At 40.6% G+C, this 236,967-nt stretch overlaps 1 protein-coding gene across 8 annotated transcripts; it reads right to left on the bottom strand.

The window, feature by feature from the left end:
* Window positions 1–8,759: 8,759 nt before the first annotated feature.
* SH3KBP1 (SH3 domain containing kinase binding protein 1) lies at window positions 8,760–234,348 on the bottom strand. 8 transcript variants are annotated; one of them, XM_030020196.2, is made up of 19 exons: window positions 233,742–234,348; window positions 208,078–208,235; window positions 155,166–155,289; window positions 123,654–123,760; window positions 113,157–113,280; window positions 108,491–108,565; window positions 97,658–97,854; window positions 74,127–74,202; window positions 63,035–63,129; window positions 44,207–44,308; window positions 40,207–40,258; window positions 36,217–36,297; window positions 33,632–33,794; window positions 28,418–28,503; window positions 17,521–17,630; window positions 16,070–16,195; window positions 13,396–13,667; window positions 11,925–11,988; window positions 8,760–9,834 (listed from the first exon to the last, which is right to left on the bottom strand). In XM_030020196.2, exons 1-19 carry the CDS (start codon window positions 233,743–233,745, stop codon window positions 9,793–9,795), a joined length of 2,058 nt encoding a protein of 685 aa, XP_029876056.1. In that variant the 5' UTR covers window positions 233,746–234,348; the 3' UTR covers window positions 8,760–9,792. The 8 variants fall into 8 exon arrangements, with proteins under 8 accessions (XP_029876056.1, XP_029876058.1, XP_040980775.1 ...); XM_030020198.2 differs by having other exon boundaries at window positions 208,104–208,235; window positions 233,742–234,347; XM_041124841.1 differs by lacking the exon at window positions 233,742–234,348 and adding an exon at window positions 230,002–230,026.
* Window positions 234,349–236,967: the final 2,619 nt, after the last annotated feature.

Genomic DNA, 236,967 nt, shown 5'->3' with positions numbered 1-236,967 from the left:
TGGAAGCTTTACTAGAGTTTAAATAAAATGCTGTGAATTCTCCATAAGAAGTCTAATAAACTGCCTGGGTTTGTTCAAAAGTCAGATTCAAAATATTAGCTTTGTACAATGGAAGCTAAGCAACACGGATAATTCCTGAAGAAAAGCTTCATGAAGAGGCCTAAAAATGCTACAAGCTTTAAAAGTTGACTTGTAGCAAAGCACACCTGTTTTTCAAGGGGAAACTTGGGTGCCTCAGGGTGATGTGAAGTCAAAACACCTGGGCCACCTAATCAGTGTTGGAACAGGGCTCAGAGGTCTCGGGGATTCCTCTTGCTTTTCTTTCACTGGAGAGCGCGAGGCCTCACAAACTCGTTTGACCTACTGACAAAGAGTGAAGGCAAAGAAAATGACTGCTGGGTCGAAGAATATAACCCCTAGCACAGCTTTCTATTCAGATCCGCTGTTTTGCACAGGGGAGCGTGTTGCACGCAGCATCTGCCCATCGCCCTTGCAAATGAAGGATGGAGTGACACCTTGTCTGAAGTACAAGGTCAGTCAGAGGGCGACCCTCCTCCTCCTCCTTCCCTCTCCGCCTGCCTTGGAGAATGGTAGTTTTATACATACACACTCTGTGCTCACAAGTACCCAGAGCAAAATGTAATCAATTTCAAAATTGGCTTTGATTCCAAACTCCTCATCCCCTTCAGTGTTCAGTGCAGCCAGCACACTAACCAGATGTTCTTGCCTTTGGATTTAGGGCAAGACTTTGGGAGCATGAATGATTAAGGAGTGCAGGCTAGCAGTGAAGAAATTATGCAGGTCTTCTCAACACCTTCCACAAAGCCAGAATTTCACTTACAGATGACTGTGTGTATTTGAAATAAAAATAAAAGGAACAAACCCAAACCGAACCAACAACCCACCAGTAAATACAGTAGCAAAGAGAAGGACTAAAAAACCCCTCAACCTTCCCTGAATCTCTATCCATGCAGAGAGCTCAGACTTTCTATATGGCTGATAGTTGGCATTATTTACATTGTTTCTCTCTATCAGACAGCTAGATCAGACCAATTACGCAAGACTCAGGCATGTGCATTCATAAAGTCTGGTTAAAAACTTTGTTCTGATTTAAGTACCTGTGGGTCTCTGGCCTTCCTCACTCAGGTCAGGAATTGAGGAGCCAACAGCCAGCTTAGAGACAGAAGTTAACTCAAGTTCTCCAAAATATAATCTTTAATCAATTAGTCAAACAGAAAATCACTTATCTCCAGCTTTCAACACATTTCTAATAACTTCTAGTTTATCCTTCAGATGGGAAAAAATTAAACCAGGCCCCCATCCAGAAAGACCTCCCTCAGACCCTGAAATTCCTGAACCCCCACTAAGATGACTAATGCTGGAGAAAACCTCAAGAAAACCTGGGGAAAGAGAAAACTTCCAACTTAGGAGGATGGAGTCCTCAACTAACTGTCTAAATCATGCTGATTTTTAGTATTCAAGTACTAGATATGAATACTTTAATAATATCAGCCCTAGATTTCTTCACTTGTTCAGCATCTTGACATGATGAATATTTTCTCTTTAGCAGTCCTAAACCTAACAGATTGCTCCTCGTGTTAGGTCTCTCTCCAGTTCAGCAGGTCCTAGGGGTGAGAAATACACACTTCCTTGAGGAATAAGAAGCAACTTCAAGAGGTCTGGTTTAAAATGTTCGCACAGGCAGAAGATTAAATACGCTTACTGGGCCCTATTAGTTTTCCTGTTTTCAGCTTGATTAAAGTATCTTTGACTTCTGTACATGTCATGGCTTGGTGCTTTCATTGCAGTTGTTCTTACATACTGTTTAAGACAAGACTAGATTCTCACTTCTAGCCTTTCTCAAGTTATTTCTCGCTGAAGGAATATTCATTATAAAGGCCATCTGAGTATTCACTTTTATTCCAGTTAAACAGGCTTGTTCTGTCTACTGATTAACAAAAGCCCAGCAAAATTGTGACTGTGGCAGGGAACACAACATGGTCATGCACATGTGTTGTACAAACAATGGAGAGGACTAGAATATGTGGTTCATTTTTATTCACATTTAGGCAATTTTTATATTGCTGTAGATGCCAGATACATGAGGATACATGGGGCTTAGAAGCTTAGCAAAAGCAAAGCCATCAATGCTGCTTAAAAGCATTTTAAATATCTGTGATCACAATGGTTTTGGTATTACCAGTTGGGACTGTGAAAAGTAAAGGAATCCTGAAGAGGCAAGAATTGCTTTGAAGTGACAAATAAAAAACTATATTCTGTTATGGCGATACTTGCTTTTATGATAGATACTAGTGAAAACTCCATATATTTAAGCAAATACCGAGATTTAGTACAACCTCAGTAAGAATCCTTAAATTGCACCCACATTTTCTTCTTGTTAAGGCTGTCAAGAAATTGCAACACATATTAAATATGAGCTTGATACATGAAGAAAGAAATCTACCAATGTCCAAAATAGTTGTTTTTTTTTTTTTTAAATCAATAAGTAATTCACATTCATGAACTAGCAGTATGAAAAGTCATGGGAGAAGCAGGCAATAATTGGTAAGAGCACAGCTAAGGCACCTAGTAAGACAGAGAGCCACATTAGCTGTTCTGAAAACCTCTGGCAACTATTTTCTCTGCTTGCATGTTGTAAATATGAGCTTATTAGCATTAGGTCTGATTTTAATATCTGGGTTTGGCTAGGTGCAGTTCTCAGTACTTTTAATGATGGGACCTGAATGCACATAATACTTACCACGCACACCAGTCCACAACTGGTCCTGGTTACACAGTGAGACAAGGTGCGATGCCAGCCGCTTCGTCTTCCTCCTTTGTCGACTCGTATTACATTTATTCTTTGCTAGAGCAGTGCCACATGCTCGAGGCTATTAAACCCACTGCCAGATAACACGTCATTCCTGTACAGTGAGAAAATTTTATGGCCAGGTACATTGTCACTCAAATGCAGCCCATTTTCAGACATCTACCTGCCAGTATGATAGGAATCATTCCTGAAAAGTTTTATAATGCTGTGAGACCTTCAGCCCATCATTGTGTCAAATCACATCTCTGTCAAAGCACTGAAGAGTTTCTTCCTGCACTTCGCAGTGAAAAACAAGTTAAATAATAACTCACTTCCTGTTCGAATCCCAGACACCTAGAAAACACGGAGCATTCCTGACCTTTTCATAGGAACCTCACATATGCTTTGCTAATAGCAATATCTACCTCTTCTTTGATTTGGGAAATTCCAAACAACAGCTGTTTGAAGAAAAGTGTTGAGCTGATGATAGCAGTAAGATTTCCAGAAGCAGTAGTAAAAGGTAATCCTTTTTGTTACCTGACAGCCTTGTTTTCTCTAGAAATTTAAATCCAGTTGGTTAACTGTGAATGAATTCAGTATTGCTTTGGAGTGTTCTTAGCTGTTCACACAGCAACAGAGAAGTAAAACATAAGGTTATTACTCTGGCGCACACACACGCATGCAGGACAAACATCAGGTACTCTTTCTTACATCCCCAAATGAGAAGATCAGTGAGCTGCACATTTCCATACGGCACGCACACACCACTGCAGCACAAAACCAGCTTGTGGAGCATCCCATTTGCTTTCTGTTTAACGGAGGCACAGCAACATGTCAGTCCAGCCTGCAAAAAGACCCCAGCCAGAGCCTGCAGAAGGCAACTACCTTACCTGAGCTGCAGCATCGGCACCTTCACATGGGCAGAGGTGGTGGGCAACCCCCTCCTGTGTGTCACAGGTGTGCTAGGACATACATTTCCAGAGCAGGAAGGTGTCAGATTCAAGACAAGAGGAGGTTTAGAGTCTGAGTTTGCTGCCATTTATAATGATGCAGGAGAAGGCTGAGGAAGCGTGAGGCCCGAGTCAGGGGATTTGGAAGGTGAGTGAAAATGTGAGTGGGAGAACTTGGGCTTACCCCAGACTTGCACCCAGCTGGACAGAGCGGTGCTGCTCCAGCAAGTGCATTGGTGACAGGTACCTGCTGCGCTGGTGACACTTGGGAGCTCTGAATCAGCACTTGGACTGAATCAGCCTCGTTGACTTTAACATACCTCAGGTAGTCCAAGTCCAATATGGAAGCTCGTAGCCATTGCAGTAACATGGCATCCTTCTTGCGTTAAGAGCTCCCCGAGCACAGGTTACTGAAATGCATTTCTGAGGTGAACAGGTGCTTCAGGTCAGAGCATCAGAAATATTCCATTCCCCTGAGATCAGTGCCAGGCACGACTGCGTAATCACAGCACAAACAGCCTGAACCTCCGGTGAGAGACTTGCCATCCATTAGCAAACTAGCTTTCTCCAGCCAACATGCCTTTTGCTGGGGTGTCAAAATTTATGTCATGTTTCCCCCTGCCTTGTGCTTTTATTTGCTAAATGGCTGCACCTGTGCTTCCAGCGGGGCTCAGTAAATTTGGCTCTTTGAATCCAGAGAAGCCAAATTATCTAGCAGCAGCAATTTCCATGCAGGTGCACCTACTTTTCTACTTATCCTTCCTTAGCTGCTGTTCTGGTTTTTGGTGGCTTTGTGCTAGGAGAAAGAGCATGGTGCACAGATTGTGTGAACTGTGCTATCACCTGCGCTTGTTGTACCCTTTGCAATGAAAACCATCCCCAGAAGGGGGTAAGCCCAGGTGATGGGTCATCCTGTAGCAGGGACAGCTGCCCAGCTTAATTTTCACTACCTCTAAGAAGGGCCCCAAAAGTGCTCTCACAAAATGCCAAACTCTCCATTGCTGTTATCCAAGGAGGTGAAGAGGAGCCTGATGGGTCCCTTTGCGGAAGGACGTTTTCTGTTCGCTAGCTGGGACGAAGCATGCAGGGAAGAGCTTGTCGTCCTGAGGAAAATGATCTCCCACAGCAAAGTGAAATGCCAGGTCTGGGTGCAGTGAAGTGAAGGGGTTTTACCAGGGAAAGTTTTGAAAACAGATATTTCTTTAATGTTCTGATATTCAAAATTGCTTGTGAAGCCTGGTCATTCTTACCTTATTTGCTTTGCCATTGTAATTTTCAAGTTTTCTCCTCCAAGAGAAACAGCCTATTACAACTTTTAAGATTGTACTGATAAAAGGCAGTTATGTTTTCCTGTGACTACCACCATCTACGTTCTCCAGTTGCTTTTCCTACATAAAAAAAGGAAGATAAGAGAGTTCAAAACCTACTTATCTGAGGGGCTGGAAGAGATTGGTAGGCCCTGGCTCTCTATCGTAACCTTTACAATGTGTCAGAACAATTACTCTCATGGTTCTAGAGATTTGCCTAGAATTACAGTTAATCAACTTGCTAAAATACACTAAGATAGCAATCCAGTTTGTAGGGTAACAATTTCAATACAATTAGTTTACATCTTAAATTTTTCATCCTACAGTACTAACGTTTTAAAAAAATATGGTTAAATTTCTAATACTTAAAAAAAAAAAAAAAGGCAGAAGAGCGTTAAGCCATGTTGTTAGTTTAGCTGTTTGCAGTCCAGACCCCCCACACTGTCTAACAGTGGAACTGTGAGCGCTGAAAGGGGAAACTCAGACGCGTGTGGCAGCACAAAGTCTCTCAAACTTCTCTCCCTGAGCCTGCCAGTGGTTTACACCAGCCACCTGTAAAAGTTTGTGCCTGCACGGGACTGGAAACCACCTTGACCAAAAGAACCAGCACCAAACAGCAGCGTGTCGAGTGGGTCCGATACCCCTCCCGACCCGGGTGGAAAGCGGAGGGGAGGGCGGCCCAGAGCTCTGGCCCGTCCAGCACCAGGCTGGTGGGCGCCGCAGCTCCCTACGGACGTTTAACAAAGCGCCTTTCCCTTCCTCAGCCGCTCCGTTCCAGGCTGGGGAGGGCTGGCGCCCCAAGGAAGCTGGTTATTTTCCGAAGGCGGGGAACGTGGCGGCGGGGCAGGAGGAGGGAAGCGGCTGCGGGAAGCGGGGAGTGAATGGGCCGGGGCACGTGCAACCAGCTGCTAACTCCTAGGCCAGCTCAAGAGTCGGCTGAGGCCGAAGGTGCCAGGCGAAATCTGATTTCTGGCTGAAGGGTATTAATAACCATGGATACGTACAAGTACCCGATGTTTAGAGGGTGGGGAGTCCAGCTCCGTGTCCCCCCCCCCGGCTCTTTGTAACCTAAGGATTGCCCTAAACCGAAGTCAGTGCTTGGGGGACCCTCTCCTCACCGAAGCCCGCGGGAACCGCCGTTGCCCCCCCAGCTGAAAAGCCCCCCCAGTGGGGAAGCTGCAGAGCGGTTGGTTGTTCCCACTTCCAAGCAGTATTCCTGCCCGCCCCTCAAACCGCAGCCCGCCTGCGCGGAAGCCGTCTCCTCTCCGACCAGCCTCCGCGCTTCCCTCGTCAACGCGCCTCTGTCCCGTTCCCGGCCCCAGGGCCCTTCCTTCAGAGGAGCAGCGGCGGGCTGGCCGCTCGGGTGTCTGTGGGACCCACGGACCGCACCGCCTCTGACCGCAGCCTCCCCCCCCCAGCTCCCCAGGCGGGCCCACAGGAGCGTAAAAGCCCCGAACCGAGGGTAAAAGCGCGACAGCCGTCAGCGCGGTTACGAACCAAGGAGTTCGCAGGAACACCCGACATCTTCAGGCCGCGCCAGCGGCAAAGGTGTTTTTGCGCCGGCAGGGGCTCCGGGCACGAGGAGAGCGGGGCCCGCTCGCACGCGCGGAGGCTCCACAAGAAGAGGAGCGCAGGGATCCCGAACCTTCAGCGGAACGTGGATTTCCGAGGGTGTTTTACGGCGCTCTCCCACCTTGCTCGCACAAGCGCCAGTCTCAGCCCCGGCTGTCACGGAGTCCGGCACTCCTGCGGACGCTTCGTACGCTAAGTAGCTCACGAAGTTCACTGGGCAGCTGGCTACCGTACACCTGGACACAAAAATTTACTGCATATACTTGCGTTCAGTCCTTTCACCTCTTAGCATAAGAACGGATTCATCTAACCCTCCTGCTTATTTACAAAGGGATTGTTAATTAAGTAACAGAACTTAATAAACACTTTGAATATTTACCATCTTATTTCCAAGTGCCAAGTGCTACGATCTCACATTAAGAAATACTTGCTCCTTTTAGACTGTTTTCTTAATAACCTAAACATTTTCCAAATCAAGAATTTGAATATTAGCATCCAAAGGCATGAGCCTGGTGTTTCACACCTGGCTTCTACACGTAAACAGAAGTCTGCCACAAGACCGGTGTGTGCATATTAATGAAAAGTCATTTTACGCAACTCTTCAAACAGCAATATTTAATCATTTCACATCAAAATAACTTCATAGCTCACCAGCGTTTCCTGTTTTTCTTTAAATACAAACCCAAACATTTTTAAAAACAGCCGTTTATATCCACAGGTTTAATGCATAATCGATCCTCTTTGAAAGGGGAAAATCCATGCGTTATGTGAAATACTTTCTATTACTAGAGTGAAATGCAGCAAGAAGAGCTTGTATTTCTACAAAATCTCCTCTCAGAATAATCAACGTTCAAAACAAAGCATTTTCACAAAATCTTATTTAACTTCCTTTTACAAAGCATGATATGCTGGACTTCTAACTTGGATTTATAAAATGACAAGTTATCATCTCAACAGGATTAAAAAAAAAAAAGTAATCTCATATAAGGAAACTCTGTGCCAAATTCAGACTTTTATTTGCAAAAAAATGGAACGTTTCTGAGATGTCTCATATTTCTGAGGTACAGCTCAGGAATCAATACTTTATTTACCACAGATACAATAGTTTATCTCTTTCCAGGGATGCAATTAGGAAGCCAGAGCTGTTCATTTCTGGATATGTGTTGCAAATGTATGACTACAAACAGAATTTTTACTCCTTATCCCTCATTTCCTCCTGTTCTCCTAACTTCACAAAAAACATGGAAGTAATCTAGAAATCTTTATTGCTGGAAAGCTATGTTGGGACTATCATTCTTTGTACAAAAATATTTTAATGCGGTTATTTAGAAATGTTAAATTAAGGGCATTTCAGTGATAAAATATTTTATTAGTGCTTCTGTTTGAGTACACTGAGCAATGTATTGGGACTTTTGAAAAAATTCTCAAGTTTCACTATCTGATCTGTCAATCTCAGACACCACTGTTACAACAGAAGCAGATGCTATGGCAGAGGGAATCATCCCCACGGTGAGGTTCTGTATTGCCAGTTGAGACCCATAAAGCAAGACTGGGGTACGGTGGAGCGTGTATTTTATGTATCTATGCATATCAAAAAGATTATGGGAGCTCTGCCAACCACGTGTGAAGGTGACCAGCCAGCTGGACACTACGTCTCATCCAGCTCCTGGCAGGCAGGGGGGTTAGCCGTGATACAGGATATGCTGGCTGGAGCCAGCTCTAGCATTTCATGAGATGACAAATAGATCCTTTGTGTGGGTTTTTTTGTCACTCTGAAGCATCACCAACATCACTCACCCACTCACTCCATGCTATGCAAAAATATCCATTATTTAAACGCTTTGTATAAGCTCAACAGAGATTGCTGACGAGGTATGAAATACTCCGCGGCTAGTAAAGAACACACGAAACCTCGAACAAAAAAACCGGGAGACCTTATTTTGAAAGGACGAAAGCAAACAGAGAAACTGGAAGAAATGAAGAGAGTCTCAGGTTCAATAAAATGATGAAAAGAAAGTCCTGCTGCAAAACCAGACTGTAAAGTGTATCCGTCTAAGTGTACAACATGATGTAGCAAACAATACCACGTAAACAACAAATGAAACAATATCACACGATAGAGAACTTTGTGCATGAAATAATACAACTTTTTATTCACGTTTTATAGATTACTTTTATTTATTTTTGCTTTAATAATGCATATTCTGTTCACTCTGTGCAAAATTGGGGACAGAGGCGGGCGTTTAAATCATCTAACGAAAATCAAGCGGACATGAACATTCAAGTTGAGGGAGAGGCCTATCAAAACCAGGAAAGCTAAAAAGCCACAGCTGCTCAAGACAAAGCTGCTCTCAGCTGCGCCCTTTTGTCCTGCCACCTCGCACAAACCTGGCTCTACTGACCGAGCAGCTGTACGCTGAGAAGGTGACCTCCGCCGGACACCGGGGACACGGGTCGTCGCGGTAGCTACATCGGGGAGACCTGGCTTGCAACCGGCTCCAGTCAGTGTGTGGCAAAGAAAGGCACAAATCATTGCAAAGACCGGATTTCTGTTGGTTTGTTTCCTTCTTGTAAATACATTTCTGTACACAACGTAAGTTTAAACTGTAGGGGACCTGGGGACATGAAATTGCATATTTAACAGAACTTAAAACCAGAACAAAAAGTAGGCTGTTCTATCTCAAAGCAAAAATAATCCCTCCAGCCCCAACATTAACATTCATTCCTGGCTATATGCAGTACAAACATTTTAAAATCTGTGACAAAAGACAATTAAAAACCAAAAGTCAAAATCATAAAGCTTGTAAACAGATAATCTGAAATACACTTTATTCATGGAAAAATATCATCAAAATAGTACCACTATGGACTAAACTGCCTGAGTTTTCATTTCACCTAGATCTTGAAGTAGAGAGCCTTTAGCACAAGAAGATCAATTTCAGTCACAACTAGTGCCGCACAGCACTGCTTCGGGTGGGAATTTTGTCCTCGTTGTTGGTATTTTTGTTGTGCTATCAAAAACTGTTGTGCTAATCCTTCAAATAAAGGGATGTTGAGGCAATTCTTAAATCATTTGGCACAAAGTTATTTTGGCTGGGGCATAAATTTGAGTCTCAGTCATGAAGAATAATGCAATATTCCACCTATCAAGTATTCACTTTGATTGAAGAGCTTTCTTTATGTCATTAACTTCCATCTGAAAAAAAACCAAACAACAAAACTGTGATGAAATCAGATGCTTTAACAAACTGAGGCACAGTTGGTGCCGCTTGCAAAGCACATGTTCTGTCTTGTCCACAGGTGTCGAGTATGGGTTTTATACTACTCTTATTTCCACAGATTTCACAAATTGAGGTCACCTTCTCAGCTGCATAAGGTGACGACTCGCGGCTTCCTCCCCTCCGAGCCTGACAAGTACAGCCATCGAATGTACCACGAGACCTTTCAAACTCTTTAAATTACAACTTTGACAAGCCACGCAGCTCGCTGCCAGGAATTACTTGCAGAATGAGCACTGTGTCCATGCACCAGCTGCTGCCCTTACACCTGGCACAAGTAAACTGAACTGCTGACAGTGAGCACTGGTAGCTGAGGTGCAAAACCTATTGTCTCTCTCCTGTAGGGACGGTTCTCGCTGTAGGGATGGCGGTTGCCTTCTACACCCATCAAGCCTGCGCCCAGGCACCTTAAGGGCTCTGATGGATGTACAGCCATGTGGTAAAAGGATGTGGCTGAAACCATCACTGGCCCTAGTTGTACACTTGGCCCCTCTGACAGAGACTGGAAACCCCGAGGTATTGGATTTATTCAAACACACACACAGTGCTCAGCTGCGCCGTGGCGTCAAGGCAGTCTAATGCATGGACTGAGAGCTGTGCTACCTCAGGACTATCGGAGCACTCTTAAACTAATGCAACTTTTCTTTGCTGAACTCTCATCTTCATGTAAAGCTAGTAATGCCACCTCGGCTAGCACCTGAACATTTACCAGTATAAGCAACATTTGAACTGGAGTAAAAGCATTCAGCTACGAGATCATTATTTTAAAACCATCAATACAGCTCTCTGTATAAAGATGTAAAGCCATCCTTGGAGGTAGAATCCAGACCTCTGAATAGTCTGGTCTGTTAGACTAGATCAATAACTGCTATTAAAAATGTTCATTGATTTTATCCAAATAAATTTCAATTTTAGCTGAACATGAATTGTGTGTTACTAGAAGCCATACTCCTATGTGGTTGCACACATAAAGTCCTTTAGGCAGCCCTGGAGCACAGACATTGATGGTCCCCAGTTCTGCCACCCTTTTCCATGTTCCCAAGCACTTCACTGAGCAGGAACAGCCCAGGGAAATCACAATTCGATTTTCTATCCGTAGTACAAAGAAAAAGTAGTTGACCTATACCATAAAAATATAAAATATAATGAATACTAAACCACTTATCCAGTACATCAGAATAGAATAGAATGGAATGGAATAGACTATTTCAGTTGGAAAGAACCCACAACAGTCATGTAGTCCAACTGCCTGACTAATTCAGGGCCGACCAAGTTAAAGCATGTTGTTAAGGGAGTTGTTCAAATCACTCTCCCAAACCCAGAAAAGCAGTTGCAGCATCATTCCGTATCAAAGCAGCACAGTCAATGATGCTAGCAAAGGCCCAGCTCCATGATTCTTGCACAAGTAGGGCAGCGTGCTACCTGGCAAATGACTAAGCCAGCATGACAACATCTAGAGCTCAGGTACTATAGAAACTACGGCAGCAGTAACTGGGCTCTTCATCAGAGCACCTTCTTTCATATTGTTTAGGATGCTTTAGTAAAGACAACCTGCGTACAGTCTGTAAAGCAGTCATAAAAATCTTGCTATATGAAATAATATTCCAAGCATATCAACGCTAAGACAAGCCTACTACAAAATATAAAGCCTTGAGAAAGAGCAAATAATTTATGAAGACATGATTTCATTTGTGACAAAATCAAACCATTAGAACTGAGACTAAAAAATATCATAGTTTGAATCCTATATTGTGTTTAATTTTTTTTTTTGTCTACTTGTGCCGATAAATTTTTAGGTAATTATCAGGCTTTTCAGTAAGAACCCAGTATTGCAATGTATATGACACAGACTGGCAACACTGTGAAGGGAACAGGTATATCCCTTTCAGAAATGTTAGTAGTTTTCGATTCACTCGAATCTAAGTACCTTAGCAGAGTTTTATGTCCCATACCTGAGGCTAAATCAAACCTGGCAATACTTCCATAACATTGTAAATAATTTAAGTACCTGCAATCGTAGACGGATCTTCTTTTCTTCATCCAACTCAGACAGCAACTGTTTAATCTCTTTTCTGTTAAAAGAAAGCAAAAAAAGCTTGGAATGGAAACGATTAAACTAGTAAAATACAAAAGATCACCTCTTGGAGACATATTTTCCCTGCTTCACTAGTTACCTTTTTTCCTGTGAACAACTAATCAAAGTCAGTCTACTCTTGTATACTGTATGCTATACTACAGACAAGACTCTCTATAATAAGGACAGTACCCTCCACGCCCCATGTGGCTAATGCATAATATATTTCCTCCCAACAGCCCTGCATCCACAGGCTTTGCTCTGGACTAGCAGTATCAACACGGTATCAGCACCCAGTTGCCTTTTTTTCCATACAAAATGGAGATGGATTGGCTGTTGGTGGGTTGTAGGAATGGGTAACACAAATCCTGCCCCATACTTAACCCCCTGAAAAGCTGTTTACGCCAGCAATACAATGTATCCTTCAACTTCATTTAAAGACTTAACGATCCCCAATACGGATTTGCTTTGTCGGGAAGAGGAACGTAGCTGTAAGGAGCAGACACCTTCTCAAGTCCCCACTGAGTGATCTCACCTTAAGACAGAAACCAGTAGGTGGAAGCAGCCCTTGCGAGAAGGGCCGGGGAGACCGGAGGAGCAGGGGTCGGCCTAAGAGGCGAAGCCGTGGGGCTTGCTGGCTAGATCCAGCTTCAGCCATGCCCTCCCGCATCTTCTCCCAAACTCCCGGCACACCTCTGTTCCGCCACAGTCTCTGCACGCTGCTTTCCCTTTTCTTTTTCCTGCCCGGGCTACACACAACTGACGATGTAAGTGAAGGTTTAGCTTCCAAAACATTAAATGTTCTCAGGAATAGCAAAAGCTACATGCCAGCCCCAGTTTCTCCTAAGAAATGAGCAGCTTAAAGAAAATAAAGATGCCCAACACTAAAATATTAAGATTCAGGGTCATAAACACAAAGGTCTTCAAATGTCCTAACGACAATTCAGTTACTTCTTTAGTAATATGAGCTTCGTGGGAAAACGTGCTAACAGTCAAACAACAAATTGATTTAATAATTTCACAAACTTGTAGTAATTCGTACTACAGCTAGAACAAATGCACCCCTTATTACGATCAATGCGCATGAGTTCCCAGATAGTTATTGGCAAATAAAACAACATAAGAACCTTATTCACCGCTTATAGCTTGTAACTTAAAATTTTCAACACCCCACAAACATCTGCTTATGTCATAACACAGGAAAAAAAAGCAGTTACAGATGGATAGTGCCAGTCTTTCTGCCTGAGCTTCTCACCCCGAACGTGTTCTGTCAGACAAAAATCACTCACAAACACAAAGGCACACTGTGCAGAGTAACAGACATGAAGGCAAGCTCAAGAAGGAACTGCCACCACCATGCACGGACGGATGCATCCCACCTGCAGTTGTGATTTGCAGTACTTACTTCTGCTGGTCTTTCATGGTTTCAATGATGGTTCTTAGCTCCTTAATTTGTGTTCTCAGCTCCTCCAGGGCAGTCTGACCTTGGCTCAAGTGCTCAGTCTTTGGCTTTCCTTCAGTACCAAACAGGGATGGGGAATTTGACCTGTGGCCTGTTGTTCCCATAGCAATGGAGTGAAATCCAGGTGACGGTGAAGGGGATAGTGATGGTTGCACATTACTGCCACTAGCCAAACCTCCTGGTTTTGGAGGCAAGGAAGTTTTATTATCAGACACCTGCAACAAAAAGAGTAACATTTAATGTCTGGAGAAAGCTTTATGAAAATCAGACCTCTAACAAATATTAAGTGTTTTGCTGCTCTTTCATTATGTTGAAAGTCCATGTCAAACATGGACAGTTTTGGTCAAAGCTTAATAAATATAACAATTAGTCATTCTCTTTGTACGTGTACATCAGAGGGGGTCTAGTTGGGATGCAGAAGTTCAGACAGCTTCGGTCAGGCTTTCCACAGTTGCTACAACCAGTCAGCGATAAGTGTTTCCAAGATCTCAGACCTAGCAGTGAAATGAACCAGGGACAGACGCTCAGTGTTTCTGTCAGAAGTTTGTGAGAACATACCTACACCCATGGACGTCTCCTGCCGAGCACAAAACTGCATGACCAAGAATCCGAGTTGTATTTTTTTTGCAGATTAAATTTATGATCGTCAACTAATCATTGAAGGAATCTTCAACATCTAATTTTTTTTTAAATTAAAAAATGTGTTACACGTTGCCCTTAGCATTACAAAAATAGCAAAATACTCCTTCAGTTTGCTTGTTGGTATGATATAAAAAGAAAAACAAAATCCCATGGCTTCAAAATGATAATGTAAGAAATAAATGTACTGTACCGTCCTTTGTTAACTGAAGCTTCTGTGAATCCCCATTAACTACCAATGGCTCTTTTATTCCTCCAGGAACTTAACAGAAAAACGCAGCATTAACCAAGTTACCCTGGAAGCATGTGGCTATAGCTCAGAAGGATCCCATGCTTCTTGAATTGCAGTTCAGTGCTCCACTTATTAGATAAGGCGTAGAAAATCTGAAGTCCACCTACCATACACCACCACCTACTTCACTGCATACACTGAAGTGTACAAGTACAGTTACCACAATGCCAAGTAAGGTGAGTCTTAATTATTTATCATATTGTTATTTGGCAATGTTAATGTGTGCATTATACAACAGCTACCAGGAGTATCTGAAAATCTGATTTGGCCAAGAGTAAGAAAAAGTACTAGGCAACCCTCCAAGTCTATCTCCGGAAAAGAGATACTGAAGTTGAATGACAAATAGGGTAAGATATTGAGAAAAAATGGTATGGGAATGCAAAGAGACATTGTAAGTGAGGACCCGGGGACTGGGGTAGTGGCATTAGCTGGACAAGGTAATTGAGAGGAAAGTTAGTGGTCAGATGAAAATTAGGAGAAAGTGTGATGGGGAGGGCAGAGCAGGATCCACCGAGTTCTGCAAAAAACAGTCTTCCCCACTACAGGAGCGTGATTGAGTACAGAACCTGTCCTGGGCAAACACTGCATAAAAAAAGTATTCTGCAGAAAAAACAGCACGACCACAGAAATAAAAATGGCGTTATAATCACAAGAAAGCTGAATCACTCCAGTGGCCTGAGTGGTTGACTTCATCACCTTAATAATGTTCTTTTCACATTTTTTATATATGTGTGTGCATGTGTGAGTAATGTGTACCTATAAATGGATCTTTCATACATAATAATCCTTATACCAGAAGATGCAAGTTTCCTTTGGATTGAAAAGAGACGTCAGGCTGAGTTCAAACCTGGAGCAAGTGAGCAAGGCACAACGGGAGTCATCCACGCTGAGCCCCTTATTCCAGCGCTTAACTGGCTATCAACATTAAAGCCTCTAGCAGCTACTTTCTGGCAGCAGTCATCTTGTTTTACAGGAACATCTACATCCTTGGCATACCAGCATCTAATTGACAAATGTTGGCCCAAGAGTATTCCTTAAATGCAAGGGCTCCCAGAAGAGGGAGCTATGTAACAAAACATCATCCTGACAACTTGATCACAGAAGTGCGTGACTTCATCTTTCAAATACGTTTGTTACACTATTAGAATGTAATAGTTGTAATATTAAAGGTATCCTTATGTACTAAAAACTAGCTCCAACCTCTGAAGCCTGATCTACACACTCCTTCTGTAATATTCGATCATCCTGTGGTTTTCTACCAATACACAGTAAAAATGGCAAAAGCCTATAAAATGAACACAATTATACCAGTATAAAAAGTGATTATACTTGCAAATTTAAATCCACATACTATTAGAGTGGGTCAAAGAGTTGTATCTTCTCTGCTTACAGAGTCTTCTAATGTAAACTCAATTTACAGCTGCAAAAAAAGGGCCTTTGTTTCTAAAATTTATTTCCCTAGCTTCTCTGATTCTGTGAAATGTATTTATACTAGGATTTTTTTCACAGTATGGTTATGGAGACATTTTAACTGTGCAATTCACTTTAGACTTGCATTTCAAACACAGAACAATCTTTAGTAACCCTGACTGTTGAATTAAATTAAAAAAAAAACCAAACGAATACTGTTTTAAAAAAAGAAGATGCATGTGATAAGGTTAAGCAGAGGCATTCCAATTTACTTACTTGTGATATTGTAACCGTTCTTGATTTCCTTGACGCTTCAATAGCTTTGTGAGTAATGGAAACATGTTCCTCCTTCTCATCTTCAGGACTTGGTGAGTCAAAGAAATCAGGGCTTGAAAGGGATGACTATGTAGACAAACACGCACGCCACAAGAGAGAGGAAAAAGAAAGCAGGTATTTTCATTGTACAAGAACTTAACGGAGGAAGAAGAAAAGCATTTATGCGGTGAATTTTTTTTTTTTTTTTTTAGTTATCATTTTCAAAGTAACAATACTTAAAATCAGGACTCTCCCTCCCCCTCACCCCCCTTTTTTACATCTTATTTTCAAGGCCAGAATGCTTTCAAAGCGTTCATGAAATAAGCTATACTTGAGAGTTGAATTCAACATTAATTTCCATCCTTGCACTGCGTTACAGGATGAAAGCACCCTCCTGTCCACAAGAAGAGCTGCAGCTCCGTTGGCGCGGACGCGGAGCCCGGTGCTGCGGGGCTGCCAGCTCCGTCCCGGGGCAGCTCCGCCGTGGCTTTGCTCAGGGCAGGGCTCACTTTGCTGCTGCCCTTGCGCGCTGGTGGCACGGCAGGGCTGCCTTGTGCACGGCTTCCTTGTAAAGGTGCAAACGGGGAAGGTTCTTTCCACCCCTGGTTCCTTTCCCCATAGGTTTGGCAGGGGAAAAAAGCCTTTTTACTTGTCTTTTATGGGTCTGTATTTATGTACGTAGTCAATTTTGAAAGCTTTCTTTTTTGCGTTCTATTAGTTTCACCATAATCCTTTTTGTTTCCCTCCACTGTTTTTCTTCAGCAACATAAACAGAGGTAACCATCCGTAGTTGTTCTCATTCTGATGTTCCAGAATGCAAAAAAGCACGGAAATGAACGAACTCCAAATCCCAAAGAAAAAGACACTGAAAAACTAAGCAGTGGCTTCCAAAGTATGGTTTATGAGACCAACTTGTCTAAAGATACATATTAGAGAGTGAAATTTAAATCACCGTTATATTTACAATTGTGAGTGTAATGAGAAGAAACACATGATGGCTCAAGGAGAGCTGTTGTAGGCTGAAATGGTCTGTTTGTCCTCAAAACCTGGTAAATATTCTAGAGAAACCAAGGGAAACACCTTCAAAATCCTTAATACTTAGCACAGCCTAGTTTATTCCAAAGATTTTTACAAAGGCTTTTTCTGGTCTCAGTCATGGCTGGCAAGGAATACTTGGCAGCACCCAAATAAGGGGGTACAAATCTTATGAGGGAGGGAATGTTTTAAACATCAGTATTCAAAACACTGTCAGCCTTTTGACACTAGTTTTCCCGAGCTGCATCTCTCTGCCTCACTGTACATGTGAAGGAATGGCTGTGCAAACGTAGTAAAACCACCAGGGAACACAAATAGGAGGGGGGAAAAAAAAATCACAAAAAAATATTTTTAAAAGAAAAGGAAAATTAACTTACAGATGTGAGAGACTGGGAGGGTGGTCGCCTGCCAGTAGCTTTTGGTCTGCTTGTGGTTGGATGATTAAGCTTCTCAGCAATTGGTATTACAGAGTCAAAACCTTCCAAGTCTTAAAAATAAAACAGAATTGATTTGGTTTGCTGGCAATTGTCCTCAAAGGGAAAGAATCACAATTTTTTTCTAATTTCAGAGAAATCAAATCCCATTTTCCCCATTGTGTCACAGTGTTCTGCACACACTAAGCCACCACGATGGCACTAAAAAAACCTGGAAGTCAAAGGCAGCTGTTATCCAGTCACCCTTGCCAAGCATAATTACCCTTCCACCTCAAACACAATAAAGCAGAGGGGGAACGTATAGGGGAGCCTTTGGCTTTGTTTTCGGCACAGTGAAAGCTAAATGACAACATGGGTCCTGTGGCATTGAATAAACAGTTTCAAAATTTCCATCTTGCTATTAGAGGGGTTAGTAATTTTTTTTTTCCTGAATAACTGGAGACATAAGACAGCGCACGCGTTGTCTCAAGAACTGTACTGTCAGCGCTGCACCTGCAGCAACTGCTATGGGGAGCACAGAATGCGGATGGTGGAGCTGAAGTGATCTGCAGGATCCCGGACACCTGCAGCTGGAGGCAGCACAGTTTCCAGCAGCTGTGGGTGAGAGCAGTCTCTCCCTCCAGTAGTCCAGAGGCTATGGTAAGTAAAAACTCTGACAGGCTCCTGAAGCTGTACAGAGCCCAGGAAAAACAGGTCTGCTCAAATGTGGTATTGGCCATCTTCACGGCTAGCGAAATGCACTGGGGAAGTGTTTACTGAATACAGCCACGTGCTAGCGTGTTTACATGAAAGAACGATGTGAAGGCTGAAGGAATACTCCAGCTCGTGATTACGTGCCTGAATCAAATGGCTTAACACCATTCATCTATTTTTATGGGTTATATCAGTTTCACTCACCGCCACTTCAAAATGCCCTACTGCATATGTTAAGCAGAAATGAGTCAGAAAACATACAAGAGGTATTTTTGACAAGATAAATCAAAATTCTGTAAAATTACTTTCAGACATGAATCAAATACTGGAATGATATTCATTATTCAGAGACTATTTTTCATTGCACACATGTAGGAAGAAATAGCTTTTAAGTTAATAGTTATATATACTGGGCACTTAATTTTCAGAACTGTTACAGAACAATGAATCTCTGGAGATTGAGCTTTGTTGCTGTATTACGACCATCATACAAAATTGCACAATGGAAAAACAAATGAATTAATGGGCCTATGCAATAAACTACATGTACTGAAGGACACTTAAACTGATTCCAAGTACTCATGATTTGGCAGCTAGGAAGTAAATGGGATCAGACATTCCTTATTCAGCAATACTCTTCTATCTCTGGGAGATAAAAAAAGAAGGAGGAAAAAAAGAGACCTCTTTCAATAGCCCTGAAATAGTCTAAGGTTATTCACCTCCACATACTACTCTATTTTTGGAGCAACTCTTCCTATTTATACCCAGTGACCCCACTGTCCTCTACCAGGTATTTTTCTCATTGCTTTTTTATTGACTGTTGCAACCTATGTCCAAAGGTAGGTCACAAAGTCTGTCAATGGGAATTTGGCAATCCAAAGCCTTAACCGTACCTGACATGTCAGGTGGGGCTACGGTGCTTTTCAAGTAAAAATGAGCTAGCATTAGCAGACTGAACAAAACCTATCCAGAGTCCTAAAGAACTTCAGAATTTCAGGAGAGGAGAAACGGAAGTAAAAATTTATTTTTTGGGGAAAAAAATATGCAAATATAAGAGCTGGTCTCCAGTAATATCCAGTTTGAAGCTGACACATGAGATAGCTAAATGACTTGCTTAAGATCACACAGCAAATCAGTGATGTATTTTCATACACTGCCTTAATTTTCAGCACTGTGTTACTTTAAGTTGCACAGCAAGAATATATTGCTATCAAAAATATACTCTCGTCTATAAACATGTGAAGCTCACATACATGAGTACAAATGGAGGCGGAAGCAATCCTTCCATTTGTCCCAGCCGCTCTTTCCCACCTAACTGGTTTTACTATTGTTTTTTCCTGAGCTAGTTTTAATCCGGCTCATTTTCCAAGAGCATGTGCCCAGCCACACAACTCCCCATGGCGAAGGAAGGATCGGGGTCGGTACCAGAGCACTGATACAAGCTGCTAAAACTGAGAGGAAGAGCAGGCTCCAGCTTTGCGGGGCAGCAAACCGGCTGAAGTCAGGCTGCAGCCTAGGAAGGCTCCAGTGCGTGACTCCCCTCTCTCTGCCTTGCTGCCTCCACGGTACGCACCGCTGTGCCTTCCTCTGTTCTTACAAAAGGTAAGTATCTACACTAATATGGAAAACAAGCAAGGAAAAAAATAGTGAAGGCATTAATTCAGTGTGGGGGTTTGGGCTTAAATAAACTAATAATTACCTAGAGTTCTACGTTTAATCAGAATAGTCAAATATTCATGTTTAAATTGTAAAATGTATCAATATACAGAGAGTGTATGAATTTGTGTCCTTGAGACCCATGAGCGCTTGCAGATAAAATCTGCTCCACACATTTTAAGAATACCATGAAAGATGAACATTTCTGTGCAAAGCTTCTATTATCAAGAAATATTGGGAATGCTCCATTTTTTCCACTTCTGAATGCATTTCTGATAACTAGAAAAACAAACTAAAGCAGCCTATACCTGCACTGAGTTTTAAAAAAAGAACAGAGCAGAGGTTGGAAAGGCTCCACAGGTAGAATCTGCTGCCAAACTAGTGAAATCACAGCCATTCAGCTGATACTATAAATGAAATTCTATTTAAGTGTAAGGGACAAGGTACAATGCTAAAATAGTAAATCCATTTCCAGTACTTCCATATGCCCTTTATCCCCCCCGTTCGTTCTCCTTATTTAGATGTGGTTCTTGTTCCCAAATCTGCTCCGCATCTAAGGTTATCACCACCTTCCACGGTCATCACCTATGAGGTATTCATTCAGGAAAATTCCCATCTAGTAAACTGGTAACTAGTCAAATGAAGCACAGAACCACTCAAGAGACCTCTGCCTTACTGTCATCTATACTGTAGGTTCAGTAATGAATTCACTCATACTGGTTATCTGATTAATTTTTGCTGATGGAAAGCAAGGTTATATGGGTGTGACTATATTACTCACTAAGGTCATTAAATGCAGAGATTTTATTTTAGTTTGTATTTCTGTAGCTATCAGAAGTTGGGAGCTTAAACTTACATACTAAACAAAATGTAAAACCTTCCTGAGCCGGACCAAATGGATCGCCATTAAAAACAAAGTCCTGTCTACTGTATTCACAGCCATGTCAACTGCCAGGAAGGCAGACCTGAACTCTGCACTGCTCCAGCTTTCTCTATGTCTAGTAATAATAAACAGTAAGGAAGGTTCCCTTGAACACATAGAACATAGAGGGCACCCATCAATTAACAGTGCCACTCCCTAATTAAAAAATAGTTGATACTTGTTCTACAGATAAACAGATGCATTCATCATTATTACTGTCTCACTGATCAAGCTGGTAATTCATGAAGTAATTCATGAGATGGGAAGAAAGACATCAGAGTAATTCTAATATACTAGTGTAGTACACATAATACAATGTCTGGCTTACTGAGCAAACACATTTAATGAATACGAAAAATGTTAGCTGTGCAAGAATTATTCCCTGGTATCCTTCCAAGCCAGTTAAGAAGAGGATATTTTTCCCCATTGCTAAGTTGATTTGGAGACATGGTTATTTAAAGCACGGTGATGGTGTTTTTAAAAAAAATGCCCAGATCCAGGAAAACAGTTATGCAAGGAAAACGTTCTCAGCTCATTAGACTTGCACCTTCTTGGAAAATAACCTTCAATCCACCCCCCACCCCCCCAAAAAAAACCCAGAAGGAAAAAGTTAAATGTTTATGCTTCCTTCCTTACCCCTTTTAACCCCTGCATTTACTGTTCTGGCAAAAAATGTGGCTAGGCCTTACCTTTATTTTACGTTCAGGTTTTTTAGTCTTTGGGCAAAGTAATTTATATATAATGAAGACAGAAAGCTTTTTGAATTAGCAGAGAGATTTCACCTTGAGAAAACTGAAATGGAAAGTGACGGATAATAGCAGAATCAAGACATTCAGAATGCTAATGATGAGGCGTCATAGACCAGAAATACAGCAGGGCTGGAAGAAATGAGGCAAAGGTGGTGTTCAATTCATTTGAAGAAGATAATGTCACAAAAGCCACAGAGACAGATTTCATTTCATAATCATCTTCAATACATTTAAAAGATTGGCAATAGGCTTGTGAAATGGTATGTATACTGTCTTTAAATGCAATATTCCTGAAAGCTATCAAATGAGACAGAGATACTGCAGACAGAATCTTCTGCACTAATGTCCATTCAATACATAGCCTTAATTAAAAAGCAGCTCAAACAATAATCTGAATATTACTGGGAATTTTCAGAAGACCACAATTATTTTGGCTACTTCAAGTGCCCAGATTCTGCTACCCTCCCCATGCTGAACAGCATCATACTCTTCAAGGAATACAGCCATGCTCCTAGACAGGGTCAGGGCAGCAGAATCTCGCCCATAATGAATTGCAGACTCTTCTCTGAGATTTGGGTAATGCACTTTTAGCAGGAGGGCTCCCTGGCTGCAGGGTTACTGTGTTCAGGAGCGTAACAGTGATGTGCTGGGGAGACCTGCCCGCACGGTTCTTTGCTTTGGAGGGAAACAGCTTAGCTCACCTGGCTTCCCAGCACAGCAACTGGACAGCCACCTTTCCCGAAGTGTACGGTTATCTTTTCCCATTTCGACCCTGACTTTTATCGCTTTACTAGCTGAATGTAGAAGGCTGCCATAATGAGCTTTCCTAAGCACTTGCCAGTGCCCTCATAAGGATTTTATTTTTAACGATTCAGAAGATGCCAAGAAAGAACTGAAAGGTCAAGAAAACTGAGCTAGAAGAAATGGATATGCTGTTTTCAAGCACCTCAGCTTGACACACTTGGAGAACGATTTAAATTTCTGGTTCACTGCCTTTTTCTGGACCCTCCAGGGCAAAAGATCTAATTAATTTACGTAATGGACCATTAATGTATCCCTGATTACAATATTTACAATTCACAACTATGTTTATTGGTGATTTTGATTCACTGACATAAATATTACAACTTAACCCAGTTGGGTAATTCTGCTCCTTTGCTTCGCTCTACTAAAATGAACATGAACAGCAGCATAGAAAGAAATAACTGCTTTAGGCAGATTTCGGTCTTCATTATACGAGTCACATTTTGTCCTCCAACCCTTATATTTACCAGTATTTTCTTTTTTCCAACTTTTACTCTGTGTCTTCAGGCAAAATAATTATGTCTCTCAGTATAACAGCCTGTGATTTAAGGACAAACCTGCTCCATTCTATAACTTTTTACTGGAAATATTCTCCATCTTTTTCCCTCATGTGGGCCAAATCTTATTAGATCACTTGTTCTTCCAGTCAGAGGCACAAGAGCAATCACCTCCTCTAACAAATATGAGCACGTTACACCTCTAGAACAACTGCAAATACAGATCAAGGAAACATGATATGCTGAAGATTTTTTTTATGTGTTTGTTTATTAGATATTTTCAAGTCAGGGTTTTTTAACAACCCTTCCAGGGAAGTTAGCACTAGACTTGGAGGGAGGGACAGAAAAAGATTATGGCTAATGACGTGGGTTTGGCCAGTTCTCCATGATCCACCAGCAAATGCGCTGAAGATTAAAGCCCGAAGAAATGCTGAAAAATGGACTCATGTTAACCAGCTTTCAGGGAATCTCTTAAGAAAATTCATACCAACACTATATGTTTCAGCAGGAATTGATGAAGGCATATGTGCCTTACGTTAGCACTGATAAAGATTATTAACTGCTTTCATAAATACTATGCAAAATGTGTGAAGAGCCAGGAAAAATATTGGAAAGATGTTTCTGCTTGGCTCTGTGTGGGAAGCGCCTGTGCAGCTCAGTCTTTTTGCAAAGCACAGAAACTGCTTCTTGTGTGAATTAACTGAGCATTTCCACAGTAGATGTATTATTTTTATTTCTTTGTGGCTTATTCTTTATATCACTTAGCTTAAATCCATATGATTTTAAGTGTTAGATGATTTCAAAGCAAACCTATTTTGGATAGACAAGAGTTGTTTCAGGATTGCAGGATTCCAAAGTGTGTGTATATATATATAGTTAAAAGACTTAGGATTAATCCTGACTTGCAGAAATAACTCAATACCAGTAATTGATTAGAATAATTCAGTAATTTTCTGGAAGCCTTAGTTTTTGATCCAGCAAGCTATTATATATGCTAGATGTTTCTGTCATTGCACTGGCCCTCAGATGTAACAATGCTTTGTGAAATTAAAAAGAAACACGTAAGCTAAAAAAAAGTCAAGTTATGCAATAGGGCATGAATTTAAGCTGTTGAAATCAATGTAATTCTACATAAAGACTACTCTTCGGTTGGTAGAACAGGGCTTACTTTCAGTGTAGCTTATGTTGCTTTAGAAGCATTTTAAACCAAGCTCAAAAAGCCACTGTCAATCTAGAACAGTTGTTGGTACATAAGACTTTACAACAGATATAACTACCATGATTTAATAACAGCAATACTGGAGACAAAGCCTGGGGTGACATGACCGTGTGCTTTCCACTTAGAGCCAGTGAGCGCTCTTCAAATTTCTATGTTTTGTGGACTTTTTTTTCCTCTTTCAGACTAGAGAACCGTCCTAGCATGTTGCTAAATATTTTTGTAAGGACATCACGACGAAATATATGCATTAAACTTTGCGATGACACCATCTGTCTGAAAGAACAGGTTAATGAAACCACAGCATCGACAAACAGCGCCTGCAAACTCTACATGTCACTTAACATCACTAAAATTTCCTATGGTACAATAAAATAAACTACAATGATTTCTTGTTTCAATGCTATGGTGCAAGATCTTCTATCACAATAAGCTCAGTTTCAAGTTTTAGCTAAAAAAAAAAAAACCCCTGTAATAGCCATGTACACATTAGGTGTTCTACAAAATATTTCTATTTGTATTTGTTTGTTATGCATTGTCAACTAAAGCAAAGACAGGACAGAAAAGAAATGGAAAAAAAAGCCTTACCCTCATGAAATGAAGAAGAGTTACCCATGGCAAAGAGATGTATATAGGAAAAGCTGGATGAAAGATGTGTGGAAAAGAAAGTAAAGGCATCACTGAAAACAGGGAAAAAGAAAACAAAAGAAGTGAGGAGGAATGGGGAATGGTTCCTCTTAAATAATATATTCTGAAGGCTAGTTTTCCAATACTTTTTTGTAAGGATTGTGGAAAGAAGCAAAGGCATGAACAACAGTGGCAATAGCTGCCATTGTACCTACAATCAGCAGTGATATTGCTGAACAGGACTTGCTCTTGTCAGTACAGATTGCAAAACTGTAATCAGTGCTGTATTATCATCAAGAAATTTAAATGTCAAGTCACAACTCTGCAGAACATGCTAGTGAAATCAAGCCATGCGCTAACATCTACATAAAAATCGCTTTTTATATATGCAGCTGACATAACGTTATGCACAGTATTACACATCACCTCAGCCTTGCTCAAGCATTTGTGACTATCCTGATCGGTGAAGTTGGGTAAGAATGTTTTCAAAGGTATTTTTAAAAGTGTGGGGTTTTCTGGTTAGACAACACTGATCCACTGGTGGAACGTTACTGAGAAAATAAATAGAAAAATGCCGTTTCTGAAACAAGCAATGTTTAACACACTGATCTAGAATAAGGGACCTAGACAGCATACAAGTTTTGACCCTGGATTCCCCAATTCCCCTCTGCATACTGCTTCTCAGTTGTTGATGGAATTACTGGTTTTGTTGTTGCTGATCACTTGTTTGGTTTTTGGGAGATGGCATATGGAAGGACCCTGTACCGTCTCCTCCCTCGTCGTAAAGGTTTTGGCCTCATCATGATAAAGGAAAGGAACCAACTTAGAAATCCTTAAAACGCCTTCACAGAATGGAAAACTGCTCTCCATCCAGCTTTAATATGGTTTGCTTTTATAATCAAAACTGTCTCTCCAGTGCTTTTGTACATCTCCCTGCTTTGAATGAAAAGCAAGAGGTTTAGACTGGCTATAGGACCGAGAAAGCGACAGCCGTTAGACAGCCAGCTTGACATCGCTAGCGTAGAAAAGCCAGGAGAGTGCTGTAGTATTCGTTTTCCGTTCATGATTCACCATCAGGACTTAGCGTAAGTGTGAAAGAGGGTGAGGCAACTTGTGACTGACTGCTGCTTTTTCCTCTGTCCTCCCCGAGAGCTCTGGGTGCCCAGGAATGGTGTTGGGGCTAATTGCGGAATGAAGAGGAGCCCAGTAACCAGAATGGTCATACACCCGAGCTGCTGCAAAGGCCATCTATCTTCCATTTTCTTCAAAGGCTACTGCTAAGCCCCACCTCGTCTGTCACATAGGTCCACTCTAGTTCGTGGTGTCAATTTGGATTACTGAAAAGACATCAAACGACTAGACTTAATCAGATCCATTTTGTCTGGAAGGATGAACCTCAGAGAAGCTGAGGCTGTCCTCCCCGCCACGTACATCAGACTGGGGCAACACCAGTAACACATGCCACAGTTAAATATTACTATTACCTGGACTCACGCTGCCTGATCCATCGAGTGTTTTGAAATACACTGGGACAACTCCACTCGCTCATCCATCATTTTTACTAATAGCTCATTTAGCCACAAGATTTCTCCAACCCATTGTTCTCTTTGTAAAGAAATAAAAAATCTAACACATTTATCATAAATCTTTCCCATTACATTGCCCCATAAACTGTCCTGAACTCCAAATCTCTCCTCATAGTAAAAGACATTAATCCATTGGGAATTGTTTTGGCTTATTAAGTTTTAATTTATTGCTCTACCCCCTCTTAAAAGACTGTTTATTGCTTTAACAATATTTTACACGAGCCATCAAAAGCCTCCTGAAAATTCCTATCAGTTATGATCTTTGGGGCCACTTTCATTCCAAAATCATCACTTATTTCTTTTTTTTCTTTTAACGAGTTGTCTAAGAGGCCAGAATGACATGATTTGCCCTTGGAAATGCCATTCTGGTTTGACCCTATCAAGTTATACTTATCTAAGTATTCACACTATTTTATCCTTGGGCTCAATAGGTTCCCCTTGTTAGTGGTAACAGGAGGTCAACAGCTAACCCCTTTGCAACATGTTGTGTACGTGGTTTGGTTTATGGACTCTTGTTGGCTCCTATTCTCCATTAAAAAAAAACAACGGTCCCCCTCCCCCCAAGTTCTGGAAATGAACAAAAATTATTATAAATTAAATTTCCTACCTCGCCTTTTATAGCATGTTAAAAAACCCCAGAAAAATACAAAACACTGTAAGCTTTTATCCTGATAGTGATTCCAAGGCAACTAGCACAAGGATTAAAAAGGTTTAATTCCATCAGACCACCACATGCTATCTGCAGTCATAGCTTTCTCTTTCCAGTAAGCAGAAGCTTACATGCTTTGAAGCAAATTTGTAAACATGAGTAACAAACACTAAATGGTAGAATTTGACTGCATTTCCATACCATTCCTTTATATTAATCTTTACAATACAAATGTTCATGCAATTTATCACAAGCTTCCAACTTTCCATGTTTATCCCGAATGAAAATCTGGAAAAGAACATACTACTTGCTTCTCCAGAAGAACGTTACTGTCATGAACCATAGCAACAGCAGAAGGTTAAACAAAAGCAGATATATGGATGCTGAAAAGCTCGTAAACCCCTGTGAAATCATTTATATGATTTCATATCATATTTTATTGATACTTTGCAATTAAAATCCATCTATAAGTTAAAGCTCCGCTTCCAGGTCCGAAGAAAAGGCAGGTTTGGCTGTTGAAAGCAGACTATTTTTCAGAGATGTTTTACTAGTGAAGCAGTCCGGGTAGAAACCACCGCACCGACGCAGCGTTCAAAGGCAGCAACGCTGCCGAACGCCGGGTACCCCGGCTCGGCCTTTTCGGAGACAGGGCCCTCGCGGCACAGCTGCGGCCGCGGCGGAGAGCGACGGCGGCAGCTGACGCCGGCCTGCTCCTGCGCCGAGGTGGAAGATGGCTGTCGCGGCTTTTCCTTACGGCCCTGGGACGGGAGCCGGAGCACCTTGCTTCCCGAGTGCCACGCGCTGCAGCACCCGCCCCGCAAACACCTCTCCTGCTCTGCCAACTCGAGAAGGAAGGAGGGTGAGAGAAGAAAGAGAAATAACCTCTCCGTGCTCCTTTCCAGGTGATCTCCCGAGTAAACCGTTCGTGTTGCAGGAAGCCAAATTATTATTTTCAAGAGAAATTTAGACGGCTTTTCATTGGTGTTTGCAGCAAAATTTATTCAAATTGGCCTGAATTGGGTCTCTATTCCTTTGTATTGCAACGTGTAAAGCTTACTAACTGCACCAAAACCACAATCTTTTGCAGCATTAAAATACAGCAGCACTAATACTACATCTGTTAAACAAGCGTGACTTACTATCGTTGGCCTTCTCACTTGTTTCAGATTTTTAAACAGAAATGACAAAAGCCCTCCTATTCAAAATAGCTCACCATTCCATATTTCCTTTTAGAATTTTTTTTTAAACAGAAAACCCCAACAAAACTTTTTTAAGTAAAGCAGAAATGATCCTTTAATCCTGCGGTTAAAATTTGACATAAATGCACTCACATTCATTGCCAAATCCTCAATCTGCCTTTTGGATCATAACAAAGTCACTAAAAAGCAGGAATTCACACCATAAATTTCTTAGGCAAACTACAAAAAGCACTATAACTTACCGATGTCATTGCTTCTTTCAGAGGAGTCTTTCTCTAGAGTGCCGGATACTGTACTGCCCACTAATTCCACTTTTGGACTATCACTCCTGCATTTGGAGCAAGAAGAGGAGATATTTTATTGGAGTTTTTGTGTGGGTTACAGTAAATTGATAGCTAACTTGCAATTAATAATGAGAGAGCAAAATATTCTTCCTTTGCAGCACCAGAGTAATAGCAATGTGTCAGAGAGAGCAATCTCCAGTAAGTAGACATGCTGTATGGATTAACCTTATCTCATTTCTCCTTAACACCTGTCAAAAAAGCCTATTTTAGACACCGTAGTGTCCTGAATAATTCTTCAGATGTTCACAGCATCTCAACATGAAGGAAACTTAAGGGCAAAGGGACATTCTTCAACATCTTATTTGTAATTTTTTCTAATTAATTGGCTTGAATAAACTGTAGTGATGGACTATCTGGAATACGACAGAAAGGGAGAGAACCTCAAGCTAGCATTGTGCATTTCAGTGGTTCCTAGTATTTACTCACAAATGCAGCTCCTCCACCACGTTTCTGCACGTTGCTTATGACATCAGAGTACAAATACTGTTTCCGCAGGTCCAAAGAACCAAGATCACCTACTCTGTCTGAAATGTCTTTGGAATAGGCAAGTGTCAAGAGTTGTGACACTTTATACAGAGGAACTATTTTTCAATCAAACAGGAGATCAAACATAAGCATCATGATTATTCTTTCTTCGTAAAACTTTCTATCCCACAACTACTTAAATTTACCAAAAATAATCTGACTACTGAAAGAATTAATTAAAAAAGACCCAGGGGTAAGTGAGTAGCTCGGCATTGCACAGGTCACACAGACAAATCCCTGTGACATTTACTGTGATAACAACTGTTCAATTAATGCAATAAATTGTACTTACCATCATTATCAGGTCACCTGACAAGTATCATAGTTTTTCCACAATGACTATTCCCAGCGTAGGGCTGTAGCAATTATGATGTACGGAAGGTACCCAAATTACGGGTAAAAATACAGACCTGCCCCTGAAACAACCCAGGCAGATGTGCATTTCTATGAACACTAATAATTAGCCATTGACAGTAAAATACATAGCGAGCTCCTGAATGTCATTGATTTTTTCATTTGACTCTGCTTTTGATGCCATAAGCTGATGACAGATGGCCTGAACCTCAACTCATAGTGGCAGTTTATGAGCAAAACACAAAGGGGCTGGAAACCCTACTTCAGACTTCAGGAAGGCTGCGATAAAGAGCCTGAAAATTTGTGTTAAAAAAATGGAGGAAGTCATAGATTAAGTGAACATACGTCCAGTTAAACACTGTAGTAGGGTGACAAGTATTCTATGAACTAAAAAAGATAGACAAACAGTTTATGACCTGAAAAACAAACTAGTCCTACACAGCTATCAATATGGCAGGCAGTCTGCACCAGGAAGGAAACAGAAGAAATTTAACACGTTCCTAGAAAAATTTATTAATTGGTGAGATGATAAATAAGGGTATTTTCCAAGTGATCTACCTGATCAATTAGTTTTCTTATCATTTGGTCTTTAACTTTTTATAAAAAATTGCTTATATATTTGTAAATCTATAAGAAGCAACATAGTTTCTTGGCTGACAGGGCAATGAGCATCTGACTGAGTACTCTGTTTCACACACATGTATTTCCCAGCAAACTGAGAGCACCATGTGAGTTGGAAGTGCTCTAGGAAATGTGTGAGTACAGTCTTGGAGGAGATTCTTAGGATGGTGTGATTTAGGGCTGAAAGTCACAACATTTACCATTTGACTACAAAAGATACCATGATACATGACAACAATCCCACAAAAAACCCCAACTCTGCTGTCAAAAGAATCAACAGGCTTATTATGCCAATCTATACCCACGCTGTGAAAGAAGCGGAGCCATCCCTTCTTGGTCTCAGTGTCTCCCTCCCTCTGCACATGCCCATGCAGATAGGCTGTCAGCTTGATCAGACAGATGATCAGCCTGAAAGAAACCCCACACTAATAGAAATCCCACTGCAAACTGATTATTTGCCATCTGGAGCAACTCCCTGACCCATATGGCTGAACGGCTGCACAAATGCTGGTGCTAACATAAGGGAGGCTGCGGGAATGGGCTGCCAGGAGAGGGAAACTGCCCCTGTTAGCAGCAGCACGGACGCAGATTGGTTTAGACTGACTGCAAAAATGCACTTTCTGTAGGTCTTTATGGCTTGTCTGCTCCAGAGAACTGACTCATCTGTAAATCGTATAATCACAGGTACGTCTAAATAAGCTGCGAAGCCTTTGGAGCAAATTGACAGCTAGTCTCTGTCCCACGTGTTTTTTGTCTCTCCTATTGCCCTTGAAGCCCTAGCCTGCCTCCAAGGAAGAAGGATTATATTTAAACGGAAAATCAACCATCACCACAAAAAGTCAGTGAGATGCATAAGATGCAAGCCACTTAGAACAGAAAAAAACCCTCTTCTGCTCAGCAGCTGCCACGGAAATCTCACGGGACTCACTTTAAAACTACAGCAATCTTTCCCCTAGGATCATGTACCGGTTTTGGCTGGGGTAGGGTTAATTTTCTTTATAGTAGCCCTTATAGTGCTATGTTTTGGATTTGTGCTGGAAACAGTGTTGAGAACACAGGGGTGTTTTCGTTATTGCTGAGCAGCGCCTGCACAGTGTCAAGGCATTCTCTGTTTCTCACGCTGCCCCACCAGCGAGGAGGCTGGGGCTGCACAAGCACGACCCAAGGGACATCCCAGACCATCTGACAGCGTGCTCAGCAACACAAGCTGGGGGAAGAAGGAGGAAGGGGGCACGTTCAGCATTACGGCATTCGTCTTCCCAAGTCACCGTTACACATGATGCAGCCCTGCTTTCCTGGAGATGGCTGAACACCTGCCTGCTGATGGGAAGTGGTGAATGAATTCCTTGTTTTGCTCTGCTTGCACGCGCGGCTTTTGCTTTATCTGTTTAACTGTCTTTATCTCAGCCCACAAGTTTTCCCACTTTTGCCCTTCCAATCCTCACCCCCATCCCACTGTGGGGGAGTGAGCGAGCAGCTGGGGGGGCTGAGCTGCCCACTGGGGTTAAACCATGACAGGTCAGCAAAAATTCTGCTGGTTCAATTTTTGTTCTCACTGCCTTAGGTATTCCAGATTCTGGAAATGGATACCAGCAGGTCTTAAGAATATTTACTATCTTATTAAACTGAACTGATTTAAAAACAAAACACCTTTACCGAAGTGACTGCTTCCATTTGAAGTTTCGCATTTCTTAATTATTCAAGTAATTCAAAGTCTATTCCATGGATTATTTCATTATGTGCGCTTTCTGCCCTCTTCCTGTAAGACACCATTACAAGTTCAAGCTTACCAGGCAGAACAGCTATATGAGATAAATCCATTAATTTGAATTAGCTGATAAAGAAATTCATAGGGAAACTGCTAGCACTGTGATCATCAACATGCATCATCATCACCTTAAAAATCACCTTTCCTTCTAAGTTTTAATCTAACTACTGTTACAAGTAAAATACTTTCAAATATAATGGTATTAGATGAAAAGAACAAAGCATTTTTTTCTGTGCTAGACATAGCAGAGTTTGGACAATTAAGAATGTAACAGGGTTACTGTTTAGATCTGCTTTTTCACTTTGTTAACATGAAAACTGAAATATCTTCAAAAATGCATGGTTTCTTTATACAATTTTGTACTTAGAAAAAAGGAAAACAGAAGAGCAATAAAACACCCCTCCACAACTCTGAATGTTTAAAATATTTATCATATGTTTAAAATATTCCAGGCAAAGGATAAAACAAAAGAAGAGCTACCCCATTGCATGCCTAGCCAGGGAACTGAACACTAGGGTATGTATTGGTCTTGCCAAGAAGACATCACTTAGCTAAAGGTCGTAGCAAATACTTGCTTTTCCAAGCACGCCCAAGTGACCAGCAGGTGTGGACTACATTTTGGAACCACTGGGCAAGCCTGTTCAAAGCCAAGAAGTCCAAAAGAATCTGTGGCAGTAGCACCTGGATAGAAGGGTGAGTTCTCAGAGATGCACAGCCAAAGCACTTCAGTAAGATGAAACTGGCAGCACAAGGCAGGCACCGTTTTTCTTACTTTATGTGTCTCAGATTTCACACTGGGAGCATTTGTTTAATGAACCATATGTGGAGGAATGAGGGGAATCAATGTCTAGGATTTCTATTTTATTCCACTATACCCTACACTCCATTCTGGTATTTAATTCACCATTAGTATACTAGAACTCCAGTAGTTCAATGGCAGCTAATTTTTCCAACAGTAAAATAGAACAATTATTTCTATGCCTATATTCTAGTATTTCTGCAAGATGTGCAGCTTGCCCATTTTAGGCAACTGTTTTTTTCTGGTTTTCACCTATTTCTATCCACTATGCATACAGGAAATCTGCAGTGCACAACCCAGATGCTGATGACTAATGTAGCCATCTCGACTTGATTAGGACTACAGGCGAGGCCTTTTAATGTCTGCAACCTCTGCTTTTCCAAGCTCTAGCAGAGATTAAATGGAGTTGTGTTGGCAAGTCCAATTTCTCAGTGCTCCTCAAAGGCTGTAACCACTTTGATAAAGAGCATCATGTAATTACAGAATAACAACCAACATTAGAGCACAAATACTTGACAGCAGTATTCTGCAGTGGCAGCAGCTTAAAGAACATTCTATGAAGACACATGTATTTTGCTAAAAATTGATCGAAAATGATCAAAGAAAACAGACTGAAACCAAGCTGACAGTATTTGAAATAGTCTAACGCTGTTCCTCAGTACAATCCAAGCTTTTGCACTGACTTAGTGCCCTGGCTAAGCTGGAATAATTTGAGGTAAACTAAGAAAATCAACATCAGCACAACATACTGATGCAGACATTTCCCACATATTCTGCAGTGGAAACTATGATGTTGCAGTAACAGTGTGTTAATCAGTAGAAATGAACTAGTAATGAGCAGCCTAGGACACTTATTCTTGAGAAGATAGTTATGATCCAGCCAGATGACTAGAAGGCTTTTCTTTTTTTTTTTTTTTTTTTTTTTTTGTTCTTTAAATATAGTTTACCATGAAATAAATTGTGACATTAACTGTAAAATCTAAATTCTTTAAATGTGTGTTTTTTCCACTAATCCCAAAAGCACTGGACTGAGAAAAACCAATACCTTGTATGAGTCACAGGCACAACTGGTCTTTCTGGTCGTCTCGGGGGCAAGGTACCAGGTCTATTCACAGAGTTTGCTTTGGGTGGCCGAGGTTTCTTCGGAGGTATAGCAGGAACTGAAGGCTTCTGCAAGTCTAACTGTTTTTGCTCTCTCTCTGATCTTTCTTTAAATCAATTATTTCCAGAAAAAAAGAACACAGATATTATTAAGTTGAATTCATTTGCACTCACAAGTCTACAATTAAACAAGAAATCTTCAACTGTAGATACACTGTATACAAAGAAAAAGCTTATCCCCTTTCCACTTCTGTCCTAAATCATTCTTTATTTGAAATAACATGTTTACCACAAATCAGTTGCTTGCCCTGCCTGAATGTTCTGCCTGTAATTCCTCATGGCTGAAATGTGTGTGCAGTGTCTGAATGGGAATGCTATTTTTTTATTTTAGTAACTTACCGATTTCTGAGTGTAAAAAATAAGACTGGCAAAAAAATACATACCATATGGAACAATTTCCCATGAGCACAACTTATATTAAATTCTAATATGAAACAATATTAAGTTAGAAGGTCACAAAAATAATTATGCTGGATATTCTTAACACCTCTTGAACAAACAGAGAAATACCATTTCTGGGGAAAAAAAAGTGTGTTTCAAGTGAACTACAGTTAAATGAAAATACAAGCATTAAAATTTAGCTATGTTTGGCAGGATGTAAACCGCTCAGAAAAATCAGACCTTTTATTTAGGTTTTTAAGCACACACTTATATGCTGAATTTTTCAGCTTCGCCAATGAAAAACTGGATCATTTGCAGAACTGATTATGCATGGTTAGGAAGTGCCACAATACTTATATCCAATCCCAAACATGCAATGCCTCTGAGTATGTAAAGTACAATACACATGAATAACTCTTGTAAATAATGTGCTCTAAATTCATAATACAAAACAAACACGTAAATGTGTTTGCCACACCATAGGAAACCCGACTCTTCGTAAAGAAAGGACAAAACTCTGAAAGGGACCAAAGTTTCGCTCTCTGTACCCTACTATGTCAGCACCCCACTTCCCTTGACAACACGGTCTGTGACAGGTCACGAGTATTACACCTCTGTACACACCTAAGAGGTGCTGGGAATGTTACAGGGTATTGCTTAATGGCTTCTAGGTTTCAGCTGAAGAGGGTCATGGAATAAATCAGCAGAACCACAACCCACATTAGGTTTGGAATAGTCCAGTAAGTGACTGTTGTTCACAGGCATACACCCTTTTTCAGCACACTTTCAGTTGGTGCAATCGTTGGGTCCTCTGTAACATTGCAGCTTTTCCAGCGTGTTGTGTAATTTTCACACACTTACTCCTATGAGTATACTGCGTCAGTGTCCAAGAATCTAAACTATGTGTGAGGGATGGGCTCGGCATCGTACCAACACACAGCCTGAAGAACGCTCCTGTGCCGCCCCTGCTGCCGCACCACAGCGAACAATTCCTGCCACTCCCCGGCACTCCGAAACGTAGGCATGACTCCTACGGCCTCTCTTCACCATTTAGAAAAGTTCCAGATATTTATACCCTGGGACAGTAAACTTCCTCCTCCGGTTTGACAATTGGCTTTGTAAATCCAAAAATGGAAAGCAAAGGGTTTTATTGCTAAGGTAACCACAAGACGTAGTGCACATAACCAAAAGTAAACATATGTAGACAAAAGTGCTAAAACACCTGTCAGATTGCCAGGACGTATATCCAGAAGCAGATCTTGGTGCAAAGTCTGAACGTTCTGGCACTAAATTATAACTGCATATTACACACGTCGTCGTGTGCACACAAGTTCGAATACTTAGAAGTTAAGAAAACCCATAAACAAACTTGTCTGTACAATCTAATAGTCCACTTAAACGTATGAGACTTGACCCCATCTTCAGCTAGAGAATCAATGCAACCATTTTCACCAAGCTATTCAGAATGCACAATGAACACAATGAAACCATTAAAGGTTTAATTTGCTTGTCACTGCTCTGCGTGGTACTGTGTCCCATTTCTTGCAGTGTTCAAACCTAGTGCTGAAGACAGAATTTTTTCATTTCTCCACAGGCTTGCCTGTGACTTTTGTGACTATGATAATGGGGTGATTCAGAAGCGTTAATGACTGTATCTTCACAAAACCCCTCTGTGATACAGGAAAACCACCAACCTTGCTTTTAACTAGAGAACCAAGGCATATAGTTGTTAGGAAAAAGGAACACGCTAATCTGGGGTATCTTACCCGATCAAGGACCTGGGTTTTTACTGAGCACAGAGATTTAGACAGCCTTTTATGTATTGAGAGCATATCTCCCCTTGACATCAGCTGAGGCTGCTGTGAGTACTTAACAGCTCTGGATTGGTACAATTGAATACCCTGAATTTAGTCCAAAAGCAACAATGAGATCCTTTCCAAAATGCATATCATCACAGATCTATCAGAGTGGGAAATAAATATCCAAACAATACACTTAATGAAAACAGAGATTGGGAAATGAGGATGTGCATCGATTCCATTTCCCCTGTCTCTCTGCAGAGAGGAGGCAGGAAAGGACATTTCATACCTTTTTCTTCTGTTCGATTAGGAAGACATTCCGGCCTTTCAGGAGGTACCTTTTTGATTTCATGCTTTCGATCTGTGGTACCTGTCAAAGAAAGGAAAATTTGGAATTCTGAACAAGCAAACAAACCAGCATATACGGGCACATAAGATTTAATTCTGCAATTTCTTAGGCTTTTTACGTTCTCCAATTTGAAAAAGTCTTGCTAAAACTGAACATAAATCTAGTTTCAAGTATTTGCTTACACCATAATGACAAAAAAAGCAATTGGATGTTTATGTTTCCACAGTCAAGTTGACAGTTTCCAAAATGTGCACCTCAAAAGCATAGGCACCTTCAGATCATTCTGTGAAAAAAAATAATATTCAGTAACTACAGATTTTTAAACGTGGACAGATCCTTTACCATTGTAGACATACTTAACTGAAGAGCAATTCAACAGTGCGGAGAATCATTAGGAATAAATCAATTAATTGCGCATTTCTGCCAAGATAATATTTAATATAGACGAATGCACAGGGCTTATTTTACATAGTTACACCCCCCCCTCCCTTTTTTTTTTACCTCTAGTACTAGCTGTTCACTACCACATATTAGAAGGACGAGAATAGTAGTATTGACAGTGTTCTGCATGACTATTTTAACTGACAGCCTTTGGCCTGGAGGTGTAAGTCTCTGCCGCCTTCTGCCTCCATAGTAGAGACCCTGACATACTGACTTCTGTTGCTACAAGAAATATGGGAACTTGTGGCACCAACAACGGGAAGATTTTGCAAAAATTTCCTGGCACATGCAAGATGCAGTCTTCTAGTCCCGGTATTGTAAGAAATGCTTTACTGGATATTGGCGTCGGTGCATTGGCTAACTACGAGGTGCTAATGCCATTTCAACTTAGCAGTGTTGAAAACCGCTTTAGGTAACACCGTTAGTATTTCAATAAAAATTACAGTAGATGACATCCAAGAAAAGCAGAGGAGGCAGGGCAGAGAACACAAGGCAATTTTTTGCTTCAATCCATTCTATTATATGCAGTTCTCAAGTACATTTACATTTTCTGAATGTGCTGTCACAACTCTCTTCTGCAGCTGGTTCCTAGAAATCAGTACTCATCAGGGCAAATTGCTCATCGGTGGTGATCACTGGCCATTGTTTCTTTATGTAACTGTGCTGTTGGACAGGCAACACTTGTATCACTTCTCATGTCAATAAATAATACTGAATTGCCATTTTATGGTTGGATTCGATGATCTTAAGGGTCTTTTCCAACCTAAATGATTCTACGATTCTGTGAAAAATACTTCATTCCTGAGAGGAGAAACTGTTGCTAGAAACCAATTAAAGCCATTCTAAACACAAGTTATGCAAAGCACAAGTCAACATATTGATAATCTTGCACATACTAGTGTGTTCAAGAAAAAAAGAGACACAGGTCTATATACTTAGTTACAGTTAGATTAACAGTCATCATTAACACACAGAGGGACATTCTCAGGTCATGTCTAAAACAATGAGCCTGCAAACATGGAGGAGCTCCCCGGCTCAGGTGTACTCCCTACTTGGGTTGCGACCCCCAAATTAATCATTCCCCAGGCACGCACCATGATCCTGCCTCAGCTGCCAGGAGAAGGTCACCTGCGAGGAAGCTCTGGTGAACTCCGTACCAGCTCCCAGAGGGACTCAAAAGAGTATTCCCACCCTCCAGTCTAGACGCAGGTGTACCGCTCATCCCAGCTACCCAGCGAAATGCCTACCGCTTTGGAATGACTGCGTAGGGGACTCATGCTCCTAACTTTAGTTCTCCACTTTTCACCTTACTTTGTGAAGTAGCCCAGCACAGACGGCCCTTTCAGTCTACTGCCGTGCAGAATTTGGAAATACAGCCAAACTTCCAGCTATAGTATAATACAAACTAGACACCTCCTTTACATATTCGCTGCTTGTACTACAAAGACCAATTCCAATTCTCTGCTATGATTTTATGCTCTGCATCGGAAGATACTGATATTTAATTATTTAGGCTGCAACTGACAGTTCTCAATTTATTCATCAGACTATGACTGTTTAAATATGCAGAAACATTACTGGAAATTGTTGCCTACTATCAACAGTAAGGCCTGACATGGGGATGTGGTAAAATACAGTGTTATCTCAGTAAAGTGATAATTTGACAAAGTAGAGGATGTCAGGATGGTAATAAACATAGGATGATTTTCACCTCTAAATATCTATCAGAAGAAACTCTTGTGCATCATCAGCCAGCACTTGTCAGGGAATGAGTATGAAAACAAAGAACAGCAATAGCCTTGGCTTTGCCATAGACTTACGTGGCCTTAATCAAATTGTCTACATCTCTTACGCATCCGTTTTGCCTTCTGAAAATGGGCACATTATCCTGCTGTGGTGACACAGCTGACGCGTTCGATGCAAACAGGTACAAACATATTAAAAGTATTATTCTCTAATTACAGGAGTATAAACGGAAAGAAACATAACGTTTTATAGAGCTTTTCCAAAACGTGTCAGGCTGTAAGGTCGGCTGTCACTAAGCCATATTTAGTATGCAAGCACCACTAGATGGCAAAGTTACACTGTTCGCTCTGGACACTGTTACTGATCTTAAAAACAATCTATGTTTTTAGGAGTCACAAGACAGAGTGAAGAATAAACCATGGCTGTCAATAAGCAAACCAAATATTTATAGTCATGATTCTGTAGTCAAAAACTGCTTGACAAATTCAAACTAGTTAAATTATAGCCTATTGACTCACAGTAAATTGTACACTGGTGTAACTTGTTCTTCTATTAACACATCAAGACTGCAGGAGAGAGAAATTTACTTTTTAAAGCACTGAAAGCTGGAACAGACCACAGTGACAAGAAAATTAATCTGGCTAGATTGGACGTGTTTGTTTTGTTTTCTTAACATGTACCAGCAGTGGGGGAAGTGGTAGTGCTGCTGCAGAATTTTAACAAACTAACTGGAGTTAAGGGATTAAAGAATTCCAGCCATAGTTTTGTTTCCACCACAACTGCAATACAAACGAAAACTCTGAGAGCATCCCATGCCTCGTGATTTGTGATTTTACATGAATGGAACAGGAATCTGGTTTCTGAGGTCAGAACTGTCAAGTGCGTAGATACTTTAACTGTTTCTAAGTTTCACGGAAAAAATAAACCATGCAGGCACTTTTGAAACTCTGTATTGAGAGGTCGTTTCAAAACTACAAATAAAAGTGGTTTCAGCTCTCAGTATTTAGATGCAACTCAGTCTAACATATTCCTAACCCAAATTTACTAGCACTTATCTGTTTGGAAAACATAATCAGCCCCTTCATACATTGCAACACCATTATCTACATAACCAGATTCAGGATAACTCCTGTAAGTTTTATGCTTATGTCTATGAAGTATTGAAAACCAAGAATCTCACTATGGCATAGAACCTAGAGACAGACAGACAGCTCCAAGCATTCATGCAGATCTGTTAGATTTAGATTGCAACTCAGATAGGGCCACTGTATTACAGCCAAATTCTCTGACACTATTTTATGGCTATGCAAAAAAGATCTTTATCTCTAGAATAAATCAGATCTGGAGCTGTAAAGTGAATGCAGTTTCCTCCTGCAGGTATTATTAGACTCCAACATATTGGGTCTATACTGGAAAGACATGCACACAATCAACTTCAGTCAAGGAATGGAACTGGAGAACTTTTAAAAACTGAAGTATGATGCTCACTCCAAATGAACATGTTCAAGGGGCAAAATACATTATTTTAAAATGGTGCAGACGGTTGCCTGCAATACATTTAAAAAGCACACCACAGTCTTTCAGGGTTATCATCTTGCAATTTGATTCTGATTTATTAGTTGTTGTCTAGATGCCTCCTGCTTATCAATTTTGATACAGATTTATTCTGTATAAATTTGAATACACTTAATTTAGACTGAGATGTGCTCACTGATGTGCTGTACAAAATCAGCTGCACCTCACCTGATCCTTGTTTGATGACAGGAGCTGATGGAGGTGGTGGTTTCTTCGGTCTCTAAAATTTAATAACAGAAGAAAACAGTTTGCTTCAAAATGCCTGTAAATCTCATTCATACAAAGGTTAGAGTTAATCATACATTGCTTAACATTAATAATTATGAAACCTGAGACTACAGATCTGTCACATATTTCCCCTGAAATAACTTCATTAAAATGAATTTGAAGAGAGAAAATAGCATTGACCAAATAAAATTACATTTTTCTACTTTTGCAATTGAAATGTCCTGCTGAGGGGAAAAGTCCAGTTTATGTGGCTTAAGATTAGAGAAATACATGACCTTTGGTTTACTGAAGAAACTGATTTATTTAAAGTTTAATCTTGTAAATATTCCAACTCATTTTGGAAAAAAACAAAGACAAAAAAACAGCTCGATGCAGCAAAACCTGGAGTGTGTTTTTTCAGACTCATGAATGGGGCAAAAATGCAGAACACAGGAAATGCTGCAAAAGTTATATTTTATTCGCTCACTGTGACACATTTACAGCTGCAATTGTGAAAGACAGTTATCAGAGTTTTAGATGTTTGGTGAAATGAAATAAATTATTCCAATCAATCTGTGCTTTTTACTTTTATCACCTCTGTTATGACCATTTTCCTAATAGAACCGTAATAGCTGAGAAACATGACCACCAAATCAGTGCCAGAACCATTTCCCTTCACCTGCAGGCTAGGGCAGGAGTGCCTTTTCCTCTGTGTTGATGCGTGTCCCACACACACCATACTGGCATTCACCATACATATCTTGGAATGAATACAAAAACAAATAGAGCAGCATGCCGGATCAAATGACATACCTTAACTCTCATTTTTAAAAAAAAAAATAAAAATATTGAGAATAAAGCCTAAGTAAAAATTAATAATTGTTTTCTTCATATGTCCATCCTTTTTTCTGAGCCTTATTTTCTTTGCTACAGATTGATCACAATCCCTGTCACTACATTGCTGGCTATGCAACACTCTGTATCGCCTTGTGGAACTGCCTATAAGATGATGTTTCCAGATATGCATAGCTTTGTCAAACTTCAACCAAACATTTAAGTTGATATTTTCTATCAAACTCATGTTTAATTTTTTTTCCCTATTATTTTCTATATATCTGCCAAATGGCTTACCTCCTTTCAAGAAAGATCAATTGTTTTGCTCACTTGCAGTAATTAGTTCAGCCTCTGCCCTAGAGCTCACAAGTCTTGGTCTGAACGTTGACAGGGAGCAGGTTTGCTGTGAAGGCTGAACCCTTGCCACTCACCCTTCCCAGGGATCTCTCTCAAATCTAGCAAATGTATTCATCTCTGCAGAAAAAAAATACCAGTTTTGCCCAGACTGAGTAAGCCTAACAGCCTAAAGCTCTGAAGTCGCCATCCTGCAAGCCTCGGGTTTCTCCTACCACGTTACCCTAACCAGATCACCTCCTGTCACAACCCGAGAACGCTGTGGCCAAGAACTCAGAATGATCTTCTCGAGCCTGACTGCCGTGGGCCATCGTCCATGAACAGCGAGTCCCTTACGCTCTCGGAGACGCTTCTGAATTTAGGCAACATGGTTCAAGGTGTAAATGCAGAAAAGTGCAGAAAAATGTGGAAAGGGAAGAAGACAGGGACAATAAATTTCTTGTGATAGCAATTGAGGGTTTAACTGATAATAGCTGCAGAGTGAAATAGTTGGTGCTGAGGTTCCAACAGCACAATATACACATTTGGGGCTTTATTCTGGAGTGGTGTGAACCTGATCCCATTGACTGTCCACATTCAGCAGCTGGAATATATGAGGTGCACTCCTTTAGCACATCTTTCGGCTTAGTTCTCATCTGAAAGGAGTCCAGTTTGTGTCCCCCGAGACCTGTCTTCGAGGCAAACCAAAGCACAGTACGTGCAGATGGACAAACAAGAGATTCGCTACAAATCCCACCCCTGATTAAAACTAACACACTAATGTAGATAAACACAAAGGAGAAATGATCCTACGGTTCATTAGACAGAGTGGCTTTAATTGGAAGCTGATGAGGGAAATGCTTTGTTCCAGAAAGGCAGACAAAGATCAGAAAGGAGGTAGCGTGCAGGTGCCTTATGACTGGGGAAGGAAACATGGAGAAGGAAGGAGGAATTACAAGGGTCTGTGGCTGGATGAGATAACTGAGAAGGTGATGGAGACAGACTAGAAGTGAAGCCAATGGAAAGGAAACCAGGACTGGTTGGACAAGAAGAGAACAAAACTACAGAGCAGGGACAAAGAGCGAGGAGAGAGAGGAAAACAAGCTGGATAAAGAAATTGGGTGTAGGGATAGAAAGTAAATCCAGATGGTGATTTAGACTCAGGTAGTGAGCTCAGGGGAAAATCCTGTAATTGAGACCACCTGAGAGGTGGAGACTGGGACTAGGCAATGAATAGAAAAGGCCTGGGACAAATAGCCATGTGTGGAAAAGAATCAGGATTGGAAAATTGGGGACTGAACAAGGAGATGGGAAAAGATCCCAAGGTTTTGTTCAACAAGCAGAAGAACTACTGCAACAAATACTTTCAGACCATGGGATGGAATCCAAGGTTTCTGGATCACATCAGAAAATACCTGAAAAAGGCCCTGGAAAAGTATCAATTTCCTTCCCTTTTAGCACTGATTCAAGCAAAGACAGACAGTCTGTAGTCCCACCAGTTACTCACTCATGTGGCCATATCCGTGCCATTTTAAAAATTAATAAAATTTTATCCTCCACATTTACAGCAAACCTAGCTGCAATTTGTATGTGTCTGAATATTTAATTTATTCTACAAGTTATTTTCATTGTACTCTAAAGAAAAAAACACACTTAAAGATATACAAGTTCAAAGAGACTGAATAAATTTCACCACAAAAAAAAAAGGATAAGAGTAAAGGTGTTTTTCTTCTATAATAGGCTCACTATGTCCTAAGGTTTATGATTTCTGCCTCTTCTGGAAATCACCGTTTATTACTAGGCCTAAAGCCAGGATGTCCACTCTGCTATGGAATTGCATTTTCATCTCTCACAGTTTTTGCTGCTCTTCTACCTTCATTTTCAATAATTATCATGTTAGCTTCTGTGAGTTGTTTAATAGTTGCTTTATTAAGCTTTCCAAGTTATTTAATTTTTGCCTCTGGCATCCATTTTTATTGCCAAAGATTGAAGCTGAGTGTCAGTAAGTCTCGGTTTTATCACAGAAGGCTTACACTGTCACTGTGAAATACTCATCAAAAGCCTGATTGCAAGCTCATAATACCCCACTGATGACAGAAAAGGTTCCTAAAAATGGAATGTACTTTTGGGGGAAATATTCCATCACTTTATTCCAGGAAGCTGCAGGATTTCTAAACATTGTTTGGTAAATAACAATGCCATCTCTTTCAAATAAATAGAAGCTGAAAAAGCTTTTGCATAGATATTATACCTTCTTTTTTAATAATTCTGACAGAGGTAAAGAAACATGCCTCTGAGATACCAAAAGCTCACTGTTGCCTTTCAAATCTCACAGTTAAAATTTCACCCTTTTCATTCTGGAACACTGCTTGACTGCTGTCAGTCAGCATGCAGGTGGTACACTAGCTTTCCATATTCCACCACAAAAACAATGGAGAAGAGGAGTTAACAATTCTGGTCATCATTGCATCACCTGACTCAGCAAACTTCCCTGGGACCTCGCGTTCCTCTCTCTAATTTAGGGTGCAGGACAGAGGGCTTTCACAGCAACGTAGTGGAGGCAGACTGACTAGATGGGCCAATCAAACCCATAAAAGAAACTCCATAATATGACTTTGAGTGCCACACGTTCTCTTTGTGGATGCTCGTTACCCAGAAATTTGTTTCCTTTAACTTTTTTTGTTATTAAGTTAGAAGTAAAACTTTGCCAAAATCACATATCCAAAAGAGAATTTCTTTCAACTCCACTTTCATTCTGTATTCTAAAGCAAAAATGAAAGAATACATTGCTTACCTCTTTTTCAAAATCAGAAGGCAGAAGCTTGACAAAGTTATCTGGAAACACACCTCGTCTGCCATTGAGTTCTCCTTCCCACCAACCCACATCAATGCAATCCTACAAAATAGTAAAATAAAATGAAAACCACAATGTGCTTGTGTGCTGAGCAGATTCGTGCGCTCAAGTGCTCTTTTGCATAATGTCCTGCCTTTTTACTAGAACATGACAATTTACTGGAGTGCTAGGTTAACAGGGTAATGTACCAGATGAAAACTTCAGTAATCACCCCGCATTACATTATCACATGGAACAGCTAGGAAAGAACAATAAACATACTGTAAGAGCTCAAGAGCTTGACTGTGTCTAAAGCAAAACACTCTTTCACCATTTGATCTATTAAACCAGTAAGCATTTTGAGCACGTATGATACTACTTCTCTCTGACCTCATTTTATAGAAAGACAATAACTTAATTAAACATCACACATCCCAGGAGGTAAAAAAGCTCCTTTATTTCCCATGCTTTCTAGAAAAGCTTGACACATCAGAATTATTAAATTTCATCACAGTCCAATTAAGAAGGTATTATACACCTGATCAATATCAAGCATCACCTTTTTCTGCAGCATTTTTGAGCAGCACAATGCAGAGTGCGTAGCAAAACAACGCACAGCTAAATGCTCACAATAAGTGAACTACTATATCAGTGAGTCTAAATGATGAAAAAAATAGCACAGCTATTTTGGTAATGAATAATAACACTAACAGAAGCCACAAGCAGTTTAGAGAAGGTTAAAATTGTTCCTTAAGTCCTGGATGGTAAGCTCCACGTTCACTTATGTTTGTGTTTGCTGAAGAGAACAATTCCAGTTGAGATTTTCCACATTCTTCCCTGAAAGCTGTAGCTGAACCAATTCAGCTGTTTTCCAAAACACAATTATGGGAAAGTCACCCATTGTCCGCTCAGTCTTAAAACCATTTCAGCCCATTTTAGCGGTTGGCTCAGCACCAGGCTGGCCAACCTTTCTATGCTCTTGAGCAGTAGCCCTAAATCTTCACGTGGCTCAGAGCCATGCAATAAATATTATACACCTGAGACATGAGGGAAAGGGAAATCCCACCAACAGCGCACGGGTTGGACATGACAAAAACTCCCGAGGGATCCCCCCATTCTATGAGAGCCAGGGCCAAACAGGGTTGGGTCCGCAGCTTGGATCCCACGTCATCTGGCAGCATCAGCCTCAAGCAATCACCGCGGCATCACTGCTCCCACAGCTACAGGTCTGGACTGAGCAAACCGTCCGCACCTGCAGGTCGACCCAGCTGTCCTGGCAGCAGAGCCACCCTGGAGCTGCTCAAGAGCTCAACGTGTTGGATGTTCCTATTCCAACACTTCTAGTCTAACCCTGTGGAAAATCTCCCAGATTTAATGAAGTACTTTTGCTTTTCAAAAAATCACATTTCACCACTGTTCAGAAGAGATAGGTTGAAATTTAGCAGCTGTGTTCTCTGAATACTCGGTGGTGCTGATGTAGGTCTAACAGTCCTAACTTGGGGTACGGTCACTGTTCCAGGTCACCCTGCGGTGAGGATTCTCCATCACTCCCTGCTGCAGAAACGGAGTGGTTCCTGCCCTGCAAAGACTTTATCTGGGCTGTGGAAAAAAGCATGATCACGTACAAAGCTGGCTCATTACAATCACCTGTCTCTTCCTGCTTTTCAGTAAAGTGAGAGCGAGTGAAAAAGCTGTGCATTGGAACACCAGAATACAGGGACAAGAGGGAACGAAGGGGTATGGATATAATAAAAGCAGGCAAGAGCGGGCAGGTAGTTTAGGAAAAAGGGGGAGGCCGCAACATGCCCTAATAGATTTGCACGGAGAACAAAGCTAGAAGAATTGGACAGAAGCAAATGAAATAGGCCAAATACTACAAGCCTCATGTATGTTATGAGGCAGCATCTCTCCAGAAACAGCATTAGATCAAGGGGTCCAGAATCTTAACACTCTTGTGATGTGAGAAAATAGCTTTAAAAACACCAAGTGGAACTGCATGTCTTAACACTGTTTATCTACACAATTTGGTTGTGAAGGCGTACCTGTTGTGCAGTACATGTAAAAGCTCTGGGGTTAAAAATGTCACACGCTCAAATCAGTCACTGCTGTAGCCATGCATATTAGGGGAACAGAATGCTAAATATTCATTAAAAGACAGATCTGGGCGTTTTTTTTTCCCAAGATGAGTATCCAAAATGAGCAAAGACTTTCAAATATAGCCACTCTGATCTTAATTTTATCATCTGACTAGGAACAATCACAGCATGCCCTCACAATTTAGAAAAGTTTTGAAGATAAATGCTTACAAAGCATCTGCGCACTACAAAAGTACAGAGGGGAAGAAGTAAGAGGAAACGAGTATTTCTTTGTCTAGAAGACATAAACAGTAGTTTGAATAGGGGAGAGGATCCACTGAAAAAAATCTGAATGTGAATGGGCGATAAAAGATTGCATGACAATACATGCATGCAAAATAGCCTTATTGTTACATTTCCATGAAATAATTTGTTTCAGCTGCTACAGGGATGACGGAATAATGCAAGTTAACTTAATGAGGTATGTTTAATACCAAGAGAAGTCTTAAAAATATTGTTCACAATGACTGTGCTTGCTAGTATTTTTCTGTAACTTACAATGCATGAACACTGGATGATATTTGAGAGAAAACAGACTAGCGTTAAAGAAGATAATTGCTTTTATGTTTTGGGGCTTTTTTTAGTTATTTTTCTGTTCTAGGCTTTTTATTTAGCTTATTTAGTCCACCTCACCTCCTGAGATAGAGTATGCGTAACTAAATATGCAAGCTAAATAGCCTGGTTTCTTGCATCATGTCTGTTTTGGGTGTTTATTTTTTTTCCCCTCATATCTCAATATTTTACTCTGATGTAGTCTGCTCCTGATCTACAGATGCAGGTACTGAACAATCCTTTCATTCTTTTTCTGGTTGCTTTCTCTCATACTCAATCTATGCTTTCCTCCCACATTCTCCCTTCTCTTCAGCAGGGTGGCCTTCACCAAGGACACTTACCTTTTCTAGACCTTCCCAGGAGTTTTTTAGGAGGTATTTACCAGTTCTGTTAAGACTGTCAGGCCTTTGTTAGTGAACAGGGCTGATTCTTGACTAGCTGATGTTTTCAAAATATCTGCTGAGTGAATACAGGGCTCCATGGAGGACCGAGATAATCAGCTAGTCATGCATAGCACAGGCAGGCACTGTGCAGGACATTCCTCTTAGCGCAGAGCCAGCGCCCCTCGTTCCCGGTGTGAAGGCGCTCTCCCGCTTGGCTCTATCTACTCGCGCAGCCTAGTAATCAGTGCACTCAACTATTCTATCACGTGGTGGGTTTTATAATGCCCTCCACCCCCCAGGCCACTAATCTGAAATTGCCAAAACATTTATGACCCAATTTAGATTTCGAAAAATATTAAGAATAATTCAAGCGTCCAGAGATGAAAAGCTTGTGCTTCAACTGATAGCACAGCTTAGTGCTAGCTAATAATCCTGACTGAACAACACACAACGTCACATATATCCTTTTTAGGTTGGATTTTTTAATGCTTTTAGGAAACACAAATCTTACTCCTACTTCCTCATTTTATTAACACCCATGAATTTTGTATTCAGTGCTTTTTTTAAATCTCCTTTGTTTTCACGAAGATGCTGTTGTGTTAACACGTTCATTAATCCCGAACAGCTGCAGGTTTGCTTTTTTCTCCTCTCCAGCCTGTCACTCAGGCTTATGCAGCCAATCACCATGCCGTATTTTCATACAGTAAGTAAATCTTTAGGCAGTTCCTCTTTAATTTTCTCATTTACTTTATTTGCCAGAGGAGGCTTCTGTGTCACTGAGCAAAAGGATAGAAAGAGATCTCAGGCATTAAAAGCTACAGATGAGATCTGGTGAAGAATCTCAGTGGTGGTGCCCTCCCGCTACCCACGACTGCGGGCTCGCTATGTCTCTGCAACCTCTGGAAGCCCACGTACGACGCTGGCAGCGGGTACGTCACCACGAGACAGACCACCATCCAAGGATACCCCAGTTACAGCTGCACAAGCTGCCTCAAGTACTAACGAATGCCAGAGCTGTGAAGCACAAACAAGATGACATGATTAAAACAATGTGGCCGCCTGTGAACGTTGAGCAAAAGCTACTCCAATACTTCTAGATCCCCATCAGCCACGCAATCCTAATCATATTGCCTTTTTTAATATATCTTCATGTGTTCAAGGTCAGCAAAATGGCTGTCATTTCAAAATGCAGAATTTCTACAAAAGCTGTCAAGCTATTACAATCCAGTATCAATATTCCAAAATTTATTAACAAACCAAGTGGATCTCTGCCTTATCTCCGTGTTATCCTGCCAGACTCATAACAACGTAAACAGACAAAAATCAGATGCTGAAATATCCCAAAAGTTCTACCAAAAATACGTATTCCAATTACTAAAAATGCATCTTAGTTTAAGGAAAAAAAGGAAAACAAAAGATTTACAAAACTGAAAAGTCAGTCACGGCAACAAAGTAGAAATTGTGTTTGACAGATACTAGAGTTCATGCAAGTTAGGTGGTAGCTGGGCCAACATTTCGCTACAGTAAAAATCAGCTCCTACCAAAGCTTGACTCAGAGACTATACTTCTGTACTCACTGCAGTGACAGTGCAATCAAATGCCTTAGAGAAATCCACTGCCAGTTCACATTGCCATGCCTGTTTTCACTGTTCAGGCAGAGGCTGTTTCATGAAACAGAGAAAACAAAAATCTAGAGGGGAATTTTAGCATTTTCTTATTGAAACACAAATCTTGTTTTTATCCTCATTTCCAGTGAAGTAGTTTTGCTCCAAAATCTGTCTCTGATGAATTTAGTTCAAATGACTTTTTAGACAACAAAGTAAAGGGAAGGAGGAGAGACAAAATGAAAGAAGGGTTGAAAGTCTCTTCTATGGCAGAATCAACGTCCATTCTAATTCCAAGCTCAGCAGATCCCAAATAAGTGATAATAAACTCAACACATTGGATTTATTAGCAACATGCATTTTGTGATACGTATCAGGGTAAAGAATTGGACAAAACATAGTGATGAGAAAGACACAGGTGTGGAGGAATTTTTGACGAGGAATTTTTAAACTTTATAAGAAATAATATTACACAAAATATAAGGTACTAAAATGTCAACCTGAGCTGGAATTCTTACGTAAGTTAGAAAAATATTGTAAGAGAAAAGAGTAAACATGGGAGAAATGGCAACTACCAGAAAACTAGAATAAAACTAGCTTTTGTCAACATGTTGCCAACAAGTTTAAGGGTGTGCACAGGCAAACTAAAAAACACCAGTCCTCTTCTTGACATGAAGAATAAGAGGGAGAGAACTATCCTTCATGTAATTAGAAGTGAGACACGCAAGCTGTGAAGAAAATTGTAAGAGGGAATCATCTGGAGAAAACAGGCTTTTTTTTTTTTTTCTGAAGGGAATATTAAAACAACGGAAAAGAAGAAAACAAAATACAAACCCCAAACCAACGATAAGACAAGAAAGATAAGAACACAGTTCCACTCTGAAACTTCTGTCTGTGGTGACTAAAGGGAGATGGGTGGAAGAGAGAGAGATGGGTGGCTAGAGAGACCAGACAAAAGCCGTGCAAAGTTTCCATTTGGAGCACCAGATTTTTCATACTGTTACTGAATGTAAGTGAAATATAGTGAAATACTTAAGTAGGGTTGACAGGATAAGGTCGTGGCTTAGTCTCCTTTTAGCAACGGCAGCGACCCTGTAGCCACTCTCAGACTGGCAAAGAAAAGCCATGAAACACTGCAGTCGTGCTTCCTCCTCTTCTGGGTGAAAGAATCACGACATTGCTTGGTCTCTTATGCACACAGTATCCTATATTAACAGTTTTGCTTAGCAGCAAATCTACTGCTGTTGTGTTAGAACAAACGGCGTGCTGTTCCTTCCCTCGGTGCTCTCAGTCCAACCGTAAAAAAAGCAGAAGCCGGTGGAGATGAAACCAAAAGCCCCAGCATAAGGCGCCGGGCACCGCGCAGCCTTACAGCTACTCCACTCGCTGCAGAGAAGCAGCTGTACCGAGGCAGACGCTCCGGACGAGACGCTGCCCTAGCCATCTCCCCGCCGAGGAGTACGGCCGGGGCGAGACGAGGACACAAACCTCCCTCAGGCAAGCACCATTGCTGGTTTTCTTTGGTGGTAAAAGAGGCGACAGCCGAGGTTGATAAGGAAGAGCTGTCAGCCCCCTGCTAACTTGATCTCCGCTCTACTAGCTGATACCACATTCAAGACCACGAAATTAAAAGCCATGAGTTCATACCCGGCAGGTGACATGTCTCCCTCGCGGTGAGCCCTGCCCCAGCTACGAGCCCGATGGTGACGGATTGCCCCGTCACACAAACACGACTGAGCCCTCCCTCCGGGAAACGACGGAGTTTCATATACCCCAAAGACAGAGGGGGTTTTGTGTCACGTAAAGCTCTCTCTCTCAAACACCAGGCTTCGTTATTACAGGCGGGTTTATTTCTAGCCCACGCTGACACTTGCACCCTAGGCCCGAGCTGGACAAAAGGATCACAAAGGCAACCAACGCCTTCTCTGAAACTGGAAAGCAGCACTTCTGGTTGTGAACATATTTATAATAAAAACTCATGACCTGGATTTTTTTTTTTCATTATTTTGCTAAGAGTCAATAAAGCATACAAGATTACTATAATTTAAATGTCAGACATGGGCCATGTTTTCTTCCAACTGCTACTTTTTTTTTCCTTCAAGCCACTTACAGGAGAGTTACTATGTGCTATGAGACTGTAGTTAGCCACTGAAAATAAAAACCAGTAGCTACTCGGCTCTCTGTTCAGTTATCATCACGATTTTTCTCTCGCCTGTGTTCAGAAGCCCACTGGACTTGTACCTAGATCATCGCTGAGGCCGGCTGCAAGCGCGGGCGAGATTGCTCTCTCTGGCAGCAGCAGCCACCTGATGGCACTCGCTGGGAGCCAACAGCAGAGCAGCTTCTGCAGCTTTACCAACAGAGACGGGAACCTGAGAGCACCTCAGCGAGGCTGGTACGGGCTGCCCCAAGAACCTGCAGAACAGCACCGTCACCGCTGCCAGCGCACGCCGGGGCACAAGAACGGGTTGCAAGAGATGCAGAAAGAGTTCTACGGCCAGGCAGGTATCCGCTGCTTCAGCCGCGCCTTCCATTTATTTTAGGGGCAAAGATGTTTCCTGGCTTTTCCCCCAAAGCAACCAGGCCTTCCAGGCAGCACCCGCTCCCTCGTCTCCTGCTGCCTTGGGAAGGACTGACCATTTCGGGGAGTGCCACGGCCCAAGTTCATCTCTCCCCTCCCTAACCTACCTTCCAAGCTGCCCCTAGCGAAGGGGAAGGCTTTTGTTGGTAAATGAGAAGTTTTTCCCATTCCCCAAGGTCCCAAAACAAGTAACAAGCTATATATTTATTTTCTCTCCTATTCATGACTGTACTGCAGCTGTGTAAACTCTCGAAGAAACACATCTGAAAAAGGCCGATCTTCTCATCTGTGAAAAGGACTTCTGTTTTTCTGAGGGAGCTGATCCCTGAGCAGGCTGGTCCTCTGAACATGCTGCTACTTTGTAATATTGCTAAAACATGAACCCATGGTTTAGACATCAACCCATAACTGCTCAATTTTCAGCTTTTCTGATTAAAAGTTTTTGATACAGAAATATTTCATCCTACAGATGTCATCATTACAGCTAGGATAGAAACAACGCCAAACCCAAGAACAAGCAGGTCCTCAGAAAAGGCAGCTGCAAAGCATGTACTGTGGCGTGCGTACTCTTGGAGTGCTCACGTAAGAAGTTTTCTGCTCATGTCAGTAGAACCATGCATGCATAGTCATCATTTCCGGAGATCTTCTAAATAACTGGCCTATAAGAATTATCTTTTTAATTTAAGATTTATAGATTACTAAGCTTCAAATATACCATTGGCAAGCTAAATTTACAAAGGAAAAATTCAGACTATTCAGAGTACCGACATACACCATAACAGTGCGGGGTTGGAAAAAGTGAAATTTTCATGGTAGGATACCACAGTTTCACCGAAATCTCCACTAGACTACATAGTTCCTTGCACAATTCAAAAAAAAAAAAAAAAAAAAAAAATCCCAGAAGTTGTATTCATCAAATGTCTGCTTTCCTTCTGCCCTTGTAAAGTGGGTTCTCACCAAGAAGAATGTTGAGCTGGTAAAATTGCATTCAGAAAGCCATGAATACTTCTTACACTTGCACTGGGAACTTTCACGTGCCAGCTCTGCTATGTGCAGGCAGCAGCACATTAAATGACTACCACCCTCTCTGTAAGCATCTCTCTAGCAGTCTTTCCACAACTGAGAGCCAGCCTCGTAATTTGAAGAAAAACAAACCACCTTTAATGGGAACACACATGTCTATACCGCTTTTCAAGACACCATCCATACACACAGAGATACACGTAACACACAAAGGCTTCTGAACTTGAGCGAGGATTAAAGGTCTCGCAGAAAGACAAATCTGAAGGACAAGCACTGCGCCGTCCAGCCCACCCACGCAGAGCACCCGTGGGGCAGCGCCAGGGCCAAGAGCTCCCAGCTCTCGCGCAGAAGGCCACGGGACAGGCTCTGTGATTTTAAAAGTTGGTGTATGACATCACTGGGCAAACCCAATAATGTGCGGAGAAATTTCTATTTTTTTTTTTTTACCCTCTTATTGAATGAACTGCCTTGATTTAAACATACGGTCAGGTGTCAAAGATCAGCATTATTTTAGTAACTTTGAAATGAACTAAACAAAACCTGACCTCACACCGCATCAGATCTTCATTAATACAACCTTGTCATTGGGGGGAAACAACAAAATCATGTTAAAGCTGGGTGAAAAAAGCAGTTTAATAATATTCAAGAATGTTTCTTTAACATTTCTTACTACATTCAGTTATCATGATGCTGAAACTAAGCCATATTATTCTCAAAATCCAATTTTATTTTACAAGTCAGAAAATAATTGATTGTAGAGTCTTCATAAATTCTTGTAAAAATTGGTAAAATACCTATGAATGAAGGAAAGCATCTCTCCAGAGGCTTACATTACACCCACCTTGTGCTACCTAAGACTGTATTGAAAATGATCAAGCTTTGTTACTTATTAAGCTCAGTTACAGAGATTGAGACCTTAAAGAATAGTGCAAAAATTGCTGAATACTTTTGAAGAAAATGGCTATGATTTAAAGTACCTGGTTAGTAATCAAGTACTCCTCAGCAGAAACATAATTTTAAAATCTGGCAATAAGGCAGAATGAATCTCTCAACAACTACCAAATCCAAGATAATTTAGATAAAAGAGACAGTGCAACAGACAATAAATTAGTCTTCTGAGGCAGTCCTGGAGAACACCCATTTTCCCTTCACATACGCTTTCTTGGAAATATTCATAGATTATGAAATACTGAAAGAAAAGTATGAGAGGAAACCTCCCAGTCTGGCTCTGTTTGGCCCTTAACCCAGGGATTTATCCTGCTCAGGTCCTCAGCCTATGTCCCAGAAGACCCAAATCCTGCATGGATCCTTCCCAGCTCCTGTCAGCTCTCATGCGCAAGCCATAAGGAACCTTACATCTGAGGACGCCAGTTGCACCTTGTAAAGCTTAAGAAGTCAAACAGGTACACTTTTCTTTATCCATAAGCTCCAAGGCTCCACAAAGAATTTACCATGTCAACACTGTACAGAAGGAAATGGGAGAGACTGTCAGAAATTAGACATTATTTCAGCTGTGGTTACACTACTCTTTCCAGATGGTGTTTTTTACTGGAAGGCACAACAAGAAGATACCTCTCCAGAAGACACAGTCGGTTCAAGAATTGGCCCAAGTTATTGGGCTCTGCAAAAAAGAAATTGGCTGCGAACAATGAAGGACCTGCAATACCCAGGACATTAGGGTAGAGGATCTAGCAGACCAGATAAATTTTGTCTGTTAAATCTGTTGCAGGCAAGGTCTAACCTTTTGACTTTATACTCAGTGACTAAATAGTTTAATCAGTAATGGAGCTGAAATGCTTTGATGAAATATTTGTACAAACAGGAAAAATTATGTCGCTCATTGAACAAAACAATCTCTTCTGGGGATTCACTTCACTTGCAATGTTCAGTCAGCAGAATATCATGGAGACATAAGTATGTTCCACATCATAAAACTCTAGCACTCCAATACTCAAAACTAAATTAGCCAACACAAACATGAAAGGTGGTGCTAGTAACAGACATAATTTATGCCTCTGATGAGCCAAGAAATAATATTTATGTAATTACATTTTTTTTATTTAGAAAGATTATAAAAACATAGAACAAAACATTTGAAGGATTATTTAATGCTATTACTACTTAGATTGCAGACATGTTAGGACCAGGGTCCTAATTACTAATTACTTGGCACTATATGTGCATTTTTACTTTCCCTTTAAATAGCTCTCCCTAGCCTGAAAAGGTTGGATTTCAGATAATACCATCAAACCAGCAGGTGAAACCAACATTCAGGATAAAAGAAAGGATGAAGCTAAGCAGTGAGTCTAAAGCCCACATCGTGAGCAATAATCACAGTCTTCCAGATGCCTCAGCATTTCAATGATATCTTTTGTAAGCACAGGGTAGGAAAAAAAAATTTCTTTCCTTTTTTATCTTAAAATATGTCATCTTTTTAGATTAGCTTGGCTGTATTAAACATACTTACAAATAAACCTAACTCTGCAAATGATGCAAATCTTGAAGCATTGCATGCATGGGGGATCCTGCCACTTCACCTACATAGCTTGGCATGAACTTCCATTTGTCGAAATTCAAATTTAGGATTTCCCAGGAACAACAGAATCCCTTCCTCTGAAGGCACTGCTGTAGTGCTGCAATCAGTGATAACGAGAACAGTAAAAGAGAACTTCAGTGCATACTTAAAAAAAAATATTATAAATATACTAACAAGAAGAACATTCAAGTGCTGGCTGTTCCCTTCTTCCCTGTACTAATGTCAGGCTTCACAGTTAGCGCTCAGCTCAAACATTCGTGTTTCAGTGATGTTTCTAAAGATACCAGTGAAATGTAAGCTGCACCTGGTACCTTCTTAAACATACTGTCAGGCTTTGTCTCTACACAGACCTTACTTAATGCCCCATTGCTAATCACAGAAGCCAAGAGATGCTGCAAGATATGAATAAATGTTAAAAATTTATTTATAAACATCTGAAAGTCTTGGCCAAGGACAAGGTTCAGGCAAGAAGCAAATTGAGAGGACAATTACTTACAGTCTGTTTTCCCTGTAACTTCCTGAGTACTTCAAACCATTTTAGAAAGTGAATATATTTATTTATTTGATCACCAGTGTCCCCACAAGTTTCAGATGATTGCTTTATGTCACTCGTATGAGGAAACACTCACACTTCTATGCAATGACACAAGTTTTACCCCATGCACTTGCCACGCACATTAGCAGCATGTCAAAAGGGTCTCGTTCTGCAGGACCTACTCCAGCTACCACCCCACACGGCACCGTGGCCTGAAACCCAGCAAAAATCCAAACCTTCTCATTCACATTAGGTCAAAACCTTCAGAGGAAAGTTTCGGGTCAGGGAACAGTGACCCTACCGCCGAGCCCGTGTCTCGGCAGGCTGCTGACCGCAGGGGCAATCCCGCTCCTCGTATCGCCCTCGCCCACCCACGCGCCCCTGCCTGTCCTGTGGCCAAGGTTGCCAGATGCAGCGCAAAAGGGTAGGAGCAGAACCATCCCTTTCAGCAGCCACGCTTTGCAAAATAATTTCTTGTATTGAATCAGCAACGTCGGTACGAGCAGGTTTCTCCAACAGCTTAGGAGGCGGGATGTCTTGGGGGAAAAACTGGTGCTAGGCACAGCGCAGGGGACAAGGAACACAGAAAGCAGATTAGGTACGGCTATTAGGTCCGGCCAAAGATGTGTTGAATAATTCATGGCTATCTCAGGAGAGAAAAGGGCAGGCACTGAGACCCTTTATGGTATTGTTCTCTCTGAGGGAAATACCTATTTATTTCCAAAGGCAAGCAGTAAGTGCCTTTATTGCTTACATGCTATTCTTTAAACACAAAACATCATAAAAGCTTTCTTAAAGCGGGACATTATTTGAGGTTTACCTACTGTGTTCCTTTCAGTTTCTACGTGCAAGATTGTTGCAGAAGTTACAAATGCGCAAAGTATCTTGTATTAAACCCCCAAATAGGTGAATGTGCGTGACCAAACATTTAGTGTCAAAAATCCACTGTGTTGCTCTGACAGAAAGCCATTTTTATGTTTTATTAAACCAGATCATATTTTCCCCTGCATAACCTAAATTTTTTGTATTGTTGTACTAGTAAACTCATTTCTAAAAATGAGATAAAATCTTTTAGCTGTCAATCGAGGAAAAACAACATTACCTGAATGGCTATCATGAAATATGACTAACTTCTTCCCTTCTTTTGAAAGAGACAACCTTAAGCTACCTACTTCTGCTTTAAAAATTTCTGTTTCTTGGCCAATTAGCTTTATTTTTAATTACTTCATATATTACCACTCTTTTTTTTTACCCATAGAGTGGAAAATACTGAAATTTTCACCTTAATAGGGAAAAATGAGTGATACTATCTACCTATTTGCTCATACTGAAAGAAAAACTGGAAGTCTTCTAATTCCTCCACGTATTTCTATAACCAAGGGTTGTAAAGTATGTACGTGCTGTTTGCAATTAAAAGCTTACAGAAAAATTCAGCAACAAAAAAACCCCCATAGAAACAAATGGAAGCAAGAGAGAGGTCTCTACCCCAGTGACACCACGACCTAGCGAAATGCTCAATTAAGTCTCAGCTAGTGCGTCCTCCTCTATCGCTCCGCCCGGTTCCTGCTCCTTCCCCTGCTCACGGCCTCAGCTCACTGGCAAGGCTCCTGTACGTAGCACTTACTAATTCCATCCCTTTAGGAGCCTCCCGCACCCGTCAGAGCAGCTGTTTTCCTTCACAGCCCTACCCAGCCGAGTTCGCCTTGGCAATCGCTCAGCTAAAGAAAGTGCTCTGGACAATTACCTCCTGCACCAGGATGAGCACTCCACGATGTTGTAAGAGGGAACACCGGGAGAATTGTTTTGGCGAAAGGGCTGTACTTGGGTGACTGTCTATAAATTCAGTGAGGGTGAAATTAAGTGCCTAATGACCACCCTAACTGGAAAATATTAAACGCTTCGCATAAGGACAGATTCCATTCTCTAACACGGACAAATGCACAGAGCAGTCACTGCAACAGTGAAAAGGTGACATTATGAAAGAGACTATCAAGAGTGAATCTCATTTCATTGTTTCCTTATACCCTTCTATTTGCCTGAACTTACTTGTCTGTCTTACCACTTGACTGCATGTGCTTCGGGGCAGGGACTCACTACACATACAGCATTTTGAACCACAAAACTTGCAAATCTCACAGTAAATTATTAACAGTAACACTGAAAGCAAATACTATCTTTGCAAAACCTGACTGCCATTATGCTTATTTTTAGATACTAGGTTTATGGCTCTTTTTTCCCCAGCACAGAATTAAGCACTACAAATTGGATTGCCATTAAATATCTGGATTGCCATTAAATATCTAGACCAGATAATTTGTTATGTAAGTCTTTCACTAGTGACAGGCATTAGCCTGTTCTTTCATGATACCAATGCATCAACTTTCCCAGTACTATTTGAAAAGCATCAGCAAGATTTCGGGAGGCTGTAGGTCACTGTTGCTTTCTTTTTCACTGTTGCTTGCTGGATGCCCTCTGTGAAACTCGCCTCCTCATGAAAGCTCTTTTGCAAAATCAGAAAGGACCCCCTATTACATTCATCCATCACTTCAGTGCAATACGTTCCTACCACTAATGCCATGTATTCAGCCGTTAGCCTGCAGCAGGAGAAGAAAGGCTTTGCAATCCAGGTTGGTGGAGGCTGAGGGAAAGCCAGGTAAGATATGCAGAGCACGACACAAGATTATTATTCCAACTGATATATTAACACCTATTAATTTCAACATCTTGTACATTCAGAATTGGCAGAATTGCCACTGATATTGCCCTCCACTACTCCTACTCTGACAATAAGGGTTCAGGTGAGGATACCCTTCTATTACTGTCAGCTTTTCAAATTTGCAATGATTTTTGAAGTAGTTAATTTTATTTATCCAGACCATTTTCATTCCTGGGAACAAAGTGGTCTTTACTGCCTAGAGCTGAGGTAGATTGATGCAGTGCAATGAAATCTTTCACATGCAAGTAAAACCGCTTTCAAATGAGTGTGCAGCTGCCACTGTGTGCGTGATGTATTTGCTTTGAAATTATTTAGCTATTACTATTGATTCCTCACACAGGTCATTTTCTGTATGCCAGTGACCTCTCCAGAATCCTATGCATTTTGTCAGAATTTATAAGAGCTACTAAAAAACTTGTAGTGTTTGCATAAACAGTCTTTATTAACACTGGAAAGTAGCCTACGGTAGCTATGTCTAAAAGTGCTGGAATGAAAAATTCTAAAAGATTTTCAAGATGACAGTTGAAAATGTCACATGAATCTTCTGTTGCTTAAAAGCAACTCCATTGCAAATAGAGTCTCCAAAATCAATATTTGAGCATGATAAAACACCTGTTTGCCACTCTCCTTCAGCCGCACAGTGCAGGCACTACCAGTGTTCTTGTCCTTATCCAAATGCTGTCAGGAACATTTTGAAGACACTAAAAAAATTACCTAAGGAACACAAATGTTTGACATTACAGAGAATAACCTACAGGGTAAATCTCGTGGCCTCTTGCCACTCGTATCTTTTCAGTTTATGAATGTATCTTATCATCAAATTGCACAACTATCACCTTAACTGTACAAGTAACATTATTGTATTTTGCTTTTTGTTTTCTTTCTTCCAAAGGTGCATTTTTCTTAGTCTCCTTTTTGCAAAGCAAAGGTACCAGGTCTACTGTTTTATTGCCTTAAAGATGAAGTTTTTACCTTCCAATTCTGACCTATATTTTCTGGTCTTCTATCTTTAAATATTTTGCATGAAGGGTTTAAAGGACTACCATTTGTCCACTTTAATTTCCTGTAATTAATAAATAAGACCTTTTCAATATATCTACAAGGGTATTTGCTTCACTGGGGAAAAGGCGGCAAGAAAAGCCTTTTCCAGAAATGTTTGGAATTCATTTATGTGAAGTTAGTTTCTGCTTTTCTTCTAGCTTTTAAGGTAAATTTTAACCTATGAGAAAACAACTGTTATTACCATATGTTTGGACTCTGTCTCATCGTGTATCTTTTCCATGATTTAGGCCTATGCAGTTCATCAAAAAATGACTTAATATGCTGTTTAATCAGCAATTATTTTTGGCTATCATTCTTGCATAATGCCATCCTTCCCTTATATCTCCCAAATTACATACCATTCTGACCACTAAATGATCAGCCTCTACTGAGTCACTTCAGTGTTTAAATAAAACTTATCAGCATATTCTCCAAGTGATTAGGGAAGTCACTTGTGATTGAGCAAATCCGTTCAAAGTATTCTTGGCTATTTCATAAAAAAATTCAGATATTCCAATTCCCTTATCATAGAGGCCTATAGAAAAGGTCTGACCAGCTTTTGATTCAAGATCTCAACATCCATCAAAACAGAATGAACTTGAAACAGATTCTGCAAAGGCCATGACAAAAAAAAATATTGGTTTGTTCTTTGTATGAGGTAGATATTTGATGACCTTGACAAAGGGATTTTTATAACTAATTTAGCTGAAAAAAAGAGAGAAATCTCATATAATCTTATCCCTTTTATCTGCAGGGGCATTGTCAAAATGGTGATTTTGAATTCTGCATTTACTGATACTACTTCTTTGTAATTCTTTCCACAAAATAAAGTTTTAGTGTTTTAAGATGAATACCAGACTAACAGCTTCCTCACACATGTACTCTCACATGTGCATGCACAAATAAACAGGCTCTCCTAGTAACTTACCATTTAGCTCATTTAAGTCATTCCCCTTCCTCTTAGCACCTATCAAGTGCTATCTCATCTTCATGCTTTTTAAGATTCTTTTAATGCATTTTACGTTATTTTCATGAGATTTCTCCCATTCCTCTGTCACTCACTCATTACTTCAGCCACTTCCAAACATTCTCCCAAATGCTTTTGTTTTCACTTAAATACAAATGCAGTATGAGTTAAAATTGCGGGTCTTCAACATTCCCATAGATCTGACTGTGTGAAAATAGATTAGCCTAGTGAGGGGCTTTTCACACGGAGAATCACTTCTGGTTTTAGTGATTTCAGCAAAACACATTATTTTATGATAATGCATCTGTGGTTGTAGGAAGTAGTACGACACCCATCTCTTTCTTTAGAAGTAACAATCTTCTCTCCTTCCGCCTAGATAATTGGGAAGAATAAATTTTGTCTAATGCTCCAGCATAGAAAGCAAACCTTGCAAAACAATTTCTTGCAAATAGATTAAAAGAAACTCTGTAATCTGATAGCAAAGCAAAACCATGGTAATAGTTTCTGAATTACTCTGTATGTTTCTATTTAATTCCTCTTAGTCAGTATGGATCACTAACTGGTTATGGAAAGGACTCTCTAAGCCCAGTGATTTGAACTCCAGGTAGAAGACAACTCTCTAGCAGAAGCCATTAGTGGGCAGAAAGGTGAGTCTGACTTTGTTATTGCTGACAAAAGAAAAATGACAACAGACACCTGCTTCAGAAGTTTTGGACTAAAATAAAGTTACTATATCCCATGGTAGAGCATGGAGGAGGCCCCACTGTTTTCAGAACTCTACAGCAGGGACCCTGACTCCACATCACTTGAATTTTATTTTTTAAACTATATGTGTTAAAAACAGATGAAAAAAACCCGCAAGTCAGACTGCAATGATGTCTGCAAACCACAAAAGGATCTGCAAAGTGACTGCTTGTTAAGCACTGTGTCTTCAGTATCTCAGATTAGTTCAGAGACAGCATAAAAAAGCATCCACAGAGAAATGCCAAGCCTTTTTGCATTGAGATCCCCCACTCTCTAGAGGCATGGTTTTATGTAACTGTTCATAGACATGTCACATACCACAGGAAAAAGAAGAAAATTGAATGTCTGCAGTGGCCGGATACCATCAGGCTGGAGAGTAGATGGACAGGGGACATACTAGCAAACAGACTGACAAACTTCTCACTGCATGGTTGGGAAAACTGATCAACTCAGTCAGATCGTCAGTTATTATAAAAGACAAATATCCTTCCATGGTGGAGGCAGAGGCAGCAGGAAGAAGAAAATGGGAAAAAGCAAGCAAATGAAGTCTCGTACTGAAACCTCTGTAAAGTAATTGTCTCTTTATCTATGTATCCTGAAGAACACAGCTCCACCTGGAGACCAGCCATCTCAGAGAGTTAAATCAACCTGCTCAATAAAGCATAAAGTGGACAGGAACAACGTCTTAAAAGCCATTTCCATGATCAGAGGCACTGTAAAATACCCACACAAGAACATTCTAAATCAGGCAAAGCCAAACAGTTTTCAGGACAAACTACACAAAAAAGTCATTGAGGGCAAGCCATTGAAGGATATTTAATATACATAATTTAGTTTTTTAAATTTGCAGTTTCTCTTCCTACCAAATGCCTGATTATTTTGCCTCAGTTACATGTATATACTTCAGGACAAAGATGATGTCCTCTAGGATTGCAGATGGCTTTGTATATAGCAAACACTGCCCCAGATGTACTTCCCAAGGTTTGGGGGTTTTTCCGCCCAGGTGCCAAATTGCTCAGTCAAGTAACAATTTCTTAAAAAACTTATCAATTATAGAATTCATTCGTTTACTTTCACATAAGCACAAACAACAACAGCACTATTGTGCACATCATCACAATTAATCTTCATCATGCAAAATCCACAGCCTTTTCTAGTTCACAGCTTTTTTTTTTCCAAATACTTATGTCCAGCAGTCAAAAGCATTTAAACAAACTGTAAAGTCTTTAACCAAGAGCAGGAAATTAAGTGCACCTAAACTATAATCTGTCCTCTGTAACATGGTGCACAGCTCTTCTATAAGAAAACCAACTGTTTACTCACCATCTTACTGTATAGCTTTTGGAGATTTAGTATAAATCCTGGCACTGTTTTTTCATTGCTAATCTTGAATCATTTCAAGTAATTTTAAAGAAAAGAATACAGATCTAAAATTATTTAATTTCTGCTTTATCATCTTTTTCTGCTTTACCATAGTGTTAAGGGTGGCTACATTTAAATAAGTGTTTAGTTCATTAAGCTAATTTAGGCACATTATCTCCATCTAATCCCCAAAAATCTATTTCACAATTCCTGCAAGAAAGATAACTCACACACCTAACAGAGATGTTCAAAGCTGCCGCTTTCTTGAGTCTTCCAGTTTATTCTCTAGGCTTTCAAGTTTGTTACAGGAATCAATTTACAATTCATGTAGATCTGCCAGCAGATTCAAATTAAAATTAATTGAATAAACTTGTAAACTCAAGAGTACACGTCTGCTGTTCTTCAGTTAACATTATCAAGGTAAGGCTCTAAAGCACAAAAGGAAGGGAGATGTAGGGCGCTCTGAAGTCTATGTAACGTTTCATTGTCAAACCAGCACTGTCTTAGGAAGGACACTGTCAAAAGCACAAATAGGGATTTTTACGGCAATTGAATGATGCCAATTTAAAAATCTGGATCCCTGCTTATAGGAGAAAAACATTGCTTTTACCTTACTGATAAGTGTGACGACATCACCTTCTCGGATTGTGAGTTCATCATCATTCTGTGCTTCATACGGAAATATCACTTTGCAATATTCCTTGGCTGAAAGGAAGAACATTCAATGTGATAAATTATCACTTTATAACAGCTGCTTATCCAAGGATGAAAATCTTCATAAAATGTTCCACAAGTGTCTCTTCATGCTGCTTTATTTTCTTGCCATCTTTCTTTTTGTATTTTAGACCTTCATAAACAGTATGAAATATTTAAAATACTGCACACTGATGAGCATTCCCACACACGTCATCCAGGGAATCAGCTCTGTAGCCCCTAGAACCGTTATCTCAAATGCAATTGCTCCAGACAGCAACCTGCCACAAACCATTTCCCTTAGAGTAAGCCTGTATCTGACACTTGCTTCAACAGTTCCACTGGTACGGCCTTCCGCCAGATCACATAAATTGGAAGCATAAAGGACCCAGTAGGTTGACACAGCTTATCTATCCCTTGGTGTGCAAGAAAGCAGATATTTTATAAAGATGATAAAATAATAAATAATACATAATACATTAGTAAATGTAAAGGCATTCATAACTAAGCCTTCTGTACACTCAGCATAAAAGAAGAGTTTTGAATATTAGTCTACAGTTTCCTCTTCCCTTTTCCCTTTGCTGTCTGTAAATAAGGGCCTCAACTCAACTTTAATCTGGAAAATACAGGAGCCAGCACTCCTACTCAGAAATCATAAAAAGCAGTTGTCATGAAAAGCAGTTACGTACAACATGTTGCTGTGCAACAGACAAGTATGTCAACGTGCCTTACAAATAAAAAGGGAATATGTATTCCAGCTGTTAAATAATGTATAAATATATGTGATACTCTAAGACAGCAGGTTTAAAAAGACCAAAGAAACACACAGAGGAATTACTGGACCCTTTGTAGAGGGGCATGTGACTTTGAAGAAGTGTTCACCTCACTTCAGATGTCTCATTTTGATGACCTCTACCTCTAGTCAACTGTCATGTTCGATGCAGAGAAACGGGTACTTGCAGGCCACAGAAATCTAAATTAATTTGAAAGAAAAGGACTTATTTCTTTATACTTACTGCAGAGAGAACCTGCGCTACCACACTTGTGGGTATTTGAGGCTCCACGGGGGAGTGAGTTCAGGTGCCCAGACACTAAGTGCCACTTCGGACACTCGTGGGGATGTAAGACACCCGCGCGGTTGGCAGATACGATGCACAACCTATGGAAGAGCCAGGTCCCTCTGGCCTGGCCGCTGGAGGCAAGCCAAAATACCTTGGGGTATCATCTCAAACAGCTCCAGATGCAGGCTACTGACTTCAGCCCCCAGGGCTGGCCCTGGTGTCTGGGTTCAGATTCGGGCACCTGATGTTAGAAACCGACGATGCCAGTGCCTACGCTCGCACTACAGCTGGTGGAGATGAAGTCACTAAAGTGAGCGAAGCCTTGAGAGCGGCTCTCACCCTGAGAGAGCGAGCTCTTCACCCTAAGAGCAGACACCTACATTTGGTTAGCCGAATCGCACCCCGAACTCCCCTGACAGACCTCCGCTGGGACCCGTGGGAGCCCAGACACCAAGCTCACACGCGTACACCGAAACTTAGGGCTCTGACTCAGAGGCGGCATACCAACTGCCGAAGTTTAGCGACAGGAACATCAACCCTAAACAAGCAGCCAACACACGTGCGTGTGAAGGTTTGCTGCCTGTAAGCACAATCAGCCTGAGAAATGAATCCGTACTGATGGGGAAGGGGAAAGCTCTTCTCCAGTTCACACACTGCCGCGCAGAAACAGCATGAATTTTATGTGGCGCCAGTTCAAGTAAACAAGAATTTCTCAGGCTTCACAGACTTATTTTCCTGAACACAAAAATTTAAATTTATCCAAGATCATTAGCAGTTGGCTTTCCAGCCCTGCCCGGTACTGGGTCTGGCTGGGATGGAGTTCGTTTTCTTCCCAGCAGCCCGCAGGGTGCTGTGTTTTGGACTTGTGACTAAAACAGCAGCGGTAACCCCCCCACCCCAGTGCTGTGGCTATTGCTGAGCAGGACCTGCACAGCGCCAAGGCTTTCTCTTTTCTCTTCTTCCCCATTCCGTCCCCCAGCACGTAGCCAGGGGTGGGCAAGAAGCCGGGAGGGGACACAGCCGGGACGGCTGACCCCAGCTGAGCGAAGGGGTGCCACATCACCTCCTGCTCAGCAATAAAGAAGGCTGGCCTTGGGGGGTGTTGGTCTGGGACGTAGCCGTTGCTTGGAGACTGGCTGGGCATTGGTCTACTTGTGGTAGGTGGTGGATGATTGCCTTTGCCTTGCTTCTTTTTTTTTTTCCTCTTTCATTCACTCATTAAACTGTCTTCACCCATGAGTTTTCTTGCTTTTACTCCCCATGTTCCCTCCCCTGGGGGGGAGCAAGTGGCTGGGTGGAGCTTAGCTGCTGGCTGGGGTCGACCCACCATACCCCCTCTGATGTCTCTGAAGAAACAAGAGTCTGATAAAGACAACGAACGTTATCTTTGAAAAAAATATCAACAAGGGAAAAATAAGCCTCTTTCGCTGTTTCTGAGAGCAGGGAACACTGTCAAATAAACATTTGGCAACATTGCCAAATGACTGGGCATGTGAGAACCACCACGTCACAACTCAGATTTCAGGCGATGAAAGCGGTGTCTAACTGCTAGTTTACTGCCTTCTGGAGGAAGGGTTTGGATCTCTCTTTATGGACCCAGCTAGGATGTTTCACCTGCTCACTTGTCTTCAACACAGTATAATAACATTTTATGTAAAAGCTGGTTAAAAGTTGACTTAGGTCAGGTAGATGCAGAGCAGCATGTAAGAGAAACATGAGATTCAGCACATTTTTACGCTTCAGTGTGTACGCTCTCTTAAATAATCATGGTTCTTTTTTTTTCCTATTCTGAGAGTATCTGCATCCTGAAAAACAGCTTTGCTAAATAATATATTCAGTGAATTAGTACAGAGGCGATGTAGATATAATACTGCACTAAAGAAGCTGAGTGCTGCATACTCAGGGAAGTCTCTGGTTACTGGAAACAGGCTTAGCACCTCTTTTTTGGGATACAGAACAGAAGTCAGGCTGGGCTCTAGGAGGCAAACACCACCTGGGCCCAAGGAGGATCATTCTCGAGTATCCATTCCCAAGTACATAAGTTGTTCCTCCATTCACTATATAATCTATACACTGCATAATCTCATGATTAGACAGGAAGCCAAGCACAATGCACTGCTAATCAACAGTGAAGAACAGCCACTATACCACAGTAACGGAACTATTCTGAAAAGATGCCAACAGTGCAGCCCTCGCCCAAGGCACGGATGAATCCCGTGCATTTCAGATTAAAGAATGCTTTGAACAGCAAGCGTCTCCAGGGGGCTCGTGTCTCCTGAATCCTGTTACAGGCAATCGTCCCTCAGCTCCCCCTTGCTATTTGAAAACTGTAAATTTGAATCATCCTTCAAGATGAAGACCCTGACAGACAAGAGTGGAGAGAAGGTTGTGGTTTCAGCATCTGAAAAAGTCAGTTGATAATCAGGAAAGTAAGTGCTCTCTTTCTTCTCTTTTTTTTAAGCTTTGCCGCTAAAAGTATGTGTCAGTGTGGATCTCACAGTAAGTGGCTGCCAAAAGCAGCAAGACTTTAACCAAAGAACTCAGTCTTTCACATATAGCAAATGGCTACGCATCTTCATCTTCTAGTTCTGATGTCAAGAACTCTGTTCTCCCATGACCTGTCTGCCCTCCCCACCAAGCTCTTACCTTTATTCTTTCTTTTTTTTTCTTTTACAATATCCAGATATCAGAGAAACAAGGAATTAAACTAGAGAAAAACATCAAAACCCAGATCTTAAGCTCAGCCAAATACTGATGAAGTTCATAAAGAGCCAGGAGACAATCTTGTGAGAGGCACAAGAGGGAGCTGGGGTAGGCTTACGGCTGCCCTGTGCTCTGAAGGCTGGCACAAGAACACAGGGTGAAGGCACAGCCATGGAAAAAATTCATGGTTCATGTACAGTAGAAGTCTGGACTCCTCGAGTGCAATTTGCGCTGACGTACGCTAAATCAACACATTCCTCTGCCTAACAAGGACCCTGTGGACCACACCGCAACAGAGCTAGGTCTCAACAACACAGATGGGTTTGGAACAATGTAAGTGACTGGACAAAGTCAGCTTTCTAACTTCTTCTAAGGGAATGCTAGACCAACGTGATTTAAGTAAGTAAAAGCAAAGCCAACAGCACTCAAAATAATATGAACCTTTACAAACAGATTAATAAAAGCAGAGAAGAATCTAATGGGTCATGTCACTCTGCTGCTAAAATCGTCCTTACTCAGCGGAGAACAATACCACAAGAGGATGTAGAAGCACTTAATTTCAACAGTTATGTTTAGATAGGAAGGAAGAAAAGATAAAAGGAAATTCTAATTTCAGACACATCACTGTAGAGACCACACTGGAACTTGCCGAATTCAGTGGTTTTCGAAGTTAAAAAAAAAAAAAAACCCACCAAAAAACTAAACTTCAAAATAATATATCCTATTACAAGCCTGGTAAATAGACTTAAACCAAATTAAAGCTTCAAACTGAGATACCAATATTAAGCATCCCTCAACTGTAGATGATAAATCTAATTTTTACATTTGACATCGAAGGCTGGATTTATACATCACAGATGGTTCTACCAGAAGCCCCTCTTTTTTCCTCTGACCTGAAGACATTTTAAAAATATACCTGCTAATAAATCCCTGACAGCAGACATCTTGGAAACAGTAAGGGAGGAGAAAACATTATATTCATGAGCTTTTCAGCCCTCATTTATTAATTCAACAATAATTCACTCTGTCAGACCACAGAGCCTCTCTCTGCAAACTCACAGCTCCTCCCCAAGCAAACGAGAACAACCCGCCATAGGCAATGGGCATTGCTCAAGGAACTGAGTGAGCAGATAAACCTTACAGCATATCTTACCACTCAAACAGGCTGGATCTAATGCAGGATGTTCAACTTCTGGCCCGACATATTCTGAACTGAGAGGGCTTGGGCTACGTATAATCCCATTTGAAAGTATGTGCCCTTGGCTACATCCTGTGATTTTTGAACTGTATTCTTCCAACAAGACTAGGTACAATGACGACACAACAATAAGCATCTTCCCTGTCCACGTCCCGCCTAGTCCTGTTGTTTGGAAGGAAGAACAAAGCCACTGCTAGCTTCCCTGACAGACCCCAAGGGCCTAGGGTGACAGGCAATTCACCTTCCCAGCATCATCCTTCCAGCTCAGAAGTTGTGTATTGGGTTTGTGTGGCAAGGTTTTGGCAGCGAGGAGGCTACAAGGGTGGCTTCTGTGAGCAGCTGCTAGAAACTTCCCCCATGTCCAACAGAGCCAATGCCAGCCGGCTCCAAGACAGACCCGCTGCTGGCCAAGACCAAGCCCGTCAGCAATGGTGGTAGTGCCTCTGGGAGAACGTATTTAAGAAGGGAGGAAGTTGCTGCACAATAGCAACTGCCGCCAGAGAGAGGAGTGAGAACATGTGAGAGAAACAGCCCTGCAGACCCCAAGGTGGGTGAAGAAGGAGGGGGAGGAGGTGCTCCAGGTTCCGGAGCAGAGATTCTCCTGCAGCCTGTGGGGCAGACCACAGTGGAGCAGATCTCCACCTGAAGCCTGTGGAGGACCCCACACTGGAGCAGGTGGGTGCCCGAAGGAGGCTGTGACCCCATGGGAACCCCGTGCTGGAGCAGGCTCCTGGCAGGACCTGTGGAGAGAGGAGCCCATGCTGGAGCAGGTTTGCTGGCAGGACTTGTGACCCCACTGGGGATCCATGCTGGAGCAGTGTGTGCCTGAAGGACTGCAGCCCATGGAAGGGACCCACGCTGGAACAGTTCATGAAGAACTGCAGCCTGTGAGAAGGACCCACATTGGAGAAGTTTGTGAAGGACTGTCTCCCATGGGAGGGACTCCACGCTGGAGCAGGGGAAGAGTGTGAGGAGTCCTGCCCCTGAGGAGGAAGGAGCGGCAGAGACAAGGTGTGATGAACTGACCCCAACCCCCATTTACCATCCCCCTGCGTTGCTGTGGGGGAGGAGGTAGAGAAAATCGGGAGTGGAGTTGAGCCTGGGAAGAAGGGAGAGGTGGGGGGGAAGGTGTTTTAAGATTTGGGTTTATTTTTCATTATCCTACTCTGATTTGATTGGTAATAAATGAAACTAATTTCCCCACCACGAGCCTTTTGTTACATTGTCTCTCCCCTGTCCAGCTGAGGGGGGGAGTGATAGAGTGGCTTTGTTGGGCACCTGGTGTCTGGCCAGGGTCAACCCACCACAAGTTGGAAGGAAAAGCAGCTGCAAAGAACTAGATATTTATCATGTGGTCTGTCACTGCCCATACTTCATTGAGAAAAAAGTCTCATCCTAAACAGTATAACGGGGCTATCCTCTAAAAAGAACTGGATGTTTTATGGGGGTAGTTAACATGCATCTCTGTTCAGCACCTTATGCCCCACAGTCTGTCCTGAGTTCAAAATGCGGCTTATTTGATACAGTCTCAAGCCCCGCAGAAAATCATTGCCTCAAAGAGGGAGAACAATAGCAAGAGAGAGCCTTCCTACAGAATACAGCTGCTTCATTATCTAGGCTGCTACAAGCACTGTATTTCACCCACAGAATTCAGCGGCTCGATACATATTTACGATGACAGGGTAAAGCACTGGTTTCAATGTATAGACCTTCTATATGACTTGGGATTCTGCAGTACTGTAGTAGGTAAATTCATTTGTTTGCATTTTGAGAAACTGGTTAAATATTATACTGTTCAAACCAGAACTGAGCAAACTCCATTTACTGTACCAGTGGACCCTGTTCACTTTAAAAGCATGCCTCTTCTATTTGTTCTCCTGCCAGACTCTAAGGATGAGCTGTGACATTCGAGACAGCAGTCCACAGACAAACATATGTTCAAGCTTAAATTTCACAGGGGACAGTGATTCTGGAATTTGCTTTTCCTCTTAGGCCAGGATGACACAATTTCCTCCTCCCACCTCTGATGCTGCTTCTTTTTTGTTAGGTAAGAACTGTTCTACCCCACGGCAAGATTTCCTCCATCTCAGGGAATGTAACCACTGGGCTGGATTCACCCTTCTAACTTTTCAGAAATGGATTATTTATTTATTTTTTAGTAAAACAAACAACAAACCTGTCTAGTTGATTTTTGAGGCTTAAATATTTCCCCCTTGATGAAGTCTAAATCGTACACCAATCAATATGGACACAAACAGTAATACTAATTAAGAAAAGAAGCAGCATTAAAGTAGTATTCCTTGAGCTTAAGCTTCCTCTCTTTAACTATCACTCATAAAATGTTCCTGAAATGGAATAAAATGTACAAAATCTAGTGAAAAATTACATCATTGTTACCAAAACCACAAACCAGATGAAAAAACCCAAAAACTACATTCAGCAAAACTATTAACTGCCATACTCAAGACTCATAAATGGATTGTACTAATAAATATTTTCACAGAACTTCACAAGATTCAAACTGTCAAACCACCACCTCACAAAAAAAAAAAAAATAGAAAGAGAACTAATTAGGGCCCCATTAATCTAGATTCAGCTACTCCTTACACCTTCTACCATCACGCAAAAACATTAGATGCTTGCTAGGATTTTGGTATTCCTATTAAGCAATAGGTTAACACAAATTGTAAATAGTGAGTGGAGTAATCAAATTAAGTGCTGTGGTCAGTGCATTCTGTGACTTATTGCCTTTGCTGTTTTGTTGTCTGCTTATTTATACTCTATTTTTGCAATCTCAGTAATCTGCAATAGCTGTCTCAGTCACTGTAGATGTTTTTGCTTTGCTGAATTTTAGAATCCAACAGAGCTATTTAAAAATTTATATAAATTTTCTACAATATAGCCTTCCCACTGCAAGCCACTTAAACTAAAAGCAAGGTACTTCATAGAAAACCCAATATATCTCACCCCCGAGACAGAATTATAAACACACACACATACATATGCCATCCCAGCTACATGAGAGAGATGGAAATTCTACAGCAGAATAATTCCCCTGTAAGCCTAGCCACCCACAAACCTAAACCAAACAGCTCTCCCCTCTTCTCTTCAAAGATGCATTCCTTCATTCCTGAAAGGTTAGTGATGTTTTCCAAGGGTCCACTCAAGCTCTGTAAGGATCTGTGCTTTCAGTGTGCTCTCCTTTTGAGCAAAAAGTCCTCTTTTGCCTTGAAGAGTCATCCGTTTATCCCCCAAAATCTTAAGACCACTTCTTAGGGAGATTTACATAGCATATTATTGGGAGATGCATCTATAGAACATACTGCTCTGTCTTTTGCTCTGACCAACACATCCCATTGCAGAACTTAGGCCACCTTGCATGTCCTAAGAGCAAATGGTAAGCGCATCAAGTGCCTTGCTGCAAATCACTGCCCTACCACATCAGGAAATCTATAGGAAAAAAGCAGACTCAAATCAAGATGTGGGAAGAGTCAGCAACCATCACTCCATGCTGAAGCCCCTGCGGGCAGAGAGGGAAGATGCTACCGCTCTCCGTTTCCTCTCTCAGCAGGCTCTTTCACAGTACAGCTGCATTTTTTGTCCAGTTGAGACTAAGGAATAACAGCATCAGTCACGGAAAGAAGCAGGTGGAAGATGAAAAACTGTATTATTCCTCTAGCAACGTAACCTCTCTCTTGCTTGCAGCATACGTCTCCAGCAGTAATCCCAAGGGAATCTAAATCACATAGCCAAAAGTCCCCTCTCCATACTGAGCTGAATCTATGGATCTTCTGTTTCTTGCTGCTTCTTTGGAGAATGGCACAGTATCTGTTCTGTTCAGCAATTAAAGACTCCAAGGAAGACTGGGACCCTACCATCCCAGACAAAAGTGAAAGTAGCCGAGGTCCAAGGTGGAATGATACTTTTATGCTGAACACTGTGATGAGGATATTTATCAGTTTTCTGAGACTGCCAACTTCCCTGGATTCAATGCTTTTTCAAGCTTGTTTGTGGTAGGTTTTTAGGAGAATGCAAAAATTAGGTTTTGGAGAAATGAAAAATACTAGATAAATCATGGTCATGTGCCAGACTCTGATTGTACTCCTCATGTCTCATTATCAGACATTAACTGTATTATGAAAAAATCATTCCTCCGCCTATATCAAAAACCAAACCAGACTGAAGTATGTTTCATGTTCACTGAAAGGTTTTTCAATTTAAATGAAGACACCTTCAACTGATTGGAAAGCATCTCCTGTGACACCATTTGAGGCTAAGACAATTATATATAATTACATTATATCAGACCTTCCTATACATGTGCTTCTCTTTCCCAAGCAAGAACAGAGATGCCAAAAATTCTACTGAGGCCCCAGAGATTCCAGGAAAGAGAAAATGTCCTAAATAATAAAGTTTAGGTAAAATTCATAGAACATGCGAAGATACTGTACAAATAAGTAGCCCACCCTTCCCATCGGTTCTGGCAAAAGGGATGTTGAATGATGTTTGCACACAACCATGGTGAAAATAGATGGCAACGGAAGAGGGATTTTCTGACCAAAAAGGTGTACCTGAGGGAAATAACAAAAAGGTGAAAGGACCAACTAGAGCCCAGAAGCGTTGATGGAGAAGTGTCTCTGTGTCAACCAGAGCTCAGTGTGTCGCTGTAGAAGGTACAGTTCTCCAACCACTGTTCATAAGGTTTCCACATTTGTTTGTAAATGGTAAAAGTATGAAACCCCAGTACCCTGGGATGCAGTTTCAGCTGTCAGAAGTATGAGCTGATGTGGAACGAGGCAGCTGTCTCCCAGCCTGGCTTACCACACAAGGGTTAGTGCTGCAGGGGGGAAAGCCCATGGGACCACCCCTTCTGATGGCACCTCCACTCAGGTCAGCTTAACCTGCTCAAGCTGCAGGTTGGGGAAGGTAATTCCAAACACATTCATTCAGGACCCCTGCTCTACATTACCAGTTTGCACATTTTTCAGTATTTCGACTTCTCATTTCCTCAGGGCAACTGAGTTCTTGCAGTACTTCCCATTAACAGCCTTGTGTCACAAGGGGAACAAGAGAAGAGGATGCCGCGAGTCAGTTGGTGCGGTGCAGCTAATGGACAACAACTCACTAAAAGTTGTTCTAAGCTGCTTTTGCAGCTCTGAGCTGAAAACATGTGGTAAAACAGGTCGTAAGCATACGCTGTTCTCAGACAGCCCCTGTTCTGCTGCTCCAGATGCTTGCCTTCCCATGTCTGTGTGTGTTTCAGTTCTGAGACAAAACGTTATCTGCTAACTATCTAAAAGGAAGGAGAAGGACTGTGCAAGACTTAAAAACTCAACAGTTTATATTATACTCAATTTCTTTACTAAGGCATGGCTATGTTCTTTTCCTTCTTATTCTTTTCTACCAGAATCCATAATGTTTAGTTGTAACTTTATATAAATAAAATCAAAAGATTGGGAATATATACCTAAATTATTTGGTAAGCTAGTTGCATATGCCTCTCTACAACAGCACTTAGACCTGCCTAGAAGATACAATTATTGCTTTTTGTTTACTAAACATTGAAATGATGCAAACAGAACTGAAGTTCTTGGACACTGTTCATTTTCCATACAAACTATACGACTCACACCAATTATTTCCGCTACACAAAGAAAGAAAAAAGAGGAAAAAAGCAAGGTCACTCACAACCAGAGATATTTTTCTATGACCTACCTACAAGTTACAGCCTGAAGTTGGATCTTATTCAACTCTGATTAATTCTGAAGTACCCTCAAGGCTGAAAGCTGATCACGTAATTTAATTTGATTTTTGGTGGCAGAAAACTCAAGGTAGGATTATCAGAGCAAAAAGAATTCAGAGGATTCTGTGAAACAAAGCATTCTATGTACCGCCTACTCAAAGTTTATCCTAAATATAACTATCTGCATCCTCTCCTTTCATATATACAGCACACTCTTTTAGCCAAAACCAGAGAAAAGTGTTCAGCTTGCTTTTAAGAGGCTTAATAGAATGAAGTGCAAAGATGAAAAAACTATGAAACCTACTTTTTGTTCTGCTGTCCACTTCTATTTTTGTTGGCTCCTGAGTTGCTGTGGCTGGAGGTAATTTCTTCCCAACACTCTGAAAAAAAATAATTATTCTCCTTTAAAATTTGCAGGTTCAGTTAAAAGTTGGACAACATAAAAAATTGTAACAGAAATAGAAAATATAGGAGTGGAAAAAGACAGTAAAGAAACAGAGGCAAAGACTTAGGTTTGTCTGTGGGGTTTTTGTTAGGTTTGGGGTTTTTTTAATGATATAGAATTCATAAAAACATGATTCTCGAACTTTCCCATTAAAAAAATGTTTTCTAACATTTTTAAACAATAACCCCTTAACACAGTTTCAGGGAAGACTCACAGAAATTTCACTGGTGGACTGCATATGTGATGAAATTACTTAAGGAAAGGTGCTATTCAGTACCAAAAGTAAAACTGAAAGAAGCAGGGGGAAACCCCCCTTCTGTCCATACAAGGAGTATTCATTTCAGTCCTGCTACACTAAGTGTGATTTTTAAGTTGACAACAAGTCTTTAAATGGTTCTCACTTTTATTTCTTTTGAGCAAAAATAACTAATTTACAGAAGAGTACTACAATAAGCAATAATCAGCCTCGGAAAGGTAAGGTAAAGATCTAGCTGGAAAGCAGTGAAAATTGTACTGGAAGAGATGTAATGAAGAATTTGAAGCTACCAGGCATTCACAGAGATAAAAGCACAGAATACCTTCAAGATGAAAGTGAGACTGGGAAGACAGCTTTTGGTTCAGAGGGAAACAGAGCAGTTCAAGATAGCTGCATATCTCAGTACATGCTCATTCATGATCAAACCTTTATTCACAGTTCTGCTTCATAAAATGGTTTGGAAAATGATGAGAGCACGTACTCTAAACTGCACTGCTATTTACCTCAGAAAGAAATGCATACTAGAGGAAATCCCAAAACGTTAATTTCGGGGAGTTTTTCTTTTTTTAAAGATGAAATTGTTATTCAAGAACAATTAATTAAAGGAAAGCATTTGGTAATTGCTTTATCATACATGAATCATTGATCTTATGACATGAAACCAAAACCCAGATAAACCCACAGCAAGCTAAAATTTAACAAGCTAAAAATCACAGCAAAAGAATCATGGGCAAAGAGGAAGGAACTAGTGTATCCCAGTGGGAAGGGCATGCTGCAATATAATTTCTTAATTTATAGCAGATGCAAGTGCAATGCTTGAAAACATTAATTCATCTGCTTGTTCAGAATGAACACCTGTGCAGGTGAATAAATCAGCATAGGGAACCAACTGACTCCTTGGGAACAGAAAAGAGAATACCACCCAAACAAGGCTGTTCTTCTGCTGGGAGCTAGGAGACAGGTCAGAAAGCAGTCTTTGCATGAGTTGCAATTTGTTCAGGAGAGACGGTAAAAAGCCCAGGGAGCAAAGTGGCTGAAGACGTGACTCTTTTTGCACATAGAGAAATAGCCTGAGCACAGAAACAAGAAACTGGACTTCTGACAGGTCTACCGATAGATGAAGAGCAGTGCACAACTGGGTGTAGCACACGGAAGGCGCTGAAAGATCAGTGACCTACAACATCCAAAGATCATTTACTGCGGAACAAGCGAGGAGAGGAAGGAATGTTTATATCTACTAGGAGGACACAGAAAGTTGTAATTCAACTAATTTAAATGACAGCTGCACAGAACCCAGTCCAGTGAGGAGGGACACCGGAATTTGTTATGGGACAGGGAGAGGAGAAGACAAGTGGAACTGGTATTCTTTAATTGTAAGGGGACTGCACTCAAGGACTTACAGGGGTGACACAAGCACCACTGACAGGAAAAAAGAAAGAAAATGGATAAGCCATGCGAATCTGGTTTCAGGTAGACCTGCACTGCCAAAAAGTTTTATTCTTCCTGTAAAAACGTACTAAAGGAGATTTTTTTTAAATTACGATTTATTTATGTTTACAATTAGTCTATACTGATCCACACATTTGTGTGGAAAACACTCCTAAAACATCTCCATGAAACTTAATATAGTACTCATTTATTCATTAGGAAACATGCAAGATAAACTTTCCTCACTCTAAGAGACACTGAATCCTCTGTGATCTGTTAAGTCTGATGGTTCTGCTTTAACAGGGTAAAACCTCAAGTATAGCTAAGATCTGCATGCTGGGAGTCCCAGATTGAGTAGTATTATCACAGTTACCAATTTTTCTGACAAGAGAAATCAGAGACAGACAGATCTCCTCCCATATGAGCCAGAAACTCCCCTTCTGACTCTCCAACTGTTCTACATCACTCATACTCTCATACATGTCAAATATCTACCCAATTTACTAGTGGCTAGGAGAACCAAGCAAGCCCGACTTAAATTCTTGCTGATCCAACACACATCTCCATGACATAGACTCTTCTTCTCAGGGACTAGTTACTATAGGGTATTTTGGTCTCTTCTGCAGTTGAAGGCCCAGCATTATTTACCAAAACCTTCTTCACTTCTAAAAAACGAAACATGGGAGCAAAGAACACTCTAATTGTGTTGAACTGAAGATTTCAATACAATTCTTTCTCCTCCTCTGTTCTTCCTTTACATAAGAAGGTCAATTCAGAAAAAAATGTCCTCCAAGCCCTTCTAGACACATTGATCTATGCTACAAAATACCGATATACAACTCCGGCTTTCACACTACTTAGTCTTACCCGATTACTTCCTACCTATCAGGGTCAATGTTCCCAAGAAGCAAGCAGATCTTATCCCTTTGGGACAGAGGCACAAAAAATGACTTAGAACTTGAAGGACTTTTGGGGAATTTAGACACTCCAAATGCAAGAGCAGGATCCTCAACCCTGCCAGCATCAACTGACATATCCCAGCATGAACCCTCTCTCTCCATTTACCTAACTCTATAATTTTGTCAATAATGTTTACAATAAAATGTCACATGCAGCATGAACCAGAATGCCCATGATGATGCCCTCCCAGCAGTGTCCTAATTGCCAGGCTGCAAAGATAAGTGAAGTTCTGCATTTTCTCTCTGGCCCTTTATGTCTTGAATTTTTGGCTGCAGAATGGTTTCAGCACCAGCAAAAAGGGTAGCTAGCATATTCCCCTCTGTTTTTGTATCTCTAGCCTGGTGGTTCAGAGACACTTCTGAAGAGTACCATTTCAGTTTCCCTCTACCCTCCTCCAGTATGCTGATTACCATAAATCTCATTTCTAGATGATGGCAGTCAGCCTTGTTCCACTTACGTTACTCTGCAGATACTACTCTGACTTGCTTAGTCCCATCACACAAGAAACATGTGGTGGAAGTAGAGTTCATGCTTCCTGACTCCAAGCCTCGGTTGACTCCCAACACACAACAGAACATATCAACAAAACAGGCAGAATCTTGATCCCACAATTTCTGCAAGGCGAGTATAATTAGATTATTTAGCTGTCAGACACAAATCCTCCTAATCGCCTGACAAGTGAATCCTAAAGATGAAAGGGGATGAAGTGCCCTCTTGCTGCAGAAACAGCTGATAAAAGCATGAATAATGACCATGATTTGGTGTACAGATATTCAGAGGCATGATTTAGCAGCAGATTTAGCAGCAACCTGCCAGTATTAATGCTTGGTTTTATGAAGCCAGTGGAAGGATAGTCTAGCATTAAATAATAGGTTCTGTTAGCAGAAGAGCCCTTGATGGCAGTTTGGTACGCTGCAAATCCCTATCACTGCAGACCAGTTTCCTCTGATACTGAGTTAACAGTGATTATAAAAGTGTTTGAGGTGGCACACAAAGTTGTGTGAATGAGGTCACGGTACAATCTAAACAGTCTCATTTCCTTTCATTTATGTATTTTGGTTCAACTGCAATCCCTGTAACAGCAGAGAACAACACAAGAGAAGCAGAGCACGTACTGGGCAGTATACATTTTCTCACTTGAGGGCACTACGGCCCTTCCCTACAACTATTCAACCCTGACCAGAGGAAGAAAAGCAGACCGGTGATCAAGTTTCCTCCTTCAGGATATTTTAAAGTTGTATTTCAGGGTCTTCTGTTGTTGTTGAAAACTGAGTTGTCTATTTACTTTTGTTATTCAGGTCTTGCGTCTCTAGAACATTTCATCTGAAAATTCACATTGAATTGTCACTTGTGCACCAGCTAGGTCCATACAGAAGATTTTGTTATACTTCTTTACACTGAAGGAACATACTTATCCTTTTACTCCACTTTAACAAATACAGGCTTCTCGAAGCAACAGCTTATTTACTCAGGAATCAGGAAAAAAAGATTTACTCAGCATCAGTATTTATTCTGGAAAGTGAATTGAGGTCTTTACACTAGATAAAATATTTTGGAACTGCTGCTTGAAATGTAACTCCATGAAGATATCCCTAGGGAATACATCAGACATTAAAGAATTCACAAAAATGAGCTGTATGAGCTGGAAACACTAACTATTTTAAGCTTAACATCATTTGTCAGTTTGAACAGTGAAAATAGAACAATATGCACTGATGTCTTATACAGGGGAGGAAAAGACAGTTACTTATCTTGAGAACTTTTAGAATTTCAGAAAACCTCAATGATTAGGTCAGGGGAAAAAACATGCCATATTTCTTTGACCACAATGCTTCCTTTTAACACTCAACTAGTATTCTTGAATGTTGTTTATATGCATGAGATTTTTTTCATCTATAGGTTTACATGCAAATCCAAGGCCACTATTAGTGACAACATAAAAGCTCTGTTCTTTAATGTATTTTTGACAGTCCATTTTGTAACCGAGAACATTTTTTCACAAAGAAGCAGAAACGGTTACTAGATTCTTCCAGCTCTGGATGAACAGAAACATAAACAAGCTTCTCATTGACCATGTATAATGCTGGTGTTGTGAGGGGGGAGCCAAATTAATTTCTTTGTTCTAATATGCTTCAAGTGCTTAAGGAACATCATCAAGTCCTTTATCCATCCTACCTGGTCTACCTTAAATTAAAAAAAAATAAAATTGAAAGAGCCCAAGTATAAAGACCCCAAAGGCTTTCAGATGTCAAAATGCCCTTACTCTGTCAGAGACAAAATAAGAGAAATGTCCAGGATTTCAGTTTTTCCCGTGATACCAACATTCAACTCCACATAAAGTACTTTCTGTGACAGCATGATCCGGCATTGTTATCCTGGGGTTTCCCAAAAGGACAGAGTTAACACTTTTCCTAAAGGGTCACCACATGGCACTTCAAAGAGGCTGATGGGAATTTTAAGAAACCTTTACAGAGAAAACAAAAATTCTTCAGGGAAAGTGTGATTAAGCACCTGCCTGCACATTTGATTGCCTCAGTCATCTAAAATAGCTTCTTCCTCTGTAGCTACTTTCTACCCAGCTGTGCTTTGGTAGAAATACCATCCATATGCTCCTGAACTACTATTATTAATATTTTTTAACACCAACTAGATAGGTACATCTGCCCAATGCACGCCCAGCTAACATAGAGAGCCCCAGTTGCCCAAGCTGCACGCATTTCTACTGACATCAACTGTGAAGAGATGCCCACCATAACGCACGGCAATTTCCTTAAAACTAGGTTAGGTGAATGAATGGGACAGGAAACAAGTGTTCATCAAGTCCTCAATTACAACCAGACTGTCGCAAGCACAGGCAAGCAAAATCCTTTTTATTCTCCTGCTCCTAGTTTACTCTGAGTACGAGCAGAGAGACAGGACGTCTCACAACGGGGCTTTGAGCAGCCTGGCCTAGTGGAAGGTGTCCCTGCCCATGGCAGGGGGGTTGGAACTACATGATCTTTAAGATCCCTTCCAACCCAAACCGTTCTATGATTCTACGATTCTAGAACTGGTGTCTCACAGGTGTCTCATAATTCACTTGCTGTGAGCAAGAGAGAGGGAACAGCCCGGTGGCTGCCCGAGCCCACCCACCAACGGTGGCCATGTCCCCGGGGAGCCAGCCTCGGGCGCCCATTCCTGCCACCACGCCTCCCCTCCACCATGACGTTAGCGTATCTGCAAGGGGAAAAGGAGGGAATTGATCCGTGTTAAAAAGTATTGCAGAAGGGAAGGAAGAACAAAAGAGAGTTATCTGCTTCACTAAACGGCTGCACAAACATTTGGGTAGAACTGAGGCAGGAAAGTTTATGGTCATAGGGGTAAGGCGCAACTCTCAGCTGCAGCGCTCATTTATACCAGCTTAAGCTCACTGGGAAAGCATGGTGAGCACCTCTACAGTGTGCTTTAATGATTCCTGGGGCCAGCATACCGCATTTTGACCATGCTCAGGGCAACCAAAGGAAAGGTTGCAGTAGTGCTGGCCTTTACATCATTCAAAAGATGAAATACAAACCACACTGAAGTACTCAGCTCTACATACCAGATGATACTTCCATAACGAATGAGCACCCTGACCACAGGATCAGATGTGGCACACATCCACATGGGATGTTTTAATGGGACGTTTGGCAAATATTTCACAGAATGCAGACAACAAAGCAATTAAAGTATTTTTAAATTTCAAATTACAGTTTCTTTGCACATAGTCAAGCTATATAACCTTCTACTGGACAATCTGAAAATAACACACTTTCATACTTAGTCCATATTCCAGCAGACTCAAGTGCAGTTTTTCCAACTGATGTCTACACTACATGACTTTTGGACTTGGATGAACATAGGCCTAGTGAATTATAGTGTATCTTCGTAAAGAAATAAATGCTTTTTTTCTTTTGAAAAAGACTTTACCTGCGAAATGTTTTACCCTTCTACAGCAAGGTTATGAAACCCTGTATTTAGGTGCTGCGAAAGGCATATGAACCACTGGCACCTGAATTCTCTCCGTCTAGACAAAAATCAACAAATCTCTAAATAAAAGATGTCCCTCCAGATAAAATCCTGGTCTTACAAAGCAACAGAGCAAAGCCTTCATCCCAGCAGAACTCCTTGAAAATTGACATAATTTCAGCCATCAGCATGACTCTTGCCACAATTAACAAGTTTGGACAAAGCAGACAAGTTGTCTGAAGTCAACAGTGAAGAGGTGGAGGCCTCGTAACTCTCTTCATGAATATCAGTCCTCTGGGAACTGGCTACTACGCCAGCACTGCTTTAGAGGAAAGCAATGTTCAAGTAGTCAACAAGTATATCCTGCTTGAATTTTAAAGGCTTTTGGAATCAGGATGCATATGCAGAAAAATTAAAGGTATCTGGGAGAAAAATGTTTTCTCGTATTCACAGAGAAACTGATATGTTTTTACCAAATACAAAAGTTATTTCTTGAATGCAAAAAAAAAGGGGGGGGGGGGGGAACAACAACAAAAATAGCATGTCAGTCTAAATCCTACTACAATACTCTAATTCTCATTCCAGAGAATGGTAAACAGGTTGTGATTACATTACACCACACTCAGTTCACTTGGTGCCCTAGAAATAGAGTACTGAATGTCAGAGCATCTTACAATTGCTGTATCTGTCATCCATTGTCATGGCACTGGAATCCAAGCAGACAAGCAAGAAAGTAAACAAAGCAAAGGAAACAGCACAGAGGTCCCCAAACAAGGGAAATTTTAGAACAAAACATGATTTTGCTGGGGCTTTGTTTCCTGATTCATCACTGATGATTATTCTTCTGATGCACCTCTTTTTTACAATTGGAAAAAAGAAGCAGAACTACCTCTTGTCATCAGTTAAACTGCTTAAGCTACATCAAGTCTAAGAAAAAATGCTTTGAATACTTAAGGAATAGTCATGTTTGTTTTAATTAAAACCTATTTTATTTTTCAAAATAACTGTTATTTCTGAAATATTTAATAAAAGAAGTTACTGGCGCTTTACTTAATTACATCAAAAAGTGTTTGGAAATGACATTCAGAGAAGACCTAGAAAATCACTTACCGGGATAGACAAGGAATGATTTATGTGGTTCTGAAACTTCATGGCAAAATAAAGACAAAATGGCAAGCCTGTACTACCTTTGGCATACCACTGTGAAGTATTACATAGAGCAGAAAAGGGAGGGAGAAAGGAAGGCCAGGATGATTTAATCAATGTATGTTGACATTCCTTGATGGCTCAGAGTTTGTTACTCCTTCACATTTTATTTGATAACAACAACTGAATGTCTAATTTGTTTTCAGGAAAAAGTTCTTTAAAAGAAAAAGGGAGAATGAATAAGAAGCAAAGGTCAGAGTAATAAGTTCTTTGGTATGTTTTCCAGGTGTGGATTTTTTTTAGGAGAAAGCACTAGGTGCTGCAATTAAACTTATATTATTGTTTTTATCTTGTATTAATCAAATTTTATCTATTTAATATGTTATTCACAATTACTTATTACTTTAATGATCATTTAGCACAATTTCTTACTTAGCCATTCAAAAGCTAGGAAATCTTAAAATTTAGGGTTTCATACAGACCCTCACTTCTGCTGTGTTATAACTACATGAGTCTATCATGTTTTACATGTAATCTGGTTATACTTCTCAGTACAATGGCATTCAGCTGGTTCTGTCACTGAGATGTAAAACGACGATATGTTGTCATTCTGAAGTAGTTATTCAAGATGGAGTTCATTTCACTTAAACATCAGCTATGAACCAGATGTGCACATATGGGCCAGTGGCTGCAGGCTTCCCTTCTGTTACTGGAGGTAGACAGCCCTTTTAGCATGTAATTCATCTGGACTTCTCCTTTGGGATAAGAAAGGTCACATCCTAATAATGCCTTCTAGTCTACAGACTGTGAAGAAACCTTGAGTACTAGCAACATCATAGACATCTAAATTCAGTCAACGGAATCCCATGATACTTGCTATTTTTAAATATTTTAGTTGTGTAGTCCATGCATATTACCTGCCTGGAGAGCAGCCAGCTAATCTATCTATAGGTCTGTCTTTATCTCTCTCTCTCTCTATCTGTCTCCATATGTATCTATCTATCTCTAGGTCTGTCAATAAATCTATAAACCCAGCTATCTAATCAATAAATACTGGTGTTACAGCAGTACAATGCTGTCTTTATGCAAGTCCAGCATGACCTTTTCTACTTTGCATGGCCAATTCACAGCAATTTTCATTAAAACACACAAATAAAAAACTTGCTGGTCCTGGCTCCTGAAGATTGAACTGTGACCTAAGTGCACACTAAAAACTGAGATTAAAAAGAATTTACTGTTCATCCTTTTTAAAAAAGATTAACTTGGATAAGTAACTGATTAAAAGACAGGAAACAAAAGGCAGGATTTCGTCATGGTGACCAGTGGAGTCCCTCAGGGATCTAGATCAAGGCTCTTGTTTTCCACATGTTCACAGATGATCCAGAAAAGGGGAAAGACAGAAACTCAGTTCAGATAGAAGTAAAATGACACATTTGGAGGAAAACTTCTATCTTGAGACAGAAATGATGGGCTTTGAAACACACAGCTGTTAATACTTTGGAAAGCAATAAAGAGCAATGGAAAGCACTATTGAAACGCTGTATAAATCCATCCAACACCTAGATCATTGTGTGCAGCTCTCACCTCCTTTCCCCCTCACACATAACCCACCTCAGTCCCTAAAGGAACTGGAAAAGACAGAAAGCCACCAAGAACGATCAAACCTATGGAACAGATTCCTCCTTCTGGAAAAAAAGATTCACAGGGGTGATTTAACACAAGTCTATAAAAATCAGGTGGGGCATTGAGAAGGTAGTTAGGGAGGACTCACTCATTATCTCTACCAGTAATAAAAATTAAGGGCTATCAGATGAAATTAGCAGGTACCACGTTCAAAACAAAGGGAGGTAACTCCTTCCCACAGTGTGTGACCCAGCTGAGTGGAACTCTTTCACAGGAGTTACAGACATAGCATGTTACGTGCAATGAAAATGTGACCACTCGAGTTGATGAGGAAAAAAAAAATCCCTTAGGGTTATTAAACACACAGTTCAAAATGACTAGAGGCCGTGAAGACTCACTGCAAGAATTTCTCTGTATGTTTACTCTGTTCTCCCACTCTTCCCCAGGCTTCCAGTATTGACCTCTGTTTGGAGGCATGATACCAGCGCAGGCACGGTTCTGATCTGAACTACAGATGTCTCAGGATCTTCCAATTTCCTGAAAATATCATTCTTTAACGTATGGAAGTGAAATATTGAACACAATACATTTCGGAAAGTAAATCTAAATAAAGCAAGGTGACAAAAAACCGAAGTGATTACACAAGGGAAACTTCAAAGGATTACTCCAAATCCTCTCTCCCCCCGAACATTATCAAAGAAACTAAGTTTTTCAGTTAAAAGGAAAGCAAAACCATAGGGAGAACAAAGATATAAGAGAAAGTCATTAGAAAAGTCTTCAAAATTATAAAGCAGTAACTCTTAAAGGTTCATTTAAATCCTCTGATTTGTAGGCCACTAAAGAAATTTTCAATGGAGAAATTTCTGAGCTAAAAAATGCTTTATGGCATATGCAAGTCTGCTTTCCTGGGCCATCTTTTGTAGTTATCACAGAAGCAGAGAAACCCACTATGAGTCTAAATATAAAAAGCAAACACTGTATTGACAGTCAGCTATTGTATGAAAAAGACAAACCCACAGTACAGAAATACATATTTGCATTTCCTCTTTAGCCATCTCAGACTTTTTCTGAGCTGTAAGGTGCGCTACGTCTACCACATCTACTGCAACACTATCGGTGAAGCGCTCATAACAACTTACCAACCCCCTGAATAAATTCGATTCTGTCAAGCAGTCTGAAAAGGCTTTAACTATCTCCGACTTTCCCTGAGAAACTGCTATAGATTTAAGATGTCTTCAGACGCACAATATTTCAATATTTCAGTGTATGAATACATACTGCTTCCTCAGTAATGATATTGATGTTTATGCTGAGCTGTAACTGTAACTGTTTATATCCTCCACATTCATGTAATTTATATTTTTGCATTAAAAGGAGAGTCTCAAACCTTCATAGTGGGGAAGACATCTAATTAGAGAGACTGTTTCACAGATTCCTAACTTCCCATTTACAACTACAAAACATCTCCTCAGCGATTTCAGAACTGCTTAAATGGAAAATTACTTTAGTTCTTGCTTCCAGCTGTTGAGCTCCATTACGAAACGACCTGAGCCAGCACCAAATGTCCCATCCAGCTATCCATGCACTAAAACTACCAGGTGTTTAGCAGACCACCAGCAGTCTACAAACCACAGATGAAGAATATCTTCATTAGCATTATGCAAGTCACCAGAGAAGTATGTGCTATCTCAAATAACATTCAAAGAAATAAGTAGGTAAAATATGCAATGCAAAAATTTTTTTTTAACTTCTTGGATGGAAAAGGGAGTAGAAACAAAAACATGAATATGAACAGTAAAACATCATTTCCATTAAAACTCTGGGTAGCTTGGAGAGCAGAAGAATGCACACTTTGCTTTTACATCACTCTTCTCCACAGTTAAACCTGTTCTACCGGCAGGCGAGTTCAGACTCTAAAGCTGTTGTAACTTCATATTTTGACAAGTTCTTAAAATTTCAAATTATGGGCAGGGAGGACAGTAGAGAGGCTTCTTTCTACCAGTATGCTTGATGTGCTGGACAGGAGAGAAACCCATGTGTCTTAACTCACACACCTTATAACATTCATATTTCTGTAAAATTTGGAATCCCGACATTTGATGCTGCCAGGCTGTCTATTTCAAACCATTAATGAACTAAAAATCTGCCTTCCTAAAAGGTTAATAGTGAGAAAGTCAATGTAAGAGTTTAGATTAGGCAGATGCTGCTGAAACAAATGGAGCCAGACATATTAGAATCACTGATGAGTAAAAATGCTTTAGCAAATTAAATAAAAAAAGCAGATACAGAATGAATCCCACACAGCACACTCCCAACTGCCTCCTCTCAAAGCACTGAAAGCGTGTACATCAAAATGAGCTGTATGAACAAGCTCATTTTCTCTCTTCCTCAAGCTGCAGATTTGCAGTGCTAGAATATGCTTTTGTAACAAAAGTTAAGTATTTTGGTGAGCAGATAAGTCTTCTTTTTTTGCTGCTTTATTTATTCTTCATTTTCCCCTTTTACTGACTGTGGCTTACACAAATGTAAAGGATCATGTCCCCTTGCAATCCTCACCAGGAATTTTACCGTTTGCAGATTGCAATTCACAGTTAATTTCTATCTCCTCTAGGAAGAATCCTTTAGGCAGACTGCACTGAGTGAATGAAATTCCTTCCTACTCTCCCAGGAGAACTGTGCCTGTCTAGATTGCAGCTGGTAACTAGCATGATCCAGATTGTACCATCCAGCTTAGACACTGCTGTTATGAAACCTCCCTCTTTTACAAAAATTAATGAACCTTACAACTGCTACATGGACCTCCACTTCCTCGTGCAGCAGTAAGGAAAGCCTAGTAGCAACTTTCACCTCTCTAAAAAAAAAAAAAAAAAAAAAAAAAATTCTAGGAAAACATTAAGCAGGGAATGGTTCTTCCTTAATATCTTCCTTTTTTAAAGTGGCAACAATACTTCTTTGGTCTTTTGTGAAAGTTATGATGCTGACAACAAACTGCCAAGTAGCTGTTTAATAATATTTTTCAAATTCAATAATTAAAAAAAAAAGACCAAACCCACACTGTCATGCAGGTAGTCCCAGACTTAGTGCTGACAGCAAATATTTCTTCCATTTTGGCATTTTATTTCTTCTCTTCTCCTCAGATTATCTTTAATTTTCATTTTTTAGTGCTATTTTTTCCCACTTTGCATCACTGAAATCAGGACAGAAGTTACTGAGGCAAAACAGGGAGATATTTTAAACTCTTACAGAGAAAACCACAGAGCAACAAGTGACAACGCAAAATGCATTAGCATCTCCATCCAGTTCTCTTTCAACTGACTGGAATTTCATCTCTCCTCCTTTGAATGAAGCTCCGAAACTGGAAACACAAATGGAGAATGACTAACGTCAAGTGTTTCAGCTTTTCTTTTCGGCAAGTGCTTTAGGCACAGAGACTGCTGCAGAAGCCGCTGCCAGCCGTACGTATGGAGGGACGGCTGCCGCTCTTTGGGTGGCCAGTGCGTGGCAAGTGGCCCAGCGCCCAGCAGAAAGCAGGCACCAGCAGCCCCCGCTTGGCTACCAGTCGCTGCAGCGTCAGGACTTCTTCCCCAGGAGCTGAGTCCTCTCTCCCCCCCTTGGTTTTTATTGGGAGGTTTTTAGGAAGCACTTGGTCAACTACCTGTAGTAATATAAGCTCATGCCCGTAGTATCTAAGAACTACCTTAGAACAGAAAACGCCACTGACCTCCTATAGAAACACATGCAACAAGGAGTTTAAAAGGCATTTTAGAAACTGGCCTACAGACTTTTTAGCCCGCCGAGTGCCTGGCTGGTCTATGATCCTTTTGCACTACTCCTTTCCTCCTTCCTCTTTTCTTTTTTTAAGGCAGAAAAAAAGAAAGACGCATGGCACATCCTAAGAGAAGCAGCAACTCGGAAAACTTGTAGCTTCATTTCTGCACACAGCTTACTGACTTTAGCTGTGAAAAGCCAAAGTTGAGAGAAATTTACATTTTTCTACTGAAAGTCCCCAAAGTATCTGCAAATAATTACACAGTTTACTTGGTGTCTCTCCATTCAGCTTTCTATAAAATTTTACAAGCACCAGTTGACTCCAGTTTTCCTTGCTGTTTCTTGAAGGAAAGGATAATTTCCATCTAGATTTTATTATCCCAATATAATTTTCTCCAAAAATTATTCGTATCAGTTTTCCTCATTTGCACAAAAGACTCCAAATGTCACCTCTCTCAGAAGAGGAATCAGTAAAGCTCCTCCTCTTTTCTCTGCCAAAAAGAAGAAGTGCAGTTTTATTAGTGCATTTGGGAAGGAAAAGAAGGGGGATGAATTTTTGTTTACTAAGCAAACATTTGAAAGAGCAACACATCCTAAAGACTGTGCAGCTAGTCTTGTCTAACTGTAAAGTTACATTATTCTTTAGAATAAGAAAATTGAAACCAAATCATATAGAAATAAAAAACATCTGTGCAAGTTTAATGGCCAAACACTCTGAAAGGAAAAAAACTTAAGCTGAACAGAGCCAGGACAGAATATGCTTTCACACAAAAGTAACCCCCTGTTCTAATACGGTCCTCTATAGCAGAAACGGACTTCAGGATCCCCAGCACCCTTTTTCTTCCTTTTCTTTTTCCCTACCCAGCATCTACGAAGTGTGCAGAAGAACCAAAGAACCCTGCAGTCGAACCCTGTGCTCTGCAGAATATATATTACGATACAGTTTCAAACAGCCACAGAAAAGAACCCCAACTAATTGTAAAAGAAATACCTCCTCTCCCATTGTGAAGCCAAGCCGCCTTTCAGCAGCTCGAAGTGTCCAAGAAGAGCCCTGGAGTCCTGCCCCTTCCTTGCATGAGCTCAGCTCAGCGAGAGCGGGAGCCCAGCCCTGACACTGACTCACGCTCCGGGCCATCCCGGGGAAACAAAGGTTCCACTTGTTTATTTCACAGGAAATCTGGAGCTTTTCCTACCTCTGCTCACTCGCAGCGAGAAGTTTCCTCTCCTTTCCCAAGCCAGCCTAGTCTCTCCTGGCTTCTTAAGACCGACAGCTAGGAAAGGCAATGTGAGCGAGGATGTACAGACTTTTTGTGAACAGCCCAGACAGAAAGTCTTGCAAAGAACTCTACGGGAAAATGAGCTTATGACAAATTCTGAGTGTACTGGTCTCTCTGTTAAAAAAAAGAAAAAAACAAAAGCTGAAATTTCATGTCACCTATGCCTTTGTTTCAGTTTTTGTTTTTTAAAGAAAGATGATCAAGAAACTTCAGATGATGCGCTCTTCCACGAAAATCTTATTAATTCTTAATACTGCCTCCTCACAAACGTTCAACTTTAAAGCGACTGAAAAAAGGGCAGGGGAGGGAAACACACCATGGGCTTCTCAGATAATTTGGAAGAAATTAAAGATTTATATTTAAGCAAGCCACAAGACACTATACAATCTCACTCCCATTTGACCGTATATACTGTTCAGTAAGCATTCACACACAAACTCATCTACTATGGACATACTCAGGCACACTCAACACATTCCCTATATGCACACAGCCCATTCTCTACAGAGGCATTCTCAGGGGAGTGCCAACACAATTATGGGACAAGAAAAAAGTCTCTGAGCCCACACATTAAAAAGATAAAAGCAAAAAAATCGGTTCTCTCTGTTTTAAGAACCACTGTAAGGAAGGACATGACAAACTTTGTAGATTTTAAAGGGGAGGACAGCAAATTGTTCAACATGGTTCCTACAAAAAAGAACAAGAAAAAGGTTATTTTGCAGAGCCAGGATATTACAATATATTTTCTGCTACAAAAGTGGAATATGAGAGGATACACAATTTTCTTTACTGGATGCTTTTCTAAAAACCAGCCATCCCCTGGGGATTGTTCATATATATTTGGTCCTAATCCAGTTGAGAGGCTTGGATTAGATGGTCTCTGAGATGCCCTTTGGCCTTATACTGAAAGCAAATCACAACTGATCTGAGTAGGACTATCACTGCAAGTATAGATCTCCAGATGAAGTATCAGGATATTTTAAAGAATGGAAAAGAGCACAAGATGATGGCTCACAGAAAAGGCAACTTCTCTTGCAGCAACACTCCCTGTGCCTGCACCATGCTGCAGAACAGGTTCAGGAGTGATTCAGAGCAAAGTCTGAAGGCATACTGAGCCTGCAATCTCCTTCCTCAAGATTTCTGTTTTCCAATCACAAATTATTTTAAAGTTACATTACAATACATCATTAATTTCCATTCCAGAAAAGACTCAATTATATTCAGTTTGGTTTACATTCATCAGTCTTTTTGAAGTTATTTGTGTAATTTCCAAAGTCAGGTGGGGTATTTTATTTCTTTGCATAACTGTATTTGTTCTTTTAATTTTCAAAGTTTGCGTGTGCTAAGAATATCAAATGTCATTCCATTAGAATTTTTATAATCTTTTCAAAGTTTAAAAAACTTAACAATTCAGATGTAGCAGTTAAAAATCAGTTATATTATCAAAAAAAATCGAAGTGGGGCAAGAAAAAAAAAATCATTTTACTTAGAAACACTAAGACAGTTTATAAAACTTTTTATTCCTAAATCCTTGATTACACTCATTTAAATCTTTCTATATCAATTAGATTTTACTTAGGTAGATTTTACTGCTATTATTAGACATACTATATCATATTAATTCATGATCCAGTTCTCTTGAAGCTCATCAGACAGCAAAAAAAGCTAGCTTGCATGTCAGTACTGTGAGCTTTCTGAAGCATTTTCTCTGTACTGATGTTGAAACATGAGACAAATCTTTCCTAGAAATTCAGTTTATGTCTCCATCAAGTATTTCTGGAACTCAGGAAATCAGCTTTATTTTAAACTATTAAAGCACAGCATTTTGGGGTTTTTAACGATTCTTCTTTTAAAATGCTTGCGGGGTATAAGCTTGGTAATGGTAGAGACTCAACTGAAATTCAGAGATTTACTGTGATTAGCAAGCTACCGATCATCAGCCGATCCAGAGCAACTTGCAACATTTATTGTCTCCCTATTATGAAATAAAATTGCATTAGCTTAAACCTACACATCCTGTTTTTCAGACTGAAGCATCCTAAGATTTCCTAATCAAAACCAGGACTGAAAAACCAGGAGTATTCCCTCCCAGCGAGCACTCCTCCAGGAGAACCCATGCTGGCAGAAGCCCAGTGCTGTGCCCCAGGAGAACAGAGCAGATCTTCCACGTTGCTTTTAAGAGTAACTTCTGGTACTATCAATACTTCTTATACTACTCTGCTTCTATTTTTAGATGTTCTTCAAGTAGCTTAAGTCAGGAACAGAAGTTGAAAATGTTTTCATGCGTATGCTTGATGTGTTTCTTTCATATGGACAAATCTTTTCTGAATAAAGACCAACAACATACATGTAAAGTCTTGTGGCCTGGACAACAGCTAGCTTGCACTTATAGTCCGATAGCTGCTTTAATAAAAACAAACACCTAAAAACATCACAAGCAGCACAAACCACTGTGTGCGTAACCTCCTCCACCAAAAACTGCTGGTGCAGACCGATGTGAAACCTGACCCACATCACCAGTACCTGGACAACTCTGTTCAGGCAGCTTGAACATTTTACAAACCAAACTGAGAAAACGAGCAAGCACAGATATCTAAGGGGATAGCAGGGAAGGGCAGGAAGCATACAGGAGATCAGGAGTCACTCTTCACTCACGCAGCACAGTTCAGTGACTCAGCAGAGACTCACTGCCAGCCAAGGTTATCGAATTTCTTCCTCTCTTTAAACTTAATTTTGCATTTCCCGTTCTATTCCCTCGGTACCATGTCCTGCTCTGAACCAGCCTCCCCAAAAGGGGCGTGCTGCTTTTCGACTGTCCCTCATTTCACGAGCCAACCATATTTCCCCTACCCTTCCCTCTTATTCCCGTGAATTAGCTACTCCAGAAAGGGTAACAATCGCCTAAAGAATTTATTTATAATGTCCACACCGCCTCATGAACGTCAGCCACCATTTGCAAACGCGTGCTATTTTTTTGCATAATGAAAGAAACACATAAATCCTGTTTCCACACTGAACTCAATGGGGAGTTACACCGGCGCAGGAACGAGCCCCTGCTGCAGGCGACCTTGCTCTCATGACAATTGCAGAAGGGGCCAGGCTCCCTCTTCCCCTGTAGCTGTCCTCACAAGATGCCACGACAAGGAACGGTTAGGGCAGGGATGCCAGACTACGGCAGACAGCAACTTCAAAGCAAACCACAAATGCTGCTAGAACAGCTGAGTGCTTCCCCCCGCTCCTACACAGAGTTCGACGCGCTGCCGATGCTCGCCACGACCGCCGCGCCATCGCCGACGGCTGTCTCTGAATAAACCAACGCCAGAAACCCGTGCTTTCAAGTGCAAAGTGCTACACGCACGCGGTGCTCACACCGCACGCCCTCCGCCTCAGCAGGCGTTTTTAATAGCGTTTGCATTCAGTACCAGGTGGGTTTGCTCGCATCCATTTTTTCATTTTCTCGGTATTTTGAACACCGGCTTCAGCATTTCTGTTAGGGGAGCAAGCACCTCCAAAGGCATCGGAGGGGAAAAGTAAGTAGCAGCGAGCCATGCCGTGGGGAGGCAAGGGCGGCACGCGCGCAGCACCCGCGGCCGGCGCTGGCATCGCACCACGGGTGCGCTGGGCAGCGCTGGCAGAGCTCTTTTTAAATGACAACTGAAAATTAAGGGGGGAAAAAAGTTTTCTGCGAGCAACCAGGCAGGAACTGACAGAGCAGGGGTGGGAAAGGTGTGACTGCCAGCGCAACGGGTCCCGAGCTCACCGGCTCAAAACAGAAACTCAGACCTTGCAAGCGCTCAGTCTCAGAGTTTACAAATCTCTGTCTTATTGCAACGGACAGGTGGACTTAATAATTGACATGAGCTTCTAGCCCTTATAGCTCTTGTGTCTACTTCCATTATTTCTTCTCTATTTTTCTTCTCCCAAACATACTGAATATATACAGAAATAAAAATTTCTGTATAAATTCAGTGTTTTGCAGTGAGAAGGATCCCTAAACACCAGTTAACTAGATCTTACAAGTTGCTGGATCTAGAGCCACGACAGCCTCCCCTTTATATTAAATCATTACAGTGGCTGCAATATTCCCCAGGTTGAGTATAAAATTTACATTAAATTCTGGCAAACACTAACGTGACCTCACCAAAGGCTGTTAATGAAATGTAGCTCTGCTCAAATTCACCACTGCTAGCCATCTATGAAAGCCTTGCCTGTAGAAAACTACAAATATATCTCAAACGGAAAACGTAAAAAATACCCTCAATAGTCTCTTCTGAAGTAAGGGCAGTTTTCAGAAAGATAAAAATGGCTTTTTAAGACTTTTTATTTTGTATTCACCTATTATGGTCTTCAGCATTTCCAGCTGAAGCCTCAACTCACAGACCAGCCCAATACAGTTAACTCAGACTAGAATATATTGGTTGAATTAATTTTCCTACACTTCTAGAGGTTTATTTTCAGATACAGGAGAGGAAAAAGTGATAGCTTGTTAGAACAACGGAAGCACACATAGATCATATCGGAAGGAAGTCCAACCTAGAAACAGAAGGTTTAGATAAGCTACTACAAAATGAAAAAGGAAAAAAGAAGTAAGCATAAACACCTGTTCAAATGTCTTGAAGCTGCACAAGCAGAATGAGGACATATGACACAGGCACTTCTATTTGACCATAAAACTTGTGCTACTTTAACAGTGTTACACTGGATTTTCTCAGGAGACTCGACATGCCTATACACATACTGTATTTCTCCTAAAAATTCACCTGTCAGCAAGCTATGTCTTCAGTCACGTGCAGCATTGTAAATTAGTTCACTTACACCCACCGTTAATGGGAATTTGACAGATCCAAGCCTCAGGAATCTGATTCTAGTTATACATGGCCAGTAGTCCATTCATCAACGCAAACAGGCACAGAAAAGGACTACAAAGCATAAGTATTTGATTATTTTTTTTAAAAAGCACAGCTCTGATGGCACTGCTCAGATTAAACTCCCAGAATCGCATCATTAATTACCCTAGAATAATCTGCTTCTGTGATTTTTAGAGCAAAGAACAGCAAAGCAATGAATTCTCCACACCAATAAAACCAATGGGTTTTCACGCAATTCCTCAGTTTTTCCTTTAGTTAGAGAGTTTATTGATCACCTTAAAAGACAAGGGCCACTATATCCTACATCGTTACCACTGGGCTAACACTTGGAGCACATCGAACTGCCTGGTGATTTACAGGAGAGCCTAATGGCATCTGCTTCCGCTCAACTGGCAGCAATCCCTTCTGCCCTCATACTCCTGCCAATATTTGTGTAAAAGCCCTCTTAACTTAACACCCCAATAATTCATATCACCTCTATGTGAAATACGATCTAAACTTATGATTCATAAAATTGCAAACACATAAGAACACAAAGAGATAACGCCAACAAAATGAGACCCTGTTGATTCTTCTGCAAATGCGACTGACATTCTCCATGGGAAGTATCTTGTTCTGAATAATCCCACATTATAAAATCCTCACAGTGATTTGCTGATGCTTTAAAAAAAATCAGCAGTTGTTAGGAAATCTTTTAAATCAAAGAGGTAACAGTTTCATTACAGTAATATATAAAATGTTTCATCAACAACTGCATCAAGAAGAAGCAACAGAAAGAGTTTTAGGGTCTCCAAACTTCAGAAAGAATTAAAAAAAAAAAAAAAAAAAAGGAAGGAATTGAGGAAAGCATTGTTTCTGCCTCTTCAAAAGATTACAAGTTATTGAAAAACTGAGGCTACCTGTAAACAAGCAAGGCACATACCAGGGCAAAGATCCCTTTAAAAATGATATTGCTAGGGAAAAATTTGTACTGATTTGGCACTCTGCATCATACATTGCAACACTTTTGATCCAGTATGCAGAGCTCTCAACCTAAATGTGACCTTGCCTGGAACAGCAAACTTAATGCAGGATTCTCTTGCACTCAGCCAGCATTAAATGGCAAAGAACATGGCAATGACGAGGGAAAAATCTCCTGCAGCCAGGAGAGAAGTATTTGGGGAGGTTAATGTTCTGCAGTCGTAACCGAATGTTGTTTCAGTGAATCACATTTTGGTGCTATGAGTAGGCAAAGACCACAGTGCTGAAGCCTCTGAACGGCACTGCTCAAAGGTTAACCATCCTGACCCTATACAGGAAAAATGCAATGACAGCAAAGAAGTGTTGCTTTTAGTTATCTACACACTTGAAACACAAATAATGGATTGAGTTTACAAAAATGAAGCCATTATTTTCCACTAAACGTGCCAACTTTAAGAGAAATCTGAAGACATCAGAAGGAAGGTCTGTGGGTAGGATGGAAAATTGTAGAATTTTCCGGAAAATTCTATATTCAATTTTTGGCTGGGTAACAAACCTATTGACTTATGCTGCACAAATATTTGTTCTTTGTGAAAAACAAAGGTAAGACTTCTCATTATTGTAAAGTGGAGTAAGACTTCCCTTCAGGGAACGAAGGCCACTTCATAAGCACTTTGCGAACACTTCACATTAAAACAAGGGACTCCAAAGTTCAAGGGATACGTAATTCATTTTAATCAGTTCCCATTTACAATCACTACTGTAGAGATAGCTACAATTATAGTAAACTGCAGACACAAGAAATCCTTCATGTGGCATTTACAGGGCCTTATCACTTGTAAATTCTAATCTGCATATATGAGACTCAAGAGAACTGAATTTCGTGCAACACTTGAATTCTGGTCAGTGCCTATATATGCATCACCTTACAACTGAGTGCTTATGTTACATACCAATTATAAATACTATTATAATGTAAATTATAATAGTGTGTTTATCTTACATGATTTTCTTCCTGCACCATGTATTTCTGTTACATACCTAGATGTGAGAAATTAATAATTTAAAACTCACCTTTTGTAGACCTGCATTATTAAAATACACATTTCCTGATGCTACAGGACTTTTTAGGTCCCGAGTCCAAAAAAACCCAAAAGGTTTAAGTACAGCCATGCATGAGTTTAAGTCTGCCTGCTATCAGGTGCTTCATATATACAAAGCAATTTTCCTTACACAGGACTTGTAAGGAAAGACTTGTACTTGTCAGGAAAAGATTGCAGGCAGCCATCAAATTATAAAAACAAACATCCTCCGCAATAGGGTGGGGAAAAAAAAAAAAAGAAAACTTTTATTAACCAAGTTCACGTTCTGGTAAAATTCTTTTTCAGCATACTTACAAAGCTTTCATAAAGCCCAGTCACACCTTGAACACTGTCAGGTTGTCAGGGTCACAAACAAAGCATGCTGCAGAAAGACACCCTGACGGCTCCACGCAAAGCTGACCTCACTGCTCTCTACCCCATTCCTTGATGTGGCAAGGAGGGAGGTTCATTAGCTAGCCCTCAGAGAACACCCCCAGGCCTGACCTGTCCCTGTCTTGTATCCCGGGGGGGTTCTGTGACGAGGTGCCATTGGAATACAGCTCAGCTGCTCCCAGCCCTGCACGTTAGTTAACAAAGCCCCGCACGTGAGTTAATAAGCCCGGCCAGAACCCGAAGGCAAGCGGGGTACCATGCAGGCTTTGAAGAAGTCAGCAATGGTCAAGGAGTAATACAGTCCAGGTTTTACCTTTACTTAGATTACCCCAGCTCTTCACTACCCTCCCTGTACAGAATGCCAATTGCAGCCTCCTGTAAAATATTAACCAAATCTCCCTCAGCATAACTGACTTCGGAAGTTTCCAGCATGCCTCTGCAGGATCTCCCCTTCTCCTGTACCCCTGTAACTCAGGGTGGATGTGGGGGTAGGTGCTGAGCTATGAATCAGGTCACTGAAATGACCTAGGTTAAAAACCAAAAGCTTTGCGGGCCAAAAGATGTAATTCTTGTAGTGCCTGGTTCTACAGGCAACTGGACAAGCACAGCTCAAAAGATGAGAAGCTGCGGCACCAGGGAACAAGAGCAGCTGCCCAGGAGCTTCTTAAAATCACCGTGGAGCCAAAGAAAATGCATCACGTAACTATGCCCACAGCAGAACTCCAGGCTGTGGAAGCCTCCTAGCACTTCTCAGTGTATCAGTAACCCTATGCAAATCTAACTGTTCACTTAAAGGAAGGAGTTCGCAGATTTTTCTTTAGTTGTTACTTCATTAGGAAACAATGCCCTTTTTTGTTTATTTATCTAGTGAACATAAGTTAGAGTGATCAATCCCTTTTTTTGTTTTAAAGCTTGCCTCCTCCAGTTTATTAGAAGCATCTCATTTTGCTTTCTAGCTTCTTTGTTTCTAAATTACTTAGTGATAGTTTTGGAGGCTCTGGAACAAAGAGTGCTCTTTAAAAAGATGGTCTGTTTCAATTTGTCAGAAAGTAAATTTTTTCCCCATGTGTCCATCTCAGGACTTTCTTTTTATGTCACGTAGAACAAACCCATAAAAAATATGCTTTCTCTTTTACAAATCCCTTTAAACAAAGCTAGGTGATTTTTGAAAGCATCCTTTAAGTCAACAAATCCAGTACTAAGTTGAGGTATTTAGATATTTAGTAAAGCTTCCTTTTTTTTTGGCAAACTGATGGCACAGTGACAGTATCTCCCTCTTAGTTTATATAAAAATTAGCAATTTTTTTTTACCATAATGTGAGTAACTGAAAACCTGAAAAGCCTCTCCAGTCTTGCTCTCTAAATTAGTATTTTCTCAGGAAAAAAAGGCCAATTAAACAGATGAAGGTAGGAACAGAGGAGTAAATCTTTAAGCAAAGTAACAGTTCTTGCAGGCAGCTACCCTCACCAGAATTCACTTTCTGGTGTGCGGCAAAAGAAAAAAAAGCAGAACCTTGTCCACAGAAAGAGTAGGAAATAATAACCATAAAGCTTCAAGTTTTGGCCAGTGACAGAATTTAGAACTTTAGGATGAAAACTTCTTTAAACCAACACCAAGAGAGAACTAAGAAATGACACGTACCTTATCTACTGGGAGAAAGTCGTTTTCAACTTCTATTGACCTTGGTCGTAGCTTTATAGGTTTGTCTTTGAAGATATCTCCAAAGCCAACACCCTTGACCTTTTTGGGTTGGATTGTCGTGCCTCCGTTGGCGCCTTCCGATTTTGTGCTGCAAGAGTCACCACCATCACTCTCAGAGCCTGTAGCATCTTTTAGGCCTGTGAAATGGAAGGATGAAAGAAGGAATCTTAGGTCTGAAGCTCACTATTTTCAAAACAGATTGTGACTGGAAAATGATCCCTACCACCATCCTCTAAAGGAAAACTAAACCACAAGAAACAGGTAGAGAAGATGCTCTCTGTGCCATGCACTCATTTTTGAGTTTCAAAAATCACTTTATTTCATCACATTGGTGTACCAGTTAGAACTTACACCAATGCACAAAACATGCATACTCCAGCATCAAAACTTCATGAATGAAGACGGCCATTCCTTGAGTACCAAGAAAATCCTTCTTCCTCAGACAAAAATTGTTTGGAAGAGAATCAATAAATGAAAGAGTTAAATTCAGTTGTAGGGCAGCTATTGTATAAAGCCACTTAAAGCTAACAAGCAGTCAGACCAGGCGAGCTGTACCTTAAATCTGTATGACTCATATCAAGCCAATTATGCAATTAGTATCTAAAGCTACATTACCTAACCGGGAAATACAAAGCTGAAAGCTGTTCAAACAAATTTGCAATCAAATAAGCTGCATAATATGTTCCCTGCTGAAAATTAAATCTCTCTGCAGCATAGACAGCCTCATAAGAAAAGCACCCATGCACACTATCCTCTAGGAATATAATAAATCAAAACTGACGTTCTGATTTGCATTACTTCTCTCAGTGATTAGGAAAATTTATCTGCACTTATCTGAAAATATCTGCTGTTTGAATAGCAGAGGCCACAGATGCAATATGGCGATGCTTCAGCCACTTTTCAGAACGGTGCAGAATCAGGCCAAACAGTCACTGGCAGCAAAAGTGACCCACTGAAGTTTCCTCCAGTTGAAACAGTCCCCTGGATCATTTAAATCTTCCTTCCTACAGTACACATTGACTTCACTATGTTTCCAGGAAAACCACAGCAATTGCTGCTACTACAGCACTCATTCTACCTAATAATAACAAACTCAGATCCTCACATTGCTCTCACAAGCATTCATGGTGCCACAGATGTGGATCTTACAAGTCAAAGAAAGAAAAATTTCAAGTAAGCTTATCTTCTTAATTATTTTTATATCAAGGTCCACAAAATGATTGCAATGGATTTTCATCGTAAGAGGCTACCTGTACAGAAGAAAGATTCTTCTTTAAAATCTAGACACCTAAAATCAAGTAGAGATTATATACAAATCTCTTTCCCTCCTCCCTTTGGTAAGCAAGTAATGTTACCCCCAAATTATCTGTATTTCTGCCAAAGGAAAGAAATGGCACTAAGATTGGGCAAAGTCTACTGGATCCCTATAAAAGAGCTGCAGGTTGTGGAACACATGGGAAGTTTTATAAAATCTACAGTTTCTACAATTCTCTGATGTGTCTAAGCAACAGAAACAGAATGAAGCAGTGTTCCTGAGCTGAAAGCATCTGAGTATCATTTCCAGCCTACCTACACTAGAACAACTCTTCAAAACCAAATAGAGGAATTACCTAAATAAAAAATATTTTGAAGTCAATTAAAATCTTTATGAGTAAAAATTTTAATATTAACAGTTGAATCCTTTGCTTTTGCCTCCCCGATTCAAGTGATGCCTTTGGTTTCAACAAACAGCCTCCGTCCAACAACTTTCTGCCATGCTGGCGAGCAGCAACTTGTTTTGGGGGGGACTTCTTGTCTTCCTGGCAATTCGCTGTTGAGCTACATGACTACCCAGTAGAACACAGCATCTTCTTCAAGGGCTACTTTAAGCTTCTCGGGTGAACCACAGAAACAGTGCAAGTCCCGAGGCCTACAGGCACAACTTGGTGACCCAGGACGCGAGGGGCTCATCTGTTAAATTGGTTTCAACACCAGGGTGCTGCTAGGAAATGAAATCAGGAATTATGTGTCAAGCCAGGATTTTTACCAAAACTGTTAAGCAGAAAAGTCATCATATGCTGCTCTGAGATCTTCTGTATCCGAAACACGAAAGGAGTATAAATGCAGAATTAGAGAAAGTTCCCAACTGGAAACAAACAAAAAGACTAAAGACTAAGGAAAACGCTTAAGCCCTCTGGCCTCCTCAGAGCCTGCTGCATCTGCCTGTTGAACATAAGTAATGTTTCTGTTTCTTCGAGTGTTCAATTTAGGTAGCGCTGAACAAGTTTTTTTTTCCATAAGCTGTGCAGGATTGGAATTTAAAAGAAAACTAAATAATAATATTACAGTTCTTTTCTTAAATATGCAGGGGTCTTGATCTCTACTTGGACGTTTTCAGTTTCCCAATAAGGGCCTGGCAGAAAACTTCGAATCTGGTTTCACTCGTTCATTATGGTAGTTAGAACGGTAGTATTGCTGCCATCAGTAAGGTAAATTCTGTGCATTCCTTCTCTTCCAGAGCTCATGAAAGCATTCGCTGCCATCCTGCTCCAGGCTGTGGTTGGAGGGAGGGGAGCGGTTATCCATAGCACAGCCATTCCACGATGCAGAGGCACTCAAGAGATGCAAGGGTAAATTAATTAAGCCAGAGGGGTATAAATCTCCTCAGGCAACACAGCAAAGTCACTGCCTCTTTCTTATTACTACACCTTGTTGTGACTCGGGCAGTAACAGAAGAAGCTGTAAGTTCTACTAGCTGGACCCACCCCAGCTTTGCAAAGTATCAGTCACCAGGGCCCTGGCTGAGACAGAGGCTAGAACCAACTTTATTTACTACTTCTAAATGCAAAGAGAATGGCCACCAATCAACTATACTGAGTTACAAATAATATTTCTGAGTATAAAACTTCCACAACTCAAAAGACTCGAACAAATCACAGTGATCATCGCCTCTTTGCTGAACAAAAGATCTTCTTGATACGGGATGGCAAAATTACCCTCTGGCAAAGGTTCCTTCTTTCATCCTTGCCAAAATCTCCTCGAACTGCTCTGTGATGGAGGGAAGGAGCAGTGCAGAGATGTCCCTCCACAAGTAACTGGATCTTAACTGATAGAAACCATGACTGCTCTTAGCCACTCCCTGAAATGAACAAAAAAGCTAACTTTAAAATAAATAATTAAAATAGGTTTTCTACATCACTAATTGTGGGAGAAGAGGACCTGGACCTTGGGCAGTGGATGGAAGTAAAATATGGAAGTAATTATAGGAATTACTCAACAGGTCTCACATGGACTTCCAGATCTTTGAAGCCTGCATGAAAGAGATATCAGAAACCTCAAGGGGCTCCAGTAAGAATTAGGCTTTTGTTTCTGGGTCATCACTTGTTTTTCATTATGTTCTTCATCTTTTATGACCATTCTTCTATGACGGGACATTACACCTTGTGTCAGAAACCTCACCTCAGGCTTACAACAGATTTCCCTAGCATCCCCCATCTGTGCTTGATGATAATCCAAGAGTCATTTCATTCTCTATGCTGCCACAGAGCTTTGTCTCAGTTATACAGTCCTCGTAACGAAAGCAACATAGGACATAGCGGCATTTTTTTTTAATTTTTTTTTTTTTTTAAATGAGGACAGAATGGACTGAAGTGATGCCTGTCCAAACTGAACTGCATTTGAGTGGCTGGATACAGAGGCCAGCCTTACAAAGCTCCTTCAAAGTTAAAAGAATTCTTCCCGATCAACTGGAAAATGACAATATTGACACAAACGACACAAACTGAGGAGCCCTCTGGACTTAAATAAATAAATAAGCAAGAATAAAAGCCCTGGCTTTTCCAAGAACTAGTCTGCTCTTGTTCTTATCACTTCATGGCTGAGGGCAAGAGGCAAAGGTGACAGAAGAGGAAGACTATATGCAGCAGAAACTGAGAACAAATTAGATAAAATTAAGATCTGCAGTAACATTAGGAAACAATAATGCAGTGCTCAAGTACAAGGCAGTCCTGCAGAAAATAATCTAACATGCTCTTATTCTTAAAGACGTGCTAAGGACACTCTCTCTTACCTTCCTCCCAAGGCACATGAGATACACACCTGTGCTTTGTACAGATAAAGAACCTGTAAGCAAGGATTTGCAACACTATGTCTACCCTTGCCTGACAAATTCTCTGCTCTCCTTTATTTTTTCATTGGGTTGTTCCCTCATCTCTCTCTCTCTCTCTCTCTCTCAGCATATCTATGTCAGCAATTCTCTTGGAGCAATCCCGCCAAGTGCAGCTGCACTGGCCTCCCTAGCCCTGCCTACACAAAGAAGGGATGGCTGACGGCTGAGGTGATCTCTCCTCTTAAAACAGAAAAACATCCCCCTTCCAAATACCTGGCTTTTGTTTTTTTCCCTTCAGCTTTTCATGGCCTTTTTTGCCACTACTGCAAACAGCTTAGTAGGAGAACAGAGCTGCGTGGATCGTTTCCCCAAAAAACAGATGTAGCCCATGGATACAGCTGGGAACTAAGCAGGAACCTGAGTGACCTAGACTGTCAGATTATGAATTTTAAACATGACATTTTCTTCAAGAAGAGCTACAGCTAGCAGGGAGGTCAGGTTGCTAAATGGGCATTAAAAACTGGAGAGCATTTCAGTTGGCACGGTCACCTGCTGCTGCTGACCAATACACCCACGCAGTCTGAAACAGCTGTGCTAGAGCTATGCACTTGAGCACGGAGGTAAGGCCAGCAGCTCAGCACACTGCTGTCCTCTGAAACACCGAGCACATCTTGCTCTTCTTTATGTCTAGTTACTGAATACTTCAAATGTTGCCAGGATAGGATAAAAGCTACAGCAGTCAGACCTCTCGCTATTTTTTTTTTTTTTAACTTTTTATCAGCAACTTTTCTAGAATCTGTCAGCTCTCTGTCAGCACTTGGAGGGCTGACAAGCCAAGAATGTAACATCAACAAGGTGCTCACTAACGTGCCTACTACCACACCAGTCCTAATAGTAGGAACATTTTTCAGATCTCTCAAATTTCTCAAGGAGGAGATAAGTCTTTTGGGGTGTCACTTCCCATTTCTGGCTCTATAAGCACAGACACTTTATTCTTTTACCTAGATTTATTGTTGCTGAATCATCATCGCCACAAGGTAGAGCTCAAATCTGAGTGTTGGGTGTGCTTTTATAGTAAGCTCCATAAAGTCTGAACATGAGCAGCATCAGCAGCAAGAAGGTAAAATTCCCAGGAGCCAACCATTCCCAACTTTTGGCTGGGACAAGATATGGGACTACTGACATACAGCTATTTAAAAACACTCAGAGCTATAAGATTCTCTGTTGCTTCGTGCTCCTTACAAATGCAAGATAATTTAGTATTCATGAAGATTAAATTCTCACAACACTGTCTGGAGGAATTTCGCACTTCACACGCTTTTTTTTCTCTATGGGTACGTAAGAGAGATTAGTTTTCTCAAGACATTTCAAACACACCACACTCCTGCTATGCCAGTTACAGGTCTTTTGAGAGCAACATTCTGAAATGTACCAAAACAGATTAGCTCAAATAGGGATTAAAAAGAGACCACAACATGGGACTTAATTCACCAACGGCCCCAGAGCTGCGCTGGCATCAAACCAAGATTCTAAAGCAGAAAGATATTTAGGGATGATAAAGGGCTGTGTAAACTAAAGCTGTTAAAACAAAAATAAACAGCTGCGATAAAATTAACTCCATTCAAAGCAGGAAACGAATTGTTTCTAAATAGCTTAAAATGGCAGGAAAAAAGGGGAATACATTGTGAGCTTTACAGAGCTTTCTATTTTGAGCTGTTATTTAGCAATTTAATTTTTGTTCTTTATTCTGGATTGTTCTCTCCTCAGACAATTTATGGCACTGGGCAAAAGACGGACCACTCTGACGATGTATAAGCCAATGATGCTCTGGCCCTCTAAGCGCTTCTCAGGCTAAGCGCTCTGTTAAGCAAAGTAAAGGTCAGCTGTTCAGAGGCACACACCTGAGACGATGCAAAGGATCTCCTGATTTGGTCTGGCAGCAGAGAGAAACACCGTCAACTGTGTTTAACAGAACAAAGAACTGTGTAAATGGAGCTTATTGGGATTTATGCCTTTTATGGAAGGGCAGGAAAGCAAGGGGAAATATGTCCTTTCCTTCCATTTAGAGAACGACAGCATGGAACACCCGAGTGACCAATCTGAATGACAAAGAAGGTGAAGTTATACATGGCAATTGCAGTAGATGAGACAGGAACTGCCCTTCTTCCTTTTCCTCACGTACTGGCGAAGACAGAACAAATACCCACAGCCTATGAGGTATTTATCTTGAGCTTGCTTTCTATCAAAGTCCTGTATTTTGTTGACGCCATCCCCAACAACATTCCACAGTGTCATCAAAAAATCAAAACCAGAAAAGGAAGTTGGATTTTAAATATTACCGTAGAACAAAGCCATGTTGATTCTTCACAGTTTAAAGGTTAATACAGTCACACTTTCAAAAAACAAATTTATGCTTCTTTACCAAGAGTGGTTATACATGTACAAATGGCTGAGGCAGACTGTCTCCATATTAGTCATTATTTGCTATTCTCAGTTATATTCCTTGAAGAAACGTAACCATGTAATCTAAACATTTTGTCATTTCCTTTCAGCATGTTCGTTTTCCTTAGCACAACAGTTCTTGCCACGTAAGAAACAGCCCCAAGATTTTTACACTTGCACAAGAAATCATGCAGGGAAAAGGGGAGCGGTGTCCAGCACCACGTAGCAGCATGCATTGAGGGCAACGCAGCGCAAGCATCCTCTGCAGCATGAACACAGAGCCATCAATACCGAAGTTGGTGGCTTCACCTCATGCCCAGCCATTTCCCCGAGTACTGTAAGAGCGAATAGAAACAATCGTTCATTCAGGAGCTCTATAACTGTACCATCGCCGTCTTCATTTTGGAACTTTTTTTTCACCACCCTTGTTCTCACCAAGTACAGGAACACATTATTACATGTGAAAGGACGGGTAAGCAACCACAGCCAAAAGGATTCTTTACCTGCCACTCACCAAACACTGGTCTTTTGTGAGACTCATGGAAAACCGCTTGGTAGTGGGGAGTCCAAATCAACAGAAGGATTTAACAAGTTTCACCCCAGTCAACATAATTCTTCCACCCACCACCCCAATCCCTTGCCATCTGTACATTAATTCTCCAGAAAACAGGATGCTATTTTTCATCATAAAAATTTCCCTCACCCAATTTTAGCATTGTTCTTTCTCAGATGTTATTTTTCATTGTAGCAGCTGTATATTTAATAAATGTTCTTCTCTGTAAGCAAGTTATAAGAAGTTGAGGTGAAATAAAAAATTTTAACTGTCCTCTCTTCAGAACTGCTAAAATCCACATTTGGGTTTCTCATTCAACTTCACTCACATTCAGACACCCTTAAATGGGGTTAATAACATCATAAATACATCAACCATATTGATTTCTTGGAACTCTGACCAGCCATAGTTCCTCAAGGATTAGGGGGAGGGTAAAAAAAAAAAAAAAAAAAAAAAGTGGTCAAGCAATAGAAAACACAATTAAAGTTACTCACGAATATTTCTGTTTCAACGATCCTGTCTCATCTTCTTCCATTAAATCTAATATCTATTACTGACAGCATTGTGGATCCATATATAAGGAAAGAGAGGCAAATATTTGTCAAATCAAGCATTGTATCTGCCCTGTTCCTCAGTTATAGCATCTTCGAAGAAAAAGAAAGTGAACGAAGAAAGAGAAATTAAACCAGTAAAAATAAAAAAAATTAGAAATCCAAGAGGCGTTTTTCGTGGAGGTGCAGGGAAGTTGCAGGATGAAAGAAAAGAGGGCTGTGATCAACAAAACGACAAGTAAGTAATTTTTTTATTGCTGTGTGTCTCTCTTCACACAGCATATGCAGTTGCAAAGATTTTCTGACAGCAGGTTGATGAGCAGAATGCCAAAGGAGTTGGAATTATCACTGAGCAGAGCCTAGCATACCTAAATGACCAAAAAAGCCATGTCAGCATATGGAGGCAAGGCCCAGCGTTTATGCAGGAGACAATCTTGCATGTTTCAGTGGACGGTATCTCTAGAAGCTGCTACACACTAATTCAACAGCATTTAGCTATTACAGGCCTTGGTTAAGTAAGGAAATTTCTTTTAAACACAGCAGTTGCAAAATGGCTTTCAAAATAAAAGGATTTAGCACTAAGCATATGTTTGTAAATTGAAGCAAGCTTAGGGCTTTTACAAGTTGAGCAACGCTTCATGCAGTGTGATACAGGTAAACCCCAAGCACCCTTTGGGCGTAACCAATCTAAAGGTATGAATGGTCTCGAGCTTAACTGATGGAGAAATCAGAAAGCTGAAAATAGAACAGCTGTGGGTTGTTTTAAACAGACATCCCTAAACGAAAACAGTTCTGTGGAATGCCTCCAAATGATTTTCATTGGAGACATAAGCACATGGGTATTTGTCTAAAAATAAGGACAACAGGTCAGACATGAACTGGAAGGAGCTGGGCACACCTTCAGTGGGTCTGCTCAGGAGGAACAGGAGTACGCAGGAAGCGACCTGCCAACGCCGACAGATGTAGCAGGAAGACTGAGAAACCCTCCTTTTTGTATGTTAGTTTAGGAGATAACATTGCTGATAGTATCAACAATGCCAGCCCTCATTTTGCTTAAACCTTCCCAGATGACTTGATTTTGCGTACCACCCACTTCAGTCCCAGTTCCAACCCAGTAAGCAACTAATTGTCCACAAACGTAGCTGGACATCTGGTCTTCTGAGATGCAGTTTTAAAGAGAAAACAAAATACCTCTGCAACATGAAAAAATACCTAAGTGTCAGCCAAATGCCAAGGGAGGTAAGTATTAAACAAGACATCTTTTGTCAGCTTTAAAAACAAAGGTTAGATGGGTGTTTGCCCAGAGCAACATGAGACAATCTACTGTGGGTTCAGCTGTCTTCTTGCAGCTGATTATCAAGCATACCTGTAGAAACCCATCCAGTCCCGCACTCTGTGAAATCACTTCAATGAAATTTATTTTCTGTGACATGGCACAACCATGGGCCAGTATTATTGACACGGAGAACTAAATGCAGAGCTCTAGCACAACTGGAAAGGTGACTGAATTCTTCCTGACTTCACTTAGGCTGACCCTAAATGACTCGAGAAAAGGGGAAGGGCTGTTGGACTCTTAATTAAAAATTGGCTGGGCATGGAGAGCAGGTTTCTGGAAAACTTTGAAAGGTAATGTTTGGGCAACACTGCCCGGAAAGACTAATGTTGTGAAATTAAAGGCTCCAAAGGCAGACTTTGCATCTGATTTGAAGCTAGATCTTAAAATCAGAAGTCAAGCATACTGGAGATTTAGTTCATAATTCCTTATTATACTCATCAGATAGGTGGACTTGAGGACACAATGGTCTAAGAACTCTGCAAGAAGCATGCAATTTCAGTGATGCATAAGCAGTCATGAAGACTCTAAGGTGAGAAGCAGCAGAAAAATGTGAAAACCACCAGCCACATGGTCTGCTCCAGCCAGAGCAAGAGCTTGGTTGGAAGCTTGAGAAGAGGTGCAGAAAAGAGATGAATTCTGGTAGAGAGGGAGATAATTCTCCATGAGGAAATACTCAGAGCGGCACACATTCACAAAGATTTTTGTTCAAAAAAAGATCAGTTTTTGTTTAAAAACGAAGGTGTAAGTGCAAGTTATCAGAATAGAAGACTACCACTTCGACTGCTTCAGCCTTTGCTGTGAACATGCATAAAACAGAAATCCTCAGAGGTAGGAGAGCAAACACCCCCACCCAGAAGGACGAAAAAGGGCAGCACAGCTTGGATCTTCTCAAGAGAAAGCTGTCTGGGACAAAAGCAGATGCCAAAGTTAGCACAAAATCCTGTTCGCCGGAGGACAGGACTGAACACTTTGTACTTAGTCACACTGAATGTGACTCAGTAGGATCTCTTTCTGCTGCATTTCTTGATGAGGAAGCAGGTGGAAGGACAGATTTCTGTCTTCCTTGCTTCCTCTCTCTTGTATCTGATGTAACCAACCCCTCTTCTTCTGTATTAGCAGGGTAGTAAAAGCATATGAAAAGCAGCATGTTCCCTGCTTCCAAAACGCAGAAGGCAAAAACCTGGACATGAAATGAAGTAGCGTTGTCTCTTTTACCCTCCTTGGCAGAAAAAACTTATCAGCCAAAATGCTGTGAGTAATAGCTGTCAAAGAGAGAATGCCAAATGAAGAGCATGCAGTAAATTAAAAAAAACCCAACCAAACAACAAAACCCCAAACAAACCAAAACCCACAATGTTCTTTAGGAAAAGCAAAGCATATTTTATGAATTCAGCAATCACAATGGGAACTTTCTTTTTAAAGCAGAAGGACTTTTAATTCAAAGGTTTGTGGTTATTATCAACAGTCCTCATGTTTCAGGTGGCAAAAACGATGGGACTAAATGGTCTTCATTTCAATCCATAGCTGAGACCCAAACCTCCGATGTAATTCACAATTTATTGTGGACTTGCACACATACATTATATGGACATATAACATACACATGCACAGAAGGAACGAGTGCATTCTCATTGCATTAACACTAGGCAAGTTCATCAGCAGCAAACTGACTTTAGCTTACAGACAGATATATGCATGTAGAGTAGCCGTAAGTGAGTAGCAGTGGCACATTTTACAAGTGTAGATAAATCAAACAAGTACAGAGGACTAAAGCTATTGCTTGTTGATTTTGAAACACACTCACTGTTATAGCGTCTGTAGCTGTCAATCTTTGCCGGTGCCACTCTGTACAGAATTGTCCCTTCAAAGGCAGATTTTCCTGACAGCAGGCAAGAGAAGGAAAGACGAAAAAAAAGAGAAGGGGCAGGGTGGGGGTGAAGAGATCGAATGATGGTAAAAAGAAGGGAAAGGAAGAGGTTTTAATCTGTATTTTCAGTCACTAACATTTTTAAAGCCTCATTAGCAAAACAACGAGAATATTAACAAAAGTATCTGATTGTACATGAAGTTAAAATATTCTTACTGCATGTATGTCAGATAAAAGAATCTCATGATTTTGCTAAAGCTGTTCTTTACAATGTCCAACAGAATGCATTTTTCTTAGGTTTTGTCTGTTGTCCATCAAGTTGTGACACTTGCAAATGAAATTATTTGTCTGCCTTATTCAGCCTCCTCACGGAGTGCAGGGGAAGCCTGAAAAAAATTATTACTGCAATGATGTACTCACAGTGGCTCAACATTCCTGATGCAGATGTAGTGCACTCGAATAAGCACAGCTGACATCCAAACAGGGCAATGAAATACTCACATTTCTTTAATATACCAGGATCCTGTGAGCATCAGAAATACTGCATCTTTCCAAGATGACTATTAGAAATGTTTTGGACATGGGAACTGGTCTTAAACAATGCTTAGTTGAAGGGATAGGACACTAAAACCTGAATAAATCACTTTTTCAGCCAATTGCTTAACCAGGTGTTTGACTTGGCACATATTAACATAAACAAAATACTAAAATTAAAAAAGAAAACAACAAACCCACAAAAAACCCTAAACAAATTCCACTTCCATCTTTGATCTTTAAGATAACATTTTTATTATCAAACTCATTAATTTACTGGGTTTTTTTCTTTGATAGCAAGGTAACTCATGCTCTGACATTTATGATATGAAATTCAAGTGAAGGTAAAGGCATGAGCAGCTGAGCTGCTTTATGCGTTGGTTTTTTTTTAAACCTGAGGTATCCAGGCAAGCCCAAGAACATATCAATGTCACCTTGTTGCCAATCTCACCCAGGTATACCACCATAAAAATTAATGTCTTCACTAAAATCTTATAGCAAAATAACCAGTACATGTGAATTGTCCCAAAAGAGCATCACACCCATTTTGGTACCAAAAATGTGTATTTTTTTTTTCCCTGCATATCATTCTGTTTCAGAAAATAAAAAGCTATACTCATTTATGTATTATAAAAAGCTGTTTGTTTGTTCTTGCAGTTTAATTAATAACAAAAGAGAAATACTTTAAAAACAAACAAACAAACAAACTCCTAAACCCCCAACCTTTTGATCTTGCAACAGTCTCACTTTCCAATTTGCTGAGCACCCACCATCTGAGGGGAAGCACAGGTTCCCAACCCTTTCAAGTTAAGGGGCAAGTTAAGTCCCACTGTCAATATTCAGAAACATTTAAGCACTTCCAAAACTAGCCCTCGACATTTTCAAAAAAGGGGCTTTTTGTTCTGAAGAAACTTCTGAGGTTACTCTATGGCAGAGCGTGAAAAGAAACCAAGATAATTCCTTCTGGCCGTTTACTCTGATCTGCCATAAAATTTACATGGACACAACAAAACCAATAAAATCAGACGACACCTTTCTCCCCACTGGGCCTGTGTAGGTCATAGCAGAAGGACAGAGAAATACGCATTTTTATTAACCTTATTCCTAAAAAGCCAAGTTATATAATTTTTTCTCTTCTGTATTTCTTCCACTTTTAAGTTCGCCAAAAATTACATTTGCCCTTCCAAAAAGGTTCTCTTTAGAGAGCATCAGTAAAATGTGATGAAAAGATCAAGTTTAACTAAGTTTAACCAAAGCATTGAATTTAACTTTTAACTAAAAAATACTTGTTTTGCACAGTGCTCCTTCTCCAAAGATCCCATGCCACTTTCCCAAGTCTCACAGTAAACCTGCCAAGTATTACCTTATCCATTTTACAAGCTGGGCTGAAGCGTTCAAGGTTGCTGCTCAAGATTGCAGAGCCATACCCCGACGCTTCCTAGGCCCCTCGAGAAGCTGTGTAGAACCTCAGTGACCGCCCAAGGTTCTAGTTCAGGTACAGCCCCTCGCTCCTGAGTGCTAACTTCATAATCTAGAATTCATATTCAAGGTTTCTGCCTTGCAAAGTCCTGTGATACAGACATATTCAAACAATGTTTCCAGAGAAACAAAAAGGAGTTACTGCAGATTTGAAGTGCTGTCATGTCTTGTCATCCACGGAGGAAGGAGTTGATCTAGAGGCATGAACGTACACCCTTTCCAGAGGTTACCCAGAGCATTTCAACAGTAGTGCTAGCCTGATGCCCAAATCTTCCAGGGTTTACTTGTTCAGTTTTTATTTTGCGATGTTTTAACGCTAAGCACGGATACTTGGAATGAGATTATCATTCCTAGTCAGTTGTATAAACTTGCTGAAATTTTTGCTATCTCATTATGGAGATTTTCAAATCCAGATAGTCAGTGTACCTGAAGAGAGCCTCATAAAGCACCATGTGTTAGAGAGCAACACCTGAAACAATTACATATACCATATAGAAAGAACTGAGTTGATGCATATTTCCCATAATTCTGCTAGGGGAATGCAATTATTAAATGGATGGTTTTACTTGAAGAAAAAGAAATAAAAAAGCATTAAAACCCCAATAAGTATCTCAACATTCCTTGAGTCCCTGTTTCTCTCTGAGGAGGTTTACAGTGTTCTTCTGTTTTATAGATATTTTGCCATTTAGAAAATAGCTCCTAATAACACATCATCTTAGCTAGCCACAAAGCACCTCCAAAGAGTTAAATTACATACAAGAAAGAAGAAAACCCATCTCTCAACTGTGGTTATCTTCATTTTAGTTAAAGAGACAAAAATGCTATCTGTGTTACCGATATCTTCTCAATACAAGTATCACAGGTTTTAGTTTCCACTGACAGTCAGAACCAGCACACAAAACTGAATTTGAACTAAGCACGTACCATTATGGATGGTGACAAAACAAGCTAATGCTTTGTGGCTGCTTTTACACACCCCAATATATGTTTTTGTTAAAAGACATTTTTAGGATGCTTATTATAAAGTAAACATTACCAAATTACCTGGGGAAGGAATATTCATACATTCATACAGATAAAATTGGGGTATTCCATCCTAAACAGTGTCACTTACCTTGTTCATTTATAGAGTACCAAACACTACAGAATCCAGAGCTGAAACTACATCTACACAATTAGTTCTTCCAAGACTCACTGTGTTTATAATGAACAAAATTCACGATAGCATATACAGGTTATAGAAAGCAGTTTGCAAACTCATTGGAATGTGCAACTTCACTTAATGCCCTTTTTCCCTTTCCATTACACTAAAATTGTTAACTTCCTTAAAAATATTTTCATTCCAGTCTGAAGGAACGTTACCTGTAAATATATTTAGCAGCACTGACCACAAGACTAGGTCACCAGTGCCACTACACATGAATAGGTACTCCATTACAAAAACAATACGAAAAGTTTTCATCATTGCAAAAGTCAGGGTTTTTAGGATCTTATTTCTATGGGATGGAATAAAGATGATAAATTTGCCTTAAATGGAAAAATGAGAGAAAAAAAAGAAAAAAGAGAAAGTATTATAACTTTCCACCTCTTACTGACAGAGTGAACTATAAAGGCTTTGGTAAATTTCAGCTGACATATGCTTACAAAGATTTTGGGATTCCTTTCACTTTTGCTTGTTCAGAGATCTCAGAAGAACACTACATAGCAATGAATATCTGCAGTGCTGAAAATAGGAAGACCTTGGCAGGTATTGTGGAATTAGCCTGAAATATGTAAATACAATTGACTTTTTTCCTTCTCACTAAAGATTCAGAATTGACCACTGAATTAGGAAATAAAAAGAACATCTCTTTGAAGAACTGAAAAAAAACATTAAGACCAACAAGCGTCCATTTCATATAACAGCATACTTTTGGTTCAGGTTATTCTCCAAGGGAAGTTATAAATAGGACAACCCACTACCATGCTTATACTATTGCAAACTTAGTTACCAAACATGCTTTTCACCTGCAGCAGTACTGGCCCACTGTAAGTGAGAGAACAAAGTCCATGTCCCAGTTCTGGCCTTTTTCCCTTTGGCTGCTGGGGCAGTGGGTGACGGAGGTGATAGTAACATGCTCAGCACCTGGAGGGAAAAAGTGCCGCATGTCCCACACCAATAATTATGAATCCTTAAATCTACTGGAGTCATTATAGAAGGCATGGCACTTTAATCCCTCGTTTAAATAAGCACAGCCACTTTGTAGATGTTTGGTTACTTTGTTCAGTTTCCACATCTAAAGACAAAAAAAGCCTTGTAATTAATCTTGAAATACAAATCCAATAACCATCATTGCCTTCTCTGTTCTTGGTCTGTTGCAGCTTGGCAAGTCTTAACACAGCTCAGGGAGCGTTGCCAATATTACAACTCAGGTAGCATTGCAAGTACACACTTATCATCATCATCATCTGACCCTTTCACAGCATAAATTAAGAACATGGCATTCAAAAACACTTCCAAGCAAGAGATAAGAATGTGCTACCCTATCAATCTGTTAGGGGTAAAGACACAGACATACATATAGAACATCAATAATATTTTTTTCCTTACTTGGCTTTACTTGCTCTTCCTGTGCTATTCCAACATCATCAGAATCAGACAGTTCCTTTATGAAGTTGGAAGGAAACATGCCAGTCTTTCCATTGAGTATACCTTCCCACCATCCCTCTTCCACCTGCACCAAGGCAAAATAAAAAAAAAGGGGTTTTAACATAAGCAACACTTTACAGAGTTACATTATATACATGATTTTCAGTAACAATGACAGTAATGCTTTTGACCAGTTTGTATTAATTTCAGGTATAAGGAGCACATGGCACAGGCTCCAAGCCAGAACATCTTTTTTTTTTTTTAAAGTAAAACCAAGAAAGATGCATGTACCCATCTGCAAATGTCAGCAGTGCTGACAGCAGTCAGGAGCATGGATGAGCATTAAATAAAAGGATAAAACAACAACCAGAGAGCACACAGTGTCTCTACATTTCAATTTTTATGGATATCAGTTCAATCACTAAATTTTCAGCACACGCTGTACTCGTATTCATGACCATCTTCTTAACAGATGTGATTTGCAGATTGTAAGAGTTTAAATTCCCTAAGTAATCAATGGCGAAAGAGAAATACCTGCAAAGGGCTATTCAGAGAATCTCAACTAGGTATCTTAATATAAATCATGTGAATATTCCTGCCTTCCCCATCAAAATCAGAAATTCTCTATTTTAAAAATTAAGAATGCTGCTACATCATTAATGTGTTAACGTAAGAAATCTACAGAGAACAAAGAACAGCACTAAATGCATATTTGACTCTAGATTTACAAAGAGCTACTGAAAAACATAATAATGATATGGTTGGAAGGAGGAGAGACACTTCCTAGCCCAATCCCAAGAGAAAATATCACTTAAAAATGACAAACTCCCTCCTGTACAACCCATTCAGGATTGAACGGCAGTGTCAGGCAGTGAAATGACAGCCCTTAGAAACCAGACGCCTTTAGGTTATAATGGGACAGCAAGAAATGACTTATCATATGCATCGGCTAAACACACCCTTGACAGATAAATATTTTTCATCTGTCAGACACTGTCCACTCACTAAAAAAAGTGACAGGGGAGGACAGTGTCAGCCTGTGACACATCAGTCTCCAACAACATTTGACCCACCTCTTTCCTGCCCACCTACAAAAATTTTGAAAATAGAAAGTTAACTTTACAGGTTTGGGGTGTTCACATCTACTGTTAAAAAACCAACCCCACAGCTTAAATGGTACTAGTTAATTATCATAGAAAAAAAGTCTGTTTCGTATCACTTATCTGTGAAAATCTCAAGTTCTTAGAAAACAACTCTCTTAATAATACAGGCAATATATTTCCTCGAACTACAGAGGAATGGTTGAATTTTTTTCAACTTAGCTACATGAACTATTTTACTATAAAGAATATTGTTGTTACTTGAGGAGTGTTTCCTGTGCTTTCTCTCCATCTTCAACCTTTTTAGCACTTTTCTTGTCCTCCTGGGTTGATTTTTTGTTTTAATTTGAAAGCAGTTCAGACCAGCACAGCTACTTTCATTTAATCTCAGTACCTGCCCATGACAAAACCTTTTTTCCTCTGCCCCCCCAAATGCATCAGTAGTATCAGTGAGGTCAAGCACAACTCTGGGAATAATGGCTAATATCTTGCTGCTACTTCAGAGGATAGAATACATACAAATCACTCGATCCCTTCAGTGGGGTGCAGGTTTTTTGCATTATAGTATCAAAGTCTCTGGAAGGTAATATTTGCTTTTCTTCTCTCCAGACAAATTAAAAACCATACGGAAAACTGAAACTGCATGACACACAACACTTAGTAGATTCTACAAATTATATCTCTAAATACCTATATATATCATTATATAGAAAATAAACAACATGGCGAAGACTCTTAAGAGCTATAAAATATTTCAATTTTTATAAATGCAGTATTCCCAGATGGCTCTACTGATTAGAGCTAAACATTAAACTATAACTGCATTAGCTGATTGATCAGAAGATTAATCACAGGAGAATTACACAGTTCCCAAGATCCCTGCTTTGCAAGATGCTAGGACTACTCAACAGAAATAAGGTGATCAATATCACTCAGTTCCATCTTTCCCTCAAATAATTTTCTCCTGCTTACTTCTTCCAGGGAAACACTTCACAGTTTTCTTACAAGTTAACACTAGCACTCTTTATGTGGCGTGTTTATGTATGGATCTCTATGTACGTGCAGAGAAATACACATATACAAAGATGTTTTGACAGGTAAGTCTAAATTGGATGTGAATATACTCACAGCATTCATTAGCTTCTAAGTTTTCCAGCTGATACAAGAATGAATTATCTGAAAATACCATGTCATATTCAATAATTTTACGAAGTCAGAAAAATCTAAAGCAAACCCCAGATTTTTTTTCCCGCAAGAAAATACAGAATCACGTTAGCAAGCCATCAGAGGTTCAGGTCAAACTGGGTTTCCCAAAGATTTATTAGGAAATTTTCATCAAAAGCACCCAAAGCTTTCATTTTTTAAAAAAACTATAGCTACATGGTACATACCTTTAAGCCTCAAAACACAGCAGCTAGAGATTACTCCATACAATAAAGAAGACACTAAATACCCCCAGGATTTAGTTATCCCAAACTGGGGCAATCCACTACCAAATGTTTTGAAATGTCGCAATAATTTCCAGCCAATAAAACCTTACAAATGAAAATCCATTATTCATGGAGGTAATCCCTCTGAAAGTATGAGCACTCAATAGAATTTGTTACTATACTATTATAACAAAGTGTTTTGAGGATTTATACATCTAGGTCCTGATTTATGCCCAGCATTCATGTGCTGAACCAAACAATCTAAAAAGAGGAGGATTTCATTCAGTAGTCCATGACCCTATGCCAGAAAGGAAGTTCTACTATTCATAATATCCTACACACCAATTGTAAGTTCAGCCTGAAAACAAAGTTTTTAAGTTAGAAGAGAAATCTTTCCAATCTGCCAAATCTAGGTGGCTACAGCTAGAGGTATTTTCAAGACGTGTTTTCAGTGTGTTATATCTGTTCACTGCCTTTCGGAGAGGCATGGCACGTCCTCATCTTGCCAAGCCCCTAGGCTGCCAGTACTGCTGTCACACCGCATTTGAAGAGCAACAACATACAGGAAAGTGACTGAAGGAACTTCATTACTCCACTTCGTATATTTAGGGAGGTAACAGCACACGTACCCAACTGCAGCTCAGTCAATGCCATGCGTGGGGCAGCGACAGATGCACTAGCAAACAGCTGTATGCAGTTCGATGCCTGGATGTGACTGAATGAGATATGAACGACAATATCACCAGAGAATGGTGCATCACCTCAGAGAAATGCATCCCATTAAGAAGCCTTGCCTTTGGGATTTAAAAGGAAATTTAATCTACATAATAATTATGCAACATTCAAATGTTCTTCCAGTGTCATTGGGCTTTGGTTTTTTTTACATTTTCAATGAAGAAAGAATACTCGTATTTTGTTTTTATTTGAATTACTGTCATGGTTTAATCCCAGCCAGCAACTAAGCACCAGGCAGCTGCTCACTCACTTCCCCCCACCCAGTGGGATGGGGGAGAGAATCGGAAGGAAAAAGGTAAAACTCATGGGTTGAGATAAGAACAGTTTAGTAGGACAGAAAGGAAGAAACTAATAATGATAATAACAATAATAAAATGACGATAATAATAATAAAAGAATTGGAATATACAAAACAAGTGATCCACAATGGAATTGCTCTCCACTTGCTGACCAACGCCTAGTCAGTTCCCAAGCAGTGATTCCTCCCTAGGCCAACTCCCCCCAGTTTATATACTGGGCATGACATCACATGGTATGGAATACCCCTTTGGCCAGTTTGGGTCAGCTGTCCTGGCTGTGTCCCCTCCCAAATTCTTGTGCCCCTCCAGCCTTCTTGCTGGCTGGGCATGAGAAACTGAAAAATCCTTGACTTAGTCTAAACATTACTTAGCAACAACTGAAAACATCAGTGTGTTATCAAATTCTTCTCATCCTAAATTCAAAACGTAACACTATACCAGCTACTAGAAAGAAAATTAACTCTATCCCAGCCGAAACCAGGACAATTACTCAATCAGTAGAGCCCTTTTTGATGTAAATGAGGTTTTTGGAAACTATAAACCAAATACAGATGAAAGTAATTCAAACTAAAATGTTTTACTTTGTTAGAAAGTGTTTAATCAAATGGTGAGATCCCAGCACACAACAATAACCCAGACTAGAAAGACAGTAAGACGTTGTAATAGTTAATTTTACTTACAAATAATAATATAAATAAGAAATCATAATGAAGTGCTCAAAATAGATACCATGGAAGTGGACAGACAGGAAAACAACACAGAGAATTCTATGGGTGAGACATCCAGCCACACAAACAAGAAGTTCTCAAAAGGGTATACAGAAGTTAGGACATTAAGCTGCTTAAAAATCAACAAAAATTTCTTGATCTCAGCGTATTTCCGTAGTTCACGTACAAAAAATAAAAATTAAAAAGAAAATAATAAGACAGCAGTCCAAGCCTTCAGGCAAAGATAATAGCTCTATTTCAGACCAGAAAGACAGTTTTATTCTGTAACTGTAAAGCAACCAAAGAAAACAAAATCCCTTTAGTAGGTCACTAGGACTACAAGATTAAGATATTCCAAAAGCGAGGAAATGTTACTCTTTATGTTCTTTAGGTTTTCTCTTCATGGCCAATACAATGTGCAGCACCTCCCCTTAAAGAAAGGAATGTCAGAGGGAGCATCAGCCTGACCTGCAGTGCAACAAACCTTCCTGCTACAAGCCTAGAAGCACCTTCCCTCGAGGGAACTGGGTGCCCATCCCTGTAACTCCAGGATGGGATACCCAAAAAGAGCAGGAAATGCTGAGGCCAACTACCAGCAGTCGCTTGCCAGAGTATCTAGGACTGCCACAGCTGCTTGCTTACACCTTGCTATATAATTAATAGGCTAAAGTTGTTAAATGATTAAAATGTTCCGCTCTTCGGAATCACTGACCTAAAGTGTATTTCCAATAACCTCGTGTATCTGCCTGTTCCACAAGCTTTTCTATAACCTCCAGCTTTGCCTGTTAGGCTGACAGACTACTTAGAGCTCAGCTGGGGCAAATGAGGGAGGCTTTGAGTCAGGAAAGGTTTCAGATGGAAGAAAGTCTCCCTGGATCACAACAGAGTCTGTCTGGGCTGTTAAAACTAAAGCACAGTCCCAGGAATAAAAGCAATGCCAGAGGCAAGCAACAGGAAGGAGAGAAGCCCAAGGTCAACAAATTTTCTTTTGCTTAGAGGGAACTAGAGCACAGAAAGCAAAGGAAAAAACTCCCTTATTTTATAAATTCTAATGGAAGATCTTGAGCTTGAAGGACAAAAGCAATCGCATGTTGAAAGGAAATTAAAAACATAGATTCCCAAGAGGCAAAATAAACAAATCATATTCACTGCCAATGGGAAAAGAAATTTTGGAAACAAGACCTCAACAGAAGATGGTGCCTACAGTGCCACTTGATGGCTTATTCTGGGAGTGCATTCAGAGAGAGCCATACCCATGAGACATCAACCAGCCCTTGGGCTTCTGCTACAGCACATCTGGAAGCTGTTTGATAACTCTGGTGCAGAAGGGAAGAATTAAAAACTGCACAAGCACCTTGTATTAGGCGATCTTTTCAGCTTCAGAGTTCTTTAATTTACAATGTCAAAATGTGCTTTGGGATTTTTTTCATTTGTTCTTTGTGGTTTGGATTTTTCTTGGTTTTTTTAACATCATCTTCTAAGTAAGAAACTGAAGGGCAAAGAAAGCAATCACACAGAACTTCAATGATCCTATAAGCACCCTTGTTTCCACAAAAAAGCACCCTACCACATAAACTAACCAAACAAGCAGTAGCCATAGAAGTCCTTGTGTTGGAAGAGGATCAGGAAAAACACAGCATTTCACAGAAAAGTAACAGAGGGACATGGAACCCCAGCATTCATTCCCAGCTCTTTTCTTGCAGTATTATACAGTTCTGTACTTGTGGCACAGACCATCCCCTTGCCACTATTAAATATTCCCCTTTCAACTCTACAGCTGTCAAAATAAGTTACTGTAAGGAAAGTCCAGCTCAATCCTCAGTGTTTATCCTGTTCTTATAAATGGGTTGAACCACTTTATCTCGTAACAACAACAACAAAAAAGCCCCATCAACCTTGCCCCAAAGGAGCAAGAGATTTGTAAAAATTCAGTCTGCATTTTTATAATTTTAAATGAGTTACTTACAGGATTTGATCATGTAATATATGGCAATGTTAACTAAAAGTCAAAGAATAAGCTCAGTGGTATTACAGCATGCCTCAGTCAAAGACTTAGTTGTGAGCTTAACTCCATGTACCACACATTGCCAAAAAACTGACTTCTCAGCAGGATGAGGCCACAAGGTACATAGCAGCACGACAACAGACTAATCCCAAATGAAAGCAGGCTCAAAACTGTTGCATGACATGCCAAATGTCCTTACTCTGATGCTACAGGTTAATTGTCTGGCATTCCGTGAAAGTCTAAGGGTGAAACATAATTGGAATTCAGATATCTGCATTTAATAAGACAATTAGTTACAGTTGTATTTTGGGACAACTGTAATTAGAGTTATAGCTAATGAGCTAGGAAAATGACAAGCAAAAAACTATCAATCACACATTAAATGTGAACATAAACAATGATGAAAATGCTTCTCTTGTTAGTTTCAAATGTACTTTTAATTTAAGTCTGTTAATTAATTTCTCATGGGTATCAGTGTCTGTGTAGTTATAGGAACCTCTAGTTTAACAACAACCATTTTATCTGTTGTGATAAATGCTTGATCTTATTATCATTAATTTCTGGCTATTCAGAACAAATAGGAAGGAACTGTGAATTCTGAACGTACACAGCCTCCAAGGATATCTAGCCGGTGACAAGCCTAGTATCTCAAAACTCAAGCTTGCTGATGCTGTTGTTTCAATTCACTGTATAGCCCCAAACCACTTGTGCCACACCAGGAACTTCCAATTGTACCTACCACAACCACAGACATAAAAACCCTTTCAAAAAGTATCTTATCCAATCTGTTGGCACGAGGAGGAAGGATCTGGGGCAGCTTTAGATGCTACTACACCTCAGGTGTTGGTTAGCACCCTGAAGCAGAGGTGGGAGAAGGGAAGACATCCTCATCCTCAGCATGTCACCATGTGATATCGGTGTAACCCATCTTCACTGGGGGTCTGGGGAAACACACTTGCGCACTGATGGAGGCAGCTGAGGAGAAGACTTGCATTCCCTTCTGCCAACCCTTTGCTGGAGGCAGTGACCTTCAAGGGGTTCGAGGAGGAGCAGAACCCATTTCTTTAAGGATGAAGCCAAATTAGCACAGTACAACAGGAACCAGCTTTTCTTTGCAACAGGAGAAGTTTAATGAGTCGTCAACCATAAGTGACATTTTAAACACTTTTTTTGCTAAATACCCACATAAAGATACATCTACCGTATTTTGATCTAAACAGTATCTGTTTTAGTTTGCCTTAAGTCAGTTAGGAATTGATTTATTTTCAACTAACCAGAAATCCACAGAGATTTGAAACTATTAATCTAAGTCAATTTAAAACAAATTAATTCAACTGATGCAACTTTCTTAGAAGGATACAATAACATACTGCCTGTGAGAATCTGAGACCTTCTACTCATGAATAAAAAGATGGGGTAAGAGAAAGGAGCAACTGGAAATGGAAAGTGAATGACCATTAATGTTCCAGTTACCCACTGAACCACTGTAAATAATGCTGAAGATGCTATCATCCAGTTTTTCATCTTGAGTAATGGTAAACAAAATTGATACTTTGCAAGACTTGCCTCCCATTGTCACCTAAGTGGGAGGGGTTTTTTGCTGTTGTTTTGAGGTCTTTTGTACAGTAACACAGCATGATTTTGGCCCTTGCAAAAAAATCTCCATTTTCACAACTGAGGAAGCCATATTTTTTAAATAATAAGTCCCTCACGGCAAACATTTATCATTTGAAATAAGGAGCATTGTATAATGACATAAACACTGTGAATCCTATTTCAATGCAATGACTCTTTGTGCAGCATTACCTACAAGCAGAAGGGTAAACAATGAAGTCAGTACATTGGTTGGTGCCGCCTTCTACATCAGATAAAGTTCCTGTTTCAAAAGAAAAATTCTGCCCTACTTTTTCAAGGAATTAGCACTACCACGATAAGGGCAGAAGAGAAAGTAGTAAAGGCCAATATTCAACATCAACTGCTTGGTATCAACCATGACAGAAAACACAGGTCACAACAACACTTCCTGAGGTGCTGAGAAATTTTTCTCTAAATTCCTTTACCTTCCCTCTTTCACCAGCTGACCTAGTTCCACCCAGAAGAGTCAGACAACGTCCTGGATCACATGAATGCACCGGATGATGCCTGAGGCAAAGCTTATGTTTCAGTAGCTGACAGAACAGGGTATTTTGTAAGCTCAAAGTGGGCACAGCCTCACCTGTGTTAGCTGTTCTTCTTCGGCATTTACTTATGGCCAGTGGTTCAAGCTAGCCATGAGCAATCCTCTTCCACACTACAGTAGAACTAATTCCAGTATGACATTCTTTAGGACTGCCAATCAAAAAAGCAGCCCTACATAATATATTTTCTAAAACCTTAGAATCCGCAAGTTGTCAATGGTTTCTTCAACAGTAGCACTTCAAGGTACAATTATGAGATTAAGACTACAAAGTCTGTAATCGGCAATCCAAGTGGGTTTCAAAAAACAAGCCCCTAACTATAAGCACAGACATGCAAGTACAGGAATGTTTCACTTTCCTAGTTCTACATCTTTCAATTTTAATGCAAACATTTTCAGTCTTATTTGGATTTAAATAAATCTGTTATTTATAATTAAGTTGTTCAAAGTTACAAGAAGACAGGAGATGCATTTCATAAGAGAAGTCTAGTGTCTCATCTAAATTATTTAATCATACAACTTATTCGGTGGAGTTAATTTGTTGGCTGGATACTAGGAAGGGGTTTTATTCTATCACTTTACTCTTGAAAGACACAGACTTAAAAGTTTTAAGTAGGGCAACTGACGGAAGATATTAGTGTGGCCATGTGAGGTCAAATATACTTAAAATTATGCGATGAAAACGGCTTGTGCTGCCGTGAAACTCATTATAATATCAGGTTTACATTGTCTTCAAAATATTCTCTTAAATATCTTACAACCTTGACATCCCCCATTACAATTCTGCTCACAGACAGAATAAGGTTAGTTAAGAGACACATCATGTCTGATTCCAGGAAGAATGATGCGCAGAGCTAGCGTGCGCAGCTAGGTTAAAGGAAAACCAGTGATCAGTAAGCTTCTTACATTCAGATGTGAGAATTTAATCTCTCATAAGAAAATGCTGGATGTCATGTAGATTGCAGTAGAATTTATATTCTTTTAGAACTGATTTATTAAGTGACAGATGCAGGAAAAAGAAAACTAACCATATAACCTTGACAAGAAAATAAATGTTGACTTACTAGCTGCTGAGTCACAGGGAAAAAAAAATCCAACAAGTAAATGATACAAGCTGAAACACACCTTTTATTGGCTGCTTGAGCAGACTAAGGTCTTAGATCTTTTTAAAGCTAAGTGAATAAAGACTAAATGAGTTTGAATGCATTCTACTTAAAGGATTCATGTTAGCATTTTGACTTTTGGTCCTCATGCTATTAAGCTCAAGAAGATATTTCTAAAATCTCTGATGGAAAAAAACTGAAGGTATTGGGAGTGAACAGCATTCCTTGATCCTGCAACCACATTCACCCATGAAAAGAAAATTTCTGTATCTCTGTCCAAGCTTGCATAATTTGGTCCCAGTCCTTCTAAGACATGTGCATTCATTTTCCACCCAAAATAAGTGCATCTTAAGTCTCTAAAGAATTTGTTGGGGGTTTTTTTTTTTGTTTGTTTTGTTTTGTGTTGGTTCTTTATAACTAAAATGAAATTGTTAAAATTTACAGGCAAAGATGACAGAAGCTGAATGTCATGGCTGAACTCCAGAGGGCTTCAAGTAAATTTCTTAAATGTGTTTAACTCTGTAAAGATAATTCTTCCCTGTGACTGGCTTACTAAAATTGGGAACAGCTTCTTCTGCTATAATGTTGGTTCTTCAGAGATACAAACTCAAGAGCCCTGTAGCACAAACTTCAAGCTTTTTGCCTGAACAGAACTCAGAAGTGTCAACTGATCAAGTAAAACCAGCAGAAATGCTATGGGGAAAAAAAACCCTCACAAAATCCATAAGCAACCACCCACATCCCTTCACCCCTGACAGTAACCCAAACCAGACGGGTCAGTATATCAGAGAAGAAAAATGTCTGGTTTAAATTATGTCTTAAAACACACTGTATCTAAGTGCTCAGCATGCAGAAGGTATGTCAGAACTGCATGTGTGTATATTCCATTAAAGATCTGCTCACCTCTCCCACAACTTCAATGATGTCACCAACTTTTAATTCCAGTTCATCTTCATTTTGAGGCATATAACTGAAAGCCACCTGACATCTTCTTCTTCTGTTTCTCTCTCCTGGTGGAAATGAAGGAAACAGGGAAATTGTAAAACTAAAACAAAATTCCATGCCAAACACAAGCCAGGGGAAATGATTAAAGATGAAATATTATTCTTTGAGCACTATTAAAAGAATCTGAATTTTTGTAATGCTTAGTATATCTGCCTAGAATTAAATTTATGAACAGAATTAATTACAAAAAATTAATTTACAAAAACCAACCCTCCCCCCCCCAACAAATTCTTTACAAAAGATTTCTGGTGCATATTATTTCTCTCAACTATTTTTATAATTCAATGTAATTAATAAATGTAAATAAATTGTGGGGATTTTTTTCCTTTCTGTAATAATATTTAAGAGCCAAAATTTAAGTAATAGATTGTGCTTCCCAGTGACAGGATGGACAAACTTTACTCAGAGGATCTTTCCAGGTGTATTTGATATGATTTCGCTTCTAGGCTAATGCTCTATACACATGATGTAGGCAAACCCAGGAACTGGAGGGGTGAGGAAGGGATCCAAAACCCTGTGGCTTTTGCTCGTATGGAAATAAGCTCTCAACTGATTATTTTGTCCTGTATCTTTTTCTCCACAACTCTTTCACAGGTGTACAATTATCTCACTAACCTTTTATATATATATATATATATATTTATTTGTTTTTTCTTTTACAGATATACACACACACACACACATCAGTTATATATGTATGTATGCACACGTATTTGTAAGGTACATCTTTATGCACTAATATCGGATTAAAGAAAATGGAAGGAAAACTCATTCCAAAGGACCCCCCAAGCTAGGCGTGTCATTGGGTTAGGGTGGTTAAGACAGGCTAATTTTGATAATCAACCAGCTACTGGAAATGATGTTACCAGCCATCTTTCTCTTCAGCTTGGCTGTCCAGGCTCCCATGAGAAGCCGGTATGAAGGTGCATCTTTGGATGCGTGAGTGGAGAGAGGCTTGAATTCATAGCTCTGAATAAAAGTAAGACCCTTCACTTGACCCTTCTGCCATCACAGTTTTAAGACAGACAGATAAATGAAAAGGTTCAGTTCCAGAGCCATTTGCCAGATTCGCTGGCTTACATATAATTACAGTTGTACGATTTGTAGCAGAGCGGATGAGAGAACTTCCCTAAATCAAGTTGCCAGAGCTTGCTGCGAGGCCTCTGTTAGCTGAAGGACAACTTACTGACATGAATCATGACCATGTTGGAATGTGGTGGAGGAGGAGAAGGTAGGAAGAGAGAAATCATTCAAAACACAGGATTCACTGATTACTTCCTCTTCTCTAAAAGATGTGCAATGTATAAACCATACTATCTTGTATTATTTATATACACATATCCACACAAACATATATACACACACTCTAAACAAATAAATGTACCTTCTCTTATGCTATTTCTCTTAACTGTTAAACATGCTCAATACACACCAAATCGGTTGTGTAAACACTGTCCAAGAACAGCCTTAATCTGACATTAAATTACAGGAATGGATCTTATGGTCAGTCTACTATTTCCCCTGCAACATGTCTTGATAATCCTGCTCTAGGGTGAACAGTAATAAAAAGTTACAGATTTTTTTTTTCTAATCTATTAATTGAAACTAGAGAAAGAAGGGAGAAGGGAAGCCATTGAATTTGGCTTTCTGACAGTCTTTTTCACAGCCACTGCAATCCTGCATGAGTGGCAGCTTTTTGAATGTTAAAATTAATACCTTAATGCAATGTAACCAAACTCGCTCAAATTGGCTATTTTTTCCACCTACAGATGACTGTTCGTTCTTCACCATCTAAACTAAAATGGTCCTAAATGACAACTTTACGCAGCTGCGTTCAAAATAACTTAAATATAATAAATACCTTCCATACCGAGTGCTTCTTTCACTGTGCAAAAGAGGCCGGCTATTTTCCCTAAAGATAACATTCCCACTATGATTTCTAACATCAAGTAGCAACTGATGTGCTGATGTTACCTAATGTGACAGATGTCAGTTGCCACCCTATTTAATAATCAATATTGTGTGACTCTTGGAGAATATTTTTAAGATTGCTAAGAAAGTAAGAAGTAAACACAATTCTGGATGTTAATAACAGAACTGTACGAATCCTTCCCCCTCCCACCCCATAAAGTTTTTTTTATTACTGTATAGAAAATGTAGCGAAAGTCTGCATTTATCTCCATTAGTCTCATGGCTGTCTTGCTGGTCTCCCTCTCCTCCCCGATCTTTCACTAAAGAAATACCTAAATGGAGAGTAGCAAGCCAACAAGAGGCATAGACTCGATGTACCAACTAGTTCCTCCCTCTGGTCTAATGCAAGACAACAGATCCAGCAGCAAATGCCTTTGGTTTTAAGGAGAAGATGCTGCTGGACCCCATGTGCATGCTAATGTTTGGAGTACTTGAGCAGAGCACGAGTTGTGTGAAGAGCTCTACAGTCAAGGCGTATCTCTTTTTTCTTACGCTAAAGCAACTTGGGTAATACAGCAGTATGAGCTTTCCAAGAAAACAGAGCTGACAGGAAAAGATGTCACAAGTAACCAAGCCATGTGTATACAAAAGCCGTTAGTAAAGAAAAACTCTTGGTTTTGCAAATGCAATATTCCCACCTCAGCATCACCGATTTTTTGTCTGTTTCTTAACCAGCACAAAGACTCCAAAGGCAGCATGGTCAGGAACCAGGAAGACCTATAAGACAACTAACAAGCATTTTAGGCAGAAACACTCAACTCTTGGTCTTCTCTTGCCATTTCCCCTTTTGCTAATATTGCCACTTATTGCAGAGTATTATACAGTCTATGCTTTAACTGCTAGTAATCCGAGATCTAAATGGTACTTTGCGCCTCTAAAATGTAAGTAATCTGACTGATTGATGTAAAGTTAATTTTAAACTATATAGGGCAGCAATTCTGCAATGAAGACTGCAGGTACTTTCTAATCTAATCCATTTTTTTCTTACTTGTAAATTGATGAAGAAAATATTTTCTTGGAGGTTTTTTTCATTTTTCTTCACACTTGAGCATAAACTGAGTTACTTGCAGGTGAAGTTACCGCGTGGTGAAAAGGCAGGTAATAAACCCACTACTTTAAAATCAGAAAAGGTGTGCTGCAAAGTCCTCACTGGGTTTTGAAAGGCTTAAAAGAAGGAAAAAAAAAAAGGATCAGTGAACTTTTACTGGCCCATGTATAATAATTTGTAGCAAGTAAGCTGCTGCAGGTAACACGGCACTGCCTGCTGGTCGCAGTTCTAGGCTTTTTCACCTCTGGTAGCTGTGGCACCACATCAGAAGTGTTTTGAAGGCAAAACGCCTATGAGCTGCAGGCTGGGAACTAACCGAGCTACACTGTATTCGGAACAAGCTATCATACAGAAATAACATCACTCACCCTTGTAAAAAACACTGGCTCCCATTTACATAGTTATAATAAACCTCGAAGGAAAAAAAATTCACACGCCTAGTTTGTGCAGTCCATTCTTAAAACAAACCAGGCAGCTACTGAGAATTTTCTGTGCCTGTACAAGGGGGCTAACAAACCAGTGACTCAAAGCATATTGCATCTGAAGCGATGGCACCAAGACCTCAACACCGGTGCCGCCGAGCATGCCTGACTCTGCTCCGCTCCCTGTAAGGGCTGCGTCAAAGGCACCGAACCCTTACAAAGCGTCTGCAGATCTGGCGAGGGAGGAAAGAGAATGGACCTCGCACGCATTGCCGAAGGTGTCATGTCACGATGCACCTTAAGAGCGATGCTGGTTGCCTCCTTATTTTCAGCTGTTGGTTGCCAACTCCTGCTCACCCCACCTGAGGCTACTGCTCCCTCTGCCCTGAGAGGTGAACTGCTTCTCCGACCACTCCCCAAACACCTTCGCCCAGAGCAAAACCTGGTAGCTTAGCAGGGTAAACAACAGGCTTTGCTAAACCAGCTCCTTTTGGTCTTCATCCTAAGATTCACCTATCTCGTTGTAGGTGTCCCTCAGTCAGGTGTCTAAATCTGAGCCCATCACTCAGGAGTGGAGAGAACCCAATACCCCCAGAGGGTACTTAGTGTCCCTGTAAATTAGACAACTAAAATACATCAGGTGAATGACTCTCTGGAGGTGCCTTTTTCTACTGGTATGGTTGGATCAGACCTCAACATCTAACTTTAAAAGGTCTAAAGTTAAGTCAAATGGAAAGAGGAATGAACGTATATTTAGAAACTTGAAACAAACAAATCTCCAAGGGCACAAATCCAACTCATTTCAGAGTGGTGTCTGATCAGATTCTAAAAATGCTGTGGTTGCCTGTGACAGCAGGAGACCATAAAGGGGCTTCCTCCAGCTGTACACATGCAAGAGAGGGCACTGATTTCTAGATAGCTAAACACCCTTCTGGCACTAGCAATGAAAATAAAAAAAGAGGCAATGACAAGGCTTCAATGCTTACCTTTGTAAGGGGCAGCAGAAGCTGAGGCATCGCTACACAAGAAGTCACACGGGTACTTACATGCTGCCATCGGACCCAGGAAAGGTCACACACTGACAACGCGGGGTTAGATGAAAAGTGCGGCAGCAGCAGAGTAGCTAGGAAGTAAACTACTTAAAAATGAACTGGAATTTTCAAATCCAAACTGTTTTTTTAAACTTAAGACCTCTGTCATGAAACAGCTGTTTCTATAAATGTGTGCATGTATGAGCGGGTTAGATGGTGGTGTCTACAGAGCCTACTTTTCACTGATGCCAATGTCTTTGTAGCCTGACCTGTCAGTGAAAACCACATGGTTAACTTCACTAACAGAAGGTCCATCAACTCTACATAATAATCTGCTTTTTTCCCCACCACAAAAGAACAAGGACAGCAATCCATTTCATAACACAGTACAACTATTCTATACAGTCAAAAAACTACATTCAATAAAAACCGTTGGAGAACAGACCCATGGAGCAAATGTATGTCCCTCTCCCTGCTGACAAAAGTTATACCTAAATAGCTGACAATCTCTTCAAAACTAGGTCCCACAGTTTTGTAATTGGATCTCTTTTAAAAAGAGATGTATCACTATCATTGTGGCTCAGGCAAACAATCCAACCCAATTGTTCCTGGATTTCTCTTATTATTGTTTTTTAATAAAGGAGTGTTGCTATGGAAATTGCATGGGTTAGGTTGGGGAATAAGTCAAGGTTTGCACCGTGAGGAGCCTAAGGACATTTCTGCCACATCTAAAACATTTCAGACGCTAAAGGACACAGCAGCTTCTGCAGACCCACGGACTTCCCTCTACTGCGGGCTTGCTGGGTGGCAGGCTCAGGTGAACCACGGAAGGAAACTGAGATCCACTGGGCCACCCTTCAAAGAGACGCAAAGTGACTGAACTCAGTAAAACCGTTTGGCAAAGAAGCCCCTTTCAGGCAAGGCTATTAGGAGGAAAATGACAACTTGGAGGAAAAGTTTCCCGTCTTCTCTGTCAGATTTCCCTGCACACGGCATCATCTGCCCATCAGCCTCAGCTGCACCTCCCATCCTTCCAGCTTTCAAAGGTGTATCTGTAGCTGGGGGGAACTGGTTCTGTGCACAGTCTCTCCTGATCAGGCAAGCTGGGGTGTGATATGACTCAGCTAGAAACCCGTTCTAAATTTAACATGCAAGAAGACAAAAGGCAACTATTGTACAACTAAGAGATTACATACATGCTTTTAGGTTGCATGTTATTGATTTTAGTGGTACTGATGGAGTTCTGGTACAGCTGATTTGGACTGCCAGCCTAGATGGTTACTGTATCACCTTTTTTTTTGGTTATAAATCATTGAATTGTGTATATTAAAATGCAAATGTTAAGAAAAAGGTTGAGCTACAGGCTTACTTCTGAGAAAAACTCTTCTTAAAACTACTACCTTCAGTAGATGCTTTTGAGAAACAGAAATTACCTAATCAAGAGCAAAGAGATAGTTAGCATTAAAAATGTTAAATTTTTCAATGGCTTTTTAACAGTATATTGAAGATAGTGTTAAGATACTTCAGATGTGGATTCTGTCACTATCTTCCACAACACAAGGACTCCACCATCTTATATCCACCCACTAGCAGAAATACAATTCTGATTTTAAAAGGCACCGGAATTGTCAAGTTCCAATTTCCTTCTTTTCCTGGAGAATTTTGGCAGTATTTTTCTGCCCTGGGATGTGACATGCCAATTCCAACTCTCTCATCACCCACATGCTGTTAGAAGGGTGAATGCTTTTGGATGGATGACAACAAAACCCTGCTGAAGTACGTTTGTTCCCTGTCTAGCAGAAAACAGAAGTAAGCTGGGTGTGAATACTTTTTTTTTCTGGCAGGGGGGAAGTGTTGGGGGTTTTTTTGTTTGGTTTGGGTTTTTTTTTTTGGTTGGCTGGTTGGTTTTGTTTTGGTTTTGTTTTGTTTTGTTTTTTAATTTGTGACATAAATATACCAGAGAAGAGAAAGATAAACTGCAAGGAGGGGTGAGGGGAGACGGAATATCTGAGGTGCTTCCAGGACTCTACCAAACGGGTTGTGTAAAGCTGCTGTGTTTTTCGACAAGCAGATGAACTGATGCATGCAGCTGAATCAGAGATTGCAGGACTCCATTAAGCACAACTAAGCCACAATGCAATATGCCATCACTGCTAGTAATATATTACTCTGAGTGTGTTCATGTTCTACTGTTACTGAGGAGTAGGTTTTCCCTTGCTAGACTCCACAGCAACACTTCCAGGTTTCAGCCATCTGGCTGCTGCTCTGAATTTTATGACCAAGATTTGTCTGTGAGGAACCTGAAAGCCTCTGTCAGAATAACAACAAACCGCATATTGTTCAGCGAATTCATTCTTTTGTGAAAAACATGCAGTAATATCCAGGCCATTTACCGTGTATGAGTCTTTTGCATAACAGCAGTAATTACTGGAAGCAACTTAGAGCAACGTGGTACCACCAGTGGTCATATGGTTTTAGGAGAAAACCATTAATTAACTGAGAAGTGGAGCACACTTCAGGAGCCAGGCTTGTGCGTTTGACAGACAGAACTGAAATACTAGTGAAGCCGAGATCTTTATTTAAGCCTAACCCAAAGCAGAAGGAAATGCTAGAAAAGTAACTGTAAACAAACTCAAAAGACACTTGCACAGTTTAACTATACACCAAAATATTTTTCTTTCTGAGTCTGAAAGTTTTAAAATGCATATCAAAGGCGTAGAAACTTCTGCAAGTGCAACATCAAGAACGCAGTCAAATCATCACCAGGAAATGAGACAAAGCAAGTCCAAACTCCAACAGGAACACTTGGCCTTGCCATACAAGCTGCATATTTTGTACTCTATCTTTTAGGGGGAAAGTGTAAAACACAGTTTGAAACTACACATTAACTCAACCACATGCAGAACTGACAATATGTATGCTTATCAAAGCTACTAGTTCTAGTACATGTATCTTTTAAACTTCATAGTGTAAATGATTATTTTGGATTAGCATTACAGGTGAAACGCTCCATCACAAGATGAAAATTGGAACTTGATGACAGAGTTTCAAACAGGCTTTTTAAACTGTACTTTAAAAGCAGTTACACAATCCTGATAAAGACTGGACAAGCTCGCTCAGCTTCTCACCTGCTTCCAGAGATGCAAAAATATTCCTCAGCAGCACTTGGTGCCTTTACACCAGCTTTTGCCAAATGACCCGTTCGCTTGCCGTTCTCAAAAATAACAATTTGCTGCTCTCGCCTAGTGCCTTTCACAAGCAGTACATTCCAAGGAGCAGCAAATGCTTCTGTCCTCATTGTAACACTGGGCAAGCCAAGGCATATTGCAACAGAATGGCTTGCCCCGGTCGTCCGTAATTTTGGGACTTAGTTCACTGCCACATGCACTAGGTCCCACTGCCTGGCTCTGGCGTGCCCCACCACCCCTTATGCAATTAGCACTTGTTGCCATGAGGGGACCTATTACCCAACACAAGATCTTGCACTTGCCTGTATATTTTGATTTCTTTTACAAAAAGAGTTTGTCACACTGGCTAACATACAATTCATACAAAATGACTGTATAAGGAGCTTTAAGAAATACTGCAGGCAATAGATATCTGTAGCAACAAATTAGCTTTTATAAAGAGCAAGAAGAGATACACAAATTTGAAATATTCTTTCTTGGATAGCAGATGAAGTTTCAAAACGCAAGAATGGAAACACAACAAGATTTGCGAATGGCCTATAAAAGGCCTTTTCTCTTTCTATTCTCTCTGCATACATCTCATGCTGTCATGGGATAATCCCAAAATATTATCCCGTTAGCCAGGTTTTGAGATAGTGGTCGACTGCTTTGCTCTTTGCTGCTTTTTTGTATTGATCTCTAGAGAAACCATTTGAGTAAACCAAAAGTAAACATGAATTGCTGTTGCATCTTTCCCACTTCTCTTATGTTCCATCACATAATTCACACCGCTTAAATTGTCTATGCACAGTAGCACTTAACATACAGCAAATGAAAGCAAATAGCTCTAATTTGTGGAACCACCATGCACATTCAGTTTACTTTGTGTTCTCCATTCTATAAATAAAGGCATTTAGATCAAACCACATGGATCCCTACACAGTAATCTTCAAAAATACTAACTTTGTACTACAAGCTTGCTGTCCTGAAGCTGATTTCTGTCCAACTTAACTAAAAAAAAATAATTTCCAGAACAGCTTTAAAAAGTATGCCTTTTTCTTAAAGAATGCTAACAACTGTGCTACTTCCTTCTTAGCTACCAGAGTATCAGTGCTTTTTGACAGGTTCTCAATCTCTGTAATGACATTACATTGCAGGTCTTACTCTGACCTCTGCTACATCAGTTTCAAGTAAGCCTCTCTTATCAGGGCAAAAAAACCCCATTGTCAAGATTTTATTTTCACTCTGACAGGTAACAACATACATTAAACAAATGCCTCAAGAAATGTTGGAAAGATGCAAAAAATACAGCAACCAATTTTCTGGTTGCTGCACTCGTGACAGCTATTACACAATCAACACATGCAATAAATCTACAACACTTAACAAAAACCAAAACTCTTGGGCACTTAGAACATCAGTCAGGTTTTTAACCTACAATCTTGTTTTCCTATAGAATATCTATACAATTTAAATACTCATTTTGAAGCAATTAAAGGTAACAAAGTTAAACAAAAAATATTAACACATCCACAGACAGAGCAGACACTTCACTCTCCTGTTCAGCAGTGTTCCTAAAATCCAGGAAGCTACATTAAATTTGCCTTGGAACACAAGCCCAGACAAATCCTAAATTCTAGGAAGCTAACACATGAAGCTAGGAGATGCCCTGGTAAACTGGGAAAATGACTCACCCAGTCTGGTGTAATGGGTCTGATTCTGCAACACTAACACCGAGACCAGTAGTCACTTGGGCAGAAACACTCAGGCATGTGTCTCCCATGGCAATTAAGCCATGACATTTTCAAAACCTTGCAGTGAACAGAGCTGTGGCAGGGCTGCTCGCTGGGCTGCTGACACACAGCAGCTCAGTGTGCGAGGTTATACAACTACCTGTCCTTCAGCTCTGCTAAAAGGAAAACACACCAGGAGCAGCCCTCAATTGCACTCCTCGTGTTAAGATTTGTTATTATTTCTCAACTACCATTGTGAAAATGCTATAATCCAAAATAACCTGCGGTTTTAAAGGGCATGTTATGCTATACTTTGTTATTTGAGGGTTGCGCAAGTGCCCAGGAATACATGTTCAGAAGAGCAATAAATAAATATGATAAATTTAAATAAATCAATTATTCTTGCTGCTGCTGGCCCTTTGAAGCCCCAGGCACCATTAGCTCTGACAGCTGAGCAGAAGATAGGTTTCCCAAAAGGTATCACAGTACTGAAAGTGAAAATTAACACTCACTGTTCCACGACATCCTCAGAAATGAATAGTGCCACAGTATCCACACAGGATAGTTCATTCCACAAGCACAGGACAAGTCTTTCTGTATCAGGCAGATCAGATGTGTATCACTATCCCCCAAAACTGAGCAACATATGGGAAAAAAGAAACAAACCAAAAGGCTATCTGTTTCAGCAAGTCACCATACACCAACACCAGGCAATGTTGGAGAAGAAGGGGAGCCAGCTCTGCAGCATCTTTAGCTTTTGGTGGTGAGAAACTCTGAATGCCACAGAAATTTTCCCTTATTTTCTTAGTTGTTCTCATCAGTTAAACAAGCCTCTGCGGTATTTATAAGCATTCATTTTTACTAAATTAAACTGATGAACTATTAAAAGTGGTGGCTCATGGTAAGAAGGCTGCTAGCAATTTAGTTCTTTAATATAGTGTCGTTTTCAAAAGGTGCCACACACAGATCATGTTATTTTGGTCTTCTTCCTTTTACTTTTTCACAAGAGTCTAACGCATTCAAAAAGCTGCAATTTATCAAGAGGGTGTTTAATCAGAAGAGCCAAAAGGTATAATGTTGAATTTCCTCATTAGTGCCTTGTACCTTTAGTTCTCATGGGAAGCAGGCTTTATACCTCAAAATCCTCTCCTACTAAGCACATCCAGAGGTTTTTAGCCCTGAGTGTAAGGGATGTGCTTGACCGCGATCATTAATGCTAAACCAACCACACATATCAACAGTAACAAATCAAATTGCCCGTGGTGAGCAACACATTTTCTTCAGTGCTGCAGAAAGAGGAGTGTGGCACTTGGCTTGGCAAACCAGAGAACAAGATTCCACTTCCTGAAGTTAGTTTAAGCATTGAACTTTACAGTGTTGGTATTATGCTGCACCCCAGTAATTTCATGTCAAACCCCCTTAAGATTTTTATCTTGCTTCCAGGTATGCTCAGCTGAATTCCCTCACCCTGAGTTTCAGAGCTTATCTTTGGTACATCACCTTTTACAAGAAAAAGTTCTTCAGGACAGTTTAGCTCCTTAGTTGCACCTCCACAACTTCACTACCTTCCAGAAACTCTGACAAGAGTTCCTACACAGGTCTGTAGAGAGATCCCAGGCAGAAGCTAAGAAGCAAATTAGAGAAGTCCTACTGCATCTCAGCTTCTCAAAGTATTGGCTACTGTAGTGCAAGTCCACCTGCCAACCACTGGTTTGCCTTGCTTAAGAGCATCTATCCAAACACAAATGCATTCCTAAAGGCCTGTAAAACACTCCAGGTAAGACTTGCATCAAACAAAATTAACAGTCATTGAATAATTCTTATGCCACCCCCCACTAGTGCATTGCCAATAAAACTGGAAGCAAGTGATGAAGAAACTCAGAAGACTTGCTCATTAGCAGATCTGATTGCACCTTGTACCTCTCAGGCAATCTCAGACATCTGTACTTCACTAGACGGTCCAGACAGACAGAAGCCAGACATACTACTGTTTCTTTTAAAGCATAAGTTTTATTACAAAAAACTTACTAGGCACTAAAGGCAGAACTTTTAAATTATACTATGTCCATTGACTTATGTTGCGGGTGCTGGCATAGTTGTGGTTTAACCCCAGCCAGCAACTAAGCACCAGGCAGCTGCTCGCTCACTCACTCCCCCCCGACCCAGTGGGATAGGGGAGAGAATCAGAAAAATGTAAAACTCGTGGGCTGAGATAAGAACAATGTAATAACTAAAGTAAAATAAAATGTAATACTAACAACAACAACAATAATATAAAAACAAACAAACAACCCAAGAAAAGACAAGTGATGCACAACGCAATTGCTCACCAGGCGCTGACCGATGCCCGAGCAGCAATCTGCCCTTCCCAGCCAACTCCCCCCAGTTTGTATACTGAGCATGACGTTCTCTGGTATGGAATATCCCTTTGGCTAGTTCGGGTCAGCTGTCCTGGCCATGCTCCCTCCCAGCTCCTTGTGCACCTGCTTGCTGGCAGAGCATGGGAAACTGAAATACCCTTAACTTAGGATAAGCGCTACTTAGCAACAACTAAAACATCGGTGTGTTATCAACAGTATTCTCACACTAAATCCAAAACACACTGTACCAGCTACTAAGAAGAAAATTAACTATCCCAGGCAAAACCAGGAGAGGCATGTAGGCAGCATTTTTCTCCCTTATGACTATACCTTCATTTAATTTCATTCAACTTTCACACACACTTGCAGGTCATTTCACTGCTGAAGAACACCTAGCATTGGGGAGGACTGTTGGCAGAATAGTTAAGATGATCAGAAGGCTTGTTGCCAAAAGACAAATGTATTTTTATATACAGAACACCCAGAGAACTTAAATAACAGTTATGATCTCTTCCAATAGCTTGTTAGTTACTACTTGATCTCCCTTGCTGCACAACAAATGACTAACCTCTGGTTCCAGTATGGAGATTCCCATTTTTCCACCCCAGAGGCCTAATTTTGTTATAACAACCAATATAATTAAATGAGAGTAATATGGGAAAGATTTGCAAGTATACGTAGATATTTAGGCACCTAAAAGGTTAAGTTCACTTTAAAAGACCCCTGCTTCTACATCTTTCAAGCACTATGTAAAATCTCTTCTACAGTTAAATTTTTAACAAAGCATCAACTACATGGTGGAATATAATTCTGAGCTGCATTAAAAAAAAAAAAAAAGACAGAAAAAAAAGAGGAATTGCTCAACATTAAGGAAGAGGAAAAAAGGGCCACCAAATACTTGCCCTCTCAGAACCAAAAAGGGAAAGTCACTCAAAGTTAAGTTGGATTCAGTCAGGAGAACAGGGAACAGGAGCTGTTCCAGCATAAATGAAAAACTGAAAACATGGAGCATCTTACATCCTCAAGAAAAGATACCAGTACAAGTGATACAGTAATGGCCCCTATGTGCTCAACCCAAACACTGTTGCTCACGACTATACAATACTCTGCTTCCCCAACTTTTTCTTACTGCTTCCTTATTTATTCTGTTTCCCTGCATGACCAAAACAACCCCTCAAATTCTGCACAGATGCATTTTTGTGTTTACAATAATGAAATAAAGCAATTTAAAAAAACAAGGACACATGGATGTGTTTTGCAGATACACTCTACGTTTATGAGAGCAGAAAAATTATGGGACTGAGTCTGTGTGATTAATGTTATCAATCATGCTGCTTAAAAATGTCAATATAATAAAGCATTCTTCTGTAACTTCTTCTCCAACTAAAGGCAACCACTATTTAAGTACGAAAAAATAAATACACACAACTTTTCATAATATACTCCTGGCACTTCATTACCTACAAGATTTACAATTACTAAATAATTTCCCAGCAACATAGTTCCTGTTCTGTTTCCTTATAATTATTCAATATACAGATTGACAGTAGGATAACATAGGTTTAACCTTATATTCCAGCTGTGTATATGGTCACAGATATGCATAATCGGTCTACAATTCCCCTCCATCAGTTTGGAAGAACCTGTACAAAAATGCTTCTCATTTAAGTACTATGGACATGTAAGCCTCTGAAAACCTTGCCACCATCTGATCATTCATGGCTTCACCTTTACTTTCATATATATTACAGAAAATGCAATAGCCAAACGTTTTAATTGCTGCATCAGTCACTGGAGGCATTGCTATGTCTCAATATGGTATTTGCATTCGTTTAGAGAGGCCCAAGTACATAATCCAGTGCCATCGCACACCTCTTCAAATGTTGAAGCTATGATACTGGAAGTTGGTCTTACCCAAGGGAGCTTCTTGATGTAGAGCAGAAAGGGACACGGAAAGGCACATGGGCACACAAGCAATTGGGACAAGACATGCTCATAGGAACCCTCAGTACTAAGGGTTCAACACTTTTGAAAGCCCTTGTATTATGTGCTGTACCTGACTACTTCAGGTACAAATGCCCATTAAAATCTTGCTTTAAAAGCAGCTTTTTCTGGTTAATCTTCGATGCTGCCTGGAGAAGGGGAACAGAAGGAGTATGCAGCTTCCACAGGCAGCCGTTGCATGACCGAGCAATTTCAACCTACTTGCCCCTGGCCACCTCTTGGTCATGCCTTGTGTTCATGCGCATCCCCACAGCACAGCTGCAGCCACAGACAACTTCCACTTGCAGGCTAATGCTCATATTTGTCCTCAGGGCTAAAATTATTTTGTACATTATAAACAGCAGCAGCATGTTTGCTTACAGAACTACTGAGCTACACTATACCCTGATATAGTCATCTGTAAATATTAAATAATCTACTTATATCAGTCTAAATATCTTCACAAAAAGCAGCACCTGGGAACTAATATGAACCCTGGCTGTTCTTATAAAGTGTGTGCTGCTTGCATTATTGAAAACCAGAGAGTAAGGTAATTCAGTAACATAGAAAGCTTTATTTAAGTGTAGAAGAAATGTCTATCAATACCCAAGATGAAAAAATAACAAAAGCAAATCTAGGACTCCATATCTCAGACAAATTTTTAGATCAAGTACCACACAAAAGATACTTGATATCTTTGTGCTGCAAGGAAAGATTAATATATGTAAAGCTTTGCGTAATTCACTATCTTTTGCCTTTGAAGACAGATGCTGAAGCATGCAAAACATCTGATAAGTTACTTGCCTCTGAGGTAATTCATACTTTTTTTTATTTACAGAAATAAGCCTGTAACTTATTACTTAAGTCTTTTTTCTTTTTTTTGAGTCAATTACATTTCTTTGTCTGGTCTTAGATCACTTATCTTGTTGTTTTATTATTTTGTGGTGTTCACAGATGTTCAGTATCTTAAAACCTACTAAGAGACCTGAAGCCTGCACCGAAACTCCAATTTAAACAACCTTTTGTAAAGACAAAGAGAGTATTTATACTTAGAAAACTGAGTGTGGTAAGGTGGATGACTCAGAAGTAACAGGCAAAAGCAAACACAGCACTGTTTCATCTCCTTTTTCAACAGATCAAGTTTAACCTGAAGCTGGGATGACAGCAAATCTGATGACCATTTGGCCTTCACTGTGAGACTGAACATGCTCTTGCAAATCAATTTGCAATGGGTATGTATGCATGTAAAAGACCTCTGAACTCCAAATAGCTTAGTGAACAAAGCCAAATTTGTATGTGGAAATAGAGGAAGACAGAGCCACAGAGTCTGCCTGACCGAAGACCACCTCTCCAGTACAGAACATCGCACTTCACGGCGACATGTTTGCTTGCAGATAAACCCAGAGAGTCTATGCAAACATGGGCCCTTCTTTCACAGTACATAGTATTGGCAGCCGCTGCAGAAATGTCAGTCCTTCGGTTTTCACTTCAGTTAGCACAGAGATCCACATGAATGATAAAATATTCACCAATGTATCTAGCCTTTTTCTTAAAGTGGGAGTATATAAATACTCCCTTTTCTGAGTCAGAATAATTACTTCACATCTTATTCTGTTTCCAGTATTTTAAACGCAGAGTGTTCTCAACGTAGAAACCCACAAAAAATAGACTGTCATGTTTGTTTTGGGTTGCAAAAGTTTTATTGTAACAAGTCTCAGGTTAAAGTATTCTTTGGCATCTTCAATACAGACCTGGGTGGTGGTAGTTAGCTATCCCTGAAGAGATGAGCATATTAAGGCAAAAACCTCACCTAGTGAATAGTGTCTGCAGAGAAATGGCACCCTACTGAAGCTGAAAACACAGGCTGACTGGAAGATTTCATACAGTTAAAGAAGACAAGTGTCCTTTGAAATTTGTTCTCGCCAATGATCACAAAGTTCTGCAAAAAGCACTCTATTTGATGTATAGCACAACAGACAATCAGGCTTCACGTTTCCCCATGGCCAGCTGACTTGCCTGTAACTGAAGGCTGAATCACAATTAACAAAACAGACTACAGTCCAAATACAGAAGAACTGCTTCTCCTGGTTGAAAGCCTCCTTGAACCAAAATGTTTGTGAGCAAAGTCATTCATTGATATAAGAGCTTTTCTAGATTTTGAGACAAAATATTTACACTATCAGAATACTGTCTTGGCTGCCCATTGTCTTGCGTTATTTTCCTGTGAATTCATAATCTTTAAGACATCTGTTATCTCAAGCTGGCAAAGAAAAGAATCTCAAGGAGGCAAGCAAATGATTCATTTATCATCTGCCCTCTCTCCTCCTGACTGCTTCTCTGCTGATTTCAAATGATACAGGAACAGTTTATTTATAAAAGGCACCATTGCTATCTTCTAATTTTGAACACACATTAACTGATTGCTTTCTTCTACTCACGCCACCTGCCCCGATCTCCAGGGCTGTATTTACCTCTTAGTTACCTTGCACATATTCAGATTTCTCATTGTTTTAATCTTTGGTCTACATACATATACCCTTTGTTTTAAATGACTACAGTGCGATGAAAGTGAGAAATAAAGGACTGATAGCATGATTACCCAAAGAAATTTTTCAAGACAGGCAATTGAAAATGAAATTGCTCCAGTGCTGTCCAGCATGGGAGCTATGTGGTAGCAATAGAAACACACATAAGCCTCCAAAAGCTTCTCTGTTTAAAGCTGCCAGTTAAAGGACACAATGCATTACTGGGACCAGCTGACGAGATGACAGTTACCTGAGCCATCTATGCTAGAGATGCTGCTCTAATAGCAGAGCACTGGCAAGAGAGGCAGACACACTTGAGCAGTGCTTGACACTGCATTATAACAATACCTCTTTGACCTTCCAGTCTTTTGGCATCGGCTAACAGGCTCTATGGCTAACATTCACTCCTGTTTGCTTTTTCAGCTGTGCTGTCACTCCATCCACAATATGTTCCCTTCAGCCTTTCCTGACAACCTCTTATCCTGTCCACATTTACCTTTTTCTTCCATGTACAATGACACTTTATAGAGCACTCCCCTCCAAAAAGTCTTTGTAAATATAGAGTAGTAAGTCTGCATTTTAAGAAACTAGCCTGAGACGTGGTGTGGCTTCATTCTGCAATAACTTACGACTTGTGCCTTGAGCATTCGAGACTACAAGCTCCTGTCTGTACAGCATCTTGCTATGTGGCCAACAACCAGAAAAGTAGGAAAGCAGGGATTTCACTGGACCAGGACTGGACCAGGATCTCTAGTTGTTAATGGAATATAGCTAATGTTTTTCTTACCTTTTTTTTTTTTTACTGGGCGGTTGGTCAAACGCTGGGACAGGTTGCCCAGAGAGGTTGTGGAGTCTCCATCCTTGGAGATATTCAAAACCTAACTGGACATGATCCTAGGCAACTGGCTTTAGCTGACCCTGCTAGAGCAGGGGGTTGACCTAGACGATCTCCAGAAGTGCCTTCCAACCTCAGCTATGCTGACACTCTATTTTAAGGCTACCCTTTAAACTCCCTATGCCCCATGATTCTGTATTATTTCTGTTATTAATCTTCCTTGTCTACAGCTCAATTGGTAAAATCTAACCAAGCTGCTCTGAGGCTCTCTCCTTTCTATGAGTCAGACTCTGACAGGCGAAGATGCTGAGAGCAAAGTATATTATTGCAACTAGGTGTGAGCTGTCAGCAAACCCACAGAAACTTGATTTCATATATTTGATGCCTTTCCTTGTTTACAAACTTCATGTTAGTACAACCCATCCTCCAGCTCACCAGGCTGAACCAAACTCCCTTAGGATCTTGTCTGCAGCAAATGCCACTTGGGATCAGACAGCACATACTAGAACTGTAGACTACGAGGACTGGCATTTCACTAGGGAGCTGCAGACAGCCTCTCTTCAGCACTTTTCATTCCTCTCTTGCTTGTTAACCAATAAGACTTCCATTCAGGTAACTGGAATACAAGGGGAAATGAAGCCTTCATCATTAGATCAAAAATACTCCAGAGCTACTGTCTGTTTATTTTTATTCTTAATCAGGAAGGTAAACTTCCACATTTTCGCTCCTCTTTGTATGTTGACAAAGGTGGCATAAGGTGAGTGAAAAAAAGAATTGTGTGCTTAGAAATATGCAAAACTTTAATGTATATCTGCATATTACTGAATTATTTAATCTTTGTATGAGGAACAGGGCATCCAAAAGCCTCTAAAGGTTGCTTCATAAGCAGCACAACTAATGAAGCTTGGAGAACCATGGATTTGCTCCCAGTCCCTTCTAATCACCTCGACCTCTACCCGCCCCCACCACCCCTTGCCCCAGCTTCCCCTTGTATCCTATACCCGCGCGGCTGGGAAAGCGGCAGTAGGTGCTGGGACTGCTGCAGAGCAACACCGGTACTGACTGACTGGCCAGCACACCTCAGTGACTTGGCCACCGGCTGCTGCCTCTCAAAATGGAGGTTTTCATTCAGTTAGGAGCACTAATTTGTGCCATGTTCCTCTATTCAGCTTTCAATTTTAAAAGAACTATCATGTTCCTATAAATGCATTAAAGATCCCTACTCTTCTGTCAACTCTAGCTGGTACTGTCCAGACCGTCCCAAAAAATCAAGGGGAAGAGGGCAAATGAACAGATGCTCTCAAACAAGATTTGTTCCATTAGGAAACTGGAATAAAACTCCTAGTGGCAAAGGCATCCAGATTGTCAAAGGACGACACTCTCTTTGCTGGACGATTCCAGTATGACCCTTTCCTCATACGCAAACCAGTATTTGAGTCCAGCTCCTTCACACTAAACTAAGACAGGGGGTTGGGGCATACGCCAGTCACTTGCTGCAAACGGCTTCCCTGGAGTGGGATCTGGACTAGCAACATGGGGGCTACGTTGCCCATCTCCCTGAACACTGTCTGCCTCCTCGGAGCTGCAGTTACCCTCTTCACCAAGGGTGGACTGCTTGAAGGGGGAAGTAAACTTCTTACCTCTTCTCTTCCTTTACGTGGGCCTGTGGGACAGATAGCAATCTTCTCGGAACACAGGGATGTTAGCAGAACCAATTTTACACTTTAAATAAATTTGATTCAGAAAATTACAACAGACCCTTCACATTCTGAAATGAGTTTTATAATAGGTTTCCTACAGGATCTGAAAAAGGAAGTTTCCATGAAGATATATGGCACCTATGAAGAATCTCTTTATCACAAATTTGTCTTTTTCTCTCCAAGGACTCAGTTCAATTTTTATTTCAAAAGCAGTTCTATCTACCACACTACATTTTGCGTTTTAAGAACTAGACAAGAAGAGTAAGGAAGAAAATAAAATCCTCGTTGCTTTCTCTATTGTGTGCACATAGTTGTCTGCCTTCCCTGAATTTATTAAAAAATATATTCTTCAGTGTAGTAGTAGTTTCTCTATGTTAGGTCCAGTATTTATACTGAAAAGCCTAGGTGGAAATCTAATGTAATCTTTAATACCTTACATACTGAGATAGCTATTAAAGAGCTTTCTCCTTTACACTGGGGACAACAAAGCCCAGAAAGTGTCCATTCCCACATTAAATAGCCTTTGGTCCCGAAGATGCTGTAGCTTGCATTATTTTTCTAAATAAACTTCAAATAACCACTTAAGCAGTGTGCCACACTTGCATTAAGCAATGAATTTCACAATGCAAACGGTGGGGAAGCCCCAGAACACAGAAGAGGCAGACAGTTCAGACAAATTTATGCACTGGATTTTAATAACTCTGCTTCTTCCAGACACGGTCAGTTTACACTTGCATGCCCAGTTTTTTGGCACAAAACTTTCTATAACCTGACTGCAGAACAGGTGCTTGCTGGGTTTTGTATCTTTATACTAAGAGCTTGCCCGCCTTTTAATTTCCGTAATTTTATTCTCTACTTGTGGCATGGTAACTTCCTATATAAAATTTAGAATAGGAAGTGATTAACAAATTAAACATTCTGTCTCCTAGTCAAGGGATCTGTTGCGAACCATCTTTCTAATGATCTTCACTCACCTTTTATCTTCCGATTTTTGCTAGTTTTCAGTGGGTTTGAAATTAGACACTGAAAGATTTCTATACAGAAATAACCCAGTCTTACTACATTGTACCAAATGCCAACTTCTAAGCTGTACATAACTTCCCATCAAAAACCTCTGTTGCTTTGCTTGCTGCAAGTCCCTCATCCAGTAGCTGACCCAGATTTCCCCCCACCATGATACATCTGGGCATGTCATACTTGTGTGATTCTTCACCCTAACACCCTTCGGCTCTGCCTCCAGGGTCACAACCATTTCTGCTTCTGACAACATGCTGTGAGTAGTGATGACTTTGTGTCAGTTCTGATCTCTGCAAGGATGAAACTTCCTGCAAAACTAGCGAATTCCTGGAATCCAGTTGCAGAGCTCTCCTAACGCCATCCAAGGATGCAACGGCACCCAAGATCCCCTACTGAACCTGCCACCAAACCTTTCCTTAACACTTATCTTTTTTCCCCAGAGCAGCAGTTCACACAAACTACTTCTATCCCCGTGTTTTAGCACTGGGCCACCTCCACAAACTTTCAGTGGGACACTGCCTAAGACTCCTTAATGTCATGATAATCAACAGGCTGGAGGCCTCCATGTTGAACTGAGCAATTTCTTCTAGTTTACTGTCCCTCTCTTTTTTTGTTCTGTTTTCCTTAAACAAGCGTTTTCCAGACTTCTGAAGTCAGGCAAGGCAAGCAGGCTGGTTTCATACCTTGCCACCTTGATAACCTTTTTGGTGGCATCTGTACACCCATCACTACTTGCCTGCTCACCCTCTCCTTCCGAATCATACAGTCTATTACAAAACTACTGTCAGCTGTTATGCTGATGTGTTTGTGCAATAATGTTACTTTTATTTGTAAAAAAGTGCTCAAAATGCACTTTGTGCATTTGAAAACACTTTATCAGGTTTACTATTTTTCCGGCACTATCAGTTTCCAATTTTTAGTGGGTTTTTCATACAACATATAGGAGAATATCCATTTGCATAGAAATAACAATGTAAGTGGAGGACTACTCAAGCTGACAGAGCAATTGAGGTACATTAAAAGAAACTCCTTCACCTTAAAATAATTAAAAAAAAAAAAAATCTGTCTGGGTTTAAAGTTTGTAATGTCTCAATATCTTTTTTAGTTTTGCTGGGATAAACACTGTCTTTTCCTAAAAATAGCTGTCAAGTTCCTCTTGTCTCTTCCATTACACTTGCTACATGAATGAGAAGTTCCTTCCTCAAAGTTAAAAGCTGTGAATAAATAGGCCTCTGGCTCAAGTCAGCTGCGTCTGTAACAAAATCCATCTCCAAAACGGTTCTGTGGTTATAAGATGAAGACTGGGGAGAGGAGAAGGGTTCTGTATAAGGAGGATTCTGTATACAACTGCAATGCTGGTTTTTTTGGGCACTGACCAAGCCATATACCTCCCCAGCACAAGCGAAAAGTGAAGAGCAACACTGACCATTCCAACTGACAAGACAGCACGTCTGTTTTCTTTAGCAGTTGATTTAATCAAATGACCATGAACTGCCTTTGAAAATTTTTGACATACCATCACTCTCCCATAGCACTTTTAGAGCGATTTTCATCTGCAACCAAATAAAAGGCAGCACTGCTGCTCCTTCTGCTTCTCCCAGCTCCTGCAACATTCCTGGCCATCCCATCAGACCACGTGCTCGTGCAGCAGTGTGAGGAGGTGGGCAGTGAACTGACCTGCTATTAAAAACCACCTCTGCATTTTTCTTGCTAGTTTAATGTTAACCTCCATCAGTCTCCTCGCATGGCCCACCATGCAGCCAAATGTCTGTACCAGAACATGGGAAGAAGAAAAACAGGAAAGATGGCTCTTTTTTTGGTGGCAGTGCTAGCTTAACATCTTTCTGAAGCTACAGCCTCAGGCTAACCTTTCAACGTTTATTACTTCTATTTTCCACTACCCTATTTGCTCAATAGCTGCCAGGCATGTGAGTGAATCTTTTGGTTTTCTTAAGGTCACTGGAGTTTTTTTTTTTTTATTTAAATAACTTCCCGGACACTTCCTGACCTCTTATGAATTCCCAGAAGTAACCACGACCCGTGTAATTTAGGATAACACTATGCTGACTCAGTAGTCTAACAGAGAATTCCTAGGCCTGAAAAAATACCAAGTCTTATGATTGTAGTTGCAAAATGAAGCAGTAACGGCTGACATTGCATCTTGCAGCTTTTGCAGAGCTACATACCAGACTATATAGATCAGGGACATCTGGAATCTGGGAGGAGTCTAACAGAACTCTAACCAAGGTACACGTGGTACTAACCGAAGCAGGGAAATACAAAAATACAGCATGTAAAGTTATTTAAAATGAATGGGATATCTGGTGCTAATACTGAAGCTTGTGTGAGGGTACTTTAATTGGTTATTTTACCACTGAAATATCACCAGTGAATACATGACAGAGGATGACAGCCAACAGGAAAATCCACGACCTACTGTAAAAAAAGAGCTGCTTACATGTATATGATGGTTTAAATTCAAGCTACTGGACAGCTGGGACGCTACTGAACCCTGTTTGATCACTAAACTCAGCGTTACCCCTGTCATCTGCTGTAGCGCACCACTCAAGAAATCTGAGCAATGAGTACAGTGCCAGGCTAAGCACTGTACGGGTACAAAGCTGACAAAATCTGGTCCCTAGAGAAAACAGTATCAGAAACAGATTCTGGAGCTGCCAAGCATTTCTGGGGGAAGCAGATGTATCCTGGGCTGTGGCCTGGGATCCTTACAGGTGCCAGCGCTCTCTGGAATAGTCTGTGGAGTAGAGTGGCAGATTTATGAAGATGCAGCTACAGCAGATGCTATAGTAACAGCTAAAAACATGAGGGGCTTCAGTGGGGCGATGCAGCCCAGGCAAAGGACTACGCTAGTGGCACTACACCCCCACTGACTTCAAAACTCCTTCCCAGCTAATTTGGGCATCTGCAGGGAGCTACTTCTCACCATGAGGACCTCTGCCCAGCCTCCCCTTCAGTTTCTAAATAAAGTCAGTGCTGAAGCTAGGAAATAACGGCTCTTGCTGTGTGACAGATAATAATAATCTTTCACGTCGCAATCCTGTGCTTGGGGCCAAGCGTCAGCAATCAGACACTTGTCAGCACTTCCACGTTTCACTCCCTTGTCAAGCACAACCACCCTACCAATGAGCTTGGAAACTAAGCATCATCAGCAACATGCTTTGAATTTTTAAAGAGGATGATATTACAAATTAACACCAAGCAAGAAACAGGCACAAACATGTATTTATAATTGAAAAGGGAATCCAGAAAGATATAGAACAGGAAGTCTGACTCTCTGCTACGGCAGCTGCCAGATACGAGGCGTAGGTACCCCAAGCTAGGCACTGGGAAATAAAGGTACAGTGACCCTAGGGACTCGCTCCAAGGCTCAGTTGCTCAGTTTCAGGTGAGCCACCCTGCTCGTCTTCTGCCATTCCTTAATCACAGAAAGTTGTGAGAGGGGACAGGGGAGAAAGGATGGTCTGCTAATTTTCAAACCAAGTTAGCCATGCTGTTCTTGAAAATCCCATACGACCTAGATGAAAGGCTCAAGGAGACAGACACAGACAGCTACAGTCAGGAGGCAGAAGGTCAGGGACAGACCTCCAAGGCAGCTGGGCCTTGCGAGGTGCCAAGTGACTTATCCTACAGCAGCGAGGAGGAGGGAACTGCTGACGGCAGGGAGACACTTCTCTGCAGAAGCTTGTGAAAAGATAGTCTCTTTTGTGATGGGGAAACTTAGTTTTAAGACAAGAGGAAGTTCCAAACCCGTTCTTGTTGTTACTTTAACAAGAATGGCTCCAGCATTTAGTATTATTTTACTGGTTCGGGCTGTTAAAGGAGATTTCAATGTAACTGCTAATAGAAAAAACACTTTGCACCTGAGTTTGAGAACACATTTGCTCTTGACTAGTACCTTTTGGACAATTACCATACGCTGTGATAAAAGTGAACTAGCAAATCCTAATACAACTGTTAGAAGATATATCTGACTTCATTTTGTACTTCAGGCACATAAAACGTATTGCAAAGCTCTTAGAAAGGAAAAAAGTCCTTTGACTGATTAAACAAAAACTTGTAAGTGTTCACAAAAGAGAAGATGCAACTCTGTCAACTATTCCTTCTTGTGCATTTTTTAGATATTTGCATAAATTACTTGTAAAAAGACTTTCTTCTCCTTGTTCTTTCAACTGTCCCTGCAGCTCTATTCCACCACTTCCTCTGTTCCCTCCCACTCTCTTCCTCAAAAAGTCACTTATCTCCGCTTTCCCATTGATACAAATATACTTGTGGATCTACCTGCAAAAAACCTAACCAACAAACCTAACTCACGTCCCCATTTGCCTCCGTAACTACCTCCCTCTGTTTCATCTGTAAGCTGCTCAGAATGCCAATCAGTGACTGGTCTCCGACGTCTCTTCAGGCTCTATACAAAAAGGGCACCTTCTGCCTCTTCTCTGTCCTGTCAGCATCCAACAGTGCCTGCTAAACTTTAAACCCAACGTTGTCACAATTTTCTCCATACTGCCCTCCCAATTTCTAAAAGCAGATCCAGATTTAAACCTTTCATTAAAACAAGTGTCCTCTGTCTGCAAGAAACCTGAATACAGTTAGCCTGCTAGCAATCATCCGAATAACGCATCTTCTCTTGTATTATTCTTTTTTTAGTTATCTGCTTCCTTGTTTCATACATATGTATACACACACAGAGAAGTATATATAGTTAGCTCCTTGACGCAGTAGCTGTATTTTTGTTCAGTGTTTTTACAGCATGGTCCATAAATGGGATTCCTACAGCTAAACATACAACACAGAAGAAGACGACCACCTAGGCAAACAGAAGATAGATGCCCAGAGGAGAGAATTAACTCGGAATTACAATTCAAACCACCAGGGATTTCTACAACGGACTTCTACAGGCTGCTCCTGCACAGAGCCTCATGGCACTCACTAGGATCCCACACCAGTGGCTGGATCCAACTATGCAAAATTGCAGAAGCTACATCAGGGCTCAGCATCTGTACATTTTGCAGAGTACCAGGAAGGAGTAATTGGAAAGAAAGGGTAGGCACTTCCAATAAGAAGAAGATGGGGACACTGCACAGTAAACAACAGGAAAAGAAATGATCTCACTGGAATAAGCTATTGGAATCTGGATAGGTAATGAAACCTTAACTGAAAACCAGGGCACCAAATGACCATAACATAGAAAAAAGTTTAGATTGTAAATATATTAACTCATTATTTAAATAGGACTCGTAATCAAGATCTGCTTGAAAAGAATGAGTGAGCACCTGTTCCACTGTTGCCAAGAAGACAGCATTGATATCTTTCTTCCAGACAGGGAAAAAAAAAAAAAAAATCACGTCAATGGTCAACAGACGAATCTCAAATTTAGAACAATGGTAACAGCTATCTCTGTATTCCTGTTCCACAGAATAAAACTATTTTAGGCAGATTTCACAGTATAGTTACAACTACAAGAGAACTCCCCCCCAAACGAAACTCATTTTACGGCATCAGACAGATAATACAATAATTTTAAAGTGCACTGGTTTATGACTTCCCTTACTATATAGATGTATTTATATAAAAGGATAACGAATCCAAAAACATGGTCCTATGATACAAGGAAGGATGTTCACACATCAGACAACTACCCCTCATCTGAACGCATCTTATTCATCAGCTCCAAAATTAGCTATATTACATGCACATTAAGCGTCCCCCTCACTTTCACTATTGAGAATTATTTTTCATCAGAAGAAAAGAATGCTATAGAGAATCATCATTTTTTGATGCATTCTCTATAGGTTGCATGTATAAAATAATATACTCTTTTGAATAATCAAAAGGGAACTTTACCAAGTAGAGGTCTTTCCTCTAGCATGGGATAGAGTCCTTCTCACCTGCCTCCAGAAAAAAAATTGTTAAACCACTACAGATCACACACACCACGCACAAACACACCAAGTTTCTTTCTGGCTGCCACCCACAAGTCCAGCACAGACTGGTGTCTTTTCCTGCCTCCCTGAACTGAAAGCAGCGCCTTTCAGTGCAGTGTAGCTTACCTGAGGGTAAAAATTATCCAAGTATTTATTTTCAAGAAATGGTACTTTTAAAGGAAATGTGTATTATCGGAGGCACTACTTATACAGATACATATACAGATACGGTATTTAAACTCAAAGAATAAATATTTTGCTGAATTTGAGTTTCCTGTGCCATTGATTTTTTATGTCTCATTTTGGGTTTGTGTCATATGTTGCATGCATATTTTAACCTTAATAGGCTGAGAAGTATGTTCTTGTGCATATTTGTGTAAACTGTATGCTGATTATACACCAATTAGCTGGTCTTAAAAACCAAAAGGATTTTTTTTTTTCATGCTAGCTATAATTTCTCTGAAGTTGGCAGTATTTGCAAGGGAACACCAAAGCCTGTCTGTGGAGAGGGCTTGAATATATAAACAGCAGAAAGATAATCCGACCAAAAGACAGATCAATGCCTTCAAACTTGCTGTGTTTGAAAGGAAAACCAAAGCTGAGCATACCGAGGGTCAGACACCTCATCAAACACTTGACTGGCACATGACAAAGGCAGTTGCTTGCACTAGGTTTAGTCAGAAAAGATTTTATGAAGGAAATTTTGACATTTGCCTTTCTGTTGAAAAATATGACCAGAATCATAGCTTACATACATTACTTAATATAAAACTTGGAGTTGACAGACTCATATGCTGAGTCGCCACCAGCTTGTCTTTTTAATAAATGGGGTGTGGTTTTGTATCCAAATAATCATAAAACTATTGAACAAAATGATGAAGCATTTTTCTTGTAAAATACTTTTCTCATTTATCTAATTTACAAAAATAGACTTAAATCGCAGTTTTGCTTACAACAGACTTGTTATTTATTCACAACATAAACCTATTATATCATCAAACCTACTTTCACAGAACTCTCCCTTTTAGGATAGGATGCAAATTCTCTTTATTATTTCAATGTAGGGTGGAAGGTAAGATAAATAACTCTCAAGAGAACTAAAAAAACCATTTCCTTGCTTTCAGTATTTGGCTCTGATTAAGAACATGTAACACATGATGAGCTGTTCCAGATTTGCTGGCTTGAATAACCTCAGCGCAGACTGCATTTACAGTTTACATAAAACAAATACATCTGGCAAGGCAATGTATCTTTTCCTCAATTATGTTTACTTGTATAACAATTTTTGTTAGGTTACTTACAAAATACAACCTATCAACTGAGTTTTGCAACTCGGCCTATGCAAGTGGGCTCCTATTCCCAGATACACAAAATAGCGCAATGAAATGGATACTTAAAAATAAGATACTCAAAAATCAGAGCAAAACTATCCTAAAATAAGCCATTGCCATTTAACGGTGAAGCTCACTGCATGCAAGTTTCCATTAAGTCTCTTTACACCTGGATGAAGATCGTACTGAATTTATGGCAGATCTGAAACAGTTGCACAACTTTGGATCTGTTTTTAGATTTTGAAAGTTAACTTAGAAAAGATGGAATTTCACCATGTTGAAAAGCATTTAAGAAAAAAAAAAAACCCAGATATCTTTCAGTGTTTTCCTACTCCAATACCTGACTGTAATTTTCTTACGTTATTAAATAATAGTAACAATAGCAATAATTTCGCTTTTTTCAAACAATCTGAAAATGTTCTCAGGGAAGAAAAGGATTTCCCAACCTGTTATTACCAGGGTGCAACAATGCCAATTCTAAACAGAAAAAAGGATTTTTTTTTTTTTTTGAAGTCAGCTTTACATAAGTTTTAGAACAATAGTTTCATAAATTCTGGAGCAGTGAAAAGATATCCTAAGACCCATACCTGGCGAGGAAAGGATTTTGTTGGCATATGAACTGTAGGAAAAAGCAAAAGAATGATCCCTCCCAGGTTCTGGCAAAGGGTATGCAAGCCAGCCACAGCTGACATTCCTACAGCCTCAGACAGGTCGTTCAGTGCCACGGCCTTTTTCCCCAGACAGGGGCTGATGAGGCAGCACCTGAAGCATCAGCATCAGCACCACCAGAACTAGCCTAGAGCTGCTGCAGCCCTGGGAACCGTCAGGGAAAACACAAGGACTTCATGTTCCCCTAACCCCATCTCGACACTCGAGCAAATGGTCCTTTTTTGAGCCTTTCAGAGGTGAAGCATGAACTCACTGGAATGCTATATTGAAATGCTCAGTTTCCTAGATGTTAATTGCCATTGCTACCGTGCTAGAACAGATCTCAACACCTTTATGAGGCAGGTATAAACCCAGGTTTGCCAATAGGCAGCCTGAGGCAGAGTCACCTGGAAGTTATGAATAAATTTGGATATGCCACTGCAATCAATCAGGAAAAAACCCTCTGCCTATCTGAAAAATCAATACATATTAAGATACCTGACCTTGGAAATTAAAGTGTGGTAATTTGGCCAACCGAGTTTAAGTGATTTAGCAAAAGTTAGGCAGCAACTCTGTGGCAGACCTAGAAAATAAACCCATTATCTTAGGTGTAGCCCTAACTTCTAGATCATACTTGCAACCCTGTCAAGAGAGGAAATACCTACAAATATTAACTCTCACAAATATACCAAGGCCAAGTGTAACAGAGTGTCCTAAATTATGTTCACCACAGCAATAATTTCTACCGTTCGCTTCCATTAGGTCACTAGTATCTGTGGTCAGCAAGAAATATTAAAGGATGAGAAATGTTCCATTATTACTACTCCCAGTGAAAAGCAGACAAAATCAAATCCTTCAAAATCTTCTCCTGGTCTTTATAACAAAAACCCAAATGATTCACAGATGGCATCCTACAACTAATCACACCACAATCAGTTGCCACCCTCACTATGTAATGGCAGTACTAACCCAGGTAGGCTACTACTGGTGGCATTACACCAACTTTAAATTGTTCCTAGATTACATCTGCAATCCAAAGTAGTCACGTCCATTACTTATTTGATGAAATAAGCCTTTACAAGAGGCATTTCAATTTACACTGATTTTATTATAAGAACCCCTAATTTCAATACAGTGCTTAGAAACAATTAGCATGAACAAACAAGATATAAATTTGGATCCTACAAATCTTTTTTGTTCAGAAACCATTCTTTTCCTCTTAGCTACTTAGATGTTTCTTACAAATAATTTAGCTATTTTCCTTGAATACCACTGTTGGACACTCGTCAATATTCCTCAAGGAAAAACTCTCTACAAGCCAGAAGCCCAGAAGGCCAAGATTCTTCTGCTCAAAATGTAAATGCCTGCTAAAGTGCTGCCACTTAAATTAGGCCAACCAAGTTAAGTAGTAAAACTATGCAACGTAACACCACAGCAGTAGAAGAACACTTATCATCATCTTGGTAATAGAAACAATGCACCAGCACAGAATGCTTCACTCCCATGTGACTGGATCTGCTCTGAAGTTCCAAGCAGCAAGATTACATTGCCCAAGCAAATAAATAATACCGCCTACTATTTTCACTGCTGAACAGTGGCTAAAGACCTTTAGATGCATCCCTCTCTTCCTCACTTCCTAACAACAAGGAGGGGAAAAAAAAAAAAAAAAACAAATACCCTCTTTCAGGTCAGGTCACATTCTATGATCAGTAAACAGACTGAAGTAGGGTTTAATAAAAATATGAGCACAAGAACACTTGAAGAAAATAATCCCTGTGGCATTTAGGGCTCCCTTTTCAGTAAAATATCGCAACACCTTCTGCAAGGAGATTTGCCACATAGATCTTTGAAGACTCGTTATTCCTGAACACAATAGTAACTACTTGCTTAGCAGTCCTCACTTAAACAAGGATACTTTGGCACCACGCTAAAACCGACCCCAGACAAAAAGAGGGGAAGCTTTCTTGGCCTTGTTATGCTCTGTGCATCCTTAGCTGTACTGCTAGATTACAGCACACTGCAACTGCTTGCTCTGCAAAAATGGAAATGGCTGTGGAGAAGCAGCCAAAATGAAAAATTTACTAACCCTGACACTATGTAGAGGTAGCCATGAGAAGTGCACTCCCCACCAACAAAATCCAATGCAATAACATCCTAATATGAAATCTGCTATTTCCAAACCTAACCCCTTCCTCAAGCTACAGATCTTCATGTCAGTCTTTGCCTCTTTCCTTTCAATAAACATGAAGTTTTGTATTCTTCAGCTACAGACAGAAAAAGAGAACTTCTTTAACTCCTGAATCCTTTAAACCTTCTGAGCCAGAGGGAAGAGAGAGGAGGAGAAAGCCTGTGCTCTAAGTATCATATTTGGAGTGTTATCCCCTTGTGACTGAACCGAATCTCTGCATCTGCCACAGCTATTAGCCTTCTCCAAATAGCAGCTGAAGCAATATGGAACAGACTTGGTCCCTAGATAATTTCCCAACTACTCACACAGTTCTGTATAGCAGCCATGAAAAAGAATAATTCTTGGTAATTTAATTCTGCTATTGCTTGAAAAACCTATGACCCAAAGCAGAAATGTTGGATGTGTCTTCACATTCAAGATGACATTGCAAACTCAAAAGACAAAGCTTTCTGAGATTTGTTTCCAATTTTTTGTTTCAGAGGACATCAATCCTTGCAAAAGAGGTGAAGATTACTCCCCCTTGCATTGCAGAAATTATTAAAACTTCCTCGCTTGCAGTTGCAAACCGTAGGTTTAAGGCCTCTAGTCAAACTGTAGCTCAAATACAATATTCACTGATAACGTGGAAGAGGAAATTTTCACATGCATCGTCCTAACAGTATAGAAGACATGCCAAAATGGAAATTACATTACAGCAATGATTAACAACAGCAGATTATTCTGTATAAGACAGCAAGCAAGAAACCATCCAGTGAATTCATCAGGAAAAAATACAGCCCATCTCTTGCACACAGCCAATTGTCCTCCCACAAGCAAATGGGAGCATAAACATCACCTAAAGAGAAATCCAGCTTTTATATTGCCAATTTTTTGTTTTGTTCTGATATTTCTGAGAGCAAGACTGGGAGATAGGGAAAGAGACAGAAGATCTCGAGGCTTTCATTTTAGCAGCTCAAAACCCTACACAGGATTCTGCATTGGGAATCAAGCCAGACATCAAGAGCACACATTCCAGTCTGAAACAGAAGACAGTGATAGACGCTTCCCAGGAAACTAATGTGTTAAGCTTTATGTTTTCCACTTTTTTTTTTTTTTTTTTTTAAAGTGCTCTGTCAGTAACCAGTCTCTGTCCCAGATAGAACATGAATATGAGAATGTGGACTGACATTGCTGTGCAAAAACCTCCATATATGCAAGCTGTCAGTTCCTTACTTTAATAAGCTTTAGTAATCTCCTCATACAGCTTTCCTTAATTAAACGTATCTAGGAAGGATTTCTTTAAGAAGAAAGGGATGTCTGTGCAAATTAATGTGGAAATAATAGACACAATACATGCATCCATACGCAAGTCTAAAAGGACAATGAGATTTCTTTTTTTTTAATTATTCCTGCTATGCCTTTACAGTTCAATAGACACTAACTTTATTTCTAGAAACAATGAAGGTTTACATTTTGTTCCCTTAAAGGTCTGAATTTAATCTGCATTTAAGCTTCCATATACTATACCTTTTTTGTTGGTTCTAATAATTGTCTCAGACAACAGTAAAGGGCTTCCATTGGAAACTTCATTTATAGGCTTCTCTGGTGGTTTGTTGGCAGTATTTTCTTTCTTCATGTCCTTCTTTATTTCCTGCAGAAGAAAAGGCAGGTGGAGAGGGAAAAGAAAAAGAAGACTCAGTTAAAAAAAGGTATTATAGAATATACTAAATCTCAAGCTCCCAAGATTTCTCAAAACTTGTGTACACACCCCTGCCTATTCTAATGCTACCTCAAAGACTCTTTATAAGTCAAAATGCCACAAAATGAAAGTCATTTTCAGTAACTCTTCCAATGGATACTATTTTTTATTCTTTTTAAAAGAGGTTAATTCCTTATTTATGTGTGAAAATTGTAGGACAGCTTTGCAAATCTCTTACTAAAGATCACCAAAGCTGAAAGGTGAGGGGATGGCAGGGGGAAGACTTTTCAGTTTATTATCAATTAGCTACGCATTTGACACACAGGGCAGAACTGGGTACAGTGCTCCTGATGAGAAGGCAGCTGAGTCTGCTTCCCCTCTGTCAAGAAGCCCAGAGAAACAACCACCATAGCAGGAAGAAAAAAATGAACTAGGAAAATATGACAAATGTTACCACAACTGGCAGAAGCATATAGAGAGCCTGCTGTCAGAGCCGTTGCTAACACCAACACATTTTGCAACTGACTACCTTTTAAGGTGATTGACTTCTTCGGCAGCACACAGAGAAAATATATATGGTGGAGTTTCATGAAAGTAAACCCACAGAAAACAGCTTCCCAAGGAACAGCTTCTTCCCAAGAAAACAGCTTCACAGTTAGTGCTTGAGAAGATGCACAATACCTCTCTATCGGCTTCTTAGGCAGACTTGAAAGGCCTAACTGCTTCGTTGTCTACACCTACTTCACCAAAGCATCCAAAATATTGTAGCCTTTCACAGATCTTACCTTGAAACACCACTGAGGTAGACAGGTAGCATTACTGCCACTTTATAGACGGATAACTGACACACTAAAGAGGCTAAACCATTTGCTTATAACCATGTACCAAAAAATAAGGAAAAAATAAGTTCAGTTTTGGCTCCAAGCATTGTCCTAGGTCAGGACTGCAGAGCCACTCGGGCTGGAGGGACCTCTGGAGGTCTCTACTCCAAACTCCGGCTCAAAGCAGGGCCACCTCCAGGGTCAGACCAGGCTGATCAAGGCTGTTTGCCCAGCTGGGTCTTGAAAACCTCCAAGCACAGAGACTACACAAACTCATAAGCAATCTGCTCCACTGCTTGAGTACCCTTATAGTGACAAAAATTTTCCTTATACCCAGCCTGAAACTTTCTTTTCCAGTCCCATCTGCTCTCTCCTGTCTTCCCCACCGGGCACCACTGTGAAGGGCCTGGCTCTGTCTTCTGGATACCCTCCTTGTATGTATTGGAAGGCCCCCCCAAAGCCGTTTTTTCTCCAGGCTGAACAAGCCCACCTCCCTCAGCATGTCCTCATGGGGCATGTGCTCCAGCTCCCACAGCCACAGAACTTGTTCCAGTTTATCAATGTCTGTCTTTTACACAAAATCCACATCCCATCCACCAAACGGGATGCTGCATTCTGGATGTGAGTGCCAGGTAAAGGAGGATTATCACTTCCCTCAATCTGCAAGCTATTAATGCAGCCCAGGATGCTGTTGACTGTTTGATGCCAGGGTACAAGCCTGGCTCATGCTTAGCTTGCTGCCCACCAGGACCCACAGGTCCTTTTCAGCAGAGTTGCTCCCAAACGCATCAGGCCGCCCCAGCCTGCATGTCTGCCAGCAATTCCTTGTTCCCAGGGACAGAACTGGTATTTGCCCTTGCTGGATTTCATGAGGTTTCTGTCTGGGTCCCTCCAAACAGCAGCCCCGCCTTCAAGCACGTCAACTGCTCCCTCAATTTGGTGTCATCTGCAAATTTGATGAGATCTTCTACATCAAGCAGGCATCAGGGACAGGTGATGGCTTTGGACAAACTCTTCCCCCTTGTAAAAAACCTCTACCTCTCCTCCTCCCTTTCAACTCTCATACATTCACTGTCCTCTTCTACATCCCAGTGCAGTACCAACCTCCACCATCCCACAGCACTGTACCATACGCAGGAAATACTGTAGATCTTATTTAGGTTTCCAGCATATCAGACATCAGCACTAAACCATAGAAAGCAAATTTCTATTTGAAGTTTCTGAAGTCATTATCTGAGAACAGCAACAAGCAAAACAAGAATATCCAAGTCACTCTCTCTATGATGCCCTTTAAACCTGAAATTCATAATTGTTTTTTTTTAACCTTTTATTTCTCCACTCCAATTGGTATTTCAAAGCTGAACTATTAGCTACTCAACATTAATACAGTCTTCTGTATCTGCACAAGGCATTTACTGTGTATCAGTATTCCATGAGCAGAGATAAGTTTTATAAACTGCTGCTCACCGAGGGTACAATGAATCTTTTATCTAGTGCCATCACACAGGTAAAATAGTATCTAAAATCCAACTCATCACAGTACCCATCATAACTGAAATAACAAATGTGAATGAATATGTGTATGAAAGGTGAATGCGTCTGTGTGATAGATGCTACTGTTGTTAGAAGAAGAAATATTGCACACAGTTCTTGTATAAAAGTGAACCACATAATAATTTAAGAACACTGCATGCATTTAGAAGAAACTTATACCACTTTCTAAAAAAAACGGACTAGACTAATACATACATTATTCCATGAGATTTTTTTCACAGCCTTAAAAATTAAAACGTGTAATAAATGAGTACACCCAAAGCTTGTTGTATTGAAGCTTTAAATTTATTTTGCAGCTAGGTGACAAACTCACGGTATATTAAAAAATTATCTACAGTTTAAACAGAATTTGTGAGTCAAACAGCACTCTCATGTGAACAAGACCACAAGACAACAGCCTACAGAAGACCCCATCTTGCCAGAACTTGCTTCCTGTGTTACTGTGTTATTTTCCATTCTTTATGTCAGAATGTAATTAAATCCTCAAGTCACAAATTTTGAAACAACAGTATGATGTTTTTATTTTTAAAATCCTATTTGGAACTTCAAAAGTGACACAGAAAATTGTCTGCTATAACAGAAAACAGTGCTGCACCCTCAAGTCTCCAGATGAATGGCTGTGGTGCCTTTGCTGCTGCTGACAGCTTTTTGAGGAAGCCTTGTTTGGCTCTTGAAAAAACCAACAGGAATACAAGCAGCCACCTCCCAAACATTGGCATTTGTTTGTAGGGTGGGAAGTCTTACACTTCCTTTCTCATCCACTGTTCATGGAAAAAAGACACGCATGCCGAGTGTCCACTAAGCCAAAATTCATACAGAAGGTACAGCACCTTGCAGTCACCAAAATTGTCCAAGGATTGCTTTTTTTCTCCCTTTCTAGTACTGGTTTGGGCTACTTTTCATCACTGTTTCCTTTGATGCTCATGAGAAGGGTCATAATTTTTCACAGCTGCTGCCCACAGTAACATGACGTGATCAACCCCAGCAGCATGAATTACAGATCCAGGAGGCAATTGAAAGGAGAAGCAAAGAATTCTCTAAATAGTGAAACAGAAATGAAGCAAAAGCCAATCCAGCTGTACTAAGCTAAAGTCTTATCAGAAACATACTCATACTTAGCAATAGCCTATGGGAAGCCCCTATCTAAGCAGCTTAGCACACATTCTGCAGTAGAGAAGTTATGCCAGCTTTAAGCCACTTGTGCACTTTTTCAATTCCTGGCCTTAGCCTATGTATGGCACAAGACTTAAAAACATACAAACAAACCCAAACAAAAGCCCCACACCCTAAGCAGGCTCACTGCTGCAGCCTGCGGCAAACATTACTGCCAATATTACATCCTCTGTCCTCAACCCTCTCTCTAGTAGCTTGCTTCTGCCTCAGTGCTGTTGCCTCTTCTACACTGCTCACCCTTGGGGACCTTGGGATTTTAGGACTTCTCCTCAGCCGTGGCCCAAAGAGAGCCAGGGCACTGGCCCTGCCCATGACGGTCTGTTCCATGGCTAACACACCTCCTGGTCCACAACACCCAGCCCTCTCCCGTGCAGTGCCTGGGCAGAGCTCAGCAAATAACCCAGCGCACAGGCTGTTCCCAACAGGCAACGTGGAACAGGCAAGCCTGCAGAGAAAGGGCAGGACAGAGGATTTTGCCATCTGAGTTGAGCTATGCCTCTTATCCTCAGGACAAAGAAAGGGACCCTAGTGCTGTTAAATTCAGAAATATTGACATAGCCCTTTATATCCATCCCCACTCTTACCTGCTGTAAAAAATAAGTTATTACTGTAAAACACTACAACACCTTACTGAAAACTGCATTTCTGCTTGAAAAATGGAGTGAAAACAAACACAAACAACTCTGGCCACCAAGCCAGCGCACTTTATTTCACCACAAAAAATACACTGAACATGACTACCTCGCATATTTGGTAAACGATGCAATTATAATGGCCCTAAAAGCTTGGTGCTCCATCAGTAAAGGTTATAGAAATCTCTCTATGTAACCCACACGTTCTAGATTTCCATGGAACAGAAGCCTACCACATGAGGAAGGAGTAGGCAAATGAGCTTCCAGACCCACGTGTACCGAAGGTGGCCTTTAGGAACTTTCCCCAGTCGATGACAAAACCCATTTCTGGTTCTGGTTTCAAGTTGAAGTTTGCAGATATTACTTCTTTTAACGAAGAAATTCCATGCACATAAAGAAGTAGAAAGCAAACTTCCACTTAGCACAAGAAGTCCCCAATCTGCCACGGGTAGTTCAAGAACAGCTGAATTTAAATGCTAAAGGAGGATGAACAGAAACCAATAATCCAGCTGTGAGCTCAGGGACTACTGTTTCTTGAAGAAGGAGCTTGTGTATGAAAACAGAGGAGAAACAGGAAAGGTAAGAGACTTTACTAAATTATACTGCTCTAAAATACTGGAAAAAAAAAAAAAAAATCAACCTAGAATTAGCTGTCTGCCCAGCAAGGACTTCAGTGTACCTCCTGACCAGGATTCTTGAACCGGTTCCTGGTGACATTTTGACTACAGCAAACATACTCACACCCTGATCAGATACGACCACCACCCACTGTGGGCCAGTCTGCCCTTGAGTATGACGGGGGGGACTGGACAGGTACCGTGGGACATCTGCCGCACGCTGAGTCTCCTCAGAAGGACACAGCGTGAGCACCTTCGCTAGGAATCCCTGCGGTGACACTAGTGGGACCAGACTCAACGACCGCGAGAGCCCTTTCCAGAACCCAGTTCACAAGACCCATGTCCATGGAGAGCCCCACACAGAGCCTCAGGAGAAGGGGCTCGGAGGATCCCGAGTGCAACCACCACAAACACCTTGCCCACTCTGATACCGAGATGTTTCTGCAGAATGAGCAGCTCACTCACTCACTCACATAGCCTACCTGCTGTAGGCTTTCACAGTGCTAACAGCTTCAAAAATATCTCTAAACCTCATCTTTAATACTATTTGATACTTGATTTTGGGACAGTGCCCAGTATAAATTTCATGGGTCAAAATGCTGCATTTTTTCCTAGCCCACACAAAGATAATTGCAGGTTATTAGCAGATCATTTTCAAGGGTCTATGCCTTGGGAAGCCAGCCCTTAAGTAAATGACCTCACATTTCAACCACTAAATCTAAACCAGGCCCTCTTGATGCCACAAATCTTAAGGCAGCTTCCACCTCCTGTGTATGTGGGTTTCAGAGTGATTCCAGTACGATAAGCAGTTCTTATTGGGAAGAGGCATCCTCGATCTGAGAAATTCTGAAAAAAAAGTCACTGTCAACTTTAAAAATAAACTTTAAGCCTGATTTGATGAAATATTACAATTTCAAAGACATTATGGGAATGTAAACATATCTTAGAGTACTCTGAAGGCCCTTACACCTTGTACGCCCTTTTAATATCTAAAAAAAAATATTATTTTTTTTTTGTAACAAGGCATCAACCATACTGCATAGATGCCAACAGCCAAATCACCATGAAAAGATTATTTTCTTCTAGCAAACTTAGAAATATGGTTTCTCCAAAGAAACACAGAATCCTAGACAATACTTGAGCTGGTTTTATTTGGATTTTCTCTAACCCAATCCTACATCAGTATGAGCCACAGAAAATTTGTAAGACATTTTCCGTAAGCTTGTGAGCTTTTACAACGTGACAAAATATTAACTAACAACAAATTACATAGTGTGATGAAACTGCATCACATAACAAAAGACAACATATTTAAGTGCACCTGTACCCTATTAAATGGCTAATTCAACCTATAAAATCAAGAAATTAAGCATCTTTCATTTTTTTTAGGTCAAAACCTGTTACTCATTGACATGACACATACCTTGTCAAGCTGGAGAGGGATAAAAAGAGTGGTTAATGGTTTTCAAAAAGAAAAGTCTTTGGCTCACCTGCCATTTTCCTACTGTTGTTTGCAAGACCTAGCTTTGTTTTCAGAATTTCATCATTCATTACCTTTCAAGGAAAAAAGTCTGTTCTGTGTGCCTACATGCTGAAGTTTCCGCTAATCTATCAAAAAGCTTCCTTTAATTTATAGCAAATGCTTGAATTAGGTCAGCCACAAAAGTCACAGTTAGTATCTGTTACCAAGTCTGAAGGAAAGTACAAGAACTTCTGCCATTTTCACTACACCAAAGTTTCAAGATTTTTTTACTCTAGCAGTTTGACCTTTACAGGAAACTCAGCTGAAAACATTTGAGGAAATTGCTGCAACCCTTTCCATGACTGTAAATACAATGAAATGCTACTCTATGCTGCTGCAGGTATGAAATGCTCCAGCCAACACTTCATTCCTCATAGTTGTTGGGAGCCATGAAAAATCATGAGAAAAATCACTATTAGACTACAAGGTGATTTATCTATGGCTTCCATGTGCAAAGGGAAAAACAGTTTGTGTATACTGGAAGCAAGAGGTTTAATCAAAATCAAAGCTTTTTGAAAACAAGACACGTACATACTGAGAGTTCAAAGCTAAGAAATAATGAGGCTTTCACAATTCAAAAATCTACATCCTGTACATTGCTTGAAGCCAAATATGGAAGCAGGAATAAGAACCCAGAATCATATGTAGCCAGGGGGAAACCACGCAGCTCATTCGAATTATCAAAAGATGACAATGGAAATGTCAGGAGTGTTTTGACCTCTCTGAGATACAGAATGCTCTTCCTTTAATCTCTTTTCTCAAAAACCATACTTTACATTTCAAGAGACAACTGCCACCATGATTGCCTGCAAACAAATGTCTGCAACTTCAAACAATATATGAAATCAACTACCCATTTATATTAAAGCCTCAAAATATAACTCTGTTGCAGAGTACATTAATGCAATATTTAGTCCTCCTGAGACATTTCCTGTGACATTTTCACTAAAAACAGTTAAGAGGTTTTGAATAATTATAAATATGCTTAGATAAAAATGCAACTCTGATATTGTCAAGACTCTTGTAGTTCTACTATGAAATGAACAACATATCTGACAGCAAGGTTGGAACAAGCCTTCCCAGCAACTGAACTAGCATCAATGTGAAAATTATTGTCAACCAGAAAGATGGTGGCAGCACTAAAATCCAGTATGCCTTCATAGCACTAGCCTTAAACTCCAGAAAAAGAACAATGATTCAGAGACAATAAAGAAACCACCTAGCTTTTATTTTCCTGGCTTCTACATCACTTGAGATTCACTAGTCTTTGGCTTCTCCTTTCTCAGGCAATACCAGCTCCAAGACACAGAGGCAGAACATGGGACCTTAAAGCACCATGATCAAGACTGAGATCTCTCCATTAGAAGGTCATGACAGGAGACACTTATCAGTGGCTCTGTCAGCTAGTAGAGTGGGAAGGACAGCTTGGAGAACGTGCTTCCCCGGCAGTGACCCCCAGCTCCTAACAGCTGCATAGATCCCGCACTGCTATTGCATCCGTCATCTGAGCTCGTGACAAGAGTTACGCTCTTGTTTCACTACAGCAGGATTGCACATCCTCTCTCCTCTTTCACTATCAGCTTATCCCAAGTTTATAGGAAACATGTTTCCGACTGCCTGTCAGGCATGTGACATACATAATCTTTGGAGGGAAAAAAAAAAAAGGGTTAGAGTTCACGAGCCTCCTGGTTTGTGCTAGTACTGCCTATTTCTGGGGTTATTTCTAAACCACAGCCTCCTAAGCCTCTCTCAAAGAGTTCTTTGGTTTCTGTATCTAGCCTTCAAAATCAAGTCTATTTCTGTGGCTCACATGACTTCTATCTGATTTACGGCTTGATAGAGAAAAGCATTATTTGTTCACCGAGCTTTACATGCTGAACAGTGTATCTACTCCAGCAGGAACAGTAGCAGTATGCAGAACGAAGCACGTTAAGGATGAAGGCTCTGATGTGCCTTACCCACCTTTTTTTTTTCTTGTTGTGTTACATAAAAAAGATGCAATCTTCTGTTTTGCTCTCTCTCAGTGCAGATAAACTCTTGAACACCATCCACATACAAGCGCTGCTTGCATGGCTGCTCAGGTAAGCCCGCAGTGCTGCCCTTGCTCCTCAGATGGAAAGCCTTACAAACACTGCAAAGCTTCCTGTCAGGTCACCGCTCAGCTATTTATTGTACGCATCTAGAACCTAGCCTGCACAATCATAAATTCATTACATAGCCATAAGGGCTTCAAAAGCCCATCTGTCATGTGCATTGTTCTTGCAGCATTTAAATATTAATTTTATTATTAATTTTACTAATAAACTTTACTTAATATAGAGACAATACTTCAAACCTTTGGGACAATGTATTGGGTCACATGAAAACATCCATGTAAAAAACTAATAGTTTGGATTTAGCGCAAACAACTTGCAACAAGCAAAATTACTATGAAATGACAAAGCAACAGTTGTTATGAAAGAAAATTAACTCCTACATCCAGTGTGTTCTACATTAACTGCAAGAATACTGTGCCACTGGAGGCACAGTGCAACCAGCTCCTGCCTAAACTGCTGGTAACTTCTCTGTGATACCCGTGTCTGAACATTGCCCGTTTACCCCAGCCTGAGATGCCCGTGCTACGACACCCTCCCTGCCACAGCTCTAAGGACGCCACACTCTGCCACACCTGAATTCCTCCGTTCCTTTCCTACACACCAGCACCCAGTACGCTACAGTGAACCGAAGCTCCTCTTTTAAAGAATCTCCACATTCTTCCTTTTTTGATATGGCTTTGTTACGTCTTTTGTACACGCTTCTGATAATAAAAGGTCTTCTGGATAGGATATGTACCCTTGCCTATGCAGAAAGCCTTGTGCTTTTAGAAAGCTGAGTGCATGTTTCATAATAAAATTAACAAAACTCTCAGATTTGTTAAGTCTTACGCAATCTTTCAGCTCTGTTTTCATATGAACATTAGTATGTTTTCCTGCATCCATACAATCTGAAGTAGATGACCAAAAGAGACAACATACCTTCTTAGAAAAAAAGCAATGGGAGACATTATCACAAATTGTAATGTGTTAGATAACCAAATAAACTATCTCTATGACACAGGTTGAGAAAGAGACAAAGTAGCACAAATCCTTTATGCAGAATCCTATCACACACCAGATAATCCTTAACAGCAGGATTTTCTAATGAGAACATTAACTGACTCATCCAGTGCCTTGCATTCTCTGTTTAAAATCATATGGAAGAATTTTTTTATGAAAGGATTTATCTTCTCTAAATGATATGTTGTACAGCGAATAAGAAACAAATCAAAAAAAGCTCAAAAACCCTGAATGAAAGTCACTGTGCTACGCAAAACATACAAAATACAGAAAATACAGCTGCACAGAATTTCAAAATTTTCATTTCAACCACACTTAAAAAAAACCCTGGTGATGGTCCAACCAGCCATTTTTCTTTCCAATTAACAAGTCAGGAAAAATTATACAAATTCCTATAGAAGTCTTTAATCACATAATTCTACCTTATGGAATGAAGAACTGTGCCATAAAAAGGTTTGGGCAAATTACAGAGATTCCTATTGTTCTTTGAAAGACCTGTCTTCAAATACATGCTACTCTATTAAATCAACCCAATTACTCAACCCTCTACAGCAAGCATACAGCTATAAAGGTTATGGAGAAAAGTCCACTGAACCTACACAGACAGGGCAAGCATTGTGTAATTCTACTGCATGAAAATTAAAATTGACATTCCTGAAGATGCATCAGTATTTTAAAAGAGTCCCCTCAGATAAGCTGAGACTTTTTTCAAGAAGAAAAAAGGGCTCCTGAAAATATTTATCTGGAAAGACACTTAAGAGTGTTACAGGATTTTTAGGGGTTTGTTTGTTTGAGTAACCAGTTGTATGAAAGCTAGCAGGCATTATTGAAATAAGACCCTGGATTAAATCAGAGTTAATGAGATCAGGAGTACACACATCATTATTCAAATCACACACCATGTGAACAGTATGCACTGCCAGACTTGTAAATCAGAGATTAGAATTTAACACTACTCTTTCTGAACTCTGACAGTTTAGGGCCAGAGGTCTCTTCATAAATATTGCTGGCATCCACCTGCCACAGCTTCACAAGAAAATGTATGATGATTCTGGTTTCTCCTGGTGCTAAGCTCCAACAACTTTAGGAGGGAACTGATGGCAGAGGCAGCTCCTCAGCACTTCTGACAGCCATGTTCCTCAAGTCTTACAACCCTTGCAGCTGTCAAGCAAAATTTGTTATTTAATTATTTTCTTCTTAATCTGATATTGCTTCCTGCAAACATTACAGCAGGTACAGGTTAATCCATGTGAGTTTGGAATGGGGCCATACACCTCGTGGACTCCTTTTTGTCTAGTACAGCCTTCTGAATTTCAGCATGTTGCTGATACGCTCATCTCCTTTGGTGGTTCTCTTTCCAGCATGTCGGGTATGCAAAAGTTTAGTGCAAAGATAGAAGAGGTCCTTTTTTGGAGGGGGGAAAAAAAAAAAAAAAAAAAAAAAAAAAAAAAAGAGATAAAACTGAAAAGATTCAGAGCAAGATTTTTAATAATCCCCATTAAAAGATGTCCCAGAACCATGAATATCCCTTTATAAAAAGTAGGTCACACGTTTCTTTGGAGGTATTAGACTTAATCCTAAAGACTTGATATTTAGAAAAGATAGTCCTATTCATAAAGTCTTAAGAGCTGGGAAAACTGACCCAAACCTTAAACAACAGGTCTCAAAAATTCCCTGGCCGACATGGAGAAATGCAGCGGCTGTCCTCTACACTTCACACTACTTTCTCTTAGTAGAGTGGAGGTCTTCGGACAAAGCTTTTCATTGTAAGACCCTCTAGGCCCTTCACATGTTCTGTCTGCTCTTTTGCAGCTGTGAAAAAGGAACAAGGAGGCAAAAGGAGACAGATGTGTTAATCTATTCAAGCAGACCAACCTTCTATATTTTAGTCTTATTGAAGAGAAAAGATGTATAAAGAATGTGAACAGCAGAAATAACCATGCTCAACACTGATCCAGAACAGCGACGAGTGTTGCTCAAGACTAAAAGGTGTGATGAGTGCTACAGCTGCCTGAAAGAGTTTGATATGCCCTTGGTATTTGTAGGAGAGGTGTAGCCTAGCATCTGAGATAGGGAAAAGATTTGATGATCATGATCCTCACCTCAAATTACTCAATCCCATAATTACTCAATGTTTGCAAAAGAGATTGGCATGTTACCTTTGAAGTAATGCATCATACTGAAACTACCTTTGCAGTTTCTCAACCTAGTGTTTATTCAGCCAGCATGAAACTTTAAAGAAACTTCCATGGATATCAGAGCCACAAAGACTCATTGGCTTGTATTAAAAGAAAAAAAAAGTAGAGGACATATTACGGTTAAGTCCACATGAGAAACTGATGTGTATCTGCCTAGCACACTCAGCAGGATTCCTGTTTACAGATAAGAAGAGTTGCATGAGAAAGTATGATCTTTGTTTGGATAAGTCTCCTTCCAAGCAGAGACAGTCATCTTATGGTGTTTACCAATGTGACATGTGGTTTTCATTTCTACATTTAAACAAGAATCAAGAGGAAAAAGTTGCATATGCTACATGTGGAAGAAAGACCTATCTGCTCATCTAAGCATTAGCCATTCTTTTTAATTGGGCTTTTTGCTGACCAACTTATCAAGAAAAGAACAATTTATTTTAGAACAGTTGATACACTCCTGGTCTGTGAGTGCTGTAGGCTGAGGGAAGACACAGTGTTATTCCTATGTGTTGAAGAGGGCTCACCTATATTTCAAGTAAAGACTTTAGTGTAACCTTAACTATGAAACTGCTATGTCTCCAATTATATATATGCAGAACTATGCCTTGAAATTCTGCTAAATATCAACTTGCATGACTCTCAGGAAGACAGGAAAAACAACAATACGTGACTTAGCTTTTGTTCCCCTACAGCAACTTACCTTGTAAGTAGCTCTCTGCTGTAAAAGATAAATGTGTGTGTATGCAAAACACAAACCAGAGAAAATTAAGCCATCAGAAAAATCTTTGGATAATTAATATAAATACAAACATCTCTTGAAAAAAATAGGGAGGAATCTCGTTTAGCAGAAGAGAGTATCCTTCCATTTGTGACAAAGACTGAACTCAAGAAGTTTCAGGCAAAGCTGAGTAGTTTTCTTCCAGGCAATTCACAAGAGGATGCTCTATCCATCCTGTCCCTGAACTGCATTTCTTACTGAAAAGGCAAAAAACCCCACTCCTCCTCTCAGTTACTCTGACAGCTTCTAGGAATTACAGGATATCCCAGATGTATTTAAACTCCTTCAACCGGAAACAGCTTCAAGTTCAGGTGTAGGGGGGTTTTATACCTTTACAATATTAACTTTGACACAACACAGCAGAAACCAGTTGGTTCCTTTGTTTTCATTGGGAGCCCTTCTTGACATGTTTACTCCAGGTCAAGAAGTACACTTTACGCATAGGTAGCCCTACCAATTTTAACAGGCATTGTCATGCAGTAAAATTTTTAGGCATTTTAAGTAAGGGTAACTTCCTCTGCCCCTTCGAAGCAACACAAAACCTAGTAATACTCAGTCTTCTGAATAATAATTAATGAGGAAAAAGCAGCTGGCTATTGACAAGCAATAGCAAAAATCACTCAATTGCACTATATAAAGATTAATGAAAATACAGAATCACTGGCATTTTAAGATGTAGCTGTTACATGCCAGGCTGTATCTAGCTGTATCTGGAGGTGACTGGCAGATACTACATACCCATATGCAAATACTCTCCATAGCCTGTATTAAAACTTATTGAACATTTAAGCATTTGAAACATAAACACACACACACACACACACAAAACCAACTTAATTTTGATGGCCTATTAAAACTTGTCTGATTAGAAAAAATTTAGGAAGGAGCAAATATTTATGCTACAAATGATGTAATAACCACTTCAAATTACAGTTCATATTCAGTATTTCACTCATAACTTGGAGTTGTATGATTCCAATTCTTCTTATATGGGAAACTAAAAAGAAAAGAAAAAAACCTCCTCATTTATTTGTGGAAGAGAGCCCTGAAACAGCATCACCAGTAAAAGAAACTGAGCATGTTGTGGCTTAAGAAATGTGTGCTGAATGAGCTGTATCTAAAAGCCCATCCCTCAGGAAAAACAAGACCCGAAACCTGTCAGCGCTTCTTACTCTGTGAATGTACTGTTCGTCTCCCTCTGTGATCCAGGCTAGATGGGGGAATAGTGAAAAATAGAAAAGTTATCTAGCAGAACCTGCACAGCGGTAGTTAAAAAAAAAAAAAAAAAAAAAAACCTAACCAAAACCTTGGGTGTGCTCTACTTTGTTAACAGTATACTTACAATCACAAATTAACTAACAGACTATTTCAGGAAAGTCATTAACCACTCTTGGCAAGGCCTGTGGTGGACACTTCCCAGAATTCATGGGAGTGGTGGACTTGGTACAGAGATCTCTGAAAAGGAAACAGGGATAAATACACATCATTCTACACTGAAAAGCATAAAAGCAGAAGCGATCTCTTTCAATCCCAAGAAAGAAGGCCTGTTGAGGATGTTCTGCTACAGAAAGAGGAGCATGAATGCAGAGCAAACAAGCAGCAACCATTAGATCCAAGGGCCTAGCAAGCAGCTTGAAGTCCACAGCTGAAAGGAAGCCCCACACAGAGCTGGGGAGGTGGACAGGCAATCGTCAGCTGGTGCTTCACAAACCAGTTCGGATGTGTCTGCACTGTACCATACAACATACAAGTGCTCGGGTGCCAAGGTGACATTCGCTAACCTCTAAGTGGTGGTAAAGAAGTGAAAGGCAGGCAATATCTCAGTAGATCTTTAGGGACGGTGGCCTGTGTACACCAGCTAGTGATGAAAACAAACTTATGCATGCTGTAGCCGGTACCCATTTAAGGAGATGCAACTCATACGTGCCTGTAACAGTATCTCAATTTAGCCTTCAGTCCTTTAAAGAGAACTGGCTGATCCTACGTTTTGCTGCTGGCCACTTTTCTTATGTCGTGCCCTTCCACCACATAAGTTTTGCACAGTCAGAGACTACTTCATTGAATTTGTAAGTATTTACAGGTATTTTCAGACCTAGGCATTTTCAACGCTTATTTCATTTTCTATGCTATCACTAAATTTAAGTTGGCACAGACTACAGGGCACGAGGAAAGAGTTTCTTTGCTTTGGACTTCATTTTTTCTGGAGAACTGAACAGGGTGTGAACAGTGACAAGCATCACATGTGCCCACTGAACCGCTGAAGAGCTGGGGAAAGGGCCTTCGTCTGTAAAGGGGGAGGGAAGTAACTGGTATGATCAAACGTGGTAGTCGATCTGCTAAGGGCTGCAATTCTACCAGCTACAAGAAGCTCCTAAACCCACAAACTGAAAGCACACTAAATCCTTAAAAATCATGATTACCATTATTATTTCATATGCTTTTAAAAAAAATATCACTCGCTTCCTCAGCTAGATAAGCTTTATCTCACATTCACTGTGGCCAGACCCACTCAAATAAACATGCAATAACTGGAAGAAGCCATAAAAAAAGCAAAAAAGAAGCCTGAGTATAATAAGGGCTGTACTGGCCAAGTACTGGTCAATTCCATGTTTCCTGAATTCTTAAATATTTATTAAATACACACACAGGTCAAAAGGAATCATCTGGTCTCCATTTATTTACACAGTTACAGAAATCCTTAAACAGGACCAAGCACCCCTTAACATTAACATCACTGACAATTTAATGGGAAGTCATTCGCCATTTGGAAAGCAAAGGCTGAAGACACAGGTAATCAAAAACAGTATTTCAGCTTCTTCCTTCTCCCTCTTTATCACATGGCACAGTATTTTTTGTTCTCTCAGGTTCTCCTGTACCTCATAACACTGTCTTCAGTATGACAGTTTCACTGATCAGCAATGAAAAATAAAGCAGTTCTGTTTTCAATAATGAAATTCCCTCTCATACTTCCAATTTGCTTTTTATTCAAATCTATTTACAAGATACATACATGCAATTCTCAGGGAACTCCTATATATATATACTTATTTGTCTTAGTTTATCTCTGAAGTTCTTCCTATTCAGAATTTAAATTTCAATGTCATTTTCTAGACAAAGATGCTTCTAAGGACAGAAAATAAGACTGTCTTTCATTTAGTTACACAGGTTTCCTGGTAGATCAGTGGAACCTCAAAATATTTACCCAGATTTCTAGGTGCGCAAGAAAAACTGGAAAAGCATACTACTCCTTTTTCACAAAATCATAACTCTGTCCTTGTCTTTGCATACATATTTTCATTCACTCAAAATTTGTGGCAGTTAGCCACAAATACACTTTTCAAATAAGTATTACAAAAACATTGCTAAACTTGGTTTCAGTAAGAATCTTTGGTCAAATACTTTTACCAGTTCTTCAAAATTTATAGCACATTTTTAAAACAAGGGAGAAAATTCTATTACATTACAAGAATTATCATAACTCCATTTGTCTTGTGTTCTTAATTGACACGCACACGCGCACACACACATGTATCTCATACGCAACAAGGTTAACTGAATAAAACTAGAGAAAATTAGAATCAATCTTCACAGCGCATTTCTGAACGTCAGCAATTTTTAAAGTACCGTCTGGAGAGCACAGCTAAATTTTACCTCCAATCACTTCTCACACCACATTTTTTAAACTTCTTTCCCTTTTTTAACAACATGAGATGTCCAAAAGTAAAGATGCCCTGAAGACTATTTTGATCCAAAATATTTTCCAGACCCCACTGTTCTACAGTGAATAGCGTCTTAGGAGATGATTCTTTATAAATGAATACTGAAACTGTGTAACTATTCAGTGTATTGACTAACAAAAAAAATCTAAATTGCCATAGTATATGCAAAATCCTTTTGAGAATGTATAAGGCAAGACAGTAGCCAGCTGACACTCATTTACACTCCATTTCATTTTGTAAGCTTTATTTCATAAATCTAATCTTTCCCAATTAAGTGGATGCTTTAATTCAATTGTTTAAACAAAGAACACTGATTCTTTCAATCCTATTCCTCAGTCACTGCTTGAATGGATGTCTGTTGGATACATTAGAAAAAGATCATCATCTACAAGTGACCAGCAGAAATTCTATCCAAACAGATTGTAAGACAAAGCTGGGAAATCTAGCTGAGCCATGAAACTTGTGAAAGTTGCCCAGATTTTCTCATATCTTTTTCTTGAAAAAGCTATCGCATTTCAATGCTATAAAATATGGAAGTAGTTATTTAGATTTTAACATGTTGAACTCAACCCCACGCATGTGTGATCCAGTCTGAAGCAGAAGTAGCAACACTGACAATCACGAGCATCACCTGTAACTCCAACCAGGCAGTAACAGCAGCCAGTCCCTGGCTGAAGGAGTTGAGAAGTATTCTGTTTGCAGGACAAAGAGCAATGATGCAACAGGGTTTAACAGTAGCGAGAAAAACCGCTTGGTAGTTCTCATCCTGTCACTTTACATATGAAAAGTTAGCTTTATATATTTTTAAGGACTTTTATAGCAGAAAAGCACATTAGACATGTATTTTTGTTATTCAGAGGAAGTAAACCCAGAGTTGCACTATCCATGTCAGAGAAAACAACAAAACAAAACCCAAGAGCACATGTATCTGACCACAGCCAGATGTCACCTTTACCAGTGCAATATCATCAAGTCATTATCTTTATAACCTTTCATGCTGGTTGTGTACCTTGCTGAAACACTGAATCTCAGGAAGGCACCATGAGACACTTTTTTACCATTAACATTTTGTACAGTCTGTAAACAAAGAAAATAAGCCTCAAAAATTGAGATACAGCTTTGAAGATGCAGGTTTAATTCATGATATATCCACATCAAGCTGACGATCGTTTCTAAAGCAGATTTTTGTTACGAACAGCTTGAAATTAGGAGCTCAAAGTTATTAGATCCAGCTCCAAAGCCTGTACATAATCAAACTTTACTTTCTACCCATCCCGTTTGCTTGGGGACAAAAGAAAAGCCCATTGTGCAACTCTCCTTTTAGTGCTGGATGCCCTTAAGGGAGTGAAATCAGCTCTGCTAGGCTAACTGGACAGCCATCAAAGCCTGGAAGGTTTTGGTTAAGGTGCAAAAAAGCAGAGGAATCCTCAAAATGGGGGTGGTGGGTTAGGGCATGGGAATGAAGAGAAATGAGGGAAAAAAAAAAGAAAACTTAGCAACATTCAGCGCAGGTAAAGAACCTTCAATATAAATGTATTCTGTCTTCCCACACATCACTCTGCCTTCCACCCTCTAGAACTATAGAGGCTACCTGGTAAGAAAATAAAAACAATCCTGTTTGTTTTTAAAAGGAAACACGTATGCTGAATTAGATCCCAAACCTAATGAAAACAGCTGAGATTGAAGTCTAGCAGACTGGGAATAAAGCCTCCCAAACACCATAACATTTGTACAAGGTAGTATCCACCTTGTATCTAATGGAGTCCACTAGTTTTTTCCCTGGTGTGTTGAGGTACTCATTCGTAAATTCACAGCTAGAGTAACTGTGCAAGAAAGCTTCCAGAGAAGCTGGCAATTGGTACAGGCTGCAAACCAGACCTTCTGAATTTCCTCAGACTACAGCAGAGTCCTATAAACACCCTTATAACAGCCCCTTTTCAGCCAGTAAGTACGCATTACAACAACAGGAGGCTGCACTGTTGAAAGGGAAAGAAATACAGATCCTACAATAACAGGCATGTCCACAATGGTCCTGCTAACAAGTTTCACCTAATTATATGTGGTACTTGAGAAGAAAAAGCAAAAGAGTTTGTCTAAAACTCACTATTCCTATAATGACCAAGACTTAAGAGGAGGGAAAAGTGGGGAAAAGAACCCAAGTAATGAAAAATGAATGGGACACTTTGAAATGGGGATTAACAATCCAGTAGGTTGGACATCAGCTCCAGTCAAAGACCTGGTTATGGTAAGGGAAACTCTTTCCCTCTCTCCCTTGAAAATTGAGTCAGTCCATAGATTAGGCTGCTAAATACAAAACATGTTATACCGGAGCCAGAAGTCAGGCAAACCAAGCACCACGTCTAGAACAGCAGGAACATATAAGTCAGAAGGCACTGGTAGACTAAAACCCAGAGTATTATTTACAATTGTTTGATGAACCCAGAGTTTTGAGGGAGAAGAGAGTGAATTGGCAATTCATTTATTTATTTATTTAAATAGGTAAATATGTATAAAAAAGACATATAAGATACAAATTGCTCACTAAGGACAAATTATAAACTGTTCCACCTCTACCTCTGCCCAGTCACTTTCCTGAGACACTGAGTCCCTGCCCCTGAAGGACAGCAGTTACAGCACTGTGTGGCAGCAGCAAGTTAAAGTTAGCACCTATATTTTCTTGTGAAAAAATAATTAGCATCTGCAACTTTGTACATATGGATTCTGAGTGGTAAATACAGGAAAGCTCAACTCCATTACCACACAATACTGCAATGAGCAGGAGAGGCATATTTACAGCACTTCTCTCCTAGGACTACATATAGAGTATTCCCAATCTGATGTACCGATAATTTCTGTAAGTAATTACTTGTAAAAACAAAGGTACAGGGAGTTAGGAAGTACAGTGAGCAGCATAGATTACTTTCTAGCAGGCCAAGTAGTGTTAAAGATCTCACTGGCATTACCAATTCAGTAAGCTCACTTTGAAAACTATTTTTCTAACAGGCTTTTTTTTTTTTCACTTTTATCTGTACATTTCTTCTATCAGCATATAGTGCACACTTAGTCACAAATAGTTAACTGCCTTGGGAAAACTAATGCTAACATATTATTACATTTCAAAACAGTATCACTTATGTAATTTGTTCCTTTCCATAGCACTTTCCCCCTTCAATAACAGAAATGCAGCTCTTCTGAACCGACTTGTAAAATAGTACCTACAAACTGTAATATGCGTTTAACTCCCCACCCCCCCCCCCCCAGGCTCAGAAAAACAAATGATCATCCAAATTACAGGATTTTTAGAAGTTTGTTACTAAAAGGTAGGTTGTGGGCAACATCAACTCAGTGATTCCCACATGATGTAATCAAAAAGGAAGTCATGATGTTACGCTGTCCTTCTCCTGCACCCTATGGATTGTAACAACCAACCATCACTGTAATTTTGGTTTGCCCTACAGTTTCTCAAGGTAATAAAACTAAATGCAATTCAGCAGTCAACAAATCCACCTCCTCTATCACATTTAAATTATAAGTGACGGTCAGCTCAGCTGGAAGACCTAATTTAACAAAGAAAACAGGCAATTTGAATAAGGCAGAGGAGCTTGGACTTTCTTTTCTTAAAAATTCACAAACATTTTTCCTGAGCAAAAGAGATCAAGCAAGGAGTCAGTGAGATTAGATCACAACCCAATTTTCATACAAATAAATGGAAGAGATGACGCCTATCTAGTCAACCAATGCAATTACAGCTTACAACAAAGAGCAAGATGGGCAGTCGAAGTAGATATTCAAAGCACTTCTTCAGTATTCAAAGCATCAAGCCCCAAACTGGCAGGTTATACCATATCATACGTAAAACAACAACAAAAAATGGATTAAAGGCAGTTTTATACTCCCGTTTTGAGAGGTAACAAGAAACACTCCAGTGACAGGTTAATTCAGGAGAGCCTACTGCCTGTTCTTCACAACTCTCCATTACTGGTGAGTGCTGGAAACAGGGCACTGGACAAGACAGACCACAGCTACAGCAGCTCCTTCATTTTAAAGTGTAAGCTCTGTCTCCACACAGGGATGATGGTACTTACCACCTAGGTGCACAGATTTCAAGCAAGAAACCTGTACTTTCTTTGGTTACCTACAAAAACCCAAGTCCGTGGCACTGGCAGTCCTATTACACTACCTCGCTAACACAAGCCTTATGCAAAAATACAATTGTTATCTGAGTATTTTCAGTCTTTTGCCACAGCCTTTTAAAAGCTAGGCCAGCACTCTGCTTTTCAAAATGAGCTTGAAAGAAGCAAGAACTAAGATCACTGTGCTAAATGGAAGAGATACAATCCCTTCTATTACACACAAAAAGGAACTTTGGTTGGCATAAGAAAGAAAACAAATATGTATTTTTAATCAGAGATTTTCCATTTAGATTTAATAGCTGTTGCTTTCTCCAGCTGCTTAAGCAACACAACAGACGAAATGTAAGCCATAATCCAGGACATACATTTTTAAACTTCCTGTCAAAATCTGCAGAGCAATTTCTTATTCCACCATGCCAAAGCTCTTTAAGCATACACGCAGCACTCAGAAGGAGAGCCCTGTCCTCCTCTCTTCCATGAGGTACCAAGCGGGTTCCTCTAGGCCCAAACTGAGCCATGTCTGTGAAGCAGGAGTCTCCGTACTTCACTGGCAAGGCTGTAACATGGAGGAAGCAATACTCCAAAGATTCTTCTGCTGCTCTTCAAGCTATCCATAACCCACAACAGTCATGCAACAAGTTTTGGGCTAGGCTTTGTCCACTCGGCAGTTTTGGGGTGTGGTTTTTCAACCTTTATTACTAGGTATGAAGGTTCAGACTCCGCACAGAAAAAATTTCCAAATCCACTAGGAAATGCACTCTAAGCTGTCCTACAGCACTAGTAATGGAGCTGCGGGGACAATCAAACTGCTAACACAGACCCAGGAACCCAATCCTACAGCTTAAAAAATGTGCTGAATTGGTGAAAGGCTGCCAGACACCCGGGATCATTGTTAGCTGCCATGGTTACTAACTGAGTTTTAACTCTGCAGGCTGTAAACACCACCACGTATAGAACCAGCTATAGAGTTAATTAGTTACAGAGAAAGGAAAAACTTGGTAGTGTGGGCAGAAGAGGAATCTCACATGGACAATCACTGGCAGCTTAACTATACGGACTTTCCAGAACCCTTCCAAAATAAACACAGAAGATACCAAGGTTATGGCCCATCCTTTCAGGCTGTTCTTAAAATATATTTTAGGGTATTATCTCCAGTTTCTCCCCTTGCTTCAGTTACTCTACTTTGAATAATCTCTGAGGCACAACAGGGGACAATCTTACTGCTTCTGCTTCATAATCCTGACAGCACTTAACCATCTGACAAATGTTTTTAAAAAAATATTAAAAGGATAGGAGAGGAGGACCTAAAACTAAAAATGGGTGAAGGTGGAGTGAAACGAAGTGAAGTAAGATACTGGCATCATATTTTCAAGGAAGGCTCATTTAAAAATAACACTAGAAAAAATACCAAATATTTTAAAAGATCAACCAACAGAAAATGCACTTCATCACTTATGTTCATCACTATTAACTCATCACAGCTTTGACAGATCCTGCTCAGCTGCATCACTTCTGAGACCTTTGCAGTTAACATTAGTTGCTTCAGGTAGGCCTCCTCCTCCTTTTAAATTATTTACAGAAATACTATGCAGTATGCCTAATAAGTGAATCATGGATTCTTTCTATAGTGTCTCAAAGACAGGCAACTTAGTTTTCTTCAGAGTAATGAATCTCAGTTCAGTAAACAGACAACTCCAAATTTTTAGAAATATATAATTTTTGTAAAAATTATGAAAATACTTTTCTTAAGACTGGATAAGATATCCATGTGAACATTTCATTACTATAAACTTTTTTAAACTCAGGAATAGAGCAACCTCTTCTACAAAATTTCAAACACATTTCCTTTTTTTAAAGTGACACAAATGTAGTATGTTGCGCTAGACTACAAAAAATTAAGGAAAAATTATGCAGCTTAAATAGCGTATCTCCCCGTTTTCATCCCTTACCGCATATTCTGCACTGTCATAGCTTCCATACCACCACAGCCTTTTACATGGCAACCCCTCCTCAAATAACAGTGAGAGTAGAAATGAAGTTTTAAGGAAGGTGACTAGAGTGTGTGTAGCGAACACATTAGCCACTTCTTTCTTCACATTAGCTTTGACTTTTCCACATGAATCTGAAAATACTCAGAGAAGAAAAGCCTCATCCGTCCTCCCAGCACCAGCAAATGGTCCATAGGATGCGAAATAATTGTTCCTTTTGGGCACAGAGTACATTGTAATTCTTTTGGTTACATGTATGTAACATAATAACACTTTGCATTGGTATTTTGCAACTTACATAGGTTACAGGTTGTTTTATTTTTAAATACACTGTAAATGTCCCTGTAAATAGCAACATACAATAGAATTAACGTACTAGGTCATAACATCAGCCTATTATTCTACTCAAAAAAAGTAGTGCTGACACAGTTACCTTGGGGTGGGTTTTTTTTCCAATCAAACTGGTAAGTTAAGATTCCATGTGGATGCAAAGGATTTCTGCTTTCAGTCTCCCTCATTACTAAGATGCTTCATTAGATAACACCTCAGCTCTGAGCTGGGCTACAGCAAGAATAACCCCTCTCCCTCCCAGACCCAGATTCTCCATTCCTTATCTTGAGCCCTCTGTGGAGGATTTTACATGCCCTGTACCACACAGCAGAGGTGGTGACAGAGGCCACTGAAGAAGGCATAAAGAAATGTGGGGGTTTTAGTACCTCTTATGCCTCAGAACTAAAAGAGGGGCAGAAAACAGCATAGGAGATGACAAATGCATTCCCAGGCTCCTGAGAAACTGTAAGAACATGGAAACAACAATAATGCCTATTTTCATGTGCAGCGAGAGAACAACCACAGATTGTGAAACAACCCTGAAGCACTTTATTATGGTGATTCAGACCCATTCACCATCTCAAGGGAAAAACAAGCCTCCTATCACCACCACCAAAAAGCCGGTCAATTCCCACCTCCTCACCCCAAACAGTTTGCACCATTTTGTTCTAATAAACATGCAGAGGCTTTCATTGGGAGCTCACTCCAAGTCCAGCTGAAGGATCCAGCAGTAACAATGCTGGCTGAATGAAGACACAGTTCAGGACCTTGCCATTCCCAGGTCAGACAGCACATCAGCTGGAGTGGAAAAGAAAATTAAAAATAAAAATATGCCTTCATTTCCCAAAGGGGAAGCCCCTCGTAATGAAAAGGCTTAGAGTGATCCCTAAGTCCCCTTTCCATAGCACTCTGTGATGCCCAAGCAAACAGCTGAATCCCTATATTAGGCTCCATGCTGATGATACACAAAAAAAAGGATTCACAATACTGCCAAAAGTGGAAAGAAAGATTTCATCTGTGCAAGCAAGTAGGTTTACTCTTCTTTGTTTGCTTACCTTTAACACTAACCCATTTATTTATTTGAAATTAAAAAGGTTCAGTTTCATAATACAGAAGAACTTCCAAAGCACACAAAAATTCTTAATTTTAGCTTTCCTCACTTTTTCTGCTATTCATAACATCTTTAAACTGTCTGCACCAAGGAGTAAATTGAAGCAGGATATTTGTAATGCAATTACTTCCCTTGTAATAGTTATGTGCTTCTAAATCTATTTAGTGGGCTCTGGAACAGTACAAATTTTGTAAGGGTGGCTCAGTACTATCTTTGCCAAGCAATGAGCAGATAATAGATATTTCAGTCAATACTGTACCTATTTGCTGCCTCAGGAGATTTTTTTTTTTTTTGGTGGCATCTAAGGAAATACATTTTGCTGTTCCATGATTCTTTTTCCTTCCAGAAAAAATGTAACCCAGCACTAACACCCTTTGTGTTTCAAGCTGGACCCCTAGAACTCAAGAGCTAATGGCTTAATACACACATGACGCTGCACAAACTGGGAAAAAACTACATTATGAGCAGGACAAGTGGTAGAATATTTTTAGGAAATAAGATTTTACTTAATTCACAGCAGCCAACAGTATAAATATAAGACAAGAAGAATCAAATGTAGAGAAAATAGTTATTAACCAAATATATAGTACTCTTTGGCACGTGGACACAGATCATACCCAGAAGTAATTATACCTGTCACTAGTTACAAGTTTTATACCAGATAAATAAAATCTCCAGCTAAAAATCCAATTTACCTTTAATTGTTTGTTGGTATTACGTATTTGGAAACTATTCTTTTTTCTTTCTTTTCATTTATTTCATTTTATGCATCATGGATTAAAACAAAGCTATATAATTTGGCTGATGTAGCAGTGAAAATTTAATAGCTTGCTAGAATTAAAAATAGGGAAACATTTATTTTGTAGAAATACTTATTTTCTTTGGTTCTTACTTGTCTAAAGCTATGTTTTAAGTTCAAAGACAAGTTCCACAACAAAACTAACCTGCTTTTGTCCCTTTGAAAATGTAACTTATTCTTGTCCAAATTGCACAGGACCCCAGCAGTACACTCCATTATTGCAAATTATTTCCTATTGTAAAACCTGTATTTACCTATCTATTATCTTGACATAGTTTTCAAAAAAATCTATGTAAGAAAAGGTTTGAGATTTAAAAAGAGAAATGTCAAAATCTCCCTTTTTGTATTTCTAACAAGAACCTATTTCTAGAAAAAAAGCTTAGGACAAAGTAGTTTTAACTATCCTAAAATCCTAAACCTTTGAAAACCACATACTTAGAGGCATGTTTTAATATGCCATGCCTTTAAATATTACCATGGGTAATATTTATACAAGGAATATGCTTGGAATATACAACTCTCAGTTGTGCCAGGCAGGGCTGACGTCCAGCGCAAGAACTCGCACCGAGACCAAGCCTTACGCTTCCAGTGGCCCCCCACTAGTACCCCAGCAGAAGGAAATCATCGAAGATCAAGTTGGAGGAACAGAAGTACTGACGGAGGAAAAGCATTTATTATATCGAAATAAGGATCTGGATCAAAAACTTGTTGGAGAAGGCAACAAGGGGCAGAGTGGAGGGTGAAGCAGAGCAAATTCAGGGTGATGACCTGGGATGCAAGGAGGGGGACAGGGGAAGGAAACACAGAGCAGGGGGGAAGAGGAGGAGGCCTGGCCCAGCTGAAAAAAGATTATGAGCTCAAGAAGCCCTAGAGGTGGGAGCGAAGGAGGGAACATCAGGAACGGGCTAAAGCTTAAGCATAGAAAGAGCCAGGAGGAAGGGAAGGAAAGCAACTGAAACAAGATAAGGAGCCCGAATTAAAAAATGAAAAGGCTGGAATACAGCAGGAGCCTTGTAGAAAAATAGTCTGTTACCATGTAAATCAAAGGCTAAAGAAATGTTGGGTGCTAGGTAAGCTGGCCTTTCCTGAAGTGCTGCATACAATTTTGCAGTAAAGAAAGGACTAATCACACTTACAGAGGTAAAGCAAAGGGCTGGGAGGATCAGTGGAAAGGAGAGGACACTTGAAAGAGGAAATCAAAAGAGCTTGGCCTGTTTGCTAGGTTGAAAATATATATCATTGCTCTCTAAAAATACATCAGAGGGGAAAGAATAGTAAAATAACAGGAAGGGAAGGAACTATTTCATCAGAAATATAAATCATGAGAATAAATGAGCCAAGATCTGCCAGGAATAATTTTATGCTAGACAAGGGAAGAAGTTTGTTGTTGTTGGGTTTTCTTGGAGGTTTGGGCTTTTTGGTTTGGGGTTTTTTTTTTTGGGGGGGGGGGGGGGGGGGGGGGTCTTTTGTTTTGTTTTAAATCATAATAGCAATATCTTGAATAACATCTGAAAAGAAGCAAATAGAACATTTTTTTGAACGCATACCCCCCCCCAAAGCTCTATCAAGCTAACAAGCCAAAACCCTCCCTCTAAACAACCCAACCACCACCTTTAAATCTTTTTGAGGAGAACTGGCTGAGCTGATGAGAAGAGCTCTCAGAGGTGTGCAGGAGCAGCAGGCCCCTCACCTGGAGGACCTGCCCAACAGGGCCTTACGCCGGGGCGGCCTTTCTTCTCCCCCTCCTGACAGCAGCAGAGCCAGCAGCATGCTCCACGTAAACCACACGTGGCTCTTCTCTCTGCCAGCTTTGCTTTTAGCCTCTTAATTTCCAACAGCTACAGCCAAGTGCAGGGAGCCAGCAAACCATGGTTTACTGAGACCAGCACACAAAGACAGCGTTTTGTTGTTTGGGGTTTTTTTAAGCTCTGTGCTCTGTCTGATTTTGAAACATCTGTAATGCTCTTCTGACATCTCTGTGTACAACAACTCCACAGTCGAAGGAAAGCAGCACTAGCCAAATGATTTTTTTTAACATAGAAATGTATTTTACTCAAATACCTGTGAACTGAAATAACGAGTTCTGGATCTATTCTGGCACCCAGTGTAAGTCAAAAATAACATGCATGCAGATTATCTACTTTGACAAGAGGCTTTGTTCTGTTTTTAACTGCTGTTTAATCACCATCCTACTTGCATTTAGAGTAGATCTACTCATATTTAAGGGTGAAGTTCTGTTTCCATTGAATTAAATAGGAATTGTAGCATTATTTTGAGTGGACACCAGGATTTTACTCCAGACAAAAGATTTACCTTGGAACTACAGAATGCAGTAGTTACAATTGGTTAATCTTTCCATTCAGAAGAAAAGCTCATACAATATACCACAACTGAAAACATTTCATTTTTATTTAACCGAAGTGGTTCCAAAACAACCAGACTTCCCTTTAAGCAAAATGATCTAGAAATTAACCACAAGTAATTCATCATTTGTTTGCTATGAGGAAAAAGACACACCGGTCCCCACAACACAGAACTCCCCAAAACAACTGGTTAATTGTATGTTTCATTCAGTAGTTACTGCGCACATTTCTGGTGAAAAAAGGCACAAAGCCATTCCACTGTTAAGTAAGTATGTCATTTTGTGGGTAGTATCGTAATGAATACTTTTAGTTTGCATAATTATTTTCTCAAGGTCTTCTTTATAGGACCTCTAATAAATATTTAAACAGGAGTAAAAACTCCAGCTAATCCATCTTCCAACACAGGCAGACTCCAGCCCACCCACATACCTACCATCCTTTTTGCCCTAACTCTCGACTCCCAGACACCCAAGATATTTTATGTTACTTATGTGTAAAATAAAAATACTTTCAGTTAAAGTCACATTGTTTACACATGCCCTGCAACCCCAAACAAAGGCCTTCAGCTCTGATCACACCCACATCTCAGGTTTTGTTCAAAAATGATCATTCTTTTCTTTCTCCTGCAAAGAGAATTTTGAAAGCATGACCCCATCTTAACCAGTTGTTTTGCCCACCTGCCTATACAGACACACTGAAAAAGGCTACTCCAAACTCGTGCATTTTTGCCACACGTTAATACTAACTTCCAGTGATCTCAAAGCCTTTCCCATACAAGATACATTGCTTCTGCAAAGGCTGAGGGCAGGAGAATACACAAGACCAGCTGCACCCACAAAGATACCCTCCTTCACAGGGCAGCTTCTACCTCTTGTGTGAGCACACTGAAACCACATCAACTCTGTAAAAACAATGGAAGTGAATGAAAAAGAATAGCTGATAAAAACAGTGAATGGACTGCTTAAATTGAGTCCTCCATACATTCCAAATGAGATTAAATCCTTTAAAATACACCAGGAGATCCTATGCCCTAGCAAGAATGCTTTGGCATCTATTGTCTGTCTCTCTGTCCACACTTTCTTTAAAACATTTCTACACTAAAAGACTAGGCTGACTAAAATCATCTTCAGTGGCTAGGTTGTTGGTTTAGGTTTTTTTTGGTTTGGTGGGGGTTTTTTGGTGTGTTTTTTTTTTTTTTAAATCAATACTTCTCAGCTGCATCAGTGCACCGTTGACCAGGTTTTAGTACAGCTGCTTCTCCTCAAAAATGTAAAAAGAAAAAAAAAAAATTTGAAATTCAGATGTTCAAATGTTCCAGAAGGCCCTTTTTCTCTGGTAAACGATGAGAAATACATGCACTCAAACTTATTAGCAAGACATACTTCCCAACATCAATGAAATTACTTTGATTTGTCTATGATATGACCAAAAATAAGAGAAAACCTGCTTTTCTAAAAAGCACAGTTCAGTTTAAAACACAGCTGAAAGCTCCAAATCTAATTGTAGATTTATCCATCTGCATCACCATTACCTCCTAACTGCTGCACTGCTTTTTAAGAAAAATATGAAAATGTGTATCAAGTCGGTAAATTCATAATAAGAAAATAAAAAATTACAGTATATTACATTCCCATTCTGTGAGAACCAGTGTTCTCTCTTGTACAGATATTTGATATCAACAAAGCAGCATTCAAATGTTCCATCTCTTCTGTGATAAACATAAGGCTGTATTTTCGTTTTCTCACTACGAGTTCAATTCAAACTGCTCTGCGTCTACAGCTGACTGACTGCCCACGCTGAGCACAAGCTAGCTGGAGGTAACCACTCCGAGCGGGTTTCAAACAGTTGCCCAATGGAGTGGTTTCTCTAGAGCAGAAGAGGAGGAGGAAGAGGTGAGAAGGGGAAGAAGCAAAGACAAGGAACTCTCACAGGTCGCAAGTGGAGAGAGAACACTCTCAGGGAGTTTCCACAAACTTCCGAACCAACCTTTAGAAATTTTAGCATATCCAAAAGGACCGTGCTGAAAGGTCAAGTACACGCCATAGTCACTGCTCACTACCACCCCACAACGGCCACCGTAAAGCAGGCCCCAGAAGCCGTCAGGCCAGGGTCACAACTTCTAGTAAGGCAAGAGGAGGACGAGCGCGCTCCAGGCACACCTATTCTCTGCTCACCACAGTCGCAGCGCTGTCTTTTCAGGAACGCTGCCTTGGACACATGGATGAAGGCAGGCAGTGTCCAAGCCTGGCAGGATCCAAGCTGTGTCCATTTAAATACTAAAGTCCACATTAATTTTCCTGTGGCAACACCCAGACATGCTGTCTGAGCCTCCTGGAAACCCTCAGACCCTCAAATCACCCCATACCAAGTAGATCTCTATCCTATCAATCGAAAATGTGTATTATTTCCCTAAATGCAAGGGAGAAAAGGCATTCCTCTCACATGAACCGCATTCATTAGCTGTGAATTACAGTGGTTACAAAAGGCTAGCCAAGGAGAGTCATTCATACCAACCATACATGGCACATGTGACCATTTTACAAAGATGCTCGTACAGCTTAAATTGTTAAGTTTACTTTTAGTATGTGAAGTAGTTAGTCTACAGCAGTAATAAAACCAGGCAAAGGCACTTCTTACACTAAATTCTACCCCAAAGACCAGCTGTCACAAGTACGGTTGTATAATAGTTACAGATGTCAGATTCTTTGAGGCTTTCTCGAGACATCTACAGAATACCTTTCTCTTTCCTCTTCTCTCTTGCTTCCTCCATGCCAGACATTAGACAGAACTGGCATTCAAAGCCAGCCAACAGGCAAGACCACAAGACCACATTTATTTCTACTTTCACCTTCCACGTGTTCTTAATTCGCCTGAATTTTTAGCATCTCTTTATTCACCTACATGTTGAAATATTTGTAATTTGTTTGATTTGCATTTAGAGAAAAACAGTGAATAATAATAAAAAAAAAACCCTCTTGGCTTCTTTCACACCAAAGGATGAGGTCACAGGGCTGTTGACAATTATTTTAAAACAATCAACCTTTCATTAAGTGATGTGATCGTGCACATTCACACGGCTTGATGAAATACAGGCTTGCTCCTATCTAGAGCCTCAGGATTGCAGCCGTGATATCAAATAGTAGTTTTCCAGGCCTGGAAACACTTCTCTAACAATTTCATAGACAAAAGAGAGATCCTATCGTCCTTAGTTCTTAATCCCCAAACTCAACCATTATTTCCTAGACCTTCAGTGCTCTAAAAATGTGGCTTCTAACAGCAGATGTATTAAAAATATAATTTTTCCTAAATCATTTTCATTGACGGCAAACTTAAGTACTCTGATCAGTTCTAAAAGCCAGCCTCTCCAGCTGCCTCCCATTGCTCCCCCTTAGCCTCAGGAGCTCAGCCATCAACCACAAGGAACTTTCTGCAGCGCTGCAGAGGGAGGGAGGGAGGAGAATGACTCATCTGTGTCTCCTCCCTGATCTCTAAAGAGTAGCTTCAGCTTCAACATGAGCAAGAGAATAGGCATTTTAAAAACAAGAAACGTACAACTCTGACTCCTTCAGCTGCTACTCAGGAGTCAAAAAAAGTGGCAGACAAATTAACAACTGTCTGAGCTCCTTGAATGCAGATTAAAGCAGCCAGATTGGGGGAGAAATTGTGCCAAAATTGTTTGAGGTGTCCAAGACCCTGAAAGGCTATGTCTACCTAAGTGTAGTTAATAACACACCTTATGCCTAGATTTCGTCACAGTCTGTGGCACACCCTGTGAAAGGAAGGTTTATGAGTAGCTGGGGACTTGCGGATGTTTGCCACTTCTGTGCAGCCCAAACAGTTCAAAAGAAGGAAAAGGCAGACAAACAGGTGGCTTCCAGGGTTCATGATGTTTCTTAGTTAATCAAGGGCAAATCCATAAACCATGGAAGTAACACAAAGTCTCCAAAACTATGCATTTCAAGATGTTTTCTTCACAGCTGGCTTTAAGGAGTTTCTAAACAAGGAAAAGTAAATCCACAATACTGCATACTAACTATTACTAGTTTTCCATGTTCTACCAAATCAGAAGGGGGATGATACTTTAGTTCATTGACCCCTTCTAACTAGTGCAGTAGGATCCACGGGCTTCTCAACATTATCTCATCTTCTCCTTTGTCGCAGGGATAGGAAAATTTATACCTGGTTTCTCAAATGTTCAAGTTGGCATCACAGGCATGACCTGAAACTACAGCTTCCAGTTTTAGGACTGTAACATTGTGCACAAGCACAGAAAACTTTCTTTGTAATATTAAGTTTGTATTTTTGGGCTGGAAATGTAATCTTTTGGGAAGACTGAATGCCAGCGACCGCTTCCTTGTCCTGATAAAGCAGTACCCATTACAGAATCCATTCCTCCAGTCTCACTAGTGGCCATTTTCATCAGGGTGCAGATGCAGAACATGACCTGCAGCTCCACACAAGAAGAAGCCCTGTGAAGGGCTTAGACAGGCTCCCAGGCAGCCAGACCCACCCCATGGCCTGCGTCTAGCAGGGTGCTCAGGAATGGAACTGCAAGTCAGGTCGCTATGCCTGCTTTTGGAGCAAATTCCCAGTCATCCTCTGAAGACTGAAACACATTCAAACCCAAGAAAGTGCAAGCGTAACTGCTGCCATTCCACAGTGGGGACAAACTTCATAAAAACTAACATTTTTCAGAGTAACTAAAAAACTCAGGTTCACTCTGTTAAAACCAACACAAAACCAGACTCCTGCTTTCTACCCATGCTATGTTCCTGCTAATACAGATACAGATACTTCCTCTGAAAACAAACAACTGCTCTGGTACCTGAGAAGGATTTTCTTCAAGAAGTGTAATAAATCCCTAATGTCTCTGCAAAGATTCAAAAGCCCGTTCTAAAAAGTGCAAAAAGAAAAAAGTATGGAGATGATGAGCCACAGTTACATGCTTAAAAATTCTAACATCATTTCAGGAATTAATGAAAAAAGTTTCCCTAACACTTCCTCTCATTTCTTTTAACATTGGTAAGATAAATCCATGCAGCGTAAGACATTATAAATCCATTGAGACAAACATTCCCTGAGGTATGTACTGCATAATAGCTGTAGCGGAAGCTATGCCAGTAACTAATTAAACTTATGCCTCAGGCTTTAGCGATGTCAATTCATCTATTCCAGATTTATTCTGTTTTTAAAAAGCAAGTAGATAATTTTCTTCATGAACTCTGTCATAAAAAAAAATTGATAACTAAAGATCTTTTAAAATAGAAATACACTGTGGGGAAAATGTGTTTGATATGACAGGCTATCATATTTGAATAAACATAGTAAAGTAAAGTTTCATGCTCTTATGAGTCAGCTGGTCATCTCATCTGAGTAGGCAGAAACTTCTTTTTTCCTTACAAGAAATGAAGGAGTACAGAAAAGAGCTTTGCTCTTGATAAAAGGTAGCTTCTAAGAATTCCTGCAGAAAATAAGATGCTCATCCAAGATGATCATTGTCGCACTATATGATGAATCTTACCACCCCAAGAGTTACCAGCTTTCATTGCATCATGCTGCATTCTTTGAGCTGTAAAAGTCCTCTGGGTTAGGTTATTTGCAACAGTAAACTACAGCAACAGTTACTCTTCCCATTTTGGCGGAATGGCTACAAAACTGATGTAGAAATAGCTTCTGCAATAAACTGCTGCAGTCTTTACCTCACCCTTGCTGCTTTTGTCAGCATCTTCTGAAGAAAAAGAGGGCAGTCACATTTTCTTCCACAGTTATTGTTACAAGGTTTGCAAGAAGGCAGCAAAATGATGACAGTATCTTTTCTTTTTAATTGCAGCAGAATTCAGTAGGGCAGTCTCTGCCTAGCTGTTGGGTCATTCCAATTGTTGCAATTCCACTTTAAAGGGTAAAATAATTTCCATATTAAGTAGCATTGTCTTCTTTACCAAAAGTTCTAGTTCATCTGCAAGCTCCATAAAGCTAACAGAGTAGATCCTCTGATCACACTACTTACGTGACCATTTTAGGGACACTATATTCATAGTTGTTTGAATGATTCATGTAGTACCAAAAAGGAAAAAAAAAAACCTGAAACTCAAATCAGAAACATATTGTCATTAACTGGCTTTGCTTTTGGCATGCTACTCTGAAAACAGACAACTAGATGTTATTTCTCCTTGCATCAGATTGTGCTTGAATTTATGCAAACACTGTGCAAGCGGTCCAAGTTCACAAAGAATGAAACTGCTGTTTGCCATCTGCACTGGTAGTGTTGTACTGCAGAACATTAAGCTTTATTTAGCATCTTTTCTGCTCAAAGTGTTACCAAACAGCATTAACCAGACTGGTTAAATGCTGGTGTCAGACAAGCCACTACAGCAGCCATTAAACAGCTAGCAAAAGTTCAGAGTGAATGTCCTTCTTGAACGTTCAGATCTATTTTACTATAAGCCAATATTAGAGGTATCACTAAACATTTTAGAGGCAATGTTACATAAATGCATGAACCATTTTAAATAATGTGGTCATTAATTAGATATTAACCAGGTATTCAGGAGAAAAAAAGGTTAGATTAATGCAGGTGTTCAGTTCTTAACGTGCAGAGTACTTGCAGCCCTAAGGCCTCAAGTATTTATAATTAGCTGTGGAATGAAGACATGCTGAATTGCTCTAGCACAGAGATTCATCAGCTTGAACAAGAAATGTTTCCAGTAGGTTCCAAAGGTACCGTTTGCAGAGATGCCTATCCAAAACAGTAGTCATAACTAACTCTGATCTTTAGAGGCAACCAAGGAAGATGATCTAAATACCACTCTTGCCACAGAGAGGGAAAGAGAATTCAGAATGATGCTCAGTCTCTGCAAAGGTAATAGATGCAAGGGCTACCTTCTGCTACCCCACCTTAACACAACAAAACAGATTTTACTGATTCAACTTTAAAAGTTTTGTCCTTAGACAATTAGAACTAGTTCTTATTAATATAATTTAAAAGAGTAAGGTTTCAAGAAAGAAAGAGACAATAAATAAACCCCATAGATATGTCATTTTAAGTCACACCATTGGTCCGTAAAGTTTTCAGTGTTTTCTGCTCCCACTCAGAGACTACAAGAAAACTCAGAGTATGGTCTAGAGATAGATAATAGACACACACATGTACAGAGCCATACATTAAACTGTACAAGCAAAAGCACAACTCAGAGAAAATGCGTCTTATTATTGGCAATACGCAGTGCAATCCAAAGGGAGCTATGTCATAGACTACATGAGCTTTGGATCAAATCTGTGAAGCTGATACTACAAACCACCAATAATAAAAGACTCCATAAAACAAAGCTATTCAAAGTAACTGTTGTGAGAAGCCGTGAGTATCTGTCAGAAGTGAAACCCCCAAAGCCAAAACAAAATCAGAGGAACTGATTTTGATTACACCATTGACTGCAGTTTTAAAGGTGGCTAATTGGGGGAAATCAATATAAAGTCACCATGGCACATTTAAAAACACTACAGGACAAAAATCGTACAAACACAGCTGTCTGTCTTTGCCAGTAGACGTTGTCACAGAATATAATTTTTTAATCCAGGATCTCTTCACTGCTTGTACTAAACCTTGGCATCCCCTGTACAAACAGACAGAGGGCCCTACTGGGTGGCTCCCGAGAGCCGTTCTGCTTAACCTCAGTGCTCCAGGTCTTAACTTCCTACGCAGCCCCTCAACTCCCATTCACCTTGCCACTCCGTCTTACTACTAAACCCCTGTGAAACAGGTGGAGTAGAGGTAGTTTACAGACACTGTTTATGGTCTGCAGAGAAAGCCACAGGGGCATGCTTATAACAGGGGTGATAATTGAGGAAGAAGATGCAAGAAAAAACACCCCCAAAAAAACCCAGAAGACGACAAAAGGAAGCACAGCAGAGGTTACACTGGGTTTGCACATTACTCTGCATTTCCTCCAGTCCACTTTCATCTTACTGGGTTGAGGTTTTTTTTCAGTTTGGGGTTTTTTTTACAGCACTTGTATTTTTCAGCATATTACCCTGGGCTATGGTGCCCTATCCAAGCCTTTTAACCCCAACCCATGGCTGCACTCCCTTTCAATCACCCTTCTCAAATTCAGCCCTTGTTAGTAATTCAACAGAAATCTTAACACTGGATGCTGTTCTTTTTCATCGTTTTATTTTTTTAATTTCTACCTATTTTAACAGTGGGCATCAGTTTTAACTCTTCAGAACAGCAAGCATGCCCCAGTCATTACAGTATTCTCCCGCAACTTATCTACCATCATTTCACTGTTCCTCTATTTTCCTGACTTAAATCTAATACCAACCTAATACCAGTTTCTCACAAGTTTGTCCTAGATTTACAAATCCAAGAGGCAAATATTCCATTCCCAAATGTAACCTAGATAATTGTATATCTTGGCCTGGCCTCTACCAAGTGTCATTGAACCCAGGGACAAAATTCTACTGCAGTGTTGTTTGCTTTCTGTACCTCCCTCACGCAGGTACAACACGTTTAGAATATGGCTGCTGAAAATAAATCTTACTTCAAGAGAGAACAGGCTGCTCAAACACTCTGAAAAGATCTTGTTCATACAAAGGCTCTATCTTAGCAGAGCCCTCCATGAATGACAAAAGAGGAGTGTGATTCATTTGGCAGCCAAATTATTTAATCATTCCACAAAGGCATATAAAGCCCCATACACATCACTTTTGTCTTCCACAATCGTTTTTCTCTTCCCTTTCACTCAATCATTTTTCTCTAAATTATTAAATCCTCCTTTCCTCTTGTTACAGTTTGGGAATTCTCTGACAGTAAGAACTCATAAGAGAAGGTTACAATTAGCAGTAAAAGAAAGAGGGTTGTATAGAAAACACGGCTCTGTGGGAACTGTGAAATGGTGGCTATTTCAGGTAACCAAAAAACCCGGTGCTCACTTCAGTGTATGACTTCTTCAACAAAACTCATCCCAGCCTGCATCCTGCTTAGCAGACAGCATGCAGGTGGTTCAGTGGTTGACAAAAAGTCCACAAATTAACATACACAGGCACACCATCAAGCCAGTAAAGAGCAATTCTGGAGGAAAGACCAAATTATATGTCTAGTATCTAATGAGACTAGAGCAATCTTGATGGCATGAACAAATCCAAAATAATCATTAATGTACAGGTCTAAAAAAAAAAATCTTATTATAAGTTTCAGAGGAAGTTATAGCAATTCAGACTAGCTAGAGAAAGATATTACTGTTTTTCAAAACAACATGCAGATTTTGCTTCTCACATAGTTTTGAGTCCATTTGATAAACACAGGTCCATGAACTGATTTACAGGTTACTGAAAATGAGAGGAAATTATTAAATGGATAACAGATGAGTCAAAGTCAATATACAAGGCAATACTGAGGCTTAATCTGAAATACTATGTATTATTCTTTATTATGTCATGTCTGTCCAGCATGTGAACATGTGCTGTAAATAAAACATAGAGACATGCTGCTAGTATTTTCAAGAGAATGAGAGCCTACCTTACATCAGCATCTCAAGCAAAGAGAAGACCTTTAATGGCTGCTTAAGAACAAAGAGCAAACAGGACAAAACACCATGGGGAAAAAAACAAAAAGCCATCTTAACCCACAAGGAGAGTGCTTGCACAAGAGCAAGTGATAAAAACTAGCCATTAATAAATCTAGGATAAAGCGTAAAGGAATGTTTCTAACCACGAGACCAAAGAGATTCTCAAGCAGCATTTGCTGGGCACAGCAACAACACAATGAAGCTTCATAAATGTGAAATACAGGGCCTGCAAGAGTAAGGGGACTGGAACCAGGAACTAAGAGGTGTTTTCCAAACTCATCTCATGTTCTTGCTCTCTCATTCATAAATAAATCCATACATGTACACACACACACCCATGTTAAGCAGACACTTTTTTTTTTTCCCCCTGAGTAATTTGAGGCTACTCAGAATAACATCGCTGTCTCTTGTGGTTCATTAATATTCTGATATTTGTACTTTCTTCTAAGCAAGTTTTTCCAGCAGTTCCCTCCAAGCACTCTCCTCCCTTGATTCTTTTACATCAGACAAGCCATGAATTCATCTTGCTGTCTTTCACAGAATGTGGATACTCTTCTCTCCGTAGCTGCCTACTGTCACGAAGGGTTATTTATGACTTGTAATACGTTAACAACTCACATCTTCACAGTTAAAGGGCACTTCAGAAGTTGTGGGATATACAGAGAAAGAAGGAGGAAACGAAAGGGATACACACAAAAGCATGGCCCACAGAAAGCTAGGATTTAAAAAAAAAAAAAAAAAAAAATCAACTAAAGGCACTGGAGTTCACTCAGCCTATTCAAGTGCTTCAAGAATCACAATTTCGTAATGTTGCTAAAACTTCCTTCTCTATTCTTGGCATAAGTGCATGTGTGTGTAAGCAGTGGGAAAGGCATCATATTTTTAATTGGAGTGTGAAAAATGCTGCCCACTGAAAGAAAAAATATGTAGTTATAATTAGAAGTGGAAACTAAAACCAACACTTCACTTGAGTATACAGAAAAGCCATCACTTGTTCACAAGATACAGCCTCTAGGTGGGCCCAGAGTCTTATCCTCCATACTTCAACTAACACTCCTGTTTACTACTCCATAGTTGAGTGATCACTGTGGAGCCGCAGTACTGTGACCAAACTAATCATTTTTACAGACTCGCAGAATGGCTGAGGCAGGAAGGCATGTCTGGAGATCGCCCAGTTTAACCCCCTGGCTCAGAGCAGGCTCAGTGAGAGCAGGATGCTCAAGGCTGTGTCCAGCTAGCTTTTAATTACATCCAAGGGTGAAGGCTCCACAACATCTTTGGACAACCTGTTCCAGTATTTGACCGACCTCACAATAAAACATTTTTTCTTATGTTTAAATGGATTTTCCTGGATTTCAGTTTGCACCTGTTGCCTCTCCTCCTTTCACTGTCTACTGCCAAGAGGAGTCTGGCTCCGCTTTCTTTTCTCCACCACAGGACGTATTCAGACACACTGATAACACCACCCTGAGCCTTCTCTTCTCCAGCCTAAACAGTCCCACCTCCCTCAGACTCTCCTCACGTGTCAGATACCCCAATCCCTCAACCCTCTCCACGGCCCTTCACTGGACTTGCTCCAGTATCTCCATCTCTCTCTCTTGTACGGGAGAACCCAGAACCGGACACAGCGCTCCACATGCGCCTCACCAGAAAGGAGAAGAGGAGAAGGATCACCTCTCGCAACCTCCCTCCTGCCAACCCTCCGCCTAACGCAGCCCGCAAAGCTAGGAGCTGCCTTTGCCGCAAGCACACGTTGCTGCCTCAGGGTCTACTTGGTGTCCACCAGGATCCCTGGGGTCCTTCTCGCCAAAGCTGCTGGCCAGCCACTCAACCTCGCGTTATTCCTCTCCAGGTGCAGGACTTGGCATTTCTCTGTGTTCATCAAGATCCTGTCAGCCCATTTCTCCAGACTGCTGAGGCCTCTCTGAATGGCAGCACGACCCTCTAGCGTGTCAAATACTCTTCCAGTTTTGCATCACCTGCCAACTGGCTGAGCGTCCACTCTGCCCTGTCATCCAGGTCGTTAGCAAAGAGGCTGAGCAGCGTCAGTCCCATCATCCACCCCTGCGGCACATTGCCAGCAACCGGCCTTCAGCTGGACCTCGTGCTGCCGATCACAGCCCTTTGAGCCTGGCACTTCAGCCACTTTTCAATCCACCTCATTGTCCACTTACCTTCATCAGTTTGTCAGTGAGGATGACATGGCAGACAGCATCAAAAGCTTTGCTGAAGTCAACATAAACAGCGTCCACTGCCCTCCCCTCCTCCACCAAGTCACCCATCTCATTGCAGAAGGCTAACAGATTGGTCAGACATGACTGCCCCTTCATAAATCCATGCTGACTACTCCCAACCAGCTGCTTCTCCTTCATATGTTTGGAAATGGCTTCCAGGAGATCAACGTGAGGCTTGAGTTCCCCAAATTCTCCTCCTTTTCCTTCTTGAAAGCATGAACAACTTTACCTTTCTGATAGTCCCCAGGAGCCTCCCCCAGGGTTCCTTCTGAGAAAATATATTTTCTGTCTGGAATTAATCTGCTCCGAGATCTTCTTCTGGGTTAGGTACTACAGCAGATCTGTCTACTCTACCTTTATGATGTATGAATGGAAATAACACTTGTTTTTCAGATATCAGGCTGGGTTGCAGCAATGATGGAGAGAGGGGAGAATGCTTTGTACTGTGGAAGCAAATATAAGCTAGAGTTACTGAATGACATTTTGACAAAATAAAACAGGTCTCCCAGAAACAAAACACCACAAATAAAGTTATCTTTACTTTTGCAATCAGTCATAACACAGACCAAGTATCCATGTGAGGGCAAGGAGAAGAAATGAAGCCATGTAAGACATAACTATTCAAGCAATTCCAACACTCATTCTTAGACAGCCGTGATTAACTAAAATGCCACCTTTCAGATTAAAATGTATTCTTTAGAACATATATGCATCCTGTCAGCTACAATAAAAAAAAGTGACTATATATTATACATATAAGACCATCCAACCTTCCTGTGGGGGACTATATTATTACAGAGTTTCTGGCCAGAATCATAATCTGTCCACACTAACCTTTAACACAAGGCAGTTTGGCAGAATTGATACCTGAGAAGTTACCTTTCCTAAACTCAGGTGTAGACGTTATGCTGAACAACCTCTGAGAACAGTTTCCAACAGGTTAAGCTGGAAACAGCAAAAGGAAGGAAATGGTACAGGCTGGGAGCAGGGTGTGAACAAGGTTCTAGAGAAGCTCCCATGTAATCCACCACAGAGTTAGCAGATATTAGAGCACTGCTTTTTCCAACACTGTCAGAGATGCCTGAATTTACGTGATTTGTCCTGTGCTCATTTCTGCCATATCTTTTCCTGTTTGTTCTGTTTCTTTCCTGATCAAACTTGTGCTTCCTCAAACTTTGCTTAGTCACACCATTCTTGCTACTTGCATGAAAGCAATCTAACACAGTATAAGCTGCACAGCTTTTCTCTCTGCACATAAGTGCACTCAGCAGAGAAGAGCTGCAAGGCAACACACCACTGAACACAACTTTAGTTTTGTGCTAGAATAGCTATGGTTTCTGCAGTGCACGGAAGTGCTTCATGAATGTTTAAAACAATGTAATTTGGTGCCCTAGCTACATTTCCTGTGATGGTCTGTATAGTGGAGTTAGCTTACTATGAGTTCATCTTAAAGAAGCTCTTCCAGATACCCCGGAGGTATTCCTTTCACTTAAAAAACATTAAAGAAACTGTTCAATCACTCCTTTCTAGTTGTCTCATCTGCTAACAGTTGAATACAAAAATAGAGTTAATGCTAGTGTTTCATGACAAAGCAGTAGTTATTTGGATCTTAAATACTGTCCTAGTATCTTACACAACTTACACATCTGCCATTATGCTAGCCCCTTCACTTGAGAATAAAACCTGGATACTAACTACCCTCTGTTTCTTCCACTCACAGAATTCAAACCTTAAACTTCTCTCTTCCAAGAGTGCAGCAAATGTATCAGGTAGAGAGGCAGGTGGCTAATAACTATATCCAAGAGCACCTACATTTAACTAAGAGGCACAGCTGTAAATTCCTTAGAAAGAAGGGAAAAAAAAAAAGATACAAAAGGGGAAGGGAAAAAAGGAACAGACTACATTGCAACCATGTGCTATATGTGTTAGAAACAACCAGAGTGGAATTCCCTAAAATGGTACCTACCTACTTGCAGACTTCTGCCAGCATAGCTGGAGCAGGAAAACTGGCAGGTGTGATTTGCAACTGAGCAACTGAGCGGGCAGAAGCCCCTACCACTGACTTAATTAAACTAGCTAAACTGGTTTAACTGATTGAGCTTTTACTGGTACAGCCTGTTTCCTTGCTGTACGGGGTTTTACTAGATGGCTCTGAAGCAAAGCTTCACTGTATAGCTGCTTCACAGCAGAAGCTCTTTGGTAATACATTATACAAAACCATGAAAGAACAATGGTACAGACAGAGCAAAAGAGATGCAAGTTCCTATCGCAAGTGAGGCTGCTCATCCATGATGTTCACAAAGAACAATTTGGTTTTGTATTATCTTATGCTATGTATTTTTGCAGCAGATAATATTTACACCATGGTATTTACACCATTGAAAGGTGCACACATTCAGAGCAAAAAAAGAAATATTTAAGTGGCCACTGTTAACATCACAAAAATCAAGGAGCTCTGTTGGTGGCACCAAATGACCTTTACTGGACAATTACTACTACATTGATGTATATTTTTTTGCACATTTAGAAAAGCACTTGTAATTAATCACTCTATCCTTTCTCTGAATCATTACTTGCGACACCTTTTCACAACCCCTGTTTATGTGCATTGCCCTGCAAGTAGAAGGAATGCAGAAACTTACTACTTTGAGGTGAAGTTCAATAAAACGATGGTATCGCTATAATGGCAGCACAATAGTAATAATGCTGTTTCAAGTTCAGGCCTCCTCCTGCTATGATGTATCATGCTCCAATGATGCAAACTTCCCTTTTCTCTCAAGCAGTCTAACCAGCTAATATTAATTGGCCCTAACTAAAAACAATTGCCTGTAGCCAGTATTTATCTTTAATTTTGTTGTTTGTTGCCAGATCTGATGAGGGGATACCGAGTCTGGGAGCCTAGTCAATTTTTCCAACAACGCAATCCAGTAAGAGATAGTAATTTAGCCTCTCCCTGTAAATCTTGTTTTCGCTTTATGAACATCTGAAAACATCAGTAGGAAACAAATACATCTGTTAGCACTCATTAGCAAATGCTGGTGGTGTTGGTTGTTAAAACTCAAATCCCACCTCCCTGTCTGTCCCTCCACATACACTCCTCAATGGTAGGAGTGGAGTAGCTCATTTTAGTACAGACAGGCTCAAAGGCATGACTGAGAAAGCCTCCACTAATATAACCAGTCTTGAAATAAAAACCACTCTCTAACACAGCTGTAATAAATATTTTCTCTCATTCTTTACAGTGCTTAGTGTCACGGAGCTGCAACCTGACAGCAGAAGGGCATGGTACGGAGACTGGAGGGGCAGGTTACCAACACACTACAAGTAAGTAACTCCAGGCATGAGCAAGGAAGCCCTGAAGGAGTTCTTCAACCCTGTAACTTGTACGCCCAGTTTCAGCTTCATGAGAAAATAAAACCCACACAGAAGCTGCTGGGTGGGGAGTGGGAAGAGAAGGGCAGCTTCTAATGGAAACACATGAACCTTAAAAAAAAAAAAAACCAAAAAAAACCTACTGGGGAGTAGAGTATACTCACTTTAAAAAGACCAAACAAAAAAATCACCCTTTTCTAAATATCTGAATACTCACTAAGGAAACAATGAAAAGGTAAAACTCCCAGCACAAAGGAATGGGGTCAGCATTACAGACCATCACTGCAGGTGTCACCAAGGTTCAGAAGGGTGGGCTACACACATTCTATTTCCTTGTAAAAACTGTTTCAGATATAAAAGATCAGCATTGTACAATTGCTTAGTGGAGGAAAAAAGGTTGAATTAATGAATGAGACCAGAGAAAACATTTCCTTTCTTTCTCTCTATTTTGTAAAATAAAAGTCCCTTTAAAAATAATTTCTGATACCTTAACTTGTATGTTTTGGTTTTAGACCTAGTATCTATTTCTGCATACCACACACATACGTTATGCATGTCTACTACATGCACATGTATGTATTGCTGAAAACATTTTGAAAGGGAATATATTAAAAAAAGAGCTTTTATTTTACAGTTTAATGAGGCATTCCTCTCCCTCCACTTACTCACAATTTTCCTCTGCTGTCCACCAGACAGTTTGCCTAGATTCTCTAAAAAATTTTCACATTGTCTGAAACGCTGCAGAAGTTCAAATGACCCACTAAAAACATGTGGGCTGACAATACAGAAATTGCGAAGTTTTCTACACAGAACCGCAGAGCAATTAAGGATTATGAAATGCAGTACACACTCCTTCAAGAACTGGTACATGTAAGCAGTTGTATCCTCCTAGTCATTCCATCAACTTCAGTGAACTCCCTGTATAGGGAATTTATTTCTGTAGAATAGTTTTTAAAGGATTTGTCCTCAGCTGTTCAGTTAAGGAGGTTTCAAAGCACATATTATCTTTCTTTCTGCAGGGAAAAATACTGGTGATATCTCACAGCAAGCTAACACAATTTCTAACTCCTACCAGGACTTTAGTTTAGCTTTAGCATTCTATACATTTACAGAACATCACTAACAAAACAGTTTTTGGTTTTGAGTTAACCGTCATTATTTGTGACAACCTGTTCAAGAGAACTGATCAACTCAAATTCACAACCACAGGCCTTCAGGTGCTTTCAGTTTGAAAGTACAGATCCCACAGTCAAAGAAAGGTAAACAGATAAAAGTACATCACAGAGCATTATGAATTGACTGAACGTCACAAAATGAAGAAGCTGTGTGAGAACAGACGAAAACAACTGAGCATATGCCCTTTTGTACATGCACAGCAGTACATTTCTGGTAGTTCCATTTATAAGTATTTTTTCCATGAAACAAATTGTATAGAATATATTCAACTAAATTTTAGCAGTAGGCTCCTCTAAAACAAAAGTGAACCATCAAAAAATTTGCTGAAAGCTGCACTGAGACATGTATGCAGCTTTTTGGTGGGTGAATTTTAGATATTTTTTATTGACGATAGTTAATGTGGTAGTTCTGAATTACAGGCATTTTTCCATCTATATTTCTCTAATTCAGCCCAGGAAGGAGAATAACTCAGGTCGTCTTAGAAGGACTTTTAAAGGAGACACAGGTTAGAGTTTGTCTTTCTGCTTGATAGTGCAATAAAACTGAAACATAGGACATTGGGGAAAGATAAAGAAAACACCAAGATTTGCATCTTACCTTCTTCTATCTATAGTTACTAGGTGTTCATTGGGCCAGTGACTCAGCAATGGCTGACAACAGTGTATGAACCATGTCTTTAAAGTGCCATGGCCACATAATGCAGACAACACCACAGCAACATGCAGTAAGATGGGCAGTCTGCTCACATGCTGGCAGGGTCCTGGGGGCAGCATGATAAGGAAACTTGGGGGTGAAGCAACAAAAAACAAAAAAAGCCTTCAAGCAACCAAAAAGCTGATAAGCCCAGGTGGCAAAGGGAAAGCTGGATGACACGATGCTCTTGGCTCCAAGCAGGAAGAGAATAATTTTCAACCAAAAGGATAAAAAGGAGTTTCATTTGCTTTGTGCTATCAATCAAAAAGTAAATACTGACAGATAGATCAGACTGCCTAAACTCACCTAAGCATGTCTAAAAGAGAAACCACAGCTTAGCTAAGCGGGTTATCATGAACCAGCCGAAGAATGGCAAGAACTTGTAACCATGAGCAATCACAAAAGTTATGAAAGAAGTTTCTGTTTTAGAGATGGTTTCTGTTGGAAAGGTGTTTTTAATCAGGGTTTTTGATAATACTGGCCTATAGCCTCTGGGAAGGTGCAAGTTCTCTGGAAGAACGAGTACTCAATTAATCTTTCAAAGGGTGCAGTGAGTCCTCATGCAGTGGGAAATGGAGAAAATAAGGTTTTCTGAAGCAGCAGATACATACATTCAACACCTTGCACAGTCTTGAATGACTTGTGATGCATTTATTTCTCTCAATATTCGGGGGGGGGGGGGGGGGTGTTAATAAAAGCAGAAGTCATTACCACCTTCTGTAAAGATGACAGGTTTGCCTTGTTCCTTCTCCCTGGGTGGGAGGTACCAATGTTATTTTTAAAAATGTATGCTCTACTTGTTTCTTCCCTTCCATCTCTCACCACCTGCCGTCAGAACCATCAGCACTAAGTATCCACCACTGAAGAAGGAGTCTGAAGTCAGAGTGAGTAAATAACTCATCCTATTACATGATGGTAGTTTACTTGCACCTTTGCCTTTTCCAAGGGTAACTGAATGACTACACTGTCTCTATATAAACAATAATATATTTCATATGGCTGTAACAGAGCCAAGAAATGAGGATTAAGAGACTCACATATACTTGTCTCTTTCCAACTCTGAAGAGAACAACATGTGCTGATCATAAACCTAAACTGTTCTAATATACTCTATCATATTATAATTTTACTAACAGTGCCAGTGAAATTCCAGTAGAGTAAATAATTAGGTGACGGCAGGAAATGGGGGACCCTTTAAGGACTTTGTCTCCAAATAGAGAGCTTCCCAAATAGTTCCCAAAAGATTCTAGAAGGGAATTGCAGCACTTACAGACACTGAATACAGATATCTAATTAGTCAATACTACTTCCAATAGCAAATAATGCAAATAGTTTGCCATTCCAGTTGATATGCACTTTATAAAAGCATGAAAGCTGTTAGAAGGTCTACACATGATACTTCAGAAAAAAAAAAACCTCTTCTGTAGATAGAAGTAAAACCCCAGAACAACAAAGGAAAGCCAAACAAATAAAAAAAATCAACACCACTAAACAACCCCCCCCACATACACACATGTACTTACTGTTAATAAAGTACAGTGTTTGATCAGGACAGGAATATTCAGAAGCAAACAGTATCATTAAGTCATGACAGCAGCAGTTAGAACAGCTAGTCTTACAATCCCCAATAGCTTTCTTTTTCCCACATGTCCTGCTTGCTCGCATCTTCATTTTTTCTTACTGTTAATGTTACTTAACACTTAAGTAATACAAACTGAAAGACAATCAGATGTAGTCTGGATACAGGTTGTATTATTCTAATGGAGTAAATGGAATATTTGGCAGACTAAGCTTGAATGCAAGCACAACCCTTCACAATTACGATTATTAAATGCTGTAGTTACACCACAGGCATCCAGAATACTCTTTCTCTTATACCCTTTTTTTGCAAACAAACATTAAAAGCATCAGAATCAGACAATGTTTCCTAAAGTTGAGGGAATCCATCTCAGGGCTATGTAATTAAAATGCAAGAAAGGTGGAAATACCAACAAGTACTCTCATGTTGGCTTCAAGCAGCAGCGGGACTGAACTGCAATTCAGTTTCTAGGACCTTGTGCTTTCTGTCACTGTTTTAAGAATTCTAACGAGGGTTTTGGTCCTGTTGGGAAAAATCAGACACACAGCTGTACTCTGTAAATTCAAAACTGTAGAAGTATGTTCTGCAAGACATTTGTATGCAAATGCTGCTAAGCACCTCTACAGATTTTACCTACAGAGAAGAGTTTCTCACAGCAGCCTGCTACAAGAGTAAAACAATTGCCAGAACAAGGGTAAAAATGAATCAGAGCAAAACACGTGGATTACTATAACATACCCACCCACACATAAACAAGCTACAGAGAAAATAAAAACATCCGGAGCTTGGAAAGTTGCCAGAAAAAGAAAAAAAAAAAAAAAGAAACCGACAACAGGGAAGAGAAAGTATAAGGTCAGGACACCTTCTCTTTGCCTCCCAACCTTTTAGGACTAGGTTGGAGAAACGCCGTCAACCATCTAATCCTGCCATTTCTATAAATCCTTATGGAAACTACTTTAAGAGGCTATTGCCAAAACCACATTGACTTCCCTGTGTAACACACAGTTCCAATTAATAACATATAAATAAGTTCTGAAGAAATTGAAGCTGCTTTAAAGAATTATGAAATTACAGTTCCAAAGAAGTTATATAATTGAAAATATATCTTTTAGATAGCACATTCGGTCTTTCTTTCAGTCTCTGATTAGGTTCTCTTCCTCCTCAGGGCTTAGAGCCTCAGGAAGGGGAAAAAAAAAAAAAAAGTAGTGTTTAGCTTACTTTTTAGCATAAAATTATAATTTTTTTATTTACAATTTAACCAACAGCATATTTTAAATAGAAATACTGTACTGAAATTTTCTTAAGAATGCAAAAGACAAACTTGAGCAAAAAGAGGAAATAATTGAGTCTCCTAAGTATATCAATTTGTACTACCTACACTGAACTCTCAGTGAAGCAATATTATGTGTACGTAAATAAGAATACTTCTTTTTATGTTTTTTTAAACACCAGCAAATATGATGCATATTAAAGAATGAAAAGCAATACGTTTTCTTTTCAAACTGCTATATTTTCACCAGCTCTATCAATACATAATTACAATTAAGCCTCTGCCTTTTCAGAAGGTTACTTTTCACTAATAACTTGTTGCAATATAAAGTACTAGTCACTACAAGCTAATAAAAACCTTATCACTGAAGCTTCACATTACCATGCGTCCACTGCATGACGGCTGCCCGTATTCAAAACCCTCTCACTTTTGCATAGCTCATAAAACGTTCACACGCTGGTTCCCACAAAACGCCCAACAGCTGACAGCCCCAAACAGCAACCCTTCTTTCCTCTCTGTTCCACACCCCACACCCCCCGCAAAGTAATCCCTCTCTCAAAACCTGGCACCAAAACACATCCAACGATCTGATCACCACAGGACAGCCAACACCGCACTCGCCCCCACGACAAACATACGGGATCCATTCTGCCGACCGCAACGAGCACGGCACCCTTCCCATCCGGCTGAGAGGATCGCCAGTTCCCTGCGACAAGGAACGGGCAAGAGCCTCTGTCGCTGCCAGGGAGCCTCACATCGCTTCCAGGCCAAACACCCAGGGCAGCTGCCTCACCGGGAGCTCCCCACCTCCTCTGAAGCCAGACGAACAGGTTGAGGCGCGACATTATTTGTAATCATGCCTTGGGCATCCAGGACAGCCCAGAGTGCTGCTGCTGCTCTGTGCCAAGTTCCCTTAGAGGAGTCGATGCTGCTGTGTCAGAGACTACTGACTGGCAGAAGACCATCCTGGTGGATCTGTGTCTTTGTGGGGGAGATGGGTTGGGAGAGGGAGAAAGACTTCGTTTCACTAGTTTTGCTTTCACCATTGTAAGAGTAGTAACTGCAGCAATAACAAATATCACATCAGCGACGCTATGTTTCTCCTCACAAAACCTTAACTGCTGTTGACAGAAACAAAAGCTCAAGGAGACAACATTTTCACATGATGAAACCTATCTGAAAGTTTCTTTCACCAGTTATATTCTCTTGTATTTCACCACAAGGATAATAAGTTTAATGGCCATACCCAGAACTTGGAATAAGAAACTAGTACTCCTGGCTCTCATTCCCAAGAGGACGTAACAGTTAGGATGCCACAATCTAAAACACTTCCTAAGAACAAATACGTAGACAGTATTCTAGTAAGATTTCCAACAAAAAAGCTCAGTAATTGAATTGCAAATTCCTGCCAAGTATGTAAAAAAACCCTGTAATAATTCACTGACCCATAAAGCAAGTTATCTTTTCAGGTACAGACAAAAATAACACTGCTTTCCCTAGTCTGCACATAACCTCAGTGCCTCGGCAGATGCCGTAACTTTCAGAAGTGGCTACTCAGGCAAAGCTGGCCCAGACATCACTTAATTAATAGTATTCAGAGTACTTAGGAGAGCAGTGAAGGCAATACGAACTTACAAGGCCCAAAGCAAAGGCAGGCACAGCAGTATTGGAGAGCGCAGTGGCAAAGCAGGAGGGAAGGGCAACAGCAGTGGTACCAAGCAGCAGCTGGAGGGCCGGGGAAGCGGAAAGTATTGCAGGAACCAAAGTGTTCTGGGACATGGGGAATATTCTCTTTTCCCTCCCAGGAGCCAAACTACAGCTGTAAAGGGCCCCTGCATATGCCAGTCTTATGAAACGTTTTAGGAAAGCGTAAATTTCTTTATTTATGCTTTTTTGACAGGGACGGGTAGGGGTGTGTGGGGTGTGTAACAAGCACAAGGGTCTCAGCAAGGAGTCACCCTGTGTTTCACTCACAATCTCCTGCAACCTCTGGCTGGTTGTGAAGATCAGAAACAACCAAAACATACAGGGAAGAAAATTAAATGACAAGCAGCAGATAGGGATCTCCACCGTGTACCTATGATTCAGCATGAACATCCCTGACATCCTACAACTAACTTGCACCAGTTAAAGATTGTATTCTGCTTGTATAACAAGAAATCCAGGTTGCTGTTCTGACCCGAGGCAGCAGTACAGTTTCACAAAGCCCCCGTCCTGTTTCATGGATTCTAAAACCCGAGCTAGACACCACAATTTCAAAAATAAATACCACTACACTTCTTGCTAATTTAAAAAAAAAATTTACCTCCCCAATTCTGCTAGCAATATTGGCAAGTCCTCTGGAGTACAGACAAGCCTTAAGGTTCTCACATGCAGTAAATTCAGTTTACCAGTATAACACAATCAAATCCCACATAGAATTGGCTTTGCAAATTAAAACCGGCAAGCATGGCTCTGCACCACAGTTTCCTGCTTTCTACACCTTCCTCTGCTATCAGCAAAATCTAACTGTCTCAGATGCTGTCACACTTACAAACAGTCTTACACTGCAGAGCATGGTTAGACAAGGAATTTGTTAAAATAAGACCACAAAAAATCAAAAGCTTCCCATCTGTCTCCTAATGGCATTTAAAAAAAACCCTAATATACTACACATAATCCACATTTACTTTATTTTCTGGTTATAAAAGTAAGGATTTTAGATTTCAAGTTGAAGTTTTCAAGCTAGAAAGATATCGAAAACCAACTTTATACCATGCAAATGAACAACACTGCAGTCACACCTGCTACATGCCCTTTTTCAACTGCATAACTGAGGAGTAGAACAGATAACCAGGCACTGTACGTAATTCCCCACTCATACTTCTATTTCTCTACCTGAAAAATTGAAAGAAAACAGAAAAAGACGACAACCAGATACACGTTTCATACATTTGTTATGATAAATTCAGCAGCAGTATCTCTAACAAAAGTAGATATCTACAAAGGCTGAGAGAGGTAAACTAGATCTTAAAGAGGGACCAAAGAATTTTCTTATCTTTAGACAAACTTCTCCCACAAAATCTTCCAAGTGACATTAGCTGCAGACTAAGAGGCAGTGAAAACAGAAAGAGAAAAGAAATTTCAAATACCTTTTCTGTTACACCTTGCATATTGAATTGCAGAGCATAAGCACAGTATGAATCTGTGTTTTTTCGTGTCTGTATGTATAAAAATATATAGAATTCAGAGCAGTTGTTTTGCAGATTCAAGAACAGGAAGTACCTCTGATACAACTTCACAGTGAAAGTCCCCTGAAAAAAATAACTGCACATGTGCTGCATACATATAATCACTACCTCCCCTTTCCTCTTTCTTTCTCACATCTGTCTTCAGACAACTCCTCTTCAATGGTCTCCTAATTTGCATATATTCCGTGAAATTTAAAACCACTTTTGCTACAGGCAACTCCAAAAGTCTTTTCCACATTCACAACCTAGTATTCCCTTGAAAAATTTTTTTTTTAAATTTTCTTAAGTAACACTTCATATTAATGTCTTTTCATAAACATTCCAGTATATTGCATTTCCCTAATTTTTCCATTTCTGATTTGTACATCTTTTCCTCCAAACTCTTTTCTCTTCAAACTGCACTTCCAGAATCTATGCACAAACGCTAACAGAGACCACTCAGGCCTCTTTATTGTGTTAATTCAGTGGTTTTGATTCAGCCCAAACATTCAATTTTTGCAAAACTCAACAGTTTCTTTGGAATGCCATCATGAATTTATTCAAAAGAAAATCAAATCACAGGAAGGAAAAGCTCTTTTCCATAAGAAATTATTCCCTCCACTTGAAGGTAGAATGCAAAGCACCTCAAGAATTTCATTAGTGATTTTTACCTCCTGAGTAACTTTTTTAAGTAACTACTCTTACAACCAATTCTGATAAGCAATGGGAATTTGGAGTTGCATTCAACTCCACCACTTATCTGTAGCATCACTTTTTGCCTGCCTCTCAATTACCTTGCTGACACAACAGAATAGCAATGGGGCATGAATTGATTGCTGGTGAGCTCAACTCTGCATGCCCTTGTTAAAAAACTTTCCATAACCAAAAGAGAAAGTTTACAATTACTTATAATCTTAGTGGACAGAATGATTACACTCAACAAGCTTTCTCCTGGGACTGCTGTTACATTTTATATAGCTCTCCGGATACAAGGAGATTTACACAAGAAAAACTGAAGAAAAATAAAGGTTTTCACTCGAGATGTTCACTATCTGTACTTTTAGAAAGTTTGTATCCTCCACTCTGCATTACCTAATTTAGAGAGGGAATGCTCAACTACGAAAAACATATTCACTTTGCGTTCAAGTTGAGGATGAGGAAGAATTTAATGTGAGTTTTAGTTCTTTAGAAAACAGCCCTGGATGTTGATCTTAAATAAAAAAAAAAAAAAAAAGGGGGTGGGGTGGGGGGAGCAAAGACCAGGTAGGGATGTTTTACAAGAACACAAAATCCAAACCATTTATTGTTGGTTTAGAACTTTCTATTGAGAAAAAGCTATTTATATTTCAATTATGTGACAGGATGTCACAGTTTGAAGTCATTTGGGAAAGAAGAGGCCTTAAAAATAATGTACTAAGGGGAAGAACTTGCAAACCTTCATACTTAGATTATGATATATTCATAACAGAAATTCATAGGCCGCATTTATTTAGAACACTAAATCCAACACCTCCTAAAATCAGCAGCAGATTTCAAACATCAGCCAGGAGAAAGCTTAGAGGAAGTCTGCTTTTGTCCCACAGAACTTCACAGTTCATCAGAGTTCAAGCAGAAAAATATTATCAATACACAAGTCCCAAAATAGTTTCTTCCCCCTACCCCAATGTACAGATTTTCAGAGGTTAACAAGAAACAGTGTACCCATTTTCCTCCTCCACTCCCTTTCATCTCGTTGAGGCTGTTACTTCCTCCTAATCATTGCTGCCTGACAGACACAGAGCTGATCTTTCTTCTCGGCAATGACAAGAACGAGGATTAGGACGTGAGTACGTTTGCCCCCACAGAACACCTGAGGCTCCCGCGTCCCCTCCTGCTACGAGCTCGCTAAGTTTGCCACTGAATGACTTCCCCAAATTACCTCGACATGTGCAGCGTTATTGATGCAAAATGAAATTACTTCATTATGTGCGTATGTCTAAACGAACAACAGGCTCACACAGTTTGAAGAAGAAAAAAAAAAAAGATACTTATACCCTTGGAAAGGGAAAAATCACAAAGATCATCTGAAGCTGTAGTAACAGATTAACATAAAACCTATTTATTTAATTTATTGTTGTAGTTCTTGCTCTCTTTTCCACAGCGGAGAATCAAGTTTATGGAGGTTTATAGAAACTAACAGCCTAGGTCTGCAATGACAACTCAAGGAGGCCCAGAGGTACTAAAAGTCTCGTATGTGCAGACATATGCATGCACACACAGGTGCCCAGTAAAAAAGATATATATTTCTAAAACTTTGATTCGCTTTCCTGAAACCAGTATTACTGCAAGTTATTTGGTACATTACATGAAATACAAAGTCATGATTTTTTTTTTTTTTTTTTTTTTAAGGTTTTATAGGCAACCGTTTGGAAAAATCCACTTGAATTATTCTCAACTAGTTTACCCAGGAGTAAGTATTCACAATAAGATTCTATAAAACCTAAGAAAGCACTCTGGAGAAGAAGTAGCAGTTACAGAGAAGAGAAAATATTGCAAATGCCATGACATGTAAGTTGTTCTAGAATAATCACTTTTTTCCCAGACCACAGAGTCAAACATAATCACTGAAAGGCAGAGAAATGTATGGGTAGCTAGTTTTATTTTCAAGATATCAAAACTACATTGTCTTTGCAAAGAAAGTAACATAGCCTCAATAGAACATTGTATTGCAATACATTATGGTTTTGGATATGATTATGATATAAAGGCTGATATTTAGCCTCAACAGCACAGTACACAAAACATATACACACAAGAACAGTTCCACTTTGTACTCACTCTTACAAAGTTGTCAGGGAACAAACCTCTTCTGCCTTTGAGCTGTCCTTCCCACCAGCCTCCATCATCTTTCTTGATATTGGTGATTATGTCACCTACAGTGATCGTCAGCTCATCATCATGTTGAGCTTTGTAGTCAAACTCCACTATCGCCTCCACTAAAAGACAAACACACATATGCACAGTTATTGACTACATTTAAGTCTCCATGCCTTCGAAAGGAATAAGAAAACAGCAATCCAATTATATATTCTCAATGAAAGTAATATATACAGCTTAACCAAGAGAGCATATCAAATAGGCAACATGTAATGGTAATATTTTGTGGGAAACTACTACGAGAGAGGCCAAAAAAAAAAAAAAAAAGAAGAAAAACCACAGGAATGCCCATCATGGTTGGAGCAACAAATGGCATGCATTTTTCTTTACTGATTAAAGGAAATCAATTTGTGATGCTTCTGCAGTATCTACTCCTGCAGCATTACAAAGTTTATTTTTATTTCTTGGACAATGTTTAACTTTTGTTCACAGGACTTCTAAAGCACTTTATTTCTGGAAAGGTTCTCAAATTCATAAGCATCCCAAGCCACTGCACCTACTTTGCTAAATAAATCACTATTAACCTAAAGAGTATTTAACAAGTATTTTTGCATCATGCTGAGTTTCACTGCTGTTTACACAGAAATGCAAAGCTTTGCTGCATGAACATGCTCTTGCGGGGTTTCACCAAAGGGAGAAAAATTTACTTTCACTTGAGATTATGCATCAGAGGATCTGAAGATAAAACACTCCTACTGCTCTGAATGTCTGTTATCAGGCAGAGGTGCATTATAAGCTTGCTACCATTACACGGTGTATCTTTGTCTTTACCTGGGAGGACTCCCCATCCCTCGAAACCATACACTCAACAAAGTCTATGTAGAGAATTAAGGAAGTCATAAAGATAGAAAAATTCTTGGAGAATCAAAAATAATAGACCTGGGGTATTCAAATATGGAAGCCATAGTTATATTTAGTGGTTCGTCAAATATCTACTAGGAGGAGCCAGATTGGCAACGTCAAGGATAGCCATATTTGTAAACCCTTACTCCTGTTTTCTTCAGTGGAAAATCATGCCCCAGGATGTTCCACCAAACACTTAGCACTTCAACCATCGAAACAACAAAATGAGAACTAGTAATAGGCATCTGCTTTCTGCAGAAATGACGGTGCTATGTAAAACCTGCAAGATATGGCCTGCAAACAGGCAATACAGCTCACAGAGCAAAGCTAACCATTACACCACAGACAGCAAAAGGGTTCTGCCTAAATAACAAGCCCTGCAAACTAAATCGAATTAAGCTGACAGGAAAGCAGAGTTATTCCTCTCCACCCCCAAAATGTCACACAGTCACAATGCCAAACATCTCCCGCCCTCCCCCAGAGCCTGCAAGTCATAGCTAAAAGGGTGTTCTGACTTTCGGATACATCCCAGACAGAAGGCTATGGCTGATAATATTCATCTACTGCTTCTTCTTTGAAGCCCAAAACCATTATAAAACCAGATCACAAGAGGCCTGCTAAACTACATAATGAACAGCAAAAGAGAGTGGCCCCACACATTACAAGCTGACGTGCAAACAGAACTTGAAACATTTACCTCTGAAAGTTAACTGAAAAATCAGACTCATTCAGGCCGGGAGGACCTCAGGTCTCTAGCTTAGCTTCCTGTTCAAAGCAGGACCAGCTCTGAGGTCAAACCAGGTTGCTCAGGGCTTTGCCCACATGGGTCTTCAAAACCTCCAAGGACAGAGGTAGGGTGCGCAGGGGAACCTGCTCCACTGCTTGACTGGGAAAAAAGTTTTCTCTCTACCGTCCATTGGAACCTTTCTTGTTTCGATTTACACCCATTGGTCTTCTCCCACCATGCACTGCTGTGAAGAGCCTGACACCATCTTCTTGATAACATCCTTGTAGGTATTGTAAGGCTGCTGTTAGGACCTCCCATTTTCTCTTCCCCAACCTAGACAATCAGAGTTCCTCTAGCCTCAGGTCTCCCCACTCTTTAGCACGTGAACTGTTCTACCCATTTGTACCAACCACAGACTTGAGGAAGAGTGCACTCCACTGCCCTCTCCAGTAATTGATAAAGATGTTAAACAGAACAGATCCCAGGACAGCCCCTGGTGCTACTCCATTTACTATCAGCTTGCAAGTAGAGTACAACCACTACCCAAATCACACACCATTTGAGGTCAGAAGGCACCTCTGTAGACCAAACCCCCTTATTCAAAGCAGAGATAGCTAAAGCACAGATTGCTCAGGGCCTTATACAGCAGATTTTTAATATCACAAAGGATGGAAATTCCAGTGTTTGATCACCCTTAAGATTAAGGAGGTTTTCTTATGTTTAAATGGATTTTCCTGGATTTCAGTTTGTGCCCGTTGCCTCTCCTCCTTTCACTGTCTACTGCCAAGAGGAGTCTGGCTCCGCTTTCTTTTCTCCACCACAGGATGTATTCAGACACATTGATAACACCACCCTGAGCCTTCTCTTCTCCAGCCTAAACAGTCCCACCTCCCTCAGACTCTCCTCACGTGTCAGATACCCCAATCCCTCAACCCTCTCCACGGCCCTTCACTGGACTTGCTCCAGTATCTCCATCTCTCTCTCTTGTACGGGAGAACCCAGAACCGGACACAGCGCTCCACATGCGCCTCACCAGAAAGGAGAAGAGGAGAAGGATCACCTCTCGCAACCTCCCTCCTGCCAACCCTCCGCCTAACGCAGCCCGCAAAGCTAGGAGCTGCCTTTGCCGCAAGCACACGTTGCTGCCTCAGGGTCTACTTGGTGTCCACCAGGATCCCTGGGGTCCTTCTCGCCAAAGCTGCTGGCCAGCCACTCAACCTCGCGTTATTCCTCTCCAGGTGCAGGACTTGGCATTTCTCTGTGTTCATCAAGATCCTGTCAGCCCATTTCTCCAGACTGCTGAGGCCTCTCTGAATGGCAGCACGACCCTCTAGCGTGTCAAATACTCTTCCAGTTTTGCATCACCTGCCAACTGGCTGAGCGTCCACTCTGCCCTGTCATCCAGGTCGTTAGCAAAGAGGCTGAGCAGCGTCAGTCCCATCATCCACCCCTGCGGCACATTGCCAGCAACCGGCCTTCAGCTGGACCTCGTGCTGCCGATCACAGCCCTTTGAGCCTGGCACTTCAGCCACTTTTCAATCCACCTCATTGTCCACTTACCTTCATCAGTTTGTCAGTGAGGATGACATGGCAGACAGCATCAAAAGCTTTGCTGAAGTCAACATAAACAGCGTCCACTGCCCTCCCCTCCTCCACCAAGTCACCCATCTCATTGCAGAAGGCTAACAGATTGGTCAGACATGACTGCCCCTTCATAAATCCATGCTGACTACTCCCAACCAGCTGCTTCTCCTTCATATGTTTGGAAATGGCTTCCAGGATTATTAGTTCCATCACCTTCCAAGGGGTCAACATGAGGCTGACCAGCCTGTAGTTCTCAGCAAAAAGAAGGCTTCTTGCTCTCCCTGAAGACAGGAGTTACATTTGCTTTCTTCCAGTCTTAAGGAAACTCTCCCAATCACAATGACCTTTCAAAGACTATCAAGAGTGGCCTCTGAATATCAGCTACCTCCCTCCGCCCGTACCTCAACAGGGCCGTGACCTTGCACATGTCCAGTTTGTTTAAATATTCCCTAACCTGATTCTCCTCCACTGAGGGTAGGTCTGCCTTGCCCTGGACTTTCCTACTGGTTTCAGGGGCCTGGGATGGCTGAAGGCCAGTGTTACTATTAAAGACTGAGGTGACTAAAGCATTAAGTACCTCTGTGACAGGCCCTCATTCCCATTCAGCAGGAGGCCCACACTTTTCCTAGTCTTCCTCTTGCTGCTCATGCACCCATAAAAACCTTTCTTGTTGCCTTACACATCTGTACTGATTTCAGCTGGGATAAAGGTAATTTTCTTCATAGCAGCTCGCATAGTGCTATGTTTTGTATTTGTGACCAAAACAGTGTTGATAACACCCAGATGTTTTAGCTGTTGCTGAAGGGTGCTTACACAGCCTCAAGGCCTTTGCTGTTTGTCACGGTGCCCCAACAGCAAGTAGGCTGGGGGTGCACGAGAAGCTGGAGGGGACACAGCTGGGACAGCTGACCCCAACTGACCCAAGGGATATTCCAGACCATATGATGTCATGCTCAGCGTATAAAGCTGGGGGAGGAAGGGGGTACATTTGGAGTTATGGTGTTTGTCTTCCCAAGTCACCGATATGTTTGATGAAGCCCTGCTTTCCTGGAGATGGCTGAACACCTGCCTGCTAATGGAGAGTAGAGAATTAATTTCTTATTTTGCTTTGGTTGCACGTGCAGCATTTGCTTTGCCTATTAAACTGTCTATCTCAACCCACAAGTTTTCTCGCTTTTACCCTTTCAATTCTCTTCCCCATCCCTCTGTGGGGGAGTGAGCAATCAGCTGTATGCGGCTGAGCTGCCCACTGGGGTTAACCCACAACATCCCTTACCACATTCAACTCCAGGTGGGCTTTGGCTTTCCTAACCCCATCCCTGCACACACAGACATTCTCTCTCTACCTTTTTCCCAGGTCACTTCTCCCTGCTTTCACCTCCTGTACTCTTTACGTTTGATTTTTGTCAGGAGCTCCTTATTCATCCATGAAGGCATCCGACCACCTCTGCTGGCTTTCCTGCTTGTCAGATGGACCACTATTGAGCTTGGAGAAGGTGATCTCTGAAAACCAACCAGCTCACCTGGATCCCTCTTTTCTCCACAACTGTCTCCAGTGGGATTCTTCCAAGCAGAGCCCTGAACAGGCCAAAGTCTTCCCTCTTCAAGTCCAGGGTTGCAATCCTGCCTTTTTTTGTTTGCCAACCCGGTCCACTGCTTCCTCATAAGATTGTTGGTCATCCTCTCCCTCCCCCATCATTACTATTTCAAAGCTCTCCTCACCTCGTTCACCAGCCTGTTAGCAAAGATACTTTTGCCCTACTTAGGCGGATCCCATCTTTTCCAAGCAATCCTCAAAGACGGTCTCATGATCATAAAACTAAAACTCTGCTGCTGACACCAGCTATGCAATCAGCTGTTACCCACAGGATCTGTCCACTCACCCTCACACCCTTCCCTCTCACCATAAGGATCAATGAGAAAACCACCCAGGCTCCCATGTCCTTGACCATCATCCCAGAGGCATATAGTCACAACTGATACTTTCCAGACCACTCCTGGCAATATGATTGAAGCCTACATGGAAGAGCAGCAGGAGATAGCAGCCTGAGGGCCAGACAAGCCTTGGCAGTCTTTCCACAATGTTCCAGATCCAAGCCCCTGGCAAGCAACAAGCCTCCCTAGATGACAGGTCAGGTCAGCAGATCGGAGTCTCCACCCCCCACAGCAGGGAATTTCCCTACTATTACCACTTGCCATTTTTTCCTGGTGCTCCTGCATGGCTCAGATTTAGCCAGCTTGGGTGCTTCACTAGATGGAGCACCCAGACCCTCAGCACCTATGAGAGCAATGAATCTGTTCTGTAACTGCAGATCTCGAGGTGAAGCAGAAGCCTTCCTCCCAGTGTCAGATGTCATAAACTTCAGGCTTCCAGACTTGCCATTCTGGGTGTCTCCAATCCCACCCCAAGAGGCACAGACTCTGTCTGCCCTTCATTCAGGAAAGTTGGGGGTTTGGGCTCTTGAAGCCTCAGGGACTTGGAGAAGATCTGGAAAGCCCAACCCTTTGAGCTCAACCATCCAACCAATTTTCAAACAGACCTAGCTGCCCTGCAGCATACCACCACAATTACCGAGCCATGCCACACCACCTTTGATGGAGTCTCTGGACCCCTTCGGTGCCAAGTGCTTCACAAACCAGAGAATCTGTTGAACTAACCATTCCAGTTAGGGAAAATACCCCCAAAAAAGGAGACATATTTCTAAAATATGAACTAAAGCCCCCCAAAATAGCACTGTTATTATCCACATAGGCATACTTTACCCTAAAGTAACCACTAAAATTGGTTCAGAAGTTGTATTTACATGATAGCTCTCCAAAGACTACTGGATTCAGGCCACGGCACCAAGGTACACACGCTACTTCAAGTCTCACACCAATGAAAATTCCTATCGCCACAGAACACAACAGCACTCAGGCTCAAAAAAAAGCAAAATTCAGACTATTTAGCAGTGTATTTCCAATTTGGTTGAACCCCAGGAAAGATCTTTTGAGAGCAAGGCCCTGTATCCTTCATTTTTAAGCAGCCCATTAGGATGCACTTGCTCTCAGGACTCAAAGCTTACACATTGCTTTTTGTACATGCCAAGTCATTTCTCCTCCTTACTTAGGAAGCTTTAAAATCCTATTCCCATTTTGCTGTGGATGCAATTACATACTGCTTTGCTCTGAGCTCTCCCTAAGCAACCAGGAGGTGGTTAGAGACCTGTAACGGGGAGATGGCAATGGAGCAGGGATTCGGGCTGGCTCCACCTGCTGATTCTTCAAACACTCCTCAACATTCAGACTGCAGCAAGACATACTGAAGGAAGGCAAACAACTCTCACGCTAAGTCCTATGTTTTAAAAGACTTCTAAGTGCCTGTTGCTGTGCTTGCAGTTTTTCCCCAAGAAGGCTGTATAACTGACATGATTCTTGACAGTTTTGTTTTCTTACTATGTTCTCTCTCTTATGAGGAGAGACCAAAAGGTTGGACAGGGCTGTTGAGTTGACTCTACAGCTGCTTGGGTAGGCTGGAGGCACTGGAGTTACCTCCCTGAAGTTTGTCTGCCTTGCACCAATTCACATACAGGCAGCTGCAGCTGTTCAACCACCTTTGTTTTAGTGGAAGTTTGATTAAACAAACAGAAAAACCCTTTACTGTGCAGAGTCTTCCCTGTCTGTAAGTTTCCACTTATTTAAAAACACATACAAATATTTTTAAAAGCTGTCTCCTCTCAGAGAATTTGATTACTATAACATAAGTCTGTGTAAGCTGTCAGAGACACATAAGTCACCAAAAATGGACCACACAATCAAGATGTTTATAAACCCTTCAAAGGAAACCAAGAGCAAGTTTGGAAAGAGGAATAAGCACACCTAACAAATGTGCAGATTTGTGACAAACTGATGGGAACGTACTTCTGAGATCACTCAAAATTCTCATTTATCACACTACTGAAGCTTGCAGAGCATAGAATAGTCTACAAGTGCTTTATAATTTATAGGTCCATGCAGTTGCAATTTTTAAATCAACCTCATTTTCATGGAAGCTGGACTGATACTAGAGACAACACTGATCCACATATGGTAGGAAAAAGCAGATCTGAGTTTTGCTCCACATCTGCAAGTACAACATACCTCATTCCGGAAGTTCTATGCTGGATTTCTCCTCAGGAACTGGACTAAAACAGTGTCCCAGTTTGCACAATGCTTTATGATGTGAGAAAACACTCCATGGACAGTGAGCTCAAACCAATTTTATTTGTTAACCAACAAAGGCTGGTCTTAGGCCCAGCTCTGCCAAGGTAAACAGCTTGTTACATTAACAGCCAAAACCCAGATCCCTTTTCAGCCAAAAGCAAAATAAAACGGGGAAAATTGGGGCAAACAGATCTGGCTTCTGTTTTTGGTGCATTTTTCTTCAAAATATTGTAACCCATGATGCCTGAAGGTCAAACATGCCCCAGCTTGCAAACGCTAGTTATTAGACTCTTTCTGTTGGAAGAAGGCATTTTTCATGTTAAGAATAAAATCCAATATCAAAAGCTATTCAACTTATTTTTATCTAAAAGGGCAATGTTCATTCTCATGCCAACACAATCAGCTGTTCCCAGCCTTATATTACCATCAATCCAAATTGTAACATAAAAACTCATGAAACACAATCAAAGCTAGTTATTACCAACCCTGCTGGAGACTGGCACAGTACAACTCATTACTGCAATGTCAGGGACAAAGACTTTTTTAATTTAATGCTTAGTAGTTTGGGTTTAAAATACAAAATTTGAAACGTTAATGGTATGAACCAGGAATTGAAATGTAACCTCTCAGCTATATTTAAAATAAGCATATCTGGGAAAAAACCTGTTGATTAAAAGTTCAACTCTTCCCACCTTTCATTCTCCAAATTAGTCTTACATATACACATGAAATTATGTTGCTGACAATTATAAACATTTTTCCTATTGATTATTTTGTTTCCTTGCCACATTTTAAATTACAAGTAAAATCTAATCTCTTAAAACTGACCTAGTCAGAATAAGCATTTCTTTAATAATGCCACCAATATTTAAAGACAGAAGTGTCTCAGTTTATGCTATTTTCAATTACTGTACAGTGTCTTTCCAAGCAAGAAATGAATCAAGAAAAGAAACAAAGATTTGCTACTGTGCAACAAAAACTATGTTATTAAATCAGCTCCTGGTGACATCTGAAGCGTGTAGGCACAATGGAAATGTTACTAACGTCTTTGGCACTATTCCACCCAAGTAACAGCATCCATATGGCAACACCACCTTCTGCAGCAGCGCGGTTTCACACACAAAAGCAGACCTTAAAACTAGTATATACAGTTAGACATGGCAGTCAAAGAGTTATTAGCTTCTCCACTCTAAGTTTTATGTTTTCACTTTTGTTAGTCACTCAGCTTCACGTGAATGATAAACACACATGTTGCATTGGCTTACCCCAGAAAAACAGAACTGAAACTAGACAAACTACCTTCAAATCTTCTACACTAAAGCTTTAATTTAAAGTTCAAATTACATGTCCAGAGAAGAGAGTGCAACAGAGCTTTTCTCTTTTGCATAAAGATAACCGTTCAGAAGTAACAAAGACTTAACAGCATGGACAGGCATCACATAACAATCCTACTCTTATGTCACACTCTGCATAAGCCTCTACAGGAAGTTCTCAGTGACTACAGTAGGCTTCATGTTCTCTACCACCTACAGTAAATTGATCCAATTATCAAAACCTATTAATCAAGAAGTTGGAATGTGTTGCCTTTCTGTTACACCATATTTCCCTTATAAAGCAGTTACAAAGATTCATTTGGTAGCAAATACTTAATAGTTTATGAACATTTTCATTATAAGTACATTTTATAACAGGTTAACAATCTGGCCATCAAATTCCACCTGCCTCAAAACTTGCTAGACAAGGTCTTACTTCAAATGTGCTGTTCTGTTTGAAAGACCTAGGTACAAACTGGTGAACATACTATGCTTTTTTTTTTAGTGCTTATGGGCATAGTTTACAAAAAAAAAACCACCAAAAAACTAATCAGCATTTTTGCTGTACAACAGGTTGCAATAAAATTCTTAGTAGAACATTAGGAGCCACCAGGAGGGAAAAAATCAGTATCTTTTATTTGACCAAATGACAAAGCATGACTTACATTCTGAACTCAAACAAAAAAACCCCAAACCAAACAGCAAACTACATTACATTCCATAGTGCTGGTTTCCTAGCCTAGACCTGGAGGGCCAGAAGGCCTGAAGACCAAATATGACCTAGAAGGCCATTGTTTTCTGGACTCTAGGAACACTGAGCAGCTGGCAGGCCGATCGCATGTGGGATGCTGTGGTACAAATATGTTTGAGGGAAGAGGAGGGAGATAGATTCACATATGGTCTGGCAGGATTTACTACAGTTGGCACAGCACTGATGAAAGGGTAATGCACTGGTGTAACCACTGAATGCCCATCTGGGGCTCCAAAAGTCCTCCCTATCCAAAACCATCACAGCTATTGCAGGCATCGTGCTATAACTTCTCTATGATGATTAGAACTAAATGCTTGTTAGCATCTGGGAAGGAGGAAGAGTTCAGACAGTGCTCTTCTACCAGAGAACAAAATCATCTGCAGTTTGTAAGGACTCAACTCTCTCAATGTCCTCACACTTTATAATTCTAGATGAAGGAGCCACTGAACAGCCCTTTGAGGCATCACTCTACCAAAATGGAAATGCCCATTGCCATGTACTACCTCTGAAAGGCACACAAAAACCAATAAAGTAATAATAATAATAATAAACCACTAACTTTACAGCCTAAATGTAGATTGCAACTGGGATTTTTAAGAAAGCATAAGCTCTGAGTTTTGTAGCACGTCTGTGGCAGAAAAAAAATAACTTAAACATTTTGTATTTGCTTGATTGCATGCAATTATTGAAGAACCATAATTTTCTTGAAAAATTAATTCCAAATTTTCTTCATTTTTAAACATTTTTTCTTTTTGCAACACTTACTATCAGGAATAATACTCTCTGTTAAAAGTATTTGCAAGGATTCAGCTTCATGAAAAAGAAAAGCTCAAGAGGGAGGAGAAACCAGTAGCAGAAGGAAAACCTGTACTATTCAATCTTCAAGAGGTTAAATCCATGGTACATGATAAACAGCAGCTCCTCTGCTAAGACAACAGCTTTCAGTTTACATTATATTCTCCTATTTCCCTTTCGAAAACAATGGGGGGGAGCTAAAGGTCACAGTCCTAGAATAGTATCTTCACTGAATCACTCCAGCAAAGAGCAGTGCTGTCACAGAAGGGGCGACCGAAGTCATACTGCACATGGACCTCTTTATGTTATCGTCCCAGTCCCTCCCACAGGCCACAAATGCTCTCCGCCCAACTTGCACACTCATTGGAAACCCAGTAGGCAGCCACGGAGCACTTAGGACAGATGGGAAGCATTCACGCGTACGCACACACGCAGCCACAGAAAGAGAGGAGCTGTGCAGAGGACCCCAACCCAAACCTAATCTGGAGGACAGAGTGAACGCTTGGCCTAGGGCTGTCCTGACGTGACTCTTCTCTGGGCAGCAGCAGAGCTGAAGCCACTCCAGCTGACGTAACGCCCGAGCTGTCCTCCAGGAAAAGAGGAGAGCTAGTTTTCTGGTTTTCAAAGGGGGATCGGTGTGCTTGGTTCCAGCTTTTAAAAAACACAAACACCAAGTTATTCTAGTGCAATTTGCCCAGCAGGACAAGAAATACTTTATATTCCAGCTGAGGCATTTGGTATGACCACAATTCATCGCAAAAATCTTGCATTTACAGTTAGGTAAAGAACAACAGGAAGTCAGTGCATTTGTATTTCTGTATATACGTGGGGCGTTTCCATATAAAATACGCATCTCATAGCAATTCTGTGGTAAACAACTTCAGGCAAGTACTTCTAATAAACGTTATGAATTTGTTAAGCTTCTCTTAGGCCTATCACAGTAGTTGCCTCTCACTGAATTTATTATATCACACTCCTATCTCCGATACAAACTTTTTAAACAATATGCCAAAACCCATCTGGTCATCAGAGATGTTCACACAACTATGGAGTAAGCAAGGAAAGAAAAGATCATTGTGGTAGTTCTAAATGGCAGCAGTTATATCTGTATTCCCAAAGGCTCCCTTATATGCCACTTTGGATCCAACAATACATGTTAGATTTTATTGGGCCAAGTCTCCTTAACCCTTTTGAAAGAAGGGGATTGCATAGATCATATTTGGCATTCATGTGACTAGCAGTCTAGGAAGCACTTGTATTCCACGAATTGATTAATCTCTTCCTGCAGGGCAAAGCGGTCCTTCTGCCTCAGACAACAAACTGCTAGAATCAAGACTGTTGCTACTGAAAGAGATTAATTTTACTGTAATTCATTGGTTCTATCAATCAAAGTACCTCCCAACTACAGCAGATGCTCCCAATATACAGCATTCACAAACAAACTTACTTTTGATTCACATGGTCATCAAGTTCATAGACGATGCGCATTGCATTAACCTGTAACTGCAGTAATACAGTGCCTCTTAGAGGCAAAACTGTCTTGAGAGTTGGTTCACTTGTTTTAACATTGTTCTTCCCCTCAGATACCAATGCACACAAGAAGCCATCCAGAAGACATGGAAGACATTAGATTCAGAGGGAAACATTTAACATCATCTTAACATGAGTTCCTGCCTCCTCCAAAATCCATAAAAATAATTCAAAGTTCTGAAAAGTATAAAGGATTATACCCATTGCTGAGATAAATAGGAAAGGAGAAGAGGACTGTAACTTAAGCTAAGCAAAGACAAATAATTCCCATTTGACAAACTATATATATTCATAAAAACTTGTAAGTAATGCTACTTTTGCGGTTTCTAAATCACATTCTCAGACAACTGAGAAGCTAGGAAGGATATTAGTTACTTCTTCAGAGCAAAAAGGAAGAAGATTACTTACAGCTAAATATAGCTAAAACTATATATAAAATTACCATTTGGCTAAATTAATAAGAATTGCTACCAAATGAATGTATCAACAAAAAAAGGAAGCAGGATAGAAAAGCTGATGCTGTGAAAGTAACTGCTGTTGAAGATTACTCAGAAGTACTAGTCCAATATAACTGCCACGTGATTCTAGTCCCCAGGCTGCCTTGATAATATTTGTAGATTTTGATGGATAGGCACTGAGGTGGAAGGTCAAATAAATTAAAAAAATGGAAAGCCAGGGAACAATTACCTTTTCAGTGATATGATGTACCATCATTTAACTCCCAGGAACATGAGAAGAGGTTGTGGTCAACAATTTGTTCACAATCTTCATATTGTGTACTGCATAGCGTTTAATCATTAAAACTTCAGAACTTCTACAGCAGTAACATTCACCTAGTCTCATTAAAACCAGACTAGAAGCATGAGCGTAATTATGAATATGATCTCAGATGAGCTTGGAGGTTTTCACTATAGACGCCTAAGCTGTTACTATCACCACAGTCTTTGCCAAAAGTAGTCACCCTTTTGCACAGGAGGAGGATGGGGAGAATAGGACATACTCCTCTGCATCTTAGCCACATTTGCTTGAAGTACTGATAAAAATGGGTTTACATCAAGTAACTAGACTGAGAAGTGGTGCACAGATACATCCTGTTGTGGTATTCCTGGTGTTGGAAGTGGTAATTTCTGCAAGAAGATACAGCCAAAATCCTTGGACTGTGTTACAGCTCTTCGCTGTGTAATGCCAGCTGCAGACAAACATGGTGTCTTACAATAATTTCAAAGCTCTGTTGTTTTCCCTCAGTTTCATGGAATTCTATTATTTTTAAGACAGCAGCTGCAAAACATTTACCCTGGCAGCAGCTCTTGTGATTTGACCCATCAAACCTTAAGACTACAAACCAGTGCCATGTTTTAACTGATGCATTAGAAACTGTCACGAAGAGATGTGTTGTACAACAGCGAGAACCTGGACTTGATGTAGAAGAGAAATAATCAGCTTTTTTCTTTTTTTCTTCTAGCCCTCTTTTACATAAATACAAGCAATTCAATCTACAAAACTTTGCATTCAGAGGCAGGTCAGGCCCAGTATGGAACCCCTCAGCAGTTTTGTAATTTATAAGCCAAATGAAAGGACACTTACTATCGTGTTTGCACACACAACAGATTGCCAGGCATTACAGGAGTTACAAAAGCTATGTGTGTGCTGGGGCTCATAGCTCCAAGTGCAAGAGTTCAGACCACAGGTAATTTGCATTTCACCACTATGGTCCAATACAAGATTTACATGCCGGCATTAAACCATCTCCACTAACCTTTAGATCATACTGAAAAATAGCCCAAAATCACCTAAGTTGTTAAAAAAAAAAAAACAACTAAGTTGCTCAATTATGTGAGCAACAATGGAAGGTAAGGTAGGAGTGTTTGGAGGAAGGACACATTTGATTAAAATAACACCCTTACCACCCACCAACATCATATTTTTTCTTGATTAATAAAGAAGTCTCATAAGACCGCTGCTCATAATCCTTAGCAACTTGTTTTTTTTACATCAGATTCTTTTATTCTCCTTCAAACTGTGGTAAGAGCAATAGTGCTGGAAAAAAAATGCTGTTTTAGAAACAGAAATTACTACATATAAAGATTCACAAGTTCCAAACAACCTTTGGGCAAATAAACTTAACTATCATATCAGATAACATGTGTTGACTCTGTGCATTAAAAAGCTTTCAAATTTCAATTTTAGAATTCAGGATGCAATTCTGGAGAAATAAGTTTTAAATGGTATGTTTAATGCCTCTCTTTTCTCAGCTCAAATCAGTTTCTGCAGGTAATTTCTTCTGGATGTCACAATAAATGGAATTCACAAACTAACATACTTTTTTTTGCTCTTATGAACAAAAATGTTCCCACATGACAGCCATTAGCTTCTCTGTTTTGCTTTCACGGTGCTTTTCAAAATCCCATGTGTCAATTAGGCCTGGGCAAGGAGGCACTTCCATTAACATTTTTTATCTTCATTTTCTCTTAAGAGAAATTCTCTGGATTTTGAACACAGCAAAGCCTTTCAGAAAGCAGAGGTTTCACACAGGAAGACACAGCTCTTCTAACAGGTATCTCTGGTAGCAGGTTAAAGAACTCAAAAAGTCTCCACCTGAAGAAACACTCATGCTCACTTCCAAGAGATCTTCCTTAACATTTATGACTAGAATAAACATCCAAAGAGGAGATACTACACAGAGCTCCTCCTTTGAAGAACAATCCTGAAAGCAAAAACTGCTGTTAGCCAAACAACTACATCTGAAAGTTTGCCACTGACTTTCATTGCGAGCAAGACCAGCTTGTGACCCGATGACAGCATTGCTCCAACAGGGAATTTGAGCCACTGTGTGCTGGTTGAATGTGAACGCTCCGCAGAGCTGCGTATGGAGCACAAGCACAAACAATAGTCAGCATTTAGACAGAAGAGCCCATTGCTGCACTGAGGATGTGGGGAGAAAGGGGAGGAAGCAGCAGGATGGAGCTCTGTGGAACCCAAGTAAACATCAACAGAGGCAATGAACCCTATTGTTTTATAAGTAATTATTCTTCTGACAACCTCCTCCTCCTCCCATCCGCCCCCAGTTACCAACACTGGTACTGTCTGGAACAGAACAAAGCGTGTGGACAAGGAAGCGACAAGACGACAGATTCTACTCAAGACGAGTAGAACCTCCTCAGATGCTGGCACAAAATCTTTCTATGGCATCCAAGAGGCAGCGTGCAGGTTAAAACCATACAACCAAGAGAACTAGAGAGGACAGAAATAACGCTGTCACTGAATGTTATCTGCCTTGACCACTTCTTCCAAGGCTAAGCAGAAAGCTCTACTTCTCCCTCATCTGAGAAAAACGTTCCTGGGCTCCATCCATTTGAACAATCTTCTAATGACCTTCCCTGGTTTCCAATGATCCAAGCTCTTGGAGCTAAAGAAATCAGAAGCCAAAACTAATGCTACATTCCAGATGGTCTAGAGAGGTAAAGAGAGAGCATTCCTTGCATTTAAGATCTCTGCTTTGTAAGGCTGCATTTACATCAGCTCCTTGGTTTTGGTTCTTGAGAGAGACACTGACAGACTTGAACAGACAGGAACTGAAATACTACTTAAAATAGCAACATCCTGCTTTTAAGTTCTCTGAATTAAAAAACATTGGAACTTCAGCATTTGGCTTTGCCAACTTCCACAACTTGTTCTTCTCCACACACCAAAGGCACCACTCTTCCATCAGAAAATATCAAAAACGTGGCTGGCAAAACACAATGTGCAACACACACCTCAGCATTTAACTTCCAGGGTACCAATTCAGACTCTGAAAAAACTCAGCGGACTAAAGCAATAGTCTCTAAAAGACAGTCCCTCTCCTTCCTGACGCGGTGTTTATGGGATACCAGCTGAAGGCTTCTTGTTTCCCTAATTCTGAGGCAAAATTCATAAAGGACCACCCACAATTTTGCTGTATTCCACACCAGATTGTCTTCAAAATTTTGTAGATCTTTGCATCTTAATATAGGGAGTTTCGAGACTGTGTAAGTGAAGTATATAGGAAAGTTTCCTAAAAAGAGAAGTAGTGCACTTGAAAGACAGAAGAAAGAGAAGGAAAGATGAATTTGATGGAAGTGTATGAGAAAAGATGACAGAGCATCAGGTATCTGAAGGGGGGGGGGGGGGGAAGCATCTTTCCTAGAAACAGGTGAGAAAGAGTGATGTAGATTTATTTTAAACACCCCCCTCCCCCAAAAAAACCCAACCAAAACAAACCCAAGCCAGCAACAAAACACAACTTACAAGGGGAAAGAAGCATACATGCACTTCTATAAGCGATAGGAAGAGGAGCAACTGCTTTCTGACAGAATGAGGTGAAGGAACGAGAAACACACAGGAACAAACAAGACTGTTTTCTGCACAACTGTGAACAAACTATCAAATACATTATGGAGGAATACATATTAATAGATTCCTCATGACTCCGGAACCAGCGCAGACGACTTTGAATTGTCAAACCATAGTTCATCATGAACTAGATGGCATCTTATCTCAATCTTCCGTGAGCCACAGTCAGATAATTGAGATGTCAGCTAATCAAAAGCACTATTTATAGGTGCTTCACACACAAAAATTGTAGTCTTTAAAATAAGTAGCATGCTTAATGCAAATCAAAGCAAGCAATTCTGAAAGGCAGTATGAGGTGACAGAACAAAGACCATTCAAGCTGACCTCAGTGGTCCAAATAAAACTGACAAGTGTATTTCAACTGTTTGTAAATGCACCTAAATAAAGGTATTTGATGAATGAAGTGATCAGCAGATCCAATGGACTTTAATATAAAGTTTCAAAGAAAATAAAGATCTCTCCTATTTTAGAAGAGATTATTGGACGGAGGAAGAAATAGCAGCTGTCCGGGCAGATGAACATTAAAAACAATTGTAACCAAAGACGACAGCAACAGTAGCAGTGAGATTTCTCTCCCAGTTGAAAGGCTGTTTCTTGCAACAGAAAGAGCTGATCTTCCTTGTACAAATGAGTTGGCTGTTTAAAGGTACATTTCTTTTCATCACACAGGACACCCAGTTCAAGCCTTCAGCAGCACTCAGTCAAGCAAGGAAGAAGTCATAGTAGGTACTTTTTTCTGCTCTATGAAGAACTTCCACCAATAAACCAGCAGTTAACTAAACTGGATTAACTACACTCAGAAACTCCTCTAATAGATACATGCTACCTCTATGAAGTTGGAGCAGTTTTATACAGGTATAGCTGGCCTTGGCTTACTATGACCAACAAGACTCATAGACTGCTACAAAAAGAAGCAACTGAGAAGCTGGCCAAATGTATAAGCTAGCTAGCTAAAATCCAATGAAATCCACAAGTTATTGTTAATTTTTCAGGTGACACAGAACTAAGTTGTTAAAGTTACTAACAAAAATAGCTACAAAGAACACATTTCCAGCATTAAGAATACAGCAATTAACAATGAAATCAAAATAAAAAACAGTTCAGTATCAGACTGAGATTAATGACTGAACTAGTTAAATGATCAGCTCAATGCAGCAAATGGCTTAGAATCTTAAAATGAGATCAAACTTAAATGTTACCAGTTCCATTAAACAAAAACACAACAAAAGCACAGAAGTGTATCAAAATCATTCAAATCTACTAGTTGGAGCCCATTTAAACCATCTGACTTCAGTATCAAAATATTTAAGTCTGAACCAACTCTCAATTTCAAGACTGCATAGTGATTAACCTTTTCTTTCCCACACGCAATCTAAAAACACAGCAAAGTTTGTAAGCTACCAATCCAGTGCTCTCAACAACTGTTGGCAGCTTGATGTTTCCTTGAACAAAAAGTAAAACTGAAGAATAAAGCGTGGCGCATGCCATTAAGGAAAAAGTCTTTAATATCATGAGGGCCCACAAATTTGCAGACATCTCCTGTACTCTTCTGGAACTGGTATTTAAATTTCCATTGTATCAGCAAGTGAAGTTCCACACATTTCTTGCTATCAGACAGGCCTTCACATGGTACATTTTTCTTTTCCCAGTTAGTAGGACGATACCCTGCCTGGAAGTGCTGGTGCTCGCTCTCAGGTGTTCAGAAATATCTATGGTCACAAACCGTTTGATCATGCACTCAAGGCAAGGCTTCTCAAGCTTAACCTTGACTAGAGGGCTTTACTCTCTGCACCTACTTCTCCTTCCCTTCCCTTTGCCCAGTCATTTAAAAGCTGATGGGAACAAAGTTAGGTTCTTCTAGGATTTGGGGGTTTTTTTGGTAGGAGTTGTTTGAGGGGTTTTGGCTGGTTTGTGTGTTTGCTGTTCTTTTAAATCTGATAGTTTAAGCAGGAAAGTTGGATATTTGTATTCAACAAACACTGCAGTTCTGCAGTCTCGCTGAAATACAGTACCCAGACTATTTCATAGGAAATTAAGATGCTCTTGCCTAGAGTGAAAGGTCTTGATATTTTTCCATAAAGCGGTTGATGACAATAAGGACACATGCATAAGAAATGGCTGATGAAAAAGAAAAATATCTAGGTAATCAGTCTTCATCCATAAAACATTCAAATACTGTTTATAAATAAGCACCACCACTCTTCAAAAGCAAGACATTAATCCTTACATTTGGAAACATAAGGCCAAAGCTAAACCACTTTTTTTATAAATGTTCTGAATTTGACAGCAAAAAGTTTTTTAAACCTTTTCATAATGAAACCCCAAAATAAAGGCATCTTTTTCTGGACGTACTTTGGAATTTCTGGTGTGCCCTTTTACAGCTGGAAAGAGACAGAAGAGCACTAACAGCTCAATAAGAGGTTGGTGAGACCTCACAGAAAAAACAGCAGGAATGAGAAAAACACTGAAAAATTAAGCCGAGGTCTTGCTGCTTGCCAGTTTTGTATCTGCCACAAGGAAAGCAAATTTTCAGTGCTGCACAAGCCTATCACAGAAAAAAAATCCCCTCTGCCAAGTTACCAGAGTATTAAAAATGTTTCTTGCCAGTGGTGAGGATGAATCAGCAACCACAGAGAGAGGACATATTCGATTTAAAGCTGAGATGAGAGTTCTCAAAGAATGGTTTTACATTTGGCCCAAAAATGAAAAGTTCTGTACGTGTACATTTATACTCTAATACTTCTGCTACCTTTAACCAAAACCTTTATAAATCTAGCTATGTGGAAAGACAGTGCTACACACAAAGAGAGTCAGGCTGACACGGGTAGTCAATACAGCACAGAACAGCACCAGCAGTTGCACTGACCTCCAAGAACTTCTTTCCACAAAACCAAACCAAATCAAACAGGAAAACACCCTGAAGTGATTTTTGTGTGTGTTTGTTTTGAGACCTCATTATCAATAAAAAGCACCAACATGTTGCTTTGTAAATTAACAAGCAAGCTGCTGGAAACTGCAAGTGGAGGACACAACATGACATGGGGATTTCTATTTTGCTGGGGTTTTTCTGTTGGTTTTTGTCATTTGTTTGTTTGTTGTTTTTTTAAAGACAGGTCGCATAAATTCATTTATTACAAATTACTTGTGGGACACAAAACACCTAATTTTTAAGTATGGGCAGTGTGACCACTGAAAGCTAATTAAATAGTGAAAGCTAATTAAAATTTTGAATGGTTTGGGTTGGAAGGGACCTTTAAAGATCACCTAGTCCAACCCTGCTGCCATGGGATCAAGTTGGGCCTTGGCTTGCAACACACGCAACGAATCTATATAGACATTTTTGAAAAAGCATTAGTTCCCTGGGGAGTTGCGCACAAATGCTGACTTTGGTCTTCAAATAAACTAATAGACTTACTTACACCGTTTTTGGTGTGAGCTGGTTTCAATCATCAGAAGTGATTTAGCTGCACAGTACGAAAGAGTGAGGAGGAGATGAAGAGGAACTTTTTCCTTCTATATAATACTTCTAATGAAATTCAAAGGCAGAGTTCAAAAGGCACCACTTTATACTGATGCTACAGATTAATTAGAAGTTAAGGATGTTTTCCTCATATAACTGCCCAGCTTTCTATACTGCATTATCCTTGCTGAGGAGAATTGTTTCGGCACTGACGTAATCTCTGATCCACAACTCTATAGACAACTCTTCATCCTAAAACAGAAGCACAAATTCTCAGCAACACCCCCAGTGGAATACAAACTGCTATAGGAACGAGAACAAAGACATCCTTTCCCCCTCCACCGCTCATCATCCAGGATGCTCTTTTCTCTAAGGCAAAGTTATGTTAGGAGCAAAGCATGGCTGAGACATCGCAACAGTCATCTCGCCATACAGCTTCTAAGCGGACATTACCACTGCATTCTCAAGAGTTGGCTTCTACTGATGCTTCTCAATTGTCAGTAATAAAAAGGGGGGGAAAAGTCAACTCCATTTGCTAATACAATCCCTGACTACTGAACTGCAGTATTGCATATTCCCTCACACACGGGGACTTAAGGCTTTTATTGTGTTTCCTCTCTGTGTGAAGCAGACTGTCAGCAATTACTTTTACATTAGCTGAATTACTGAATCTTGATACTCATCTCCTCTCTCGTTCCCCTCCCCCTAATATATTCTTTCATCATTCCTCAGTGTACAGAACGTAGATATGCCCTACAGCTACTTCCTGCTTTTGCATCCAAGGAAAACATCCACTCCCTGGTCCAGGATTTTGTATTCTGTGATTTTAAAAAAAAAAAACAAACAAAAAAACCCCAGATAGGAACCATACAAAATCCATCATAATTTTTTATGAGCTTGCTCTGTAACAGCAGTATCAGGGCAAAACAACAGATACTACCTCTGTGGCTGTTTTCTCTCCTTTGATCCCATCAGGGCTAACCTGCTTTTAGCACTTCAGTGACCTCTAACATTTCAGACCTGAAATTTCAGCTGCTCATTTCACATTACCAAGGTCTCCTTTTTCTCCTCCTAACACATGCGTCCCTTCCCCTTCAAGTGGGGAAGGAGTCAACGCATTATCTACAAGGTCAGTGCTGATCTGCTGTATGAATTCTGATACACTGCTAGTAGAATGATTACCAGCAGTATTCTCAAAAAAAACCCTCTAACATCCAGTGAATAGCAATTACAAAAGAAGCAATCTGAATGACATTACAGATAAATTGTATATATTGCATTAGAAGCAGTTTTAAACAGAAATACGTACGCACTCAACATTAATATCAAAATAAAACTGCTTCTCAAGAAAGTGTTTTAATTATTACATACAATTTCTTAAAACTGGGCAGAAAAAAATACCTTTTCTAGCAGCTCTACCATAATTTTCTACGTAGGAATCTTTGATTAGTACAAAAAGGAGCAAGAATTCTGCTGTTTTAAGAAACCATCTATTTTAAGTATTCTCTTCTTTATCACACTTTCTGATCTAAAAGCAACAACATACAAAAAAGACTGCGCTGTCAGAAATTATTTCCATAATCTTTTACATATACACACATATTTATGTATTTTATATATCTTGATTTTAGACCTCTATCTTGGTCCATTTAGAAGGCAGCTCTGACAGCCTTTTATGACAGAAATGCCATTATCTCTTGATTTCTAGGAAAAAAAGCTTTATGCCAGCTATTTTTGTATGAAATTTTATATAGGCTACTGAAAATATTTTATCACAGTTTATGAAAACTCCACTTGAACTCAGACCGTGAAGACATTCACAGGCTGTATAAATATTGTTACCAAACAACAGGAAATCGGATCCTTAACAGCTCCAATGCAACCTGCCTTGTTGTGAGAAACAAACCTACCAACGAGAAAAAAAGAATTAAAATGAGTAACACCCCACATGAGGAGGAGAATAAAGACTTTTTTACAGGTTGGGGAGGATTTTTACACAACATTTCCTATATAAAGCCACTTTACAGCTGTTTAACCTTATTAAAAAAAAAAAATTGAAGTGAAAAAAAATCACGTAATCATCTTTCTTATGATTTTTCCTTATTCAGCTGAAACTGTTCAACTGTTTTCAAGGATGACAAGAATGACACATGCTACTCCTATTTAAAAATGTCTTACAGCTATTTTGCTGAAAGGCTCCAAAATCTCCACCATTTTGGAGAGAGAATTCCTCAAAGAGTAGTCAAGAACCACAAACACACACACCTACCGCCTTCCATGTGTGATTTATGCAACTTCTGCTACGCCCAGGCCTCAAAAATGCTTTGTTTTACATAGGAGCGTAGAGTTGTTAAGAGTTTACCAGCTAAGCTCCCCAGGGCTCCCATTGCAGCGAGCACTCTCCAAGTCACACCACGGGGCCAAGCAGAAGTTTTGATGCAAGCGCAGCTCTTGCTGGCTGGAGGTCAGTGTGGCCCCACGTGCAGGAAATGTGCTCAGAGTGCTCCCGCTGCTGATGCTTCGATAAGAGAGAGGGTCAAAGAGGAAGTGGCATGTCTGAAACGCGTAAAGAGAAGTAGAGAGGGGAAAAAGATAAAAAAGGTAGGGGATGACGAGGGAAGCAGGGCAGAACTTGAGGGCAGGGGATTGAGGAGGATTTGGAAAGGGAAAAAAAAAAGAGAATTAAGACAGGGGAAAAACAGGAAAAGGGATTGCAACTGGTACAAAACAATCAGACTCTCCCATAGATTCGAATTTTTTTTTATTACATTACTTCTTCCTGTAACAGTCCTTCGGTGCGTACAAACTAGCTGCAGTATTTCACAGCACAGCATCTTTGCCAACTGCTAATGTAAAGCCATGCAGACAATAGTTGTCTGCCAGTATCAGTAATCTAACCGGTTCAAAGGGCACGAAACTGTCTCTGGATCCAAACTCCTAAACATGGCGACAGCAGAGGAGATCAATGTGATTTCACATAAACAAAAGCAAGGTATCCTCTCTTCCCCTTTCCCAACAGAAAAGCTTTAACAATACCTTGAAAAATATTAAGATGAAAAAACATTGACGATGAAAGTGTTTATTTATAACCTGGTATTTACAAGCACTATGATGAAGGCTTCACCTGCTTAGCTTCATAGCGGTATTATTACATAGGACCCATACCTCATTTAATGTACTAAACTGTCTGTGCTCGGAAGATGAGCAAAGACTGCACAGCAGAAAAGAAGATCTTCCTTCATCTACTGCAGAAGTTGGAAGGTGTGTCTCGGCTGACATAAGGAGCTGCACAATGTCAGTTGTCTCGTGATGATGGCAGTTAAAACTCTGCTTTCTAGAATCAGACTTGTACTCTTGTATTTTCTAAATTTGATAAGCAGTACATTGCAAACCGGTTCTTCCCCAAGCAGCTACCATGCCTTCTTCTTACTTTGTTTTCTGGACCTCCAACTCCAGGAGGACAGTCTGATACGTGGGCATGTGAAGCTCTTGCAAATGAGACTGAGGAGTTCTCTATACCATATGCAATCCTAAGTAGTCTTAAAATAAAGCAGAACAAAACAAAACAAACCCAAAAGCAACAACAAACAAACAACCCCCCTGCACACACAAGTCCCTGCAAAACACCACCTCTTCATTTCTCAGACATTTAAGGAGGGGGACCAAGCTTGTTCCACTGTATTCACAATTGCCTTTAAGGTCTTTGCCTTACCCCCCTTTTATGTTTAGAGAACTACCACCATTATTTCACTCAACTCTCCTGACAAGTCCGTTCCATGTGTAAATTAATTCACTTTAAGGTACTCTACCTATAATGTCATAGAAAAGCTCATAAACCATCAATAAAGCTGTATTTCTTATGAGGTCTGGGGTACGTGCTGTAAAAAAGCTTGGGGCCGCACACTGAACTTTAAGATATGCATATGTGTAACATACACACACATACAGATACACAGGGTTGGACTAATAACAATACACAGTGCCATACAGAAAATTTAAATGGTTAAAATGGAAGGCATACGAGCAATTTGAAACATTAGGACTCTCAACAGTGTAGCACATATAAAGAATTCACCTCTTCTGCATCTAAAATATCTTTCAAAAATGCTAACAATGTTTTTAATAAAACTGTTTTCATTTGATATCTCCTAGAAAGATTTTGTTTTCATACTACTCATATCTTCACTTCCTTGCACAATTTTTCTATTTGTTTTTAAACTACAAGAATCACTTACCATTGAAGATACGAACAGCAATGAAACCATATCTACCTTCCCTCCACTCCCATTTTGCAAAGAAAAGTCTGACTGAATGACAGTGATTTGGGAAAGTCATTATCCAAATGAGCTTTAAAGAAGCCAGATGTATACGATCCTGGCCAGCCCAGGGGAAGGAAGGGTGGATAAAAGGGAAAAAAAAGATGGCCTTCACTGCTAAGTTACAGTATTCACAAGCCTTTCTAGAGCTCTATCAGCGCTTCACAAGTCCTTTATCGCTTTCCTTAATCTTTTGTACCGTGAAGCTAAAAAAAGGCTAATATTTGGACTACGGGTTAAGCAGAAATAGGAGAAGTCTTACTGTATCGCAAGAGAAAGTTACTAAGAAATAAACGCACCGAGAGAGGGTAAGAACACAAAAATAATACTAAAAAAATGATTTCTTGTGACATGCCCTACTAAAGGCAGATTCTGCTCCATTCAGCAGTTATAAACCCTCGACCTCGTTGCAGCACTACGTCTAAAATCTTATCTGTTGCCGCAGAAGGCAGAAGTTGAGAGCTGCGTTAGTTAGCGAGCTGGCAAACCAACCCTAACGGAGTCCTCCGCGATGCACCCACTTACACGTGGCGGTCTGGGATGCTGGCCCACTGTCAGCAGCATCAGAGTTCACCCAGATCGATACAGCTGCATGAGCTGCCTGGGGATGAAGGGAGGCGTTTCAGCCTGAGCTGGAGGACTAACCGAAAGTCAATAGCGAGGAGCCGGTGCTTCGTCTTCTGACACGCCGGTACAGCAGCTCTGACAGCCTCGCTCAGACAGCACCCCCCAAACTAACCTCTCGAAGAACAAAGGGGTGATTTTTTTTTTTTTCCTTCCCCCCACCCCGCCCCGCTACGTTCCCAAGGCCAGCGTATGACAACAGGTAAAACTGTGCGAAGCGCCCGCCCGCCTAACGCGCTGCGTTCCGTCCCTTCGGCCGTGCTGCCCTGGGGTCCCCCCGCGCCCCGACACCGCTTCGGCCCGGCGGGCAGCGGCGGGGCCCGGGGACACCCCCACGCCGCTGCCTCCAGACCTGCCGGCCGCCGGGGACACCCCGGGGCTGCTGCTCCAGCGGGCAGGCGGTTTCTTTTGTTCCCTCCATCCCGCCGGGCACCGCGTAACGGGACGATTCACACACACAGACACGGACACGCGGGCCCCCCCCCGCCGCCGCCGCCGCCCAGGTAGCGGGCTCGGCCCCTTGCCGAAGCCCGCGGGAGCCACCTCACGGGCAGCGGCGGAGCGCAACCGCCCCAACCGCCGCCCCCTCGCGGCGGGGCGGCCCGGCGCCCTCCCCTCCGCTCTGCCCGCCGGCTGCCTCCCTCCCCACCGCCACCACAGACCCAAGGAGCGCAACCTGCGCGCCCGGGGCGGGGGCTCCGCGCTCCCCCTTCTCCTCCTCCCCCCACCGCCGCCGCCTTCTCTCCGCCCGGCCCGCCGCCACCACACCACCCTGAGGGGCGGGAAGGCGGCGAGGCCGGCCGGCCGGTGCACCGGAGGGCTTGTAATCCTGTCAGCCCCGCTCGGGGATCACCCACCCGCGGCAGCCCCTCGCCCACGCTAAACCCCGACCCCTCCCCGCCTAGTCACATGAAAACAATTATCGACTCGGCCGGGGGAGGAGAAGTTAAAAGCCGTGAGGCGGAGGCTGGCGGCCCCCGGCCCTCCGTCGCGGCGGCGCGCACCCCACCCGCCGGGCGGGAGCCCCGGTCACCGCCGCCAAACTCGGAGCTCGGCGGCTGGAACTCACCCATTTATGTCGAGCTGGGCTTTAGCCTGGCGGCGGAAACAGGCTGAAAGTTTGAGGCGGCTGGCCGCGGCGAAGGCGGGGGAGGGAGGGAGAAAGAGAGAGAGACAGCCGGAGCCGCCGCCGCCGCGGCGGGAAGGAGAGGAGGCTGCTGACAGAGCCGCTCCCTCCTCCGGCGGCCGCCGCTCTCAGCACCCGCCGCAGCCCGGCTGCATTCTGCGTCCGGCTACCAGCACCCCGCCTTCCCTCAGCATAGGGATGCGTACGGGGTTAAAAAAAAAACAAAAACAAAAACAAAAAAAAACCAAAAGAAAAAAGAAGAAATCAGGCGAGGGAGAAGGGGCTCAGCCCTCCGCTCCTGCCAGCCACCCGCGTCCCCGCTGCCGCCGGGCAGAGCAGCCGGGGAGAAAGCGCGGCCGAGCCCTGGCGTGCCCAGAGGCGGCTGACTGCCGAGCCGCGGACGGGGTGGTGGGCGTCCTCCCCCGCCGGCCGGTGCGTGGGGCAGGGCGAGGGTACGAGGAGCACCCGGCTGTCCCCGCTGCTGCTGCCGCCGGTGCCGCCGGAGCGAGCGGCGCGGCGCGGCTGGGCGCTGCGGGAAGTGTCGCGAGACTGCGCCAGAGCCGCTGCGCCGCCGGCAGCGGGGAGGGAGGGAGGGAGGCGGGGAGGAGCGGGGCGGCGGGTCCCCGGCGTGGGCAGGGCCGGGGGGGCAGAGGGGAGCCGCGGCCTCTCGCCTTCCCTCTCGGGCCGGGAATCCCCAACCGGGTACGGGGAGGCAGCGGGGGCTCGGTAGGGGAGGGGGCTGGCCTTATGTCGGGGCTTGCGGGCACCGTCTCTGGCAGCGGGCGGCGGGACGGGCGGGTACCTCAGAGTCCTGCCTCGGGGCGGACAGCCCTTGCTGCTGCGGGCCGCCCCCGGGGCTCTGCTCCCATGCCCCGGGAAACGCGACGGCAGCTCCGCGGGTGCCCCGCGTCTCGCCCCGGCCCCGGCCGTGAGGGAAGGCGGCGGCCCCGGCCCCTGAGGGAAGGCGGCGGCCCGGCCCGTGAGGTAAAGCGGCGGCCCCGGCCCCTGAGGGAAGGCGGCGGCCCGGCCCGTGAGGTAAAGCGGCGGCCCCGGCCCCTGAGGGAAGGCGGCGGCCCGGCCCGTGAGGTAAAGCGGCGGCCCCGGCCCCTGAGGGAAGGCGGCGGCCCCGGGCCGCACCGGCGGGAACCGCCACACTCCCCCCCTCCGCAAGCCCCTTTCCAGGCCTGGCTGTGGAGACCGGGAGGGAAGGAAGGAGAGGAAAACAGACAAAAAGATGAGAGGAAGCGGGGCTTTTTTTGGTTGGTGGTGGTGTCTCGGAAAAAAAGAGCGGAGTCGCACGGGAGCAGCTGATTGTTCTTTTCAGGTATTGCAGGAAAGCGAGAAACACGCATGCTACAGTAAAACTGAGCGAAAGAGAGCGTTTCTGGACAGAAGGGCACGTAGTGAGGTCGCCGGAGAGCCTTCTTCAGAGGCAAGTCTTCTCACGCAGGCGAAGACGGTGAGAAAAAAAAAACCCACTCCAGCAGCAGAGAAGAGCAGATTAAAAACTATATAACCTGGTATAAAAAGATAAAAGAATAGGTAACATCTTTCACAGCACAAGCACCTTCGATATTAATGAAAGGTTCAGCAAAAAAGCTTGCTCTAACCTCAGGTGGTTAATTCAGGTATGAAGACAGAAAACTGCCAGTAACATAAGGGATAAGATTTTTGTACTCCTCCTCCTCCCCCTGCTCCCACCCACGTACAAGAGAGTTTATTTGAAAAAAGGTTTTCGGAGGTTAGAAATGTGTAAGAGAATAGACGTCCTGCCAGGCGGCATCTGGCTTCTTGGCTATGAAAATCTACATTTTCAAAATTGTGACAGTGGTGTACTGTTTGAGAGAAAATTAGAGGAGTTTAACCTATGAGAGGCTTAAGTATTTACACAGAATTCCTAATTCTTGACTTTTTAAGAAAACTTAAAAGCAAGTTTTTGTAGCTGTGGTTAAAATTACTGATTATGTGCCACAGCAGCAATGGAACATCAGGACTAAGGCAGTTTGTCTTTTCCAATTGTAATCTTTTGCAAAAAATTAGTTACTGTGATACAATAAAACCTTCCCAGAGATAATTCTCAATTTTTGAAAAAGTTTCTAAACATAACTAAAACAGGAAAGCAAGTTCAGCTATGAAGAGGAATACAACAGAAGTAGGCTGGATATAGGTATAGACAGCCTCTAGTTTGGTGTTTCACCAAAAAGTCAAAGACTTGAACCACCTCAGCATTGTTTTCAGGCACAGGGGGTCACCAAGTCACAAACCACTGACAGAGTTCCAAGACGGGGGGGAGGAGGGGGGGACAGGGGGAAAATGGAAAAAATGCATTTTATCTTCATACATACACAGAGCATCTTTTAGCCAGTCGCATGCTACCCAACATTCACTTATTCATACACACCTTAATAAAACAACGCTGGTTTCTGCTATCCACAATTCCTCATTGCCGAAGGGTGTTTGACCTCTAGTACCTGAAAAATTCACAGGACTAATTCTAGGAAGTTACCAGAATGAGCAGTAGCAGCTTTTACTTAAGTGTTATGACAAACTAGCTGAAATTGTCAAGTCAATCAGAAGAAAATAACTATGTCAAACTAAGTAGAATTGATGCAACCAGGTTTGAGAAGAATGAAGGCATTTCTGTTGTTAGTAATTTCAGTAATTTTGTATGAAGTTTAGCTTTCCAGTGCTCCAGCTGTGTAGTTTAAGGCAGAGTAAATGGCATAACTGAGTAATTTAGCTTGGTACATTCCCATAGCACTCTTTCTATAAAAATTCCTCAGGGCTGATAAGGAGTAGCATGAAGTAGTCACGTTACAATGTCAATGTTACAATGCATAGCAGAAAGCCAATTTGATGGCTCCCTCAGATTCCCAGTCACAACTATCACTAAAAATTAATGCCTGGGAATTTCTTGGCTTTCCAAAGTAAACCAGCAACACAGTACAGCAGGTTGTCCCTTCCAGAAAGTAGAAAAACTTGTAAACCAGTGGGACCACTGTTGTAGCACCCCCCAAGGCTTAGCTTCCTGTTGCTCCTAAGCCAAAGAATTTCTATAGGACTGATCGTGTGTTCCTATAGAGTCTACATCAATATGGGCACCCCCCAGCTGGGGCTTCAAAGTAACATTGCAACGCATGTGGACTATTCGGATACCTCACCTTTGTGG

Source organism: Aquila chrysaetos, chromosome 7 (genome assembly GCF_900496995.4).
Source record: "Aquila chrysaetos chrysaetos chromosome 7, bAquChr1.4, whole genome shotgun sequence".
NCBI classification, from domain to species: Eukaryota; Metazoa; Chordata; class Aves; order Accipitriformes; family Accipitridae; genus Aquila; species Aquila chrysaetos.
The sequence above is the reverse complement of the archived record's forward strand: the minus strand, read 5'-3'. Positions and strand labels throughout refer to the sequence as shown.

Coding starts and splice junctions, on each gene's coding strand:
- SH3KBP1 (XM_041124841.1), bottom strand. Junction 113,281..123,653: donor TCATTGAAGTTGTGGGAGAG/GTGAGCAGATCT, acceptor GCCTTGGTGCAG/GTGGAAGAGGGATGGTGGGA. Junction 9,835..11,924: donor AGATCCGTCTACGATTGCAG/GTACTTAAATTA, acceptor GTTTTTTTTCAG/ATGGAAGTTAATGACATAAA.